The sequence below is a fragment of the Nycticebus coucang genome, chromosome 21 (genome assembly GCF_027406575.1).
Source record: "Nycticebus coucang isolate mNycCou1 chromosome 21, mNycCou1.pri, whole genome shotgun sequence".
NCBI classification, from domain to species: domain Eukaryota; kingdom Metazoa; phylum Chordata; class Mammalia; order Primates; family Lorisidae; genus Nycticebus; species Nycticebus coucang.
The window spans coordinates 35,141,584-35,376,852 of record NC_069800.1 but is presented as its reverse complement, the minus strand read 5'-3'; the positions used below and the strand labels follow the sequence as shown (position 1 = coordinate 35,376,852).

The 235,269-nt window shown below is 44.0% G+C and overlaps 4 protein-coding genes, 1 non-coding gene and 1 pseudogene across 14 annotated transcripts; 2 read left to right on the top strand and 4 right to left on the bottom strand.

Annotated features, from left to right (window-relative positions):
* Positions 1-1,966: 1,966 nt before the first annotated feature.
* SLC4A11 (solute carrier family 4 member 11) lies at positions 1,967-14,725 on the bottom strand. 8 transcript variants are annotated; one of them, XM_053574664.1, is made up of 20 exons: positions 14,606-14,725; positions 12,438-12,482; positions 9,906-10,058; positions 9,731-9,780; positions 9,254-9,479; positions 8,981-9,062; positions 8,621-8,744; positions 5,353-5,568; positions 5,187-5,280; positions 4,955-5,080; positions 4,762-4,875; positions 4,544-4,676; positions 4,214-4,287; positions 3,714-3,981; positions 3,537-3,643; positions 3,288-3,456; positions 3,032-3,205; positions 2,751-2,946; positions 2,498-2,667; positions 1,967-2,307 (listed from the first exon to the last, which is right to left on the bottom strand). In XM_053574664.1, the coding sequence occupies exons 2-20, from the start codon at positions 12,466-12,468 to the stop codon at positions 2,238-2,240; spliced, it is 2,577 nt and encodes an 858-aa protein (XP_053430639.1). In that variant the 5' UTR covers positions 12,469-12,482; positions 14,606-14,725; the 3' UTR covers positions 1,967-2,237. The 8 variants fall into 8 exon arrangements, with proteins under 8 accessions (XP_053430639.1, XP_053430631.1, XP_053430632.1 ...); XM_053574656.1 differs by having other exon boundaries at positions 14,060-14,706; XM_053574657.1 differs by lacking the exon at positions 14,606-14,725 and adding an exon at positions 14,226-14,328.
* A 9,339-nt stretch (positions 14,726-24,064) lies between these two features.
* Positions 24,065-195,773, bottom strand: DNAAF9 (dynein axonemal assembly factor 9). Of its 3 annotated transcripts, none has more exons than XM_053573869.1 (37): positions 195,581-195,773; positions 166,616-166,695; positions 165,387-165,506; positions 160,431-160,555; positions 159,573-159,669; positions 157,601-157,707; positions 149,961-150,038; positions 142,548-142,646; positions 137,137-137,192; positions 133,245-133,380; positions 121,525-121,606; positions 120,119-120,155; positions 105,790-105,877; positions 104,492-104,568; positions 102,331-102,375; positions 101,888-101,933; positions 100,539-100,650; positions 99,448-99,518; positions 97,363-97,413; positions 96,562-96,649; positions 78,881-78,984; positions 68,830-68,976; positions 66,838-66,926; positions 66,318-66,419; positions 65,500-65,617; positions 62,625-62,713; positions 61,167-61,325; positions 53,720-53,845; positions 48,581-48,618; positions 39,270-39,405; positions 37,666-37,752; positions 32,175-32,281; positions 31,726-31,800; positions 29,036-29,241; positions 28,243-28,308; positions 26,804-26,897; positions 24,065-26,290 (listed from the first exon to the last, which is right to left on the bottom strand). In XM_053573869.1, exons 1-37 carry the CDS (start codon positions 195,661-195,663, stop codon positions 26,178-26,180), a joined length of 3,534 nt encoding a protein of 1,177 aa, XP_053429844.1. In that variant the 5' UTR covers positions 195,664-195,773; the 3' UTR covers positions 24,065-26,177. The 3 variants fall into 3 exon arrangements, with proteins under 3 accessions (XP_053429844.1, XP_053429845.1, XP_053429846.1); XM_053573870.1 differs by having other exon boundaries at positions 105,790-105,874; positions 195,581-195,753; XM_053573871.1 differs by lacking the exon at positions 195,581-195,773 and adding an exon at positions 185,791-185,879.
* Positions 85,857-88,745, top strand: LOC128573593 (ATM interactor-like; annotated as a pseudogene).
* LOC128574408 (small nucleolar RNA U13) lies at positions 93,133-93,240 on the top strand. Its single transcript, XR_008376771.1, has one exon. It is a non-coding gene; the product is annotated as a small nucleolar RNA U13 (small nucleolar RNA).
* Positions 190,932-191,589, bottom strand: LOC128573594 (eukaryotic translation initiation factor 1-like). The gene has a single exon (XM_053573872.1). It carries the CDS (start codon positions 191,447-191,449, stop codon positions 191,108-191,110), a length of 342 nt encoding a protein of 113 aa, XP_053429847.1. The 5' UTR covers positions 191,450-191,589; the 3' UTR covers positions 190,932-191,107.
* Positions 195,774-206,669: 10,896 nt separating the features above from the next.
* Positions 206,670-209,061, bottom strand: LOC128573495 (elongation factor 1-alpha 1-like). Its single transcript, XM_053573737.1, has 3 exons — positions 208,553-209,061; positions 207,670-207,904; positions 206,670-207,501 (listed from the first exon to the last, which is right to left on the bottom strand). Exons 1-3 carry the CDS (start codon positions 209,059-209,061, stop codon positions 206,878-206,880), a joined length of 1,368 nt encoding a protein of 455 aa, XP_053429712.1. The 3' UTR covers positions 206,670-206,877.
* Positions 209,062-235,269: the final 26,208 nt, after the last annotated feature.

The following is a 235,269-nucleotide window of genomic DNA, read 5'->3' as shown; positions in this document are numbered from 1 at the left end:
ACATTTTTTTGGCACCTCCTGTATATTTGGTCTTCTTTTTTTTTGAGACAGAGTCTCACTATGTCGCCCTGGGTAGAGTGCTGTGGTGTCACAGCTCACAGCAACCTCAAGCTCTTGGGGTGATTCTCTTGCCTCAGTCTCCCAAGTAGCTGGGACTACAGGTGCCTGCCACAACACCTAGCTATTTTTTTGTTGGAGTTGTCATTGTTGATTGGCCGGCCTGGGCTGATTCGAACCCACCAGCTCCAGTGTATGTGGCTGGCATCCTAGCCGCAGAGCTATAGGTGCTGAGCCTGTATATTTGGTCTTTAACCCATTTCCCCTGGCAGGCAGCTTCTAAAATGCTTACAATCTCCAAAATGATATCTTTTGCATATGCTAATGACTGGCTGATAGCTTTAGGATGGGGGCTGATCACTATAAAGACCTCAGCAGGATTTGACCCAGCCCCAAATTCCAGGGAGGGGAAAGGGGCTGAAGGTCAAGTTGATCCCAATATCCAATCCATCAGGCCTACGTAATGAAGTCTCCATAAAACCCTGAAGACAGGGTTGGAGGAGCTTCTGGATAGCAGAACTCAATTTAAGGAGGCTCCATACCTCTTCCTCATACCTTGCCCTACACATCTCTTCATCTGTATCTTCTATAATATCATTTATAATAAACCAGCAAACATGTTTTCCTTGGTTCTGTGAGCTGCTCTAGCCAGTCAAACCCAAAGGGACAGTTGTAGGAACTTTAAGCTGGCTGATCAGAAGCTCTGGAGACCCAAACTTGCCACTTGTCGGAAGGAGAGGGTGGTCTTGTGGGACTGAGCCCTTAACCTATGGCATCTGAGGCTATCTCCAGGTGGACAGTATCAGAGTTAAATTGGAGAATGTCCAGCTAGTGACTGCAGCAGAATTATTTGCTGGTGGGGAGAGGTCCCCTTGTTTGGCCTCAGAAATACTCTGTTGATTGTTGTGGTTGAGAGCAGAGGGGAAACATGATTCCAGTTGGCTTTTCCGCACAGACAGCAGGATGAACATGCTCAGCCGCCCTTGTCCCTGGCCCCTGCTCCAGGACCATCCAGCCTACCCAGTGTAAGGTAGCATCTCATTGTTGGCTTACATTTCTTACTACCACGGGGTTTGAGCCCTATTTGGGGCTCCCTCTTCCCCTGATCACAGCCTTTACCTCTTTTCTATTGGGCTGCTTTATCTTGCTGGTTTGTAGGGATTCTATGAATATTTTAGATACTAGTCCTTTCTGGCTATAGATGTAGCCAATCTCTTCTTTCGGGCTATGTTAGTCAATGGGGCATTTGTCAAGCCTGAATCCTGGGAAGTTATGTGACAGGATGTCTACCTGCTCCCAGGTATACACAGAACACCCCTCTAAGCCTCAGCTTATTCCCTGTTTCTGGCTGCCATTGTCATGGACCATGACCAACCACCAAATGACCAAGCCAGAAACATGACACCACCTTCCCTCCATCAGACAAACTCCCACATCCTGCCATCTATAGTTCTACTTCCCTCCACCCCATTGGCATACTGTCAAAGCCCTAATGAGGGCGCAGCACCCCCTCCCTGTAAAACCCAGGACCCATATAGCAGATGGTGTAGTTCAGAATAGCCACCATGACACCCTGTGTCAGCTCAGCGTCAGCCCTGCTGGTCCCTCCATTCCACACTGCTCTCTGCCATAGCCGCAGCACCTCCCAGGCCCAGGTCCTCTCCTCTGGGCCTTGTACCTGCTGTTCTCTTTCCCTGCAGTCTCAGGAACATGGCCACACAAGCGCCTCCTGGGTCTTCCACATTTCACTGTTGGGCCAACATCCATTATGCAGGGTTAGAGGAAACAACCCACAGGTGGCATTCAACAAACATCGGTCCCTTTCATCCCATTTCCCCAAGAAGAGTTTCCCCTCCCCAGGGCAGGGCTGGCAAAGTGGTAGTAGGGATGGAGGTGGCATAGAGAGCACAGAAACAGGAGCTTTATTCTCTAATGTGCACACAGTGAGTTCCTTACACAATCAAGGAAATGGTTTCTCTTTCAGGCATTGACTCTTTTATCAAAAGAAAATCAATCTTGCTTAGTTCCACCCTGGGCAGAAGCTACCTTGAGAGCAATAGTCAGCTGTGAGAGAGTATAGCACAGCCACCTCCCAGAGCCCCATGTCCCCATGCAGCCCCAGAGCCAGCCTAGAGCATGGGGGATGGGGGATAGGTGGCAGGGTGTGCCCAGGCCTGCCATCACGGCCTGTGCTCAGCATCCATGATGTCCAAGTATTTGGCTTCAATGATTCGGGGCAGCAAGAGGTAGCTGGGAGAAGAGAGGAGGGAGGGGCAGGAAGATCTCTGAGCACAGGGACAGAGAGAAGGTACTGACTCCTCCCAGCCCACCACAGGGCCTCGCGCCGGGCCTGTCCTGTCGCTGCCTACCCCATCCCTCTCACTCTCCCACCTGAGGCTGGGCACACACCCCTCCCACCCGCTCTCCTACCCGCCTGTACCGGATGGGGATCATGGCAATCATGATGAGGGGGAAGATCATCTTCATGTAGGGCAAGGAGCTCATGCCAAAGGCACAGAGCAGTAGTAGCTGCAGGACCTGCAGGCCTGTGAAGTAGTGGATCTTCCGCTGGGGCACCCTCCGGATGTAGTGTGTAGGGGGATATGCGGTCTGTGGGTGGCAGGGGCCAGGTGTGGGTGGGCAGGGGCTAAAGCCCCACCAACTCCCCCTCCCTCCCAGGGCCAGGTGCTCACCTGCTCCTTGAGCAGCAGGGCCACGCGCTGGAACAGCTGGTTATCATCGAGGGAAGTGAGCGCAATGTAGAGGAAGAGGCCATAGAGCACAGGCTTGGGGATCCACTGCAGCGGAGTGGGCAGAAGCAGCAGGGAAAGGCCCACCAGGATGCTGGCGCCCAGGGAGGTCAGCCGTGTCTCCTTCACATTCACAATCCTGCATTCAGGACCAAGCCTTACCTCTGGAACCTTATACACTGAGCCACATCCCCCCCAGGTCTCAAGGGGTCCCTCATACTCACGTCTCATAAATGTGCCCGTTCTCCACATGCTCCTCCACTAAAGCCAGAGCCCGCACGTGCAGTGGGGAGTGAGGGTAGGCCGCATGGATCCAGGGCAGCCCAAACAGGGACAGCCCCGTGTTGATGATGGCCAGGAGTAGGAGGTCCCAGTGGTAGGCAGTGCCCTTCACCAGCCTGCAGTAGGGCACACAGTGACTGAGTCCCCTCGCTTCTCAGAGGCTCAGGCACCTGCCCTTGTCCCTGCCAGCCCTGGCACCTGTTCTCTGGGGCATTAACCAAGGCAGCCACCAGGTTCTGCTCGATGAAGAAGAGCATGGAAAGCAGGAAGCCAAGGCCCATGGCGCTGCTGATGGCCCTCAGGGACAGCGAGTGGATCTGTGCCATCTCAAACAGGTTCTCACTAGGGTTGTAGCGGAACTTGCTCACTGTGGCAAAGGAGAAGCCCCTATTGCGCCTGCAGCACCCGGGAAGCAACCCCACACCACCCTCCCCAGCCCCAACTCACTCTCAATTTCCCTGAAGCCGTAGGAGCTGATGAGGGAGAAGGCAAGCACCGAGATGGGCAGGGCACAGTCAGACAGGACCTCACGGACATGGGGGTGCAGGTAGGGGCTGCAGACAGGCTGGTGGTCAGCGTGGCCTGTAGGCTATGGGCCCCTCCCCTAACCCCCAGCCTCCTCACCTCTTTTTGAACTGGTAGAGTGTATAACCCAGCCAGAGCGTGCCCAGCATGATAAGGAGGCTGAGCACGGCAGTTGCCCGGCCTGAGTGCACAGCGCCCGGGCTGCCCTCCATGCCCAGCTCTGTTGGACCGGCCAGAAGGCTGGCATTGAGGGCAGTGTGGAGGCTGGTGTTGAGGCTGGTTCCGAGACCCTCCAGTCTTGCTGGGGATAAAGCCCTTTCTGTGTGGTAGTTATCCACGTGATGCCCATAGTAGTACTTCAAGAATACTGTGGATAGGGCCCATAGGCTTCACCCACAAGGGCCCTGGGAGGCCAGAGCCCAGCTCCCTCCTGCAGGCCCGTTACCCTCCAGCAGAGGGGACTGCTGCTCTCAGCCCCAGCTCCCACAGCACCACAACCAAGAGCAGCCTTAGCTTGGGACCTTACTGTAAGGCCTGGCCAGGCTACAGCCCAGAGCCTCCCCTCTCCACCTAGCTCCTTTTGCAGCAAGTACACTCACTTTTAGCCATGCCCTTGACAGCATCTAGCACGAATGTGATGGAAATGAAGAGGGCAATGATCTCCTCCGTCGACCTGCCAGGAAGTGATGAGCCTCATAACAGGGTGTGTGTCAGAGGCTCCCCTGAGCTCTGCACGGCCCTCCATCTCCACTTGCCACTAAGAGGAAGAGGAACCCAGGCCTTGTCCAATGGGCCCACCCCAGCCCCTTGGGCAGAGATATGGTAGGGATATCCCATCAACCCTACGGTTGTAGGGCCTCAGAAAGTGGGCAGAGGCTGACCTAGTCCCCAGCTCAAGCGTCCCAGCAGCTCAGGGAAGGACTAATCACCTCCTGAAGAGACTCATGACCAGGCTGAGGTTGAAAAAGGCATAAAGTGCAAGGAAGAAACTGTTCCACAGACCCGTCCATGCATAGAAGGAGTTGAAGTCCAGGTTGTAGTCATCACAGATGACTCGGATCACTGCAGGCAGAGGCGCAGGGCAGGGTCAGGGCCCAGCCAGAAATGGGGACCTTGGGCACCATCTCCCACCTCAACCCCACTGCACCCTGGATGTAGAGGGCCAGGGGCGCGGTTGTCAGCAGGATCACCAGTGGCTGCCCAGAGAAAAGCGCGTACAGGAGGCCTCCAATGCTCTGCCCGGCTATGGTCTTTTGCACATCTGTGGGGGTGAGCGGGTCAGGCAGGCACCATGGCCCTGGGCCCTCCCAGGCACACCCTGCCCACTGCCAACCCCTCACCAATGGCCCCGTCTGTGTTCTCATCGTTGAGGGACCCAAAAGCAATCGTGGGCAGGAGACAGGCAAAGTAGAGGAACAGGGTGGTGGTGATGTGCTTGCCCACAGCCTTGTTTTTCCCGATGATGCCTAAGAATGGGGTATGAGACACAAGGTTTGTTGGGAACTCAAGACTGGCACACTGTGAGCTCAGGGCCTGACAACCTGAGCTCCACACAGGGTGCAGGGCACCTACCGTCAGTGAAGTCCAGTGGATACAGGGGAAACCTGCGTGCAATGTCCTCCCAGATGCCCTTCCCAAAAGGGACAAAGTCCTTGCATTTTGGGGCCTAGAGGAGAAGACAGAGTGCCTGTAGCACTGGCCCATGTCTCCTCCTGCCCATAACACCTCTACCCTGTACCTGCAGGTGTCTGTGGCCATGGAAAACCACGCTGTGATCTTTCATTCTTGGTGTCACCAGACACTGGCTCGCCATGGTAAGCAGCTGCCTCTGATGCACCAAGGCCTCCTTGAATTCTTCCTCTGTACGGGTCTCCAGAAGCTTCTGGCGGAAAGCAATGTCCGAGAACATGGTGGCGAATGTGCGGGCCACCTCCATTGCAGTCTTGGTGCTTTTCTGGGGGTGAAGATGTCAAGAGTCACATCTACAGCCCCAGAGAGCAGAGGAAGCCCTGCTCTTGGCCAGCACAGTTGTTCCCAGTTCCCATGAACTGGCAGCAGGTTTCTTTCCCCATAGCTCAGGCATCAGTGCACCCACCATAATATCTGACAAGTTTGCACATCACCAGAACCACCATCAATCTATGTATTTCTTATGAACTCATAATTTCTTATAAACTCAGATATTAATCTTGTCCTAAGCAATATAAACGTATATAATCAGGCGGCGCCTGTGGCTCAGTTGGTAAGGTGCCGGCCCCATATAACGAGGGTGGCGGGTTCAAACCCGGCCCCGGCTGAACTGCAACCAAAAAATAGGCGGGCGTTGTGGCGGGCGCCTGTAGTCCCAGCTACTCGGGAGGCTGAGGCAAGAGAATCGCCTAAGCCCAGGAGTTGGAGGTTGCTGTGAGCTGTGTGATGATGCCATGGCACTCTACCGAGGGCCATAAAGTGAGACTCTGTCTCTACAAAAAAAAAACGTGTATAATCATGGACAACAAAATCACAATAGACAAAAGCATTTACCCAGCTATGTTTTACAGTGGTATTTGTAGTGTCTACTGATCTATTTGACATTCAGAGGGGATCCAGGCCCATCAGGCTCTCTCCCTATTGCCTGACCAAGGTCAAGTCTGACCATGAACCAGGAACTCAGTGTTCAGTCCCCAGTATAGCAATTTGTTCGCCTCCCCAGCCTAGGCCCTCTGCTCTTAGCCATGGTCCTAGTGCTTTGTGCGTACCATGCTTCAGAACAGGAGGTGCACAGTGTCAGGGACTGGTTGACCTGCCCCAAGACACCAGCCCAGCAACTCAGCTCTTAGGACACTGCTCCCTCCACTGTTCTGGAACCCTGCTGGGGGTCACTCCCTTCCTGGAACTCCTAGGAGATTCCCGCCCTGTCTCACCAGGATAGGAGCATTTGGGGAGGTTCATGGCATGTCCATAAGATTCCTGGGAGGCACAGTCCCCTCAGCAATGCCTTAGCCCAGAGAAAGCCAGAGTAGGAGGCCTACATTAGAGGCAGGGGCAAAATCATCAAAAAGCTTATGTGAGAGGTGGTGCCTATGGCTCAAGGAGTAGGGTGCCAGTCCCATATGCCGGAGTTGGCGGGTTCAAACCCAGCCCCGGCCAAAAACCACAAAAAAAAAAAAAAAGCTTATGTGAGGTTGGGCACAGTGGCTCACACCTGTAATACTAGCACTCTGGGGAGCCAAGGAAGGTGGATTGCCTGAGCTCACCAGTTGGAGATCAGCCTGAGCAACAGTAAGACCCCATCTCTAAAAATAGCTGGGTGTGGTAGGGCGTTGTAGGTCATGCCTGTAATCCTAGCACTCTGGGAGGCCGAGGTGGGTATATTGCCTGAGCTCACAGGTGTGAGACCAGCCTGAGCCAGAGCAAGACCTATCTCTACAAATAGCCAGGCACTGTGGCAGGTGACTGTAGTCCCAGTTATTTGGGAAACTGACACGAGAATCGCTTGAGCCCAAGGGTTTGAGGTTGGCACTCTACTGAGGGTGACAAATTGAGACTGTTTCAAAAAAAAAAAATAATAATAATAACAATAATAAAATAATCATCATCATTATCATCATCATCATTCTAGCCTTCTGGAAAGCTGAGGCAGGTGGATTGCTTGAGTTCATGAATTCGAGACTAGCCTGAGCAAGAATGAGACCCCTGTCTCTAATAAAAATAGAAAAAATTAGCCAGGTGTTATGATGGGTGCCTATAATTCCACCTATTTAAGAGAAAGAGACAAGAGGATCTCTTGAGCCAAACAGTTTGAGGTTGCTATGAGTTATGATGCCAGGGCACTCTACCCAGGTGACAGAGTGAGACTCTGTCTAGGAAAAAAAAAATTAGCTTAAGTGTTAAGACCCTTTCAAAGTCTTATGAGGGATCCTAGCAATTCTCTATTTGGGATTTAAAAATCCTTTTCCTTAAAAGAAAACTCCCCAGATTGAATCAGCTTTAGTCCCCACAAAAGCAAGTGCCTCTGGCTGAGCGCCTGTAGTCCAGTGGTTATAGTGCCAGCCACATACACCAAGGGTGGCTGGCGGGTTCGAACCCAGCCCGGGCCAGCTAAAAACAACTGCAACAACAACAGCAACAACAAAAATAGCCAGGTGTCATGGTGGGTGCCTGTGGTCCCAACTATTTGGGAGGCTGAGGCAAGAGAATTGCTTAAGCCCAAGAGTTTGAGGTTGCTATGAGCTATGACGCCACAGCACTCTACCAAGGGTGACATAATGACACTCTGCCTCAAAAAAAAAAAAAAAGCAAGTGCCTCTGACCAGGGAGTCAGGGAGTGCATGGTCCAGGATTGAGTAGTGACCCTGGGCCAGCACATCATGAAGTCAGCCAAGTAGAACAAGGGTTAGGGTAGGGCAAGCCATAGAAAGTTCCCTATGTTTGAATAATTACTTAAAAAACACTTCTTTTCAGTCCAGAAGGAAATGTTACTTTTCTGGGCAACCTTGGGAGAGACAGGGACTTGGTGAGAACCTAGCAAAAACAAGCAGAGGGAGGGCGGCACCTGTGGCTCAAGAGTAGGGCACCGGCCCCATATACAGGAAGTGGTGGGTTCAAACCCAGCCCGGGCTAAAAATTGCAAAAGAAAAAAAAAAAAGCAGGGCGGCGCCTGTGGCTCAATCAGTAGGGCGCCGGCCCCACATGCCGAGGGTGGCGGGTTCAAACCCGGCCTCGGCTGAACTGCAACTAAAAAAAATAGCCGGGCGTTGTGGCAGGCGCCTGTAGTCCCAGCTACTCGGGAGGCTGAGGCAAGAGAATCGCTTAAGCCCAGGAGTTGGAGGTTGCTGTGAGCTGTGTGATGCCACGGCACTCTACCGAGGGCCATAAAGTGAGACTCTGTCTCTATAAAAAAAAAAAAAAAAAAAAAAATGTAAAAAAAAAAAAAAGCAGAGAGGAAAGGGAGGCCTCCTCCGACACATGGAAGATAGAGGACCCTGTTCCCCAGAAAGTAGAGCCACCCCAAGACCTCTACTCACCATCTTGGGTGGGGCCAATACCAGGATGACAAACCGAACCTCACAGGAATTTTCCCCCCAGTTCTGCGGGCGAACCAGGCGGCTGATGCACACATGACGCTTCTGTAGGGCCTTCATGGTACAGCTGGTGGTGGGTGGGGGTGGGCACACAGTACACTGTTACCATCTGGAGAACTGGGACTCCCCCCACCCAGCACCCCCAACTTTAACTGTTGTTAGGGCAGAAAAAAGAGACCAAAGTGGATGGAGTCTGACCCTCTCCTCCTGACAGCTGCCAGAGCAATGGTGCTTGTGAGGCACCAGCCCCCACAGGGACATGGTACACCTAGCTCCAATGTGACAAGTAGACTGGCAACTCACATGATGCAGAGCCACGACTGCTGATATCGCACCCCTGTGACTGTGGCAGTGACACCCTGGATGGTATCCGACAGCAGGTGGACTAAGAACAGAGCAGATTCGGGGGAAGGTCAGTTGGCCACTTCCTGGCCTCCCTACTCCTTTGATCCACAGGCACCACCCAAATAAAACCTTTTTTTTTTTTGGCCAGGGCCAGGTTTGAACTCACCACCTCCGATATATGGGACCAGCACCCTACTCCTTTGAGCCACAGGCTCTGCCCTATGGCTGTACCTTTTCCTTGCATTGGAGCGTCGGTAAACAGCATGGCCATGAGCAGGTCCAGGTTGTAGTCAGGTTCCGTGTTGTTGGGGTCCTGAGCAAAGCGGCGCAGCATGGTCCGCAGCACGCTGTCCAGCGAAGTGGCTGTCTCATTCAGGACGATGCTGGCTTGTGCCAGGAAGCCATCAAGGTCCCGGTGTGCACGGATCTCTTCCTTGAAGTTCTTTAGCTTCAAGTACTGAGTGGACCCCAGGCACAGAGGCCCAAGAATGAGACCACTGTCACTGCCAGCACCTCCCATACTGGTCCCTGGCTGCCCCTGCCCACTGGGACAAGCCCCAGCAGCCTCAGCCTCAGGCTAGTTTGAGATCCTTGTTGACGTTCCCCTGGAGGCATAGGGACAGGGTAACAGCTTGAGGAATCTTAGGGAACCAGCCACCTCAACCCAACTAGGGTTCCCAGGACCACCCCGCAGGACAGGCGGCTCACCTTGCGGGAAGTGTGCAGCAGCACGCAGCCACCAGGTGTAGCCTCACTCTCTGCAGGGGAAGGGAGGTGGGCTCAGGCTGCCACCCCAGCTCTTCAGGCCTCTCTTGGCAGAGTGAAGCTGCACTTAGCCAGCCCCCTGCCCTCCCGTGGCCTGTCCCTACTGCAGACCCCATACCAGCCTTGGAGGGCTGCATCTCCAGGTTGACATTGACAAAAAAGCGGATGCTCTCGCCAGACACAATGGAGGAGTTGACTGTGTCGAAGGCATCATCCCCCATGCTCTCCTCACGGGCTTCAAAGGTGTCATCTGTATCACTCTTGCAGTAGCCTAAAGACACAGGGGCCAGGATAGATCCCCAAGAGGGCCTAGCTGTTAGGCTGCACACCAGAAGGGGCCCCAAGCCCAAGGAGCAGGGACCCCTCAGCTGTCCCACTCAGCCTGCTCTTCAGTAAATGATGGGTGAGGCCTCCCGAAGGCCAGACAGATGGAGCATCTAGTCCTACCCCAACCCCATGCAGAGTAGATCTGCCCAATGACTTTCTCTAACATTCTTTGGCTGCAGGAACCAAAACCCTTCAGCTTGAGAAAAATATTTCCCTTCTACAAACTTTGGGCCAAACATGGGGTATAATGATGCAGGTAAGACTGCCCTGCTCCTGCCCTCCCAGGATCCCCAGTTTAGGTGCCTCAAGGGAAGGCAGAGCCCCTGTAGTACCAAGACAGCGTCCCCCACTCCCACCCGCTACCTTGTTGGCACTTTGGAACTCCTCAAAGTCCAGACATCAGACAGGATCCAGGACAGAGGAGAGCCAGAGAAAGAGCCCGAGACAAGGGATAGGATTCTCAAAGAGGCCTCATCCCAGCCCTGCCCCATTGTGTCCTCCACCCTGTGGTGGTGGGGGGTGTCATGGCCCCTCTGGGATGCAGGACCCCAGAGCACCTACTCCCGCTTCCCTTTCTCCTGGTCTGCCCCTCAAGTCCTGCAGCTAACACACAGCACAGCCCCTCCTGCAGGGAGGCTTCCCAGCCACAAGCACATACTCCTCTCTTCCCAAAGCCTGCCAGGTCATAGTCTGGGACCATAGTCTGAGCCAGCCCTGCCACTTCTGTCCTGACTGTTGGCTCCTCAGGCCAATCGGCCAGCACCCTACACATGCCAACTCCTATCCTCCCAGCCAAGGGCTTCCCTCCCCAGAGGGCCTTATTCAAGGCTCTCATGGAACCTTCTCCTCTGGGAAGCCCTTCAAGGGCCTTGTTTCACTCTTGGCCCACATGGCCCCTCTTCCTGACTGTCCTGTGGGTTCCCCATTTGTGGGTACTCTCAGGAAATGGGGCCTTGTAGTCCAGACCCCACCTGATGCCTGATAAACACCTGTGCAGGGACAAAGACAGGTCAGCAGCACGCCTCCACCTGCCAGGCAGTGACTCACCCTGACTCACTTCCACCCCCACCCGCCAATTTCCTTGGCACATCCCAGGCCCTGTTCCCCCAATGGCCTGAGCTTAGCCTGGGGCCCACATCAAAGACACCAGGGACTGGTGACCCTGACCCCCGACCTCCCCACCCCCCGCAGGCCTGCAGGGCATCCAAAGCCCAAGCTTCTTGCTCTTAGGTCAAAAGATGTCTTCACTGCTTTTGTCCTGGAGCTCATGATAGGCTTCTTCGTCCTCATTCCAGGGTTGCCTTTTTTTTAAGACGGTCTCACTATGTTGCCCTTGGTAGAGTGCCATGGCATCACAGCTCACAGCAACCTCAAACTCTTGGGCTTAAGTGATTCTCTTGCCTCAGCCTCCTGAGTAGCTGGGACTACAGGCGCCCGCCACATCACCTGGCTACGTTTCGGTCGCCCGGCTATGTTTTGGTTGTAGTTGTCATTGTTGTTTGGCAGGCCCAGGGTAGGTTTGAACCCGCCAGCTCTGGTGTATGTGGCTTGCGCCCCAGCCACTGAGCTATGGGTGCTGAGCCCAGGGTTGCCTTGTTTAAACTACCTGGTTCCCCCAGCTCCAACCTGCCCCTACCTCCCTTATGTCCCTCATCATCACCCACTATTCCCCAATCCAGAGCTCGGCTTTTCTCAGCCAGATCCCCTAGTTGAGGACCTGCATAGTTGACATTACCAAAGTCAGGTCCCTGGAGGGCTTCTGCAATGTCATGTCTCCACACTCCCATCATATAGCCCAGCTACACACCGAACCTGCCCACCAGCAGCCCAGCACAGAGTCCCCAGGCTGCAAGAGCCCTAGGTAGGAGCACATCACCACTCACTACATCTATCCACTGTCCCACTCAACCATCCTCTGATAGGCCATCTCATGGGGCGGGCACAGGAAAGGGAACATGAAACCCAGAGACATGGGCAAGCAGGGACAATTGAAGCACAGAGGAGTTATATTTCTTAAGGGGACAATGACAATCCCTTCCTCCAGGGCTGGTAAGAACACATACAGCACCTGCTCTGAGGCTAGTCAGAAACAGAGCAGGTGTAAGAGTAAACCAGGGAGAACAGCAGATCTCTCCCAGGACCACTGGACCACCCAGGTCTGCCTCCAAGGCTGCTGTCTCTATTGGACAGCAGGATCCAGCACCAGCAGTGATCACAGACATGTGGCCAATGCCATGGGTACATGGATGGGTGGGCTAGGTACCCTAGAGGCTCCTGACCAACAAGTTTTCTGGTGCACACACTGTCATAGAGAGGTACTCACTTGAATCCTCAAAGTATCCATTCTGTGACATGGTGGAAGTGTTTTCTGCAAGGGAAGCCAAAGAATTGTCACCAGTCCTAGACAGTCTCCAGTGCTCACCTGCACTTCACCTCACACCAACCCTGGCGATTCCTTCTTACCCTTCCCATGGACACCACCATGCCGTCCTGGAGAGAAGGAGGGACAAGGGACACTACTAGGAAGAGGGCCCCATGAGGAGACAGGGGAAGTCAGCCTCAATGTAAGAAATTAAATTCCTTAGCCCATCTGCTAGGGGCAGTCCAGGTGGGCAAGGGGAAAGAAGGGGAGACAAGGGGAGACTTTCTCCCCATGTTTTCCCCACTATGTTAGTTAACAGTATCTTGTTCTTTAATCCGGACTTTGCTGACTAAATCTAGGCCAGAGACCAGAGTGAGGGGGCTGGGGCCAGACCCTTCCTCCAGCTCCTCTGCAGCCAAGCCCAGAACCTGGGTTGGGCCTTCCTCTGTGTGAGCAGGTCTCCCACCCCCACTCCCGCCGCGCGTCCTGGCAGGGGGTCACATGGGGGAGGCAACCCGGCTGCCTGGAGGCACAATTGTTGGTCCAGAAGGGAGAAAAATCAGGCGTAGGGGTGCCTGAGAAGCACACACGGATGAGGGGGAGCTGTGTGCCTTTCCCGGGCAGGGCCCCGGAAGGTCTGAGCTGTTTGTGCCGCACGGTGCAAGGAAGGAAGGGACAGGAGGGGCTGCGGGCAGGAGAGGAAAGCGCCTCCACACTAGGAGACCTTGGGGGTCGGGGGACAGGATGTGGAAGTACGCGGGGTGGGAGCCGGGGCTACATCCAGAAGGCAGGGCGGGGACGGTGAGGCTGGCACCCGAGACCGCAGGATGGACGGCAGACGGGGTAGGGATGGTGTACATCTGCTCACAGCCCGCGCCCCACGTGCGGTAAACGGTCATACAACTTTCGGCTCCTAACTGGGACCTCGGGCTGCCTTTTGGATGTGGTAGCGGGGCAGAGACCGCTGAGGCCGCATAGGGCACGGTCAGAGGCCCGGAGACCCCCAAGAGCGAGCGGTCTCGTCCCCAGCCCCGGGCGGGAAGGTGCCCGGGCAGGAGGACGTAAGATGAGACTTTCTGAGGAGGCAGAGCGTCCGGCTTAGAAGGGAGCCCAGCGCTTGAGGTGCTAGAAACCCCACGGCTCCACCCTGAGCACTCCCGACTATCCCACCCCTCTACCGGCCTGTCATTAGTTCAAATGCTGTTAAGTTCAAGTTGGCGACAGCACAGCGTTAACTAAACCAAGCGCTAACGCCCACAGAGCCATCCCGAGCGTCCCACAACACCCGCCCACCTGCCCGCACCCTCACTTTCTCGCGGCAGAACTCGCACCCGGACCCCTTCCTCCTTCCCGGGAAGCCCCCACAGCCCGCGGCGTCTGCGTTCTCCCCGGGGCCCTGTCCCCACCCAGCATGCCTTGGCCAGAGAAGACCCGGGCAGCCTTCCCGCCGCGCCCTCGCCTTGCCCGCGGGTTCGGGAACCCACCGCACGGCTGAAGATGAACAAGCGTCTGGTGGCCGTGGCCGTGACCCGGGTGATTGGCCGCGGACGGCTCCCACACGCACTCGCACCCTGATTTCTCACCCCGCGTCCCGGACCCCAAACTTGGCGTCTCGGGCGGGCCAGCGGCGGGAGCCGGCGACACACCTCCGCGCCACGACTGGGTCCTAATGCCGCTCAGACGCCCCGCCCCGGCTCGGGAGACAGTGCCGCCGAGGGGGGCTCGCGTCCGCCCGACCGGCGTCCTCACCCACGAGAGGACTGCTCAACCCGGGTCGCGCTGCTCCCCGGCGCCCGCGACTATTTGGTCAGACCCCGTACACCCGGCTCCTTCCGGCCGGTGCACGCCGGAGCCGGCGTCTGGGGACTAAGGGCTGGGCGGGACTGGAAAGTTTCTGGGAAGAGACTCGATAGGCCCACGGAGCTGTGTGACTGCGGCAGGTCCCAGGAGGTCTTCCCCAGCGTCTGCTTTGAGCGCGCGATGGGGCCCCCGCCTCCTCCCTTCTGCCGGGGGCCTAGGCAGGGCCACGCCCGCGGGTTGCCCCGCCTCCTCTTTTATCCCCTAGGCTCGCCGGTAAACCCTCTTCCTCCTGCTCCTCATCCTCCTCGGGGAAGCGCGCCCAGACTAACTAGATGGGCCAGCGCGCGTTCCCTTGGCTACGCCCTGGCCCGGCCGTTCTCCCGCCTCGGCTGCGTCGGGTTTCCTCGCTGCGCGCCTCGAAGCTTCTTTCCTGGCCTCGTCGGGCTCGCAGTCTCTTAAGTCAAGGTCGTGGCTTGAGGCTTCTTTCCTTCCCAAAATGGCCCCGGCTCCCCGGCTCCCTTCCTGAATAGGCGGGAGCCCAGCCTAGGGACGCGCCTTCTCCGGCGCCTCTTGTCCTGCGTGTAGAATATGTGTGCGCGCGCGCACGTGTGCATGTGTGTAGGAAGGCGGTAGTGCCCTGGCAGGCGCGGCTGCAATGGGGTCCAGACCTGGCTCTGTGTGACCTTCCCAGGAAATTACAGCCCTTGAACCTCCAAATGACCCATGAACACACCCCTCCAAAGTGCTAACCTTCCAACCCCCTGCACACTCTGGCTACAAGCTCTTCCACTGTCCCCTGCCCTAGCCATGGAAGAAGGCAGCTGGGCCAGCCAAGGGACTAGCCCACCTCTAGCAAAGGTTGCTGGCGCGTTGGGGAAGCCTTATGCGTAGACTGCGTGAGCGTGAGCGAAGCTGACCCACTCTCCCCGCCCCTCTCCCCCAGCAAGACAAGAACGGATTGGGAGCAAAGCCATGGCATGTCCCTCTCAGGGATGGACAGTCTGAGGTTCTGGCCGGGCCTGAGCGCGCCCCACCGCACTACTCCAGAAGATAGCTGGGGAAGATACCTACTCCACGACCTGCCCGAGTGGGCTCTTTGACAGTTGGGGACTGGGATGAGGAAGCCTCCAGAGGAGAGACACTGGATCGCTGTGCACCCCTTTAGGGTTTGTCTACCAGCGGTTCTCAACCAGTGGGTCACGACCCCTTTGGACCATCGGAAAACACATCCTGCATATCAGATATTTACATTATATTCATAACAGCAGCAAAATTACAGTTATGAAGTAACAACTAAAGTAATTTTATGATCAGGGTCACCACAACATGAGGAACTGTATTAAAGGGTCGTGGCATTAGGAAGGTTGAGAACCACTGGTAGACACCCTCTAGCTAGAGCTCCAGTGGAGGCATAGACTCCCTGTGTTCCAGGGGTGATTTCATGGAAGCTGAGGGGGAGCTAAAGAACAGACAAGTTGACATTGCCCCAGAGCAAGGCTAGTCTCCTGAGAAGCCAACCTGTCCACCCCCAGCCTCTGCTATCTGGAACCGCCTGAGCTCTGCATCTGCCTCCTGCAGCTCCTAAACACCTGGCCCTTCAGCCCACCAGTTCCAGGAAAATACCTGCATTAAAGGGGCTATCACCCCAACCCCTCACTTCAGCTGTGTCTGCCCTCATATGAGGACCTCATCCCTCAGCTCACTGAGGAAAGAGGAGCCACAGCCAAGTCTCCCCCAGTCACCTATGGGCCCCTTCTGTCCCTGGCTGTCTCCTTCCCTTGCTGCCCCTGGACTGACCCAATATCAGAGACTGTTTTCCTCTGGACCTCCTACCTGTGTCCTGTCCCGTAGAGTAGAGATCACAGGCTGAGGGCAAACACAGGTCTACCTGCCTGCACCCCACTGGGTGCTTACACAGCAGGCAGGTTGAGGGACTCAGACATAGGCACATATCCCCCTCTCATTTCCTCCCCTGAGGGCTCAGACTTGATGGGCTATGGACATAGAACCATGACCATTGTGTTCTCCAAGGCAATTGAAGACTTTCTTAAAGCAATTTCTTTTTTTTTTTTCAGCTCACTCTTAAAGCAATTTCAATTCAGTTTCCCCTGATGCCACTTATCTAGCCAGCAGATTTTAGAATCTGGGGTCAGAAGTAACTGTATATCCCAGAAGTAACTGGGATGAGAAAACGAAATACAGGCTGGGCGTGGTGGCTCAAGCCTATATTCCTACCATTTTGGGAGGCAATAGTGGGAGGATCAGTTGAGCTCAAGAGTTCGAGACCAGCCTGAGCAAGAGTAAGACCCCCATCTCTAATAAAAATAGAAAAATTAGCTAGGTATGGTGAGCATCTATAGTCCCAGCTATTTGGGAGGCTGAGGCAGGAGGATCACTTCAGCCCAGAAGTTTGAGGTTGTCTGATGAGGTGGCACTATACCAAGGGTGACAAAGTGAGACTGTCTCAAAAAATAAAAACAAAACAACGTCAGGTATAGTGGCCCATCCATACCTGTGGAGGCTGAGGCAGGAGGATTGCTTAAAGCCAGGAGTTCAAGGCTGTAGTGAGCTATGGTCATGACACCACTCCTCCAGCCTGGGCAACAGAGCAAGACCCTGTCTAAAAAACCCTGCAGACTCCCTCGAGTGTCCTTCCCCTCCAGGTACTGCCCAATTCCTCAACCACACTTTGGCATATGTGTCTCCAGATTTCTCCATGCCCCTCTCCCTCCCTCTCTTCCTCCCACTCATACCTGTCTTTGTGTCCCCACCATTGCACTGAAACAGCTGTCCGGGTCATCCTGCCTCAGCTTTCTGGCCCTCCTGCAGCAGCACCCAGCACCATCAGGGCTGCTTTTCTTTCTCAGTTCCTTCTCTTTCTTTTTTTTTTTTTTGTAGAGACAGAGTCTCACTTTATGGCCCTTGGTAGAGTGCCGTGGCCTCACACAGCTCACAGCAACCTCCAACTCCTGGGCTTAAGCGATTCTCTTGCCTCAGCCTCCTGAGTAGCTGGGACTACAGGTGCCCGCCACAATGTCTGGCTATTTTTTTGGTTGCAGTTTGGCCGGGGCCAGGTTTGAACTCACCACCCTCCGTATATGGGGCCGGCGCCTTACCGAGTGAGCCACAGGCGCCGCCCTCAGTTCCTTCTCTTTCTGCACCTTGCCTCTGACCCAGCGCTGAACGCTGGCCTGCCCAGAACTTTCCTCCTTTGCTCCCTACCAGCCATGGCTGACTGTCACATTTCACATATCCTATCCCTGAGCCCAGTACTTCTATGTGCCACAGCTTCTTTAGGCCTTCTTCCACCCATGGCTAATAGATGAAGTTCAGGAAATAAAGAGCCCCATCACAGGGGCTCCAGATCTGGGAGTCAACCTGACTTGTCCAAATCTGAACCATGAGCAAGTTTGCTGACTTTACCTTCACTATAGAGCTCACATCTGGCCATATTGAACCTCCAGTCTGCTCCATCATCTGGCCTTCCGTCTCCTTCCTTCCCCACCATTGGAGGTGGAGAATGGATTATTGGCTTCCCCCACACTTAAAAAATCTCAACCCCCAGCTCGGTGCCTATAGCACAGTGGTTACAGAGCTGGCCACATGCACTGAGGGTGGCAGGTTCGAACCCGGTCCAGGCCAGCTAAACAACAATGACAACTGCAACAAAAAATAGCCTGGTGTTGTGGCAGGTGCCTGTAGTCCCAGCTACTTGGGAGGCTGAGGCAAGAGAATCGCGTAAGCCTAAGAGTTTGAGGTTGCTGTGAGCTGTGATGCCACAGCACTCACTGAGGACACAAAGTGAGACTATCTTAAAAAAAAAAAAAAAAGATGTAGACAGTGCCATCACCCCCCTGGCAATTCCTCTTCGCCCTTTTTTAGTCTAGCCTTCTGACCCCACCACTGGACTATACCGAGGGTGACATAGTGAGGCTCTGTCTCAAAAAAAAAAGAAAAGAAAAAATTCCAACCCCCCTGTTGTAGCTTGGGGAGGGTGAGGGAGTAGGTTGCATAACCTGCTGCCACTGCCCCCCACTCCCTACTTCTTGTCTCTTTTTATACCTCCTGCTCCCTGGGAATACTGCTGGCCAGCTCTGCAGTCCAGGAAAGCCCTGTGTCCATGTCCCCCACCCCAGCTCTTGTCATGGCTCATTCCATCCTTTAGGTCTCAGAGGCCATCTATGTCACGCCATCTAAAGTAGGTTTCTGCTCTCTTTCTTTCTCCTCCTGGTCCCTAACTCTGTAGCGGAGCCTTTTTCCTCCCTCTTACTGTTCTGTCTGGGTCCTGTCCCTGAGAGTGAACTGTGTGTGTCCTTCACCAGCACCGCACCCAATGTAGTAGGTGCTCAGTAACCCTGTGAAGTGTTGAAGGCAGACCCAGATCTCCATGGATAGCTCCAGACGCATTGCAAGCCAACAGTACCCTTTTCTCTGCCCTCCATCTTCCACTCCCACCCAGGCTTCCAGCCATGTTAAGGGCACCCCAGCAAGATATTCCTAATTCCCTTCTCATATGTCACTGCATCCCTCTGGTCTGCTGCAGCCTAGCTACCCTAGCCTTCCTTGGACCCTGGGCAAGTGCTGCTCCTGCATCTTGCAGTCAGCAGCTTTCCCTCAAGTCACTTGCCTATTATAAGCCTCTTGGGGAGCTTGCCACTCTGACCAGCATTCCCAGCCCCTCCCAACACTTCTCCCAGCCCCTCCCAACACTTCTGCAGCTGTGCTGGGTGGGGAGATACTGTTCCTATGCCCTCCATCTATGAGTGAAGACTTGTCATGTCTGGAATGGTCACTTACTTGTGGAGCTCTGGATCAGCCTCACTGACTGGGTTCAACTACTGAATCAATTCCCTGATACTTCCTGATGTTCTAAGTGGATCCCGAGTCCATACATCCCATGCCTTTTCCTTTCCTTCAGTATTTCCTTTCTATCTGTGGGAGCATAGCATGAGACAGCATACTGGTAATGCTGGGGGTACTGGGGGAGAGGACATAGTCTCCACTTGCCCTTTCTCTCTTGGGGGTATCTCCAGGCCCTACAGGTGAGTGGGAGGATGTCCCTTTGGTATTCAACTAACACAGCATTAAACCTTCTCTCAAATTACAATCTTTTTCTACTGAGGAAAGATCCCGGCTCTTATAAGGGTAGCCAGGAGGACGAGAAGCCTCTGCCCTGCAGAGGACCAACAGGGTCCTACTATGCTCAGGATGGACACCCTGCTTTGCCCTCCCCTCCACTCCATACTATAGTCAGAATCTAGCATTGGGCAGGAGTCTGAGGACTCTTGGCTTGCTGATTCTATTGGACCAGCAGACTCTTGGGCAGGAAGTTTCCTGGGGCTGCCCTCCCGTCAAGCCCTTCTGCCCTCTGACCATGGTTCCAGCTTCTGAGCTGAGAAATCCTTAGTGGACAGACTAAACCACTGACCAAAATGGTCTTAGAATGAATGTAATAGGGCTGGCCCAAAACTTCCCCACCATATCTACCTCCAGGTTCTGCTCCACTGAAATCTCATTACCTGCCACCTGTGGAATTCTGGCTAGTGATGCTAAGGTCTTCCAGGTAGCTTGTCACCTCCTAACTATCACTAGCTGTTCTGTGTCCTCCACAACCTCCCCACCCATGGCTCTCCTTCTTGCAGGTCTCCTGTCCTAATCAGGACCCTCCAGCCTACTATCCTGGGCTGACAAGGCCTGAGGTGCTACTTCAAGCCACCCTTCCCACCAGCTCTAGCTCCACCCAGGAAGGTAGATGCAGTGGGTGCAAGGAGGGAATAGAGAGGCCCAGGACACCACTTTGAGGCAAGACCTCCAGCCTCTTTGGATCTCTGACCATTTTTATCTACAAAACAATGACGTTGGAATGGGGTTTTTGTAGCTAGAAAATTCCATGAATTTTTAGTTTCAAACTGAAATAATCTTCCTGATCAGCCATCTTTTCCTATTGTCCTTATTTCTCTGTTATTTGTACATTCATCCAGGCATGACTTTTCCGAGTGCAAATGTAAGGTTTCTTTAAAATGTGAAACCATGAGAAGGTATAGGAAAAGAAGTAGCAATTGTAGGCTAAAAGAAATATATTCACATTTTATTTGGTGAGTACTTTTCCCCACCAGATTTGTAGCCATTTATTAGTTTGACACACAATTTATTGAATCTGATACAATTATTTTTAAGCTTAATAATTTTAGCTGGTCAATTGAGTAATGCATGGGAAAGACAGTAATAATTTGTGGATAAACAAATTTATTTTTCTTCAAATTTTTAAAGAATGAAAAGTCTTGGAATTGTTTCAAAACATTGAGTTTTTTTCCACTCTGGCTTTTTCCACTTTTACCTCAAGGTCATCCCCTTTGCTTTCGTCTAATTAGTCATTTGTCTTGTCAGTTGTTCCTTCAAAAGGGCTCTCAAGTGGGTCCATTTCTTACCTCTACCCACAGGGAGCAAACAGCAGCCCATCACCCACACTACAATCCACATGGCCTTTCTTTCGTTTAAGAAAAAAAAGATGCTCAAACCAGATCCCAAGGAACACAGGTCTCTGGGTCCTTCCAAGCACTGTGAAATCAAACAATGGCCGGGGGTCTTTTCTCTATCTGCAAGGAGTGGGGCAAGAGGGTTATATTAGTAGTTTTCAATTTAAACTTCTCCTCTCTTGGTTAAAAATCACTACCACCACACTCAGTAACTTAGTGCTTCCAGAAAAGCTCAGAAACTGCAGAGAGGCATGCTGGTCTAGGGAGCAAGCCCTTTTTTGCAGAGTCCACCTCTCAAATGGGCCTGGTGTTGTGGGGGAGCCCGTGGAAGTGCATAGAGACCCTGTGACATGCAGCTGTGACCCAGTCTTGGGGGTGAATCTGGAGATGGAGGGTGAGCCTTGCCTGGGGCCATTGGTGCTGCTGGTGGCGTAGAGGAAGCAAAGTCACTCTCTACTGCCAGGGGACAGTGAGGTCACCAAGGAGGGGAGAGAGTTCTGATGACATCTGAACACCTGAGTGGACCCAAGTGAACTTATAGCTGGACCACTCAGGACTCCTTCTAGGTAAACCAAGCTAATCCCTTTTTGTTCTGAGTGGGATGTGGGTCATTTGGTCTTTTTTTTTTTTTTTTGGCATAACTGTTCCCTAAATTGTATGATTTGAAATTAATATATTGGGTTGAGTGTGGAGGCTCACACCTGTAATCCCAGCACTTTGGGAGGCCAAGGAAGGTGGATCACTTGAGGCCCAGCATTGGGGGTTGCAGTGAGCTAGGATGATACCAGTGCACTTTGGCCCCGGCAATAGAGGGAGACTCTCAGAAAAGTAAAACAAACAACAAACCCAAAAGAAATCAAAAAGAAATTAATACATCAATATTTCTCTGTGCTTCCTCAAAGGGCCCTGTGATTTTCAACAGTTCCACATAGCGATTTCACAGGATCCCCTGATTCTGGGACTCCCCCTCTATCAGGTAGCCCTCAGGCTTCAGTGGGAGATAGGACCCTTTCTCCAGCTCCAGGTTTCCTGGCCTCTAAGTCCCCCTGGCCCTCAAATCTCACCCAGACGTGCAGCCCTTCACCATTTACTGTCTCCTCACTGCCTTGGCAGTTCTTTAGGGATTAATCTTCCTTCTTGGATGTTTCTGGAAATACAAGCACAGGAACTCCTTTAAGGTGCAGGGTGTGGAGGCAGCCTGCTCAGGGAAAGCCTTGTGAGCACAGGGATAGTGCTGCCAACTCCTGCCTAGCTCTCATCTACCAGGCCCTCCTGGTGCAGTCTGCATTTGGTTTGTATGTGACTAATTGATCACACGGAACTTCCAAACCCAAAACCACCATCCCATTCGCCTAAAGCCACTTAGGAGGCTGCACCTACCTCCCCTGGGTCAGCTCTTCCCTTGTCAGATCTGTGAATGCGGCACGTAGCCGGGTCCTTACGGACCCCCCTGTGGGGGGTTGGGGTGGCTCACAGATCCCTCTCCCACCCTTGTCTGGGGAAAGGCTGGGGAAGGCGCGTGGCATGTGAGCCAGCAGGAGCCCGGGGAGCTCCGGGGTGGTCCGCCAGAAAGCCACGCCCACTGCGGCGGGACCTGCTGGGCGAGTTGAAGCCGGACTGCACGGGACAGTTGGTACTTTGTGTTGGTTCGTTACTCTAGAGCCCCGAGATTTCATCAAACCAACCCCCTTACTACTTGCGATTCCAAATTTGAGTGCCCGTGAGAGGTTGTAACGCGGGCAAGGGTAGCGGCTTTACTACCGGCGCCAGTTACTGGACCCTTCTGCGCCTGGTGTGACTCAGGAGTACCTCGTGCAGACTTTACCGCGCGGAAACGAACCGATCAGCCTGTAAAGGCTTGGTTCCTACTGTACCCGGCCTGGCAACCAAGCACTGCGGTCAAAGACAAGGGCGAGGGACAAGGGAACCCCGGGAGACCTCTGTGCTCACGCGGCTCCTCGAGGCCCTCCCCGAGCGCCCAGCCTTCAATCCAACGTGATTTCTTCATAGGAATTTTATTCTCTGTGGGCCACTCTGGGGTCTGGGTCGGGGAGTGTGAGCTCCAAGGACTCCTCCCCCACTAGCTCTGGGAAAGGAGCTACCGGTGTGTGTGTGTAGGGCGCCTTATCAAATCCACTTCAGGGACACCAGGAGACGGTCTACAGGACAGCCAAAGAATGACTGGAGGCCTTGCTTGTTCAGTGATAGTTTATTGGTCCTTAGCATTACATCTCAATTACCAAGGTAAATTCACATACACAACTGTAGGTAAAAACATGTAAAATAATATAAAAATAAATTGAAAGCTACTTTTATATATTTACTGAATTAAGTAGTGTAATAAATACTATAATAAGCAAAAAGCTTCAATCACACAATTCAGTTTCACTGAAGTTACAGTAGTGTTTGTAAATATGAGTTTTAAAATTTAAGTTACAAATATTAAACACTGAAAAACTAGTATAAAAGTGAATTTTGGCACATAAGTGAGCTCTTGTCATTAGTATTTGACACCTTGGGACAAGGAAGAAACCTCTTCTCACCTAGAGGTACAACTACCCAACTAAGTCAGCAACATGGCTGGAACACTTAATAGTTTACAGTCTTTGAGTTTATGTTTCCCTTTTGAGAAGCTCAAAGAGCAACCCAGAGCTTATTACTGTGCAAAAATTCTCCAAAATCCTATTAGAATTTAGGAGGGAACTTTTTCTTGTAATCTGAAGGGCCCAGTGTCTAGGCCTCAGTTCAGAGAGTCCCCCCTTCTCCCCTCCCCACCCCCAGGGTTCAGAGGAGCCAGCTCTCCTTCTTGCCAATGGCTCCTTCCAAGGTTAATCCTGTTTTGCCAATTTCTGCCTCCTTCCAGTCAGGAAAAAAAAAAAAAAAGAGAGAGAGAAAAATTCCATATCAAAGTATAAAATAACCCATAACTTCAGTGACTTCAATATTATCACATACACTCTGGGTGATATAAAACCGAAGCAGCTAACAGGAAGTTGGCAAAAAGCATGTAAGCCCCTGGAGGACTCTGCCTCCCCTAGGAACCCATGCTAGATGCCTTTGCTGGGTCCCTGTACCCATTTCTGCGGTCAACAGCTAAAACACAGTGTCATGGCCTTTCCCCTGCAGACAGCCTAAGACCTGGCTCCCCACCTGAACGCTGTCTGGAGGGAATCAAGTGGATGCTAACCTTCACAGTCAGAACACAGAGAGAGGCCGGGCAGGTTCTGGAAGGAGGCTTCCTCTGGCCATAGTCTTCAAAGAGCTCACGCAGTGCGCTAGTGTGCCTCTTTACCAGGGGCAGAGCAAGTGTGCCCTCCCAGGAATGCCCTTTTGCCAATGTGCCCCTTCGCACTCTGGAATAGGCTGAAGAACATCTATAGAAGTCTCAGCCAGCTTTGCCATTTTGGCTTTAACACTCCTTAATGTTTTAACTTTTTTCAATCACAGTTTCATATTCAAGTTGAGGTAATCACAGTTGTTCCTCCAAGAGGAGAGGAACTCGGACAGTAGGGCGGGTTGGTGAGAAAGCATTTCTATGGAAAATGTTCAGAAACCACAACCATCACTAAGTACAGCCCTGTGTGGTATAAACTCACCCACATGGGCAGGCTCTGACCCCTCTTTAAAAACTCTTCTGTGCAGCAGCCAGACTGCCAGGCCAGGGAAGCCAGGAAATGGTTCAAGCTCCTAGATCCAGAGCTTTCTTTTAAAACATCATAGTAACCCACCTGGAGGATATGGCCTATGGTTATCATCCCCACCCACCCCATCCCTTTTCTAAGGCTGCTCAAGTTTGAGTTTTTAAAAAGAGCTCAGTAGAGCTAAAGGAAGCTACAGTAACTCACTGCTTATTAATCAATTGCACTTAAGATCTATGTTATTGATTCTGAAGCAGAGGCAGCCCCTTCATGGGCCCTGGCCTCTGGCCAGCCAGAGTCAGGGACTCCCAGACTAAGGCTCCACAGTGGGGCCTTTGTCACCAGTGGCTTTGGAGCTGGGACTGGAGCACATGGGACTTTTCAGAAGGCTTTCTTGATGCAAGATTTCTCATTCAATGGTATTTGGAGTTTTGTTCATTTGGCTTCAAATACAATTTTTTTCCTAGTACATTTTATTGACAAGCCCTTGACAACTGCCTTGCTACTTGCATGCTGACCATGTCATGTGCTCCATCCTCTCTCCCCTCTGTGCCAGGGGCCTTTCTCAAAAACTCCTCTACATTACTAGAAACTTTGCTGGTTTCACCTATGTGCTTCTTCTAAGGCATGCAAAAAAAATAAGTAAAATTCAGAAAATACTTAACATCTTACTTAACATCTAGGTGGCCGAGGCACTGAAGTCCTAATAGATATCACCTACATATCAGTGCCTATGACCCTCCCCCAACTCCTCAGATTAATTATGAAGGTCAGCATGAGACACACTTGTATTTCCCCCGTTTTACAATGCCATTGGAAGGAATTCTAACTTGGGTATTGGAATTTTTTCAAATTCCTGGTCCTTGGAAGCCAAATGAGCCCAGGGCTAGCAATAATGCACGAGATTCCTGAAGTTTGTAGCTGAAAACCTGGCCTTCCTGGAAAGGCTGGGTACAGTAGACTAACTACTCACAAGTGATCAAACCGTAGGCCTGACACTTAACAGATGCGGGATGCTCCCCTCCACAGTGAGATGAAGGCTTTCTGGGGGCTTGGTAAGCAGGTTCGTGTTTGAACCTGAATCAGAGAAACTCAAGTGATTCCACAAGAGAGCTCAAGAACCAAGCACAAGGAGTTCAACTCAAGAGCCACATACTTCTGGAAGACATACTTTTCCTTCGGTTTAGTCCATAAGGGGAATTCCTTCATTTCAGAATAAGCTGTTGCCTTCAGCCTAAGCTGTGGGCTCTCTGAGCTGGGCTTATGCTATTCTCCTCATGACTAGGCTGGGGGTTAGTAGCAAGCTCCTCAATGGAAGGGGCCCAAGCAGGGGAGGCAGGCATTCCACTGGAGATGACAGCTCTCTTAGGGGCAGCATCTGAGGCCTGTGGTGGCCTGGCCACAGTTTGGGAAGCCAAGGTTCCTTCTAATTCCCAGCAGCTCCTCTGTGTAATCCAAACACTTCTCCCCACCCCACAAAGTACCTCAAGAGCCCAGAGGAGATACTGTTATCAGAGACCCAGAGCTCCTAGACTGCCAACTGCACACTCAGGGCAGTCTCAGTTTGCTCATCCTTGAGGAAACCCTGCCCCCCAATCAGTGGTACAGGGGATGCTCTTCAGCATTGAAGAGAGAATAAAAATAACATGCATTCAAGCCAGCACACAGAGGCCAAAGACAACAAAGACAGACCCCTCTGGGAGGGGCCTCTAGGAAGGCTCCAGGAGACACCCGTTCGTCCATCTCCAGGGTACACATTCTGTAGGACGTATGGGCTCAGCCTTCCTCTAGGGCTTCTGCTCAAAGAGGTCATGATACTCCTGTTGGTCCAGCTCCTGGTTATACTTCTCAATTTCTCGGTTGGCTTCTTCCAGGTAGTCATTCATGAACTGGTCCATGACTGGCGTCTCATTAAGGAATAGAGCTCTAAGCCTGGAGGACACCAAAGCAGCGCCTGCCTGGCCTGCACAGGGGGTATCTGATGGGCTCTGGGTATATAACTAATAGTATGATAGCTAATTGGCATAAGGCCCTTCCTTAATGACATGTTAGAATTGAACCCTTCAGCTTTCATTAGCACACAGCAGTGCCCCAAGATTCCCATCCTGCCCTTTGCATCTCTGTACAAATTAGCTGAGCCAATCAGGCTGCCCCAACTTGTAAATCATAATCCTGATGATCACAGAATTTAGAATCTCATTACAATTGCATTCAAACTCTACCACAGAGTAGTATCAGCAATCGTTCAAGAACAGAGAAATCTAATTTTAACGACATTAAAAGGGAAAAACGAAAAGTCTGCCCCTGTGATTGCTCCAGCGCTCGGCTGCTGTGGCTCTACAGACAGGCTCACATATACCCCTAGCCTGGCTGCCCCAGATTCCATACAGGGACCAAACTGTTTTAAGGATACGTGGGTGAAAATCAGTCTTGTCACCAAAGTAGTTAACAAATTGGGTGCCATTATAGAAGTAGCCTGCTGGAAGTGGGTCCAAGTGACGTTTCACCTGTGGGAAAAAAGATTCCTGTAAGAATTATTATTATTATTTTTTGAGACAGAGTATCACCTTGGTAGAGTGCCGTGGCAGCACAGCTCACAGCAACCACAAACTCTTGGGCTTAAGTGATTCTCTTGCCTCAGCCTCCCAAGTATGGGACTACAGGTGCCTCCCACAATGCCCGGCTATTTTTTGGTTGCAGTTGTCATTGTTGCTTAGCTGGCCGGGGCTAGGTTCAAACCCGGCAGCCTCAGTGTATATGGCCAGTGCCATAACAACTGTGCTATGGGTGCTGAGCCTCCTGTAAGAATTATTATTTACTACTTTTTTTTTTTTTTTTTGTGATTTTTGGCCGGGGCTGGGTTTGAACCCACCACCTCCGGCATATGGGACCAGCGCCCTACTCCATGAGCCACAGGCGCTGCCCTATTTACTACTTTCTATCACTCACTTACTCATTAAAAACATAAATAAGTCTATTACCTTAGCAAACCAGCCAGGGAATTAACACCCTCCAGTGACCCTTTCAGGCTCACAGTGGGGCTGGTTTGATAACACACGCTTTACTGGCTGTCTCCCCTTCCCTTCCCTTCCCATTTCCCTACTTAGTGTCATCCAGAATCACTTCCCAAATAAGTGATCTGTACTCAAATCCTCATACAAGGTTCCCCAGAACGGGGAACATGCAATTTAGGAGGTGCCTCCATATCCCTGCCAGGAGCACCCAGTGCTATCTAGGCCCATAGGAGCTGGTTAGGAAGGGGTACTCTTTAAGTCCAGTTTAGGGACTCTTGGAGTCCCAGAATACTCTCTTTCCCCACCTGCTCATTAGTAGGATGGTGACACAGCCCTTCTGGGACCTGGACTCTGTGTCCCTTTTAGTCTTTTGTCCCCAGGGCCCTCAGGAAGAGGCCACAGTAGACATGGCAATTAGGGCATAGGCTGGCAGTCAGCCTGGAGGCTGGGGGAACCCATTAAGGGGCCTCTCAACTGGCCTTAGGATTCTACAACCTTCCCATGAGCAGCTTCTAGGTCTAGAATTATTTTCCCTGGGCCCTAGTTGGTTTACCTTAGACAGAGGTCTTCTGCAGTTGCTTCAGCAGGGTTGTTCCTCCCATAGATATTGGCTCTTTTTGATCTCATGCCCAGGTTACACCAAAGGCTACCTCACCCCTGCTCAGTGAGACTGTTAAGGCTAGAATTCTGTACTGAGCTTCCCTCTGTGGCCTGAGAGAAGCAAGATTTATAGCATGTGCTAATAGCTCCCTCACTTGGGAAATCCAAAAGATGGCGCTACATAAGCCTAGGAAGAAAGCCTTGGGTAACAGAGGGAAGCCCAGGGCGAGGCACTCACATGTATGTTCCTGATCTCCTGTTGGGTCAGCATCCCCCTGGTCTTCAGTGCTTTCCTCTGAGGCTTCTGTGTAGAGATGTAGGGTAGGTCAGGTCCCAAAAATGCTGATGGAGCTCATGGGCAGATGAGGGCTTAAGGATCTGGCAGTTGGTGACATGAGTATAATCCCAGTGAGGGGGGATGCATACACACTGCCATGGTCTGGATATAATATCCTGCCTGTCCGCCCCTTGAGAAGACCACTTTCCCACACCAGAGCCTTGTGAGCCAGTGGGAAACAGGCTGCAGAGGATAGCCCAGTGTTTTTTCAAATGGGCATAGTCTTGTCTCTTTGCAGATTCTTGTCCCTAAGCCCCATCAATGACAAACATGCAGATAAAGGGACAGCCCAAGGTCCCACAGTCAAGCACCATTTAGGAGCTTATTAGGTGAGGCAGCCCATGCCTCAGTATAAGGACAGGTCTCACTGAACATTTGCAAAAGACCCAGGCCCCAGCCAACTCTATTCCCAGAGTTCTAGGATGAGCTAAACCTCTAAGGCTGTGTGAAGAGCCTTAGCACCCAAAGCTTGCAGACAGCATGGGCTCAGAGCAGATAACATACTATTTCTGCCTAGTGGTTGCCCTAAGTGACTTTCTCCCACCGCAAAGTGTCCCTGAAAGTGCTGGCTGAGCCTGTGAGAGGCAGGCCATTGGGAAGGCATCAGGGAGGCAGTAGAAGGGCTTCTCAGGGCCAGTAGAGGCTCTGAGATATGCGGGTCACAGCAGTGCCAACTTTGGGCTTCCAAAACCACCTGCTTAGCTGACTGCCGCAGCCAGTCCTTGATGCTGTCCTCCTTTAGAGAGCAGCCAATGAACACGAGGTAGCACTCCTGCTGCCCGCTGCTGTCTTGAGGTGTGCTTCTGGAATCAGGTGGTGGTGTGGGTCCCTCCAAAACCGGCATGATGCTCAGGGAGTTGGCCAGAGTATTGTGGCAGACCTCCATGGTCCTCTCAGAGTCTGCAAAGGGAGCACATGTTAGTCCCTGAGACCCTGCCCCTAAGGGAAAAGGCTACACCAAGACTATAACAATGCGGACAGCTGAGACAGATTCATGAGAAAACACAGGAGGGAGAATGACAAGACTGGTGGCAACTGAGAAAGAATGGAGTAAGAGAGAAAGGAGCAAAAGAAATTTCCAGTTTGGCTGATTTGGGTGATCAGTAGATACTATTAATCTAGAAAGGAACAAAAGATGATGAGGTATGTAGGGGGAGAAGGAGCTTGACTCTGCACCTGTGGCATTTGAAAGACTGTACGACCCTAACTATTCACATGATCACTGGTGGTAGCTAGAGTCACCCCTGTGGAAGATATGGGTGAGGAGAAGCAAAGAAAGCCCCCTTGGTAGAGGTGAGGGGTTCTCAGCAGAGGCCTGAGAGGCCATGGGAGGAGGACATGGCCTATAGCACAACAGAGCTGCAGAAAGGTCCTGTAGATGGGAACAGCAGTGGTGAGTCTAGGCCATATGCTGAGGAGCTGGGGGCCAGGAGTGTCTGGAGACACAAGAAGGGGACAAGAGCCTCCCAAAAGGCAGGATGAAGAAAAGGGTCCAGAACAAAGGTTAACCCTGAATAAGGGGTCAGCAGTAGGTCTAAATGAAGAAAAGGAGGTGATGGGTGAGAGGGAAAGCAAAGACACCAAGACCTCTAAAGCAGGCAGGGGCTGGCTGCTGGAGCCAGAGGGCAGGGAGCTGGGTAAACTTTAGATTTGACAACATAAATTAAACAAAAGTTATGGAGATTCTTTTATGCAGGTTTTGCCATTTAATCCTCCCATCTGAACCATTATGACCTCATACCTAAACCCCAATGGCTCCCCACTGCAGACACTAATGGCTGCCTACCTAACCTCTCCTTCTCCTCTAATACCAAGCCCCACATGGGCGATGGGTCTAGGAAGGCAAGACAACTCAATCCTGGCCAATGAGAGAAGTTGGCTGAAAAAATGGGGCTAGGAGCTCCGGAGAACGGTATCTGCACTGACAAAGACACCCACAGGAAGAGACAGCTTCTCACTGGGGGATGTAGTGTCTGGCCTTGACACCCAGACCTGCAGTACCATCTAGCAACCACGAGGGGCAGGAAATTTGGGACAAGCTAACACACCAAGAATGAAAGGATGAACAAAAAGACTTATCACCTGGGTCTTTGTTGGCCTTCCTTTGCTGCCAACCTCTTCACTTCTTGTCATATAGCTAACACCTGCTAGCTACATTGGGGTTTTCTGTTGTACTAAATAACAATGCCCTAACAAACACAGTCCCTCCCTCCCTACCCTAGGTTCCAGCCACGGTAAACCATTTTTGGCTCCTGAAATGTGCCTTTTTTGCCTCTGGACTATACTAAATGCTGTTTCTTTTCCCTGTAATAGTCTCCCTCACCCTTTCCTGAATGTTGAATTGACCAGTTCCTACTTGTTTTGAGGACTTCCCTGACGCCCAGACCAAGACAGACTATCAGGATGCAAGGGCTCCAGATGAACAGGCCTACTGGACATAAGGGAGAAGGCAAGTTGAAGACTTGGCCTTCTCCCTTTGGTCAGAAATGGATCTGGAGGCTCGGCACTTGTGGCTCAAGCAGCTAAGGCGCCAGCCACATACACCTGAGCCGGCGGGTTTAAATCCAGCCCTGGCCCGTCAAACAATGATGGCTGCAACCAAAAAATAGCCGGGCATTGTGGCAGGCACCTGCAGTCCCAACTACTTGGGAGGCGGAGGCAGGAGAATTGCTTGAGTCCAGGAATTGGAGGTTGCTGTGAGCTGTGATGCCATAGCACTCTACCCAGGGTGACAGCTTGAGGCTCTGTCTCAAAAAAAAAGAAAAAAAAAGGGCGGCGCCAGTGGCTCAGGCCCCATAGGGCGCCGGCCCCATATGCCGAGGGTGGCGGGTTCAAACCCAGCCCCGGCCAAACTGCAACAAAAAAATAGCCGGGCGTTGTGGCAGGTGCCTGTAGTCCCAGCTACTCGGGAAGCTGAGGCAGGAGAATCGCCTAAGCCCAGGAGTTGGAGGTTGCTGTGAGCCGTGTGACGCCACGGCACTCTACCGAGGGTAATAAAGTGAAACTCTGTCTCTACAAAAAAAAAAAAAAAAGAAATGGATCTGGATCTGGAGAGCTCAGCATTGGGACAGATTGTAGAGTGGTGGGGTACAAGTCTTTGAAACAAGGAAGTCAGGGAGCTGTGAGGAGAGGCCCCAGGCTGGTCATCCAGGAGAATAGGGCAGATCCTTCATCATGAAGCAGGAGAACCTGGAGAAAGTGGGTCCTTGGGGGAGAGAGTGAAAGACAAGCCTGATGGTGTAAGGCCCAGAGGGAGGGTTTTTCAGAGAGAGAGTCTGAGAGGCACCAGTGGTCTACAGAGCGCCAGAGCAGAGACTATGAACTCACACTCGAGGATGCAAGCATTTCATGGTGTAGGACCTCCAAATGCAACCTCACACTTACCTGAAAACTTGACTTTGCCCAGGATGTGGTAGATGTTTCCAGAGAAAGGACTTGACTTAATGGAAGATTGAATTGCTGGTGGAGAAAGAGGACAGGGCTGTCACCCATCTGAGGGCAGAAGCCAACTTCACGGTAGCATAGCTGGGACTTTTAGGGATTAGGGAGAGATGCATTTCTAGGGCCCAGGGTTCATAGGTTCCATTCCCCACCCTTTGTTTCTCCATCCCAGGAATGGAAAGACTCTAATGGCATGGAGATCAAATTGTGTACACAGTCATCCATGATCAGAAGTAGGAAACTACTGGTTCCTCAAATCCTCTGCTTGCTTTTGGTCCCACATGGTGAGGAAAAGAGACAGCACATGGAACATTGAAATGGTACCAGGAACCAGGCACAATTCTGGGGCAGTTATTTACTAGCATCTGGGATATGTCCCAACTAAGGCTCACCTTTACACCTGGCCACAAAGCGAGTCTTTTCCAAGGGACGGCCAAACCATACGCAGATCTGAACCATTAGTGGAAAGGCTGATCCAGAATCAAATTTACCTTCATACCTTTAAAAGGTTTAAAAAATTCTAAGTACAGTTAATTTTGGCTTTGAATTTTATTATATACTACTTGGAATGAAATTAATTATCATTTATCCTATAATAATTGAATTCTCCCTTACTTACACGTCATTTTGCATAAAAAACACTTGTGTATACATCTCTTTCATCTTGAGACTGGGAAGCATGACTATTTAATTAGAGCAGGGGCTTTGTGAGGATGGAGGTTTTATCTCCTTAGACTTGCAGTTCCTTGAAGTCAAGGACCATATGTATCTCTGAAGCCTGCTGGTGGCCACCTGAGGTTGGGGCTTCCTCCTGGGACAGTAGGGGCTCTTATTGAGGATCCCCTCCTACTCCCTTATGGCTCCAACTACATCCCATCATCTGGATTGTATATATTCTCAACAGAGGGATTGAAAGGCTGAGGCACTTCTGCCCTATTTTTTCAGTTCAGCAGACATACTGCTGGCCTCAGATTCATTTTTAACAGTTATGTTCTTAACTTTCTTTAAAACTTTCTATTATGGACATTTCTAAACAAACATATGCAAAGGTAGGAGAGTATAATCAATCCCCAAATACTCATCACACAGCTTCCATTGGTACAGAATTGTCATTCTTTCTTTTTCCATTTTTTTTTTTTTTTGAGACAGAGTCTCAATCTTGTCACCCTGGGTAGAGTGCCATGGCATCGTAGCTCAAAGCAATCTCAAACTCTTGGGCTTTTTCAATCCTCTTGCCTTAGCCTTCCTAGTAGCTGCAACTACAGGCACCTGCCACAATGCCTGCCTAGCTTTTTTTTTTTTTTTTTTTTGAGATAGCTGTCATCCCGGGTAGAGTGCCGTGGCATCGCAGCTCACAGCAACCTCCAACTCCTGGGCTCAAGTGATTCTCCTGCCTCCGCCTCCCAAGGAGCTGGGACTATGGGCGGCCACCACAATGCCCGGCCAGTTTTTTTTTTGGTTGCAGCCGTCATTGTTGTTTGGTGGGCCTGGGCTGGATTCAAACCCGCCAGCTCAGGTTTATGTGGCTGGCACCTTAGCCGCTTTGAGCCAAAAGCGCCGAGCCTTTTTTTTTTTTTTTTTTAAAGAGACAGGGTCTCTCTTTTGCTCAGGCTGGTCTCAAACTTCTGAGTTCAAGCGATCCACCAGCCTCAGTCTCCCATAGTGCTAAGATTATAGGTGTGAGCAATCATGCTCAGCCATTTTTTTAAAATTATTTTCTTTTTTTTTTTTTTTTATTTTGGCCGGGGCTAGGTTTGAACCCGCCACCTCCGGCATATGGGACCGGCGCCCTACTCCTTGAGCCACAGGCGCCGCCCTTTAATTATTTTCTTAAGATGAATCCCACGATTGCAGTCACTCTAGGAAAAGGTATAGCCATCTCATAGGTAATAATCTATACCTCTTGCAGCAACAGATGGGTATACCAGTTTCATAATAATTTCCCAGCAATGAATATCATACATATAGAATGTAAAAGCTGTCAATCAAAACAAGGCACCATTTTACTTTTCTATTACTGACATTGAATTGTCCTTTTTTTTTTTTTTTGAGATAAAGTTTTATTTCGTCACCCTCAGTAGAGTGCCATGGTGTCATAGCTCATAGCAACTCTTGGGCTCAAGTGATTCTCTTGCCTCAGGCTCCTTAGTAGCTGGGACTACAGGTGCCCACCGCAGTGCCAGCTATTTGTAGAGACAATCTCTCGCTCTGGCTCAGGCTGGTCTTGAACCTGTGAGCTCAGGCAATCCACCTGCCTTTGGCCTCCCAGAGTGCTAGGATTACAAGTGTTAGCCACCAAGCCCAGCTGAATTGTTTCCATAATTGCTATTTATTCTTGTTCTTTAAAAAAAAAAAAAGAATTATGGCTCGGTGCCTGTGGTTCAAGCAGCTAAGGTGCCAGCCACATATACCTGAGCTGGCGGGTTCGAATCTAGCCTGGGGCCGCCAAACAACAATGACAGGCTGCAACCAAAAATTAGCCGGGTGTTGTAGTGGGTGCCTGTAGTCCCAGCTACTGGGGAGGTGGAGGCAGGAGAATCACTTGAGCCCAGGAGTTGGAGGTTGCTGTGAGTTGTGATGCCACAGCACTCTACCCAGGGTGACAGCTTGAGGCTCCATCTCAAAAAAAAAAAAAAATTATTATTTTGGGCTGGGCACAATGGCTCATGCCTGTAATCCTAGCACTCTGGGAAGCTAAGGTGGATCGACTGCCTGAGTTCACAGGTTTGAGACCAGCCTGAGCAAGAGTAAGACCCCATCTCTATAAATAGCCGGGCATTCAGTGGGTACCTGTAGTCCCAGCTACTCAGGAGGCTGAGGTAAGAGAATCACTTGAGTCCAAGAGTTTGAGGTTGCTGTGAACTATGATGCTATGGCATTCTACCGAGGGCAACAAAGTGAGACTCTGTCTCAAAAAAAGAAAAATTATTATTTAAATTTTTAAAATTATTATTATTTTTAAAAAATTTATAACAGGGTCTAGCTCTATCACTTAGCCTATAGTGTAGTGATAAATCATATTTCACTGCAACCTCAAACTCCTGGGCTCAAGTGATTCTCCCACCTCAGCCTGGCTGAATTTTTTTTTATTTTTTGGATAGTCTGGCTCATTTTTTTTTTTTTTAATTTTTTGGATAAGGTCTTGCTGTTGCTCAGGCTAGCTTTCCTCTTGCCTTGGCCTCCCAGTGCTGAGATTACAGGAGTGACCTCCCACACCTAACCTCTGTGATTTCTTTAAAGTAAGGTGGTGTCACAATATTTTTGCGTATTGACATGTCCTTTGCTACCCAAACAAGTCAGTTGGAGACTGTGAGCTTCTCTGGCTTCTGTGGTGTCTGAATCCTAGGGGAATTTGCAGGGGCCAAGGGAAGAGAGAGAAGTTTTTGCCCAGACTGGAAACAAAAAGGTGGGAAAACAGGGTTGATGGTAACAGAGAAGGCTATGGAAGGGAAATGGCAGAGGAAATGTAAACAGCACAGACCTGAGCACATCCTGTAACTATAGGCCATTCACTCTGAGGTGGGGAACCTGTCCTATACAGGAGGGCAATAACATATAGTATAGGGATAAGTGGGAGACTGATGACTACCATCTTGCTGAAAGGTTAAATTACTAGATTCTTAGAAATGGATTTAGGAGAGAAGGCCTGAAGGATGATTTTGAGGTCCCTCCATCTCTTGACTCTTTATGAGGACTGATCTTTCCTGAAAAGGGAGGAAAAGGTTTCAGACTCTAGATTCACACTCTAATGAGCCTTCATGTCTCACTCTCTCCTGAGTCAGTCTGCCTCCAGATAAGTCTGCACCTTGAGCTAAGTTCTTGTGTACCATGCCCAGCATGAGTCAGTATAGAATAGAGAATGGGGCTGTTCCAGGTGCTGGGGTGACCGTGGGAGCTTCAGGATCAGGCCAAGAGGTTCTGCTGCAGCCACTGAAATTAGGCTCCATTTGTTTCTTTTCAGCTAAAATTACCATGTTCAGGAATAAGGAATGCCCACTTACCTACTGTTTAATTAAGTATAATGTAACTCAAATCAAAGGTTCCTTCTATGAATATACCTGAACACCTTAGATTTTTCATACTGACCTTCTGGGTTTTTTTTGTTTTGTTTTGTTTTTTACAGCATAGTATGATCGATTGGTGATGTATGGGGTAATGTGAGGTGCCTGGGAGACATGAGTAAGGATAACAAAGATAATCCAGATAAACATGAGAGATAAATTCTGGCCAAGCTTTATTTTTATTCTTTTTAAGAGACAGAGTCTCATTTTATCGCCCTCAGTAGAGTGCCATGGCATCACAGCTCATAGCAACCTCCAACTCCTGGGTTTAGGAGATTCTCTTGCCTCAGCCTCCCGAGTAGCTGGGACTACAGGCACCCGCCACCCTCAGTATTTGGGGCCAGCGCCCTACCCACTGAGCCACAGGCGCCACCCCCAAGCTTTATTTTTTTACTTTTTATTTTTCTGAGACAGAGTCTCGCTCTGTTGCTAGGGCTAGAGTGTCATGGCCTCAGCCTAGCTCCCAGCAACCTCAAACTCCTGGGCTCAAGTGATCCTCCTGGCTCAGCCTCCTGACAGTAACTGGGACTACAGGCACCTACCACAATGTCTGGCTAAGTTTTCTATTTTTAGTAGAGACAGGGTCTCATTCTTGCCCAGGCTTGTGCCAATTTATTTATTTATTGAGACAGAGTCTCAAGCTGTCACCCTGGGTAGAGTGCCGTGGCGTGCTAGCTCGCAGCAACGTCCAACTCAGGCTCAAGTAATCCTCTTGCCTCAGTTTCTCTATTTATTTAGTACAGACGGGTTTTCAGTTTTGCTCAGGCTGGTCTTGTGAGCTCAAGCAATCCACCCGCCTCGGCCTCCCAGAGTGCTAGTATTATAGGCCTGAGCCACTGCGCCCAGCCCTTGCCCAAGCTTTAATTTTTGTCTTCTCCAAAACTTTCAACAGAGCAGAAACTAAATGTATATTCTCTGCAGGGATAAGTGCAGCATGGCAGTTCATAGAATAGGCTCTCGAGCCATTTAACCTAGGCTTCAAATCCAGCTCTTTCATTTATTGGCTGCAAACTGGACAAGTCACTAACTCCTTGCTGCCTCTGATATTTTATCTGTAAAATAAGAAAAATAATGGAATCCACTCCATAGACTTGGTGTAATGGATAACACAAGCAAGATTCTAAGAACAGCACTGTCCAACAGAACCTGGGATAACAGAAACATTCTGGAGCTGCACTGTCCAACATGGTAGCTGCTAGCCACAGGTAGCTTATGCAGACTGAATTCTAAATTTTACCTGATTTTTATTAATTTACATTTCATTAAATAGCCACACGTGGCTGGTGGCTACCATGTGGAGAGTGCAGTCTTAGAACAATGCCTAGCACCCACAGTAAAGTGCTCGATTGCATTGGGATTAGTTATGATTATAGTGGACTCTGCAAACTCTCTCCTTCTCTCCCTCCCCTTTGAGAGGTTCGCAGGCTATGTGGCAGCCTACGGAGAACATTCCCTGGGTCTTAACAGCAAGGAAACTACCAACCTCTAGGGAACCCGAGAGGACTGACTGTATTCTCAGGAGTGACTCTCATCTGGGAAGGTTATAATTCCTTGGTTCCCTCAACCTCACTAGGGCTTAAGAAACACAGGATACCATTGTGCTTTGTACCTACTCCCTAAATCTCAACATCTAGGCCAATTTGGAGCACTGGGCTCGTGGCAGGGCCAGCAGCTGTGATATGGCGGGCCATTCCAGCTGCCATGTGTCACCCTTGTAGGGCACATCTGGTATTTCACTTTCCTTTTTTGGTTTCTTTCTATAAATAAATGAATCATTGGGTTTACAAAGAAATCTTAGCTACTTGTCAATGATGATACTTGCCAGCCAGGGTACATTAAATATCGAGATCGCAGCATCTGAGGACTGGAAAAACTATTTTCTGAGAGAATCAGTTCAATGTCTTCATTCCTTTGAAAACACAGAAGAGACTATGGTTAATAAGGTTAGTTAGGACTGTCAATCTTTTTTTTTTGGAGACAGAGTCTATGTTGCTCTCGGTTGAGTGCTGTAGTGTCACAGCTCACAGCAACCTCAAACTCTTGGGCTTAAGTGATTCTCTTGCTTCAGCCTCCCAAGTAACTGGGACTACAGGCACCCACCACAACGCCTGGCTATTTTTTAGTTGGAGTTGTCATTGTTGTTTGGCAGGCCCTGGGCCAGGTTCGAACCCACCAGCCCTGGTGTATGTGGCTGTGCAATAACCATTGTGCTACAGGCGCCAAGCCCCATTTCACATTTCTAACATTCAATCATTGATGCTGTTTGGAACCAGCATTCCAAAAGAGGATTGAAAAGTTATTTGAATTTGTGTGTGTGTGTGAATTTGTTGTTATTTTGATATACAGATTCATTTTTTTGGTTTGTATTTAATTTTTCCTCCTTCATTTAATTTTTGAATACATAAAACATTTGCATGGTTCGAAAGTCTACATAAAACCCTATATAAAAAGTAAACAATCTTGGGCAGCTCCCGTAGCTCAGTGGGTAGGGCGCTGGCCACATACACCCAGGCTGGCGGGTTCGAACCCAGCTTGAGCCAGCTAAACAACAATGAAAACTGCACAAAAAAAATAGCTGGGCGTGTGGCGGGAGCCTCTAATCCCAGCTACTTGGGAGGCTGTGGCAAGAGAATCTCTTAAGACCAAGAATTGAGGTTTCTGTGAGCTGTGATGCCAGGGCACTCTACCGAGGGTGACATAGTGAAACTCCGTCTAAAAGAAAAAAAAAAAAAAAGGAAATAATCTTTTAGTATCTTAATTGAGTAAACAAAATTGCTATACTACCAGGTGCTTTCTCTTTGTCCACATACACACACAAAGTCACTAATTCTTTTTTTTAGTTTGTAGTTTGAAGCGAAGTCCATGAAGTAAAGAAATCCTTTCTCAAGGCTGGGTGCAGTAGCTCACACCTGTGATCCTAACACTGGGAGGCTGAAGCGGGTGGTCGCCTGAGCTCATGAGTTTGAGACCAGCCTGAGCCAGAGCAAGACTATCTCTAAAAATAGCCGGGTGTTGTGGCAGGTATCTGTAGTCCCAGCTACTCAGGAAGCTAAGGCAAGGGGATCACTTTAGCCCAAGATTTTGAGGTTACTGTGGGCTATGATGCCCATGGCATTCTACCAAGGGTGACAAAGTGAGACTCTGTCTCAAAAAAAAAAAAAAAAAAGAAAAAGAAAAAAAGAAATCATTTCTCTATGTTCTCTATTTTAACATAAGGCATGTAAGAGTCTTAATTTCCATCATTCAGTGGATGACAAAGTGAAAGCATAAAAATAAAATACCTCAAAACAGTATGGGAAAAAGCACTTGAAAAACTGACTTCTATAAATGTTCAGGTCTTACATACAGCAGAAAGACCACAAAGGCCGTTGACAGAGTGTTGTATCTGAGAAAGTGGCTGGTCCTGCAGAGTCTGTAGAAGTTTACCTGGTGACAATCCCATTTTCTGCAAGAATGAAGGCTGCGGTAGGATTGGCAGCCCTGATGAGGCTCTGTAGCTGGACAAGGACAGGGTGCCGCTGCTCTGTGGTGTGACTGGTGAATACCACATTGCTCACCAGACCTGGGGAACAAAACCAAGAATAGCTCAGCTTTGAGAGTGCTGGCTGGGGTCGAGCACCCACACCAACATGGGCCCCTCACTCTTGACTCTAAGAAGGGGTGGCCTATGTAAGAGGCTATGGAGTAGCTACGCTCACTCCCAACTTTTTGTGAAAATACAGAAGTAATTCACAGAATTACTTTTAACTTTTTGTGAAAATACAGAAGTAATTCACAGAACTACAGAGAATTTGGAAATCAGGAAAGTTACCACAGCTTACCATTCCAAGATAATTATAATACCTCTCCCATATTTATTCCTCTTTTCACATAGCTATAATCATAGCATATAAACTATTTTTTGCTATAAGACAATGTGCACTCTTGTAAAGCAGTAATTTCTATTTACTTCTTAATACTGTGGAAAATTTCAAACAAATACAAAAAAGAAAAACAGAACAAATTCCCATCATTGGGCTTCAGGAATTACCAACACTCAGCTAAATTTTTTTTTTAATTGTTGGGGAATCACTGAAGGTACAAAGAACCAGGTTACACTGCTTGCATTTATTAGGTAAAGTCCCTCCTTTTTTTTTTTTTTTTTTCCGTAGACACAGAGTCTCACTTTACTGCCCTCGGTAGAGTGCCGTGGCGTCACATGGCTCACAGCAACCTCTAACTCTTGGGCTTATGCAATTCTCTTGCCTCAGCCTCCCGAGCAGCTGGGAGGTAAAGTCCCTCTTATAATTGTGTCCCGCCCCCAAGAGGTGTGCCACACACAGAGACCCCCAATCCTCCTTCCTTCTCTCCCCTTCCCCCACTAAATGTTTTTCATCTGTAAAAACGGCCCTCCCCCCACTCTCACACTGGATGATTTTGAAGCCAAAATCCAATTATTTCATACAAAAATATTTCAGTATGTATTTTTATAAGGACTCTTTAAGAAATTAATGATCAGTAAATAATTCTTTTTTTTTTTGTAGAGACAGAGTCTCACTCTATGGCCCTCGGTAGAGTGCCATGGCCTCACCCAGCTCACAGCAACCTCCAACTCCGGGCTCAAGCGACTCTCCTGCCTCAGCCTCCCGAGCAGCTGGGACCACAGGCGCCCACCACAACGCCGGGCTATTTTTTTTTTTTTGGTTGCAGTTTGGCCGGGGCTGGGCTTGAACCCACCACCCTCGGTATATGGGGCCGGCGCCCCACCGACTGAGCCACAGGCGCCGCCCAAATAATTCTTTAATATACAGAAAATCCAGTTCCGCTGCAAGTGATGGCCTATGCCTATAGTCCCAGCTACTGGGGAGGCTGGGGTAGGAGTATCAATTGAGCCCAGGAGTATGAGGCTGCAGTGAGCTATTGTCATGCTATTGCATTCCAGCCTGGGCAACAGAATGAGATCCTATTTCAAAACAATTTTTCTTGGTTGTTGTTGAGACAGAATCTATGTCGCCCTGGATAGAGTGCTGTAGCATCACAGCTCACAGCAACCTCAAACTCTCGGGCTTAAGTGATTCTCTTGCCTCAGCCTCCCAAGTAGCTGGGACTATAGGCACCTGCCACAACACCCGGCTATTTTTTGGTTGTAGTTATCACTATTGTTTGGCAGGCCTGGTCTGGATTTGAACCTGCCAACACTGGTGTATATGGCTGGCGCCCTACCTGCTGAGCTACAGGCGCTGAGCCAAAATAAATTTTTTTAAAATCCAGCCCATGTTCAAATTTGTCTGTCTTATGTTTTCTTAATTTATTTTGAACCAGGAACCAAAGTCTACGTATCATATGTCATTGATGAATCTCATAATTCTTTTTCACTCTATGATTTCTTATTTCCCGTGTAATTTATTTATTCAAAAACTGTTTCCTGTAGATTTCTCCCACTCTGGATTTTGTTGATCACATACTTATAGCACTAGCATCTAGCTAGATGTGGAGGCTTGATCAGCAAGACTGTTTTAAAGATTCAATCTTTTTATCATTTCCTAATTCTTTTTTTTTTTTTTTATTTTGAGACAGTCTCAACTTTGTTAGCCATGGTAAAGTGCCATGGCATTATAGCTTACAGCAATCTCAAAATCTTGGGCTCAAGAGTTTCTCTTATATTAGCCTCCTGAACAGCTGGAACTATGGGTGCCAGACACAATGCCCATCTATTTTTAGAGACGGGGTCTTGCTTTTGCACAGGCTGGTCTTGAACCGGAGAGCACAGGCAATCCACCCGCCTCAGGCTCCCAGAGTGCTGGGACTACCTGTATGAGCCACTGAGCCCAGCCTTATTTACTAATTCTTAAAATATTCTTATTATTTTCCTAACTTTTCTTTTTTTTTTAACATGCAACAAAACCTTTATTAACATTTTGAACAGGTTTAGCTATTACTGAAACTGGTAATTTCTTTTTTTTTTTTTTATAGAGACAAAGTCTCACTGTACCGCCCTCGGGTAGAGTGCCGTGGCGTCACACGGCTCACAGCAACCTCTAACTCTTGGGCTTACGTGATTCTCTTGCCTCAGCCTCCCAAGCAGCTGGGACTACAGGCGCCCGCCACAATGCCCGGCTATTTTTTTGTTGCAGTTTGGCCGGGGCTGGGTTTGAACCCGCCACCCTCGGCATATGGGGCCGGCGCCCTACTCACTGAGCCACAGGCGCCGCCAGAAACTGGTAATTTCTAAACTTAAATTGGGGCAAATGGCTATAGTGCAGAGTAATGCCATCACTGGGCTATTTTCCTAACTTCTTAATTATTTATTTATTTTGAGATAGAGTCTCACTATGTTGCCCTCAGTAGAGTGCCGTGGCATCAAAGTTCACAGCAACCTCAAACTCTTGGGCTTAAGCCATTCTCTTGTCTCAGCCTCCCAGGTAGCTGGGACTACAGGCACCTACCACAATGCCCGGCTACTTTTTGTTGCAGTTGTCATTGTCATTTAGCTGGCCCAGGCTGGGTTAGAACCTGCCACTGGCTGGCACAGTAACCACTATGCCATGGATGCTGAGCCAATTTATTCAGTACTCTTTATCATCAGAAACTGCCCTTTTAAATTTTCTTTTTGTGACAGTCTTGCTTTGTTGTCCAAGCTAGAGTGCTATGGCATCGGCTTAGCTCACAGCAACCTCAAACTCTTGGGTTCAAGTGATCCTTCTGCCTCAGCCTCCCAAATAGCTGAGACTATAGGCACCCACAACAACATCTGGCTAATTTTTCTATTTTTAGTAGAGATGGGGTCTTGCCTTTGGCTCAGGCCTTGAACTTTGAGCTCAAGCAATCCTCCCACCTCAGCCTCCCAGAGTGCTAGGATTACATGTATGAGCCACCATGCCTGGCCTACTCTATCTTCCTCACATACCCTGTCTGTTCAGAAGCTTTAAGATAGAACTTCTTAGCTAGTGTCAGAAAAATCTCCTAATGAAGGTGACACTGGTGGTACCTGTGACCTCATTACCATTTAGAGAATCTGGAGGCTTCAGAGGAGGCACAAGGCCAGAATGGAGATCTGATGCCAGAACCCCCATGCCTTGGTGCAGCCACAGGAAGTAGGGCCTTTAGAAACTAAGTATGGCAAGTTCAGGAGTGCAGGCCCAAAGTGTGGTACAATGAGGAGGAAGCCTCAGGACATTCTGGAGAGGGCAGACAAGAGGCCTGCAAGATTCCCAAGGATGGAAGACAAGAATGGTTGTGGTAAGCCTTGCAGTGAGGAGCAAGGAAAGGCTGAGAAAAGGCCTGTGAAGGCCCTGGACTTTCTTTGGTATCTTCTTGGGCAAAAGAAATAGTCAGACTAGTGCAAATGTGGCCACCTGAGGAGTGTATACCAGGGACACAGGCTTAACCTGCCTGTGGGAACTGGGTCTCTTGACAAACACACCTTACACAAAGTCCTGCCTGCTGTGCTTGTACCATGTACACAAATCTGGTCCGGAACTGGGCACAGAAAAGGGGCTTTACTTTATAGGGAAATAAGCAAGAGGATTATCCCCAGCATTCCTTAGGCCAGCTATGTAAACCGCCACCTGCCAAGAGGAAATGCCATCTGTGAGGCAGGTACAGCAGTTATCTAGAGTACAGGAGGAACAAAGCACAGTGAGCGGTTTTCATCTTGTTTGGGCCAGCAGCTTCCTTTTGTTCTGTATCAAGCAGTGGACACCCGGATTTGGCCAAGGTCTCACTAGTCTGGGCTGTGAGAGAGCAGGCAGCTTGGCCTGGCCTGTTCTCAAAAGCAGAGAAATAACCTGTGTTCTGTCTGACCATCCTAGTTTAGGCTAAAAGCTTCCTACAGCACAGAAGAAAATGAAGGTCACTTTTTTTTTTTTTTGTGGTTTTTGGCCGGGGCTGGGTTTGAACCTGCCACCTCCGGCATATGGGACCGGCGCCCTACTCCTTGAGCCACAGGCACCGCCACCACTTTTTTTTTTTTTTAAACATTTAAAGGGATGTTGATAGATTAGATGGTTATTCTTTTATCTATAGATACTTTTAAAAGCAGTAAAACAGGGTGGCACCTGTGGCTCAGTGAGTAGGGCGCTGGCCCCATATACTGAGGGTGGCGGGTTTGAACCTGGTCCCAGCCAAACTGTAACAAAAAAATAGCCAAGCATTGTGGTGGGCACCTGTCATTCCAGCTACTTGGTAGGCTGGGAAAAGAGAATCGCCTAAGCCCAAGAACTGGAGGTTGCTGTGAGCTGTTATGCCATAGCACTCTACCAAGGCGACAAAGTGAGACTCCATTTCTTAAAAGGCAGTAAAACATTGCTACTTTGCTATCAAGCCAATATTATGAGCCTTGATTGCTGTTTAAGTACTGAGATTGTTTCCTATTCTTTGGGTTTCTGTAATAATAGTCCTTTTCTCATTTTAAAATAATCCTTTGTTGTTAAAGTCAATGAATCAGGTAGACTGATGAACAGGAGCAAAAAGGGAGGAAATATGCTCCCTCCAGACATGAAGTATTTGTCTACTGGTGGCAGATCCCACCTCCAAGCCAGCTACCAAATCTCTGAGGAGAAAAGAAATACTTGCCTTTAAAAAAAAATTTTTTTTTTCCTTTTAGAGATAGGGTTTCACTTTGTTGCCCAGATTGGAGTACAGTGATATAATCATAGCTCACTATAGCCTTGAACTTCTGGGCTCAAGTGATCTTTCTGCCTCAGCCTCCAGAGTAGCGAGGAATGAACAACCATACCCAGCCAATACTTGTCTTTTATCTCCTGCCTCCTCAGATAGCATTTACCCATGGCCAACCTGGTCAGGCCAGTCCACAGGGTCGCATGGGCCCAGGTACAAAACCACTGTTACTCCAAAAGCCCCATGGAGAGTTCAGAAAACAACGTATGTGACCTCAAGGTCATCTACGTACATCGGATAATACCCTTGCCCATAGACAAGCACAGAATTTGAAACGTTGCCTCTGAACACTGAGTTGAAAGGCAATGTTAATGAAACAAGCCTACCAAGTGCTAGAGAGAATGTGGTCTGTCTTGGCCTCAAAGTATTCAAATGAAAAGGGGCCTTCCTCTCAGGAGACAGGGCCCAAACTTCCCCTGGTTCATGGATTAAAGACAGTACTTCCCCAAGGCTCTCTGCTAGGAAAGCCTGATCATCTGTGTCTGTCCCTCACACGAAAAAAAGTAGAGGGACACTGAGAGTGATGGTGCCAAAGAGCCAGGTGCCTAGCAGTGAGTAAATCATTCTTTTTTTCTTTTCTTTATATATATATATATATATATTTTTTTTTTTTTTGTAGAGACAGAGTCTCACTGTACCGCCCTCGGGTAGAATGCTGTGGCGCCACATGGCTCACAGCAACCTCTAACTCTTGGGCTTACGCGATTCTCTTGCCTCAGCCTCCCCAGCAGGAGTAAATCATTCTTAAAGAACAATTCTTGGGGGCGGTGCCTGTGGCTCAAGGAGTAGGGCGCCGGTCCCATATGCCGGAGGTGGCGGGTTCAAATCCATCCCCAGCCAAAAAAAAAAAAAAAAAAGAACAATTCTTGGCTCAGCACCTGTGGCTCAAGCAGCTAAGGCACCAGCCACATACACCTGAGCTGGGGGGTTCGAATCTAGCCCGGGCCCGTCAAACAACAATGATGGCTGCAACCAAAAATATAGCCGGGCGTTGTGGCAGGCACCTGTAATCCCAGCTACTTGGGAGGTGGAGGCAGGAGAATCACTTGAGCCCAGGAGTTGGAGGTTGCTGTGAGCTGTGATGCCACAGCACTCTACCCAGGGCAACAGCTTGAGGCTGTCTCAAAAAAAAAAAAAAAACCCAAAATAATTCTTGGAAGTATTCCTCTCTAGTGATCACCCTTTTTATAGCCCCAACACCCTAAAATACCATCCACATTTGCGGCCTCTCGTACCTCACTGGGCCATAGGTCCAGTTAGAGTTAGCTCTAGTCCTCACCTCTCCACTTATCCTAATAGAGGTCACCAGTGTCCTTTACAGTTGCACAGCCAATGGGCTTTTCTCTGTCCTTCCCTTGAGGCAATGGTCTTTTTTTTTTTTTTTGTAGAGACAGAGTTTCACTTTATGGCCTTCAGTAGAGTGCCATGGCATCATACAGCTCACAGCAACCGGGCGGCGTCTGTGGCTCAGTGAGTAGGGTGCCGGCCCCATATGCCGAGGGTGGCGGGTTCAAACCCAGCCCCGGCCAAATTTCAACAACAACAACAAAAAAAATAGCCAGGCGTTGTGGCGGGTGCCTGTAGTCCCAGCTGCTTGGGAGGCTGAGGCAAGAGAATCGCGTAAGCCCAAGAGTTAGAGGTTGCTGTGAGCCGTGTGACGCCACGGCACTCTACCTGAGGGCGGTACAGTGACACTCTGTCTCTACAAAAAAAAAAAAAAAAAGATATAGCTCACAGCAACCTCCAACTCCTGGGCTTAAGCTATTCTCTTGCCTCAGCCTCCCAAGTAGCTGGGACTACAGGCGCCCGCCACAACGCCCAGCTATTTTTTGGTTGCAATTCAGCCGGGGCCGGGTTTGAACCCGCCACCCTCGGCACATGGGGCCGGCGCCTTACCGACTGAACCACAGGCGCCGCCCGCAATGGTCTTTTTTGCTTCTCCTTTCACTATCTTGAACTTTTCCCTCTAATCTTTTCAACTCTACATCTGGATACAGGTGACTACAGTCCCTGCCACTAACTTTGACCATGACTTTCAAACACATAGCTTAGGATCAGACAGTCCCCCTTGGTTATCCCTTGGACCTAAGTTTTCTCTTGAGCTTTCTATTTCAAGCACAGGTCTAACAACCTTCCAGTTTCCTAAACTGGCTCAGGTGATCCTCTTGCCTTAGCCTCCTGAGTTGTTGGGACTATAGATATGACCACCATGCTGGATGATTTTTAAATATTCTACAGAGAGGGGGATTTAAGGGGCGGGTCTCACTATCTTGCTTAGGCTGGTCTTGAACTCAGGGCCTTAAGAAATCTTCCTGCCTTGACCTACCCAGTTTAGGAAACTGGAAACAAAGGAGTTATCTTAGATACCTTTTTTTCCAATGGATGCCCCACATCTGATCTGTCACCTCTACAAAATGTCCTTAATCTACCTAGGGTGGAAACTGTGGATAGAACCAGGTGACTTTCATTCCATTCCAAATAACAGGGTCCTCTAAAAGCTGGACCTGAGGCTACCTGGTACCACAGTCCAACTACACATTCCTCCCTCCCAGGATAGGCCTTCTGCCCCAGGAAGCACCCTGCTCAGCTGTTTTCCAAGACAACAGCTCTGGTATGCTCTGTTGTCTCTGCTTCCTGCAGACTGGCAATGAGATCAGCAGAGCAAAACTATGCTGGGGATATGAAGTTGTTTTCTTCCATCTGATTTCTGCTTGCTGGACTGGCTCAGGAAGCCCAGACCCCAGGCATGTCACCTGATAACAATGAGCATTTCATCACCACTGCAGGGAATTTAGAATTTATTCTGGCTCTCCAGGCATCAGATAGTATGATTTGAAAGTGCTTTCAGGGTTGCCAGATTGTAGGACACTGCAAGGTTGAGTGCAACCTGTAGGATGGGTGGATTTTTGCCTCAGTGTTATCAAGGAAGTGTGGAAAATTCCAGTGTGTGAGAAAGACAGGTCCTACTGGGCCAAATTCTGCCTTCCTGGGACAGGAGAAGTGCATTGAGATCTTGCTGATCCAGAGGCTACGAATACCTACTTAGTCCACAGATATTAGCTGGAGGGCTAGGGCAGACTTGACCCCAGCCCAGGAGAGGTGGTGACGTGGCAATTTATTGCCATTAAGAGATAAGCTCTTAGGGCGGCGCCTGTGGCTCAATGAGTAAGGTGCTGGCCCCAAACCCAGCCCCGGCCAAACTGCAACAAAAAAATAGCCGGGCGTTATGGCGGGCGCCTGTAGTCCCAGCTGCTCGGGAGGCTGAGGCAAGAGAATCGCTTAAGCCCAAGAGTTAGAGGTTGCTGTGAGCCGTGTAACGCCACGGCACTCTACCCGAGGGCAGTACAGTGACACTCTGTCTCTACAAAAAAAAAAAAAAAACAAAAGAGACAAGCTCTTAGAAGAAATCTGTGTATCAAACACCATAAAAGCAAAGATGTGGTGGGCGGCGCCTGTGGCTCAGCGAGTAGGGCGCCGGCCCCACATGCCGAGGGTGGCGGGTTCAAACCCAGCCCCGGTCAAACTGCAACAACAAAAAAAAAATAGCCGGGCGTTGTGGCGGGCGCCTGTAGTCCCAGCTACTAGGGAGGCTGAGGCAAGAGAATCGCGGAAGCCCAGGAGTTAGAGGTTGCTGTGAGCCGTGTGACGCCACGGCACTCTACCCGAGGGCGGTACAGTGAGACTCTGTCTCTACAAAAAAAAAAAAAAAAAAGCAAAGATGTGGCTACATATGGTGACTCATGCCTATAATCCCAGTACTTTGGGAGGCTAAAGTGGGAGGACAACCAGAGCTTGTCTAAAAAACAATGTAAAATTAGTGCCTAAGCAGCTAGGAGGCTGAGGCAGGAGGACTGCTTGAGCCCAGGGAGTTGGAGGCTGCAGTTAGCTCTGATAATGAACTCCAGTCTGAGTGACCAAGTAAGACTCTGTCTCTAAAAAAAGTAAAGTAAAATAATAAAGATGCCAAAGTTTTTCCTGGACCAATTTTGCTCTAGATTTCAGAATGGTAAGTAGGAATATGTCTGTTGCAGCATTCTACTGAATTTGAAAAGATATAAGCTGTTCGGCATTTTGCTTACCTTGCGAACACTGGTCAAGACATTTAGGGAAAAGAAATCTAGGAGGAAAAAAAAAGAGAGAAATATTTAAAAATCATTCATCTCAGACCTGTCATTGATTATTTACCATAGAAATGTGAGTATCACTGAAAAGCAAGGTGACTTACTCAAAGAGGCAAGTGGCAGGCAGCATTGAGCATTAAGGACAGCCACAGTTATTCCGTGAGGTTTTACAGCTTGGTGTCAGAGTTCCCCATTCCAGGAGCCCCACAGAAGTGCCTACACGGCCTGTTCTAGGTAGAATGTTGAAAGGTGGACATTGCAGACAGGGCTAGCTCTTTAGAGATGAAGAAAGAGCTGGTCTTTTTTTTTTTTTTTTTTTTTTTTTTGAGACAGAGTCTCATTTTGTCATTCTTGGTAGAGTGCTGTGGTGTCATGTCTCACAGCAACCTCAAACTCCTGGGCTTAAGCGATTCTCTTGCTTCAGCCTCCCAAGTAGTTGGGACTACAGGTGCCCGCCACAACGCCTGGCTATTTTTAGAGACAAGTTCTTACTCTGGCTCAAGCTGGTCTTGAACCTGTAAAGCTTAGGCAATCAAACCACCTTGGCCTCCCAAATGCTGGGATTACAGGTGTGAGCCACCACTCCCAGCTCAAGAGCTGGTCTTTTTTGAGAGATACATTTTTAAGTAAAGTAGATATCTTCTGAGAAAACAAGAAAAATTAAACTCACCTAACTTTACCATGGTGCTGAAGGTCTCTGGCAGAGTTAAGTGAGTTATGATACGTAAATGATATTTCAATAAAGCTGCTACATTTAAAAAAAGCAATACATATATATAGTACAAATAATCAAATGGTCTTCTCGTTATTCAACGTTTGCCTTGAGAGGTAATGGTCATTTCCCAGAATGGATCACTATTAACATTTTGGTATATCCTTCTAGCTATTTCTTTTTTTTTTTTTTTTTTGTAGAGACAGAGTCTCATTGTACCGCCCTCGGGTAGAGTGCCGTGGCGTCACACGGCTCACAGCAACCTCTAACTCTTGGGCTTCCACGATTCTCTTGCCTCAGCCTCCCGAGCAGCTGGGACTACAGGCGCCCGCCACAACACCCGGCTATTTTTTTTTGTTGCAGTTTGGCTGGGGCTGGGTTTGAACCCGCCACCCTCGGCATATGGGGCCGGGGCCCTACTCACTGAGCCACAGGCACCACCCCTAGCTATTTCTTAAATAAATACAAATATTAAAAAAAAAAGTATTGTGGGCGGCGCCTGTGGCTCAGTCGGTAAGGCGCTGGCCCCATATACCGAGGGTGGTGGGTTCAAATCCGGCCCCGGCTGAACTGCAACCAAAACTGCTGGGTGTTGTGGCAGGCGCCTGTAGTCCCACATACTCGGGAGGCTGAGGCAAAAGAATCGCTTAAGCCCAGGAGTTGGAGGTTGCTGTGAGCTGCGTGATGCCATGGCACTCTACCGAGGGCCATAAAGTGAAACTCTGTCTCTACAAAAAAAAAAAAAAAAAAAAAGTATTGTGGCTCGGTGCCTGTAGCTCAGTGGTTAAAGCGCTGACCACATACATGGGGGCTGGCAGGTTCAAATCCAGCTTGGACCTGCTAAACAACAATGACAACTACAAGAACAAAAAAAAGCCGGGTGTTGTGGCAGGCACCTGTAGTCCCAGCTACTTGGGAGGCTAAGGCAAGAGAATCGCTTAAGCACAGAAGTTTGAGGTTGCTATGAGCTCTCATGCCACGGCACTCTATTGAGTACGACACAGTGAGACTCTGTCTCAAAAAAAAAAAAAAAAAAAGTAGGGCGGCGCCTGTGGCTCAGTGGGTAGGGCGCCGGTCCCACATACCAAGTGTGGTGTGTTCAAACCCGTCCTGGCCAAATTGCAACAAAAAAATAGCTGGGTGTTGTGGTGGGCGCTTGTGGTCCCAGCTACTCAGGAGGCTGAGGCAAGAGAGTCACCTAAGCCCAGGAGTTGGAGGTTGCTGTGAGCCATGTGATGCCAAGGTACTCTACCGAGGGAAATAAAGTGAGACTCTGTCTCTACAAAAAAAAAAAAAAAGTATTGTTCTGAAATTTGTTTTTCTGGGTGGCACCTGTGGTTCAGTGGGTAGGGCGCTGGCCCCATATACTGAGGGTGGCAGGTTTGAACCCGGCCCCAGCCAAACTGCAACAAAAAATAGCTGGGCGTTGTGGTGGGCGCCTGTAGTCCCAGCTACTCGAGAAGCTGAGGCAAAAGAATCACCTAAGCCCAAGAAATGGAGGTTGCTGTGAGCTGTGACGACACCGTACTCCACTGAAGGCGACAAGGTGAGACTCTGTCTCCAAAAAAAAAGTGTTTTTCCATTCGCAAAATACTGTGGACATTTTTCTACATTGCTACATTAAAATATATATTTGGATTATTTCTAGTTCTCTGATATATTAATACACAGCATTGTTTGGATGAGAGTATTGCAGAACACATCTGACGTGTTTCAGACTGCCCAGTACCTGCTAAATACCTTTTCAGGCTTGGTTAGGAAGCCTATTTGCGTTTATGCAGGGGAGAAAATTGCTTTTGTAGCCTTCCTTTGTACTATATTTGGTACACACGTGACCTAAGTTTCACCAAGTTTCCTGTGGCAGTATGACAGGTGAATGAGGAACTGTATGGTGAATAGACTCCATTTTCTGGTGAAGGAGGTAGTGGAGATACCCTGTTACCAGGGCAGCACTCTGGGCAGCTTATAAGCTGCCTAGCCAATACAGCCTCTCTGGCCCACTTGAAGGCTTTGAAAGCTGTCTAATATCCTTTAAGAAATTGTTTTCAATTTAAACATACTGGAGTAGGTTTTATGGTTTGAAATTAAGAATTACTCCTGAAGCAAACATAAATATATTTTTGCACATTTGAAAAAATGTAACTGTATGATAAAATTCTAGCAATGGAATGCCCCAAATTTGTCTTCAAAGATGATTACACATCATTTTATTCCTATCAGCAGTGTATGAATGTACTTAGTTTTCCACACTGGTGATGTATAATAAATCACTAGAAAAATGTGGCTTAAAATAATGACAATCTATTATTTCTTATGATTCTTTTTTTTTTTTTTTTTTTTGCAGTTTTTTGGCTGGGTCTGGGTTTGAACTCGCCACCTCTGGTACAGAGGGCCGGCACCTTACTCCTTTGAACCACAGGTGCCACCCTATTTCTTATGATTCCAAGGGCTGGCCAGGCAGTTATTTTGGCCTGGGACAGGTCAGCTGGGGTTAATTGTCTAAGATGGTCTCACTCACAGGCCCAAAGGGGCCTCAGAGGGCAGGAAAAGGACCACTGGGTCTCCTGCATGGTCTCTTCTCCTCCAGCAGACTCATCTGGGTTCATTCAGACAGTGGTCTCAGCTCCCAGAACCAAGAAGGGGCAAGTCTCAAGTGTTTTTTAAGGTTCTGCTTATTTCTTGTAAGGTTACTGTCCCACTGCCCCAAGCAAGCCCATGGCCAATCCTCAATTCAAAGGTAAAAAATAGATTCAACTCTTCAGTTCAATTGAATTGAATTCCACTCCACTCAATTCAAATCCATTCAATTGATGGGAGGAGCTGCTTTCTCTGTGGTTATATTTTTAATACATCAAAATTGGCCTGGTAAGGATTTCTCTGCTTTTTAAAATGCTTAACTCTAGTCACTTAATGCTTTTTAATGGAATGGGTTTATCTTTATTTAATAACTTGCTAGTTCTAATCATAGTTTCTCCATTATTCTCATTTTACTGTATGAGTACCATGGGCTAATCATTAGTTTTAGAAGAAAACATTAGTAAATCACTATAGTAAATTACTTACTAGAAGGAATTCAGAAGTAAATTTGGAAATTCCTCATTAATATCTAAAAAATGATCACTTCAGTAACTTTGATTTATTGACCTAAATAATTTTTATCTCCCAATAGAAAAAAATGAGGAAATTAGCATACTTATGCTTTCTATTACTTATCACTGATTTTGCAACTTACTTTTTTTTTTTTTTTTTTGAGACAGAGTCTTACTTTGTCATCCTCAGTAGAGTGCTATGGAATCATAGCTTACAGAAACCTCAAACTCTTGGGCTCAAGCGATTCTCTTGCCTCAGCCTCCTGAATAGCTGGGACTACAGGTGCCTATCACAATGCACGGCTATTTTTTCTTTTTTTAGAGAGACGAGGTCTTCTCTGGCTCAAATTGATCTCGAACCTGTGAGCTCAGGCAATCTACCCACCTCAGCCTCCCAAGTGCTAGGATTATAGGCATGAGCCACCAAGCCTGGCTTATAACTTACATTTTCAATATTCCACAACCATATTTACCCAATTTTAGCCTTATTTCTATATTTAAATAGATTATATGCTTATCTTCAGTCTTTTCATTATTTATATATATATTTTTTTTTTTTGTAGAGACAGAGTCTCACTTTACCGCCTTCGGTAGAGTGCCATGATGTCACAGGACTCACAGCAACATCTAGCTCTTGGGCTTCCGCAATTCTCCTGCCTCAGCCTCCCGAGCAGCTGGGACTACAGGCACTTGCCACAAACGCCCAGCTATTTTTTGGTTGCAGTTCAGCCGCGGCTGGTTTTGAACCCAGCACCCTTGGTATATAGGGCCGTTGCCCTACTCACTGAGTCACAGGTGCCACCCTTCATTATCTTATTTATTTGAATTATTTTTTCACAACACCTCGTACATACATGCTGGACTACTCATTTATTCAACAGGTATCTCATGAGCACTTACTAAGTATTAAACAGAAATGGTTCCTGCTCTCACAAAAGCAAAGTCTATATTCTGTAGTCTTCAGAGTACCTTGCACTAATCAAAAAATAACTGAACCCTGTCTCTACTAAAAATAGAAAAACCAAGACAAGAAGATTGTTTGAGCCCAAGAATTTAAGGTTGCTGTGAGCTATGACACTGTAGAGTATGACAGCTTGAGACTGTCTTAAAAAAAAAAAAAAAGACAAAAAGAACCCCCCCAAAAAATTGAGCAATTACTATATATAAGATAAGTGATGCATTCCAAAAGACAAACACATATAAAGATGTGTTTCCTTCTAGTAGGTGGACAAAAATTACTTTTGGTATACTTAAATACCCCCATGCTATGGATTAGAGGTGGCCCTAAGTATCTACCTGTGTTCCATGTAGCAGCTCAGGGGATCCACGCATGCTGTGATGGCGCCAAGAATAAAGGATGACTTAACATTTGAGTCTGGGTGGGTCTGCAGGGCCTGGACAACATCAATAATATCTGTGTAGCTGGCAGGGAGAGAAATAGGGAATGATTAGCTTATTGATTGGCACTGCAAAGATGATAATGCTCTGTGTGAGCACAGTGAAAGGAACAACAAAAGGAGGAGGCCGTCATCTGGTTCCTTGGTGTCTCCCCAGTTTGTGATTTAGAGCCCCTGGAATCCACAAAGGGTTTCTGCATTCCTGTGTTCTATTAGTCCTCAACCGTGTGAGAGTAAGTAGAAAAGCAACCCTGCTTTTGAGGGTAAAAGGAAGCCTGTAGGTGTCCCTGGTGCTCTGAGGGTGGGACATGGTATCTTAAGACCTGCTTTTTAATTAAATTAGGAGCTTCTGCCATGACTAAAATTTTTTTTTCTTTTATTTTTTTATTGTTAAATCATAGCTGTGTACATTAGTGCAATCACCTGTATAAAAATTTTTTATATAATTTTTTTAGATATAGGGTTTGCTAAGTTGCCCTGGTTGGAATGCATTGGCTATTCACTGGCATGATCATAGCACGTTGCAGCCTCAAACTCCCAGGCTCAAGTGAATAAATAGCTAGGACTACAGTAGTATGCCTGGCTCTGTCTATTTGCCTTTTTTTTTTTTTTTATAGACAGAGTTTCACTTTGTCACCCTCGGTAGAGTACTGTGGTGTCACAGCTCACAGCAACCTCCAGCTCTTGGGCTTAGGCAATTCTCTTACCTCAGCCTCCAGAGTACCTGGGACTCGGCGTATCTAAAGAGCTTTAATAGCTCTTTCTTCTCCTCCCTACCTCACAGAACATGCAGGCAAGAGAGAAAGGGATCCTCAGGAACTGTACAAGTCAGCAGAAACACGTCAAATATAGCTCACATGCATATCTTCCGCCTGGAGCCCCCTCCAAACTCCTGACTTCCAGAATCAATTTTGTATCTTCCCTTAGAAGCTAGAATGGACATGATCCAATTCCTCTATGCCTGCTCCTTCAACCTAAGGCCCTGTTTTTCTTAGCAGAGGATATGTTACTCTTTCAGAGGCTTCACCCAAAGATTTGTCTGGAGATTTCTTCACTCCATTTTTTCCCCTCAGTCTTCAAAATGTAACTAGAAGAGGTCACTATTCACATCTCCAAGGTCCAAGTGGGTCCAAATTGCTTCCATCTCTCCAACAGCCTTCCCCTGCTTCAGTCCTTGTCTCCCTCCAATCTGTTTTCAACACAGAAGCTGGAGGGATATGCTAAACCCAGAGTCAGGTCATGCCGCTCCTCTGCTAAAAGCCCCTACCCAGTAGCTTCTATCTAGTTCTGCCTAAAAGCCAAAGCCCCTACAATGGCCCAAGCAGTCCTCTATGATCCAACCCCCCACAAAGCAGGGAAGAATTTCATCTCTTACTAGCCCTTCCCTTGTCCTAATCCAGCCACTTTGGCTTCCTGGCTCTTCCTTGAACATGCCAGGCATACTTTTACCTCTGTACTCTCTGTCCCCTCTGCTAGGAATGTTCTTTTGCTCCGATAACTGCATGGCTCATTCCCTCACTTCCTTCCAGGTCTCTGCTGAAGTGACATTTTATGAGAGGCTTTCTGTGACTTTATGCACCCTATGTGATACAGTGACTCTCACTCTTGGCACTCCTATCGTCTTCCCTCCATTTTTTCCCCAAAGCATCTATCAGTAACTACATATCCTATATTTTCTTTTTTTATTTTTATTTTTATTTTATTTTTATATTTTCTTATTTATTTGTTTATTGCCTATCTCCGTAAGAATGTAGGGTGGCTGCTGAATATCTGGTGCAGGGTAGATGAATGAACCAGATCTTCAGCCTGGCTACTCTAAAAGGGAACCTACCATCTTTATCCTGTAAGAGAACTCTCTCCTAAGTGACCCAGCCTGTCACCAAAAGGAAAGGCAAACCTAATGGGCCTAATGGAGGAAAGGCAAACCTAATGGGCCTGGATAATCAGATGGGCTTTGGTGGCTGGGCGTGGTGGCTCACATCTATAATCCTAGCACTCTGGAAGTCCAAGGCAGATGGATTGCTTGAGCTCAGAAGTTTGAGACCACCCCAAGCAAGAGCAAAACCCTGTTTCTACTAAAAATAGAAAAATGAGCCAGGCATCCTGTAGTTCCAGCTACTTGGGAGGCTAAGGGAGAGGATTACTTGAGCCCAAGAATTTGAGGTTGTCATGAGCTATGATGATGCTACAGCACTCCATCCAGGGTGATATAGACAGACTCAGTCTCAAAAACAAAAAAAGTTTTTTGAAACTAGATAGGCCTGGGTCTAGCCTGGGCCCTCAGCAGGTGGTGTGGAAAGCTATAGCCTGTCTGAACCATTCTTGAGTTTCCTATAAATAATGCATCTGTAAAAAGCCGCTTCGCTATATCTCTGACTACAGTATTACCCCTTTACCCTAGGTGTGGCCCTTAGTCTAGACGGGCCACCAATACTCAAAACAGAACAGGCGGACTGCGTTCTAGAGTCCCCTGGGAGGGCCTGGCAGCCAGAGCACTTTCAGAGCAAGCCCTTTGCTCACTGGAACCTCTTCTCCAAGGTGTCCTCCCAAGCCTGGGCATGTGTATGTATGGCCACATGGAATTCCTTCCACTCCAGTACCTGGATGCCAGGAAGAGTCCCACACATGTGCACAGTGCCAGGCCCTTACAGCAGCACACTTGGTGAACAAGTCTGATGCCTGCATGCTGCCCTAAATCTCTCTGTGATCCTGTTAACAGAGTTAACTCTCATAGTTAAGTGTCCCAGCCTTGCTCCTCAGCATTAGCTTTTCCCTCTGTTAAAAATAACTGGAGGTGGGGCAGCGCTTGTGGCTCAGTGAGTAGGGCATGGGCCCCATATACCGAGGTGGCTGGTTTGAACCCACCCCCGGCCAAACAGCAACAAAAAAATAGCCGGGCGTCGTGGCAGGTGCAGTAGTCCCAGCTACTCAGGAGGCTGAGGCAAGAGAATCGCCTAGCCCAAGAGCTGGAGGTTGCTGTGAGCTGTGACACCTCAGCACTCTACCGAGGGCAATAGAGTAAGACTCTTGTCTCAAAAACAAAACAAACAAAAAATAACTGGAGGCTTTTTATTTTCCAAGTTCAGTATAAGCAGTAGGAATGCATTTCTTAGGGTAGAAAAGAATGACTGAAAAAGATTTATAAGGAAATCTTGAGGATTCTAGCCATTTTAGTAGTATTTTTCTTAGAGAAGGTAGCTGGGGAGTTCCCAGGTTTTCAGATCATTCCATTATGGATTTCAAAGAAAAAGGTTATAGTGAAAAACTGGCCCCAGGTTCTTTGGTGAGGTCTATCCTTCTGGGCATCACCCTAAGACAGGAGGCCCTTGCCCATTCACTCTATTTATTCAGGGAATCCCTGCTAGAACCTTCTTCCATCCCCATGCTGTGCCATACAACCATTCTAGGCAGAGCCTGCAGTCAGAAGGCAGCCTCACTGCAGAAGGAAAAACCATGTTCAAGTTGACAGCTTGTACCAGACCACTTTGGCTAAACTAACCCAATTGCATGATGAAGGCAAAAAATTGGCTCTTTGTGTATGCTTGTCAGTATTCTCTTTATTAAAAATAAAAAAACAAACAAAATCCCAGGAGGACCTTAACCTTCTTTCCTCTGAAACAACAGATATCTATTCAGGTTTCCTTTGGGCGCAGTTTTGTTTGCGATTTAAGCCTAGATTTTTTTTTTTTTTTAAGTCTAGAATTTGAGTAGTCTTTTTTTTTTTTTTTTTGAGATAGTCTCACTTTCTTGTCCCCAGTAGAGTGCCATAACATCATAGCTCACAGCAACCTTTAATTCTTGGGCTCAAGCGATCCTCTTGCCTCAGTCTCCCAAGTAGCCAGGACTACAGGTGCCCACCACAACGTCCAGCTACTTTTTAGAGACAGGATCTCACTTTTGTTCCAGTTGGTCTTGAACTTGTGAGCTCAAGTGATCCACCCACCTTGGCCTCCCAGAATGCTGAGATTACAGGTGTACACCAATGCACATGGCCCAGAGAAGTCATGTTTTGTATCAATTCAATTTCTGTTTTAAGAGAGAATTTTGTTTTTAATGTAGATAATTTTAAAGAATGATTTCATTTTATTCTATTTTATTTATTTATTTATGGAGACAAGAGTCTCACTTTGTCACACTTGGTAGAGTGCCCTGGTGTCACAGCTTATAGCAACCTCAAACTGTTAGGCTCAAATGATCCTCTTGCCTCAGCCTTCCAAGTAGCTGGGACTACAGGCACATGCCACAACGCCCAGCTACTACTTTTAGAGACAGGGTCTCACTGTTGCTCAGGCTGGCCTCAAACTCCTGAGCTCAAACAATCCACTCTCCTCAGACTCCTAGAGTGCTAGGATTACAGGCATAAGCCACTGTACCCAGCCTTAAAGAATGATTTTATAACATTCCAGAGTATAAATAAATACAGTGGGGCTGGATGTGGTAGCTCACACCTATAATCCTAGTACTTTGGGAGGTCAAGGAAGGAGGACTACTTGAGGCCAGGAGGCGAAGACCAACATTGGTGGGCAACATAGTGACACCCATCTCTATGAAGAAGTAAGAAAAATTAGGTAGGCATAATGATGTGTACCTGTAGTTCCAGCTACTCATGCTGAGGCATGGCCGGGATAGTGGCTTATGCCTGTGTTGTCAGCACTCTGGGAGGCCAACACTAGAGGACTGCTTGAGCTCAGGAGTTCAAGACCAGCCTGAGCAAGAGCAAGACTCCATTGCTACGAAAAATAGAAAATTTAGCCAGGCACTGTGGCATGTACCTGTAGTCCCAGCTACTTGAGAAACTGAGGCAGGAGGATTGCTTGAACCCAGGAGTGTGAGGTTGCTATGACCTAGGCTAACACCACAGCACTCTAGCCTGGGCAACAAAGTGAGAGTCTGTCTCAAATGTAGATAAATAAATAAATAAAGGGCGGTGCCTGTGGCTCAAAGAAGTAGCCCGCGGGCCCCATATGCCAGAGGTGGTGGGTTCAAACTTGGCCCCGGCCAAAAGCTGCAAAAAATAAATAAATAAGAGGCTGAGGCAGGAAGATCACTTGCGCCTAGGAGTTTGTGGCTGTAGTGAGTTGTGATGATGCCCTTGTAATTCAGCCTGGGTGACAAAACAAGGCCCTATCTCAATAAATTAATCAATCTATCCCCCCAAATTCCTTAAAATTTATTTTTCAAAATTTAGATTCCCTCAGTTTTTCTTATTTATGCATGTGTACGTGTATGTGTGTCTGTGTGTATTAAGTTCTAATTTTTTTTTTTACTTTTGAGAAAAGAGTTTCATACTTTCACCCTGGCTAGAATGCAATGGCATCATCACAGCTCATGGCAACCTCAAACTCCTGGACTCAAACACTGAGTAACATGCACCTATAGTCCCAGTTACACAGTGCCTCAGTCCACTGTGTAGCTGGGACTACAGGTGCATGTCACCAAGCTCGATAATTTTTTCTGTTTTTGTTGGAGACATGGTCTTGCTCTTGCTCAGGCTGGTCTCCTAAACTCAAGAGATCCTACTGCCTGGGCTTCCCACCTAATGTCTAGGCTTCCCAGAATGCTAGGATTATAGGCATAAGCCACAATGCCCAGCGTAAATTCTATAATTTTGTCACTTGGACAAGATCCTCTTTCCACTACTATAGTCAAGACCAACACCACAAAGATACCTTTATTGCCTTTTATAACTACACCCTCCACTTTCTGCCCCTAAGTCCCATCCCTAACCCCTGGAAACCATTAATCTGTTCTCCATTTGTAAAACTTGGTTATTTAAAAATACATAATTCAATTTTTTTCTCAAACAGGGCTGCTGAGAAACATTAATTTTTAAAACATAACTAATAGCTCACTTGACATCAAAGTTCAATACCACTGCCCTGGTATTGTCCTAAACTGAATGGCATCGGGACACTCTAGGGGCTAAAGAAACCTCTGCTTATATCACAGACTTCCCCAAAGAATGCTACATATGAAAATAGCCACACTCGGGGCAGCACCTGTGGCTCAAAGGAGTCAGGCGCTGGCTCCATATGCCAGAGGTGGCGAGTTCAAACCCAGCCCTGGCCAAAAACTGAAAAAAAAAAAAAAAAAGTCAAAAAAAGAAAATAGCCACACTCAAGGAATAAAATTCTCAATTTGAGAAACCTTTCGGATTTCCCTTCACCAACAACCTGCGTAATAGGAGGTAAAGGAACTGAGACAGCTCATCCCTTTGACCAGTAGAAGAGGTGGGAAACCAGAAAAAAAAACAAAACAGGTGCTTCAAGCCCAGACTCTTCCTCAACCTTAGCTCACAAGCAGGATGAAAGAGTTGACAAAAGGGAAGCCGGAAGCAGGATGTAAGAAAAGGTATAGAGGAGAGTAATGGCCTGACAGGATGCACAGTCCCACTCACCTCCTCCCTGAGGACCATTGTCCCAGCTTCTCTCCGATTCCCATCATCACAGCTGGGAGACCAAATAGATCTTTGGATTGGGACCCATTCTCTACTATAAACAGCTAGCCAATTGCAAACATTAACTACCATGAACACAAAAAAATGTAGCATAGCACAAAGCATTTTGTGAGAACTGCCAAAAGCTTATTACCAACCATAATGACACTAGGGAAAAGCGAAGCCTCTGTCTTCCAGATTCAGCATATTTCCCTCTGGCCTGAGGTGGTGATGAGCCTGGTAGGGGAGCTCCTCCCTGGAGGGCCTCAGACTAGGTTAAGGGAAGCTCCTATCAGCAAGGGTCCCTCAGATCAGTAGTAGAACATACCCCGTCAAACCTGCCCTCCCATGTTACACACCTATGATAATCCTGCTTACTTGAGGACTTCATGAGCTGGTCAACCTACTATCCCAGTTCTGCACACAGTCATAAAGGGGGAGCTCCTTACCCAATTCCACTATTCATACTCCTTACTGAGGGTTGCAGGAAACCCTCCTGAACCAGCCATCTGAGGCATGTAGGGCTAGAGACTGCAGAGTGTAGGGGGAGGACTGAAATGTATGAAGCTCCCTTATCTATAACAGCAAAGGAAGAGGCTTAGGGACCACTTTCATTATAATAACTATCAAAAGAACCTTGCTCAGATTCCCTAATTCCCAACCTTTAAGGGATCTTATGATGTTGAAGGCAAACTTATGACTTGTATGCAAGAGATAATAGTTACTCTTGCTATAGCATGGCTATAGCATGGCAACAGGGTTCTTGCTTGGTTAAGGCCTCTCTGCTGTACAGACTCTGCTCATCCATGTATAGAATTGTTCTATGCCCCAGGTTTATTACACATGAGGTGAGAGGAATAACAAGGTCTCCACCCCAAGTCAGCTGTCCCAGAAGACTTTCCACGCTCACCCCTGTAATACCACCAGCAGTCTGGTTTTCTTGCGTATGTAGGCTGACTGGCGGGCGGAACGGTTCTGTTGGGCCTCCAGGGCACTGGAAAGGTATCTCTGGAAGTGGGCAGCATGAAAACATTCGGAGCTGTCCATGATTTGGCGGTACACCATCCACCTGGAAACATCAAACGTAATCTCAGGCTAGGGGCCACCTGATGGCCTGGCCCCATAGCCCATGATTCAAAAGTGATCAGTTCCCCCAGAGACATTCTGCCTAGGGAATTCATGCAGGAGAAAGAAATCCTGGCACCACAGAAGCAGAGGATACTGGCTGGACTGGGCTCAGTATCCTGAAACCATTATCACTGGGTCTTTTAACAGAAAACTCCTTCCCATGGGGAAAATGATTAGGTTAGTATATGACCAAGCCTTTGGAGGTGAGAGGCAGACATTTCTTAGAGAACCATGCAAAAAAATGATTTCAATTTGAGCTCAGTAATATTCTTGCTAAGAGTAAGAAACAGGCAGTGTAAAGAACTTAGAATGTTTATAGAACAAAAGCACTAGACCCGAGAAACTGTTTAACCTTTAGTACTTAATAAACGAGGTCCAATAGTTGCCTAGCATCTCTCTAAAACTTGCCTTCTTACCCCCCACCCTAAACCCTGTGGGCAATTTCAGTCTTCTCAATTCCTTTATGGCCTCCTGCAAGAGGCCCTACTTTGGGGGTAGACGGATTAGATATTAAATACCTGATTCAGTCAGCAGGGTTGTTTAGTAAATCTGACAGCCAAGGGGAAGTGACAAATGAATGATTTCCCCAGTTTCACCTGAGCCAACTAGTCAAAGCTGTACCTGATCTTATGCAGTTTCCTTATGGTCCTGGGAAACCACATGTGGGTAACTATATCCACCAGCTCTCAAATTCTTAAAACCATCATGGCCCTGACTTTCAAGGCTTACCAGGAGCTGCCCAGGCCTTTGCACTTGCTCTTTCTGCTACCACAGTGCTCTTCCCTCAGACGTCCACATGGCTTATTCCCTTATTTTTTTCATGTTTGGCTCAAATGTCACCTTCTCGGTGAGGTCTTCTCTGACCATCCAATTTAAAACTGCAATCCCACTCTCAGCCTTGTACTTCCTGTATCTTTTTCTGCTTTATTTTCTCTATAGCACTTTTCACTAGCTAATAGACTGTTTTCCTTATCTGGTTAATTGCTTGTTTTCCCAAACTAGACTGTAATCTCCTTGAGGGAGATTTTCTTATCTGTTTTGTTCATGGATGTATTCCTTCACGCCTAGAATAGTGCCAGGCATGCTGAAAGGGAGCAATGTGGTATGCTAAAGAGATGAATAACAACCATGCTAACAGCAGTCACACCAAAGGCCAGTACATGTCTAAGGTTACCCAGTGCCCTGGCAGGACCAGGCATAGAATCCCTTTTGCCAAAGCAAAGGCAACAGCCATACTAACCTGCCATATTCTTTATGTAGAGTGACCAGAAAAGCACAGAGTTCACTAGCGTGACAGCCTGGGAGACCAGTTACAATGCTGATAATTACCTACAAGAAAGAAAAGTCACATGGGTTTGCAATTCAATTGTATTGCATTGTGTAAGAAGTTTGGGAGCCAAGCTCTGTGGGTTTGAACTTCAGCACCACTACTCACTAGCTCTGTGACTCAGGCCAATAGGCCTTGTAGGGTGCAGGAAAAGGATTAACTTAACATATCAAAAGTATTCAGAATAGGGGCGGCGCCTGTGGCTCAGTCGGTAAGGCGCCGGCCCCATATACCATGGGTGACGGGTTCAAACCCGGCCCCGGCCAAACTGCAACCAAAAAATAGCCGGGCATTGTGGCAGGTGCCTGTAGTCCCAGCTACTTGGGAGGCTGAGGCAAGAGAATCGCTTAAGCCCAGGAGTTGGAGGTTGCTGTGAGCTGTGTGAGGCCACGGCACTCTACCGAGGGCCATAAAGTGAGACTCTGTCTCTACAAAAAAAAAAAGTATTCAGAATGGTACCAGGTACACAGCAAACACCATAGGAAATGTAGTGTTACTACTGAAATTTCTATACAGCAGGTTGTGAATAGATCAGTTAGAATACAATGCATTGAGATATAATCTAACTCCAGTAAAGTAAGATAAGGCCACATCACAAAATCCCAAAACCAGCGATGTTGGTGTGGATGTGGAGAAAAGGGAACACTTCTACACTGCTGGTAGGAATGCAAACTAATACGTTCCTTTTGGAAAGATGTTTGGAGAACACTTACAGATCTAAAAATAGACCTGCCATTCGATCCTACAATTCCTCTACTAAGTATATATCCAGAAGACCAAAAATCACATTATAACAAAGATATTTGTACCAGAATGTTTATTGCAGCCCAATTCATAATTGCTAAGTCATGGAAAAAGCCCAAGTGCCCATCGATCCATGAATGGATTAATAAATTGTGGTATATGTACACAATGGAGTATTATGCAGCCTTAAAGAAAGATGGAGACTTTACCTCTCTCATGTTTACATGGATGGAGCTGGAACATATTCTTCTTAGCAAAGTATCTCAAGAATGGAAGAAAAAGTATCCAATGTACTCAGCCCTACTATGAAACAAATTTATAGCTTTCATATGAAACCTATAACCCAATTATAGCCCAACAAAAATGGGGAAGGGGAGGGGAGAGGGGAGGAGGGGTAGAGGAAGGATAATCAGTGGGACCATACCTACAGTGCATCTTACAAGGGTACATGTGAAATGTACTAAATGTAGAATATAAATGTCTTAACCCAGTAACTAAGAAAATGCTGTGAAGGCTATGTTAACCAGTTTGATGGAAATATTTCAAATTGTATATAAAATCAGCATATTGTACCCCATGATTGCATTGATGTACACAGCTATGATTTAAGTTAAAAAAATACAATGCATTAAAAGGCCTACCAGAGACCAATGGCTTTGTAAAATAGACATTGGGGATATTTGCGACTTAACAGGAAACACTTCTTAGAAAATACTGGGCAGATAGGAGGTCCAGGAAGAAAATGTCAGGGATGTTTCTGCCTGGCTGCCTGTGCTCTCCAAGCTACACTGCCTGGGCTAAGTCAAAACTCACTGGGCATGGGAAACACTTCTGACTCTTGAGGAGTAGAAGAAAAGCCTGGCCAGACTGTCCTAACCTTATTACATAATAGCACAAAAACAGATCCCTGTTCAGGTAGATACTCCAAAGTAACTTAAAAGATTCACTGAAAAAGGGGTCAGGGTCATGCAGGAAAGGGGAGGAACTACGCAGTCACTAAAGAAGGTCTATGTGAATGGCATACATGGCAAGGGCTGCCATGTGTTTTATTTCACAGTACACAAGATTCACCAAGGCCCAGTTCTGGATAACTTATGTTCAAACTCAGCCTGGAGGCACTCACCACCTGAGCTGACTACATCGGCAGAGAGAAGATGGCTGTGGATTCCTCTTCTTTTGTGGGACGCAGAGGCTCTCCTGATCCCCTCTGACTAGGGCCTCTACTCTGTATCCTCTTCTGCCTCCTTTGTCAGTACTCCACATAATTAATATTTTGTCAATTCCTCCCATCCAGCTCTCCCCATTCAGCTAATTCCTTAGTACCCAGGTCTTAGCCCCTCAAATCACAGCACACCTGCATACAGCCAGACACATTCTTACTTTAAGGCCAGTCACAGAACACCTTTTAAATAAAATATAATAAGCAGGCAGGCATCTTCTGGCTTTTTATACTCTCAACAAAGGGGAAAAAATTATGCTTCTAATTGCTTCCAGCTTTTATTTCCTTTTGCAGCTGAGTTTTAGATTTGTATAGAAATAGACATGGCTCCAAAGAAACGGTGGGAGCAGATCAAGTGGAGGGAAGCCTAAGGCAGGAGTGGATTAAAATCTACTCTGGGGAAGACAATGTTTATAAAGTATCACCTTACCCTGGTGTTTCCAGCAAGGACCTAATAACACGGATGCCCTTCTCCTTATTGAGTGTGCCAACCACTGGCAGGTAAGTCCTTGTTACAACCAGGAAGAGCTGACAGGAAGAAAGCACTGAGCAAGAGTTTAAAAGACCTCAAGAGGCAAGGGAAGGGCAAGGCTGGCTGCCAGGATATTATTGCTGCCATGGGGCATGGCCAGGGTTAATGTAGACACCTGACACAATCACTGCATAGAGAGGGTTATGTGTCACTACATTAGTATTCAAGGAAGCGGAAAGTCTTATAAAAGGGACTCCACCTGAACCCTTTGTTAACTGACACAAAAGATCCAAAGGCAGGCTCACAGGATTATCTTCCCATGGATTCCCAGCACATTTGGTGAGCTCTTGTACCTTATCATTTTCTACTCTGTGAGTAGGGCTGATTTCAGCTGGCTGCAATAGGATAGGAAGATGGGTCCGCATCACAGGATCCCGACTAATGCTGCTGATGGCAAAATGCTGGAGAAACCTAAAAAAAACAAAGACAGTGCTATTATATTACATTACCAACCTTGCCTGAATGTGCCAAATCACACTGAACTCTTAATTGCTGAAAAATACACCTTAGAGATTTTTTCTCTGGAGAATAAAACTGCATACGAATGTCACCACTACCTTTTACAATGATCTCTAAGAACCTATAAAGAAAAAGGGGGCCAGGTCTGGTGTCTCATGCCTGCAACCCTAGCACTCTGAGAGGCCAAGATGGGCAGATCCTTGGAGCTCAGGAGGTCGAGACCAGCCTGAGCAAACACAAGACCCCAACACTAATAAAAATAGAAAAAATAGGTATCGTGACAGGTGCCTGTAATCTCAGCTATTTGGGAGACTGAAAGAAGAGGATCATTTGAGCCTGTAAGTTTGAGGCTGCTGGTGAGCTAGGCTGATACCATGGTACTCTATCCTGGACAACAGAGTTAGACTCTGTCAAAGAAATAAAGAAAGACAGAAAAAGAAAAAATCAAGAAAGAAAAGAAGGAAGGAGGAACTCAGGAAGTATGTCTGAAAAGTCAGAACATTAACAAAAAACCAAGGAGGCTGAGGCAGAAGGATTGCTTGAGCCCAAGAGTTTGAGGTTGTGGTGAGCCACGATGATGCACTCTACCCAGAGCAACAGAGACTCTGCATCCAAAAAAGAAAAAAAGAAAAAGAGAGAAACCAGAGCTCACCAGTCCAGCTCTGGGAGTTTGGCTGAGAGCAGCTTCAGAGAACTCCACTTCTCCCCAGCAGGATGGCTCAGGGCACTGAAGAGCTTCTGTGCACTGGAGTGTCTAAGATATCAAAAGCTTATAGATTAGAATTCCCTCTCCCTGCAGCACACACACTTCACACAACTCATTCTGATGTTTTCAAGGCACAGTCCAGTGACAGAGTCAGCTCTTCTAAGACAAACATCTCTGTGACTTAAAGAAATCATGCATGAATCCATGATGGCTAGTATGCCACACAGGCAGGAGGGCCTAAGACCCCTTGACAAACTATGGATTTTTGATTCTTGGTGGATTTTATCTCTCTTGCTTTTTCTTTCCCCAAGGGCACCAGCTACCTCTAAGTTGGCAGCACTGAAATGACTGTGCCGGCCCTTTCAGAAGCCAGGACCCCTGTGTTACATAACACTAGGCATCCTGCAGAGACAACACACCCACAAGCTTAGGGAAGCAAGCACAAACACTGAAGGCAGCCACTTACAATTTCTTTTGTTCTACAGATAATCCATCTTCCTGGATCACTTTTAAAGAGAGCCCTGAGTTATCCTGCTGTTGCCAGGGGGAGAAGACCTAAACAAAACAGAATTTGAGCAAAGAACACTTTAAACCCAACAACAGGATATGGAACCCACATGGGGATTTGATGGTTGTTGAAAAGTTAAGACTGTCAGTGCAGAGAAAAACCACTATAACAAACAAGTTTGCTTCAAAAATAGAGGCCTGAAGCAATTCTGTTCTGTGTTTTTTAAAATGTCTTTCTGGGTTCCTCTCCTCAGGGGATTCTGACCCTTCAGAGCTCAGGAAGTATGAAGGAAGGTGTCGGGTGACACTGTTCCGGTTCCCTGGTGATGGGGCAGACAGACAGGAGTAGTTCAAATAACTCCTGCCTGGAGACCAGGGGGTGGCTACAGGGAATTCAAAGGGCTGTCTCTATTTTCCAGATCAGAGAGAAAAACACAAGGAGGTAAGAAGGCCTAGGAGGCAGTCCAGGGGAGACACTATGCAGCTACAGTCAGTTTCTTCTCTCTTCCATGTTCTCAGAATCTGTCATAGGGAGGGACAGTGTCACCTCACAAACTGCATCAATCACACCTTTTCAAGAATTCCCACCAGTCCTGAGGCTGGCCCTAAGTTTAACTTGGGCTATCGCTTGGTCTCTAAGTGGGTTTTATAATTAATTCTTGGTAAGCTCCTTCTCTTGTAAACCCGTGCTGAGCATCTATAATGTACAGCTTGCCAGGCACCACCATTCACAAGGACAGGGACTGTGACCCACAGGGACAGAGAAAACAGGTGGGGCAAAGAACTCTACTCCAGTAGGTAGAACCCAACAATTTAATAAAGTAACTAAAGGGGAAATAAAACTAATTAAGATTTAAAAAGAACAAAGCAGATTTTTCTTTTCTTTTTTTTTTTTTTTGTAGAGACAGAGTCTCACTTTATGGCCCTCGGTAGAGTGCCATGGCCTCACACAGCTCACAGCAACCTCCAACTCCTGAGCTTAAGCGATTCTCTTGCCTCAGCCTCCCGAGTAGCTGGGACTACAGGCGCCCGCCACAACGCCCAGCTATTTTTTGGTTGCAGTTCAGCCGGAGCCGGGTTTGAACCTGTCACCCTCGGTATATGGGGCCGGTGCCTTACCAACTGAGCCACAGGCGCCGCCCAAAGCAGATTTTTCTTAAAGGTTAAAAAGCCTTTTGTGGCTTGGCGCCTGTGGCTCACGTGGCTAAGGCACCAGCCACATACACCTGAGCTGGCAGGTTCGAATCCAGCCTGGGCCCGCCAAACAGCAATGATGGCTGCAACCGAAAAATAACGGGGCGTTATGGTTGGGCGCCTGTAGTCCCAGCTACTTGGGAGGTGGAGGCAGGAAAATCGCTTGAGCCCAGGAATTGGAGGTTGCTGTGAGCTGTGATATCACAGCACTCTACCCAGGGTGATAGCTTGAGGCTCTGTCTCAAAAAAGAAAAAAGCCTTTTGTTCAGTTTCTTTTCTTTTTTTTTTTTTTGAGATAGAGTTTCAAGCTGTTGCCCTGGGTAGAGTGCCGTGGCATCACAGCTCACAGCAACCTCCAAATCCTGGGCTCAAGTGATTCTCCCGTCTCCGCCTCCCAAGCAGCTGGGACTACAGGTGCCCGCCACAACACCCGGCTAATTTTTAATTGTAATTGTCATTCTTGTTTGGCAGGCTGGGCTGGATTCAAACCCTCCAGCTCTGGTGCATGTGGCTGGCACCTTAGCTGCTTGAGCTACAGGTGCCGAGCCATTTTGTTCAGTTTCTTTAGGGTTTCACCCCTCACTGCCAAGAGCACCATTCTAGAACCCAAAGGAATTAGAAGCACTCACCCCACCAGCCAACTCTCCCTCTCATCATCTCACTGTTAGCTCTAAGGTACTGCCTTACCATCTAAATTGCTAGAAAGAGGGAAAAAAAAAATGTAGTAGCTGGTTTGTTGAATAATGACTGATGTTACCTCTGAGTAAAATGCTTGGTATATCTTTGATTTGGGGAAAAGGGTAATCATCAGAAAATTGCTTGATCCATGGAAATGAACTGGGAGATGAGGAAGCAAGGAGCTTTTGAAGTCTATGAGAAGGGCAGCAACGATACTGGTGGAATCCTAAAGAGAAAAAGAGGAGGCATCAGTGAGAAGAGCTATTTGTTATGATTCTAGCCCTTTGCAACTACTTGGCAGAACACGTAGGATCAATTTCAGTGCAATTATTTTCACATAGGAGATATAGGAAGTACCAGAATTTTTTTCCCTAAGCTAAAATGTCATCTCAAAATTCCTTGTAGGGTATTAATCCTTTATCAGTTATATCATTTATTACTATTTTCCCCTATGCTGCAGGTTGTCTTTTCACCCACTTGATAGTGTCTTTTGATACACAGAATTTTAAAATTTTGATCAAGTCCAATTTATAGATTTTTCTTTTGTTATCTGTGCTTTTGATTGCCATATCCAAGAAATCATTGCTAAATCTAATGTCACTAAAATTTTTCCTTATGCATTCTTCTAGGAGTTTTATCATTTTAGCTCTGATGTTTAGGTTTTTTGATCCACTTTGAGTTAATTTTCTTACTTTGGAATATTTTATTCATCTTCTTAGACTCACCAAGAAATAAGTTTCTTTGCTTAAAACAAATCAAGTAAACTGGGATAAGTAGATGACTAATTAATTTCATTTATCAAGTAGGAAATCCCATTAAATTATTTTAATGTGCATGATTATGCTACTGAAACCCCTTGGGATAATACAGGAACACAAACATCAATTAATTACCTAATAGCAACCCACAGACCTCTCTCTGCACATGGATAGTCCTATTGTGGCCAGGAAAGCAACCTGTATGCCCAGAACTTGAGACTCCAGATTTAAAACCCTATGGCTAGTCATGATATATTTTTTTTTTTTCTTTAGGGACGATTTCTATTTTACTACCAGACCTGGGTTGGAAACTAAAGACTGCTATTCTTTCTTAGGATCTCTTCCTTAGGTGCACATTAAAAGTATAAGTTGGCTGGGTGTGGTAGCTCAACACCTATAATCCTAGCACTCTGGGAGGCTGATGTGGGTCAATCACTTGTGCTCAGGAGTTCGAGATCAGCCTGAGGAAAAGTAAGATCCCATCTTTACTGAAAGTAGAAAAAATTAGCTGGGCACTGTGATGGGTACCTGTAATCTCAGCTACTTGGGTAGCTGGGGCATGAGGATCACTTGAGTCCAAGAGTTTGAGGATGTTGTAAGCTACGACGCTGGGGCACTCTACCCAGGGTGACAGAGTGAGATTCAGTCTGGTGTCACACAGTGTTGTTGTCAGACATCTGAGGTCCTGATGGAGGCAGGTCTTTCAGGTGAAGTCATCTGAATACTGCAGACTATGTGCCTGCCACTATTTTGAGACAGGTGAAAGATGCCTTACTTTCAAGTCATCCCGCACGTGTTCAGAGCTCTGCAAAGTGCAGCATCCCCATCAGAGGCCGCAGGGGAAAGGGGACAGTTAATTTTTTGCACGTGGCTAGCCAGTTTTCTCAGCACTATATATTACAAAGACTCTTTCAGACATTAGTTTTGGTACTCTCATCAAAAATGATTTGATGCAAGGGTTTATTTCAGCGATTCTATTACAGTGGTCTGTATATCTGACCTTATTCCAGGACCACAATGTAGGTTACTGTAGATTTGTAGTAAGTTTTTTTTTTTTTTTTGGAGACAGAGTCTCACTATGTGGTATCACAGCTCACAGCAACCTCTAACTCTTGGGCTTAAGTGATTCTCTTGCCTCAGCCTCCTGAGTAGCTGGGACTACAGGTGCCCACCACAATGCCTGGCTATTTTTCTTTTGTTGCAGTTGTCATTGTTATTTAGCTGGTCCGGGCTGGGTTCAAACCCAGCAACTTTGGTGTATCTGGCTGGCGGCGTAACCACTGTGCCATGAGTGCCAAGCTGTAGTAAGTTTTTAAATAAGAAAGTGTGAGCCTTCCACCTTTGTTTTATTTTTTCAAGACTGTTTTGACTGAGCCGTGCATGGGTCATACCTATAATCCTAAAACTTTGGGAGGCCAAGGCAGGTGGATTGCTTGAACTCACAAGTTTAAGACCAGCCTGAGCAAGAACAAGACCTCGTCTCTACTAAAATTAAGACTGAGGCAAAAGGATCCCTTGAGCTCAGGAGTTTGAAGTTGCTGTGAGCTATGTCACCATAGCACTCTATTGACTCTTATCTCACTTTGACTAATCAGGGTCACCTGAGATTCCATATGAATTTTAAGATGGGTTTTCTATTTTTACAAAAACTGCCATTTGGATTTTCATAAAGATTGTATTGACTCTATAGATTACATTGGGTAGTATTATTGTCTTAAATGTATTAAGACTTCTGATCCATGAACATGGATATCTTTCCATTCATTTAGGTTACCTTTAATATTTCTTTTTGTGTGTGTGTGTGTGTGTGTGTGTTTTTTGGCCGGGGCTGGGTTTGAACCCGCCACCTCCGGCATATGGGACTGGCACCCTACTCCTTGAGCCATAGGCGCCGCCCTACCTTTAATATTTCAAAAAAGTTTTATAGTTGGTACAGTGTACAAGTCTTTCACATTCTCAGTTAAATTCATACCTTAGTATTTTATTCTTTTTTTTTTTTTGAGACAGAGTCTCACTTTCTTGCCCTCGGTAGAATGCTGTGGCTCATAGCTCACAGCAACCTCAAACTCTTAAGGATCGAGTAATTCTCTTTGCCTCAGCCTCCCAAGTAACTTGAGACTACAGGTGCCCACCGCAATGCCTGGCTATTTTTTTTTTTTTTTGTAGAAACAGAGTCTCACTTTATGGCCCTCGGTAGAGTGCCATGGCATCACACAGCTCACAGCAACCTCCAACTCCTAGGCTCAAGCGACTCTCCTGCCTCAGCCTCCCGAGTAGCTGGGACTACAGGCACCCGCCAAAACGCCCAGCTATTTTTTGGTTGCAGTTCAGCCGGGGCTGGGTTTGAACCTGCCACCCTCAGTATATGGGGCCGGCGCCTTACCGACTGGGCCACAGGTGCCGCCCATGCCTGGCTATTTTTAAAGACAGGGTCTCGCTCTTGTTCAGGCTGGTCTCAAACATCTGAGCTCAAGCAGTGAGCTTTGGCCTCCCAGAGTGCTAGGATTACAGATCTGAGCCACTGCGCCCAGATTTTTTTTTTTTTTTTTTTGAGACAGAGTCTCACTCTGTCACCCTGGCATCAGCTCCAGTAACCTCAAACTCTTGGGCTCAAGAAATCCTCTTGCCGCAGGCTCCCAAGTAGCTGGTACAACAGCCACCCACCATGTTGCATGGGTAGTTTTTCTATTTTTAGTAGAGATGAGGTCTTGCTCTTGCTTAGGCTAGACTTAAACTCCTGAGCTCAAGCAGTCCATCTACCTCAGCCTCCCAGAGTTCTAGGATTACAGATGTCAACCACCTCGCCCAGCCTAGTAATTTATTCTTGACACTACTGTAAACTGAATTGCTTTCTTCTTCTTCTTTTTTTTTTTTACCTTGAGTCAGAGTCTCAAGCTATTGCTCTGGGTCAAGTGCCATGGCGTCATAGCTCATAGTAACCTCCAACTCTTGGGCTCAAGTGATCCTCTTGACTCAGTTTTTCTATTTTTTTAGTAGAGACAGGGTCTTGCTTTTGCTCAGGCTGGTGTCGAACTCCTGAGCTCAAGCAATCCACCCGCCTCAGCCGCCCAGAGTGCTAGGAATACAGGCGTGAGCCACCTTGCCCAGCCTGGAATTGCTTTCTTAATATCATTTTCAGTTTGTTCATTATATAGAAATGTAACAGATTTTTATATGTTGATTTTGTATCCTGCAACTTTGGTGAATTAGTTTAATGGTTTTTCTGGCAGAATTATTATGGTTTTTACATGTAAGAACAAGTCATCTATGAGCAGATACAATTTTATTCTTTGTTTCCAATTTGGATGTTTTTTTGTTTCTCCTTCCTGCCTAACTGCTCTGGCTTGAACTTGCAATACTATGTTGAATAGTAGTGGCAAAAGCTGGCATCCTGGTCTTGCTTCTAATAAGGGGAAAGCATTTGATTTCTTTTCATTGACTTGCCTTTTTTTTTTTTCCTGAAAAGGCTCCAGCAATGAGCATGTACTGCCTTTATTAAGAAACTCTCAACAGCTGAGCCCAGGAGTCTTGCCTCTTTTATATTGTGGAAAGTCATGTTTATTACTGTGGTGCCATATCGTGGTTTGTTTTTTTTTTAAGACAATTTTTTTTTTTTTTTGGTAGAGACAGAGTTTTACTTTATTGCCCTCGGTAGAGTGCCATGGCATCACACAGCTCACAGCAACCTCCAACTCCTGGGCTTAGGCGATTCTCCTGCCTCAGCCTCCTGAGTAGCTGGGACTACAGGCGCCTGCCACAACGCCCGGCTATTTTTTTGTTGCAGTTTGGCCGGGGCTGGGTTTGAACCCGCCACCCTCGGCATATGGGGCCGGCGCCCTGCTCACTGAGCCACAGGCGCCCCCCATATCATGTTTTAAAAACTTAATTTACCTGGCTTGGCGCCCATAGCTCAGTGAGTAGGGCATCAGCCAGATATAAGGAAGCTGGCATGTTCAAGCCCCGCCTGGGCCTGCTAAATAATAATGACAACAACAACAACAACACAAAAGTAGCCAGGCATTGTGGCGGGCGCCTGTAGTCCCAGCTACTCAGGAGGCTGAGGCAAGAGAATACTTCTTAAGCCACTCTTCTGAGGGCGACATAGTGAGCTATTGCCCCCCGCCCACCCCCCAAAATTAATTTACCATTATCATCTGCTATGTTATTACATAATATCTGTAAACATTTCCAGTTACTGCACTCTACCTCCCTCTAAGGCCACACCTATGGCTAGACATTTACATTAGCTATTCTAGTTCTCCTCTGGCAACAGTTCCTTTTGTTTGTTTGCTTTTTGCTTATTTCCTGTTACACGCGGCAGCAAAAGGGTGTTTTATTTTTATTTTTTTTATTTCAAATTAACATAAAGGCATGCAAAGTTTTAGGCTGTATTATTCTCACTTCCAAGGTAAAGTTCAAGTTGTAGAAGAGCTCCTCACCTAGGGGGCGTGCTAAACATCAGAAGAGGCTGTTTTTGATATGCTTCCCTGTATTTGTTAAGTAGCCTCATGTTCTCTGAACACCCTGGACGTAAAACTCCATATGCGCATGTTAAAAAAGATAAAGCTCTTTGTAAAAAAAAGCTCATTTGTTTTAATTAGCACATTTTTTTCCTCAATTTATTTTTTGCCTTTTAATTCTAATTTTGAAATACTTAAAAAAACATGTTTAGCTAAGTGCGGTAGCTTCCAACTGGCCTGTGATCCTAACAGTCTGGGAGGCTGAGGCAGGTGGATTGCTTGAGCTCATAAGTTTGAGACCAGTCTAAGCAAAAGAGACACTCCATGTCTATTAAAAATAGAAAAACTAGGGCAGCGCCTGTGGCTCAGTCGGTAAGGCGCTGGCCCCATATACCAAGGGTGGCGGGTTCAAACCCAGCCCCGGCCAAACTGCAACCAAAAAATAGCCGGGCGTCGTGGCGGGCGCCTGTAGTCCCAGCTGCTCGGGAGACTGAGGCAAGAGAATTGCTTAAGCCCAGGAGTTGGAGGTTGCTGTGAGCTGTGTGAGGCCACAGCACTGTACAGAGGGCCATAAAGTGAGACTCTGTCTCTACAAAAAAAAAAAAAAAAAAAGAGAAACTAGCATGGTGTGTCATTGCAGGTGCCTGTAATTCCAGTTACTTGGGAGGCTAAGGCAAGAGGATCCCTTGAGCCCAAGAGTTTGAAGTTGCTATGAGCTATGATGATGCCATGGCACTCTACCCAGGGCGACAGAGTGAGATTGTCTCAAAAAAAAAAAAAATTGGGGTGGCACCTGTGGCTCAGTGAGTAGGGCGCCAGCCCCATATACCGAGGGTAGAGGGTTCAAACCCGGCCTCGGCCAAAAACCGCAACCAAAAAATAGCCGGGCGTTGTGGCGGGCGCCTGTAGTCCCAGCTGCTCTGGAGGCTGAGGCAGGAGAATCGCTTAAGCCCAAGAGCTGGAGGTTGCTGTGAGCTGTGTGAGGCCACGGCACTCTACCGAGGGCCATAAAGTGAGACTCTGTCTCTACAAAAAAAAAAGTAATAAAAAAAAAAAAAAATTGACACAATTTATAGGGCGCAATGCATTGTTTCAATACATGTGTACATTGAATCAGGATAATTAGTATATCCATCACCTCAAACATTTACCATTTCTTTATGGTGGGAACATTTAAAATCCTCTGTTCTAGCTATTTTGAAATGTACAATAACTTATGGTTGACTAAAGTCACCTTACTGTGCAATAAAATATGATAACTTACTCTTCCTTTCTAACTGTAACTGTACTAACCTCTCCCTATACTCTGAAATACTTCTTAGACTTTTATATTACTGACTAGTCTGATAAATTATACAATCTGTCCAGACAACGTAAGACTACTCAGCAATAAAAAGGAACCAGGAAGGGCTCGGATTACCTGAGGGGAGGCTGATGTGAGTGGATTACCTGAGGGGAGGAGAGAGGAGGGGAGGGGAAGAGAGGGGAGAAGAGAAGAGATACCTTCCCCCTATCTCTACTAAAAAGTAATAAAAAACTAGCCAGGCACTGTGGCAGGCACCTGTAGTCCCACCCTACCTCCAGAGGCTGAGGTAAGTGGATCTTAAGTCCAAGAGTCTGTGATGGCTGTGAGATATGACACCGCAGCAGTCTACCCAGGGGGACAGAGCGAGACTCTGTCTCAAAAAAATAAAATAAATAGGAACCAGGTATTAATGTACAACACAGCATGGATGAATCTAAAAATTATTATGCTGAGTGGAAAATGGCAGACTCAAAGGGTACAGAATGTGTATGATGTTCATTTATATAGCATTTTAGAAAATACAAACTAATAAACAGTGGTAGATGGGGCAGCGCCTGTGGCTCAGTTGGTAAGGCGCCGGCCCCATATACCGAGGGTGGCGGGTTCAAACCCGTCCCCAGCTGAACTGCAACCAAAAAATAGCTGGGTGTTGTGGCAGGTGCCTGTAGTCCCAGCTACTCGGGAGACTGAGGCAAGAGAATCGCTTAAGCCCAGGAGTTGGAGGTTGCTGTGAGCTGTGTGATGCCACGGCACTATACCGAGGGCCATAAAGTGAGTCTCTGTCTCTACAAAAAAAAAAAAAAAAAAAAACAGTGGTAGAAAACTAATCAGCGGTTGTCTGAAGTCAAGGGTAGAGGAAAGGGCAAAAGGGCATGAGGAAACTTTTTGAGGTTATGAAAATCTTTTGTGTTTTGACTGTGACGGTAGTTTTTGTTTGTTTTGAGACAGAATCTCACTCAATAGCCTTGGGATTGAGTGCTGTGGCATTATAGCTCACAGCAACCTCAAACTTTTGGGTTCAAGTGATCCTCTTGACTCAGCCTCCTAAGTAGCTGGGACCACAGGCACCCACCACAACGTCCAGCTAGTTTTCTATTTGTAAAGATGGGGTCTCTCTTTGCTCAGTCTGGTTTCAAACTCCTGAGCTTAGGCAATCCACTGGCCTCAGCCTCCTAGAATGCCAGGATTACAGGTGTGAACCACCATGCCAGCCCTGTAATGGTGGTTTCTTGAGTATATACAGGGTGGACATAAAGTTTGTATGCAAATTTAAAATAGTTTAACATAGTAAATTGCACATGAACTTCATGGACACTCTGTGTGTCTTTATCAAAGCTTCAAATGAACACAGTTAATTGTATTTAAAGTAGATTGCAATAAATTATCAGCAAAAAAATTTAAAAAGTAGTCAAATTTGACTTTTTCTTTACTGTTTCTAAGCTTAGAAAGTCTTCTTGTTCTAGAGAATTCATAAATATTCATTGAGACAGAGTGTTATTATGTCACTCTCGGTAGAGTGCCGTGGCATCATAGCTCATAGCAACCTCAAACTCTTGGGTTTAAGCGATTCTCTTGCCTCAGCCTCCCAAGTAGCTGGGAATACAGGCGCCTGCCACAACACCTGACTATTTTTTGCTGCAGTTGTCATTGTTGTTTAGCAGGCTGAGGCCAGGTTTGAACTTGCCTACCTCGGTATATGTGGCCTATATCCTAACCCCTGAGCTACAGCACCAACCCATAAATATTCATTTATATATTCTCCTTACTACTTCTGAAATTTAAAAATATATTTAATTTTAACATATGACAATTTTATTTTGATTTTTGGTAAGGGTAAGAATCGGGTTTTCCTCCAAATCAGTTAACTTATCCCAGCATGTTTTTTTTTTGTTTTTTGAGACATAATCTTACTATGTCACCCTCAGTGGAGTGTCATGGTGTCACGGCTCACAGCAACCTCAAACTCTTGGGCTTAAGCCTCTCTTGCCGCAGCCTCCTGAGTAGCTGGGACTAGCTGGCGTCTGCCACAACACCAGGCTGTTTTTTTGTTGTAGTTGTCATTGTTGTTTGGCAGGCCTGGGCTGGATTTGAACCTGCACCTGGGTGTCTGTGGCTGGCGCCCTAGCTGCTGAGCTACAGGCGCCGAGCTCCAGCACTGTTTCTTAGATGATTCTCATCTTTTGTTCCTTGATGTTGGAAGACTCTTTAACCTATTATCAAAGCTTTTATCTAATAGGGCCATCTAATCTGTCTAGTTGGTCTGCTTGCTTTTCTGAACAGCCTAATTCAAGGCAACTGGCTCTATGAGGAAGAAATACTTGCTCACAGAATTTGTTTTCTAAGCCACCTGACCAAGTACCTCACCTGGTCTCTGTCCTGGCTCTGAAACAGGCTAGTTTTGAGGCCAAGACCAAGCAGAGTGGAAGACCCTCTGCTCTTGTTTCCCACTAAGAAACAAGTGCCAACCCTGGGTAGGGGCTAGGAAAACTCGGAGGTACCCACTCCCCACAATGGGAAGGGGAAATATGGGTGTGGATGGGCACAATCAGAAGATGGTTGTGGGGGTGGAACTTGCAGAGAGATGGAGGGTTACATCCAAGTGGGGGAGTGGAAGGAGGTAGGGCTAAGCTCTCACAGGGAAAGTTAGCCATTTCTCTCCCTCTTTGGCTCAGCAATGATTCTGCCCCATGCTAATGTGTCACTGAGCCTCATGAAGGCCAGGATGCAGCTACTTTCCAGTTCTTTTTTTTTTTTTGTAGAGACAGAGTCTCACTTTACTGCCCTCGGTAGAGTGCCGTGGTGTCACACGGCTCACAGCAACCTCCAGCTCTTGGGCTTATGTGATTCTCTTGCCTCAGCTTCCCGAGCAGCTGGGACTACAGGCGCCTGCCACAACGCCCGGCTGTTTTTTGGTTGCAGTTTGGCCGGGGCTGGGTTTTAACCCACCACCCTTGGTATATGGGGCCGGCGCCCTACTCACTGAGCCACAGGTGCCGCCCTCCTTACCAGTTCTTAAGCAGCAGAGCCTTTGTAGCCCTAGGCTCGAGGCCATGTGTGAGGGGCCACTGGACACCTTCTTCAGCCTGCTTTCTAGTCCTTTTTGGATGAGGAGACTGAGAATGGAGAGCCACTGGCCCTTCTGGCCAGAAGCCCTTCCTAGCTAAAGCCCTTATAGGACATGAGGCTGATGAGGCCCTGCCTGCCTCAACGGCTGGTCAATTCCTGACCACCTGCCCTGTGGGAGTGGGGGGAGGGGAGGAGACAGGAGTTATTTAAATTTCCCCTCAGAAGTGTGAAAACCTTTCTGACTGGCGGTGCCTGTGCCTCAGTGGGTAGGGTGCTGGCCCCAAATGCCAAAGGTGGCAGGTTCAAACCTGGCCCCAGCCAAACTGCAACAAAAAAATAGCCGGATGTTGTGGTGGGCGCCTGTAGTTCCAGCTACTTGGGAGGCTGAGGCAAGAGGATCACCTAAGCCCAGGAGTTGGAGGTTGCTGTGAGCTATGACACCACAGCACTCTACCAAGGGTGATAACGTGAGACTCTGTCTTAAAAAAAAAACAAAAAACCTTTCTGACCACAAAAGCCACTGACTAGTGAAACACCTACCCCATCATAGAAGGAAATGGAATTTATGTGATCCTTGGAAATGACGATACTTCCATGATGACAGTGAGAAAAGAGAAGGCCACTAGAGAAGAAATTCACATTCCCTGAAAGGAAAAGAGAGCTGGTCAGAACCGGAGAGCTGGATCCTAGGAGCCAGATGCCAGTGTTCCTCTTGAATGCACCAGGATACACCAGAGTGGTAACTGGAGACCAATGTCAGTAACACTTAAGTTACATGATTTGTACACAGGGCCTTAGACACAGTTGTTGCTTAAGAATTAGCAAAATAGGCGGTGCCTGTAGCTCAAGGAGTAGGGCGCTGGCCCCATATACCAGGGGTGGTGGGTTCAAGCAGTCCTGGCCAAAACTGCAGGAAAAAAAAAAAAAAGAAAGAAAAGAAAAGAAATCACTTCCTGGCTCAGCGCCTGTGGCTCAAACAGCTAAGGCGCCAGCCACATACACCTGAGCTGGCGGGTTCGAATCCAGCCCGGACCCACCAAACAACAATGATGGCTGCAACCAAAAAAGATAGCTGGGCGTTTTGGTGGGCGCCTGTAGTCCCAGCTACTTGGGAGGTGGAGGCAGGAGAATTACTTGAGCCCAGGATTTGGGAGGTTGCTGTGAGGTGTGATGCCACGGCACTCTACCCAGGGCGACAGCTTGAGGCTCTGTCTCAAAAAAAAAAAAAAAAAAAAGAATTAGCAAAATATCCTCCAAGTGAATAAACTACTAGCTGCTGGGAGAAGCAAAATTCACCTTCCCTCATGGGTGTCTTCCAAAGACTTGGGTATGTCTGCTTCATTACTGAGTTTATAGATTCTCCTTTCTCCTGCTTTGGCAGATTGTGCCTCAGCTCTGAAGAGACCCCATCTCTTACTTAGGGCCTAAGAAGGAGCAGAGGGTCTTAGCTGATGGACTGGTGAAGGGAGCCTAAGGGTTCCTGTGCCTAGCAAAGGAGTATTTGAGTTAGGGAGTAAGTGGTCTCTAAAAACACTGGAGGCCTGGCCAGGCTCGGTGGCTCACGCCTGTAATCCTAGCACTCTGGGAGGTTGAGGTGAGTGGATTGCCTGAGCTCAGGAGCTTGAAATCAGTTTGAGCAAGAGCAAGACGCTATCTCTAAAAATAGCCAGTTACTGTGGTGGGCGCCTGTAGTCCCAGCTACTCAGGAAGCTGAGGCAAGAGAATTGCTTAAGCCCAGGAGTTTGAGATTGCTGTGAGCTATGACTCCATGACATTCTACCAAGGGTGGAAAAGTAAGACTCTGTCTAAAAAAAAAGAAAGAAAAAAGAAAAAGAAATTCTGAAAAGAAAAGTCAGTGACTGGATGCCTGCTATTCTGTAGTTCACAAAAGCAAGACGGGTGGCAGATGGACACTGGATGTGGGTTCCTCAGGACAAGAATTCAGATTTAAAGAGAGTAGTTGTTTCTTGTATGGCCAAGGTTATACACAGCAGCTGGAATAGGCCCTGGGTGGCAGACAGTAGAAGACATGGACAACTAAGATGACAGATATTAAGGTTGGGCTTGGCTTACTCAAAAGCAGTACTCAGAGTACCGAGAAGACCCCTGGGTGAAGTTGCTCTCAGAAGCTAGTCCAAGCTGGATTCTCTGTTCCTGCAATAGACTTTCATTCCATTTTTTCACATATAGAGAAGAGATAAAGTAGTTCTTGGAGCTCAAGGCCCATGCTTGAATATATTGCCATTAACATCTTATTGCCAAGGTAAAGGATAAGAGACAAAGAAGAAGGATTGGTTGATCGAGTCCTCAAGGTATAGCTCTAGAAAAGCAGCCCCAAAGCGATGTCCAGAAGAGCAAAGACGAGGAGGAGCCTGAGGGCTGTCTGTGCATCTTAGGTGGAGATCTGAAGAATGCAGGTTCAGAAGAATTCCTGGGCAGGTAGGATTTCAGAAGGAAGGGCATGGCCTAGGCAGTGTGTATTAATGGGGGCTGGGAAGATGTGGGGGAGGCAGAGGCAATTTAGGGGCATAAGAAGAAAAATTGGATCCTGCCTCTCAACAGAAGAACTAGATGTTCAGTAAGAGGGACATGTCAACCCTACCATCTGAGGCAGCAGCATACCTGACCAGCCAGCCCTGTTCAAGGCATCCAGATTCAAGCCCTGTAAACCTCCCACCCTTCAACAAGTAGCCTGACTTGCCCTGCACACTGTCTTGCCTGGGGCCCTCTTGAAAAAAGGCTCCTCAGTCCCCAACCACAACCTGCACCAACCCTAAGGTTCCCACTGCAGGTCCCAGGCCTTTTACCTCCATATTGCCATTATATGTTCATTTCTGCAGAGACAAGCCCCCCACCTCCCACCCTCCTTCACTGCTCACATCTACTGTTCTCCAGATCATGCCATATTTCTAACAGCTTCTGGCCACGCTCAAGTCTTTCCTTCCAATAATGACACTTCCATTCTTTGAGAGATGGTGAGTGGGGGTGGGGCTGGGGATGGCCTGGGGTACCCCTCTGGCCTCATCCTCCTCAACACCAGTTCCACAGCAGTAAAGCTGCACTAGAAGCCACAACAATGTTGTGGCTTCTGCAAACTCAAGCCCCAGCAACTGCTCCCTGACTCCAGCACCCTATCACCCTTTCCAGTTGCCTCCCTCCTAATACCCATCCTCTGATGTCACTAAGCCTTCAGAGCCATCAGTCTCCCCCACTTTCCCTTGTTGCTCAGAAATTTGTGACATTCCTTTTATCCACATCAAGGGCAGAGCCTGTAGGACAAGACTTATAGTCTCTGTTTTCCCAGGAAGGGCTGGGAATAGGTGTTACCCAGTAATTACTAAGTACCAAGCATGTCATACACATTATAGTTTTCTACTTTTACAACAATTCTAAGAGGTGGTATTATTCTTCTCATAAGATTGATGTGGGAACTCAAGCTTAGAAAGATTTCCCCAAAAGTCATAGAATTACTCAGTGGTGGAACCAAATATAGAACATAAGTTTGTCTGACGCCAAAGGCCTATACCACACTGGGCTCCTTCAATTCTCCCACTCACTTTTTTCTTCAATTTCCCTCTGCGTAAAACTCAGGTGTGCCAACCTGCTGATGCACCTTCTCTACTTCCTCAGCTTCAATAGGCCACAGTGCTGCCCACCAGCCATCCACTGCTATCTCCCAACTCATTCCACCAGCCCCAGAGCCCATCCAAGACCTTCTGCACCCTCCTAAAACCACAGCCCAACAACCTGCAAAAAAGCAGACTCTGCTTACTATTTCCAGAGACAAGAGGGCCATGAGACAGAAATTGTTCCCCAGACTACTGCTTAGTATTTGCCCTCTTCCCTGTCCTGGGCTCACTTTTCCACCTGGTACCTCCCAAGAGAATCATCTCAGAAACAAATCCAATATCACTCAGGAGCCTCCTAGACAAATGTCAAAATCCTGCCAAAGCTTCCAGAGCACACATGGTAGAAACTGGCATATTCTGCCTACTCACTGGGAAAATGAGAGAGAAGTGGATGAGGAAGATCATCTCCAGCACTTCCTTCCTTCCCGCTTTGAAGTCTCAAAACAAAATGGAAATGAGGGCAACAGACACTCACAGACAATGCTGGAAAAGCACTCATTATGGGACATCGCCCAAAACAAGGTCTCAGTAAACAGGATCTGTCCTGTGATGCAGCACCCCTCAGCCTGGCTCTAGGGGCAGTAACTTTGTCACTATTCTAGAGCACACAAGAGATAAATGAAGTGACTCACAGTGTGGCCGAATACCAGTGCTCTGGTCTTTAAGATCCTAATGCACTTGAAGTTTGAGTCAGGGACTTCTGATATATGCTCTGGGTGCTTGTCTATCAGACGAGAGACTTGCGTTTGCAAGGATTATTCAGGGAATGGGACGATCAACTCCTGAGGCTCTCCCTGGCTCCTTACTTCATCCTTGGTTCCCTCAGGAGATGAGCTCTGCCCTTTTCTATTCTGTCAGTAAAAAACCCAAGACAAGAGGAAGTTTCCCATTTAGGCCCAAAAACCAGTGGGGAGATCAGAGCCAGTTTTGCCTTTGACTGACCCAACATCCCTGAAAGTCCCTCAGGGCAAAACAAGACATCAAGTGTTAAGGAAGAATTTGGCCTTTCTTCTTTTAGACAATTGGCTGTATAAATAAAAATCTTTCAAACTGTCTAGCTGTGTGAAGAGATAACATTTACCACTACTGGGTAAATATTTTGATGCAATGTCTAGATGATTTTCTTTCTGTGTCTACGAGAGTATGTGAAATGTACATACACTGAGTTGAAGAAAAAAAAAAACTAATGCAACAATAGTAAAACCCAGATGCCTATATATTCACCACCTAAGATCCCCTTGGATATCCTTCCTCAATGGCAGCTTTCTCTTTAGCCAAAAGAAACCAATAGCCTGAATTCTGTTAAGTTTTACCATACTTGAACGTGTTGATAAGCTACATAGTCTTGTTCGGTTTTGCTTTTATGTAAATGAAATCCTAATCATGTGTTGTTCTGTACTTGTTTACTTCTCTTGACATTTGGTTCTTGCAAGTTATCCATGCTGTAGGTAATATGCAGCTGTATAATTCATTTATGCTCAGAACTGTAGAGAATATTCATGTGAACACAAGGAAGGGTGCAGAATGAAGGTAGCAGACACCAACCAATCACTGCCTGGGCCCTGATCTTCCCAACACACAGAAGTAAAAGTCAACTTGGTCACCAGGGTTCTCCCAATGTGTCTACTGGGAAATGATGTGTCTCAGGTTTCAATGGAACCAGTATACTGCTCTTCACTGCTAAACAACCTCTGCCCAAAGTAATAAATACTCTGGAATTTGTAAATCACTACAGAGAGAATGAAAGAGCTGCCTAAGTGCCAACCATTCACTGAGGCCTAAGGGAAATAGTAGAACCCAAACATATGGGTTTGGTCAATTGATTTTCAGCAAAGATATAAAGACAATTCAAAGGATGAGAGACTTGTCAACAAATGGTGCTACAAAAACTGGATTTTCTTGTGTAAAACAATGAACATCAAGATATAACTGGCACTGGAAATTCTACCCATTTTCACTGGCCATAGTGGAACACCTCAGACTTAACAGAGACACTGCATAGAGTACTACAAAGGATTCTGCCTCACTAGTTGGGTAGAATTAGCTCTACATTAAATGTTGCTCTGCCACTGGCCTAATAAAGTTTAAAAGCAAGACCTGGATGATAGGAAAAGAAAAAGGATACTAAAACAGTTATAATTGTATTCCATACATTTAAGAAACTGGAGGAAAGACTCAACCATATTAGCTTGAGATAAGAAAGATATAAAAAAAGATATAAATGAACTTCTAGAAATGAAATGTGCAATGTTTGAGAAGAAAATATACTGGATGAGATTAACTGCATTCAACAATGCAGAAGAAATGGTTAGTAAATTAGAATATACAGAAACAGAGGCCGGGCGCAATGACTCACACCTGTAACCCTAGCACTCTGGGAGGCCAAGGCAGGCAGATTGCCTGAGCTCCTAAATTCCAAACCAGCCTGAGCCAGAGCGAGACCTCATCTCTAAAAAATAGATGGGTATTGTGGCTGATGCCTGTAGTCCCAGCTATTCGGGAGGCGGAGGCAAGAGAATTGCTTGAGCCCAAGAGTCTGAGGCTGCTGTGAGCTGTGACACCACGGCATTCCACCAAGGGTAACAAAGTAAGACTTTGTCTCAAAAAAAAAAAAAAAGAATATACAGGAAATATGCAAAATAAAACACAAAGAGAAAAAAGACTGAATACAATTGTACAGAACATTAGAGAGCTGTGGGTCAACTTTAAGTAGCCCAATATATATGTAATTGGAATCCCTGAAGGGGAGAAGAAAAATTATTTAAAGCAATAATGGCAGAAATTTTTCCAAATTTGAGGAAAACCATAAATTCACTAATCCAAGAAGCTAAACAAATTCCAACTACAAACAACATGAAGAAGTTATACCAAAATCAAATTGCTTAAAATCAGTAGTAAAAGGAAAGAAATTCTTTTTTTTTTTTTTCATTCAACTGTGTTTATTTTTGATAGGAAAGAAATTCTTAAAAGCAGCCAGATGGAAGAAAGATACCTTTACAGAAAAGAACAAAGATAAAGATGGCAGTAGACTTCTGTCCAAAAACAATACAAATGAGAAGATGGTGGAGCGGAACATCTTTAAAGTACAGAAATTTGGCCCTACTGCAGATATAAAATAAAGTACAGAAATTTGAAACATTTTTTCTTTCTTTTTTTGAGGGGAGCAGAGTCTCACTTTATTGTCCTTGGTAGAGTGCTGTGACATCACAGCTCACAGCAACCTCCAACTCCTGGACTTAGGGGATTCTCTTGCCTCAGCCTCCCAAGTAGCTGGGACTACAGGCGCCTGCCACAATGCTTGGCTTTTTTTTTTTTTATTGTGGCAGTTTGGCCAGGGCTGGGTTCGAACCCGCCACCCTTGGTATATGGGGCCAGTGCCCTACCCACTGAGCCACAGGCACCTCCCGTAACATTTTTTTTTTTTTTTTTTTTGTAGAGGCAGAGTCTCACTTTACTGCCCTCAGTAGAGTGCCATGAAGTCACGGGACTCACAGCAACCTCCAGCTCTTGGGCTTAAGCGATTCTCTTGCCTCAGCCTCCCGAGCAGCTGGGACTACAGGCGCCCGCCACAAGGCCCGGCTATTTTTTTGTTGCAGTTTGGCTGGGGCTGGGTTTGAACCCGCCACCCTCGGTATATGGGGCCGGCGCCCTACTCACTGAGCCACAGGCGCCGTCCAACATTTTTTCTTTATACCAAAGATTATAAAAACTTAGATGAAATGAAAAAATTCCTAGAAAATTCTAAGTTTCTAAGACTGAGTCAAATAGAAAATGAAAACCTGAATAATCCCACAACCACTAAAGAAATTAAATCGGTAGTTAAAAATCTTCCCTTAAAAAATAAACCACAGGGGCCTGTGAGCGGGAACGGCGGCCGTGCGGGAGCCATGGCGGCCTCGGAGGCGGCGCCCGCGGCTCTGGCGGCGGGTGCTCCGGCCGTTCCGGCAGCCGCGAGGGGAGCCGCCGCCGCCTCGGGCCCGTGGGAGCCCCCAGGACCCCGGCTGAAGGGCAGCCGGTCGCGGCCCGCGGCGACGAAGCAGCAGCCCGCAGCCCCGGTGCCGCCGGCCCTGGAGCTGATCCAGCCGTCGGTGAGCGAGCTGTCCCGGTCCGTGTGGACCAACATCCTGTGCACCGTGCGCGGCTGCGGCAAGATCCTGCCCAACAGCCCGGCGCTCAACATGCACCTGGTCAAGAGCCACCGCCTGCAGGACGGCATAGTAAATCCAACCATAAGAAAAGATTTGAAAACTGTGCCGAAATTCTACTGTTGCCCAATTGAAGGATGCCGCAGAGGCCCTGACAGACCATTTTCTCAATATTCTCTCGTAAAACAGCACTTTATGAAAATGCATGCTGAGAAGAAGCATAAGCGCAGCAACTCATACGGCACCAAGTGGGACTTGAAGAGGCACACTGAGGACTGCGGCAAGAGCTTCCAGTGCGCGTGTGGCTGTCCCTACCCTAGCAGAACTGCACTGCAGTCCCACATCTACCGAACTGGCCATGAGATCCCGGCAGAACACAGGGACCCACCCAGTAAGAAAAGGAAAATGCAAAACTGCCTGCAAAACCAGAAGTTGTCCAGTAAGACCATTGAATCACTGAGCAATGAACCAATCCCTAAACTAGACACCCAAGAACTAGAAGCTTCAGAAACAAAGCTCGTAGCTCCTTTTGAAGATTCTTGTGCCTCAAATGAGAGGAAGCAGACACTTACAGCACCTCCAAGATATCCTCAAAAGTTGCTTTTACCAAAGCCCAAAGTGGCTTTGGTTAAACTACCTGTGATGCAGTTTTCTCCTGTGCCTGTCTTTGTGCCTACAGCTGACTCCTCGGCCCAGCCTGTGGTGTTAGGTGTCGATCAGGGCTCTGTGACAGGGGCTGTGCACTTAGTGCCCTTGTCAGTAGGGACCCTGATCCTCGGCCTAGATTCAGAGGCTTACTCTCTTAAGGAGAGCCTACCTCTTTCCAAAATTGAGCCAGTTAGTACAGGTGTTCAAGTGAACTTGGGTAAAAGTCCATCTAATTTTTTACAAGAATTGGGGAACACATGTCAAAAGAACAGCATTTCTTCAATCAATGTACAGACAGATCTGTCTTATGCCTCACAAAACTTTATACCTTCTACGCAGTGGGCTAGCCCTGATTCCTCTCTGTGTCATCTTGTTCCCAGACTGACTTGTCTTTTGATTCTCAAGTGTCTCTTCCCATTAGTGTTCACACTCAGATATTTTTGCCCAGCTCTAAGGTAACTTCATCCATTGCTGCTCAGACCGATGCATTTATAGACACTTGTTTCCAGCCAGGTGGGGTCTCCAGAGAAACTCAAACTAGTGGGATGCAGAGTCGGGCAGATGACCACATACAAATGGAACAAGCTGCAATGTGCGGAGACATTTTGGAGAGTGTTCATTCATCGTACAGTGTTGCTACAGACAATATCATAAGCAGCACGTCAGCAGAGACTGTAACCCATGGTTTGTTGCCTCAGAATGATCCTAAGACTTTAAATCAAGATGTTGAGAAATCTGCACCAATTATTTTTTTTTTTTTGTAGAGACAGAGTCTCACTTTATGGCCCTCGGTGGAGTGCCGTGGCTTCACACAGCTCACAGCAACCTCCAACTCCTGGGCTCAAGCGATTCTCCTGCCTCAGCCTTCGAGTAGCCAGGACTACAGGAGCCTGCCACAACTCCCGGCTATTGTTTGGTTGCAGTTTGGCTGGGGCCGGGTTTGAACCCGTCACCCTGGGTATATGGGGCCGGCGCCTTACCGACTGAGCCACAGGTGCCGCCCAGAAATCTGCACCAATTATAAACAGAATAGTATGCTTACTTCACAGAATATGACCAATAATCAGACCCAAACCATGGATCTATTAAGTGCTTTAGAAGACATCTTGTCAAGTAATCTGCCTGGTCAGACATTGGATAATCATAGCCTTTTGTCTGACACGAATCCTGGATCTGACACCCAGCTCCCATCTGGCCCAGTTCAGAATCCCGGAATAGATTTTGACATCGAAGAGTTCTTTTCAGCCTCAAATATCCAGACGCAAACTGAAGAGAGTGAACTTAGCACCATAAACACTGAACTAGTCTTGGAATCTCTGGACATAGAGACCCAAACTGACTTCTTACTCGCAGACACCTCTGCTGCGTCCTATGGATGTAGGGGAAATTCCAACTTCTTAGGCCTTGAGATGTTTGACACACACAAACAGACTTAAACTTCTTTTTAGACAGTAGCCCTCATCTGCCTCTGGGAAATATTCTGAAACACTCCAGCTTTTCCATGAGTACTGACTCATCGGACACCGAGACCCAAACCGAAGGAATTTGCACTGCTATAAACATACCCGCTCTGGAAAGTAAGGTTCAGTTGAACAGCACAGAGACACAGACCATGAGTTCTGGTTTTGAAACACTGGGGAGCTTGTTCTTCACCAGCAATGAAACTCAAGACAGCAATGGATGACTTTCTTGTGGCTGATTTGGCCTGGAACACGATGGAATCTCAGTTCAGCTCTGTAGAAACCCAGACCTGTGCCGAACTACACGGAGTCTCCAACTTCTAAAAGTGGAGTCCATGTATGGGGTGGCATTGACCATTTCCTCTGGATTTGGAACACGGGGAATGGGGACAACAGTATTAATATTGTTGAATGTAGTCGAAGATGCCGTTGCTTAGCTTCTTTGCAGTTCTTTGCCTTTTGTACTCGTAAACATGAAATTGGTGTGTAAATGTGAGTGTATTATAAAGTGTAAGATGTTGATCTCAAAAAAAAAAATAAATAAATAAACCACAACGTCTTGAGTGGTTTTTCTTTTTGTTTTTGAGATTTGGTATCACTTTGTTGCCCAGGCTGAAGTGTGGCAACATGATCACAGCTCACAGCAACCTTTAGAATTCCCAGCCTCAAAGCTACCTTCCTGCCTTAGCCTTCCTAATAGCTAGGATTACAGGCACGTGCCACCATAGCTGGCTAATTTTTACATTTTCTTATAGAGACGAGGTCTCACTGTGTTGCCCAGGGTGGTCTCAAACTCCAAGCCTCAAGTGATCCTCCCATCTAGGCCTCCCAAAGTGTTGCGATTCCAGGTGTGAGCCACTGTGCCCAGCCCCCTCAATGTTTTATAAGGAAGTACAACCAAAGAATCAAGGAGTAAATAATTCGAATCTTATAAATAATATTTCAGCCAAGCACAGTGGTTCACATCTGTAATCTTAGCATTCTTGTAGGCTGAGGCAGGAGGATCACTTGAGGGCATGAGTTTGAGACCAGCCTGAGTAAGAGTGAGACCGCCATCTCTACTCAAAATAGAAAAAATTAGCCAGGTATGGTGGCATGCACTTGTTATCCCGGCTATTCAGGAGGCTGAGGCAGGAAGATTGATCCCAGAAGCTGGAGGCTGCAATGAGCTATGATGACTCCACTGTAATCTAGCCTAAGTGACAAAGTGAGACTCTGTCTCAAAAAAATAAAAAATCCATACCAAATTGGTAAAAAAATACTCCTCGGCTCATAATTTGATTGATCCCAAACTGGAAATCACAATGCAAAAAGGGAAATTTAAAGCTAATATCATTTATGATGTAATAATCCTACCCAAATTATTAGCAAATTGAGTCTAGCAGTATATTAAAAAACATAGGATCCAGTTAGTTCTGTCCATGAATACAGAACTGACTTAACACAAAAATCAAGTAATGTGGGCAGCGCCTGTGGCTCAGTCGGTAAGGTGCCGGCCCCATATACCGAGGGTGGCGGGTTCAAACCCAGCCCTGGCCAAACTGCAACCAAAAAACAGCCAGGCATTGTGGCGGGCGCCTGTAGTCCCAGCTACTGGGAGGCTGAGGCAAGAGAATCGCTTAAGCCCAGGAGTTGGAGGTTGCTGTGAGCTGTGTGAGGCCACGGCACTCTACTGAGAGCCATAAAGTGAGACTCTGTCGCTACAAAAAAAAAAAAAAAAAAATCAAGTAACGTAGTTTATTATGTTAACAGGTTAAAAGAACAAGTTTATAAGTGCAGACAAAAAATTTTGATCAAAATCAAGAAAACTGTAGTGATAAAAATGTTTACCAAACTTGGAATGAAAGGGAACTTTTTTACAATGATAAAAGTATCTATAAAAAAAATTCACAACAAATATCAAAATTCAGGAAGCACTAGGAAGCATTCTCTGTTAAGACAGGATTAACAGGTTGCCTGTTACCACTACTTCTATTCTGTGGTGTCCTGGTCATTTGGGCTAATGAAAGCAGGACTTCGGGCGGTGCCTGTGGCTCAGTCGGTAAGGCACCGGCCCCATATACCGAGGGTGGCGGGTTCAAACCTGGCCCCGGCCAAACTGCAACCAAAAAATAGCCGGGCGTTGTGGCGGGCGCCTGTAGTCCCAGCTACTCGGGAGGCTGAGGCAAGGGAATCGCTTGAGCCCAGGAGTTGGAGTTTGCTGTGAGCTGTGTGAGGCCACGACACTCTACCGAGGGCCATAAAGTGAGACTCTGTCTCTACAAAAAAAAAAAAAAAAAAAGAAAGCAGGACTTCTTAGCCTTCAGAATTGTGAGAAATAAATTTATAAATAAATAAATAAATAATTTCAGCCACTGGGTCTATGATACTTTGTTATGGCAGCCCAAGCAGACTAAGATACCATATATAAATATACTATAAAGCTAAAGTAAGATAGTGTGGTATTTTCTTAGGGACAAATTGAATAATGGAGCAGATAGAAAAATAGCTGCACACATAAAGGGACTTAATTCATAACAGAGCTGGAACTGCAGATTAGTGTGAAAATAATAATTTTTTTTTTGAGACAGAGCCTCAAGCTATTGCCCTGGGTAGAGTGCAGTGGCATCACAGCTCATAGCAACCTGCAACTCCAGGGTTCTTGTCTCCACCTCCCAAGTAGCTGTGACTATAGGCGCCTGCCACAACACCCCGCTATTTTTTTTTTTTTTTGGTTGCAGTTTGGCTGAGGCCAGGTTTGAACCCGCTGTCCTCAGTATATGGGGTCGGTGCCCTACTCACTGAGCCACAGGCGCCACCCAACACCCCGCTATTTTTTGGTTACAGCCGTCATTGTTGTTTGGCGGGCCCGGGCTCAATTCAAAACCGCCAGCTCAGGTATATTTGGCTGGCACCTTAGCTGCTTAAGCCACAGGTGCCAAGCCTTATCCACATTTTAAAAAATGAAATGATTGAGCCAGGCACAGTGGTTCACAGCTTTAATCCCAGCACTTGGGAGGCCGAGGTGGGCAGATTGCCTGAGCTCACAGGTATGAGATGAGCCTGAACAAGAGCAAGACCCTGTCTCTAAAAACAGCTAGGCGTTGTGGTGGGCACCTGTAGTCTCAGCTACTCGGGAGGTGAGGCAAGAGAATCTCTTGAGCCCAAGAGTCTGAGGTTGCTGTGAGCGATGACGCCACGCCACTCTACCCAGGGCAACAAAGTAAGACTCTGTCTCAAAAATAAAAACAAACAAACGACAAAAGAAAACCAAAAAGAAATTATTTGGGAGGCCGAGGTGGGAGGACAGCCTGAGACAGCAGTTGGAGTAGAGACCAGCTTTGGCAATATAGTGAGACCCTATCTTTACAAAACGTTAAAAAAAACCCAAAAACCCAGGCATAATGGTGTGCACCTGTAGTCCTATGTAACTCTAAAGGCTGAGCCAGCAGGCTTGCTTGAGCCCAGGAGCTTGAGGTTGCAGTGTTCTAAGATCACACAACTGTACTTCTGCCCAAGTGACAGAGTGAGACTGTTTCTTAAGAAAGAAAGAGAGAAAAAGAGAGAGAGACAGAGAAATGAAATTCCTATCTTATACCATTTTCAAAGATCAATCTAGCTGAATTCTGAGAAAAACGATCATATTTTTAGAAGTCAACATAGGAGATCTCATGATAACATTCCAACCAAGAGACATGCATGAAAATGCTCCTAACAGTACTGTTTTGTAATAACAAAAAATTACCCATGACTCAATTTTCCATCAAGAATCAAAATGATAATCTGGCTGGGCACGGTGGCTCACGCCTATAATCCTAGCACTCTGGGAGGTCGAGGTAAGCAGATTACCTGAGCTCATGAATTTGAGACTTAGTCTGAAATTGAGGGAGAGACCATCTCTAAAAATAGCTGGGCACTGTAGTGGGTGCCTATAGTCCCAACTACTCAGGAGGCTGAGGCAAGAGAATTGCTTGAACCAAGAGTCTGAAGTTGTTGTTTGTTATGATGCCATAGCACTCTACCAGGGGTGACAAAGTGAGATACTGCCTCAAAAAAAAAAAAAAAAGATGAATCAAAATGATAAACAGTGCATTTTCATATAAATACTATAGAGCTATGAAAATGATAACCTGTATAAGCTATACATAACAATCATGATAAATCCTATGAAAATAATATTGAGTAAAAAAAAAGCAAGTCCCAAGGAGAATACACACAGTATGATGCTATTTGTATTAAGTTCAAAACAAGACATTGTTTAGGGATATAGACGTATGCAGTAAAACTCTAAAGCAGGTTACTGAGGATTAGGTACTGGGCAGCCTGCCTGGCCAAGGTCGGCAGGGCAGGAAACAGAAGGGCATATGAAGGACGTGAATGAATACCAAGAAGTCTCATGATAGCAAAAGCCACTAGCTGGGGAAGGGAAAAGGTTCCAGAGCTGGAAACATTTCAAGGTAAAGGAGGTATTATTCTTTTCATCCCTAAGTAATTGACTGGGTGACAATCAGAAGACCTGGTCTACCCTCCAGATGCTGCCCTTAGCCTGCACTACAACCTCAGGCAAGTTTTCATATTCTATAGGCCTCAGGATATAAAGATCAGTGAAAGAATACATGCAGAGAAGTTCAATATAAATACATTTAGGGGATGGGAACAGATACATTTCAAGTACATCACAATCTCAACTGGAGGCAGACCTACCAAGACACTAATGATACTTGAACTTCAGGACCTCTCACTTGTCCAAGCCCTTCACAAGGCCTCTGGAAGAAGCCTAACAATTTTGTATTATTTCCCCTTAAAAGAATCCCCAAGTAGTATAAACTTCGAGCCCCACAAAACCTAAACCAGTCCTTGCCCTGAACTCAAAAGTGGTAAATGCTTATCATACAGCTAGGGGAGATTCCTGTTTAAATTCTCTGCTTCTGATCCTTCTGTATTATAGTTCATAAGCATGGTGATTGGGTATTCATGCTCATATGTGAGATGTGACTCCCTTAAACCTTGTTACTACATTGTGCATTACTTGTCTGATGTGAAAAAAAGTATAATAAAAAATTCTCTGCTTTTATTGAATTTTTCTGCCTCTGAAAACCATCTCCTAATTCAAACTAGATTTCTCTTAGGAACTAAGAAAGTTTGAAATCTAAGTTCTTGAAAGAAAGTGACTAACAAGGTCCCAGAAATCCCTGGCTGTGCCCTTTATTCTTGCACAGAGACCTCAGGATACACTGAATCTTGTTGGATAATTCAATGCAATGCAAGACTATTTTTCTAACAAGGCCCTTTGCTAAGAAGGTGCACTCATTTTGGCAAACATCCTTGCTAAATATTATAATTGGCTCAAGGATGACAGAGCACAAACCACCTCTGTACTATGCCTACAACCTGCTTTCAAAACACTGTCCAATCTTTCTTACTGGTGGCATTGCCACACACTCCATGCCTTCAGCAAACGTTCCTAATTCCTGGGTCTTCTGTATCAGGATCCGGACAGGCAAAAATGCAGGCTGTAGCACAAACATAATAACAAATGCTATCACCACCACATTATGTGGATCAAAAACCAAAACTCCTTGTGCTTTATCTTCTATGTGAATGAAAGCACAGAAGTTGAATCAGTTATCTGAGAACAGGGAGAGGAATTTGCCACCAGATAGAATATTTTCTTTTTCTTTCTTTTTTTTTTTTTTTTGTAGAGACAGAGTCTCACTTTATTGCCCTTGGTGGAGTGCCGTGGCGTCACACGGCTCACAGCAACCTCCAGCTCTTGGGCTTACGTGATTTTCTTGCCTCAGCCTCCCGAGCAGCTGGGACTACAGGCACCCACCACAACGCCCGGCTATTTTAAAAGTTGCAGTTTGGCCGGGGCCGGGTTTGAACCCGCCACCCTCGGTATATGGAGCCGGTGCCCTACTCACTGAGCCACAGGCGCCGCCCAGATAGAATATTTTCAATGAAGAACAAATCATCCAGAAAGGGGATTTGCTTAGTAGAGGTTGAGGAATTTGTTAAGTCAGAACTCCTCCACCACAAATTTTTTGAAGAAGCCAAAAAGGAACATGGGTGAACCCATAAAAATCCATGCAAGATTGAAGAGGTTCTTGATAATTTTATACTGCCAGCTTTCACTGAAAAGGAGAAAGTGTACAAAGTGTAAGGAGAATGCTGCCCCCCCAAAAAAAAAAACACTCTGGCAAGAGGCAGCTGATAAAGCTACTCAGCTACAAATAGGGTGTTATCTTTCACTGAAAAAGGAAGAAGGGCAGAGGTATAGCTACAAGCCCAGAGGGTAGAGCCATGAACCCAAAGCAAATGAAGAGCTCACAGGGTTGAACCAAGAGCCCAGGGGTAGAGCTGAGAGCCAGGAGAATTACTCCCAAGCCTTGAAACCTGGTGAAGGAACTGGAGTTTTCCCAACTGGGTTTCAAAGCTGCTTTGGGCTAGTGACTCCTTTCTACCTTCCTTTTTCCCTTGTATGTTGGGAGGGCTGGGAAGATTACTTGTCTCTTTAGTCTCAGAGGTTTCACAGACACAGAGAGAAACTGTGTTCAGGAGTTGTACTTTCCAGATTATATTCTGAAGCCTCATCTACATGGGATTTAGATGGTCTTGATAATGTGATTTTAGATACTTGAGCTCACAAGATTCAGGGCTTTTGCCACAGGGAATAAGACCCTTGGGAGGGGCATGACCATGAATCAAGAGGGCCAAAGGGCAGACGACTGTGGTAGGCAAAAACTTCAGATGTTGGTAGCAAAGGGGATTTCAGAGAGATTCAAAGCATGAGAAAGATTCACTACAAGAGATGTTCTTTGTAGCTAAGATGGAGGGAATCACAGCAAGGACCTCTGGGGGCAGGAGCTAAGAGTAGTCCCTGGCTGACAGCCAGGAACAAAATGGGGGTCCCATGAGCAAAAGGAACCTGCAGATCAATAACTGGGATAAACTGGGAAAAAATTCTTCCCTAGAGCCTCTAGATAAGAGTGGTTCACGTCTACCTATAATCCTAGCACTTTGGGAGGCTGAGACAGGTGGACTGGTTGAGCTCAGGAGTTCAAGATCAGCAGGAGCAAGAGCAATACCCTGTGTCTACTGAAAATAGAAAACCTCGCTGGGTGTTATCACGGGTGCCTATAGTCCTAGCTACTTGGGAGCCTGAGGCAAGAGGATCACTTGAGCTCAGGACTTTGAAGTTGCTGTGAGCTATGACAACACAGCACTCTACCTTGGGCAATAGAGTGAGACTCTGTCTCAAAAAAAAAAAATGTACACAGCTATGGTTTAATAAAAATAAATAAATATTAAAAAAAAAAAGTCTAGCCTGGCTGATGCCTTGATTCTGTCCTCATTAAGATCTAAATCCAATCAACTCTTCCTGGACTTCTGACCTATAAGTGGGGATTGTGTTAAGCTACTAAATTTGTGGAAATTTGGCTCGGCACCTGTAGCTCACCCGGCTAGGTTGCCAGCCACTTACACTGGAGCTGGCAGGTTGGAATCCAGCTGGGGCCTGCCAAACAACAGTGACAACTACAACCAAAAAATAGCCAGGCGTTGTGGCAGGTGCCTGTAGTCCCAGCTATTTGGGAGGCTGAGGCAAGACAATCACTTAAGCCCAAGAGTTTGAGGTTGCTCTGAGCTGTGATGCCACGGTACTCTACCCAGGGCAATAGCTTGAGACTCTGTCTCAAAAAACAAACAAAAAAAAATATTGTGGAAATTTGTTATGTTGCAAAAGAAAACTAATCCAGATTTTGTTTAGGTCCACAGACTATTTCCAGAGGTGTTGGCTGCTCTAGCCCATTCCCAGAGCTAAGCTCAGGCAGTAACAAAAGGAGTAGACATAGTTCTGGGATCAGCGATTCCTAGCACACATTCTCTCTCTTTTTTTTTTAGTTTTTGGAGACAGAGTCTCACTTTGTTGCCCTTGGTAGAGTACCATGGTGTCATACCTCACAACAACCTCAAACAATTGGGCTCAAGGGATTCTCTTGCCTCAGCCTCCCAAGTAGCTGGGACTATAGGTGCCCACCACATATGCCCAGCTGTTTTTAGAGATGAGGTCCTGTCTGGCTCAGGCTGGTCTAGAACCTGTGAGCTCAGGCAATCCATCTGCCTCCGCCTCCCAAGTGCTAGGATTACAGTCTCAAACCACTGCACCTGGCCCCTACACTTCCTCATATACAAAGTGAGTGGATCTAAGGCGAAATACTGCAAGAAAACACTTACGCTCCAACAAGTCTTTCCAAATATAAGATGTATTATTTATCACAACACCCATGCTACAATAAGGGAACCATCTGCAAATGAGAGATCCAGACACAGTCAAGAACAGAAAAGTCATGGCTCCTCACCTTCCTCAGGCCAGGACTGTGGACTGTTGGAATAAAGATACGCTCCCTCTCCTCCTGTTAGAAAAGTGCCCAGGAAACACTCATCTTCCTTTAAAAACAACCAAAAAGGGGCAAATGATTTATAGCATAAATACTCACAGAATCAAAAATCTTGTATCATTTTGTCTGTCTACAGAAGCTGAGTCAGACTCAGATATGCCTGACTTATTCCATGGCCTTTGGTACTGCCTGGCTCTTTGGCATGTCACTGGCATCCTTGATTTATGCTGAGAAAAAGAATGTTAAGTAAGGTCTTCTCTGAGTCCAGGCACCAAAGCCTGTGACGTCTGTTCATGTTTTTGTGGATTAATATCCTCTGTGAAAACGGAGGCAGCTTCTCCCTGGCCTGAAGCCTTGACTTCTCAGCTCCACATAGATAGACCAATTTGGGATCTGTTTTTAATAGTATGGGGAAATTTATTTCCTTTTTTTTTTTTTTTTTTAGCTTACAAACAACAGAAATTTATTCTTTACAGTTCTGGAAGCTGGGAAGTCCAAGATAGTATGGGGAAATTTAAAAGCAAAAAAACAAACAAAAAAACACCAAAAGGCCTTAATGAGATTCTCTAATTATATTCTCCATAAATGATTATTTCTATTTTTGAAGCTCTGCTGAAAAGAGAAAGAATGCAAACAGGAACTGAAGACAAAGCAGGACAGATTCTTTAGATTAGCAGTAAGATGAACTATAAATTATCTTTATAAATTATTTACATTTTATTTTGATATGATGTTCATACTGAGAATAAAAAGGGTGCTTACCCTCACTGCTTGCTGGGTTTTCTCAGACAATTTTACTTCATTATCTTCTACCTGTGTCCAAAAGGAAGGCAGAGTTTCATTTGACTGCTTTAAGGGTCAATCCTGCTGGGGTCTCACTGCTATGTTCAAATATTTCTAGGAGACTAACTGGGCAGTCCCTCCACCACAGCAGGCCCAAATGCACTCAGGCCCTGACATGGCTGCAAAGTTGGCTGCTGGTGTTTAGGGCTTAGAGCCCAAGGCCATGGCAGGCAGGCTCTCACTGGAACCTGAGGTCCAGTTAATGAGCCTACAACATGTGAAGAGGATGTGTTTTTTTACTTCAGAAAAAAACATTTGTTTTTAGGGATTAAGGAAACGGAACATACTAAAATATTTTCAGAGTGTGCTCTTATTTAAACATGTTCACATTAGAGGATGACTCTTATTCTTTCCTACCCATGTCAGAACTGAAGAGTATAAACATTCTAAAGTAGGTACTTAAACCATTATCAGACTTGCTTCCATCACACTTTCTATGTTATAAGGTACCAGAGTTTCAGACCAAGTCTCACTGAGGAAGATGGGACTTTCTTTTTTCTTTTTTGGAGGCCGAGTCTCACTCTGTTGTCCTGGTTAGAGTGCTATGACCATTTTTTTTAGAGATAGGCTCTTGCTCATACTCAGGCTGATCTCAGACTCCTGAGCTCAGGCAATCCACCTGCCTCAGCCTCTCAGAGTGCTAGGATTATAGGTGTGAACTTCTGCCCTTGCCTGAAGATGGGACTTTCTACATGTTGAGACATGTTGTAAAACTCCATAGCAACCATTCTGGTCAGAGAAGGAACCCATACAATCCACTTCTCACTATATGTGTAAGCTTGTACAGGTTGTTCAACTTCTAAACCTGTCTCCTTAATTATATAATAAGAGTGTTAATTTCTTCCTTTCACAATTTAATAAACCCAGATAACTTAGTTCCTTTCTTTTAAATGTATTCTAAGATAATGAGAGAGTTACAGAAGCTAGATTTGTTTGTATAAAGATAAAGGGCTGAGATAAAAACTTAAATTCCTGGCCAGGTGTGATGGCTCATGCCTATAATTCTAGCACTCTGGGAAGCCAAGGCAGGAGGATTGCTTGAACTCAGGAGTTCAAGACTAGCCTGACCAAGAGTGAGACCCCACCTCTATTAAAAATAGAAAAACTGGGCGGCACCTGTGGCTCAGTGAGTAGGGCACTGGTCCCATATGCCGGAGGTGGCGGGTTCAAACCCAGCCCCGGCCAAAAAACCATAAAAAAAAAAAAAAAAAAAAAAAAAAAATAGAAAAACTATAGCTGGGCGTTGTGGCGGGCGCCTGTAGTCCCAGCTGCTGGGGAGGCTGAGGCAAGAGAATCGCGTAAGCCCAAGAGTTAGAGGTTGCTGTGAGCCGTGTGACGCCACGGCACTCTACCCGAGGACAGTACAGTGAGACTCTGTCTCTACAAAAAACAAACAAACAAACAAACAAATAAATAAATAAATAGAAAAACTAGCCAGGCATGGTGGCAGGAGTCCATATTTTCAGCTACTGTCACGAGATTGAGGCAGTATGATCTCTTAAGCCCAGGAATTTGAGGTGGCTGTGAGCTAGGGATAGAGGCATGCCACTCTATCCCTAGGCAAAAGAGAAAGACTCTGTCTTTAAACACACACACACAAAAAAAACCCCAAACAAACAAAAAAAAGGGCAGCATCTGTGGCTCAGTGAGTAGGGCACCGGCCCCATATACCGAGCCTGGCGGATCAAACTCAACCCCGGCCAAACTGCAACCAAAAATAGCTGGGCGTTGTGGCAGGCGCCTGTAGTCCCAGCTATTCGGGAGGCTGAGGCAAGAGCTAAGTCCAAGAGCTGGAGGTTGCTGTGAGCTGTGACACCACTGCACTCTATCGAGGGCAACAAAGTGAGACTCTGTCTCTAAAAAAAAAAAAACCCTTCAATTCCTGAACAACAGCCAGTTCAGGATCTGACATCCACTAGAGAGCCAATGAAGAAGCTCTTCCTCAAATGTTCTCCCCAATTTCTCCATGTTTAAGTCCACTTCTACTTGATGAATGACACTAACCAGCCAGGAGCAGAATCTGGGCACAGCAGCTGTCAAGACTATGGAGCTGGTTTCTGTGGTGACAGTGCCATCTGTAGGAAGATGAAAGACACATCTGTTACTCCCCATCACCTTAACCTCTCTTGCAGACCCCAGGCAGTCAGTAAACATTCTTTCATTTTCAGGAGCAAGGTCTCTTCCTATCACTATAAAAAGTCTGATATCTGCAGAAAACTAAAACTTCCTCATATCCAGACAGAGAGACCAATGAGGGGATAAAGAAGATTTTCTCCATGTGCTTAATTTTAGCATTTTTTATAATAGAAATATACATTTAAATGAATGTGTCCTGGGAATTACATTTATTATTATTTTTTAAATTTATTTTTATTTTTAATTTCAGTGTGCTTGTTCATTCTTTTTTGTTTGAAGTACTCCTTTTTTGTTGATTTTCTTCTTTCTCCTGCAGTGCTGGCTGTTTTTGATGTTGTTGGTAGAGACGGGGTCTTACTCTGGCTGACTGCTGCTCATATGGGTTTTGAACCTCTGAGCTCAGGCAATCCACCCGCTTCGGCTTCCCACAGCGCTGGGACTACAAGCGTGAGCCACCACGCCTGGCCTATTTATTTATTTATTTATTTATTGCAGTTTTTGGCCGGGGCTGGGTTTGAACCCGCCACTTCCAGCATATGGGGCTGGCGCCCTACTCTGCTGAGTCACAGGCGCCACCCATACATTTAATTTTTATCAAGGAAGTATGGGTACTACAGGTATACATATTAAAAATCTCAATGGAAAAATTAACTCACATATTTTATATCTTTAATATTTTTTATATTTATGTATCAACACATAGAGAAATATTTTGTGAACAATTTTGTAAAATTTTGTAACGAATATTTTGTAAATAAAGATATATTTAGCTACAATTTTCTATTTTCCTTATGCATACAGGTATGGCAACCATTAGGATACCTTTATGTCCTTTGTTTGCCATAAGTGTTCTAATATTTTCACCAGTTTATTGATAGTCTTTTATCTTGGTTTGCAGTTTACTTTGCCAAAAAAGAAAAAGGTTCAAGGTTTTCTTTCCAAAAATCACATTCACTTACCCTTTTCTTTAACTAAGATCTGAGATGTCAAAAATGATTCTGAGAAGACCACAGATCCTAAGCACCCCTTTCCTCCCAGCAAGTCAGGAACGTCATAGACAGTCATACAAGCCTGTATGTATCAAATGAGAAACCAGAGTTAGACCAGTTGTTAGTCCAAAATCTCCAGGGAGATATCCATAAGAAAGAGACCACAAAATACTCCTTTAAGGCACATGGCAAAGAGTACTAGAGTTTCTAAAGAAAACTGGAGTTATCCTAAATACATCTTTGAATTGGGAGATGACTTCAGATTACCCAGGCTCCCTTGCAATTGCTTCTTGGTCAGAGACACATTTGGGCTAGAATAAGATTATCTTTTTTTTTGGCGGGGAGACAGAGTCTCATTATGTCACCTTCAGTAGAGTGCTATGGTGTCACAGCTCCCAGCAACCTCCAACTCTTGGGCTTAAATGATTCTCTTGCCTCAGCCTCCCAAGTAGATGGGACTACAGGTGCCTGCCAAAATACCCAGCTGTTTTGTTGTTGTTGTTGTTGTTGCAGTTGTCATTGTTGTTTAGCAGGCCCAGGCCAGGTTCGAACCCTCCTGCCTTGGTGTATGTGGCTATTGCCCTAACCGCTGAGCTAGGGGTGCCAAGCCAAGAAGAGTGTCTTTATGTTTCTATAAATTTCTACATCTTGCTCTACACCCAGGCTATATGGTATGGCCTATTGTTCCTAGGCTGTAAACCTGCACATCATGTTACTGTACTGAATACTGTAGGCAACCATACCACAACAGTAAGTATTTATGTATCCAAACATATCTAAACATAGAAAAGGTACAGTAAAAATGTGGTATTATAATCACATAGGATCGTCATTGTATACGCAGTCCACAATTGACAGAAAAGTTATGCAGCACAAAGCTGTAATTAATTCTCCTAGGTACCCATTAAGGGCATCAACACAGAGTTTGGAACATAAAGCAGCCACTGAAAACTTGGTGTGCTGTTCAAGGCAGGCTTATCCTCAGCTCACATTTCCACATGTGGTCAGAGCAATCCCAGCTACCTGCAGGAAGGCTTCATAACCTCAGAAAGAGGTCCCTCCTGCCCCTCAGTCAACGTTGGACTGTGGGGAAGTGTAGGCATGGGAGTGTGGATGTGGGTATGCCTGGGACAGCTGCATGGGCACCTTCAGAAAGCACAGGATCAACACTGCTGCAGCTGGGATAGTCCTGAGAACAGAGCAGTTTCTTTAAGTAAGGGGTGGGCTACCCAAGATTCCTACCCACTTCCACCTCACCCCTTGTAGATGTCCCTCCATAGGCCATTCCCAGCCAGATGACCTCTAACAGCTCTGCTTACCGTCTTCACAAAGGATAAGCTATCTTCACTGTCCAGAGGCACAATTCTAGAACAGAAAAGTAATGAGAGAGACATATGCTGAGGAGTTTATAAATGTACTGAAATTTATTGTGTTCTCTTTTTTCAATTTGCCAACAACTCATAGACTCAGATTTCTCTTTGGTATTTTCAATACACTGGCATAATGTATGCAGAATTAGTATGTGGGCCACTAAGGTGAATTATGTCCACCCCTGACCCCTGCTCCTCAGTCTCTCAGAGGGAGGCACTCAGGATACAAGGCTCAGATGAGCACAGCCAGCCCCAAGCCCAGCCCTTGAGCAACGGCACTGCCAGGTGTGGAACTGCCAGAAGACCTCTGTCAGCCACTACAGGGTAGCCTCTCCTCTCTTCATGTTCCTAAAACCTGCCCCATATGAGGATACACCACAGCCACCACTTACCTTCCCTGATTATTCACAGCATGTATATGAAAATCCATCTTGGAGCTGCAGACCAAAATAAAACAAAATAAAAGTCAGTTTGCTATCACTGACTCCTGGGCTGGTAACTTCCCCAGACACTGCTTGTATAGCACACCTGCTCAGGACACTCAAGGCCACTTAGTGTCATCTTGCTTTATGCAGATTTACCTTAGATATTTTATTTTATTTATTTTTTGAGACAGAGTTTCACTATGCTGCCCTTGGTAGAGTGCTGTCACAGCTCACAGCAACCTCAAACTCTTGGGCTTAAGCAATTCTCTTGCCTCAGTCTCCCAAGTAGCTGGGACTACAGGCGGCTGCCACAATGCCCGGCTATTTTTTTGTTGCAGTTGTCATTGTTTAGCAGGCCTGGGCTGGGTTTGAACCCACCAACCTTGGTGTATGTGCCTGGTGCCCTACTCACTGAGCTACAGGCACTGAGCCTACCTTAGATATTTTAGATACCTTTCCCAGGTCCCAAGCTACCAGCAGGAATGGAGCCAATGTCTGACTCCCAATCATGATCCTGCCTCTGTGCCTCAGGAATATCTTGACTCTCGGAGGAGAACAGAAGAGAACGACATGATAGGACTCCTGCCCATTGCAGTCTGGGAGACCCTTCATTCCTGCTTGGAGCCCAAGCAAAGGCCATGTCTTTGTTATTCATAGTTGAATGGCACTGTGGAGCCATGGGCCAGGTCAGGCCTTCTGAGTCAGAAATAATCAGAAAACCTTTTTTGGCTTACTCTAACTTGTGTAAGTTTAATTTCCTGCCTTTACAACTACTAGTTTGTCACATACTATCTTCTCATCTGTATTTATGGCTCTCTCTTCCTTGCCCTCTTGGGAGATCTGCTCATCTGATGTAGTTCAAGGGTCTTCAGTGAAGTGACCTTTGTAGAGGGAATGGGGTAGAATGCTGGGTAGAGGACTGTCCCTGGAAGCCTCTCTTTCTTTGCCTACGGTCTTCTCCTATACCTTCCTCCAGCTAGGGTGGACACTCAGGTCTAGCAGTCCTAGGGACTGAGAGGGGGGTCTGCCCTGGAAGGCCGAGTGGCTTACACAAGGGCCTAAGGATGGGAAGAATGGAATGACTATGTCAGCCATGTTGATGGTCACTGCAACTAACATTTGTATATCCAATCTCTGTACAAGGTGAAAAGCTGAGGAAACAACTGCAGATATCTTGCCCAAGGTAGACAGCTGCCAAACTGAACTTTCTCAAACTCACGCCTACCAGAAAAAGACAACACAGGGCAGCACAAGGCTTTAGGGGGACAGGCTTCCTCCATCTCTTCCCTTTCATAGCCAGAGCAACAAGACTGAGAAGATCTTGGGGGAAGAGAGACCTGAAACAATTCTAAAGCCTTCCACCACAGAGATCTGGCTCTTTCCCCCATACCAGGAGAGGCAGCAACAGAATCCCTCTTATTAGGTCAATTGACTGACTTACCTTTCGAATGTTCCTTCTTACTGCCCAGGGCTATAGGTGTGAAAGTGAGGCACCAAAGAACTCACCTCAGAAGTATTCTTAAATATTGGTGCTTTTTGTATCCTTTGCATAAAAGTGCACAAAATAGTTCTCATGTGGGACAGTGGGTTAACTGGGTAGACTGGATTCATGAAAATTTAGTTATCTAAACCTTTTAACAGTCATGTGTCTGTCTTGATTTAGCAAAGAACACACAAAGATCCACTGTGACATGCTGGGAGATGTGATGGGAACACTGCCAGGAAGCCAGAGTCCCAGACCATCTAGACTCTGGGACATGGCTAGGCCCAGGGTTTCTACCATCTGAAAGACAGATGAAACTATGGTGAGTCTCTTCTAAGCAGTGACTATCTTCCTGTGCCCAAGGCCCCTGCCCTTAGCAAACCTCACCATTCAAGCCCCCAGTTTCAGTGTTTTAACCTTAGACCCCAGACCTATCAGGTCTCCTGTGGTTCTGGTGTTAATCATATAGTTCTTCCATCTGGGGTTCCTTGGATTCTCTAATAAAGTCATCACGATCTTAGATCATGATGACTCTCCTTCATACACCCCATTATTTACTGAAACATTTCTCAAAGGGGAGATGAGATATAATTTACAAGGAACAAAAGAACAAATTCCTTATAAAAAACATCAGCCATTGCTTACCACAGGGCTGCTTTAAACTGAATCAATTCAAAGGAATCTAACCCACATCTCAGGGTCTGTTCTGCTATCTCCTTGGCCTGTAAAATCAAAACAAGACAAAGACAATTAGCTTTCACAGCAGGAAAAAGTACACACCACATCACAGATAGGAAGGGCCTTCCTAACATTTGGCCAAGAGCACACTGTGCCCTTTCCCTCTATGTGACACTTTGTAGACATCGACAGATTAAAGTGAAAGCATCATGTTAAGGGAAACAGGTACATGCTTTCTTCAGGCTGGGTTCTCAGGACAAAACTGCATTTGGGCAGGTAGCACTGGAACTGAATCTGCTAGAAAGGTATGACCAGCTGGGATGACGCCACTGGAATATCGAGATCTTGAAAAGTGCTTTCTCCTCTCCTCTCCCTTGGCTTTGGAGGACAGACTACTACCCTTAAAGAGTTTCGGCCAGATGCTAAGAATATCTAAATAGCTAGAGTTACAAAAGATCACTTTTAAAGTGATGGTGTGAGAACTGATATTGGGTGACATCCCACTGCTTTGTATATGTCTTCCGCCATGTAGCAGCTAAAGGGCTGAGAAACCCCGAAACAGTACTAAGGATACGAGCTCAGTAAGTAGGGCAGAGGGCAAGGAGCTGGTACTACGGCTACAGTCTCTCTGAGATCTACATCATACACAACCTTTCCAATGTCAAATGGCTTCCTTCAGGAAAGGTCCTATTGGCATTGGGAGGCATCAAGCCGACTCTTCTCATCTCCTTACTGGGTCAGATATAGGAATCCAACTCAGCAGGGCAGGTTAACCGCAAAACAGCAAGGAAGATAATGGTCAGAGAATGAGAACACATGTGCTTGTCTAGGAAAGGCAAGTCAGAGTTTCTAATATTTTGCTGTTTTTTTAAACAGTGAATTATGGGAAATCAAACTATATAGCTCAGTACAAACTTACCCAACTTAATTAAAATTCACAGTAGAATAATCTATATTTTTCTTTAACTTTTAAAAGCCTTTTGTTTATTAAGCCATTAAACAAAACAGTGCACTACAGAATGATTTTCTTTAACACAATCAGACATCTACAAAGAAGCACTGATTAGCGATCACTCACAAGACATCAGCAGCATGGTCACAGGCAGCAGCAGCTCAGTGCTCGAAGGGCATCTTTCTCCTGGTGCCAAAGAGGCACAAGCTCACACAAAAGTTAAGTACTCCCAGGTGTTCAAAGAATAAACAAGTGGGTAGGATGTTTTACATTAAAATAACAACTACAGAAAGAGAAACGGTGTTTAAATTACCTTTGTTAGACTGGAAGTTTTAGCATAACATGCAATGCCAGCCAAAACAGCCTCAATAACAGCAGCATATACCTGGGACAAAAGCCTACTTTAAAAACAAAAAATAATGGTTAACACTACAGCATCATATTTCATCAAAAGCTGCATGCACATACATGATAGTCCCTAAGAAGCTGATTTTTAAACAGAATAAGAAGAGCGTAAAAATGGAACTCATTAATTTCTTTTTTTAAATTGAGACAGAGTATTACTTTGTTGCCCTTGGTAGAGTGCCCTGCATCATAGCTCAAAGCAACCTCAAACTCTTGGGCTCAAGCAATTCTCTTGCCTCAGCTTCCCAAGTAGCAGGCCTGAGCTGGGTTCGAACCCACCAGCTCCAGTGCATGTGGCTGGTACCCTAACCACTGAGCTACAGGAGCCCAACTCATTGATTTCTAACACTTTTAAAAGTTATGGGCGGCGCCTGTGGCTCAGTAGGTAAGGCGCCGGCCCCATATACTGAGGATGGTGGGTTCAAACCTGGCCCCGTCTGAACTGCAACCAAAAAATAGCTGGGCGTTGTGGCAGGCGCCTGTAGTCCCAGCTACTTGGGAAGCTGAGGCAAGAGAATCGCTTAAGCCCAGGAGTTGGAGGTTGCTGTGAGCTGTGTGATGCCATGGCACTCTACTGAGGGCCATAAAGTGAGACTCTGTCTCTACAAAAAAAAAAAAGTTATATGCCTGGTTTGATTTATATTTTGCTCTTAAGTCATCTTAAGAAAAGTCAGTTTCTCTGAACTCTACCCCAAGGACCATCCCTCTCTGTTTGTGGGCAAACAGAATAAAACCATATTGCCCCTATATGTGTAGGAACAGAATATACCTATAGACCAGAATTCCTTTGGTGTCACAGTGACAGACTTGCTGCTTTTCCAGGGACCAACTACACTACACCTTCATGTAGTGTCCTCATCAGACCCTGCTGAAAGCTGGCTGTCACAAGAACCTCGGGGTGGGAAACTCAGGGGCAAGAGCGATTACCCCATTCAGGGAAAGGCTGGGTTCCACTTCAAAATTCAAACTAAACAACTGCAGACCACTTTCTGAATAGCTGGCTCAGAATGAAAATGCTTTTGAGGAGTTCCCTCACCTTCCCCCTAAATTTTACTCTTCTCTATCGCTTTACTCCCCAAAGTCATTATAAGGAGATTTTTTTACTTTGCCAGATTGGGTTTGCTATGAAGGACCCATAAAAATCCAAGTCTGATTCCCTTCACGGAGGAAGAGTTTCTCAACTTTCTCAATTGTTGCTGTGTGGTTTGTCTCCAGTGCATTGTAGGATGTAAAACAGGATCTCTGGTTTCCACCCACTAGATGCTGGTAGCATCCCCCAGTTTTGTCTCCAGACCTTGCCAAATGTGCCTGGGAGTGAGTAAAGGTAGAGTCAGAGCAGCAGAATTGTCCTTGGCTAAGAATCACTGCTTTACAAGGAGGTCCAAGCTCTTAGGGCACTTACCAACAGAAGGGGCTTATCTGTGAGGCCCTGAAAGGCAAGGGGAGGTGCCTGGCAAGGAATTAACAAGGACTCACCTAAAGAATGTATCTACTTTTAAGCCTGTGAGACTCTTGTTAGAGGTAAAAGGAGGTGGTAAGAGTTTGAAAACAGGAAGAAACACCCACATGGTCTAATCTACTCCCTCATCTATAGAAGCAGCAAGTAGAGCTTCTGGAAGTGTAATAAACTGTCTCAGGCCACAGAAAATTCATGGCTGACTCAAACTCAGACTTGTTCTCAGCCCGGTGCTTTTCCACGGTGCCATAATATTACCAACTCCTTCAGTTTCGTCCTGCATCACATCTCCACATTGTACATGAGAGGTTTGAGTTGGGTTGAAGGAGAAAAAGGAACAGAAAGACGTCATATAACAAAATGACAGCTCCAAGGACCAAAAGATCCTAAAGACTGCTGGCCAGGCTGGAGCGGAGGGTACACCCTGGTAGGAAGGGGCCCAAGGAGATTATCAGAAAGCTTGGTCACTTCCAAGAAAGACCAGAATTACATATACCATGACACTAAGGATGAAGGTTTTTTTATTTTATTTTTTTTTTTAGACAGAGTCTCATTATATGTCGCCCTCAGTAAAGTGCCATGGTGTCACAGCTCACAGCAACCTCAAACTCTTAGGCTTAAGCGATTCTCTTGTTCTCAGCCTCCCAAGCAGCTGGGACTACAGGCGCCTGTCACACGTCTGGCTATTTTTTTGGTTGTAGTTGTCATTGTTGTTTGGCAGGCCCGGGCTGGATTTGAACCCGCCAGATCCAGTGTATGTAGCTAGCAACCTAGCCACTGAGCTATAGGCTCCGAGCCAAGGATGAAGTTTTATAAAGGCCAACCCAAAAGAGGTTAAGGTATCTCCCTACCGGGCTGGGTGCGGTGGCTTACACCTGTAATCCTAGCACTCTGGGAGATTGAGGCAGGTGGATTGCTTGAGCTCAGGAGTTCAAGATCAACCTGAGCAAGAGTGAGACCCTGTCTCTAAAAATAGTGTGTTGTGGTAGGCACCTATACTCCCAGCTATTTGGGAGGCTGAGGCAAAAGAATCACTTGAGCCTAAGAATTTGAGATTGCTGGGAGCTACGACACCATGACCCTCTACCAAGGGTGACAAAGCAAGGCTCTGTCTCTAAAAAAAAAAAAAAAAGAAAGACATTCCCCCCACTCTCCTGAGCTGATTCAAACATCACTCAGCAGTACCAACACTGGTCAGGCCTCCCCTTTCCTTGGCCTTTTCCTATGCAGATCCTTAGAAAAGAGGTTTAACACACATGGCTACTGAACCATAAAATGACTTGGACAGCACTGCTGCCATTCGTTCTAGGACTCCATAAGAACCTAGTTCAATGTGGGCCCTGCTGCAGGGCACCAATCACAATTCAAGGCAGTGGCTAAGCTCTGCTGGCATGGAAGCAGAAGTAGGCACAAAGCAAGACTACACCCACCAAGGCATGAGAAAATGGCTGACTGAAGTGAAGGAAACTGCAAACAAACTGATTACAGCTACATAAAACCTAAATGAGCCAGGTATAGTGGCTCATGACTGTAATCCTAGCAAGAGGATTGGCAAGAGGATCAATGCAAGAGGATCACTTGAGGCCAGAAGCTCAAGACTAGTTAGGGCAACACAGTGAGACCTCATCTCTAAAAAGAAACAAACAAACAAAAATTAGCCAGCTGTGGGCGGCGCCGGTGGCTCAAGGGGTAGGGTGCCGGTCCCATATGCCGGAGGTGGTGGGTTCAAACCCAGCCCCGGCCAAAAACCAAAAAAAAAAAAAAAAAAAATTAGCCAGCTGTGGTGGCAAGTGCCTGTAGTCCCAGCTACTCAGGAGGATCTCCTGAGCCCAGGAGTTTGAGGATGCAGTAAGTTATGATCATGCTACTGCACTCCTGCCTGGTTAATAGAACAAGATCTTCTCTCCAAAAAAAGAAAAAAATTGGGGTGAGGAGCACGATGGTGGCCGAGTAACAGCTTCCTTGCAACTGGGCAGTGTGAGTCTGGGGTGACAAGACTCTAGGCATCTCTGGCTGGTGGGATCTGCTCATAAACATCCCCTTGAGGATACAGGGAGTCAGCGAGAGACATCTGGACCCCAGGAGGAGGACAAAAGTAGTGGACAACGGGCGGCGCCTGTGACTCAGTTGGTAAGACGCCAGCCGGGTAACCCGGCCCCGGCTTAACTGCAACCAAAAAACAGCTGGGCGTTGTGGCGGGCGCCTGTAGTCCCAGCTACTCAGGAGGCTGCGGCAAGAGAATCGCTTAAGCCCAGGAGTTGGAGGTTGCTGTGAGCCGTGTGATGCCACAGCACTCTACTGAGGGCCAGAAAGTGAGACTCTATCTCTACAAAAAAAAAAAAAAAAGTAGTGGAAAACTAGACTCATCAAAACCCTGGTCCAGAGGCACAGCAACCTAAAGACCAAGAGGAAGTGAAAGGAAAATTAGGGCAAGTAAACAGATAAAAGAAATCACTCATGAGAAAGAATCAGCATAAAAATTCTGGCAACATTAAAAACCAGTCCAGAGCAAGACCCCCAAGGGAATTTAGAATACAGGTGATGAAAACAATCAAGGAAATGATGGAAACAATGACAAAGTGAAAAATAACCAAAAGGAAATCCAAAAACAGAATCTAATCAGAGATGAACAATATGAAGAATATAGAAAGGATATAGCAGAGCTGAAGGAACTGAAGCAGTCAATTAGGGTACTTAAAGATGTAATAGAAAGTATCAACAACAGATCAGACCATGCAGAAGAAAGAATCTCAGAGGTAGAGAACAAAGCTCTTGAGATAGTTAAAGAGGCAGAAAAGAAGAGAGAGAAGGGCGGTGCCTGTGGCTCAAGGAGTAGGGCGCCGGTCCCATATGCCAGAGGTGGCGGGTTCAAACCCAGCCCCGGCCAAAAATCACAAAAAAAAAAAAAAAAAAAAAAGAAGAGAGAGAAAGCAGAACGTTCACTGACAGACTTATGGGACTTAATGAAGCATTCAAACATACAAGTGATAGGTATCCCAGAAGGGCAAGAAGAACGCCCCAGGGGAATGGAAGCCATATTATAAACAAAAATTTCCCAAATATCACCAAAGCCTCTGACACACTCCTTTCAGAGGGATATCGGAACCCAGGTCGCCTCAGCTCTAACCGAGCTTCTCCAAGACACATTGTGATGAACCTGTCCAAAGGCAAGACAAAAGAGAAGATTCTTCAAAAGCTGCCAGGAGTAAGCACCAGTTGACCTACTGGGACAAATCCATCAGGGTGACTGCAGAATTCTCTAATAAACCTTTCAAGCAAGAAGAAAATGGTCATCTACCTTTAATCTACTTAAACAGAACAATTTCCAGCCCAGCATTCTATATCCTGCTAAGCTATGCTTTAAAACTGATGGAAAAAGAAATAACCAAAATTAGAGCAGAATTAAATGAAATTGAAAAGAATTATACAACAGATGAATAAATCAAAAATTGGTTTTTTGAAAAGGTCAATAAAATACATAAACCTTTGGCTAACCTAACCAGAAAAAAAAGAGTAAAATCTCTAATCTCATCAATCAGAAATGACAAAGACGAAATAAAAACAGACTCCTCAGAAACTAAAAAAAATCCTTAATGAATATTACAAGAAACTTTATTCTCAGAAATATGAAAATCTGGAGGAAACTGACCAATACTTGGAAGCACATCACCTTCTAAGACTTGAAATGGTGAACAGGCCCATATCAAGTTCTGAAATAGCATCAATCATACAAAATTTTCCTAAAAAGAAAAGCCTGGGACCAGATGGCTTTACGTCAGAATTCTACCAAACCTTTAAAGAAGAACTAGTACCTATATTACTAAACCTCTTCCAAAATACAGAAAAAGAAGGAAGACTACCCAACACGTTCTATGAGGCAAACATCACCCTGATCCCCAAACCAGGAAAAGACCCAACAAGAAAAGAAAATTATAGACCAATATCACTAATGAGTATAGATGCAAAAATATTCAACAAGATCCCAACAAACAGAATCCAGCAACACATCAAACAAATTATACATCATGACCAAGTCGGTTTTATCCCAGGGTCTCAAGGCTGGTTCAATATACGTAAATCTATAAATGTAATTCAGCACATAAACAAATTAAAAAACAAAGACCATATGATTCTCTCAATTGATGCAGAAAAAGATTTTGACAATATCCAGCATCGCTTCATGATCAGAACACTTAAGAAAATTGGTATAGAAGGCACATTTCTTAAACTGATAGAGGTCATCTACAGCAAACCCACAGCCAATATCGTACTGAATGGAGTTAAATTGAAATCATTTCCATTCAGACCAGGAACCAGACAAGGCTGCCCATTGTCTCCACTGCTCTTTAACCTTGTAAGGGAAGTTTTAGCCACCACAATTAGGGAAGAAAAGGTGATCAAGGGTATCCATATAGGGTCAGAAGAGATCAAACTTTTGTTCTTCGCAGATGATATGATAGTATATCTGGAAAACACCAGGGATTCTACTACAAAACTCTTAGAAGTGATCAAGGACTACAGCAGCATCTCAGGTTACAAAATCAACATTCATAAATCAAAGCCTTTATATATACAAACAATAGTCAAGCTGAAAAAACAGTTAAGGACTCTATTACATTCACAATAGTGCCAAAGAAGATGAAATATTTGGGAGTTTATCTAACAAAGGACATGAAAGATCTCTATAAAGAGAACTATGAAACTCTAAGAAAAGAAATATCCGAAAATGTTAACAAATGGAAAAACATACCATGCTCATGGCTGGGAAGAATCAACATTGTTAAAATGTCCATACTACCCAAAGCAATATACAATTTTAATGCAATCCTATTAAAGCTCCACTGTAATACTTTAAAGATCTTGAAAAAATAATACTTCATTTTATACGGAATCAGAAAAAATCTCGAATAGCCAAGACATTACTCGAAAATAAAAACAAAGCAGGAGGAATCATGCTACGGGACCTAAGACTATACTATAAATCGATAGTGATCAAAACAGCATGATACTGGTACAAAAACAGAGAGGTAGATGTCTGGAACAGAATAGAGAACCAAGAGATGAACCCAGCTACTTACCATTATTTGATCTTTGACAAGCCAATTAAAAACATTCAGTGGGGAAAAGATTCCCTATTTAACAAATGGTGCTGGGTGAACTGGCTGGCAACCTGTGGAAGACTGAAACTGGACCCACACCTTTCACCATTAACTAAGATAGACTCTCACTGGATTAAAGATTTAAACTTAAGACACAAAACTATAAAAATACTAGAAGACAGTGCAGGGAAAACCCTTGAAGAAATTGGTCTGGGCAAGAATTTCATGAGGAGAACCCCCCGGGCAATTGAAGCAGCTTCAAAAATACACTACTGGGACCTGATCAAACTAAAATGCTTCTGCACAGCCAAGAACACAGTAAGTAAAGCAAGCAAACATCCCTCAGAATGGGAGAAGATATTTGCAGGTTATGTCTCTGACAAAGGTTTAATAACCAGAATCCACAGAGAACTCAAACGTATTAGCAAGAAAAGAACAAGTGATCCCATCTCAGGCTGGGCAAGGGACTTCAAGAGAAACTTCTCTGAAGAAGACAGGCACATGGCCTACAGACATATGAAAAAATGCTCATCATCTTTAATCATCAGAGAAATGCAAATCAAAACTACTTTGAGATATCATCTAACTCCAGTAAGATTAGCACATATCACAAAATCCCAAGACCAGAGATGTTGGCGTGGATGTGGAGAAAAGGGGACACTTCTGCACTGCTGGTGGGGATGCAAATTAATACATTCCTTTTGGAAAGATGTTTGGAGAACAATTAGAGATCTAAAAATACATCTGCCATTCAATCCTATAATTCTTCTACTAGGTATATACCCAGAAGACCAAAAATCACATCATAACAAAGATATTTGTACCAGAATGTTTATTGCAGCCCAATTCATAATTGCTAAGTCATGGAAAAAGGCCAAGTGCCCATCGAGCCACGATTGGATTAATAAATTGTGGTATATGTACACCATGGAATATTATGCAGCTTTAAAGAAAGATGGAGACTTTACCTCTTTCATGTTTACATGGATAGAGCTGGAACATATTCATCTTAGTAAAGTATCTCAAGAATGGAAGAAAAAGTATCTAATGTACTGAGCGCTACTATGAAACTAATTTATGGCTTTCATATGAAAGCTATAACCCAATTATAACCTAAGAATAGGGGAAGGGAGAGGGGGGGGAGGATGGGCAGAGGGAGGGTGATTGGTGGGATTACACCTGTGGTGTATCTTACAAGGGAATATGTGAAACTTAGTAAATGTAGAATATAAATGTCTTAACACAATAACTAAGAAAATGCCAGGAAGGCTATGTTAACCAGTGTGATGAAAATGTGTCAAACGGTCTATAAAACCAGTGTATGGTACCCCATGATTGTAATAATGTACACAGCTATGATTTAATAAAAAAAATAAAATTGACGGAGAAATCAAATCATTTACTGATATACAAACATTAAGGAAATTCACCACAAGACCAGCTCTACAGGAAATACTTCAAACTGTTGTACACACTGACCATCACAATGGATCAACAACAAAGTAAGAACTCAGCAATTAAAGAACAGAACCTAGCTTCCACACCGATGCAAAAGATAAAACTAAGCAATGGACTCTCACAAAATAAGAATAATACAACACTGCCATACTCTTTTTTTTTTTAGGACACATTAAAATTTGCTTTAATACTTCTTTGGGGGAAAAAAAATCACACTTGTAGTGAATGAACAAGAAACATTTTTATGCTATTATTTGTATCTACCATGCCATGAATTCATAGGGAAGAGGTTCCAGTAGCTCAGGGAGGCACCTTGCCATCGAATGTGACAAAGTATTGATTGACTTTTGAATTCACGGTAAATAGGTTTCAGCACCTTGTACCACTGTTACATGGGGGTTATTGGTTATCCTGTGTGCTATGCTGTACACCTATTATGCCATGAGCTCATGGGGAATAAATAGGTTCTTGCACCTAAAGTCAAAAAAGACAATGATAGTCACTTTATATTGGTCAAGGGTAAAATACAACAGGAAGACATTTCAATTCTGAATATTTATGCACCCAAGTTAAATGCTCCCAGATTTTTGAAACAGACTTTACTCAGTCTGAGCAATATGATATCGTATAATACCATAATAACAGGGGACTTTAACATTCCTTTTACAGAGCTGGACAGATCCTCTAAACAGAAATTAAACAAAGATATAAGGGACTTAAATGAGACTCTAGAACAACTGTGCTTGACAGATGTGTATAGAACACTCCATCCCAAAGATAAAGAATATACATTCTTGGGCAGCGCCTATGGCTCAACAGAGTGGGGCACCGGAGGTGGTGGGTTCGAACCCAGCCCTGGCCAAAAACTGCAAAAAAAAGATTAAAAAAAAGAATATACATTCTTCTCATAGCCTCATGGAACATTCTCCAAAACTGATCACATCCTAGGACACAAAATAAACCTCAACAGAATCAAAAGAATTCAAATTTTACCTTGTATCTTCTCAGACCACAAGGCACTAAAGGTGGAACTCAACTCCAACAAAAAAAACATTCAACCCCACACAAAGGCATGGAAATTAAACAACCTTCTGTTGAATGACAAATGGGTGCAGGAAGAAATAAAACAGGAAATCATTAACTTCCTTGAGCATAACAACAGTGGCGACACAAGCTACCAAAACCTATGGGATACTGCCAAAGCAGTTTTGAGAGGAAAATTTATCACTTTAGATGCCTACATTTGAAAAACAGAAAGTGAGCACATCAACAAACTCATAAGCCATCTTATGGAATTGGAAAAAGAAGAATAATCTAAGTCTAAACCCAGTAGAAGAAAAGAAATATCCAAAATTAAATCAGAAATCAATGAAATTGAAAACAACAGAATCATTCAGAAAATTAACGAAATGAGTGGTTGGTTTTTTGAAAAAAATAAATAAAATAGATAAATCTTTGGCCAGACTAACTAGAAATATAAAAGTAAAATCTCTACTAACCTCAACCAGAATTGATACAAGGGGAAATAACTGATGCTACAGATATACAAAAGATCATCTCTGAATACTACCAGAAACTCTATGCCCAGAAATTTGACAATGTGAAGGAAATGGATCAATATTTGGAATCACACCCTCTCCCTAGACTTAGCCAGGAAGAAACAGAGCTTCTGAACAGACCAATTTCATGCACTGAGATTAAAGAAACAATAAAAAATCTTCCAACAGGCTCAGCATCTGTTGCTCAAGCGGCTAAGGTGCCAGCCACATACACCTGAGCTGGCGGGTTCAAATTCAGCCTGGGCCCGCCAAACAACAATGATGGCTGCAACCAAAAATTAGCAGGGCATTGTGGTGGGCACATGTGATCCCAGTACTTGGGAGGCGGAGGCAGGAGAATCACTTGAGCCCAGGAATTGGAGGTTGCTGTGAGCTATGATGCCACGGTACTCTACCCAGGGTGACAGCTTGAGGCTCTGTCTCAAAAAACAAAAGCTTCCAACAAAAAAATGCCCTGGTCCAGATGGCTTCACACCAGAATTCTATCAAACCTTCAAGAGCTTATTCCTGTACTGCAGAAATTATTCCAAAAAATTGAGGAGGAAGGAATCTTTCCCAACACGTTCTAGGAAGTAAACATCACTCTGATACCAAAACCAGGAAAAGACCCAACTAAAAAGGAGAATTTCAGACCAATTTCATTAATGAATATATATGCAAAAATTCTCAACAAAATCCTAGCCTTATCATCAAAAAGTCATACATCATGATCAAGTAGGTTTCATCCCAGGGATGCAAGGCTAGTTTAACATATGCAAGTCCATAAAGGTTATCCACCATACAAAGAGAAACAAAAATAAAGACCATATGATCCTCTCAATAGATGCAGAAAAAGCATTCGATAAAATCCAGCATCCTTTTCTAATTAGAACACTGAAGAGTATAGGCATAGTTGGCATATTTCTGAAACTTACTGAAGCTATCTATGACAAATCTACAGCTAATATTTTATTGAATGGAGTAAAACTGAAAGCTTTTCCTCTTAGAACTAGAACCAGACAAGGTTGTCCTCTGTCACCTTTACTATTCAACATAGTGCTGCAAGTTCTAGCCAATACAATTAGGCAAGACAAGGAAACAAACAGAATCCAAATGGGAGCAGAGGAGGTCAAACTCTCCCTCTTTGCTGACGACATGATCTTATACTTAGAGAACCCCAAAGACTCAACCACAAGACTCCTAGAAGTCATCAAAAAATACAGTAACATCTCAGGATATAAAATCAACGTCCACAAATCAGTTGCCTTTGTATATACCAATAATAGTCAAGATGAGAGGCTAAATAAGGACACAACTCCCTTCACCATAGCTTCAATGAAAATGAAATACCTAGGAATATACCTAACAAAAGGAGGTAAAAGACCTCTATAAAGAAAATTATGAAATCCTAAGAAAGGAAATAGCAGAGGATATTAACAAATGGAATAACATACCATGCTCATGGCTGGGAAGAATCAACACTGTTAAAATGTCTATACTTCCCAAAGCAATCTACCTATTCAATGCCATTCCTATTAAAATACCAACATCATACTTTCAAGATTTGGAAAAAATGATTCTGCGTTTTGTATGGAACCAGAAAAAACTCCATATACTCGTATAGCTAAGGCAGTTCTTAGTAATAAAAATAAAGCTGGGGGCATCACCATACCAGATTTTAGGCTGTACTACAAAGCCATAGTGGTCAAGACAGCATGGTATTGGCACAAAAGTAGAGACATAGACATTTGGAATAGAATAGAAAACCAGGAAATGAAACTAATATCTTACAACCACCTAATCTTCAATAAACCTAACAAAATCATACCTTGGGAGAAAGACTCCCTATTTAATAAATGGTGCTGGGAGAACTGGATAGCCACATGTAAAACACTGAAACTGGACCCACACCTTTCTCCACTAGCAAAAATGGATCCAAGATGGATAAAGGACTTAAATTTAAGGCATGAAACAATAAAAATCCTTAAAGAAAGCTTAGGAAAATCACTGGAAGATATTGGCCTGGGGAAAGACTTCATGAAGAAGACTGCCATGGCAACTTGCAACAACAAAAATAAACACATGGGACTTAATTAAACTGAAAAGCTTCTGTACAGCTAAGGAGACAACAACCAAAGCAAATAGACAACCTACACAATGGGAAAGGATATTTGCATATTTTGAATCAGACAAAAGCTTGATAACTAGAATCTACAGAGAACTCAAATTAATCTACATGAAAAAAGGCAACAATCCCATATATCAATGGGCAAGAGACAAGAATAGAACCTTCTCTAAAGAAGACAGATGAATGGCTAACAAACATGAAAAAATGCTCATCATCCTATTTATTAGAGAAATGTAAATCAAAACCACCCTGAGATACCATCTAATCCCAGTGAGAATGGCCCACATCACAAAATCTCAAAACTGCAGATGCTGGCGTGGATGTGGAGAGAAGGGAACACTTTTACACTGCTGGTGAGACTGCAAACTAATACAGCCTTTTTGGAAGGAAGTATGGAGAAACCTCAAAGCACTCAAGCTAGACCTCCCATTTGATCCTGCAATCCCATTACTGGGCATCTATCCAGAAGGAAAAAAATCCTTTTATCATAAGGACACTTGCACTAGACTATTTATTGCAGTTCAATTACAATCGCCAAAATGTGGAAACAGCCTAAAAGCCCACCAACCCAGGAATGGATTAACAAGCTGTGGTATATGTATACCATGGAATACTATTCAGCCATTAAAAAAAAATGGATACTTTATATCCTTTGTATTAACGTGGATGAAAGTGGAACACATTATTCTTAGAAAAGCTTCACAAGAATGGAGAAGCATGAATCCTATGTACTCAATTTTGATATGAGGACAATTAAGGACATGGTGGGGGTAGGGGAAGGGGAGAGCAGAGAGAGAAAGAAGGAGGGAGGGGTGGGGAAAGGAAGAGCAGAGAGAGGGAAGGAGGGAGGGGGGTGGGACCTTGGTGTGTGCTACACCTTTTGGGGGCAAGACACGATTTGTAAGACGGAATTTACCTAACAAATGCAATCAGTGTAACCTGGTTTCTTGTATCCTTAATGAATCCCCAACAATAAAAAAATAAAAATAGGGCAGCGCCTGTGGCTCAAGGAGTAGGGCGCCAGTCCCATATGCCGGAGGTGGCGGGTTCAAACCCAGCCCCAGCCAAAAACCAAAAAAAAAATAAACAAATAGGGGCGGCGCCTGTGGCTCAGTCGGTAAGGCGCCGGCTCCATATGCCGAGGGTGGCAGGTTCAAACCCGGCCCCGGCCAAACTGCAACCAAAAAATGGCCAGGTGTTGTGGCGGGCGCCTGTAGTCCCAGCTGCTCGGGAGGCTGAGGCAAGAGAATCGCTTGAGCCCAGGAGTTGGAGGTTGCTGTGAGCTGTGTGATGCCACGGCACTCTACCGAGGGCCATAATGTGAGACTCTGTCTCTACAAAAAATAAATAAATAATAAATAAATAAATAAAAATAAAAAATAAATAAAAAAAGAAATAAAATCTTAAATTAGTAATTTTTTTCAAGCCCCCCAAAACATATAGTAGTTTTATTGGTAGTACACAGAGAAGGAATTAAAGGCTGATTTTCTGTTTTTTCTCAATTTCCATACTTTCTGTAGTGTGATTACATTATATGTATATATATTTTTCTTAATATAGATTTGTGGGCCCAAGAAATTTTGATTCAGCAATTATAGGATTGAGCCTGGGGAAATCTATATTCTGAAGAGATACTTAGATAATTCTTTGCAGCCCTGGAGGCACTGGTGTAGACCCCACCAAGTTACACGGTGGTATTTAATTAGATAATAATAGGTATCTATTATGTCCATATTTCTGAAGGAGGATGCTTTTTAGAATTTGATTGTTTCAGCATTAATAAGTTTATTTCTTGTCTTTGGTTTCCTGTACATGAAGGAAGAGAAAGGTAAAATCTATTTTTTTTCTTTTAGAGACAGAGTCTCACTTGGTGGCTCTCGGAACAGTGCTAATGCATCACGGCTCACAGCAACCTCCAACTCTTGGGCTTAGCTGATTCTCTTCCCTCAGCCTCCTAAGTAGCTGGGACTACAGGCGCCCCCCACAATGCCCAGCTATTTTTTTGTTGCAGTTTGGCTGGGATCAGGTTTGAACCCGCCACCCTCAATATATGGGGCCAGTGCCCTACTCACTGAGCCACAGGCACCGCCCAAAAGGTAGAATCTTTTAAGTTGTACAGTCAGGGTTCAGATCCTAGCTCTGTTCCATTGACCTGAGTGGTAAATCCAGAGAAAACACTCCTCAGACCAGTTGGGGTTTCACAGAGATTCTTCCAGGGATGTTTTATTCTTAGAAAAGCCCTCAATAAAAAATGAGTTACTAGTAGAAAACATATTTAGAAGAATGTCATAGAAATGCATGCGTGTGCAGGTAGGAAGTCTCTCAGTTCCGGAGACAGGAGCAGATGGCAAAGCTGGCAGGGTCCTCTGTCCTGAATTCCCAAGCTGAGAGACAGGGCATGGAGACCTCCTGGGAAGCTACACAGCAATGTTAATGTTATAAACAGATGTCTTAATCTCTGTTGATCTCAAAAAGGAATAGAGAAAGACTCAGACAAAAACCTTGACTGAGTAATTCAACTTTGGAAAAAGTAAAATAAAATAAATATGAAAACTTACATTTGTTCAGTTTTCTTAGGCAGCTTGCTATCACCACCTGTGAAATAATGTCACATATTAAGACTGTGACAGGAGTACAGGATATGGAAGGACTTCACAAGTAAGTTGGAAATGTTTCAATTACTGCAAAGGTGTGGTCAAGAATTTTTTTGTTTTCTTCTAAGTTAAATATAATACAAGCACCAATAGTGGTGGAGTTCGGCTTCTTTCAGTTCCCCCAGGACCTTCACTGCTGGTATTTCCCACTTTTACAACCACTCAGTACCACTTTTAAACAGCAGAGAAGATGTGCAGGATCTTAGCCTCTCTGGAATGTTTTTGCTTTCATTCTAACTTTTTAAACTTTGAGGTATCAGTAAACAGGTTCAGTTCTATCTCTTAAACTCCTTAATTATCTGACTCAAGTCATGCTTCTTTCCAGCATTTACTAGCTTATTTAACAACACCCACGAAAAAAACATGGCATTTTCTTTATTTTTTTTTTGCAGTTTTTGGCTGGGGCTGGGTTTGAACCCGCCACCTCTGGTATATGGGGCCAGCGCCCTACTCCTTTGAGCCACAGGCACCGCTCTCTTTTTTTTTTTTTTTTTGAGACAGAGTCACACTTTGTCACCCTTATAGAGTGCCACAGCATCATAGCTCACAGCAAGCTTAAACTCTTGGGCTCAAATGATCCTCTTGCCTCAGCCTCCCTGGTAGCTGGTTACAATAGGTGCCTGCCACAATGCCTGACTAGTTTTAGAAACAGGGTCTCACTCTTGCTTGGGCTGGTCTCTAACTCCTGAAATGATCCACCCACCTTAGCCTCTCAGAGTGCTAGGATGACACGTGTGACACGTGAGTGCCTAGCCAAAAAACCTAAGTCCTTTGATGAACTCTCTTTCTTCTGTGCACTCACAATCATTCTATAGGCTCGTCTCCATGTGTCTTTGGATGCCTACAGCTTCTGGTTACCCATAAACAATGAAAACCTAGTCTACCCTGCCTTTCTGGATGGCCTTGCGGCATGTTTCCAGCTCCTGGGTACCCTTCTACCATGGATGGCTTTCACACTTTCCTCATAAGAACAGTCAGTGGATATCTGGCCAAATCATCCAAACTCCCACTGCAGTCCACACCTCCTGCTATTCTTATTCCTCTCTGCCTTCTCTCCGACTCTGAGAACATGGTCTTACACATGGTTAGACTTAATATAGGCTGAACCAACAATTTTTCTAAAATACATTCTGTGAGAAATGTGTTAGACATGTCAACTCTTCAACAGTGATCACAGGATTAGATGAAGGCCCACAAATTGGGTACCAAGAAGCTTATGAGCAAAGTAGTAAATCATGCATTGACTTCTAGTTCCATGGAGAAACCATTCATGAGGTGAGCTGATTAGACAATGACTTGCAGGAACTTACCCAGGTAAGGAATGTGAGCAGCTCCGAAAAAGTATGTCCTTGAACAGGCCAGAGGCCCCTTTGGTGAGACACACTGTGCTACCTGGACATCAGAAAGAATAAAATAAATGAATAGAAACTTAGGCATGTACTTACTACTAAAATAAAAAGTATATAGTTACTAAAAATAAAATTTCTTTTACAAAAATTGATTAATTTTTAAAGACACAAAGGAAATGATCACCTTTAATTAATGTTTTCCAGGCCAGGTGTGGGGCTCACACCTGTAATCCTAGCATTCTAGGAGGCTGAGGTGGGCGGATTGCTGGAGCTCAGGAGTTTGAGACCATTCTGAGCTAGAGTGAGACCCCATCTCTACAACTAGCCGGGTGTTGTGGCAGGTGCCTATAGTCCCAGCTACTTGGGAGGCTGAGGCAAGAGAATCACTTCAGCCTAAAAGTTAGAGGTTGCTGTGAGCTGTGATGCTACAGCACTCTATCCAGGGCACAAAGTGAGACTTTGTCTCAAAACAAACACACAAATTTTCCAAAAATATCTTTCGTGTATGTGTATTTTAAACCTAGGCTGTACTGCAAAGTTGCTGTTGAACACTCAGTCAGCTCAGGATGGTAATGAACTCACACGGAAAAAAGAAGCAGTATGTGTGGGTTTTGACTGCCCTAATATTCAGTCCAAAGCTTTCACAGTGAGGACCTTGGCTGAAATGACAGTCAGGGAAGTATGGGACAAATACAAATTCAGGAAAGGAGGGTGCTACCCAGGTCCCCCCTTCATTTGTATTTCATTTCTGCATGTAACCCTTGCAGAAGAGAATGTAACCTCCTTTAGGTTTTCAAAATTGTTTTCTTCCCTGATAAGTTGTTTGTTTACACAGAGATGAAGTGGATGTCCTTTATTCCTTTGAAAATCCAACACTTATGAGGGCTCCTAAGATAGCAGGTACAAAAGGCAAAAATACTGCCACAAGAAGGAAGAAACAGAAATTAACACGATATAGAAAAAATAGATAAATATGACAGACATACTCATTCCTTCTATTTTACTACATTGTTTAAGGTGGCCACTCTAGAATATATGGCATTTTTTTGTAGTATGTGTATTGTAAATTCAAGTTATAGATCTGAAATGAGAACTTGTTCTGACTAACCTATAATTCACTGCAGTGAATGAACTTAATCAATACTACCAGCTGTAATCAGAGGGGGGAGATGAAGGTCCACAAATTTGGTATCATTTAAACTTATGAGCAAAATAGTAAATCATGTGTTGCCTTCTAGTTCAAGGGAGAAACCATTCATTTTGTGAGTTGAATGAAAACACTGAATGAAAATTCATGAATGTATTTCTGAGTGTTGTAATTCCTCAATTAAAATATGTTCTTTCGATTTCCAGATTTCCCTTACTAAAGGATTGTTTTAAATTGCCAAGAGTTTCAAACCTGCTTCCTTAGATCATGTTGTAAGTTTGGGTAAGTACATATTAGTGTCAAATTTTACTGACAATTATTTAAAAATATACATGAGTACAACAGAATGTACATATATATGTATAATGTAAAAGTGATCAAATTATCTGGGTTTGCATGTTTTATATGATATTTATTAATCTGTAAATTATTCACATTAGCGCAGAAATGGAAAAGGTGAAGATGTTATTTTAGAATAGACTGAAAAGGAAAAGGTCATAATCTAGAGCCCCCCCAAACTCAGGACTAGATCTCAGTCTTAGGGAAGTGCCTTATCTTTGCTGGGTTTCCATGTTTATAAAGATAAGGTGGACAATACTCCTGCAGTTATTATAGAAGTTGTGTAAATAATCTGGCTAATTTATTTTGTCAACAGGCTTTATTATTTTTTTTTTTTTGTAGAGACAGAGTCTCACTGTACCACCCTTGGGTAGAGTCTCACTGTACCACCCTCACAGCAACCTCTACTCTTGGGCTTACACGATTTTCTTGCCTCAGCCTCCCGAGCAGCTGGGACTACAGGCGCCCACCACAACGCCCGGCTATTAGGCTTTATTTTTTTTTAGAGCAGTTTTAGGTTTATAAAAAATTGATCTGAAAGTACATATTCTTTCTCACTCCCTCATTTGTCCATGAGAGAAACACATAATGACATGTGTTCATTGTGACTGTACAGAACAGTTTCATTGTCCTAAAAGTCTCCTGTGCTCTCTCCTCCTTTTCTCTCCGTCTCCAAATCTCTAGCAACTGCTGGTTTTATTTATTTATTATCTATCTATCTATCTATGGAGACAGAGTCTCACTATGTCACCTTGGGTAGAGTGCTGAGGCAAAATACCTCACAGCAACCTCAAACTCTTAGGCTCAAATGATCTTCTTGCCTCAGTCTCCCAAGTAACTGGGACGACAGGTGCCCACCACAATGCCTGACTAGTTTTTTGTTTGTTTGTGTTGTTTTTTTTTTTGGAGTTAAGGTCTTGTCAATTTTTTTTTTTTAATTTGACACAATTTGTTGGGAACAGAAGTGAGCATACGTTGATACATGTACATTTTTTTGACAAAAAGTTTATACCCCCTCTTCACTGCTTTCGTCCTTCTCCTGTGCCCCTGAAGGGATGTTTCTGAGCAAAGCCCATAGGTGAGGTGCCTGGAGTCTTCTCTCCTCTATCTCACCGTGCCCAGTTTCAAAAAAGCTGTTTCTCCTCTGCCATCTTTCTCCACCCCTTCCCTGGCTATTTTTAGGAGAGACCATGTCTCCATCTTGCTCAAGCTGGTCTTGAACTCCTAAGCTCAGGTGATCCACCCGCCTCAGCCTCCCAAAGTATTAGGATTTTAGGCATGAGTCATCGCACCCAGCCTACTGCTAGTCTTTTTTTTTTTTTTTGTAGAGACAGAGTCTCACTGTACAGCCCTCGGGTAGAGTGCCATGGCGTCATACGGCTCACAGCAACCTCCAACACTTGGGCTTACGTGATTCTCTTGCCTCACCCTCCCAAGCAGCTGGGACCACAGGCGCCGGCCACAACGCCTGGCTATTTTTTTGTTGCAGTTTGGCCGGGGCTGGGTTTGAACCCACCATCCTCGGCAAATGGGGCCGGCGCCCTACTCACTGAGCCACAGGCGCCGCCCTACTGCTAGTCTTTTAACTGGCTTCAGTGTTTTGCCTTTTCCAGAATGTCATACAATTAAAATTGAACCGTATGCCAGCCTTTTCAGGTTGGCTTTTTTCACTTAGGAATATGTGTATACATCTAAGATTACTCCATGTCTTCTTATATTTTTTTTGCAGAAATCTGTACTTTAATACTGCATACTTTAAAAATATAAGGAAATGAGCTCCAGTTAGGGCAATACAGCAGAGTAAAACTGCACAAAAACCTTCAATGACAAACTTTTCTCAATACAGTAGTCCCCGAAACTAGTTTCATTTTTCATGGTGTTAGTTACTCATAGTTAACTGTGGTCTGGAAATATATATATATATATTTTTTTTTTTTTTTGTAGAGACAGAGTTTCACTTTATGGCCCTCTGTAGAGTGCCATGGCCTCACACAGCTCACAGCAACCTCCAACTCCTGGGCTCAAGCGATTCTCCTGCCTCAGCCTCCCGAGTAGCTGGGACTACAGGCGCCCGCCACAACGCCCCGCTATTTTTTGGTTGCAGTTTGGCCGGGGCCGGGTTTGAACCCACCACCCTCGGTATATGGGGCCGGCGCCCTACAGACTGAGCCACAGGCGCCGCCCATGTGGTCTGGAAATATTAAATGGAAAATTCCAGAAATGAACAATTTTGTAACTTTTAAATTTCTCATTGTTCTGAGTAGCATGATGAAATTTCTCATCATTCTGCTTCATTGCACCCAAGATATAAATCATCCCTTTTGTTTAGAATATACATACTGTATATATTATTCACCTATAATAATGTGACTTTATAGGAAAAACATATATGTAGGGTTCTGTACTATCTGTGGTTTCAGGCATCCATTGGGGGTCTTGGAACATATCCCCCTTGGGACTACTATATTTAACTTTTATTTATTTAGTTAGTTAGTTATTGTGAGACAAGAGTCTTACTTTGTCACCCTTGGTAAAGGGCTGTTGCGTCATAGCTCATGGCAACCTCAAACTCTTGAGTTCAAGAGATTCTCTTGCCTCAATCTCCTGAGTAGCTATTTTTTGAGATTGGATCTCATTCTTGCTGGTCTCGAGGCTGGTCTCGAACTTGTGAGCTCAGGCAATCAACCTGCCTTGGCCTCCCAGAGTGCTAGGATTATAGGCATGAGCCACCTCATCTGGTTTACTATATTTAACTTAATAGACAACTATATCTTACTTTCTTCCTTCCCCACGAATATTTACCTCAGGCAAAAAATCGAATTCTTTCATCATGATTGGATTTTTCTGGAAAGTAGCTGAACTGTAGCTATTTTGTGTTAAGAACTGAATGACAGCTATATGGTTTATTTTTTATTTTTACTTTTTTTGAGACAGAGTCTCAAGCGTTTGCCCTGGGCAAAGTGCCATGACATCAAAGCTCACAGCAACCTCAAACTCTTGGGCTTAAGCAATTCTCTTGCCTCAGTCTCCCAAGTAACTGGGGGACTACAGGCACCCGGATATGTTTTGGTTGTAGTTGTCATTGTTGTTTGGCAGGCCTGGGCTGGATTCGAACCCGCCAGCTCGGGTATATCTGGCTGGCACCCTGGCTGCTGAGCCACAGGCACTGAGCTGAGAGCTATATGGTTTAAAACCTAGATATGAAAGGGCAAAGTTCTCTTTCAATTGCATACACTTGAGTACATGCATTTGAAGTCTATCTCAGGTAAGGAACACATCAGCACAGGTATTGGACAATATCATGATATTTACACACAGAGTCAAAATTTTTCTTAGAACAGAAGTTTGGCTTTTCGTAAGCAGTTACAATAAGTAATTGGTTAAGAATTTAAACCATTCCTTATAGCATAACTCTTAAAAACATTTAAGGTCAGGGGCCAGGTGCGGTGGCTCACGCCTATAATCCTAGCACTCTGGAAGGCTGAGGTAGGTGGATCACCTGAGCTCAGGAGTCTGAGACCAGCCTGAACAAGAGTGAGACCTCATCTCTAAAAATAACTGAGTGTTGTGGTGGGCACCTGTAGTCTCAGCTACTTGGAAGGCTAATGAGAGAGGATCACTTGAGCCTAAGACTTTGAGGTTGCTGTGAGCCATGACCACACTCTACTCAGTGTGACGAAGTGAGACTGTTTAAAAAAAAAAAATTAAGTCAGATTGAACCAGTTATAAATTTTGTTAGAAGACTACACACACACACACACACACACACACACAAAGAAGAACTACAAGACAGCTCCATTAGTGTGTGATCTAAAAATACATATCCAGATAACCTTATCCACAGCTTTGGTTTTAACTACCCCTTTATACCAAAGGAACTTTCATTTACTTTCAGCCAAGACCAATCCTCTCAGGAGTGTCCAACCTTAGCCCACAGCTCACATGTGGATTATGTGAGGATTTTTTGTGTTTATCTGTGGTATCCAATATCACAAGAATTCTGCACAGACCTTTCTTTGGTTTATCAGCTTTTGTTATGTTTGTGTATTTCACGTGTGGTCCAAGACAACTCTTCTTCTAGTGTGTGGCAGGAAATAAAAAAGGCTGGACATTTCTGTGAGTCTAAACCCTAGACCTATAATATTTAATAACTGACTCCTCGGCTCTACTTGGGTGCCTCACAGTCATTTCAAATTCAGTGTCCAAAGTATACACTTTCAACCTGACTCTCCTTACTGTTCCCCTTCAGAACGGTAAGGTCTCGTTTTGAACAGTCAGGTTTCATAGTTGTTGTTCTGTTTTGTTTGAAACAGGGCGCTGCTCTGTGGCCCAGGCTAGAGTACAGTGACGTAATTATAGCTCACTGCAACCTCAAATTCCTGGGCTCAAGGGATCCTTGTGTCTCAGCCTCCTGAGTAGCTGGATCTACAGGTGCATCTCACCATGCCTGGCTCATTTTTTCATTTTTGGTAGAGACAGATATCTCCCTATGTTGCCCAAGCTGGTGTCAAACTCCTGGCCTCAAATAATCCTCCTGCCTCTGCCTCCCAAAGTGTTGGGATTATAGGCGTGAGCCTTGTGCTCAGACATAAATGGCATCTCTGTCTACTCAGTATAGACATCAGAATCTTAGAGTTCCTCCATGTATTTTTGTAGCTTGGATAGCTCTTTTGTCGTCACTGAATAACGTCCACCCACCTACTGAAGAACACCTTGGTTGCTTTAAGTTTGGGCAACTGTGAATAAAACTGTTATAAGTATCCTTACACAGGTTTTTATGAGTATCCTTACATAGGTTTTTATGTGGACATAAGCTTTTAATTCTTTGGGTAAATACCAAGGGGCATGATTGCTGGATCTTATAGTAAGAGTATGCTTAGTTTTGTAAAAAACTGCCAAACTGGCTCAGTGCCCATAGCTCAGTGAGTAGGGTGCCAGTCACAAACACTGGTGGGTTTGAGCCCTCCTGAGCCTGCTAAACAACAATGACAACTCCAATCAAAAAACAGCCGGGCGTTGTGGCAGGTACCTGCAGTCCCAGCTACTCAGTTGACCTAGGTAAGAGAATCACTTCAGTCCAAGAGTTTGAGGTTTCTGTGAGCTGTGATGCCACGGCACTCTACGGAGGGCAACATAGTGAGACTCTGTCTCAAAAAAAAAAAAAAAAAGAAAGAAACTGCCAAACTGTCTTCCAAGTGGCTGTACCATTTTGTATTCCCATGAACAGAAAATTTGAGTTCCTACATCTCCACATCTTCACCAGCACTGGGTGCTATCTCTTGAATTTTAGCCTTTTTTTTTTTTTTCACTTTTTCGAGAAAGAGTCTCAAGCTGTTGCCCTGGGTAGAGTGCTGTAGCATCACAGCTCACAGCAACCTCAAACTTTTGGGCTTAAGTGATTCTCTTGCCTCAGCCTCCCAAGTAGCTGGGACTACAGGTGCCCATCATAACACCCAGCTAGTTTTTGGTGGTAGTTGTCATTGTTGTTTGGCAGGCCCAGGCTGGGTTTGAACCCACCAGCTCCAGTGTATGTGGCTGGCACCCTAGCTGCTGAGCTACAGGCACCGAGCCTTTTTATTGTTGTTGTTGTTGTTGTCATCATTGTTTAGCAGGCTGGGGCTGGGTTCGAACCCACCAGCCCTGGTGTATGTGGCCAGCTCCCTAACCACTGAGCTACGGGTGCTAAGCAGAACTGTACCCATTTTAATAAGTATATAATGGACAGCTAAATTATTGCTTCAAACATTTCCTAACTGACCTTCTTAGTAGTGTGTGAGATCTTTGAAGGCAAAGATCATGATTATCTATGCAGTAGAGCAGTGACTAGCATGTAGTACACACTTAATAAGGATTACTGAATTAATGAGTGAAGGCCCTTTTGCTATGGAGTTATATAGACCTAAGACCAGAAATTAGTTGGCAAATTTTTGAGATAAAATCCACCATTTTAAAGTATATAATTCAGTAGTGTACTAGTTTTATCATGGTGTTTTCTCTTATCCTTCCTGATGTTCCAAGATTCCTTCTTTTATCATGTCCTCTCTGTTTAGACCAAATTCATCTTAGGGTAGGTCTACTGGTAACACATTCTCTTAGTTTTCTTTCATTTGTGAATGTCTTGATTTCCTCTTAATTCCTAAAGGATATTTTCCCTGGATATAAATCTCTGCTTCTGGAAAGATGGAGCAGGCATACTTTTCCCTACTCCTTACACTAAATATACAACTAAAAACTCTGGACATTATGTATAGAACAAACGTAAGACAACTATGAAAGGTAGAGAGAAAAAGGCAGACTGGCTAAGGACCTAGGGACCAAAGAACAGACAGTGGAGAGTTCTTTGGGCATTGTTTTTGCCTATATATCCCACACTGCCCACTGGAGAAGCTGGATACTTGTAAAGCCTAATAGTCACAAAAAAGCCTCAAGAAAATCCTGTTCTCTTTAGCCAAATGACAAGGAAAGGCACAACCTCACCCGACAGAAAACTTTTTTTTTTTTTTTTACTAGGCCCTGGCTGAGTTTGAACCCACCACCCCCTGTACACAGGGCCAGTGCTCTAACCACTGAGCATGGGCGCCCAGCTAGAAAACGTTTTTTAAGACAGAATCTCAGTCTGTTGCCTAGGCTAGAGTGCTCTGGTGTCATCCTAGCTCGCCTCAAACTAGCCTAGCAACCTCAAACTCCTTGGTTCAAGTAAACCTCCTGCCTCAACCTCCTGAGTAGCTGCAACGATAGCCACCTGCCACAATGCCTGGCTAATTTTTCTATTTTTATTTTTTTAATGATTCTATTTTTAGTAAAGATGGGAATCTTACTCTTCCTCAGGCTTGTCTCAAACTTCGGAGCTTAAGCTATCCTCCTGCTTCAGTCTCCCAGAGTGCTAGGATTACAGGAGTGAGCTGCTGTGCCTGGTCAACAGAAAACTTTTAGATGATAACTGTTCTACTCCAGCAAATACCACAGAAAAACTGCATCTCTGTCCCCACCCCTGCCCACAAAGGCTGAGTGAAGCACCTAACTGTCCTTCCTTGCCACACTGTAATGAGGTAATACCCTTACCCTAACCTCCATCAGGGTAGTGTCAGAGAAGACTGAGTGGGGAGCTGGGACTTTCATCCCCATCTAGCAGTAATGAACCTTCTTCCCCCCCAAGGTATCAGTGGAGATGCTGGGGAGCCCATACCTCTACTCCCACCCACCCATAAGGAGGTGCCTCTCCTTGAGGCCATATCACAGGAGAATCAAGACTTTCACCACTACTTACTAATAAGGAGGGCAGAGATAGAGGCTAAAGACTGAGATTTAATGGTAACATCATAAAATGTTTCCCCTCTCCCATCACTTAGCACTACACCAACAGGTCTGCAACATAATAGGGTTACTGTTCAGGTTACTGCTCAAAGAGCTACAAGGCAAAGACTATGTGGGGAGGAGCTTCCTGGGAACCCAAAGACAACAGGGGAGACAAATAAAAGAACACTAGAGGAATCTGAAGCCCCTGCACCTAACAGCTTTGGAAAACATTTAATAGACTCCAAATCCCAGCCAGATTAACATAAAATCTCACATTCAAGACTTATTTACTTTAGACCATTGTGACATTAAGACCATTCTAAGTCTTAAAGTTACACCACTACTCCAGTGAATTGACTGTGATCAGAAGCCTGAAGAAGAAAAATGCCAACACCACGGCTTGGCACCTGTAGATCAGTGGCTAGGGCATTAGCCACATACACTAGAGCTGGTAGGTTTGAATCCGGCCCAGGCCTGCCAAACAACAGGTGATAACTACAACCAAAGGATAGCTGGGCGTTGTGGAGGATGCCTGCAGTCCCAGCTACTTGGGAGGCTGAGGTAGGAGAATCACTGAAGCCCAAGAGTACGAGGTTGCTGTGAGCTGTGACACCATGGCATTCTACCAAGGGTGACATACTGAGACTCTGTCTCAAAAAAAAGAAAAAGAAAAAAAAAAGGCCAACACCATGGCCTCTAGTCTAATTATTCTCATCCATTTTAATAAATCGGTTTTATAACTACTTTTTTTTTTTTGAGACAGAGTCTATGTTGCCCTCAGTAGAATGCTGTGGCATCACAGCTCACAGAAACCTCAAACTCTTGGGCTCAAGCAATTCTCTTGCCTCAGCCTCCCAAGTAGCTGGGATTACAGGTGTCCATCACAATGCCCAGTTATTTTTTGTTGTTGTTTAGCAGGTCCAGGCTGAATTCAAACCCACCAGCCCCGATGCATGTGGCCAGCACCCTAAACTCTGAGCTACGGGCGCCAAGCCTTATAACCACTTGAAAAAAAAAAAAAAAAAAAGCCCATTTACTTCAGTTCCTATTACCCAATACTTCATTTTTGGCTTTCAACAAAAAATTACAAGGCATGCTAAAAGGCAAGAAAAGAGAAAAACACTGTCTGAAAAGACAATACAAACATCAGAACCAGTCTCCGATATTAACTCTTATTTTGTTATATACAGATAATTTAAAATACTAGCATGTTCAGAGCTGTAATGGAAGAAGTAAGCAACTTGAAAGAATAGATCAATAATACAAGCAGAGAGAGGGAAACTTTAAGATAGAATCAGCTACAGCTCAGCACCTGTAGCTGAAGGGGCTAGGGAGCCAATCACATACACCGGATCTGGCAGGTCTGAATCCAGCCCAGGCCCGCCAAACAACAATGACGGCTGCAACCAAAAAATACCCAGGCGTTATGGCGGGCGCCTGTAGTCCCAGCTACTTGGGAGGCTGAGGCAAGAGACTAGCTTAAGCCCAAGAGTTTGAGGTTGCTGTGAGTTGTGATGCCACGTCACTCTACCCAGGGCAACACTTGAGACTCTGTCTCAAAAAAAAAAAAAAAGGATAGAATCAGAAGGAAATGCTGGAAGCCAAAAGCATTTTAATGAAGAATGCCTTTGACTGGCTTTTCAGTAGACTAAACATATCCAAGGAAAGAATCAACGAGCTTGAAAATAGTTTAATAGAAACTTCCTAAACTGAAATGTATGGAGAAAAAAAATGAGAAAAACAAAGCAAAAACCATAGGAGAATATCCAAGAACTATGTGATAATTTCAAAGGGTATAACATACATTGCCTCTTCTAGTTTTTTTTTTTTTTTTTTTTTCTTTTTTGAGACAGAGTCTCACAACGTTGCCCTTGGTAGAGTGCTATGGCGTCACAGCTCACAGCAACCTCAATCTCCTGGGCTTAAGCGATTCTCTTACCTCAGCCTTCCAAGTAGCTGGGACTACAGGCACCCGCCACAACACCAGGCTAGTCACTTCTAGTTTTGATTTAATACAGGCAGTCTACAAGTTTACACAGAAAAGCCTATGCAACATGGCATTTTCTAAGTATTCTGAGAGTGTGTTCTTGGAGTTAAAATGGGGCCTCATTTGCAAGGCAGCAAGATGCCAATAGCACACCCATCTGGAAGCCCTATATCCTTGGCTGGCTTGCAGGCAGATCTGGGGTCTAGCCCAGACAGACTACATCCTCCTGGGTCTCATGTTGTCCAAATTTAAATGAAAAAATAACAGTAACTACCACCCAAGGTTTCTTGATTTTCAGGGACATTTTGAAAATACTTAAAATTCCACTAAGATAGCATAGATTTTTACAATCATTAGAGTCCATTATTCAAGCTTTTAAAACATGTAGCAGATAATAAGACTATCGAACACAAAAATATTCTCCCTGGCACTGTCAATAATCATCTAGGGTTATGTCCTTTTTTGCAGTTTTGGCTGAGGCTAGGTTTGAACTGGAGTTATGTCCTTAAGTTTGACAGTCAAGACATAATAAACTTGGGCTTGTAATGACTATTTTCTTTCTTTCTTTCTTTCTTTTTTAAAGAGACAGAGTCTCACTTTATCACCCTCAGTAGAGGCTATTTTTTGTTGCAGTTTGGCCAGAGCCAGGTTCAAACTCACCATCCTCAGTATATGGGGCTGGCACCCTACCTACTGAACCACAGGCGCCACCCAGGACTATTTTCAAAATAATTTATATATATAGAATTTTTATATATATATATATATACATATAGTCAGTTTCCAATTGCTTTTCACTCTTCAACTTCAAGGTTAAATCAACACACTAACTGAAAATAGTTCCTTTTGTCTAGCTCTCCTCTCCCACAATTTGATAAAACTAATCAAGCACTAGGCGGTCCAGCCACTTACCATGTGCTTGGCAAAGCTCCCACCAGGACCAGTGCTGCGTACCAAGTGTCCTTCAGAAGGGAAGTTAAAGTTGCCAGCATTCAGGTTTTCTCGTGTGGAGTGATTACCAAAGAGAACAAATGGCTGCCTATTAGGGCTAGAGAAGCAGGTGAAAAACATGTGGTTAGCAAAGAGATTCCTCATCAAGGCAACTTCCCATGACCTTTGAGAGCTTTTCTGAGCAGCGTCCTGCAGTCTAAGCAAAATAGTCAATATAATCTAATGTTTCTGGCTGGTTGAGGAGGGATGCCAGACGTCTCTAACTCTTCCCACTGGCCTATAGGGATCAGTTATTTAGGAACATAACTAAACAAGCTTAAATTTTCAGCTTGTCCCAGTTTTTGAGAAATACATTCCATAAGTTTTGCTGTACGTGGTGCAGTCATGGAACAAACCTCCAGTTTTATGAAATAGCTTTGTGTGTGTGTGTGTGTGTGTGTGTGTGTGTGTGTGTGTGTGTGTGTTTTGGCCGGAGCTGGGTTTGAACCCGCCACCTCCGGCATATGGGACCGGAGCCCTACTCCTTGAGCCACAGGCACCGCCCTATGAAATAGCTTTTTAACAGAAATACAATTTTTAGGGTGGCGCCTGTGGCTCATTGGGCAGGACGCCAGCCCCATATACCGAGGGTGGTGGGTTCAAACCCGGCCCCAGCCAATTGCAACAAAAAAATAGCCAGGCATTGTGGCGGGCACCTGTAGTCCCAGCTACTCGGAAGGCTGAGGCAAGAGAATCATCTATACCCAGGAGTTAGAGGTTGCTGTGAGCTGTGTGATGCCACAGCACTCTACTGTGGGCAATAAAGCAAAACTCTGTCTCTACAAAAAAAAAAAAAAAAAAAAAGAAAGAAAGAAATACAAGTTTTAAAGAATGATAGTAATTGTGGGCGGCGCCTGTGGCTCAAAGGAGTAGGGCACCGGCGCCATATGCCAGAGGTGGCAGGTTCAAACCCAGCCCCGGCCAAAAACTGCAAAAAAAAGAAAAAAAAAAAAAAAAAAAGAATGATAGTAATTGTGATACCCAAGAGTGAACCGTACCAATTCCAGAAACTTTCAGGAGAGGAGGAAAGGAGGGTTGCAGATGTCCTCACTACTATGCCTACTTGTCCCTGTGTCCGTCCCCTTCTTCTCTCCTCTCTTGGCTGACTTTATCCCCTCGCCCATTTTCTTATTATTTTTTTAATTTAAAAATTACCCAGTCTGCGATATTTTATTACAGCAGCAGAAATGGACTGAGACAGGAATACAACACATAAAACTGACAAAGGCAGTGTCTCAAACATCTATTATATGATCAGAAAGGATTAGGGCCCTCCCCCACTTTCTGTCAACTCTAATCAACCCTCTCAGTCATTTCACCCAGAGAGTTCTTGCCAAACTCACCAAGTGACTTTCATGTAGCAGACAACAAATCCAATAGGCAAGTCTTTAGCCTTTCCTTCTTTCCTTCCTTGGTCTCTCAGAAGCACTTAACACCCTCCACTGCAGGAGTTGTTACCTCTCAGTTTCCCCTATGTCTTCTACATGGCCACTGAACAGTCCTAGGAATTTACCTTCAGTTTTCAGCTCTCTGCTTTCTGCTCTCCGCTCTCATGATGTACCCTGCAGTCTGTTCCCAATCTAGTTCTTGCAATAAGTAAATGGCATTGCATCTGTTGCCAGGGACCACGCCAGATTTGAGAACCTCTTTTGACTTCTGCTTCCTCACCCTCTAAATCAAATCAGCCTCCCCCAAATCATTCCTATTTAGCCATTACCTTCTATCCACATGGCCACAATCCTAGCCCATGCTATCATCATTCCTTCACTGGACAGCTGCAACTCTTCCTGTTTCCCTGCTTCCACTCTTGAGCTCCCATAATCCATTCTCTATATTGCAGTAATGATAATCTTTTAAAAGTTCAAAGTATTTGCTGCCTTTATGCTATTTTAAGAAAGGCCAAAAATCTTGTACATGGCTGCCAAGGACATGTATGATCTAGTCAACTTCAGCTCCAGGTAAAGCCACGCTCCCCAATGCCCACACTACAGCCAAGCCCATCTTCTTTTATGGACCTTGTGTCCTTGTCTCAGGGTCTCTGTTCCTCCTTCTCCTTCCAGTTATCTCCACTCATCATTCAGCTCTCCCCAGAGGAGGCCAGGTTCTCCAGAGATGGGCCTCACAGTGCCATGTTCTTTTCCCCTTTGTGGTACGTATTTGCTTTATTTTTATTTTCTTAAGGCAAACATGAAACAAAGTTTATTGAGGAAGAGAAAGCTTTCCAGAGTAAGAAAGCTGTACAAAGCAGGATGCACTAGCTATAAATAGTGAACAGGCCTCCACTGCCAGGGCAAGGAGGCCTGCCTTTTTCTTTTTTTTTTTTTTTGAATCATGTTTCTCTCTTGCTTGGTTTATCATATGCTTTCAGTACAGAGAGTGCCAAAAAAAGTATACACATTTTAGAAAGTAAAAATTGGTATTAAAATTGTAATACTTGAGTCATGTTTGACTTCTGCAATTATAAGAAGTGTTCAAACATGACTTGTATTAATCTTTTGTTATCAGTATATGTTGAGTATTACAATTTTTAACAGTTTTTTTCTTTCTTAAAATGCATATGCATTTTTTCTTGGCACCCCCTGCATGTGATGACATTATCCCCTACCTTTTCCCTAAGTTGCCCTTTGTGTGTGTCATGTGACAAATTCTTCACATTTCTTTTCATCACTCTTAAAATATCACCTAAAGCTACACAAATAGGGGTTCTTAAAAGTACACATGACTGATCTTTTTTTCTGAAGCTAAGTAGTACTCTGAGCAGAAAAAGATGACTCTCAGTATCAGATAGAGAAGTTTTTCTCATTATCAGACTGAATTGGAAATGGGGGGAAGAAAAAAGAGGAAATATCTACTCTCCTCTACCCATTAGAGGAAGTCTCTCCCACCGACCATAACAAGAGAGAGATGGCTGGAAACACTTCAGAACCCTCATTGCTCTACCCTTCTTCATGGGCTAGAACAGGAGTCCTCAAACTTTTTTTTTTTTTTCTTTTTTTTTTTTTTGTGGTTTTTGGCCAGGTCTGGGTTTGAACCCGCCACCTCCAGCATATGGGACCAGCGCCCTACTCCTTGAGCCACAGGCGCCGACCGAGTCCTCAAACTTTTTAAACAGGGGGCCAGTTCACTGTCCCTCAGACCGTTGGAGGGTAAGACTAGTTTAAAACAAACAAAAAAAAACTATGAACAAATTCCTATGCACACTGCACATATCTTATTTTGAAGTAAAAAAACAAAACGGGAACAAATACAATCACACAGCCACATGTGGTCTGTGGGCCGTAGTTTGAAGACCCCTGGGTTAGAACCTTATGCCTGAACTCTTTTACTCCCTGCAAGCCACAGTGGCTACCCTGCCTAGTACTTGGACACTCTGCTTCATCTTATTTTCCTGGGCAAGGAATAAAATTTAAAAATTCCCTTTCTTTAGATTTTAGCAGGATATAGTTTTTATAAAACTATAAAAGATACACTATGTAATTATACTCTATAATTACACATACACTATACAATATACTATATAATTACATATACACTATATGATATACTATATAATTACACATACACTATAAAATTACATGTATATATGTATAAGTATGTGTATATATGTATAAATATGTACAAATTTATATGTATATAAAAGCAATGAAACAGATGAATTTACAGAGTATAAATTTTTTACCTGATTGTGACGAAAGTAAACACATATTTTCCTGATTCTACCTTCTGCACTTGAATGCTCCTCCATATCCAACCCCCTGGTCAATTCCATTTTCTCTATCATCAGTCAACCTTCTTCCCTGAGAAAGAACCTTACCTGTTTTCAGTTACGTGGCTGGAGATCATTCCATGACTGAAGTAACTTCTGAATGGCTAAAAAGAAGCCAACGTTGTATATATGAAGACCATAGTTTTATAAAACGATCACAAAACCCCTTAACTATGTATGTCATACACCCTTCAGGACAGTATATACTGTATGTGTATGGGGGAAGACAGAGAGATGTATATGTCTGTAAATTATTATTATTATTTTTTTTTTTTTTCAGTTTTTGCCCCGGGGCTGGGTTTGAGCCCACCACCTCCAGCATATGGGGCCGGCGCCCTACTCCTTTGAGCCACAGGCGCCACCCAAGTTTGTAAATTATTATATGAACATGGAAAGATGTGTGGTAGACAGACATTTTGGGAACAAGTGGCAAATAAAAAAAAAAAAGCAAAGAAAAAAGACAATAGGCTGCAAACAAAAATGAAAAGTTAGAAAAAAAATTTCTTTTCAAATTTATAAACAGCATACTGTTTATCTACTGAAAGGAAATTGGACTTTAATCTATGGTCTAAGTTACTAACTATGTAGAGATTTTAAAAATTCAAAAATTTTTTCTACATGTCTAATAAACTAATAAATATTAATTCTAATGTACTAATTTTAAATCAGCAATGAGAGGAATCCAGAGAATTTAGAAGTACAATGACAGAAGTTTCTAGAGAAACAAAAAAAGTAATTGTCAGTTTTTGGGTGCATAATATTATAGGCTAAATGCTAATCAAAACTTAACATGCAGGGCCTAGTGCCCATAGGGTTCAAAATTTCTAAATGTAATTTTAATTCCCAGGGTGGGCACAGTGGCTCGCGCCTGTAATCCTAGCACTCTGGGAGGCCGAGGCAGGTAGATTGCCTGAGTTCACAGGTTCGAGACCAACCTAAGCCAGGAGACTCTGTCTAAAAATAGCTGGGCACTATGGCAGGTGCATATAGTCCCAGTTACTTGGGAGGCTGAGGCAAAAGTATTGCTTGAGCCCAAGAGTTTGAGGTTGCTGTGAGCTATGATGTCACAGCACTCTACTGAGGGCGACAAAGTGAGACTCCTGTCTCCAGAAAAAAAAAAGTGATTTTAATTCCCTCCATTTATAGTATCTTTTCTGATTTTAGTAGTAATATTATGTTTAGCAGTAATATATGCTCATTGTAGAACAAATTAAAACCACCTATAAGCTCTAGGAATTGTTAACATTCTGGTATATTTTCTTCAAATCTTTTTTCTATGGTATATACAAAGACTATATATGATTGTACTAAAGCTCATAAAATAGTCCTCTATTGGGAATTTATACTGTTACTAACTCTTCTATACTACATATGAATAATACTATAATGAACAACTTAATAAATTTTATCTACAGCTCTGATTATTTCCTTAAGGCAGATCTGGAAATAAAATCACAAGGTAAAAAGGCAGAACTATGTTGCCAAATTATTTTTCAAGAAGTTCTATCCACATACACTTCCACCTGCAATATATGAGAATGCCTATCTCAGAGTCTCCTCACAAGCGCCACCTATAAGGTAGTTTCAATATATTTGCCAAATTGATAAATGAAAAATGGGTGGGGCTTCACTGTTGTCTTCTTTTACATCCCTTTGCTTTTTAATGAACTAGAATATTTTAGATATGTTCAGTGGCCATTTGGATTTCCCTTTATTGGTTAACCAGTTACATTCTGGGCATATTTATGAGTTGGAGTTTTTGCATTTACCTTACCGATGTACAAAAACTCTTACAGATTAAGATAACAGTTAACAATTATTGAAGGCTTATCATGTGAACTGTGATAAGCACTTAAATGTATCACTCAAGCAAGCCAAATAACCTACCTATGAGGTTCATTCCATCATTATCTCCTCTCTACAGATGAGTTAACTAAGACACAAAAGTTAACTAACCTACCCAGGGTCACAGAGCTAGCAAATTACTGGGATTCTGAGTAATCATTTAGGGAAAAAAAGATCAAATTATATCTAATATCGTATACACGAAAATTCCATAAAGGAACTTTCCATTTAGATTAGATATCTAAATGCAAAAATTTAAACTGTGCAAGTACTAAAAAGATGAATTACTTTTTAACTTACCATTAAAAGGCTTAAAATCCAAAGGCTATAAAAAAGACTGATCTATTTACATAAAAACAAAGGTTTCATGGTTAAAAAAAATCATCACAGGCTAGGTGTTGGCTCACACCTGTAATCCTAGCACTCTAGGAGACCGAAGTGGGTAGACTGCCTGAGCTCACAGGTTGAAGACCAGCCTGAGCAAGAGCGAGACCCTCCTCTAAAAATAGCCGGGTGTTGTGCTAAGTGCCTGTAGTCCCAGCTACTTGGGAGGCTAAGGCAACAGAATTGGTTGTGCCCAAGAGTATGATGTTACTGTGAGCTATGACGCCATAGCACTCTATTGAGGGTGACAAAGTGAAACTCTGTCTACAAAAAAAAAAAATCAGAAACAAAGCAACTGAGAAATATGGGAAAAATATCTGGAGTATATATGCTTGAAAATAAAGGGACAAAACCTCCCAAAACCTGTGCTCTATAGTTCAGTTAATTATATTGTGCCAACACCAGGCACAGTGGCTTACGCCTGTAATCCTAGCACTCTGAGAGGTGGAAGGAGGCAGATTGCCTGAGCCAGGAGTTGAGACCAGCCTGAGCCAGAGCTTAAAAAAAAAAAAAAAAAAAAAAATAGCTGGGCATTGCGGCTGGGGCCTCTAGTCCCAGCTACTCAGGAAGCTGAGGCAAGAGAATTGCTTAAGCCCAAAAGTTTGAGGTTGCTGTGAGCTGTGGTGCCACAGCACTCTACCCAGGGTGACTGAGTGAGATTCTGTCTCAAAAAAAAAAAAAAAAGGAAGAAAAAGTAAGAATAATAATATTGTACCAATATTAAATGAGAAAAAGACATGAAACCAAAATATAAAATGGCCCTCAAACATATGAAAGAAATGTTCAAACTTAATCATAATTAGAGAATGACAAATTAAAAGAATATTGAGATACTATTTGTTATCTATGAGACTAAAAAATTTTTTTACCACACATTGTATTGGTGAAGCTGTGGAGCCACTCTCATATATTGCTGGTAGGAATGCAAACTGGTATAACCTTCCTGAAGGAGAATTTGGCAACGGCTAACAAAACTACAAACACACTTACCTTTTGACCTGGCAATCCCATTACTAGGTATATATCCCTCCAACAATATGAAAATACATAAGCACAGAGTTATTTACTATAGCATTTTTTGCAATGGCAAAATATTGAAAACAAGCTAAATATGCATACTTAAGAGAATGACTAAATAAATTAAGATAAATCCATAAAATGGAATATTGGTGTATTATAACAAAGAATGAAGATCTCAGTGGAGAGAGTTCTTCGAGAGAGAGCCAGGGTATATTAAGCGAAAAAGGGAAAAAAAAATGACTATATGCTACTCTCACTGTAAGAAAGAAGAGAACGTGAGAAAATACGCATCATCTCTGATCATCTGTGCAAATGAAATAGAAAATATAAAGCAGACACTAAAGAGATTTGTTACCTACCATTAATGGGAGTGGACAGAAAGAGGTAGAAAGAAGAGAGGAATAAAAACTGGAAAGTGAGAAATGAGAGTGATTTCTGAGTATACCTTTTTGGAGTATTTTTCACTCTTAGAACCTTAGTAATGAGAAAAGAAAAAAGAATCCAAAAAACTGCAAAGGGTATCAGTGAGATGTGGGACCACTTCAAGTGGCCTAAGGTAGCAATAACTAGAATCCCTGAAGGAAAGGAGAGAGATGGGGAACAGATAAAATAATTAAATAATGGCCCCAAACTTTCCAAACCAATGAAAACTATAAAACCACAGATCTAAGAAACTCAAGAAAACCCAAGCACAAGAAATAGGAAGAAAACTATAAGATGTAACACAATGAAATTACTCAAAATCAGTAATAAAGAGTAAAATGCCAAAAGCTGCCAAAAGGAAAAAAAGACCTGTTATGTGCAGAGATTAGAATAAAAGACTATGCTACATACCAAGACTAGGATGAAAGATTTCTCACCAGAAACAATACAAATGAGAACACAGGTACAGCAGTATCTTTCAAGTACTGAAAGGTAAAAACTGTCAACCTAGAATCTATTTGCGGCAAAGATATCTTTCAAAAAGGAAGCCAAAATAAATAATTTTTTCTGGACATACCAAAGCTTAAATCATTAGAAGATTCATACAACAAAAAATGTTCAAGGGCTCGGCGCCTGTAGCATAGTGCTTATGACGTGAGCCACAAGCATGGAGGCTGGCGGGTTCAAACCCGGCCCAGGCCAGCTAAACAATGACAACTGCAACAAAAAAAATAGAAGGAGTAGGGTGCCGGCCCCATATGGCAGAGGTGGCAGGTTCAAACCCAGCCCCAGCCAAAAACAGCAAAAAAAAAAAAAAAAATAGCCAGACATTGTGGTGGGTTCCTGTAGTCCTAGCTACTTGGGAGGCTGAGGCCCAAGAGAATTGCTTAAGCCCAAGAGTTTGAGGTTGCTGTGAGCTTTGACACCATGGCACTCTACCAAGGGTGCCAAAGTGAGACTGTCTCAAAAAAAAAAAAAAAAAATTGTTCAAGGACATTTTTTAAGGAGGATACCAAATGGAACTCTGAGATTACACAAAAGAATGAAGAGCACCAGAGAAAGATGTAAGATATTTTTCCTTATTTAAATCTTTAAAAAAAGATAAAATTTGTGGTTATACAATACGGAAATAATAGCATTGTACTGTAGCATTTGTAGCTCATTTAAAAATAAAATGCACGATAATAAAGATCAATTCTAGTTCTAAATGATCAGGAGAGGGGCTTGCTCTGGGCCACAGGAAAGCAGAGAACTGGCTGTGCAAGCCCAAGAGAGACTCAAGTGCAAGCTCAAGATGGCTCTTTTTATCCTTCCTCTTGACTAGTTTTCAGGGATTGTCCTACGCCTTGGTTTTCGATCTAAGTACTTCAGTTTACTAATGGTATGGGTCTTAGCCTAACTCTGGTAACTGCTCACTATCACTGTTTGCTTGGAAATATACCTTGACATTACCTGAAGGCTCAACCAACAAAGCTGTGCTATTCACATGTGGAGAATTATTCATAGGCTTATTAACCAGTAACCCATAGAATTCCTGGCACCACCACACTGAAAAGTGAATATCCTTCTCGTAGAGAATCTGGTACAGGAAAAAGACAACTTCTCATACAGGGACTGCCCTGAAGGGAAATTTCTTGATGGCATATGCTTACAGCACAGCTTAAAAAAACGATAAGTGAATTAGGACCGACAGTGTTTATTTTGGAAAAAAGTCATTTTAATAAAAAAATTAAAGAATTAATAAATTTACCACTTTCTTTTTCCTGTTTGACCCTTCCATTACATACCTCACCCGCCTGAGATTCTGAAAGTTCCAGCAGGAAAGGAATTTCTGTGTCAAAATTAGCAAAAAAGCTAGTCCACTGATGTTCAAAAGCCACCAAATCCTAGGAAGAAAATGAAAAAAGAGAACGTGTTTAGTCATATAAAGGAAATACTTTAAACATTGAAAGCCATGAAACTGCAACCAATCTCAAAATACCAGACTGTTTACATATGTCCTTTAAAAGGTAGTAGTAAACTTCTAATATAGGCTATCACATAGATGAATTTCAAAAACATTATGCTTGGAGAAAGAAGCCGGATGTAAAAGACCACATGGTTATGTGGTCAATTTACATGAAATATCCAAAAAAGGCAAATCTATAGAAACAGAAAGTAGATTACTGATTGCCTGGGAATGGGGATAGGACCAGAGATCAGCAAGTGGTCACAAGGAACTTCTAAAATTCTATTGTGGAAATGGTTAACTGGGTAAATTCACTAAAAGTCACTGAATTGTACACTTAAAATGGGCGAATATTATGGTATACAAATTATACTCCAATAAAGTTCTCTGAACTGACTCTGGCAAACCTGATAGAGGGAGGAACTTATTATTAAGTACCTAAAGGATGCTCCCCAAAAATCTCCATGATGGAGGTCAATAGGTCAGTACTAACTATAGAATAAGGTAGAATGAATTATTAAAAACTGCTTTCAGGCCAGATGTGATGGCTCACACCTATAAGCCTAACACTTAGGTGTTAGGCCAAGGTGTTAGGATCACTTGAAGCCAAGAGTCTGAGACCAGCCTGAGCAACTTAGAGAGACCCACATCTCTGCAAAAAATATAAGTCTTAGCTGGTTGCTTGCACCTTTAGATCCAGCTACTTGGGAGGCTGAGGCAGGAGGGCTGTTGGAACCTAGGAGTTTAAGGTTACAGTGAGCTATGACAATGCCACTGTACTCTAGCCCAGGCAACAGGATAAGACCCTGTCACAAAACAAAACAAAATAACTAACCAAAAGTGCTTTCAGCTCTATGCCTATTCCTTTTTTTGAGACAGAGTCTCACTTTGTCACCCCCAGTAGAGTACCATGGAGTCATAGCTCACAGCAACCTCAGACTCTTGGGCTCAAGCGATTCCCTTATCTCAGCCTCCCAAGTAGCTGGGACTACAGGCACCTGCCACAATGCCTGGCTATTTTTTTAGAGACAGGGTCTCACTCTAGCTCAGGCTGGTCTCGAACTCATGAGCTTAGGGGATCTGCCTGCCTCGACTTCCCAGAGTGCTGAGATTACAGGCATGAGTCACCACATCTGGCCTTTCAGCTCTATGCCTATTCCATTTTTAAATGGAAGATACAACGAATTCTCATATGAAAAACAACTAGTATTAAACATGAAATGTTCTTTTATGTATTGCCCTTTTTAATCTTCCTGACATCCTTGTGTACATCTCAAATGAGGAGACTGAGCAGTAAAGTGACTTGCCTAAAGATGCAATATCAATGAGCAGCTAAAGTGAAAACATATCTAGATAAGAGCTACCTAGAGCCTGGGTGCTTTCCACCAGACACACTATTCTCCAACTTTTTCCCAACACAAACTCTGTGTTTGCGGAAATGGATCCTGTATAGGTAGGTGCAACTGCTCAATTGGATGGCAAATCTATCATTCAGACTCTTCAGAGCAAAATCAAGAAGACAGATTCAGGTACCAAGGTGAAATAACCAGCAGAGGTCTGAAAATCCCAAGAACCATGCCAGTGTGCTTTGGCCCTCAGCCAATAAGCAAGGATGCTGAACTCAGACAGAAATCTTGGCCCTAGGCTGGCATCCAGCAGAGGCAGCCATTGGGTTGCCCATGGCACCATCTCCAAGATAAACAAGGGCTAGCTTAAACACTAGGTAAAGGCAAAGCCGCCATGTTTTAGCAGCTTCTCTCAGTGCTCAACAGAGAGGATGGTTCTGGGCTCTATCCTCCTGTACTGAGAAAGCTCATATTTCCTCCTCCTTTTTCCGGAAAATCCCTGATCACCCCATGCCTGTTCTGGAAAACAAACTTGAGCACCCCTAGGAAGTTACTCCCTTATTCTGTATGTGTTTAGTACTGCAGCAGTGGCTTCACTGTGAAGCAGTTCCAAGCACTTCCAGGAAGAGATACCACCAGGTTTAAAGCAGAAGCTACCTGAGACAAGTTCTCCTGGCAGAAGTGTGAGAAAAACAAACTGCACAAGTATACCAAAGACCTCTAGTTAGACATGTCATGTTATACCATTCACAGTCCACAGATCAAGGCCAACATCAGTCTGATAGAAAAGAATACCCCACCCACTGTAGACAACAATAAGGACATGAGAAAAGAAGAAAAATTATGAAAAAATAATATAAACTGGCTGGGTGGAGTGGCTCCCACCTATAATCCCAGCACTCTGGGAGGCCAAGGCGGGTGAATTGCCTGAGCTCACGAGATTCCAGACCAACCTGAGCCAGGTCTAAAAACAGCTGGGCATTGTGGCGAGCGTGATTAGTCCCAGCTACTCAGGAGGCTGAGGCAAGAGAATCTCTTGAGCCAAGAGTTAAACGCTGCTGTGAGCTATGACGCCACAGCATTCTACCAAGGGTGACCAAGTGGGACTCTGTTTCAAAAAAACCAAAAAAAACAAACAAACCATAAACTAACACAATTAAGCTAATGGTTTATTTATTTCATTACTCCCTGTTTTAAAGTACCAGTTCTGGGCTTATTTATGAAATCCACCACTTTCCTGTTTTCTTTGTCATTAAGTTATGCTTTCCTTTTAATGAATTACCTTACTCTTCCTTTCCCATAACTTCTTCACGTGGCTGCTTAATTCATTTTCAATTAAAAATTTCTTCTGGCCACGTGGGGTGGCTCATGCCTTTAATCCTAGCACTCTGGGAGGCAGAGGTGGGTGGATTGCCTAAGCTCAGGAGTTCGAGACCAGCCTGAGCTAAAGCAAGACCTCATCTCTAAAAATAGTCGAGTGTTGTGGCGGGCACCAGTAGCCCCAGCTACTTGGGAGACTGAGGCAAGAGAATCACTTAAGCCTAAAAGCTGTGGAGGTTGGGCGGCGCCTGTGGCTCAAGGAGCAGGGCGCCGGTCCCATATGCCGGAGGTGGTAGGTTCAAACCCAGCCCTGGCCAAAAAAAAAAAAAAAAAAAAAAGCTGTGGAGGTTGTTGTGAGATATGATGCCACAGCACTCTACCAAGGGTGACAAAGAGAGACTCTGTCTCAAAAAAAAAAAAAAAATTTTTTTTTCTTCTAAGCACAGCTTTTAGATGTATTTAAAATATTTTGAGGCTTAATGTTTTCGGAAATTTATGAGTACTGTTCATTGTAAATGTTTATTTTTACTTTACATCAAGATTTAAGAGAAAGTTAAAAATTTTTTTTTTTTTTTTTTGAAACACAGCCTTACTCCATCACCTGGGATAGAATGCCATGGCCTTAAGCTAGCTCACAGCAACCTCAAACTCCTGGGCTCAAGCAATCCTCCTGCTGCAGCCTCCAGAGTAGATGGGACTATAAGTGCACACTAGCACACACCTAGCTAGAGAAAGTTTAAAATTTAACAAGTTGTAGTAGTAGTAGGGTGTGCTGGCCCACACCTACAATCCTAGCACTCTGGGAGGCCAAGGTGGGTGGACTGCTTAAGATCAGGAGTTGGAGACCAGTCTGAGCAAGAGCAAGATCCTGAATCTACTAAAAATAGAAAAATTAGCTGGGCATGGTGGCACATGCTTATAGTCCTAGCTACCTGGGAGGCTGAGGCAAGAGGACTGTTTGAGCCCAGGAGTTTGAGTATACTGTGAGTTATGATGCCATGGCACTCTAGCCTAGGGGCAACAGAATGAGAATCTGGGGTGGCGCCTGTGGCTCAAGGAGTAGGGCACCGGTCCCATATGCCAGAGGTGGCGGGTTCAAACCCAGCCCCGGCCAAAAAAAAAAAAAAAAGAGAATCTGTCTTAAAAAAAAAAAATTCAAAAAAGAAATTGGCCAGGCGTGGTGACTCACGCCTGTAATCTTACCATTCTGGGAGGCCGAAGTAGGGATTGCTTGAGCTCATGAGTTCGAGACCAGCCTGAGCAACAAGCAACCCCCTCCCATCTCTACTAAAAATAGAAAAATTGAGGCAAGAGAATCGCTTGAGCCTCAGTTGGAGGCTGCTGTGAGCTATGACACCATGGCACTCTACCCTGGGTGACAGGTTGAGACTCTGTCTCAAAAAATAAATAAATAAAAATCAATTAAAAAATAAAAAATTAGGCTGGGTGCCTGAAGCTCAGTGGTTAGGGCATCGGTCATATGCTCCGAGGCTGATGGGTTCAAACCTAGCCCAGGCCCGCTAAACAAAAAAATAAATAAATAAATAAATAAAAAATCAATGTTATTTTACGTAAACTATTCTTACTATTCTAGTGCTCACCTTGTAACTAATGTAAAAACCTTAATGGTCAATTTCTTTAGTACCTATGAATTTCTGACCATGTCTGATAATGAAATACGTATATTTCTTTTCCTATCCTCTCCCTCATGTACCCAATTTCATTATCTTTTAGACAATTTCATTATGTTCCTTTTGTATTGTTACCTTTTTTTTTGCAGTTTTTGGCCGGGGCTGGGTTTGAACCTGCCACCCCCGGCATATGGGACCGACACCCTACTCCTTTGAGCCACAGGTGCCACCCTACCTTTTTTTTTTTTTTTTTTGAGACAGAGCCTCAAGCTGTTGCCCTGGGTAGAATGCCACAATATCACAGCTCACAGCAACTTCCAACTCCTGGGCTTAAGCGATTCTCCTGCCTCCGCCTCCCAAGTAGCTGGGACTACAGGCGCCAGTCACAATGCCCAGCTACTTTGTTGTTGTTGCAGCCATTATTGTTTCGCAGGCCCGGGCTGGATTCGAACCCGCCAGCTCAAGTATATGTGGCTGGCACCTTAGCCTCTTGAGCCACAGACACCAAGCCGAGTTACTTATACTTTTTCACTTAAATTTTTAGGTGTTTGTTTTTGTTTTTTTGTAGAGACAGAGTCTTACTTTTTACCCTCAGTAGAGTGCCGTAGTGTCACAGCTCACAGCAACCTCCAGCTCTTGGGCTTAGGCGATTCTCTTGCCTCAGCCTTCCAAGTAGCTGGGACTACAGAGCCCGCCACAACGCCCAGCTATTTTTTGGTTGTAGTTTGGCTGGGGTCAGGTCTGAACCCGCCACCCTCAGTATATGGGTCCAGCACCCTACTCACTGAGCCACAGGTGCTGCCCACTCTCCTACTGACTTTTGTTAGTTAAAATCATTTATACACACATAAACAAACTTAGTAACATTTACATTCTATTGTATCACTGTAAGCCTCTCAAAATGCCTTTGTTTTAATTCTAGAATCAAGAGATCTAAGGCTTACTGCCAGTCCTTTGTTGTAGCTTTCTAGTCATATCTTGGTTGGCTGAAATCTGTTAGGTTTCTTCAGATGAAAACCATACGCCCCAAGACTTACACATTCAACATTTGTTGCCTTTACACTTGGACCACAACATAAAATTTGGTGAGCTTACTTTTTTTTTTTTTGAAACAGTCTCACTATGTCACCCTTGGTAGAGTGCTGTGCATCGCAGCTCACAGCAACTTCTAACTCTTGGGCTTAAGCGATTCTCTTGCCTCAGCCTCCCAAGTAGCTGCCTGTCACATCTCCTGGCTATTTTTTGGTTGCACTTGTCATTGTTGTCTAGCAGGCCCAGCCCAGGCTTAAACCCACCAGCCTTAGTGTATGTGGCTGGCGCCCTACTCACTGAGCTACAGGCACTGAGGCCTTACTTTTTTTTTTTTTTAAAGATTTTGTTATAGGGCAGCGCCTGTGGCTCAAAGTGGTAGGGCGCTGGCCCCATATGCTGGAGGTGGAGGGTTCAAACCCAGCCCCAGCCAAAAACTGCAAAAAAAAGATTTTGTTATAGGTATATTGTTTCACTTTTTTCCTCCTGTTAAGAAATCCAAGGTCATCTTAAATTTTCACTTTTTATCTATAACTGGCTGCCAAAGCATTTTGCTGTTGCCACTGTTTGGGGGGATGGCAGGGGTAGAGGCAGGGGGAAGTCTAATAACCTTACAAGGAGATGTCTCAATGTTGACCATTCTGGGGCAATTTTCTCTGGGACATGGTACGCCCTTTTTAATATGTAGATTCAAATCTTCTATTATTTCATGGAAATCCAATTTTGGAATTATATCGTTTCCTTTCATTATTATCCTTTTATTTTTTTACTATTTCCACTCAAAGAACCTAGAATCAAAATCCCTGCAGAATCAAAGAAACATACCTAGTGCCCAGATCATGGTCTCTAATTACTATTTTGCACTAAAATGTTCAGGAGCTCCTTGGAGAAATGGCTGATTCCCAGTCCATGACCATGCACATCCATCCATGGCTCCTGAGAGACATTACTAAGATGCTTAACCAAAGTACCTATTCCTGTAATTTTATTTATTTATTTACTTACTTTTGAGACAGAATCTCACTCTGTCACCCAGGCTAGAGTGCTGAGATGTCAGCCTACCTCATAGCAACCTCAAACTCCTGGGCTAAAGTGATCCTCTTACCTTAGCCTCCAGAGCAACTAGGACTACTGGTACCCACCACAAAGACTGGCTAGTCTTTCTATTCTAAAAATAGAGCCTTATATATTTTTTCTATTTTTAGAATAGAAAAACTCGCTCTTGCTCAGGCTGGTCTCAAACTCCTAAGCTCAAGCAATCCACCAGCTTCAGCCTCCCAGAGTGCTAGGATTATAGGTATGAGCCATACAGGTATGAGCCATCACACCCAGACTTTTCCTATAACTTTAGTTGTGATTGTTGCTCTTCATTATAAATTGCTTTCCCCACCCTCATGTGGTCAGAAAACACGTCTTTGTAAATAAAGTTTCCTAGGAACACAAACATGCCCATTTTTTAAGCACTGTCAAAGGCTGCTTTTGTACTACCATGGCATTGTTGAGTAGGTGCCACAGATTCCACATAGCACAGAAAAAGTTTGCCACCCCATTGTAATCCTTTATTCCTTTAGGCTATATTCCATCTTTTTACCTTTTCATGCCAGAAAATGAAAGACACCCTTTGCACTGTTTTGCTAAAATCCAACTCATCAGAAAAAAATGTCCTTGGTGAAAATCTAAAACTGGGACAAGGCAGGAGGCCATGGTTTTGCCTGAAGTGAGGTCGTCTTAGAGAGGAAGAGTGAGTATCACTTTTCTAGGCGCCCTACTTCCCATAAGGAGTTAAAGACAACAGTCAAGGAAGAAACTGCTCTATTCTTTGACTAAAGCAAATTAAAATATGTGCATTTCTTCAAACTAAACATCACTAGTGGATAACTAAGCTGGCCATAATAATTATAAATTAAATACTGCTTGGCTGCTTACTTCTGAAAGCAAATTCTCCAGAGACATAGGATCCATCTTGCTGTAGACATTCCATAGATTCAAACTCACATCCTGCAACTGCAACAAAGACAAAATTATTGAAATAATTACGTCAACATTATTAGGACAATCAGAATTTTCTCATGTTTAGAAATGACTATTTTGAACTCAATGTGATTAGAATAATAACTCAAATTTCTGTCAATTATATTAGAACCTATACATATTAATAAATGTTTTCCTATTTAAGGAACCTGTTTTTTCAGAAGCTTTAGTATATGTTTCTTTCTTTCTTTTTTTCTTTTTTTAGATTCTCACGCTATTCCCCAGGCCAGAATGTGGTGGCGTCAGCCTAGCTAACAGCAACCTCAGACTCCTAGGTTCAAGTATCCTTTTGCCTCAGCCTCCTGAGTAGCTGGGAAGCTACAGGTGTCCACTACAATGCCCTGCTAATTTTTCTATTTTTTCTAGTAGAGACCTAGTCTCACTGTTGTTCTGGCTGGTCTCAAACTCCTAAGCCCAACTGATCCTCCCATCTTGGCCTCTGAGAGTGCTAGGATTACAGGGGTGAGTCACCAAGGCCAGCTAGAACTTTTGCTGTATCCTTTATCTTCAATGATGGACATATATTAACTTATATACACATGTACATTGTATGTTTTTTGCCATTGTTTAAAATAAAATTTAAATAAATACATGCCCATGGTTTAAAAACTCAAATGGTACAAAAGGCTTATAAAAAAAAGGGCGCTAGCCACATACATTGGGGCTAGTGGGTTAGAACCTGGCCCAGGCCTGCTAAACAACAATGACAACAAAAAAATAGCTTGGTGTTGTGGCAGGCACCTGTAGTCCCAGCTACTTGGGAGGCTGAGGCAAGAGAATTGCTTAAGCCCAAGAGTTTGAGGTTGCTGTGAGCTGTGATGCCATGGCATTCTACCAAGGGTGACATAGTGAGACTCTGTCTCAAAAAAATTTTTCAATCTCCTACTCCAATTTTATACAAACTGTCATTAGTCTCACCCCTCAGAACCAATCACTTAGAATTCATCTAATATTTTATTTTTGGTACTTAATTGTGTATTTTAATACAATATGCTTCTATCACTATTTCTTGATTTACTGATTAATTAAATACTGACGTAAAATAAAGATGTAGTTCTTCTACACCCATCCCTATCCCCGAACCATTTCTCTACACACACCCCCAACATCATTTAATATAACATGACTTTCTTGTTTACATGAATATTTAGATTAAAACCCTGTAAATATTATTTATTATAGACTAAGTACATACTAAATTCCTATTTGCTTTTTAATTTTTGTTTTTCTTAGAAGTATTAATAGATTCATTTTTTCACTTGCATTGCATAATTTTTTTACAAATCAATTCTAAACTTTTGTATAACTGTCCCTTCCAAGTTACTAGTATGCTTACTTCAGGGTTTCTCAACAGTGACACTGTGTTCATTTGGGGCCTGATATTTCTTTGTGATATGGGTCACCCTGTACATTGTAGGATGCTTTGTAGCACTCTGAGCTCTACCTGTTAGCTGCCTATATCCCCTCCCCTCCCCCTAAATGCAATCTAAAATATTTCTAGACATTGTCAAATATTTAGGGAGGGGAGGGGAAGGTAAAATCATCCCTGATTGAGAACCACTGGCTTAAACATATCAAATAACCTATCAATTCCTTTCATCTTTCAGCTTCATTCTGGTCTGGCTGCTAGGTAAGCGTTGTAGCAGTTACAACTCCCATTTTGAGACTTCTCTTTGCTATCATCCTGGAACTCTCAGGATGGATTTTGTTCCACAGCTTTCTTGTCTCCTCTTTCATAGTTAATGATCTTTTTCGCTGAAACATATATTCCAAGAGCTTTCTAAGAAAGAATTAGAGCTCACAGGTTCCAGACCAGTCTGAGCCAGAACAAGACTCTGTCTTTAAATTAGCCAGGGGTTGTGGCGGGCGCCTGTAGTTCCAGCTACTCAAAAGGCTGAGGCAAGAGAATCACTTGAGTCCAAGAGTTTGGAGTTGCTGTGAGCTATGATGCCAAGGCACTCTCTCTACCAAGAGTGACAAAATGAAACTCTGTCTCCAAAAAAAAAAAAAAGAAAAGAAAAGAACGAAAGAAAAGAATTAAGAATTAACAGGAAGGAAACATTGTTAGTTTTAAAATGACTTTATTTTGTCCTTTTGACTGTAGCATAGTTCAGTGATGCTATAGGTTTGGTTTTTTTATTCTTTCTTTTTTTTTTTTTAAACAAAGTTTATTGAGGAAGGGTAAGTTTGAAGAGCAAGATATGGGTTTACTGAGCAACATACTTTTGCCATAAACAACAAACAGGACCCCTTTAATGCCCTGAAGGAAAAGGCCTACTTTTTTGTTTTTATTAAGACATACTTCTCTGGCTGGAGACTCTCCTTGAGGGACAGTCTCCAGCTAGGAGCTAAAGGACAAGAGAGTCAGCCATCAAGATTATTCCCTTAGGGTGCCCTTCCCTCCCTAAGTGACAATCTCAAATCATGGCTTCATCTTTACTCCCCCATTCAGCCATCAGTTTGTCTATTTTCCAGCCAAGATGAGGCAGCTGTGCTCTCATGGAAGGACCCCTAGATTATGATTAAGAGGATGACAAGAGGCCTGGTGCAGTGGCTCAAGCCTGTAATCCTAGCACTCTGGGAGACCCAAGCATTTGGATTGTTTGAACTCAGGAGTTTGAGACCAGCCTGAGCAAGAGCAAGACTGACTGTGTCTCTAAAAAAAATACCCAGCACTGTGGCAGGCACCTGTAGTCCCAGCTAGTTGGAGGCTGAGGCAGAAGGATCGTTTGAGCCCAAGAGTTTGAGGTTGCTGTGAGCTATGACGCCCTGAGACTCTGTTCCCCTCCCACCCCACCCCCCAAAAAATGACAAGAGTGTAGGCAATGGGGATGTGTTAACTGCAAATCTTAATATTTTGCTCCAGCTACCTGGTCATTTCAAAAAAATAAAAAACTGTGGAAGTTCCGCTCCAAGCCACACAGTAATTCACTGGTCTGTTTTCTTTCTTTCCGAACCCCGAGAGGAAGCAAAAGTACTGGCAGCAATCTCCCCGTGTCAGATCCAGCCTGACCTCCACACCCTCGGCCGTAGTTCCAGTATTTCCTGAGCTCTCTCCCCTGTAGAAATGTAAGTTCTATTCTAGATCATTACAACAAAATAAGTTATACAAATTTTTTTGTTTTCCAGTACATATAAAAGTCATGTTTATACTACAGTATGGTCTATTAAGTGTGCAACAGCAGTATGTCTAAAAAGATATATAACACGCATCTTAATTTAAAAATACTTGTTAAAAAATGTTAATGATCATCTGGATCTTTAATGGAGCGTAGTATTTTTGCTGGTAGAGGGTCTTGCTTCCATGGTGATAGCTGGTGACTGATCAGGGTGGTATTACTGAAGGTTAGGGATGGGCGATGGCAATTCCGTAAAACAAGACAATTATATATCAGTGTATCAACTGATGCTCCCTTTCACAAAAGACTTCTCTGTTGCATGTGATGCTATTTGATAGCATTTTATCCACAGCAGAACTTCTTTCAAAATTGGAGTCAATCCTCTCAAACTCTGCCACTCTGCTTTATCAACTAAGTTTAGGTAACATTCTAAGTTCTTTGTTGTCATGTCAATAATATTTATAGTATCTTCAGCAACAGTAGATTCCATCTCAAGAAACCACTTTGCTCATCTTAAAAAGCAACTCCATCCTAATAGCAGAAACGTGGCCAGGCAGCACATGGATTTTTAACGTTTGTTCATTTCCAGAGCCTATAATAACGCATCTAATCGATGTCAGGAATTTTACAGACTAGAGTCTTTTTGAGTCTCTTGTGTAATGTTTATCTTGTACATATCTCTTCAACTGTGGAGAAGGCATCCAATGACTCATGTAGGAACACAAGTTGAAGGTTGCTCACCTGGACAACATATTCCTGACACGAATGCACTGGTGTAATGTTGGGGGGTTGTCTGGAATGATTCTTATGTTAAAGGAAACCAAGCTTCCAAAGACTGTACTTTATGGACCTCCATAACTGGAAAAGTACATAGAAGCAATCAAAATATTTTCTGGTCCATCGAAAGGAATAGACCTGGCTGTGCGGCCCCACTCTGCACCAGAATACAAAGATGAAACCATAACTGTTTACCAGATTCCCACATATAGTGAGCGGACGTTTGACCAGCACCAGCCATCGCAGAGTCCAGAAAGACCTCTCAGCAGGCTCAGTCCAGATCAGTCTTCAGACACTGGATCAGCTGAAAACAAGCAGCAGCTTCCACTTGGTAAAGGTGTTAGCCAGAAAGGGAATGACAGGAACCCTTCCTTGGTTGTAGCTTTTGTCTGTAAGCTTCACTTAAAGAAAGGAAACTTCTTGGTGCTCGAAGCGAAGGAGCACAGCCTCCCAGTTGGGACAGCTGCCATTGCTCCCATCATTGTTGCCATCAAGGACGGGAAAAGTGTCACGTATAAAGAAGAATGATTTTGCCTGAAGAGCTCTGTACTTCCCCAGATCCTGGTCTTGCTTTTATTGTAGTAGAATGTCCAGATGAACATTCAACTCATTCAACTCATCTGTGAGAATGCCACCTTTAAGAGGTACCAGGGAGAGGCCAATGCCCCCATGGCCTTGGTGGTTCACATGGCCCCAGAATCTGTGCTGATGGATCACAGGTACCAGCAGTGGATGGAGAGGTTTGGGTCTGACACCCAGCACTTGATCCTTAATGAGAACGGTGGCTACGGTCACAACCTCTGCAGCCACAAGATCCAGACGAAGCTTAGCCTCATCCACCCTGGCATCTTCCCCCACTCAACAGTTTCCCCTGAAGAAGGTGCTGCCCTCCATGTGCCCACAGTTCCAGGGTAATGCCTCCTCAAGTACCAGCTCTGGCCCAGGAGGGAGTGGCAGAGGTTAGGGCTGTTCTAACTAGTAGACTCCTCTGGGTCAGGCTTACATCTGGCCACACAGTGGATATTTCAGGGGGCTTCTCAGGCCATGTGTCCTCCAGGCAGCCGCTCACTGCGGCCTCCGTAACACCAAAGAGCTACAGACCATATGTAAACGAGGGGCCTGGCCGTGTGCCCATACATGTCTATTTAGAAAACGGCCTGGCACTGGGCTGGGTCAAGAGGGGAAGACTGGTGCCAGTGCTCATCCTGTTCTAAGACTGTTTTCCTTGGTGGTAAGAATGAGCAGGTTCATTGTTTAACAATATGGAAAGTAGCAGCGGTGATTGTAGCTCAAGCGGCTAAGGTGCCAGCCACATACACCAGAGCTGGCGCGTTCGCACGCAGTCCCGGCCTGGCAAACAACAATAACAACTACAACCAAAAAATAGCCAGGCGTTGTGGCCGGTGCCTGTAGTCTCAGCTACCTGGAAGGCTGAGACAAGAGAATCACTTAAACCCAGGAGTTGGAGGTTGCCGTGAGCTGCGACACCACACCACTCTACCCAGGGCGACAGCTTGAGCTCTGTCTCAAAAAAAAAATAGGGCGTCGCCTGGCTCAAAGGAGTAGGGCACCAGCCCCATATACCAGAGGTGGTGAGTTTAAACACAGCCCTGGAAAAAAAAGGGAAAGTAAGTAACATATGAAGATGAAAAACTCACCCATAATCCTGTCACCCAAAGATAATGATTGCTAACATTATGTTTTTAAAATTTGTGTTATATGGGGATGTAATTTTTTTTTTTTTTTTAAAGTATAAGCTACCATTTATGGCCTGGAAAAAAAAAAGGCAACTCCTCCTCCATTGGGTTTTTATCACGAGATTGCAGCTCTTTAGTCACATCTTCAGGTTCTCCATCTAATTCTAGTTCTCTTGAGGTTTCTACCATATCTGTAGTGCCTTCCTCCACTCGAGTCTTGAACCCCTCAAAAATCATCAATGTGGCTGGAATCAACTTTTTCCTAATTCTTGCTAATGTTGATATTTTGACATCCTCTCATGAATCATAAGTGTGCTTAATAACATCTAAAATAATGAATCCTTTCTAAAAGTTTTCAATTGAATTTGCCCAGATTCATCAGAGGAATCACTATCTATGGCAGCTACAGCCTTATGAAATGTATTTCTTAAACAGTAAGACTTGAAAGACGAAATTATTCCCTAATCCATGGGCTGCAGAATGCACATTATGTGAACAGGTATGAAAGCAACATTCATTTTGTACATCTCCATCAGACCTCTTGGGTATCTAGGTATATTGTCAATTAACAGTAGTATTTTGAAAGGAATCTTTTGTACTAAGCAGTAGTTCCAAGAGCACAGGTTCATAAATCAGACTATGCAGAGTTAGCCCTGCCCCTGCCTCTTACTGGCTCTGTGACTTCGGAAAATTCATTTAATCTCCCTTTAAATAGGGATGTAAAACAGTACCTATCTCAGAGGGTTACTCTAAGAATTAAATCAGTCCATTCACATAAAGTACTTAGGACCATTCCTGGCATACAGCAGGTATAGGTGCCTAGTTCATACAGTTCATTAAAAATAAATATACTATTATTTAAAACAGTGAAGGTTCCTCTTTGCCCTCATTCCTCTAAATTAGACAGTATTACTCCTCAGCAAGAATAGCTCCCCAGCCTTTTTGATGTCCTGCTACTTGTAGTCAATGTGACAATCAATATTGTGGTTTGGGAGCAGGAAAAGTGGAGTTCAGGCAGTATGTTTTCCTTTAGCCCTACAGCTCATGCTGCTCCACAGTGGAGGGATTCATGGTTCTGCCAGCCAAGTTTCAACTCATTTCCTAGGGATGCTGGTGCTTCTCAGAAGGAGGTGGGAGGAATTAGCCCCATGCCTTAATTCTACAGGTCCCATTTACTCTCTCCATTTCTAGCATGACAAAACTACCTCGCCTGGTTTCTTGTATGGGGGGCACTTCATTTCAGTGGGGATCATGGAAGTACATGGATGCCTATGGTTGTGACGCTAACTTACCAGGCCATTCTCCCTTATCTATACTCTGGACGAATGCCTCTCCCAGATTCACTCATTAATTCACTTAACAAATATTTATTAGTTATCTCCTAGATGTCAGAAATACTAAAATAAAAGACACTGTCCTTGCTACAAAAGCTAACTCTTTTATTCCTCTGGTACATTGTATTTCTATAAATTCTATACTGTCCCTTTCACTGATCTTGAATAGTTTTCAAACTATATGAATTTCAGAAGGTACAAACAACAAGGCTCTATTTTGTACTCAAGGAGCTCCCAGTGCAGAGATCAGAAGTGGGTGGGTGAGTGAGGGTATGTGTGACAAATGTGTAATAACAGGGTGATGAAAGCTAGCTATCGGAGTTGATCTAGGGTGCTACAGGAGTAGCCAGGAAGAAAAGTTTACTAAGAATGGGGAAAGGAGAGGAAGGAGGACAGAGAACTCCAAGAAGAAAGGACACGGGCGCTCACATTGGGACTACCTGCAACAGCAACTGTTTTCCATTTTAAGTCTTCTAATTTGCTCCATGCCCTTGGGAGGGAACTGCCAGCTTTTTAGAGTGTTATAATAATGTACAGCCACATGGCAGGCCCTTCAAAAAACAGCCCAGTGGCAGACAAAACCCAGACATACTGCTTTTCATACATACCTCATATTTCATGGTAAAAAATCCATCCCCTCCAATGCCCTCAAGTGCAAAGGCCTGTACAATTGGCCATTTCTCTACCACAAACATATCGAATATCTGCAAGTGACCTAGAGGAATCAAATGAAACAACACATATCAAATACCATCTTGGATATAACAGTCTAAACCTGATCTAATGCGGTTAGAGAGGTACCATTTCTCAGGAGTTCACCAAGGCCTCATCTAGCAAAATAAAATTCAAACAAATAAAATGGTTAGAATATTGAAACTAGAAACATAAAGTGAAAGCCAAGAAATATTCAAGTGATAAGCAAATTATATAAAATCAGATTTCTCTACAACATATTTTTACATTCTGGTTTCCTAAGTAATTAAGTAAAAAATAAATAACTAAATAGTAGTCTATTACATCTGATTTGCATCATTTAGTGGGTATAATTATTAACAGATCCAAACTTGGCTCTTCTCCCTCAAGAAACGTAGTAGTCAATTTCTTCAAGGGAAAACTATCAAATCAAAAATTTTCCTTTCTTTTAACAATATGTCAATGTGCAAGCTTATTTTTGTTGTTGTAATAATATAAGCACTGGCAAACTTAACTGACTTTTTCCCTCTATTTTACGGATCATGTTTAAACCTGTCAGCCTGTTTTTAACAGCTACTCAAATAACTCTTTCTTTCTTTCTTTTTTTTTGAGACAGAGTCTCATTATGTCGCCCTCGATAGAGTGCAGTGGCATCACAGCTCATAGCAACCTCAAACCTCAAACTCTTGGGCTTAAGTGATTTTCTTGCCTCAGCCTCCCAAGTAGAACTATTTCTTTTTTCTTTTTTTTTGTTTTGAGACAGAGCCTCAAGCTGTAGCGCTGGGTACAGTGCCATGGCATCACTGCTCACAGTAACCTCCAACTCCTGGGCTTAAGTGATTCTCTTGCCTCAGCCTCCCAAGTACCTGGGACTACAGGTGCCCGCCACAATGCCCGGCTATTTTTTGGCTGCAGCCATCATTGTTGTTTGGTGGGCCTGGGCTGGATTCGAACCCACCAGCTCAGGTGTATGTGGCTGGCACTTTAGCCATTTGAGCCACAGTCACTGAGCAGAACTATTTCTTTCTTTCTTCTTTTTTTTTTTGTAGAGACAGAGTTTCACTTTATGGCCCTCAGTAGAGTGCCGTGGCCTCACACAGCTCACAGCAACCTCCAACTCCTGGGTCTAAGCGATTCTCTTAGAGTAGCTGGAGTACCTCCCGAGTAGCTGGAACTACAGGCGCCCGCCACAACAACGCCCGGCTATTTTTTGGTTGCAGTTTGGCAGGGGCCGGGTTTGAACCTGCCACCCTCGGTATATGGGGCCAGCGCCTCACCGACTGAGCTACAGGCGCCGCCCAGAACTATTTCTTATTATCAAGAGGCCCCACATCTATACTCTATTTACAGTAAGTGATACAGACTACATGTCATTTGTGCTAAATCCTATATTAGTTCTACATGATTGTAGGCAGCCTCCTGCATCGGTGCAAAAACTTCATAGTTCTGACTATAGGCCTGCATAGAAAAGTCCCCAAATTTCATTCTGTTTGATCCTTTACCTTTAGTGAAAATGGATCAAGGGTTTTCCCAGCTGAATACCTCTAACAAAAGGGGAAGTAGGGACACTGAATTCACACAGTATCCAAGCAAGGTTCTAAAATAGTTTGCTAGGCTGGGCGTGGTGGCTCATGCCTGTTTTCCTAGCACTCTGGGAGGCCTAGGCAGGTGGACTGTTTGAGCTCAGGAGTTTGAGACCAACCTGAGTACAAGTAGGACTCTGTCTTACTAAAAATGAAAAACTGAGGCAAGAGGATCACTTGAGCTCAAGAGGAGGAGGTTGCTGTGAGCTATGATGCCCCAGCACTCTACCCAGGGTGACAGAGTGAGAATCTGTCTCAAAAAATAACAATAATAAAATAAAATGGCTTGCTGTTAGATACTCACCTTGGGCACTGTAAGGAATACCAATTCTACTACAGTCTCGAACCATGTCCACAAAGCTGGTGATTTTAAATTCTTCTGCAGCTTCCTCGTCTTCATACTAAAGAAGGAAATTAAAAGAAAAACACGCTCTGAAGACACATCATGCAAAGTCCCACATTTTTCTCTACATTTTTATCAGTCAGTTGCCCCAAATGACATTTATGGAGGACTGCACTCAAGAGCATGTTTCCAAAGCCAACCTTCTGTTATCTGCTGGTCAGAAGAAACACTTGTCTTTCCTTATCTCACATCATACGTGAAAGTTAAAAAAAAAAAGTATCAGGAGACCTAAATGCAAAACATAAAATTTGCCCTTAAAAATCTCCCAAATACTCACATGGAAAGAAGGGTGCTTGGCCAATATTGGGTCACAACTGCCATAGCATCTTAAATTTCAAATCCTAATTTGATTTCTAGCCAAACCCTTGAAAGGGGCCCAAAAGGAAACGGAAACAGATACCAAAAAATCCAAACATAGGAATGTCATGAAACTTAAAAACTTCTACAGGGACAGTCCCTAGGCACCAGTCTCCTGAGAAAGGGACTCGGCTGGTGATGAAGAAGCAGGGCAGGAAGTAGGTTCACAAGACTACTGCTAGGTCCTAATTTGAACAGTCCCTTTTCATCTTCTCGGGCATGCTATTTTTCTATAAAGTAGGCCTCATAAGGAAATACAAAATTTTCCACTTCAAATAATTTTTTTGTGTAAACACTCTCTGCAATTTGAGTGTTTTAGAGGCCACTTGTTCCAGATCAACACTTTCCTTAAAGAATATTCTTAGAGTATCTCTAAGTGCCTACTCTATCTTTTCTCCTCACCTCATTTTCAGTCATGCAGTGGAAATGCAGATTTCTCCAGTGTGCCACATAGGGTAAGAGATAGCGATAGTTTACAGGATTACAGTATAGATGGACACTATCTGATTTAATCAATATAATTACATCTGTAAGATAAAAATAAAAGCACAAGATTGTCAAAAGCATTCCTTTTAGACATTTTCTGCCCACATCATTACCAGAACCATTAAAACTACTTCAGAGACAATGTAACAAAACTCTAAACTGATAATTATATAATTAGGTAATGTGTTTCAAAGTAATTTTAGAACTTTCAAGCTTACACAGCAAGGATTTCTGAGTCCCCATGCAATGCACCACTGTGGCCCTCTGGATATGGCAATGCAGGCACAGAATAAGTCAGAAGAATAGACTTTATCTCCTGAAGCATGGGTCTTACAAAATTCAACAGTCAAATGTGTAACCAAACACAGCTTGTACCTTCACTGCAGAGGCAAATATCAAATGGAAACCCATAGCCTAAAGCCACTGATGTAGGAAAACAGCATCAAATATGATTAGTGACCAATTCTCCCCCAGACATCAGTGTCTAAAGCTCTTGGCTGTTGGCTCATCTAGCTCAAGGGAATTGTAGGCCCAAGGATGTTGCATGTTGGCTTTGGGAAGAGTTACTGTGTAACACTGGTCAACTCCATAGGCAGGAAAGGCTAGGAGGAAGGAAGTGGTATTAAGTGGAAAGAGCTTCTGTAAATAGGAAGAGCCATCAATGTTGATAAATACAGCAATCCTAAGGGTGCAAATAAACCCAGGTAGAAAGAGGTTCCATGGAATAAGGAAGGACTATTGAAGCAGTTTGAACAGTGAGAATGAAAAGAGTCATACTTCCAAAAGAAAACCATCATTCCTCGGAAACTAGAGCCATCAAGCCTCCTTCTAACACAATGAAACCAGAAGTTGTTGGAGCAGTAGTTGGAGGTGAGAAAGGAGCACCCGTGGGGGCAACAGGTGTAGGGCAATGCCAACATAGTAACAATGTGACAGTCCACACTTCACAAAACATAAAGCCTATAAATACTGACCACACACATGAGAGGCCTACTGAAATAAAGGCCATGATCTGGCCTTTTAAGCCACTCTGAGCTCCATAACTGATCAGGTCCAGCATGTTCTAAGGAACACAGTACATAGCAGCCTCTTTTCTGTTGACTCTATACCATAAGCACTAGAGTCAAAGGGGTAGCAAAGGGCAGGAAAAGGGGCCCCCCCATCTCATCTCTCAGCATACTGTCTTCTCACATACCTCCTCCAAACGGCCCTGTCCTGAATCATTTATAGACCACCTGCTGAGGAGTGTTTCATGTCACCTGAAGAGAATGAGAGCTTCCAGTGTATATTATATGTATAACATACCTCAGAGAAGTAGGATCTAATAAAAGACATAACCCAACAGCTCCTAAAACTAATTAAAGCATTCCCAAAACCTCTTAGAACTCTGACATCACTAAGAACAAAAGATTAACAGAGTATATAGTCAGGTAAAAGAAGAAAGTATATGAGAATAAGATGAATATGTAAACTATTCAAAAGTTTCTTTTAAAAATAAATATCTCATGCTGGCCTTTCTCCCTCTCATATAGAGATCATGTAGAAATCTGATGATCACAGCTATTTCTTTCCTTTTTAAAAATTTTTAAATAGATTTAGGGGGTACAAGTAGAACTCCATTACATATACAGATGTCCATAAAGTTCATGTGCAATTGCATACAACACCCTGTATATTGCATAGTAGTGGAATCTGGGCTTTGGGTATACTCATCACCTGATTAGTGTACACTGTACCCCGTAAGTGTTTTTTCATCCCTCATCCTTTGTTCTTCCCTTTCCCCCACTCATAAGTCTCCAATGGCCATTATACAACTCTGTGTGTCCTTGCGTGGCCCCAGTTTAGCTCCCATTTATAAGTGAGAAAGCAGCATTTATTTTTTTGTTCCTGAGTTACTTCACTTAGGATAATGATCTCCAGTTCCAGCCAAGTTGCTGTAAAAGACATTATTTCATTCTTTCTTTCTTTTTTTTTTTTTTTGTAGAGACAGAGTCTCACTTTATGGCCCTCGGTAGAGTGCCGTGGCATCACACAGCTCACAGCAACCTCCAGCTCCTGGGCTTAAGCGATTCTCTTGCCTCAGCCTCCCGAGTAGCAGGGACTACAGGTGCCTGCCACAGCACCCGGCTATTTTTTTGTTGCAGTTTGGCCAGGGCTGGGTTTGAACCCGCCACCCTCGGCATATGGGGCCGGCGCCCTACTCACTGAGCCACAGGCACTGCCTATTTCATTCTTTCTTCTGAGTAGTATTCCATGGTATATATGTACTACATTTTCTTTATCTAGTCATCAATTCATGGACGCTTAGGCTGATTCCTTATCTTTGCAATTGTGAATTGTGCTGCAATAAACATACAAATGAAGGCATCTCCTTGATAAAATCTTTTTTTTGTTTTGTTTTGTTTTTGTTTTTGAGATGGAGTCTCACTATGTCACTCTTGGTAGAGTGCCGTGGCATCACAGTTCACCGCAAACCTCAAACTCTTGGGCTCAAGTGATTCTCTTGCCTCAGCTTCCCAAGTAGCTGGGACTACAGAAACTCACCACAGCGCCAGCTATTTTTTTGTTGCAGTTGTCATTGCTGTTTAGCAGGCCTGGGCTGGGTTCGAACCCACCTCCCTAGTGTATGTGGCTGGCACCCTACCCAGTGAGCTATAGGAACTGAGACAAATCATTTATTTTTGTTTGGATAGATACCCAATAGTGGGTTTGTAGGATCAAATGGTTAGATACTTTTAATTATTTGAGAAATCTCCACACTGATCTCTATAGAGGTTCCATTAATTTACACTCCCCACCAACAATGTCTATGTTCCCTTTTCACTGCATCAGCTGCCAACATTGTTTTTTGACTTTTTAATAATGACCATTCTAATTGGAATAAGATGGTATTTCTTTTTGTTGTTGTTGTTCCAGTTTGGCCAGGGCAGGGTTTGAACCTGCCACCTTTGGTATATGGGGCCAGCGCCCTACTCACTGAGCCACAGGCACTGCCCAAGATGGCATTTATTGTGGTTTTAATTTGCATTTGGCTGATGATTAGTGATATTGACCATTTTTTATGTTTTTTGGCCATTTTATAACTTCTTTTTAAAAATGCCTGTTGGGGGTGGCGCTTGTGGCTCAGTGAGTAGGGCGCCGGCCCCATATGCCGAGGGTGGCGGGTTCAAACCCAGCCCCGGCCAAACTGCAACAAAAAAATAGCCAGGCGTTGTGGCGGGTGCCTGTAGTCCCAGCTGCTCGGGAGGCTGAGGCAAGAGAATCGCTGAAGCCCAAGAGCTAGAGGTTGCTGTGAGCCATGTGACACCACGGCACTCTACCCGAGGGCGGTACAGTGAGACTCTGTCTCTACAAAAAAAAAAAAAATGCCTGTTGGATCTCAGCTTTCTAACTACTTGGATTTAAAAATGAATTTCCTAAGCACCCATTATACCAGAAGAAAAGATAAAAAACAAACAAGCAAAAAAAAAAAGCATACTTTTGAGGATTTTAACTATTTCCTAAATTTCAGTACTATAATGTCCTTAGCAACTTCAACTGCAGTGAAATGTGTGGCTGGTACAAGATGCCAAGATTAATTCTTTCCAAACCAGCAGAACAGATACTATACAGTACAAGGAAAAAAATTTTAATAAAAATCTGAAACCAAATTTGAATTATAAAGAATTTAACAGAAGTAATTTCAGTCTACTTTCTGTACTTTCTAATAAAATGGAAAGCTTTAATCAATCTGTAAGTATAAACACTATTAAGGACTTTATCAGAGAAGAATTTTCACATAAACTAGATCAGGTTTCTCAACCTCGGCATTTTTGACAGTTTAGATGGGCTAATTCTTTGTTGTAGGTGACTGAATTATCAATATTTAACAGTATCCCTGGCCTCTACCCCCTAGATGATTGTCTGACAATTAAAAATGTCTTCATACATTGTCAAGTATCCCATAGGAAACTAAAGTGTCCCCAGCTGAGAAACACTCCACAAGACCCACAGCTATATTATTTCACATCAGATGTCTGTGTTCACGCCCTCCCCCAGCTACCTCACAAGAGCTGTCTGTCTCTTGTCCAGTTTTATTTGCCTATTCCTATGTCTCCTGACCCATCTGGTAGACGAGTCAGATGCTAAGTATGTGATATCAGAGATAGCTCCCGGGCAACAGCCCACAACAGCATCAACACAGGCAGAGTGCCTCACATCTGAGGAAAGGGGAATCTAAACAGAGAGCCTGCACTGTAGTCATGGACATCGTCATGAATTAAAGTCACATAGAAAACAACTCCCAAAGATAGCAAGACAAGGCGCCTTTGTTCCTCAACTGACATCCTTGTGAAGTCTTTCTTGTAGTAGCAGCTTGTAGGCCCATCCTTACCTCACAACTAAAAGTGCTTTTACAGAGTAACAGCCCCTAATCTGAGTATTCAGCAAATAGAGGCAGTAAGCAATTAACAGGAAAAATAGTACCATGCCCACAAGAGATAAAGCCAAACCCTGATGTTTACTTCTTTCCCTAAAACTAAATTATCCAGTAAACATATTCTGAAAACTACTTCTTGCTAGGTGACCAATAGGAGCATATTATTTAATATATTAGCAAAGAAGAAATGCTATTTTTCATTATTAAAAAGGCAAACATTTACTGGAGCTTTGGACTATTTTAAATTTGACCATATTTTTCCATAAAAGACCATGAAATAGGGCAGTGCCTGTGGCTCAAAGGAGTAGAGCGCCGGCCCTATATGCCAGAGGTGGCAGGTTCAAACCCAGCCCCAGCCAAAAACTGCAAAAAAAGAAAAAAGACCATGAAATAAGGATCCAAAGAAATAAACCACCCACTCTTCTTTCGCACAGAGTTTACCAATATACACTTACCATCTAGAACTTCTTCCGAAAATCCTGTTTTCTCAAAATCACTGGTGTTCTGATTGTACAAACCAAATAGAAGATAATTTGCCAGCTCTCTACAGCCTTCATTGTATCTGCTATCGATTCCTGAAAGGCAAAGAAGACTCTAATCAGCTGTACTGTGTACTATGGGGAACAAAGGAGCCCTAATAATTTGACCCTGCTCAGTAAAACCCTGATGGTCAAATTAAAGGCAGCAGCTCAGACCAATTTTGTGCCAGAACCAAGCTAAGCAACTCTCCAAGAAAAAAACACACTTCCGAACATCCGTACTTGGATTTCAAGATTTATATAGTTGAGACATCAAATAGCACAGATTATTGAGGCTGCTAACTTCTGAAAAGCAATTCCTGAGGACAGAAGTAACCAGAGAAATATAGTCCAAGTCCTTCCACAGCTTGCTAAAGCTCTTGGAATACTTTCATTTGGCCTAAGAATAGGGGATAGAAAAATATTTACTTCTCAAAGAGAGCTTTACCAAAACTGGTGAATCAAATTAAGATAGAGGAAAGTGGTTTGAAAAGAACCAAAGGATGTGAAGATGACAAGTGAATGGAATCATGCTCATCATTTCACAAACAGGCTCAAGACCTAGCACTGTGCCAGATGCCAGGTGCAGTGGATAGCATGCCTGCAAGTAGCACTCATGAAGTTTACAGTCTAGTGGGCCAAGACAGAGAAAATGAAAAGGAAATTAAATGGGACTATCTTCACTACTGCCTCTCAGTGCCTCAAATATATATGTCATACACACTTCAGGTATATATATCCTGGGTGTCTGTGAAGTCTCAGAACTATGGCTCTGGGCAAGAGGAAGTGTCAATTGCAGGAGATGGCTATCTATGTAAGGCTAAGAGGAAGTGGTTGGGGCAGAAGCTGGGAGCTTCCAAAATGGCAAGGGCTCCCTATCTTCCTGATAAGTGTACCACACCCAACCTCACTAAAACAGCAATACATCTCAGGGGAACAAGAACTGTAAGGACACTAACTCAGTTTATCTCACAATGATACTACTATTAATCTTGCTGTGAACAAAAAGCCAAGTTTTCCCAGACCTGAATCCCACCTTGTTAAAAGCACTGACCTAGGGGGTGGCGCCTGTGGCTCAAAGGAATAGGACGCTGGCCCCATATGCCAGAGGTGGCGGGTTCAAACCCAGCCCTGGCCAAAAACTTCAAAAAAAAAAAAGAACTAACCTAGGATGCAGAGGATCCCATCAGGCCGAGACTTGCTGCTCTGGGTCAGGATGCTCTGAACATGCCGGAGTCGGCTGCAGCTGCAACAAGAACAGAAAATAATTCCCTGGGTGTCAGCACAGCCCCATAAGAAGAGAGAGTCCCACAATGGAGGTATGAGGAAGAGAAATGATGTGCAAGGGACAGAAACTGATCCTTGTCTGCTTCTGGTATCAGTACCGTAAACTGAATTGAGAAGGGTTCACTCCTCTTCTACTTTGTGGAAGAGACTAAAACAGAATTGGCCTGAAGGCCAAGTCTGAACTGCTAATTACAAATGGAATGGTCAAAAGCTCTCTGGCTTAACAAAGGATGGAGCCAAAGGCCCTCTCATAGTCAATGCTGGACAGGACTGAGACTCAGCAGCTGATGCCCAGAACTACCCCAGTGGCTCATCACTTTTGAAGATTTTCAAAGAAGAATTCCCACACTGATTTCCCTTTCATCATTAGTGAAAGAGAGGGGAGAGCGGGGAGGTGAGGGGAGAGGGGGGAGGGGAGCGGAGAGGAAGAAAGGGAAAGGAAAGAAAGGGAAAGGGAAGAAAGACAAAAGATAAAAACACCAAAATTGGTCTAATGTCCTAAACAAAGCTCTAATTCATCCTCATGGCTATCCATGTCTCTGTAGGGACAGAAAGTGACTTGCTCCCCTTTCTGTGCAGATCTATTGCTCTTTCAGTCCTAGGGATATCCCCTTGCTCCCAAGCAAAGGGAGGAGAGGACATTAGTATTATTTCTCAGGACCCTATTCTCTCCATACCTACTTCTCCTTCCCAGCAGAGAGAGGCACCCAATTTCTTGCTCAAGACTGATCCTTCCACCAGGTCTCCCCACCAGCTTCAGCTCCAGGATCTGCTCCTACTATTCATTCCTTAACACTACTATCAATATAGTTCCAGCCTACCACATCATTATTCAGATCCTCCACAAACCAACTACACTAACTGTTTCATCCTGACAACATACTTCATCCCCACCCCTTAATGAATCTGCTCTAATACACTGCCCTACACTCACCGGAAAAATAGCCTTTCATAATTCCCTGAATTCCTTTCCCCCACTGGATTCTTTCTTGATGTTCTGAAAAAGTTAGGAGAATGAGTTAGTTCCCCTAACTTTTGCTCCCTGACTTAGTGATAATTATCATTGTCTTCCATGAAGACTTTCACAATCTTCCACAATCTTCCATGTGAAAACTAGACAAATGCAATACCAGAGACACAGAGAGAGCATGCATGATCTATAAACCAATGTCCATCATGATGACAAATGTAAATACCCTTAATAAAATATTAGCAAATAAAATTCAGCAACATATAAAAAGAATTATACACCATGACCAAGTACGGTTTATCCTAGGAACACCCAAGGCTGGTTCATCCCACTAAAAACATTCAACCGATGGATGTCCCAATTACACTGATTTGATCTTTACATATTATGTGTATATGAAAGTATTAAATTATCATATGTTCCTGAAAAATATGTATATCTATTATATATCAATTTTAAAAATGAAAAAAAAAAAACTTAGAAAACTGGGTTTCTTCAATTTGATAAAGAACACCTATAAAAAAAAACCTACCAAGCAAAGTTTAGAATTATACTTAATAGTGAAAGACAGTATTTTTTCTCTAAGATCAGTAATTTAACATACTACTGAAAGTTCTAGAATAAAGCAAGAAAAGGAAATAAAAGGCATATAGATTGAAAAAGAAATAAAAATTTGTAGATATGACCTGTTTGTAGGTGATAAAATGGTTTTTATAAGGAATCTCAAGGAATCTACAAAAAAGCCTCTAACTAGTAAGTGATTTCAACAAGGCCTCAAGATACAAGAGCAATACACAAAAGTCAACTATAATTCTATATAAGAGCAATGAATACATGGAAACCAAAATTAAAAGAATAATACCATTTGTAATCTCTCAAAAATGAAATACCTATAAACCAAATAAAACATGTATAGGACTTAACATGTTAAAAACTATAAAACACTGATGAAAGAAATTTAAGCAGATCTAAATAAATGGAAAGATACAGAGTATATTTGAGGATTGGGAGACTCAACATAGTACAGGTATCAATTCTCCCCAAATTGATATGTAGGTTTAACACAATTTCTATAAAAATCCCAGTGAATCCAAGGAATCACTCTACCCAGTGTCAAGACTTATTCCATAGCTAAGGTCATCGAGAATGAGTGGTACTGGTTGAAGGACAGCACCTATAAACACAACAAAACACAACAGCCAGAAACAGATCAATAAATGTACAGCTAATTTTTAACATAGGTGCAAAAAAAGCAATTTGATAGAGGAAAGATAATCTTTTTCTTTTTCTTTTTTTTTTTTTTTTGAGACAGAGTCTTACTTCATAGCCCTCTGTAGAATGCCATGGCGTCATAGCTCACAGCAATCTCAAACTCTTGGATTCAATTGGGTTCAATTGATCCTCTTGTCTCAGCCTCTCAAGTACCTGGGAGGCTACTCGTGTATGACAGGTACCCACCATAATGCTCAGCTATTTTTTAGAGATGCTCAGCAGAAGGATAGTCTTTTCAAAAACAGGTACTAGAGCAACTGTATATCTATAGACAAAAACATGAACCTCAACCTTATACAAAACAGAAGATAGACTTAAATGTATAAAATCCATCCTAAAATTCATATGAAGGCTCAAAGGAATCCAAATAAATTAAACAGTCTTTTAAAAAAGGGCAAAGTTGGCCAGGTGTGGTGGCTCATGCCTATAATCCTAGCACTCTGGGAGACCGAGGTAGAAGGATCACTTAAGCTCAGAAGTTTGAGTCCAGCTTGAGTAAGAGTGAGACCCTGTCTCTACAAAAAAATGAAAAAATAAGCCAGGCATCATTGTGGTAGGGACACTGTCCCAGCTACTAGAGAGGCTAAGTCAGGAGGATCACTTGAGCCTAGGAGTATGAAGTTGTTGTGAGCCAGGCAGAGGCCACAGCACTGTAGTCTGGCCAACAGAGTAAGATTTTGTCTCAAAAAATAATAATAAAATAAATAAAAACAAAAACAAGTGACATTGGCACGGCACCTATAGCTCAGTGGCTAGGGCGCCAGCCATATACACCAGAGCTGGTAGGTTCAAAGCCAGCCCAAGCCAACTACAACCAAAAAATAGCCGGGAGCTGTGGTGGGCGCCTATAGTCCCAGCTACTTGGGAAGCTGAGGTAAGATTGGGCTTAATTGATTCTCTTGCCTCAGCCTCCCAAGTAGTTGGGACTACAGGCACCCACCTTTGCTGTGAGTTGTGACCCCACGGCACTCTACCAAGGGTGACATAGTGAGACTCTTTGTCTCAAAAAAAAGAAAGAAAGAAAGAAAAAGAAGGGGCGGCGCCTATGGCTCAGTAGGTAGGGTGCCAACCCCATATACCGAGGGTGGCAGGTTCAGGCCTGGCCTCCACCAAACTGCAACAACAATAACAAAAAAAATAGCCGGGCGTTGTGGCGGGCGCCTGTAGTCCTAGCTACTTGGGAGGCTGAGGCAAGAGAATCGCCTAAGCCCAGGAGTTGGAGGTTGCTGTGAGGGCGATAAAGTGAGACTCTGTCTCTACAAAAAAAAAAAGGGGGGGGCTCGGCGCCTGTGGCTCAAGAGGCTAAGGCGCCACCCACATACACCTGAGCTGGTGGGTTCGAATCCAGCCCAGGCCCGCCAAACAACAATGATGGCTGCAACCAAAAAAAAAAAAAAAAAAAGGAAAAAGAAAACAAGTGATAGCAAGGATATGTGGAAATTGTAACATCCTTGTATGCTGCTGGTAGGAATGTGCAGCTATTATGAAAAACAATATGGGCAGTTCTTCAAAAAATAAAAACAGAATTACCAAATGATCCAACAATTCCAATTTGGGTATAAATCCAAAAGAACTCAGAGCAGAGACTCAAAGAAATGTCTGTATACCCATGTTCGTAGCAGCACTATATGCAACAGCCAAAAGGTGAAAGAAAGCAAGAGTACAGATAAAGAAAATGGGGTATATACATACAATGGAATATTATTCAGACTTAAAAAGGAAAAAAATTTCTTGTAGCATTAACACATGCTACAACATGTATTAATCTTGAGAAAATTATACTAAGAGAAATAAACCAGAAATAAAAGTACAATTACTTTTTCAAGCATCTTGACAACTTTTTGCAGAGAAAACCCTTCCACAACCAGCAGGATACAAACAATGCTTTCCAACAATTCTTCAAATCCTGAAGCATAGATTTTTACACCACAAGAAGAAATAAATTTATCTATTGTTGGCAACACATATTGATTGTAATAATTCCATTTTGATTAATAAAGACTTGTTTGAGCTAATTATAATGATTAAAAATTCATGATCCAAAACCTGCTACTTTTGTACCAACCTAATATGTTTACAAGGTACCTAGAATAGTCAACTTCATAGAGACAGAAAGTAGAATGGTGGTTGCCAGGGGCTGGGGAAAAGGAGTGAGGAGTTATTGTTTAATGGTCACAGAGTTTCAGTTTTACAACATGAGTAGAGTCATGTGGAATTTTAACATAGCAACGTAAATGAACTTAATGCCACTAAACCGTACGATTAAAAATGGTTAACATGGTAAATTTTATGGTATGTTATTTTAACACAATATTTTTTAAAAATTTAGAAAAAAAAAGCCAATGTAATGTAAAATGAAAACGACAGTGACAACTCTTGTGGTATAAAAGACAGTAAAGAATAACAACAAAATGTAATATATGACCCTTAACTTGATTTAAAAAACAAATGAAAAATAGGGAAACATCTTTGAGACATCTGAGAAATTTAATGGACTGAGTATTTGATGCTACTGTTTTTATTTTGTTTTTTTTGTGTGTGTGTGTGTTTTCTTTGAGACAGAGTCTCACTGTGTCGCCCTTGGTAGAGTGCTGTGGTGTCACAGCTCACAGCAACCTCCAACTCTTGGGCTTAAGTGATTCTCCCACCTCAGCCTCCGAAGTAGCTAGGACGACAGGTGTCCGCCACAATGCCCAGCAATTTTTTTGTTGCAGTTGTCATTGCTGTTTAGCTGGTCCGGGCAGGGTTCGAACCCACCAGCCTGGATGTATGTGGCCAGTTCCCTACTCACTGAGCTAGGGGCACCGCCTGTTTTGTTTTGATTTGTTTTTGAGACAGAGTCTCACTCTGTTGCACAGGCTAGAGTGCCATAGTGTCAGGCTAACTCATAGTAACCTCTAATTTCTGGTTTTCTCTTGCCTCATCCTCCCGAGTAGCTGGGACTAGGGATGCCTGCCACAATGCTTAGCTAATTTTTTCTATCTTTAGTAGAGATGTGGATCTTGCTCTTTCTTGCTCAGGCTGGTCTGGAACTCCTCAGTTCAAGAGATCCTCCCACCTTGGCCTCCCAGAATGCTAGGATTACAGGCATGAATCACAGTGCCCAGGTGGGACAGCCAGGCATTGTGGCAGGCACCAGTAGTCCCAGCTACTCAGAAGGCTGAGGCATCTCCTGAGTTTGAGGTTGCTGTGAGCTATGATGCCACAATACTCCAACCAGGGTGACAGAGTGAGGCTCTATCTCAAAAAATATTTTTTTTTGCCTTAGATAAGATAATGTTATGGTGCTATATAATAGAATGTCCTTTATCTTAGCAGATGCATGAGGAACATAGTGTCATTTAACATAAAAAAGGAAAGATCTGAGGAAAAGAAAAAATATTCCTTGATGAGGCAAGTAAAAAAAAAAAAAAAGAAAGAAAAAAGCACACAGCAAAATGTTAAAAAGTTGTTGAACCTATGTGGCGGTATAATGAGTACTCACTGTACTATTCTTTTACCTTTTCTGTATGGTTTGGACATTTTCATAATAAAAATTTGTGTTTGGGGCGGCGCCTGTGGCTCAGTCGGTAGGGCGCCGGCCCCATATACCGAGGGTGGCGGGTTCAAACCCGGCCCCGGCTGAACTGCAACCAAAAAATAGCCGGGCATTGTGGTGTGCGCCTGTAGTCCCAGCTGCTTGGGAGGCTGAGGCAAGAGAATCGCTGAAGCCCAGGAGTTGGAGGTTGCTGTGAGCTGTGTGACGCCATGGCACTCCACCAAGGGCCATAAAGTGAAACTCTGTCTCTACAAAAAAATAAAAAATAAAAAAATTTGTGTTTGGCAGGAAAAGGGTCATGTGAAGAAACCTAGGATTTTAGAAACAGCAGGGCAGAAACAGCAAGACAATCAAGATTAAAGAAAACTGTTCCCTGGGAAATGCGGATTGTCTGCCACTCCTCAGTTTTTCATTTTTAATAGAAGATTGAACTTGCAATCATTCTCTGCACTAGAAGTATTTCATTGAGTTGGTCCATTGGCCCACTTCCCCTGCTTAAGCAGACAGTAGACTGACTGACTGCCAAGGTTACCAAGAACTCTTTGGTTTTCAAATTTAAAACCTTCCAGAGACAAAAGCATGAGTAGGTCATGTGACCAAGAAACAAACAGCTTCCTAACTACTGCTACAGAAGCTGAGATAGTACTGAAAAGTTTTTTCAAAGTAACTCGGCCAAATAAAGTGAAAGCACATAACATATAGAAAGACCTTCCTCTTCCCAGAGTAAAACATTATCCAAATTTATTTTATTTTCTTGGCAAATGAAAGACTAAACTCAGTCTTTTTTCCTTTGTACATTTTCTTGCTTCCCAAATTTAATTTTTAACCAGAACATAGCCTGTTATTCATCACTGAATTATGGTACATATTACTTAATGACTTACCTTTTAATTAAAAAAAATCTTATAAAAATAAGGAAAAACCCAACCATCTTTACTCACAGCACTCAGAATAAACCACTGTTAACATTTTGGTACATGTGCTTTTATCTATGTTAGTGCAAATTATGTATGTAAAGTAGTTATTACATACTGTCCTTTTTGGAGCAGAAAAAAGGGCTATTACATATAAAGCTAAAGTACTTGTTGATCCTGACTCACAAACATCACCACTATGAGTTTACTGTGTCTCCAGTTTTTTGTTTTTTCTTTAGTAATACACTTAAGCATACACCAAACCCAGCAATAACACTGCCCTCTGGCCTCCAGATCTAGTGCATGACTGGCACACCAGGGGTAGATGGCCTGTGGTCACCGTGACTTTACAAAGTATAGCTCTTAGAAGACACACAGACTCAGCACACCCAATAGTGCAGCTTACATCAAATATGCTTCTTTCACACTATAATTTATTTCTGATTTTCTTTGAATCAGGCTCAGAATTGCGATATAATAGACGACAAGATGAAGAAACCAGGACCTAAACAGATGCAACTTGCCCAAGATCATGAGGCTGAGTAAACAATAACAGGGTCAGCACCTGGACAACCAGCTGTTCTAACTCTGAGCTTTCTCCTTCAGCTACACCTCACTGTTTTCCAGACAAGTCAGCCACAGCTACATTTCTGAACTCATAACAATCAGCCAGGTGTGGTGGCTCATGCCTGTAATCCTAGCACTTTGGGAGGCTGAGGCGGGTAGATCGCTTGAGGTCAGGCTGTCTCTACCAAACAGCAACAGCAAGACTCCTTCTCTACTAAAAATAGAAAAACTAACCAGGTGTCCTGGCAGGTGCCTATAGTCCTAGCTACTCCAGAGGCTGAAGCAAGAGGACTACTCAAGCCCCAAAGTTTGAGATTGATGTGAACTATGATGCCAGGGCACTCTACCCAGGGTGACAGAATGAAACTCTGCCTCAAAAAAAAAAAAGAAAAAATGTAGAAAAACTAGCCAGGTGTTGGTTATGGTGGGCACCCATAAGTCACAGCTACTTGGGAGACTGAGAAGATCACTTGAGCCCAGGAGTTTGAGGTTGCTATGAACTACGATGACATGGCACTCTATCCAGGGCAACAGAGTGAGACTCTGTCTCCAAAAAACCCCAATTATCTCTGTTCCTCCCCTCTTCTATCTTACTATATCCAATAGTTAACACACTGTCATTGCTTTTATAACAATTTCTGCGTAAACAGCCAGGTATGTTTTCTTGTTAGTATGTATTCCATTATCCTGGTTCCCCAGAAATGATGAAAAAAATGAACAGATTTTTACCTGTTTTTCCTCCATGATTTACATTAACATTTTTATCTTAAAAATTAAACAATTAGGCTCAGCACCTATAGCACAGTGGTTAAGGCGCCAGCCACATACACCGAGGGTGGCGGGTTCGAACCCAGCCCAGGCCAGCTAAACAGCAATGACAACCGCAACAAAAAATAGCGGGGCATTGTGGTGGGTGTCTGTAGTCTCAGCTACTTGGGAGGCTGAGGCAAGAATCGCTTGAGCCCAAGAGTTTGAGGTTGCTGTGAGCTGTGACGCTATGGCACTCTACCATGGGCAACACAGTGAGACACTGTCTCAACAAAAAAAGAAAGACAGACAATTAAACCATTAAAACACTAATGTATTATCCTTAAAATACCGTATGCTTTGTTTTGAATGTTTTATAAAGTAAAACCTCATACCAATCTGATTCATCTCATTACATAAAACTGATGTGAACAATTTGGTATGGCTCTCTCAGTAACATACAGTTTGAGTGGTTTTTGCAGGGGGAGATTTATTTTTTACATCAGTCATAAAGCTGCTCTGTAAAATGTTTTTTTCATTTAACACTATAACATGGAGATCTTTCCAACTTAGCACAGAGAACTGAACTTCATTTTTAAAACTAGTGTACTGTATTCGTTTGTTTTTATTTAACTGGCCACTGTGATTGAACATTCAGGATTTTTATTTGCTGTTGCAAATAATGCTTTAGTGAGCAACCTTATTTATCCATCCTTGCCACAAGTACAAAAGTTTCTCCAAGGTAGAGAGACCAGGTTAATAGGTATCTATATTTTAAATTTTAAAAGATTTTGCCAAACTGTTCTCTTAAACTATTCACCTACAATATGCCAGCATTATGTTTTTCCCAACTTTCTAAAGCATGTGTTATCATTCTTCAACTAATGCTAAATTAATGGTTAGAATTCTCAGCTATAAACTCATATTTTCCCTAATCATTAGGGAAATTGTCAAATGTTTCTTGATCACCTATATTTTTCTTTTTCTTTCTTTCTTTTTTTTTTTTTTAGAGACAGAGTTTTGTTCAGTTGCCCAGGCTGGATTTATAGTGGTATGTTCATATCTCACTATAACCTTGAACTCCTAGGCTCAAGCAATCCTCCCACCTCAGCCACCCAAGTAGTTAAGACTACAGGCATACACCACCACACCTAGCTAATTTTAATTTTCTGTAGAGACAGGGTTTCACCCTGTTGCCCAGGCTAGTCTTGAACTCCTGGCCTCAAGTAATTCTCTCACCTCCACCTCCCAAAGTGTTGGAATTATGGGTGTGAGCCACCGTACCTGGCCTATAGTTCTTTTTCTATGAATGCATGTTCATATTCTTTGACCATTTTCTATCCCATCATGTGGATTTTTTTCCCTGGAATAACTTATTTTACCATGTTAAAACATTGCATTTTAGCCGTAGTTGCAAATATTTTCTCCAATCTTTATACTTTGTTTACAGTGTCTTTTTTCATGCATAAGTTTTAAAAATTTATAGGATTAAATCTACCTTTAAGCCTAAGGGTTTTATGTCCTCTTCTACCTTCCTCACCTAGTATCATAAAATAATAACAATTTTATTTTAGGCTCGGCGCCTGTGGCTCAAGTGGCTAAGGCGCCAGCCACATACACCTGAGCTGGCGGGTTCGAATCCAGCCCGGGCCTGCTAAAACAACAATGAGGGCTGCAACCAAAAAATAGCTGAGCATTGTGGCAGACGCCTGTAGTCCCAGCTATTTGGGAGGCGGAGGCAGGAGAATCGCTTGAGCCCAGGAGTTAGACGTTGCTGTAAGCTGATGCCACGGCACTCTACTCCGGGTGACAGCTTAAGGCTCTGTCTCAAAAACAAACAAACGACAGGGGAGAGGAAGGGAAACCCATGGTCAGCAGCACGTTGGATGAGCCTATTAAAAAAAAAAAAATGGAGGAGACAAGATGGCTGACTAAAGCCAACTTTCCACAGAGGCTCCCATCCAGTAGGAGAGTTAAAGGACAAAAATTCAGCAAGTAACCTGGTGGATTTGAGCTGCACTAAGAGAGAAGGTTGAAGAACACACGTCAACCTGGCTGAGGCAAGCTGCGACCACAAGGATACAAACAAAAGGTACAAAATCCATCACCAAGTGGACGGGAGTCCCCTCCCCCATGAAACGGCTCAGAGTGCCCCACAAACAACCGGGCAGAGTTCAAAGGTCCTCCCACTACACTCCACGGGAGAGACCCTCTAAAAACTGGACCTACCTCCCCTACTAGGGTGCCATGGCATCCTCTTGCCAGGCATAAAACTGTATAAACTGTATATAGTCTCTACCTGGAATTCTGAGCTCCCAGCGCTCCCTTTCACTCACACTGAGGTCTGGAGGCCAGTCCAGGTCTGCGGAGAGGGGACCGCACCGGAGTGGCAGTTCCCTGAGGCACAGTGCGACAGCCGTCTTTTGGTGACAGTACGGCCAGGCATAAGACTGTGTAAAGCTGTGTGTGTTCTCTGCCCGCAACCCCAGGCTCCCAGTGCTCCCCTCTGCTCTCGCTCCAAAGTCTGGAGGCCTGTCCCCCAGGGGTCCAGACTCTTGGGCAATTGCTCGAGGGGTGTATACAGTGCTGGGCTGCAGCCGGTCAGTGCAGACTCTGGGGTGCGGCAGCGGAGAGAGGACGGTTGGCCGGAAGGGAGCTACACCGGAGCAGCGGTTGCCTGAGCCATAAAACAGCAGCCCTCTTTTGCTAGCAATGCGGCTCACTACCGAATATTCTGAAGCGACACCCCCTGTCTCCCTAGGCAACCAGAGACTCTGAGTATAGGATTTGCCTGAGGCAACTCCAACTTGCAAACTGGGGAAACTCCCAGGGCGGGGCTGACCCAGAGGTACGCTTTACTAAACCCAAGACGCACCTGGCCCTCATGGGATCGTCAGCCTATAGACAATACAAAAGCAAAGACAAGCTGATTTGGAACTCAATTCAGCTTCTCTTCTGCAGGGGAACCGCAGAGTTGTTCTGTTCTGTTCTGTTCTGTCAGTAACATTAATCAGGGGCGAGACTGGATCTGAGTGAAAACCCCCCAACCATCATCAAGCGCCTAAGGTTGTCAGGCCTCACCTCCTCCTGCTAGAGAGAGGCAGAGCACAGTGGCCTGGTAGACTTCCTTGTGATTCAGGCAGGTGCAAACTCCTGGAGTACAGATTCACTACAGGCAACAGGGTCAGCCAACTGCAGGGCTATCAGAGAATGGGTGTGACAGTGGTGCAAGGTGGGGAAGGAGGCAGCAACCTTCCCAGACTGATCTATTGGCTAGGTGGCTACTCCTGACTCCACGCAGCACTGGAGCAAGCCACACCAGAGTAGTCACCAGACCCCTGTAATCCAGTTCCCAGAGACCTCTTAAACTCTCTCACCCGAGACAGGTGCAGACTGAGACAACTGATTTGGACTTTTTGAACTGAACCAATCGCCTGAGGACAAATCAGGTGGTGCCCTGTGTGCACAGTGGTAGGAAGGTTTGATTTTTGATTTTTCTTTTCCAATTGTTTGCCGGGGTGGGTGTGGGTGTGGGGGGGGTGACTTAATTGCTGATATTTCTCCACAGCTGAGACTTCAATCCAGAGTATCTGTTTCACTAGGGTGGAACAAAAACCAGCTGAAAACAAGACAGAACCACTTAGCCCCACCACACCAGACAGGGCCCCAGTTTCTCAGGCCACAACACTGTACAGGCCCTCAACAAAGCCCCAGGGGAAAAAAATCAAAGGGAGTAAAACAACCATGGGGTGCAATCAGCAGAAAACTCTGGTAACATGAATAACCAGAATAGATCAACCCCCCCAAGGAAAGATAAAGCAGATGTAATTGAAGATCCTATTCATAAACAACTGGCTGAGATGTCAGAAATCGAATTCAGAATTTGGATTGCAGACAAGATTAACAAAGTGGAATTAGGAATCGGAGGAGAAATTCAAAAGTTGTCTCAAGAATTTAACGAATTTAAAGACAAAACCACCAAAGACTTAGACACACTGAAGCAAGAATTTGCAGCCCTCAAAAATATGATTTCTGACATTGAAGATAAAGCCTTTGAACGCTCCCAAACTCTCATAGAGGAAGAGAAATGGAGAGCAAAAACAGATCATTCTCTCACAGAGCTCTGGGATAATTCGAAGGCGGCGAATATCCAAATCATTGGAGTTCCAGAAACAGATGAAGTGGCCTCGCTGGGCACTGAGGCACTTCTGCATGAAATTATGAAAGAGAATTTTCCAGACATGCCTAGAGATTCTGAAATTCAGATAGCGGACAGCTTCAGAACCCCAGCACGACTCAACCCCAATAAGACATCCCCCAGGCATATCATCATTAACTTCACTAAAGTTAATATGAAGGAGAAAATCCTCAAAGCTGCCAGGAGAAAGAAAACCATTACCTTCAAAGGGAAGAATAACAGAATGATTGCAGATCTCTCTGCTAAAACTTTTCAAGCCAGAAGAGGGTGGTCACCGACTTTTAATCTCCTAAAGCAAAATAACTTTCAACCCCAGATCTTGTATCCAGCTAAACTGAGTTTCATTTATGATGGAGAAATTAAATACTTTAATGACATTCATATGTTGAAGAAATTTGCCATAACCAAACCAGCTCTTCAGGATATTCTCAGACCTATCCTCCATAATGACCAACCCAATCCTATACCACAAAAGTAACCTCACTCAGAAACTTCGGATCAAACTCCAATTTACACACTAGCAAAAGGATTAAAAATGCCCACTGGACTTTTGAAAAACTCGATACCCAAAACTTCACCAGACTTATCAATATTCCCCATTAATGTGAACGGCTTAAACTGTCCTCTAAAGAGGCATAGGTTAGCTGACTGGATACAAAAACTCAAGCCAGATATTTGTTGCATACAAGAGTCACATCTTAACTTAAAAGACAAATACAGACTCGGGGTGAAAGGATGGTCATCCATATTTCAGGCAAATGGTAATCAGAAAAAAGCAGGTGTTGCAATTTTATTTGCAGATACAATAGGCTTTGAACCAACAAAAGTAAGGAAGGACAAGAATGGTCATTTCATATTTGTTAAAGGTAATACTCAATATGATGAGATCTCAATTATTAATATCTATGCACCCAATCAGAATGCACCTCAATTTATAAGAGAAACTCTAACAGACATGAGCAACTTGATTTCCTCCAGCTCCATAATTGTCGGAGACTTCAACACTCCTTTGGCAGTGTTGGATCGATCCTCCAACAAGAAGCTGAGCAAAGAAATCTTAGATTTAAACCTAACCATCCAACTTTTGGATTTAGCAGACATCTACAGAACATTTCATCCTAACAAAACTGAATACGCATACTTCTCATCAGCCCATGGAACTTACTCCAAAATCGATCACATCTTAGGTCACAAGTCTAACCTCAGTAAATTTAAAGGAATAGAAATTATTCCATGTATCTTCTCGGACCACCATGAAATAAAACTTGAGCTGAGTAACAACAGGAATCTGCATACTCATACAAAAACACGGAAGTTAAATAACCTTATGCTGAATGATAGCTGGGTCAGAGATGAGATTAAGAAAGAAATCGCCAGGCGGTGCCTGTGGCTCAGTGAATAGGGTGCCGGCCCCATATGCCGAGGGTGGCGGGTTCAGACCCAGCCCCGGCCAAACTGCAACAAAAAAATAGCCGGGCGTTGTGGCAGGCGCCTGTATTCCCAGCTGCTTGGGAGGCTGAGGCAAGAGAATCACATAAGCCCAAGAGCTAGAGGTTGCTGTGAGCCGTGTTACGCCACGGCACTCTACCTGAGAGGGGTACAGTGAGACTCTGTCTCTACAAAAAAAAAAAAAAAAAAGAAAGAAATCGCCAATTTTTTGGAACAAAACAACAAGGAAGACACAAACTATCAGAACCTCTGGGACACCGCAAAGGCAGTACTAAGAGGGAAATTTATAGCACTGCAAGCCTTCCACAAGAGAACAGAAAGAGAGGAAGTTAACAACTTAATGGGACATCTCAAGCAACTAGAAAAGGAAGAACATTCCAACCCCAAACCCAGTAGAAGAAAAGAAATAACCAAAATTAGAGCAGAATTAAATAAAATTGAAAACAAAAGAATAATACAACAGATCAATAAATCAAAAAGCTGGTTTTTCGAAAAGGTCAATAAAATAGATAAACCTTTGGCCAACCTAATCAGGAAAAAAAGAGTAAAATCTCTAATCTCATCAATCAGAAACACCAAAGACGAAATAACAACAGACTCCTCAGAAATCAAAAAAATCCTTAATGAATAAGAAACTGTATTCTCAGAAATATGAAAATCTAAAGGAAATTGACAGATACTTGGAAGCACATCACCTTCCAAGACTTAGCCAGAATCAAGTGGAAATGGTGAACATGCCCATATCAAGTTCGGAAATAGCATCAACCATACAAAACCTCCCTAAAAAGAAAAGCCCGGGACCAGATGGTTTCATGTCAGAATTCTACCAAACTTTTAAAGAGGAATTAGTACCTATATTACTCAACCTGTTCCAAAAGATAGAAGAAGAAGGAAGACTACCTAACACGTTCTATGAAGCAAACATCACCCTGATCCCCAAACCAGGAAAAGACCCAACAAGAAAAGAAAATTATAGACCAATATCACTAATGAATATAGATGCAAAAATATTCAACAAGATACTAACAAACAGAATCCAGCAAAACATCAAACAAATTATACATCATGACCAAGTCGGTTTTATCCCAGGGTCTCAAGGCTGGTTCAATATACGTAAATCTATAAATGTAATTCAGCACATAAACAAATTAAAAAACAAAGACCATATGATTCTCTCAATCGATGCAGAAAAAGCTTTTGATAATATCCAGCATCCCTTCATGATCAGAACACTTAAGAAAATCGGTATAGAAGGGACATTTCTTAAACTGATAGAGACCATCTACAGCAAACCCACAGCCAATATCATATTGAATGGAGTTAAATTGGAATCATTTCCACTCAGATCAGGAACCAGACAAGGCTGCCCATAGTCTCCATTGCTTTTTAACATTGTAATGGAAGTTTTAGCCACCGCAATTAGGGAAGAAAAGGCGATCAAGGGTATCCATATAGGGTCAGAAGAGATCAAACTTTCGCTCTTCGCAGATGATATGATAGTATATCTGGAAAACACTAGGGACTCTACTACAAAACTCTTAGACGTGATCAAGGAATACAACAGCGTCTCAGGTTACAAAATCAACATTCATAAGTCAGTAGCCTTTATATATACCAACAACAGTCAAGTTGAAATAACAGTTAAGGATTCTATCCTATTCACAGTAGTGCCAAAGAAGATGAAATATTTGGGAATTTATCTAACAAAGGACATGAAAGATCTCTATAAAGAGAACTATGAAACTCTAAGAAAAGAAATAGCTGAAAATATTAACAAATAGAAAAACATACCATGCTCATGGCTGGGAAGAATCAACATTGTTAAAATGTCCATACTACCCAAAGCAATATACAATTTCAATGCAATCCCTATTAAAGCTCCACTGTCCTACTTTAAAGATCTTGAAAAAACAATACTTCGTTTTATATGGAATCAGAAAAAACCTCGAATAGCCAAGACATTACTCAGAAATAAAAACAAAGCAGGAGGAATTACGCTACCAGACCTGAGACTATACTACAAATCGATAGCGATCAAAACAGCATGGTATTGGTACAAAAACAGAGAAGTAGATGTCTGTAACAGAATAAAGAACCAAGAGATGAATCCAGCTACTTACCGTTATTTAATGTTTGACAAGCCAATTAAAAACATTCACTGGGGAAAAGATTCCCTATTTAACAAATGGTGTTGGGTGAACTGGCTGGCAACCTGAAACTGGACCCACACCTTTCACCATTAACTAAGATAGACTCTCACTGGATAAAAGATTTAAACTTAAGACATGAAACTATAAAAATACTAGAGGAGGGCGGCGCCTGTGGCTCAATGAGTAGGGCGCCGGCCCCATATGCCAAGGGTGGCGGGTTCAAACCCAGCCCCGGCCAAACTGCAACCAAAAAATAGCCGGGCGTTGTGGCGGGCGCCTGTAATCCCAGCTACTCGGGAGGCTGAGGCAAGAGAATGGCTTAAGCCCAGGAGTTGGAGGTTGCTGTGAGCCGTGTGACGCCACGGCACTCTACCCGAGGGCGGTACAGTCAGACTCTGTCTCTACAAAAAAAAAAAAAAAAAAAAATACTAGAGGAGAGTGCAAGGAAAACCCTTGAAGAAATGGGTCTGGGCGAGTATTTTATGAGGAGGACCCCCCGGGCAATTGAAGCAGCTTCAAAAATACACTACTGGACTTGATCAAACTAAAAAGCTTCTGCACAGCCAAGAACACAGTAAGTAAAACAAGCAAACAGCCCTCAGAATGGGAGAAGAGATTTGCAGGTTATGCCTCCGACAAAGGTTTAATAACCAGAATCCACAGAGAACTCAAACGCATTAGCAAGAATAGAACAAGGGATCCCATCACAGGCTGGGCAAGGGATTTCAAGAGAAACTTTTCTGAAGAAGACAGGCACACGGCCTTTAGACATATGAAAAAATGCTCATCATCTTTAATCATCAGAGAAATGCAAATCAAAACTACTTTGAGATACCATCTAACTCCAGTGAGACTAGCCTATATCACAAAATCCCAAGACCAGAGATGTTGGCGTGGATGTGGAGAAAAGGGAACACTTTTGCACTGCTGGTGGGAATGCAAATTAATACATTCCTTTTGGAAAGAGATATGGAGAACACTTAGAGATCTAAAAATAGATCTGCCATTCAATCCTGTAATCCCTCTACTGGGCATATACCCAGAAGACCAAAAAGCACATCATAACAAAGATATTTGTACCAGAATGTTTACTGCAGCCCAATTCATAATTGCTAAGTCATGGAAGAAGCCCAAGTGCCCATCGATCCACGAATGGATTAATAAACTGTGGTATATGTACACCATGGAATATTATGCAGCCTTAAAGAAAGATGGTGACTTTACCTCTTTCATGTTTACATGGATGGAGCTGGAACATATTCTTCTTAGTAAAGTATCTCAAGAATGGAAGAAAAAGTATCCAATGTACTCAGCCCTACTATGAAACTAATTTAGGGTTTTCACATGAAAGCTATAACCCAGTTACAACCTAAGAATAGGGGGAAGGGGGAAAGGGAGGGGAGGGAGGTGGGAGGTGGGTAGAGGCAAAGGGATTGGTGGAATTACACCAGCGGTGCATCTTACAAGGGTATATGTGAATCTTGGTAAACAGTCTGTGAAGCTAGTAAATGATGTCCCATGATTATATCAATGTACACAGCTATGATTTAATAAAAAAAAAACATGAAACAAATAAAAGTGATAAAAAAAGAAAAACAAACAAAAAAACAATTTTATTTTAATTATATGTATGGATTATTTAAAATAAAATTTAGCTCTTAATTCCTCTGGAATTTTTTACTTTTATGAAGTAGGAAGCTAACTGCATTTTGTTTCCAAAAATATAAATGATTGTTCCATATATTGATCAAGACCATATGTTGATTCTCTTAATCCACTGAAGTGAAATGCCACTTACAGCAATTCTATTATAATAAATTGCCATATATACTTGGACCTATTGTTTGTATCTCTATTTTATCTATTCTCACAGAAAAAGTACACTAAAAAAATCAGAGCTTTAGTTTAAGATATGCTAGCTAGCACTTGAACTTTCTATTATATAGATAAATTTTATAGCTGAAAAGCAAGTCATTGTTTCAAAGATTCCATGGCTTTTACTAAACATTTTCTCTTTAAGATGAAGTGTAACATCAGCTGTCAAGTTCCGTAACACTTTCTGTTGAGAATTTATATTTGAATCATGTTGAATCTGGACAGCTGCCCACTCGGGAACATGATGTCTCTCTCCTTGCCTTCATCTTTTGTTTTAAAGCTCCATGTCACGTTTAGATTTTTATTTATAAAGTAAGTCTTACACACTATTATTAGGTTGATTTCTAGGTATTTTATAGTTTTTGTCTTTTCTTTTTTCTTCTTCTTTTCTTTCTCTCTCTCTCTCTTTTTATTTTTTCTTTTTTTGAGACAGGGTCTCACTTCGTTGCCTAGGCTACAATGCAGTTGGTGTCATCACAGCTCACAGCAACCTCAAACTCCTGGGCTCAAGCGATTCTCCTGCCTCAACCTCCCAAGTAGCTGGGACTACAGGCACCCGCCACAATGCCCAGCTATTTTTTGGTTGCAGTCATCGTTGTTTGGCGGGCCCAGGCTGGATTCGAACCCGCCAGCTCAGGTGTATGTGGCTGCTGCCTTAGCTGCTTGAGCCACAGGCGCCAAGCCTGGTCTCAAACTTTTGAGCTAAAGGGCGGCGCCTGTGGCTCAGTGGGTAGGGCGCCGGCCCCGTATACCGAGGGTGGCGGGTTCAAACCCGGCCCCGGCCAAACTGCAACCAAAAAATAGCCAGGCGTTGTGGCGGGCGCCTGTAGTCCCAGCTACTCAGGAGGCTGAGGCAAGAGAATCACTTAAGCCCAGGAGTTGGAGGTTGCTGTGAGCTGGGTGAGGCTACGGCACTCTACGGAGGGCCATAAAGTGAGACTCTGTCTCTACAAAAAAAAAAACAAAAAACTTTTGAGCTAAAATAATCCTCCTGCCTCAACTTCCCAAAGTGCTGGGATTACAGGAATGAGTCATATTAAATTTTAAGCAGAGATTCTACTAGCTTGTTAATTTCATTAATAGATTTCCTAATAATGAACAAATCTTGCATTTCTGGGACAAACTACTTATGAGTGAAGTAGTGTTGTAATTTTACCACACTTCTAAATTCAACATAGTATTGTCTTATTTAGGTTTTTTGCACTTGTAGTTCTCCTTTGTGTTTTCCTAATCAAGTACCAGGACTACACTGGCCTTGAAGATTAAATGGGAAAGCTTTCTAAGGTACGCACTCCACTCAGCATGCTTTCCATCTCTACCTGCCCTGGAAACATACGCTATGCTCCTTCCCAGCAGTGTCCCCCTGTGATTTACCCAAGTGGAAGCCAGGTCATTTGGAGTCCTTTTCAGGGTTATCTCACTTTAGGAGTAGAAGACAGGCCAGGCACAGTGGCCCACACCTGTAGATGGCTCCGAGCTCACAGGTTCAAAACCAGCCTAAGCCAGAGCGAGACTCCATCTGTAAAAAAAAATAGCTGGTATTGTGGCGGGCACCGGTAGTCCCAGCTACTTGGGAGACTGAGGCAAGAAAATCACTTGTGCCCAAGAGTTTAAGGTTGCTGTAAGCTATGATGCTACAGCACTCTACCAAGGGTGACAACGTGAGACTGTCTCAAAAAAAAAAAAAAAAAAAAAAAAAAAAAGAACTAGAAGACAAATGGCCTTCAGGGGCACAGTGCAAGAAGAATGCTGGTTTAGGTCTGCAATAACCATCTTCCTTGCCTTGGGAAAGGTGCATTCATAGAAGAAAGCCAGATAGTAGTGGTGGTGCCTGTGGCTCAGTGAGTAGGGCGCCAGCCCCATATATCGAGGGTGGCGGGTTCAAACCCAGCCCCGGCTGAACTGCAACCAAAAAATAGCCAGGCGTTGTGGCAGGCGCCTGTAGTCCCAGCTGCTTGGGAGGCTGAGGCAGGAGAATCGTGGAAGCCCAAGAGCTAGAGGTTGCTGTGAGTCCTGTGTACATCATGGCACTCTCCTGAGGGCGGTAAGGTGAGACTCTGTCTCTACAAAAAAAAAAAAAAAAAAGAAAGCCAGATGGTGAGACGCTGAAATGAGACATCACAGACAGTCTACTATTCTGACAGCAGAGTCTCAGTTCCATATATATCTCTCCACTATCCTTTCTAGCCGAGTAAACCAATACATTCCTTCCTTTTTTTTTGAGACAGAGTCTTAAACTGTCACCCAGTATGGAGTACCATGGCATCACAGCTCACAGCAACCTCCAACTCTGGGGCTTAAGTGATTCTCTTGCCTCAGCCTCCCAAGTAGCTGCGACTACAGGCACCCACCACAACACCTGGCTATTTTTCTTTTTGTTGTTGTTGCAGTTGTCATTGTTGTTTTAGTTGGCCTGGGCAGGGTTTGAACCTGCCAGCCTCAGTGTATATGGCTGACGCCCTATCCACTGAGCTGCAGGTGCTGCCAAAAGCATTCTTCTTAATACAAATCAATCCTAGGAAGTGTTTAGGGTTGAAGCACACTGCTGTTTACAACTTCTTTTCTTTTTTTTTTTTAGACAAAGAGTCAAATCTTGTCACCCTTGGTAGAGTGCCATAGCGTCATAGCTCAAAGTAACCTCAAACTCTTGGGCTCAAGCGATCCTCTTGCCTCAGTCTCCTAAGTAGCTGGGGCTACAGGTTCCTGCCACCCAGCTATTTTTTAGAGACAGGGTCTCACTCTTGCTTAGGCTGGTCTCAAACGCATGAGCTCAAGTGATCCACCTACCGTGGCCTCCCAGAGTGCTGGGATTACAGGCATGAGCCACCACGCCTGTTCCTCATTGAATAATTCTTTCAAATTTTCTGTATTTTTGAAAATTTTCATTATATAACAATGAATAATCAATAGCAGGAGTAATAAAAGCCCTATCAGCATTAATCTGGATTTTGGGTACTGATTAAAAGGAGCTCATTGTAGGACTACTACAGGTTTAAGAAACCTGGCTTTGCATTAAAGCAGCAATTCTTTACTTTCTTTGTGAAACTAGAAACTTGGAGGAAAAGCAAAAAGAGCAATTAGTAACCCTAAGTAATATAACTTTCACTCCACACAGCTCCCTCCCTATAGAAATGGTTGCCAATCCATATCCTGCTCCCCTTCTTCTTACTAGGTAGTAGGGAATTTAGGGAGGGAGAAAACAGGTCCAGGTCCTTTGCTTCTAGTGCCAACCAACAAGACATACACAAGTCATCAGATGCTTTTGTGGAGGTTCTTTGAAGGAAACTAGCTCAACCAGGAGGGAAATTTTTGCTTCCTTTTCCTTCTGCCTAACAGACATGATGGCTGGAGTTCCTGCAGCTATTTTGTGGCCATGGAGCTGTGATGAAGGTAGAAACCACTTGCTAAAGATAGCAAACACAAACACAGAACAGGCCTGGTCCCCTGATGACTTTATACCAGGAATAGTCTGGCTACTTGTCTAGAGAGACATTTTTACAGGAGAAGATAATGTTTATTCAAGGCCACAAACTGCCCACCCCTGGAATAAACCCTAAAGTTAGTTACATCATTATTATCAAGTGTCATTTATCAGCTGCCAAATGTAGTTGCTAATAGGCTGCCTTAAGTAAGTGTTTAAAACTCGTGTCCAATTGCAATTCAAGTATACACATACTTCAAGAATTGATATACAAAAGATACTCTACAAATTGAAGTCAAAAGTTTTGGAAATGCCATCCAACACAAATGGAAATGTTTTCTGGAAGTTTTTTCACTATATTCCAGTGTAACTAACACCTTATTTCCTATTTTCCTCCTTTTCTGCGGCTTTCTCTAAAGATTTCCCCATCAGAGTTTGCTCTTTGCAAAGTGAGTTTCACAAGTCTTTGTTCAGAAAAGCATCCACAATTACTCTCCCTTACTTCTTTGACTAGTAAAAGCATGCCAAATCTAAATGTAATGTGTAATTCAGGATTGGTTCCTGGAATAGAAAAAGGACATGCAGAAAAACTGAGAAAAGTCAAATAAAGCCTAGAATACTAAACTCTAGGTAAACAAAAGCATACTAAGTAAACTGAAGTATTATACCAATATTAACTTCTTAGTTTTGATAAATGTACCATGGATATATCAGATGTTAACTTCAGAGGAAGCTGGGTAAAGAACACTGTACCATATTTGCAACTCATCTATAAATCTAAAATTATTTCAAAATTGAGAGTTAAAAACAAAAAGCATACCAAATGAGCTGCTTTTTCTTCAAACTAGGACTCAAAATCCATAGACCCAAGTTGCAAACCCTGATTTTTCTTTTCTTTCTTTTTTTAAATTTGAAGGCAAAAATAACAATTTAAACTGTGTGACTTAAAGGGCATCTATATCTCATTACTGCCCCTCTCCAAAGGTTAGAACATCAGAGAAGAGCCCAGAGCTAGGTTACACTGTCAAGATATTATGCACTATTAGTGTCACAATATTCACTAGGAGTGAGGTTTTTTTTTTTTTTTTTTTTTGTAGAGACAGAGTCTCACCTTACCGACTTCAGTAGAGTGCCATGATGTACACAGGACTCACAGCAACCTCTAGCTCTTGGGCTTCCGCGATTCTCCTGCCTCAGCCTCCCAAGCAGCTGGGATTACAGGCGCCCGCCACAACGCCTGGCTATTTTTTGGTTGCAGTTCAGCTGGGGCTGGGTTTGAACCCTCCACCCTCGGTATATGGGGCCGGTGCCTTACTCACTGAGCCACAGGCACCACCCAGGAGTGAGGTTTTAATTAAAGTGCTCTCTGTAAGTCACTATCAAGAACCACTTTCTCACCACCTAGCTCAAAACTATGACTCTTAATTCTCTGAACACTTATGAAATTTAACATAGCCCATAGCTGCACTTGTAATTACTCTCTATTAATTCAATAAATAGTGCAAGCAGTATTTCATAATAGGTAACCTTAGCAGTTCCTATTTCGTGAATACTGACTACACGCCAGACACTGATCTAAGCACTAAGGGAAGCAATGTGGGAAAAGACAATAAAAATGGTTTCAGCCCTTTGAAAAATTTCTAGGGGTGGCTCATACCTGTAATCCTAGCACTCTGGGAGTCCAAGGTGGTTGGATTGCCTGAGCTCACAAGTTTGAGGCCAGATTGGCCAGAGCAAGACCTCGTCTCTAAAAATAGCCAGGAATTGTGGCAGGCACCTATAGTCCCAGCTACACGGGAGACTGAGGCAAGAGAATCACTTGAGCGTAAGAGTTGGAGGTTGCTATGAGCTATGACAACCATGGCACTCTACCAAGGGTGACAAAGTAAGACACACACACACAAATTTAAAATAAAAAAGAAAATACAGAAATCCCACCTGTACATGACACAGAGGGGTCCCAGCACAGGAACCCCTTACTCAGATTATTTTGTAGAGAACATCCTCCAGTAGCTTCCTCATAAAATGTACGTGGGAAGTCAAATTTTGAGACCTTGCATGTGTGAAATGTCTTTATCTTCTTCTCATACCTGCCTGAGAATTTGGCTAGATACAGAATTCTATTTTCTTTGAAAAGGCACTGTTTGCTGTTATGTTTTATCTTTCAACGCTGCTAGAATCCTATTATTTCTGACCCTATCCATTTGGTGGTTACGCACGTGTCATCCCAGATACTTGGGAGGTTGGAAGATCTTTGTAATGCCACAAAATTTCATGATGCTATGCCTTGACATGGGTATTTTTATTTTAAATTGACAGATAAAACTGTAACTATTTATTGTATACAACATAATGTTTTCAAGTATATATATATATATATATATATATATATATACACAGTGGAATATTTAAATCTAGCTAATTAAAAAATGTATTACCTCACATAGTTATTTTTTTTTTTTTGTTTCTGAAAACAAGTTTTATTTAAATAAGGGTTTAAATACATTACATATAACATTAAAATTGAAGGGAAAAAAATCAAAAACCAGTCTTGTTACTTCACATGGCATTGGGCAGCTGTTGCTACTAAGTTGCAAGCTCTACAGCTAGCTACATAGCTGATACATCAGTTTTGAGATTTGTTCCCTTGTCAAAAGTTTAACTGATAGAAGGTTGGGCTCACATTCTGATGTTGGACATCCCTTAGCTAAGATATGTCTGGTCAAAAAGACCTTGGTGGAAAGCCAGATGTCCTATCACCCGATTGGAGGGAAGGTGGCCTAAGTTCTGCCCACCTGGAGACACCAGGGCATCTTTCCTTTACTACCAAAGACTCCCTCTAGAGGTATAGCTGCATTGCTGCCTTACCCCATCCTCTCAGATTCACGGAGGGTTGTCCAGGTGGTGACATTCTCTTAGGGCTGGAAACTCTGCAGAGGGAGAGGCGAGGAGCTTCTGGCCAGGTATAGCCGTCTGTGATCTTAGGGCTCTGGGCTTGGCTGAAACACCATGTTATTGCTTTGTTTCAGGCTTGACACTGCCAGGTGCCTCCTGCTTGACCTCTGTTTAAATGAGGGACTTCAAGACTAGACAGCATGGCTCTTTTCAGTTTATTGCATGAAGGAGTTACACTAGTCCCAAGTTAAAAGCAGACCCCAAATGGTTACATTATACAAGCTGTGAGGTTTTTAAACTTGTGACAAGGGACAGAGGGGAAATTCTACTCATTGCAAGGAAATCCTCACTTAAGCTTCAGTGAGCCACAAGCACTTAAAACCCATGAACCTTCAGCTGATCGTCCTTAGCCAGTCCAATCTCTACAAGGAACTGGCATATGTTCTTGCGCTGGTCACCCTGTAGCTGAATTACTTCTCCATATTCTGGATGCTCAATTACAGTACCATTGCAGGCAAATTTCTTCTTAAACGCCTTCACTAATTTCTTTTTATCGTAATCATCAGCGAGCCCTTGAACAGTAGTAAGGGTCTTCCTGCCGTTTCTCTGTTGAATTCTTATATGGATATAATCCTCAGTGCCAGCAGGAAGCAGGTCATCACCCTTACTTGCATCAGCAAAGGGGTCGAAAGAGTGGAGGTTCTGGATAGCGGACATACGATACGATTCCTTTTCCTCGGTGGAAACGGCCTGCGGAAGGCGGCGGCGGGAGAAGGCGGGCGCGGGGGAACGGAGCGTCGGGAAGCGAGGGGGCTCAAGGGGGAGGCTGCTGAGTCCTCGGCGGCGGCTCAGTGACTGGGGCCACATAGTTATTTTTAAAAACATATAATATACACTCTCTTTTTTCAAGAATACAGCACATCATCACTAATTACAGTTACCATACTATATAACACATCTTGAATTCATTCCTCCTATCTAAATGTAATTATATATTCTTTGATCAACATCTCCCCATTCCCTACTTCCTTGCAACACCAGCCTCTGGTAACCAGAATTCTATTCTGTATTTCTACAAGATCAACTTTTTTTTTTTTTTTTTTTGAGACAGTCTCAAGCTATCACCCTAGGTAGAGTGCCATGGCATCACAGCTCACAGCAACCTCCAACTCCTGGGCTCAAGCGATTCTCCTGCCTCCTCCCAAGTAGCTGGGACTACAGGTGCCCACCACAACACTCAGCTATTTTTTGTTTGCAGCCGTCAATTGTCATTTGGTGGGCCTGGGCCTGGAACCAGCCAACTCAGGTGTATGTGTCTGGCACCTTAGAGGCTTGAGCCACAGGCGCTGAGCCAACTTTTTTTTTTTTTTTTAAGACAGAGTTCTGCTCTGTCTCCTGGGCTAGAGTGCATGGCATCATCATAGTTCACTGCAACCTCAAAGTCCTGGTCTCCAGCAATCCTCCTGCCTCAGCCTCTCAAGCTTGTTCTGGGTCCCAGACTGATGGCATGGCCACCATTTAGAGCATCAACAGCCATCATTACAGAAGTAAAAAACAGCAAATTACATAGGAGAAGCTTTTACCCTGAAAGGCTACACCTTATTACTAAGCACATTTCACTGAAGAAAAGCAACTCATAAGACCATACCCAACTTCAAAGGGCAAACAAGTACAATTCTATTACATGCTTATGAGACAGAAAACAAAAATATTTGCTAGACAGCACTGATGACTATCGTATCCTTAAAAAGAAGCCTCTAATTCTGAACAACAATATTTAACTCCTGATCTCCATTATCCATCTCTGAAAATTAACTCCCTCACTAGAAAAAAAAAAGTATACACTTGCAAAATACTATCTGCGTGTGGTAGGAATGTAACTTCACCAGTCAGGCCTGCCTCTTTCCTCATTCAGGAGTCAGGGAGCAGCAGAGAAGCCATATATGGGTAACAGGAATGTACTGAAGTCAAACTGGCTAGAAACGTTCAATGTCAAAAGTGAGGGAAAGGCTAGAACAGGCAAGAAAAGCATGTTCAATTATCTACAGAGGTGGAGAAAAAAGAGAACCCTCTGTAAATTTGTTCACCAAAGGTATGGAACAGCCAGGCTTTGGAGTCTTTTGCACTACCCCTTGTCTGAAATGTTAACAAGTTTCATTCAAACCACTGGACGGAAGAATTGGAGTTTGGGTATGATTAGTAAAGTTAGACAGCATACTTTTTTTTTTTTGAGACAGAGTCTCAAGCTGTCACTCTGGGTAGAGTGCAATGCCATCACAGCTCACAGCAACCTCCAACTCTTGGGCTTAAGTGACTCTCTTGCCTCAGCCCCCTGAGTAGCTGGCATTACCGGCACCAACCACAACACCTGGCTATTTTGTTATTGTTGTTGTTGTAGTTGTCCTTATTGTTTAGCTGGCCCAGGCTGGGTTTGAACCACCAGCTTCGGTGCATGTGGCCAGCGCCATAATCACTGTGCTATAGGCACCAAGCCCAGCATACTTGTTTTTAACATAAAAACACTAGCTTTTAAATGCATTAATAGCATACCATCATGGTACTAGAAATAAAAAAAAAACAGCAGTTAAGAGATGGATTTTATGGTAAAGATAATTTTTTTATAAATCTCAAAAGACAAATAAAGATTCCTAAACTCAAGATGAACTGGGATAAACCCAAGTCTATATAGAGCCTAAATTTAACGGATGGCTGCTCCAAGTTCTAAAGTATCCTGTGCAATTTCTATACAAATTCATATATTTTTTGTTCCAGACAGTGAGACTCACAAAATCACTGGGAATGACTGGAGATGGATACCATAAGCCGTTAAACACTTGAGACTGTAAAGCCCATAAGGAATTAATTGCAGGGCAGAGCAGGAGTTCAAATAATGTCACCTGCCAAATTTCATTGGTATCTTAGCCCCACTTTCCTTATCCCATAATTTTTGGTAGCTAGGGTGTGGGAAGTAAAAGTGAAGTAAGGTTCTAAGAATTCTTCGTTGGCCTCCATAAGAATTCTTCATTGGCCTCCATGAATTTGATCTAGTTAAACAAACAAATAACCCTCCAAAACAGATTGGCAAGCAAAAAGTTAACACATAATGCCTTGAAAAATGTTTGGAGAACACTTAGAGATCAAAAATAGACCTGCCATTCAATCCTACAATTCCTCTTCTAGGTAAATATCCAGAAGACCAAAAATCACATTATAACAAAGATATATGTACCAGAATGTTTACCGCAGCCCAATTCTTAATTGCTAAGTCATGGAAGAAGCCTAAGTGCCCATCGGCCCATGAATGGATCAATAAACTGTGGTATATGTACACTATGGAATATTATGCAGCCTTAAAGAAAGATGAGACTTTACCTCTTACATGTTTACATGGATGGAGCTGGAACATATTCTTCTTAGTAAAGTATCTCAAGAACGGAAGAAAAAGTATCCAATGTACTCAGTCTTACTATGAAACCAATTTATAGCTTTTTTATGAAAGCTATAACCCAAGAAGGGGAAAGGAAAGAGGGAGGGGACTGGAGGAGAGGGAGGAAGATGGGTGGACGGAGGGTAATTGGTGGGACCACACCTACAGTGCATCTTACAAGGGTACATGTGAAATTTACTAAATGTAGAATATAAATGTCTTAACACAATTTAAAAAATGCTAAAAAAAGAAAATCCACAATGCCTTAAGTACCATAACAAGAATATAAGAAAAGCCATGCTAAAGTGTAAGTTGACGACCCTCTTTCAAGGGAACAATACCATATTTGCCACTTAGCTAGAAAAAAGGAAAAGCAAACAAAAAACAAAATCTCCCCTCTGGTTTAATGACAGTTCAGTATCAAAGCCCCTCGCTCTCCCTCCCTTCCAAAGGTTTCCGTTGCAACCCTTGTGTAATTCCAATCTCCACACTCCGCTGGCAGCCCTATACAAGCTCCATTACAAACAATGCCCAGACTACAAGGTCAGCACCAAAGGCACAGAAAGCAGAAATCGGAAACGTATCTTCCTAAACCAAAATGGGGTGGAGGAACCTTCCCTCTCAATCACTGCCCTACCCCCTAAAACAACAGGCACTGGGGGGACTCTTTCCCTAGGCTTAGGGGGCTGGCGTCTGCCGCCTTTGGGGCTTCTAAACCTCTTTCCTCTATTCAACCAGTTAGTCTTCCCTCCTGCACCCACAATGACTCTGCCTTCCCTCAACCTGAACTCACCGCTGTGGAGCGAGGGAACATCACGATGCAGGCTGGGACATGGGAAGGTGGGGAAATGCGCAATAGGGGAGATGCTGTCAGTGTTTGTGTGTGTGTGGAGGCAGCAGGGGGGTGCTCTTTAGGGAAGTCGCTGCCAAGGGCAAAGGCTCTACAGACCTGCAGTGGGGAGCTTTATAGGTAAGGTGTGGCTGAGGAAAACCCATTTTGCGGTTCTAACATAAGCGAACTATTGTGTGTGTGTGTGTGTGTGTGTGTGGTGGGGGGGGTCTAGAGTAGCCATTTCTGGGGGAAACATTCCATGGGGAAGGTAAATGAGTTATTCATAAGGAAGTCACCTGGGATTCTGGACAGGGGAATCTTTCCTTAAGGAGACATTCTGTGGGGGTGGGAATGTCATAATAGGAAGTCTTCACAAGAAACCGTTGTGGTGTTGTCCATAGAGGAGCCATTGTGGGGCCTCTACAGAGGGCGCCGTTCCTGGGAAAACGTTCCTCCAGGAGCCGTTTAGAAAAGAACTGTCCGCTAGGAAGCCATGTCGGGCCACGCCCTGCGGCGGGAGGCGTCGCCAGACCCCCACAACCCGCAGCCCCCGCCTGGCCGCCCCCTCTGCGGCCTCGGCCCCGCGTACCTGACGGAGGGGTATCCGCTTCTGGAGCCTCCGGGGGAGCGCGCGCGGGCCAGCCCCAGCCGGCGCGGGGGGTACACGTCCATGGAGGCGGGCGGCGGGCGGCGGAGGAGGACCGTGCCGCTGCGAGGGTAGCTCTGGATCGCCGGGTAGCTCTAGGACCGCTGCAGCCGGGCGGGGCGGCTGGGTGTGCCGGTGGGAGGGGGCGCGGCACGCGGGGGCACGTCGGCGCCGGGGGCGGGGCCGGACGCGCGCAGAGTGCGGAGGGGGCGTCAGGGCCCGAGAGGAGTGAGGGCTGCCCCCCGGTTGCAGGGCTGCGCCCTCCTTAGGCTGTAAGGCGGCCGAGTTGGGTGTCGGGACCGCGGATCTGAGGGTTACCACGGCGCCACTCAGCCCTCTCCTCAGGGGCCGCTTCACGCAGTGGGACTCCGCGTGGCGCCCCCCAGCTAAGCGCGCGGACGCTCTCGGAGGCGGAGCCTGGCTCCAGCCCTGCCCCGCCCCGCCGGCTCTGGCCTCCTGCGAAGCCTCCAGCTGCTGCTGCCGGATCCCTGGCGCTTCCCGGGTGCCGACTGCCTTTCCCCGGACTCCCGGGCGAGTTCCTCGTTGCTGTCTCCTCACCTCCTGCTCCTCTGTCGCGGACTCACTGTTCAAACATCCAGCGGATTCCTAGCAGGCCTCCAGTTAGCAGTGCGCGCCCAGCCCTGCAGAGGGCATGGGCGTTAGTGGTGACAGTATCCCACAGGACCCTGCGGCGTTACCGTTCAGATCCTGGCTAGACCCGTTTCCGAGTGGGGCCACGGACCAGAAACGTAATCGCGCTAAGCCTCCGTCTTTTCATGTGTAAAATAGGGAAATACTTCACTGTATATACACAGCACGTATTTAATCACTTAATCCTTCATACTGTATTGACTTTGTCAAGATGCCTTAAATGTCCTGTATTTTTTTTTTTTTCCAGAGACAGTCTCACTTTGTCGCCCTCGGTAGAGTGCCATGGTGTCACACAGCTCACAGCAACCTCCAACTCCTGGGCTTAGGCGATTCTCTTGCCTCAGCCTCCCGAGTAGCTGGGACCACAGGCGCCCGCCACATCGCCCAGCTATTTTTTTGTTGTTGCAGTTTAGCCGGGACCGGGTTCGAACCCGCCACTCTCAGTATATGGGGCCGGCGCCCTACCCATTGAGCCACAAGCACCGCCCCCTCCCCCTTTTTTAAAATTCAATTACTTGGTTGGGCGGCGCCTGTGGCTCAGCGAGTAGGGCGCTGGCCCCACATGCCGAGGGTGGCGGGTTCAAACCCAGCCCCGGTCAAACTGCAACAACAACAAAAAAAAAAAAAAAAAAAAAATTCAATTACTTGGGAGGGCAATAAAGTGAGACTCTGTATCTACAAAAAAAAAAAGATTCAATGACTCTCTCTTGAAAAGATTCAGTGCCCAAGCTGGAGTGCAGTGGCGCTATATAAGCTCACTGCAGCCTCGAACTCCTAGGATCAAGCGATCCTCCTGCCCCAGCCTCCTGAGTAGCTGCAGGCATGTGCCACTATGCCTAGCTAATTTTTCTTATTTTTTGTTGTTTATTTTGGGACAGAGTCTCATTCTGTAGCCCACGGTAGAGTGCGGTGACATCATAGCTTACAGCAACCTCAAACCTGGGCTCAAGTGATCCTCTTGCCTAAGCCTGAGTAGCTGGGACTATAGGCGCCAATCATAAGGCCTGGCTAGTTTTAGAGAGGAGACTCTTGATCAAGCTGATCTCCAACTCCTGAGCTCAAGCAATCCACCTGCCTCAGCCTCCCAAAGTGCTAGGATTACAGGCATGAACCACCACTCCTAGCCTTAATTTTTTTTTTTTTTTGGTTTTTGGCCGGGGCCGGGTTTGAACCCGCCACCTCCGGCATATGGGACCGGCGCCCTACTCCTTTAGCCACAGGCGCCGCCCCTAGCCTTAATTTTTTATATAGACAGGGTTTGACTGTGTTGCCCAGGCTGGTTTAGAACTCCTGGCTTAGCCACTCCTCTTGTGTAGGCTTCCCAACTTGCTGAGATTACAAGTATGAGCCATCGTGCTGGCTCCTTTATTCATCTTTTTACAATAAATTACAATAATTAGAACTATTTTCTTGCCATAGGCATTGGTGCTTAAATCACTTAAATGACATCACTAGCTGAAAAATCCTACCTCCACGAATAAAGATCTTGGTAATCCCTATTGTGTTTCATGCAGGTTTAGCTGAGGAAAGACCAGAAGAAGGAGTAGGAATTTAAGTATTGTTTTTCATATTCAAGGAAAAAAAAAAAAAAAGACTGTTTTGGCTCAAGTCCCAAGTCTTGAACAAGTAACTGCCATTATTTAGAGATAATTTCTTTTTCTTTCTTTCTTCCTTTTTTTTTTTGTAGAGACACAGTTTCATTTTATTGCCCATGGTAGAGTGCAGTGGCATCACACAGCTCACAGCTACCTCCAATCCCTGGGCTTAGGCAATTCTCTTGACTCAGCCTCCTGAGTAGCTGGGACTACAGGCACCTGCCAACTGCCCAGCTATTTTTTTGTTGCAGTTTGGCCAGGGCTAGATTTGAACCTGCCACCCTCGGTATATGGGGCCGGTGCCCTGCCCACTGAGCCACAGGTGCTGCCCTAGAGATAATTTCTTATCAATATTCATGCGTTGAAAATCAGGCAACCAGGGCGGCGCCTGTGGCTCAGTCGGTAAGGCGCCGGCCCCATATACCGAGGGTGGCGGGTTCAAACCCGGCCCCAGCCAAACTGCAACCAAACAATAGCCGGGAGTTGTGGCAGGCTCCTGTAGTCCTGGCTACTCGAAGGCTGAGGCAGGAGAATCGCTTGAGCCCAGGAGTTGGAGGTTGCTGTGAGCTGTGTGATGCCACAGCACTCTACTGAGGGCTATAAAGTGAGACTCTGTCTCTACAAAAAAAAAAAGAAAAGAAAATCAGGCAACCAGTGATAACCCTCATTCCCAGAGGCTTGTGCTTCTGAAAAATCAACTAGTCAAAGAAAATGCCATGAAGGCTATGTTGAACAGTTTGATGAGAATATTTCAGATTGTATATGAAACCCGCACATTGTACCCCTTGATTGCACTAATGCACACAACTATGATTTAACAATAAAAAAATTAATAAAAAAAATCAGCTAGTCAATAACAGTTTCACTCTGGTAAACTCTACTTCTGAAAGTTAGTAAATCAATGACAGCCAAACATTGGCAGCTCTATGCTTCTAGACAATAGCCAGTCAACCAATGACCAGGGTTCTGAAAGCCAGTCCTGAGCTGCTGTGCCATGCTAACACAAGTCAGAGTATGTTAATTGCTAAATACTCTTCTGTCTGAAAGATCACCAGTCCTTAAAGGCTAGGCTTTCCAAAACCTTATATAAGACCAACTCTGGCTTTGTTCTTGGAGACTAACCCTTACAAGTACAGCTCTTCCCTTGCAAGCAGATAAGAAATTCACCTATTTTTTTTTCTTTTACATCAGACCTTGGGTTCAATTTATTAGTTTTCACAAGTTTAAAGTTCACAACACTTTTTTTTTTTTTTTTTTTTTTTTTTTATTGTTGGGGATTCATTGAAAGTTCACAACACTTTTAAGATTCAACTCCCATTTACTGTTAGGTATGAATTTGGAGTTGTGACAGATATAGTGACACAGCCATGAGATTTATCAAATATAGCTTTTTCAATTTTATGCCATAGTTGTTTTCAATTTTACCCCAAAGTTGCCATTAATTATTTAAAACAACTCAATAGTTATATGCACAAAGTTGTTCAACCATCACCACAATCAATTTTTTGTTTTTTGAGACAGAGTCTCACTTCGTCACCCTCAATAGAGTGCGGGGGTCACAGCTCACCGCAACCTCAAACTCTTGGGCTTAAGCGATTCTCTTGCCTCAGCCTCCCAAGAAGGTGGGACTATAGGCAACCACCACAATACCCTGCTACTTTTAGAGACAAGATCTGGCTCTGGCTCAGGCAATCCACCCACCTCAGCTTCCCAGAGTGCTAGGATTACAGGCGTGAGCCACCATGCTGGCCACCACAGTCAATTTTAGAACATTTTTTTAATCACTCCAGTAAGAAACCGTTTGTCTATGAGCAATCATTCCCTATTTCTCCCCAACCACCCCAGTCTTAAACAACTACTAATCTTTCTCTCTATAAATTTACCTATTCTGAACATTTCATATGATTTGGAATCATATGTGATCTTTTGTGACTGGTTTCTTCCACTTAGCATAACGTTTATAAGGTTTATACATGTATCAGAATTTTGGTCCTGTTCATGATTGAATAATATTCCATTGTATGGATACACCATTCTTGGTCACCCATTTATCAGTTGATCAATATTCGGGTTGTTTTTACCCTTTTTGCTATGTGTTTTAGCTAAGGCTGTTATGAATGTGTAGAAGTTGCTGTGTGGACATGTTTTCACTTCTCATAGATATGCTTCTCATGTATCTAGGAATGGAATGCTAGATCCTATGGCAACTCTATGCTTAAACTTTTGGGGAACTGCTCAGCTGTTTTCCAAATCAACTGCACCATTTAAATTCTCACTGGAAACTACAGTGGTTCCAAATTTTCCACATCCTCCCCCAAATTTATTGTATTTTTTAATTTTTTTTTTCACCATACACTGGTTTTATATACCATTTGACAAATTTTCATCACACTGGTTAACATAGCCTTCCTGGCATTTTCTTAGTTAGAGTGTTCAGACATTTATATTCTACATTTAGTAAGTTTCACATGTACCCTTGTAAGTTTTACATGTACCCTTGTAAGATGCACCCTAGGTGTGGTCCCACCAATTACCCTTCCTCCACCTATCCTCCCCCCTCCCTTTCCCCTTTCCCCATATTCTTAGGTTATAATTGGGTTATAGCTTCATTTATTGTATTTTTTATTTTAGCCATCCTAGTGAGTATAAAGTGGACTTTCATTGTGGTTTTGGTTTGCATTTTTCTGTTAACTAATGATGTACAGCATCATTTCATGTGCTTATCAGCCATTTGTATATCATCTTTGGAGAAACATCTGTTCAGATTCTTTGCCCATTTTATTTATTTATTTATTTAGAGACAGAGTTTCACTTTGTCACCCTTGGTAGAGTGCCCTGGAATCATAGCTCACAGCAACCTCACACTGTTGCCTCAGCCTCCCAAGTAGCTGGAACTACAGGCACCCGCCACAACAGCCAGCTAATTTTAGAAACAGAGCTCACGGGCGGCGCCTGTGGCTCAGTCGGTAAGGCGCCGGCCCCATATACCGAGGGTGGTGGGTTCAAACCCGGCCCCGGCCAAACTGCAACCAAAAAATAGCCGGGCGTTGTGGCGAGCGTCTGTAGTCCCAGCTACTCAGGAGGCTGAGGCAAGAGAATCGCTTAAGCCCAAGAGTTGGAGGTTGCTGTGAGCTGTGTGAGGCCACGGCACTCTACCGAGGGTGGTACAGTGAGACTCTGTCTCCACAAAAAAAAAAGAAACAGAGCTCACTCTTGCTCACGTTGGTCTCCAACCATGCGCTCAGGTAATCCAACCACTTCAGTCTCCCAGAGTGCTAGGATTACAGGCATAAACCACTATGCCCTCCCTCTCTTTTTATATTCTTTATGGGGTCTTTTGAAGCACAAAACTTTAAAATTTTGATAATAGCCAATTTATTTTTTCTTTTGTTGTTTGTGCTTTGGGTGTCATAACTAAGAAAGCATCAACTAATCTAAGATTGTGAGGAGTTATTCCTGTTTTCTTCAAAGAGTTTAATAATTTGAGCTCTTTTTTATTTTTATTTATTATTTTTTCTATTTTGTAGAAAAAGAAATAATGACAAGAGACAGAGTCTCACTTTATTGCCCTTGGTAGAGTGCCATGGCGTCACACAGCTCACAGCAACTCCAACTCCTTAGCTTAGGCGATTTTCTTTCCTCAACCTCCCAAGTAGCTGGGACTACAGGCACCCACCACAATGCCCAGCTATTTTTTTGTTGCAGTTTGGCCAGGGCCGGGTTTGAACCCGCCACTTTCAGTATATGGGGCCAGTGCCCTACCCACTGAGCCACAGGCACCGCCCTGGGCTCTCTCATTTTAAATCTTTGATGCATTTTGAGTTAATTTTTGTATATGGTGTGAGGTGGGTATTCTATTTCATTATTTTTTCATGTGACCGTCCACTTGTATCAGCATCATTTGTTGAGCAAATGGTTTTTTCCCAATTGAATTGTCTTGATACTCTCATTGAAAATCAATTTTTTTATTTGTGTATATTTGAACCCTCAGATGCCACAATGCAAGAGTGAATTTCATGATGAATTTTATGAACCATGCATAGTTCTTTTATTTATTTATTCTTTTTTTTTTTTTTTGAGGCAGAGACTCAAGCTGTCACGCTGGATAGAGTGCTATGGCATCATAGCTCACAGCAACCTCTAGCTCAGACTCAAGCGATCCACTTGCCTCAGTTTTTCTATTTTAAGTAGAGACGAGGTCTCGATTTTTGCTCAGGCTGGTCCCAAACTCGTGAGCTCAAGCCATCCACCCACCACGGCCTCCCAGAGTGCTAGGATTAAAGGCATGAGCCACCATGCCTGGCTGAAAGACAGTGCACAGTTACTGAATGAGGGAAAAGTTCATTTGCAGGGCAGTGCCTGTGGCTCAGTCGGTAAGGCACCGGCCCCATATACCGAGGGTGGCGGGTTCAAACCCGGCCCCAGCTGAACTGCAACCGAAAAATAGCTGGGCGTTGTGGCGGGCGCCTGTAGTCCCAGCTACTCGGGAGGCTGAGGCAAGAGAATCACTTAAGCTCAGGAGTTGGAGGTTGCTGTGAGCTGTGTGATGCCATGGCACTCTACCGAGGGCCATAAAGTGAGACTCTGTCTCTAAGAAAAAAAAAAAAAAAGTTCATTTGCAGTTCTTTGTGTGCAAGTGTTCTTTCAATATTGAAAATGGTGGAAAGTTAGATATAAATCAGTGTATACTAACAGCTAAGCATAAAAGATGTGTAATTTCCTCAACTTTTACTAGAGGAAGTGCTAACAAATTTTTAGCGAACCATAGTAGCTCATGCCTCTAATACCAGCACTTTGGGAAGCCATGGAGGGAGGATTCTTTAAGGCAGGAGTTTGAGACCAGCCTGGGCAACATAGTAAGACTCTATTTCTTTTTCTTTTCTTTCTTTCTTTTTTTTTTTGTAGAGACAGAGTCTTAACTTTATCACCCTCGGTAGAGTGCCATGGTGTCACACAGCTCACAGCAACCTACAACTAATTCCTGGGCTTAGGCGATTCTCTTGCCTCAGCCTCCCGAGTAACTGGGACTACAGGCACCAGCCACGATGCCTGGCTATTTTTTTTGTTGCAGTTTGGCCAGGTCCAGCTTTGAACCCACCACCCTCGGATATGGGGCTGGCACCTTACCCACTGAACCACGGGCATCACCCAAGACCCTATTTCTAAAAAAAAAAAAAATGCTTTTAATTAGCCAGCCTTGTTGGTGTGTTCCTGTAGACCCAGCTAGTTGGGAGGCTGAAGGCTACAGCGAGCTATGATCATGCCCTTGTACCCCAGCCTAAGTGACAGATTGAGACTCTGCCTTTAAAAAAAAAAGAAAGGAAGTGATACAATAGCAAAATTTTGACTGAGAGATTCAAATGAAGAAGATAAAATAATCATACCAGATGTTGTAATGCCCTCCCACACTATGTGTTGTCATTAGTCTTTAAGCATAACATACTGCTACCGAAGTTTTTTCTAATTCCAAAATTGAAAGGAAATTTTTATTTTTTAATTTATTTAATTTTATTTTTTTTGTAGAGACAGAGTTTCACTTTATTGCCCTCGGTAGAGTGCCATGGCCTCACACAGCTCACAGCAACCTCCAACTCCTGGGCTTAGGCGATTATCCTGCCTCAGCCTCCCTAGTAGCTGGGATTACAGGCACCCGCCACAACGCCTGGCTATTTTTTTGTTGCAGTTTGGCCGGGGCTGGGTTTGAACCCGCCACCCTCGGTATATGGGGCCGGCGCCCTGCTCACTGAGCCACAGGCGCCGCCCTGAAAGGAAATTTTTAAATGCTAGGACAAACACTAACTGCAATAATTTAAAATGTGATAACTTCATTAACTACTGTTGCAATGACTGTCAAAGTTCAAAATGCCTCAGCCTTGTATAGGATTGTCATGGATGCAAATAATCACAATGGAGAAAAATTTTCCTTTTTCTTGTGCAATGATTTCCTGGTGATAAAGGCTTGCGTGTAAGACTATTTTGTGTAGAAAATAGCCATATTTCACAAACAAAAGCAAATTTTTGCAGAGACTCTCCTATTGAGTTAATAGGAAAAAAATCTTTTTTTTTTTAGAGACAGTCTAACTTTGTCACGCTTGGTAGAGTGCTGTGGCATCACAGCTCACAGCAACCTCCAGCTTGTAGGCTTAGGTGATTCTCCTGCCTCAGCCTCCCGAGTAGATGGGACTACAGGCGCCCGCTACAATGCCTGGCTATTTTTTTGTTGCAGTTTGGCCCGAGCTGGGTTTGAACCAGCCACCTTCAGTATATGGGGCCGGCGCCCTACTCACTGAGCCACAGGCACTGCCCAAGAAAAAATAATCTTATTGTTTTTGGTGGAGATAAGACAAAATTTTTATAGATGTTTGCGCAATGTTTATTCAAAGTTAAAGTAAAGCTTGGATGTTTCTATTGAAGCTGTTGACTGTCCTCATATTCTGCTGCTGCTCAAACAGCAAATGGGCTGCTGCATCTGTGAGGAAAAGGGGTTCCACATGTAGTTTCTGCTCTCACTGTGGCAAATCCCTCCTAACCACCATCAGGAAAGTAAAAGGAAGCCCGCGTTTCAGGCTGGAAGAGACACGACAGACAGTTTACTTGTGCACATCCGAGAGCAGGACTCTGGTGGAGAGTGAGGCTGCGCCCTACCCTCGCAAGGGCTCTGCATACCTGGCGCTCACCACACATCTTCAGGGCTTTCTGCCAGGCACTCAGCAAGGTGGACATCTATGTCCAGCTGGGTCAGCTCCGGAGCGAATACCTTCTGGCACTTCGGGCAGCTCTGCAGGGCCAGGGCACCCTCCACCCCCCTCCCTGGAGGTGGGGCGTCCCCCTGGGTTCAGGCGCAGGGTGTACTTGAGGGGATCTGGTGGGGGACTCCGGGTGTCCTCCTGCCCGGCAAAGAGGCCCATGGGAGTGGCCTGGGACCGCCGGGGCGGGTGGAAAGGGCGTCCAGGAAAAGATGTTGGGTCCGATCGTGAAGACCGCGGGGGGCGCAGGGCGCTCTGGGCTGCCCCTGGACTCCTGGCCGGGGAAGGCAGGCAGCGGTGGCGGCTGGCCATCCAGGGTCAGATCCGGGCTCACAGTGCGCAGCAGCTCCATCCAGAGTCGCTCGCTCTCGCTGTTGCCCTCCTGGAGAAACCAGGGGCGGCCGCTCTGGAGCCAGTCCCCTGAAGGAGGCCCCGGCGTCTCAGCCTCAGGCGCTGCCTCCCAGCCTCCTCCATCAACCCCGTGAGCGCCTGAACGAAAAATTTTATAAGGTCTCAGAATTCTTATTGACTTTTAATATAATCCATTGAAGGAAATCTTTCTGGCAATAAGGTTATGCAAACTGGAAAAGAGCAGTTTATTGAAGTACTCCATTGCTTAAGGAAGTACTCAATGCATTAAAAGTAATTAATGAAGAAAAATTTATCCATTTAAGTGTTAAGCCTGTTCTTAAAAGAGACATTACTTATGAACAAGAAAAGAAATTCTGATTGAAGGGCGGCGCCTGTGGCTCAGTCGGTAGGGCGCTGGTCCCATATACCTGAGGGTGGTGGGTTCAAACCTGGCCCGTCCAAACTGCAACCAAAAAATAGCCGGGCGCTGTGGCGGGCGCCTGTAGTCCCAGCTACTTGGGAGGCTGAGGCAAGAGAGTCGCTTAAGCCAAGGAGTTGGAGGTTACTGTGAGCTGTGTGAGGCCACGGCACCCTACCGAGGGCCATAAAGTGAGACTCTGTCTCTACTAAAAAAAAAAAAAAGAAATTCTGATTGAAGTGAATAATTTTTATAGCATTTGTCATGCTACCTTTTGAAATGGATTTCCTCCCATGAAGAATTTTATTATTTTACATTGATATTACTAAATACTCTCTAGCATGTGAACATGTGGAATCATGTTTAGTGTTGAAGAAGAAAGGAATAAAAATTGATGATGATGCTCTTTTCTATCAAAGAATGGCATTTTTAAAAGTTACTGAGAGAGACAACACAATCCCGAATAATGGAAAAGCAAGTCATGCCATAAAAACATGGTATTTGCTTCAACAAACCAAATTTAAAAAGCAGTTCTCACAGTTGTTAACTTTATCCTAAAAGATGTTCAGTATATGGCTCATAATGTTAATGTTGAACATGATTTCTAATCAATGAATATTTAGTGGACAAAAGAATAACATAAGTTAGATGCGAAGGGAAGCTATGTTGCAACAACAATGATTATAGATTGTATCTGCAAGGAATTTTATAAGCAAATCCCCTAAACAAGAAACTGTTAACTAAAATGGTCAAAAAATATAATTAAAGGGCAGTGCCTGTGGCTCAAGGAGTAGGGTGCTGGCCACATATACCGGAGATGGTGGGTTCAAAACCAGCTCTGGCCAAAAACTGCCCCTCCCCCCCAATATATATATAATTAAAGAAATAAATAATTCAGATAATGTACTTATAATTTATTTTCTTTTTTTCTCATTAAACTTTGTTTTAATGGGTCTCAAAATTCTGTGACAGATTTTTGGTCATTATTTCCATTAAAAAGTACTGATTTTAGGGCGGCGCCTGTGGCTCAGTGAGTGGGGCGCCGGCCCCATATGCCGAGGGTGGTGGGTTCAAACCCAGCCCCGGCCAAACTGCAACAAAAAAATAGCCGGGCGTTGTGGCAGGCGCCTGTAGTCCCAGCTGCTCGGGAGGCTGAGGCAAGAGAATCGCGTAAGCCCAAGAGTTAGAGGTTGCTGTGAGCCGTGTGACGCCACGGCACTCTACCCGAGGGCAGTACAGTGAGACTCTGTCTCTACAAAAAAAAAAAAAAAAAAAAAGTACTGATTTTAAAAACTGCCACACAAAAAGAAAGAAATGGTCCACAAAACATTTTCCTTTCCTTCTGAAGTTTTTACGATGCATTGTTATCATTAACCAGTCTTTTACTATTAAACTTAAATGGCCAATTGAAACAAACAGTTCTGAGACCGTTCTTCCACCACTGATTAAGACTGGGGTGGCAGGTATTAGAGATAATATTCATTTAGCCTTCTGAGCTTTCTGGGCAGACTTGGTGACCTTGCCAGCTCCAGCAGCCTTCTTGTCCACTGCTTTGATGACACCAACAGCAACTGTCTGTCTCATGTCACGAACAGCAAAACGACCCAGAGGAGGATTATCTGAGAAGCTCTCAACACACATGGGTTTGCCAGGAACCATATTGACGATGGCGGCGTCACCGGATTTCAGGAATTTAGGGCCATCTTCCAGCTTTTTACCAGAGCGGCAGTCAATCTTTTCCTTCAGCTCAGCAAACTTGCAGGCAATGTGAGCTGTGTGACAATCCAGTACAGGAGCGTAGCCAGCACTAATTTGGCCTGGATGGTTCAGGATAATCACCTGAGCAGTGAAGCCAGCTGCTTCCATCGGTGGGTCATTTTTGCTATCACCAGCAACATTGCCACAACGAACATCTTTGACAGACACATTCTTGACATTGAAGCCCACGTTGTCTCCTGGAAGAGCTTCACTCAAAGCTTCATGGTGCATTTCAACAGACTTTACTTCAGTTGTAACATTAACTGGAGTAAAGGTGACCACCATGCCAGGTTTGAGAACACCAGTCTCCACTCGGCCCACAGGGATGGTACCAATACCACCAATATTTTTTTTTTTTTTAAACATTGGGGGAGGGAACCTTATTTTATTTTATTTATTTATTTATTTTTTGTGTGGTTTTTGGCCAAGGCTGGGTTTGAACCCACCACCTCCAGCATATGGGACTGGTGCCCTATCCCTTTGAGCCACAGGCACTGCCCCAATACCACCAATTTTGTAGACATCCTGCAGAGGCAGACGCAAGGGCTTGTCAGTTGGATGAGTTGGTGGCAGAATGTAATCCAGAGCTTCAAGCAGCGTGGTTCCACTGGCATTGCCATCCTTCCGGGTGACTTGCCATCCCTTGAACCAAGGCATGTTTGCACTTGGCTCCAACATGTCATCATTCCAACCAGAAATTGGCACAAATGCTACTGTGTCAGGGTTGTAGCCAATTTTCTTTTCTTTTCTTTTTTTTTTTTTGTAGAGACAGAGTCTCACTTTATGGCCCTCGGTAGAGTGCCGTGGCCTCACACAGCTCACAGCAACCTCCAACTCCTGGGCTTAAGTGATTCTCTTTTTTTTTTTTTTTTTTTTTTGGCTGGGGCTGGGTTTGAACCCACCACCTCCGGCATATGGGACTGGCGCCCTACTCCTTGAGCCACCCGCTTAAGTGATTCTCTCCCCCACAGGCGCCACCCGCTTAAGTGATTCTCTTGCCTCAGCCTCCCGAGTAGCTGGGACTACAGACGCCCACCACAACGCCCAGCTATTTTTGGTTGCAGTTTGGCCGGGGCCGGGTTTGAACCCGTCACCCTCGGTATATGGGGCCGGCGCCTTACCGACTGAGCCACAGGTGCCGCCCTGTAGCCAATTTTCTTTTTTTTTTTTTGTAGAGACAGAGTCTTACTTTATTGCCCTCGGTAGAGTGCTGTGGCATCAGACAGCTCACAGCAACCTCCAACTCCTGGGCTTAAGTGATTCTCTTGCCTCAGCCTCCCGAGTAGCTGGGACTACAGGCGCCCGCCACGACGCCCAGCTATTTTTTGGTTGCAGTTCAGCCGGGGCCGGGTTTGAACCCGCCACCCTCGGTATATGGGGCTGGCGCCCTACCAACTGAGCCACAGGCGCCGCCCAAGTGCTGACTTCTTTAACGATTTCCTCGTATCTCTTTTGGCTGTAGGGCGGCTCAGTGGAATCCATCTTGTTAATGCCAACAATTAGTTGTTTCACACCTAGTGTGTAAGCCAGAAGGGCATGCGCACGGGTCTGCCCATTCTTTGAGATACCAGCTTCAAATTCACCAACACCAGCAGCAACTATCAGGACAGCACAGTCAGCCTGAGATGTGCCTGTAATCATGTTTTTGATAAAGTCTCTGTGTCCTGGGGCATCAATGATAGTCACATAGTATTTGCTGGTCTCAAATTTCCACAGGGAGATATCAAGGGTGATACCACGCTCACATTCAGCCTTCAGTTTATCCAAGACCCACGTGTACTTGAAGGAGCCCTTTCCCATCTCAGCAGCCTCTTTCTCAAAGTTTTCAATGGTTCTCTTGTCACTGCCACCACATTTGTAGATCAGATGGACAACGATGTTGATATGAGTCTTTTTCTTCCCCATTTTGGATCGAATGGGCAGTTTTCACAACACCTGTGTTCTGGCGGCAAACCCGTTGCGAAAAACAATTTATTTTCTATAAATACAAAATTTTAGTATATATCCTAGGTATTTTTTTTTACCAATATGCCTGTGAATAGGCAATTAGCTATAATTCAAATTCAACTGGACTCCTGTATTTGCTAAATTGGCAACCCTACTTGTGGATGATCTGACCTACTACATGTAATCCATTTAACAAGGATCTTTAAAAATAATCTGAACTGGGCGGCGCCTGTGGCTCAGTGAGTAGGGCGCCGGCCCCATATACCGAGGGTGGTGGGTTCAAACCCGGCCCCGGCCAAACTGCAACCAAAAAAATAGCCGGGCGTTGTGGCGGGCGCCTGTAGTCCCAGCTACTTGGGAGGCTGAGGCAAGAGAATCGCTTAAGCCCAGGAGTTGGAGGTTGCTGTGAGCTGTGTGACGCCACGGCACTCTACCGAGGGCCATAAAGTGAGACTCTGTCTCTACAAAAAAAAAAATAATAATAATAATCTGAACTGGGCGGCGCCTGTGGCTCAAGGAGTAGGGCACCGGTCCCATATGCCAGGCGGGTTCAAACTGAGCCCTGGCCAAAAAAAAAATAAAAATAAAAATAATCTGAACTGTGAGTGGTGGCTTATGCCTGTAGTCCCAGCTAATTGGAAAGCTGAAGTAGGAGGATGCCTTGAGGCTAGGAGTTTGAGACCAGACGGGGCAACACAGCCAAACCCATCTCTACAAATAATAGTAATAATCTATCATAATCTTTTTAATGCAGGCATAATTTCCTTATAAGAATAGGAAAAATAAAATGTATATTTCATTTTACTTGACAAAAATTTTTTTTGACAAACACATACAGTTGTAAAATTCTTGCCCCAGTAATTAGGACCATTTCCATGATCATAGAAAGTTCTCTGAAACCTTTAATTTAAAATAATAATAATAAAATAATAACACACACACAAGAAAGTTCTCTGACACTCTTTTGCAGTCAAATCCCCCACCTCTGCCCTAAGCAACCACTGATTTGATTTTAATGTCCATAGATTAGTTCTATCTACTGTTGATTTTTATATAAATATAATCAAATGTAATGATTTTGAGATTCATTCATTTTTGTTATATGTATCAGTACTTTGCTTATTTTTATTGATGAGTCGTTTGGACATAATATAATTTGTTTATCTATTTACTAATTGGTAGACATTTGAGATGTTTCCAGTTTGAAGCTATTATGTATAAACTGTTGAAAACATTCATGTATAAGTCTTTGTGCAGCCATATGTTCTCATTTGTCTTGTGTAAATACTTAAGAGTAGAACTGCTATGTTATATGGTACATGTATGTTTGTCTTTATAAGAAACAGTCAAACAGTTTTTCAAAGTGGTTGTACCCCATTTTACACTTAGTCATGTATGAGAATTCCAGTTGCTCCACATCCCTGGCAACACATGGTAGTGTCAGTCTACTACAGTGGTCAGTTCTCAACCTGTGGGTCGTGACCCACAGGAACTGTATTAAAGGGTCGCAACCTTAGGAAGGTTGAGAACCACTGGTCTACTATGTCTGTTTTCATTTATTTAAGAAAGGATTAAGAGGGGATTGAGGGCGGCGCCTGTGGCTCAAGGAGTAGGGCGCTGGTCCCATATGCCGGAGGTGGCAGGTTCAAACCTAGCCCCGGCCAAAAACCAAAAAAAAAAAAAAAGGGGGATTGAGCCTGCTATGATGCTCAGGATAATGATTCCTCTCTATTCAATGTCTCAAATCAGGGTCTTAAATAAAAGCTTGAACTGATTCAACTTTGATTTTTTTTTCAACTTTGATAATTTTGCCACAGCTACTTATTAACTGCCTGTGTTGGTCTAAAAGAAGTGGTGTTTATGCAGGGATTCCCAAAGATAAGTGATAATAAAAGCTATAGTTTAAAAATATACTGTGTTCTAAGCACCTATCATATATACTTTATGGTAGTAGCCTCCAAGATGGCCCTGAGTAATCCTAACTCCTGTGTTTGTGCTTTTGTTTTTGTTTTTTGTTTTTTTTTTTTTGAGACAGAGTCTCAGTTGCCCTGGGGTTGAGTGCCATGGTGTCATAGTACACAGCAACCACAAACTCTTGGGCTGAAGCAATCCTCTTGGCTCAGCTTCCTGAGTATGAGCAGCTGGAACTACAGGAGCCCACCAGAATGCCCAGATCATTTTTATATATTTTTAGTAGAGACAGGGTCTCCTTTGCTTAGGCTGGTCTCAAACTCCTGAGCTCAGGCAATCTACCCACCTCAGCCTCCCAAGAGTGCTAGGGTTACAGGAGTGAGCCACTGTGCCAGCCTATGTTCATGCCTTTGTATAGGCTCCTTCCACACTGAATCATGTCCGGCCTGTGACCAATACAGTAAGGGAGAAGTCACAATGTGTGACTTGGTCATAAAAGACACATGCAGGTTCCATTTGTCCTCCCTTGGATCATCCATCTGTTCTGGACAAAGGCAGCTGCCATTTTATGAGGATACTCAAGCAGCTGTATTGAGAGGCCCACATAACAAGAAACTGAGGCCTCTTGCCAAAACCAGCACCAACTTGTCAGTTGAGTGACTGAGCCACCCTGGAAGCCAATCTTCCTTCCAGCTCTGGTCCCACCTGCAATGATCACAGCCTCAGCTGACACTTGGCTGCAGTGCTGAGAGACCCTGAGCTAGTGCTGATTGGCTAAGCTACTCCTGCATTCCTGACCTTCAGAAACTGGTTAAGATGATAAATGTGTTATGTCATTACAAGTCACTAAGTTTGAGGGTGATTTGTTACACAGCAATAGTTGATTAATACATCCTCACAGCAGGTCTGTAAAGTAAGGATTAGCTATGTCTCCCTGACACAAATAAGGAAATTGAGCCTCTCAGAAAGGTTAAGTGACTTGCCCAAGTAAATGTCAGAGCAGATCTTTTTTTCCTTGACAAATAATTTAGATTTTAAGGCAGTTTTCACAGACAAACCATAAAGAGAAACATCAGGTTCGGTGCCTGTAGCACAGTGGTTACAGTGCCAGCCACAAACGTGGAGGCTGGAGGGTTTGAATCTGGCCTGGGCCAGCTAAACAACAAAGACAACTGTAACAAAAAATAGCTGGGCATTGTGGCAGGTGCCTGTAGTCCCACTTACTTGGGAGGCTGAGGCAAGAGAATCACTTAAGCCCAGGAGTTTGAGGTTGCTGTGAGCCATGATGCCATATCACTCTACTGAGGGCGACATAGTGAGACTCTGTCTCAAATAAATAAATAAATATATATATATAAATAAATGGAAACATCACACCTCAAAAAGCAAATATTAGCTTCCCCTAACCTCATTTTCCTCCCCAACATTCCAACATCTTCTCTCAAAATTTCTCAAACCTACTCAACTTTATGCTCCCCACCCCCCATCCTGTCCCCTGCATTTCCCACTCAGCAAATTAAAAACTGGCTACCTTGGAATTGAGTTTTGATTTTAGCTCTGTCTTTCTCCAGTGTCCATGTTCCTAACCACTCCCTTTCTAGAGGGGATTTCCTAGGAAGAGCATTAAATTCAAAGACAGTAACAGATGCAAATAAGGGAGGATTTGATAGATTCTGGCTGCTTCTGGGGGAACAGAAGGAGAGCAGCTGAGCATGGCTGGAGCAAACTTCCTGAGAAAGGAGGTGGCAGGGTAAGGCAGGAAAAGGAGTTTATACCAAATTTGAAGAAAGCTGTAGGTTATGCCGACAATTTCATATTTCTATGTAACAAAGAACTTTAGGCCCAGGAGAACGGTCTTATTTCTGAGTTTTACAGATACTTTGGTGGCTTCACTTGAATTATGCCTGTAATCCTAGCACTCTGGGAGGCTGAGGGAAGTGAAATGCTTGAGCTCAGAAGTTTGAGACCAGCCTGAGCAAGAGTGAGACCCCCATCTCTAAAAATAGCTCAGCATTGGGGAGGGCACCTCTTGTCCCAGATACCCAGCACTCTGGGAGGCTGAGGCAAGAGGATTACTTGAGCCTAAGAGTTTGAGGCTGCTATGGGCTATGACGCCACAGCACTCTACCAAAGGTGACAGAGTGAGACTCTCTCTCAGAGAAAAAAAAAAATAGAGTAAGACCCTGTCTCTACTAAAAATAGAAAAACTTAGTAGGCATCATGGAAGGTGCCTATAGTCCCAGCCACTTGGGAGACAGAGGCAAGAGGATCTCTTGAGCCCAAGAGACTAAATAAGGTTGTTGTGAAGTTTGATGACCCACAGAACCCTACCCAAGGCAACAGAGTGAGACTCTGTCTTAAGGAAAAAAAAAAGCTACTAGTAATTAAGATTTACTATGAAGCTATCATAATGGCACAGGGAGATATCATAATGGCCCAGGGAGAGGTAAACAGACCCAAACATCATGGGACCTTGTTGTATAATAAATGAGGCAAATTAATAAGGGAATTGGTGGACTATTCAAGATGTGGTGCTGAATAATTCACTATACATGTAAAAAAATATATTTAAGTCCCCGTGTGACCTTATATACAAAATAAACTGTAGGTGATTTAAATATGAAAAACAAACACTTGAAAATGATTTCAAGTGTTTTCAAGGGAGGCTCAAGTGAGTGGATCACTTGAGCTAAGGAGATCAAATAGGGAATAACTTTATGTCTTAGGAAAACGGGTGGATTTCTTAAATAAGAAAGAAAAATCAAGGTCAGGTGTGATACTTTGTGCCTATAATCTCAGCTGCTCAAGAGGCTGAGGCAAGAGGATCATTGAAGCCAAGGAGTTCAAAGCTATATTTGAGCCACGAACATGCCAATGTACTAGAGCGTGGGTAACAGAGCAAGGCTTTGTCTCAAATAAATAAATAAATAAAAAATAAGAACTCTAAAGAAAAGCCTGATATTTATGACCACATCAAAATTCAAAGAATAACCAAATTGACCATCCCTGTTATAACATGGATAATACTTGAAAACATTTTGCTAAGTGAAAGAAACCAGTTGAAAGCTGGGCATGTTGGCTAGCAACTGTAATCCCAGCACTCTCAGTGGCCAAGGTGGGTGGATTGCTTGAGCTCAGGAGTTCAAGACCAGAGAAAGATCCAGATCCTGTCTCTAAAAAAACTAGTGGGGCGTGTGTTGGGAGCCTATAGTCCCAGCTACTCAGAAGGCTGAGGCAAAAGAATCCCTTGAGCCCCAGAGTTTGAAGTTGCTGTGAGCTGTGAAGCCACAGACTTCTACCAAGAGCGCCAAAGTGAGACTATGTCAAGAAAGAAAGAAAGAAAGAATGAATCAGTTGAAAAGACTACATACTGTATAACTACATTTAAATGAAAGTCCAGGCCAGGTGCAGTGGCTCACTTCTGTAATCCTAGCACTCTAGCATGCTAAGGCGGGTAGATTTCTTGAGCTTGGGAGTTCAAAATCAGCCTTAGCAAGAGTGAGATGCCTTCTCTACTAAAAATAGAAAAAACTGAGGCAAACGATCACTTGAACCATGGAGCTTGAAGTTGCTGTGAGCTATGTCTCCATGGCACTCTACTCAGGGTGCCAGAGTGAGACTCTATCTCAAATAAATAAATAAATAAATGTCCAAAATAAGCAAATCTATAGACAGAAAGTAGATTAGCAGTTGCTGGGGGCTTGGGACAGAGGGGAAATGGGGAATGACTGCAGATAAATATGAGGTTTCTTTTTTTTTCTTAGAGTCTTACTTTATCACCCTCAGTAGAGTGCTGCCATAGTGTCATAGGTCACAGCAACCTTGAACTCTTGGGCTTAAGCAATCCTCTTGCCTCAGCCTCCCAAGTAGCTGGGACTACAGGCTCCTGCCACAACTTCCAGCTATTTTTTTTAGAGACTGTGTCTCACTTTAACTTAGACTGTTCTTGAACTCCTGAGCTCAAACAATCCATCTGTCTTGGCCTCCCAGAGTGCTAGTACTATGAAATGAGCCACCATGTCCAGCCTTATGGAGTTTCTGTTGAGGATGATGGTCATGCTCTAAAATTAGATTGTAGGGCAAGGCACAGTGGCTCACATCTCTAATCCCAGCACTCTGGGAGGCCGAGGTGAGTGGATTGCTTGAGCTCAGGAGACTGAGACCAGCCTCAGCAAGAGTGAAACCCTATCTCTAAAAAGTAACTGGGTATCGTTCTGGGGAGTGCCTGTAGTCACAGCTACTTGGAAGGCTGAGGCAATAGAATCGCTTGAGCCTAAGAGTCTGAGGTTGCTGTGAGCTACGATGCTGCAGTACTCTACTGGGGGCAAGAAAGTAAGACTCTGTCTCAAAAAAATAAAAAATAAATAAAACAAAATTAGATTGTAGTGATGCTTGCACAACTCTGTGATTATATCTAAAAGCCACTAAATTTTACCCTTTAAATGAGTGAATTTTATAGTATGTGACTATCTTAAAACTTTTCTTGTAAAGGGCAAACCATACACTGGAAGAAGATATTTGCAATGGATATTACCAACAGAATATGTTAAAGAACTACTATAAAACAATAAAAATGACAAATCTCCCAATACCAAAATGCACAAAGAATTAAAATTGATCACTTCACGAAGATATTTGCACCCCCATGTTCATGGCAGTATTACTCCATCACACTGGCTATGTTTTTTTGGTTATAGTTGTCATTGTTGTTTAGCAGGCCCAGACAGGACTTGAACCCACACCTTCGGTGTATGTGGCTGGTGCCCTACTCACTGAGCTACGGACACTGAGCCCCAGTTGAATTTTATTTTTTTTATTTTTTATTTTTATTTTTTTGTAGAGACAGAGTCTCACTTTACCGCCCTCGGTAGAGTGCTATGATGTCACAGCACTTACAGCAACCTCCAGCTCTTGGGCTTCCGCGATTCTCCTGCCTCAGCCTCCCAAGCAGCTGGGACTACAGGCGCCTGCCACAACGCCCGGCTATTTTTTGGTTGCAGTTCAGCCTGAGCTGGGTTTGAACCCGCCACCCTCAGTATATGGGGCCGGCGCCCTACTCACTGAGCCACATGCTCCACCCCCAAATTGAATTTTCAAACTGCCTTTCTCCAGGATTCAGTCCAGAACAGTGACTAGGGCCCATGTATTTCATATTCTTTCTCTGCTACCTTTCCCTCCTTTTCTTTTTTTCTTTTTCTTTTTGTTTTATTTTAGAACATTAGGGGGTACAGATATTTTGTTTATATACTTTGTTGTACATATTGAATCTAAGTTATACACATAAGCCTTCCCCCATTTTCTTTTCTGTTAATAGCCTCAGATCAAGGTCTAGGTTTTAAAAGCACACTATGGAAAAAATGCTCTAATCTTAGAGTTCTTCATATGTCAAGTAAGAAGTAAAGAAATTAAAAAAAAAAAGAAATTTTAAAAATTATTTTCCTCCTGACAATGTATTGCTTTGGAGACTACCAATTTGCAGTAAAAATCTACGTTGAATGTCCAGAAACATTAGGAGCACAAAAGTTGCATAGAAACATAGTGCTGAGTGAAAAGAATGAGATCTGGCCAGATGCGGTGTCTCACGCTTATAATCCTAGCACTTTGGGAGGCTGAAGCATTAGGATCGTTTAAGCCCAGAAGTCTGGGCTGCAGTGAGCCATGATGATGCCACTGCACTTTAGCCTGAGCAACAAGCAGTACCCTATCTCAAAAAAAGAAAGTGGCTCAGTGAGTGGGGCGCCAGCCCCATATACCGGAGGTGATGGGTTCAAACCTGGCCCTGGCCAAAAACTGCAAAAAAAAAAAAAAAAAAAGTGGAGTAAAATCTAGATGTAAATCAAAGCGTTACACACACTCGGGCCAAGTTTATAAAATGTAAGAATGATTAAGTATTAGGAAATTTATTAATATCACCATGCTAATAATACAAAGATGAAAATACATCTGCTCCTGTCCATAGATATTGAAAAGGCATTTCATAAATTTTTTTTTTTCTGAGACTGAATCTCACTTTGTCACCCTGGGTAGAGTGCCTTGACATCACAGCTAACAGCAACCTCAAGCTCTTGGGCTCAAGTGATCCTCTTGCCTCAGCCTCCCAAGTAGCTGAGATCCCAGGTTCCCCCCCACACACACACAATACTAAGGTATTTTTATTTATTTATTATTAAATCATAGCTGTGTACATTAGTGAAATAATGGGGCGCCATACACTGGTTTTATATACCATTTGACATATTTTTATCATACTGGTTAACATAGCCTTCCTGGCATTTTCTTAGTTATTGTGTTGAGACATTTGCACTCTACATCCAGTAAGTTTCACATATACCTTTGTAAGATGCACCGCAGGTATAATCCCACCAATCATTGTCCCTCCGCCCATCCTTCCCTCTCTCCTCCCCTCCATCTGCCCCCTTCCCCATATTCTTAGGTTATGATTGGGTTATAGCTTTCATATGAAGGCCATAAATTAGTTTCATAGTAGGGCTGAGTACATTGGATACTTTTTCTTCCATTCTTGAGATACTTTACTAAGAAGAATATGTTCCAGCTCCATCCATGTAAACATGAAAGAAGTAAAGTCTCCATCTCTCTTTAAGGCTGCACAATATTCCATGGTACATATACCACAATTTATTAATTCATTCGTGGATCGATGAGCACTTGGACTTTTTCCATGACTTAGCAATTATGAATTGGGCTGCAATAAACATTCTGGTACAAATATCTTTGTTATAATGTGATTTTTGGTCTTCTGGATATATACCTAGTAAAGGAATTATAGGATTGAATGGCAGATATATTTTTAGATCTCTAAGTGTTCTCCAAATATCTTTCCAAAAGGAACGTATTAGTTTGCATTCCCACCAGCAGTGTAGAAGTGTGCCCTTTTCTCCACATCCACGCCAACATCTCTGGTCTTGGAATTTTGTGATATGTGCTAATCTTACTGGAGTTAGATGATATCTCAAAGTAGTTTTGATTTGCATTTCTCTGATGATTAAGGATGATGAGCATTTTTTCATATGTCTGTAGGCCGTGCCATGTCTTCTTCAGAGAAGTTTCTCTTCAAGTCCCTTGCCCAGCCTGTGATGGGATCACTTGTTCTTTTCTTGCTAATACATTTGAGTTCTCTGTGGCTTCTGGTTATTAAACCTTTGTCGGAGGCATAATCTCCAAATATCTTCTCCCATTCTGAGGGCTGTCTACTTGCTTTACTTACTGTGTTCCTGGCTGTTCAGAAGCTTTTTAGTTTGATCAGGTCCCAGTAGTGTATTTTTGAAGCTGCTTCAATTGCCCGGGGGTCCTCCTCATAAAATATTCGCCCAGGCTGATTTCTTCAAGAGTTTTCCCTGCACTTTCTTCTAGTATTTTTATAGTTTCAGGTCTTAAGTTTAAATCTTTGATCCAGTGAGAGTCTAACTTAGTTAATGGTGAAAGGTGTGGGTCCAGTTTCAGTCTTCTACAGGTTGCCAGCCAGTTCACCCAGCACCATTTGTTAAATAGGGAATCTTTTCCCCACTGAATGTTTTTAATTGGCTTGTCAAAGATCAAATAACGGTAAGTAGCTGGGTTCATCTCTTGGTTCTCTGTTCTGTTCCATACATCTACCTCTCTGTTTTGGAGCCAGTACCATGCTGTTTTGATCACTATCGATTTATAGTATAGTCTGCGGTCTGGTAGCATGATTCCTCCTGTTTTGTTTTTATTTCTGAATAATGTCTTGGCTATTCAAGGTTTTTTCTGATTCCGTATAAAATGAAGTATTATTTTTTCGAGATCTTTAAAGTATTACAGTGGAGCTTTAGTAGGGATTGCATTAAAATTGTGTATTGCTTTGGGTAATATGGACATTTTAACAATGTTGATTCTTCCCAACCGTGAGCATGGTATCTTTTTCCATTTGTTAACATTTCAGCTATTTCTTTTCTTAGAGTTTCATAGTTCTCTTTATAGAGATCTTTCACATCCTTTGTTAGATACAAACTCCCAAATATTTCATCTTTTTTGGCACTACTGTGAACGGAATAGAGTCCTTAACTGTTTTTTCAGCTTGATTATTGTTAACACTAGGGTATTTTTTTTAGTGACAGAGTCTTGCTCTTGCTCAGGCTGGTCTCAAACTCCTAAGCTAAGCAATCCACTTGCCTCAGCCTCCCAGAGTGCTAGGATCACAGGCCTGAGCCACTAAGCTCAGCAAGCAATTCATAAAATTTAACATAAATTCCTAATAAAATTCTTTTTTTTTTTTTTTTGAGACAGAGCCTCAGGCTGTCGCCTGGGTAGTGTGCCATGGCTTCACAGCTCACAGCAACCTCCAACTCTTGGGCTCAAGCGATTCTCCTGCCTCCGCCTCCCAAGTAGCTGTAGCTGGGACTACAGGCGCCTGCCACAACACCCGGCTATTTTTTGGTTGCAGCCATCATTGTTGTTTGGCGGGTCTGGGCTGGATTCGAACCCGCCAGCTCAGGTGTATGTGGCTGGTGCTTTAGCCACTTCAGCCACAGGCACTGAGCCGCCTAATAAAATTCTTTTTTTTTTGGCCAGGGCTGGGTTTGAACCCGCCACCTCCGGCATATGGGACCAGCGCCCTGCTCCTTGAGCCACAGGCGCCGCCCTAAAATTCTTAATAAAACATATATAAATTGATTCATCTTTCTTTCTTTCTTTTTTTTTTTTTTGAGACTGAGTCTCACTTTATTGCCCTGGGCAGAGTGACGTAGTGTCAGAGCTCACAGCAACCTCAGACTCTTTGGCTCACGCAATCCTCTTGCTTCAGCCTCCCGAGTAGCTGGGACTACAGGCACCTGCCACAATGCCTAGCTATTTTTATTTTATTTTATTATTTTTTTGTTGCAGTTTTTTTCTGACGAGGGCCGGGTTTGAACCTGCCACCTCCAGTATATGGGGCCAGCACCCTACTCCTTGAGTCACAGGCGCCACCCATTCCTGGCTATTTTCAGAGATAGTCTGGCTCTTCCTCAGGAATTCCTGAGTTCAAGTGATCCACCAGTCTCGGTCTCCCAGAGTGCTAGGATTACAGGCATGAGCCACCAGCTCAGCCATAAATTGATTCATCTTTTTTTTTCTTTTCTTTTTTTTTGAGACAGAGTCTCATTTTGTTGCCCCTGGTAGATTGCTGTGGCATCACAGCTCACAACAACCTCAAACTGTTGGGCTTAAGTGATTCTCTTGCCTCAGCCTCCCAAGTAGCTGGGATTATAGGTCCCACACGCCCGACTATTTTTAGAGATGAGGTCTTACTCTGGCTCAGGCTGGTCTCAAACTCATGAGCTTAGGCAATCCACCCGCCTCCCAGAGTACTAGGATTACAGGTGTGAGCCACTGCACCCCCGCCAATTAATTCATCTTGATGTGATTGATAATCTTTCTCTAAAATCAAGGCCAGGCGTGGTGGCTCACACCTATAATCTAGCACTCTGGGAGGCTGAGGCAGGTGGATTGCTTGAGCCCAGGAGTTCAAGACCAGCCTGAGCCAGAGCGAGACCTGGTCTCTAAAAATAGCTGGGCATTGTGGCAGGTGCCCGTATTCCTAGCTACTGGGGGGCTGAGGCAAGAGAATTGCTTGAGTCCAAGAGTTTGAGGTTGCTGTGAGCTATAATGCCACAGCACTCTACGGAGAGTGATAAAGAAAGACTGTCTCAAAAAAAAAATAGCTATAGGCATAATATGCAATAAACTTCAAAATACATTATTAAATGAAAAAACCAAGATGGCAAACCATGCACCTAGCATGCTACGATTAGTATAAACAAAAAGGAAAGAGATACAATTAGGATAACTGAGGGAAGCAGGAGGTCACTGGCCTCTTTCCTAAGACCTCCAGGAAAGAGTGGAGGCTCCAGCTGGAGGAACAAAGAGGAGAGTGAGGGCGAGGGAAGCTGTTGTCCCCTAAATCCATCACCTCCCACTTTTCTGCTTTGTCAGCCATTATGTCCACAGGCCTCCGGCTTGGCTTGTGGAACACTTTCTTGTGCTATAAAACTCCAAGGTGTCAAATGGGCAAGTGAGAGAGATTCAGAGTGAGATGGATGACTAGATGGGTGTTGGAATAAGAATCTCATGTTCCAGAGGGCAAGTCCGTCAAGACAATCCTGGCTAAGCTACTTTCCTCTGGTAAATGACTCTGCACCCTCTTCTCAGTCCTAGGGAGAGAGGGGCTAATAATGGGAACTGGGCAGTTATCACATAAAATCTTGGTAAGATGCTGGCAGTCTAAAGTGGTCCCTTGGTAACTACAATATAAGAAAGTGGGCTCATCCCAGCTACTCGGGAGGCTGAGGCAGGAGAATCGCCTAAGCCCAGGAGTTGGAGGTTGCTGTGAGCCATGTGATGCCATGGCACTCTACTGTGGGCAATAAAGTGAAACTCTGTCTCTGCAAAAAAAAAAAAAAAAAGAAAGTGGGCTCAAAGTATATTTCAGCAGCTACAGAATAGAGTGTCATTGGCATCAGACACATTTCACAAAAATATAAGAAATTGAAACCACCCTTACAAACTGATGAAAGGGTGCAAGGTGAGAACTAGAGTAAGAGCCCCAACACTCTGTGAAGGAGCAGGCTTAGCAAAAAATAATGATAATCATCAGCCACTGTCCCCTGTTTGCCTGGTAATAGTTAGTCACTGTCCCCTATTTACTTCCAACTGGTAGTTATAAAGATTCTTAACTTTTCTCCATAGATAACATCACCTTTTGAAACCTAAAATGTAGTTTCTAAGATTATCTCCTAAGTCCTACATTCCAGTGGATTGGCTAACCTGCCCTGGCCAGCAACCCACACCAAGAAACCATCTCAAATGGAATCATGACCCCAGGAGCTGAAGCAAACAGGAAGATTTTAAGACCCCTATAATTGGGCAGCGCCTATGGTTCGGTGGGTAGGGCGCCAGCCCCATATACTGAAGGTGGTGGATTTGAACCCAGCCCTGGCCAAACTGCAACCAAAAAATAGCTAAGCATTGTGGCGGGCGCCTGTAGTCCCAGCTACTCGGGAGGCTGAGGCAAGAGAATCACCTAAGCCCAAAAGCTGGAGGTTGCTGTGAGCTGTGATGCCATGGCACTCTACCGAGGGTGACAAAGTGAGGCTCTGTCTCTTAAAAAAAAAAAAAAAAAAAAGAACTTCCCCCTCACTACCACCATTCTACCCTCTACACACACAATTTTGGTGCCTGTGGCTCAAGGAGTAGGGGGTTGGTCCCATATACTGGAGGTGGCAGGTTCAAACCCAGCCCCAGCCAAAAACTACAAAAAAACCCCAAACCCTAATTATTATTTTTTATTTTTTTGCAGTTTTTGGCCAGGGCTGGGTTTGAACACGCCACCTTCGGTATACCCAAAACCCTAATTATTTAATCCCCTGCCTTTCAAACTATCTTTAAAAGCCCTATCTCCCCTATTCTCGAGGAGATGGATTTGGGAAATTCCTCCCATCTCCCTGATTAGCACTATGTGGAAAAAACTCGTTCTGTGCTATAAACTCTGGGTATTGATTCCCTCTTGGGCAGAGGGCAGATGAACTTGGTTGGGTGGCAACAAAATGAGGCAGAGACCATGTTCTCTCTTTTCATGCCACAGAGGCCTGGCAGGTGACATTTCCTAAGGGAGGATGGAGAATTCTGAGATTATACAAGAGTCTTCCTCGGTTACTTTTGGAACATATGGGAACCATGGTAGAAGGGAACTGAAAGTTTCAAAGTGTTGATCATGTCTGTTGGATAAGTCATTGAGTTGAAAGTCACAGTGGCATCATAAATACATGGCTCTGATTTTACCTGATTTTCTTTTTCTTTTTTTTTTTTTTTAGACAAAGTCTCAGTATGTCACCCTCAGTAGAGTGCTGTAGTGTCACAGCTCACAGCAACCTCAAACTCTTGGGCCTAAGCAATTCTCCTGCCTCAGCCTCCCAAGTAGCTGGAACTACAGGTGCCCGCCACACCTGGCTATTTTTTTGTTGTAGTTGTTGTTGGTTAACTGTCCAGGCTGGGTTCAAACACTCCAGCCAGGGTGTATGTGGCCGGCACCCTACCCACTGAGCTATGGGCGCCACCTTATCTGATTTTCTTAAAAATAAATCTGGATTCAGATTTTTTGGTATAAATATGTGATGCTGTGTCCTTCTCAGTGCATTACCCCGGTCACTTTGTCATGTTGAGGTGATGCTAAGTACAATGGCTTGATCAAGGTGGTAACCACCAAATATCTCCATGGTAGAGATACCTTTTTCCCTTTGCAATTCCAGAATAGTCTGTAGGATGATACTCAGATCTTTTTTTTTTTTTTGAACATATCATTATAACTCTATTTAATTTTAATAAATCACAAAGTCTTACCAAGTAAATAAAGAACAGAAAATACATATGTGGAGATTAGAGAACGAGCTTCCTAGGAACCTTTCAGAAGACAGTACAGCATTTTAGACAGAGATAATTTTTCAAAAATAAAATAATAAACAATTTGTTACATGATGAAGAAAACTTTCTTTGCTTCTTAGGCGACACTTCAGGCATCAGTCAACTTTGTAAGATGAGCAACATCTGAGTGGAATGGTATGAATAGAATCAGAATATTTAGAGCTAAAAGAGTCTTAAAGATGTATTGTCCTCAGAGATTTGTTCTGTTTCTCATTCTACCAATGAGTAAATGGAAGTCCAGGGATATTATAATGATATTTTGGTTATTACATAGATTGTTATGTTTAGATTCTTTATCAAAATGTACTTAATTAATGAATCAGTAACATTTATTTTTCTTTTTTTTTTTTTTCTTTATTGTTGGAGATTCATTGAGGGTACAATAAGCCAGGTTACACTGATTGCAATTGTTAGGTAAAGTCCCTCTTGCAATCATATCTTGCCCCCATAAAGTGTGACACACACCAAGGCCCCACCCCCCTCCCTCCGTCCCTCTTTCTGTTTCCCCCCATAACCATAATTGTCATTAATTGTCCTCATATCAAAATTGAGTACATAGGATTCATGCTTCTCCATTCTTGTGATGCTTTACTAAGAATAATGTCTTCCACGTCCATCCAGGTTAATACGAAGGATGTAAAGTCTCCATTTTTTTTAATGGCTGAATAGTATTCCATGGTATACATATACCACAGCTTGTTAATCCATTCCTGGGTTGGTGGGCATTTAGGCTGTTTCCACATTTTGGCGATTGTAAATTGAGCTGCAATAAACAGTCTAGTACAAGTGTCCTTATGATAAAAGGATTTTTTTCCTTCTGGGTAGATGCCCAGTAATGGGATTGCAGGATCAAGTGGGAGGTCTAGCTTGAGTGCTTTGAGGTTTCTCCATACTTCCTTCCAGAAAGGTTGTAGTAGTTTGCAGTCCCACCAGCAGTGTAAAAGTGTTCCCTTCTCCCCACATCCACTCCAGCATCTGCAGTTTTGAGATTTTGTGATGTGGGCCATTCTCACTGGGGTTAGATGATATCTCAGGGTTGTTTTGATTTGCATTTCTCTAATATATAGAGATGATGAACATTTTTTCATGTGTTTGTTAGCCATTCGTCTGTCGTCTTTAGAGAAAGTTCTATTCATGTCTCTTGCCCATTGATATAAGGGATTGTTGGCTTTTTTCATGTGGATTAATTTGAGTTCTCTATAGATCCTAGTTATCAAGCTTTTGTCTGATTGAAAATATGCAAATATCCTTTCCCATTGTGTAGGTTGTCTCTTTGCTTTGGTTATTGTCTCCTTAGCTGTACAGAAGCTTTTCAGTTTAATGAAGTCCCATTTGTTTATTTTTGTTGTTGTTGCAATTGCCATGGCAGTCTTCTTCATGAAGTCTTTCCCCAGGCCAATATCTACCAGTGTTTTTCCTATGCTTTCTTGGAGGATTTTTATTGTTTCATGCCTTAAGTTTAAGTCCTTTATCCATCTTGAATCAATTTTTGTGAGTGGAGAAAGGTGTGGGTCCGGTTTCAGTCTTTTACATGTAGACATCCAGTTCTCCCAACACCATTTATTGAACAGGGAGTCTTTCCCCCAAGGTATGTTCTTGTTTGGTTTATCAAAGATTAGGTGGTTGTAAAATGTTAGTTTCATTTCTTGGTTTTCAATTCGATTCCAAGTGTCTATGTCTCTGTTTTTGTGCCAGTACCATGCTGTCTTGAGCACTATGGCTTTGTAGTACAGACTAAAATCTGGTATGCTGATGCCCCTAGCTTTATTTTTGTTACAGAGAACTGCCTTAGCTATACGGGTCTTTTTCCGGTTCCATACAAAACGCAGAATCATTTTTTCCAAATCTTGAAAGTACGATGTTGGTATTTTGATAGGAATGGCATTGAATAGGTAGATTGCTTTGGGAAGTATAGACATTTTAACAATGTTGATTCTTCCCATCCATGAGCATGGTATGTTCTTCCATTTGTTAATATCCTCTGCTGTTTCCTTTCTGAGGATTTCATAGTTTTCTTTATAGAGGTCCTTCACCTCCTTCGTTAGGTATATTCCTAGGTATTTCATTTTCTTTGAGACTATGGTGAAGGGAGTTGTGTCCTTAATTAGCTTCTCATCTTGACTGTTATTGGTGTACACAAAGGCTACTGACTTGTGGACATTGATTTTATATCCTGAAACATTACTGTATTTTTTGATGACTTCTAGGAGTCTTGTGGTTGAGTCTTTGGGGTTCTCTATGTATAAGATCATGTCGTCAGCAAAGAGGGAGAGTTTGACCTCCTCTGCTCCCGTTTGGATTCCCTTTATTTCCTTGTCTTGCCTAATTGTATTGGCTAGAACTTCCAGCACTATGTTGAATAGTAAAGGTGACAGAGGACAACCTTGTCTGGTTCCAGTTCTAAGAGGAAAAGCTTTGAGTTTTACTCCATTCAGTAAAATTTTGGCTGCGGGTTTGTCATAGATAGCTTCAATCAGTTTTAGAAATGTGCCACCTATGCCTATACTCTTCAGTGTTCTAATTAGAAAAGGATGCTGGATTTTATCAAATGCTTTTTCTGCATCTATTGAGAGGATCATGTGATCTTTATTTTTGCCTCTGTTAATATGGTGGATAACGTTTATAGACTTGCGTATGTTAAACCAGCCTTGCATCCCTGGGATGAAGCCTACTTGATCATGATGAATGACTTTTTTGATGATAAGCTGTAATCTATTGGCTAGGATTTTGTTGAGAATTTTTACGTCTATGTTCATGAGTGAGATTGGTCTGAAATTCTCCTTTTTGGTTGGGTCTTTTCCTGGTTTTGGTATCAGGGTGATGTTTGCTTCATAGAATGTGTTGGGGAAGATTCCTTCTTCCTCAATTTTTTGGAATAATTTCTGCAGTACAGGAATAAGCTCTTCCTTGAAGGTTTGATAGAATTCTGGTGTGAAGCCATCTGGACCAGGGCATTTTTTGTTGGAAGCTTTTTTATTGTTTCTTTGATCTCAGTGCTTGAAATTGGTCTGTTCAGGAGCTCTATTTCTTCCTGGCTAAGTCTAGGGAGAGGGTGTGATTCCAAATATTGATCCATTTCCTTCACATTGTCAAATTTCTGGGCATAGAGTTTCTGTTAGTATTCAGAGATGATCTCTTGTATCTCTTTGGGATCAGTTGTTATTTCCCCTTTATCATTTCTGATTGAGGTTACTAGAGATTTTACTTTTCCATTTCTAGTTAGTCTGGCCAATGGTTTATCTATTTTATTTATTTTTTCAAAAAACCAACTCCTTGTTTCATTAATTTTCTGAATGATTCTTTTGTTTTCAATTTCTTTGATCTCTGATTTGATTTTGGATATTTCTTTTCTTCTACTGAGTTTAGGCTTAGATTGTTCTTCTTTTTCCAATTCCATAAGATCTCTTGTGAGATTGTTGATGTGCTCTCTTTCTGTTTTTCAAATGTAGGCATCTAAAGCGATGAATTTTCCTCTCAAAACTGCTTTTGCAGTATCCCACAGGTTTTGGCAGCTTGTGTCTTCATTGTTGTTATGCTCAAGAAAGTTAATGATTTCCTGTTTTATTCCTTCCTTCACCCATCTGTTATTCAACAGAAGATTGTTTAGTTTCCATGCCTTTGGGTGGGGTCGAGCATTTTTGTGAGAGTTGAGTTCCACCTTTAGTGCCTTATGGTCTGAGAAGATACAAGGTAAAATTTCAATTCTTTTGATTCTGTTGATATTTGTTTTGTGTCCCAGGATATGATCAATTTTGGAGAATGTTCCATGGGGTGATGAGAAGAATGTATATTCTTTATCTTTGGGATGGAGTGTTCTTTTTTTTTTTTTTTTGTAGAGACAGAGTCTCACTTTATGGCCCTCAGTAGAGTGCCGTGGCCTCACACAGCTCACAGCAACCTCCAACTCCTGGGCTTAGGCGATTCTCCTGCCTCAGCCTCCCGAGTAGCTGGGACTACAGGTGCCCGCCACAACGCCCGGCTATTGGATGGAGTGTTCTATATGCGTCTATCAAGCACAGTTGTTCTAGGGTCTCATTTAAGTCTCTTATATCCTTGTTTAATTTCTGTTTAGAGGATCTGTCCAGCTCTATAAGAGGAGTGTTAAGGTCTCCTGTTATTATGGTATTATCAGATATCATATTGCTCAGACTGAGTAAGGTCTGTTTCAAGAATCTGGGAGCATTTAAATTGGGTGCATAGATATTTAGAATTGAAATGTCTTCTTGTTGTATTTTTCCCTTGACCAATATAAAGTGACCATCTTGGTCTTTTTTATCTTTAGTTGCTTTAAATCCACATGTATCTGAAAATAAGATTACAACTCCTCTTTTCTTCTGAATGCCATTTGCCTGAAAAATTGTCTTCCAATCCTTGACTCGGAGCTTTAATTTGTCTTTTGAAGCCAGGTGTGTTTCTTGCAGACAGCAAATGGATGGCTTGTGTTTTTTAATCCAGTCAACCAATCTATGTCTCTTCAGTGGGGAATTCAAGCCATTAACATTTATTGAGATAATTGATAAGTGTGGTAGTATTCTATTCATCTTATTTTGTGAGAGTCCATTGCTTAGTTTTATCTTTTGCATCAGTGTGGAGGTTTGGTTCTGTCCTTTAATTTCTGAGTTCTTACTTTGCTGCTGATCCATTGTGGTGGTCAGTGTGCAGAACAGGTTGCAGTATTTCCTGTAGAGCTGATCTTGTTGTGGCGAATTTCCTCAATGTTTGTATATCCATAAATGATTTGATTTCTCCATCAATTTTGAAGCTTAGCTTAGCAGGGTACAGAATTCTGGGCTGGAGATTGTTCTGTTTAAGTAGATTAAAGGTAGATGACCATTGTCTTCTTGCTTGGAAAGTTTCATTAGAGAAGTCTGCGGTCACTCTGATGGATTTGCCCCTGTAGGTCAACTGGCGCTTACTCCTGGCAGCTTGCAGAATCTTTTCTTTTGTCTTGACTTTGGACAGGTTCATCACAATGTGTCTTGGAGAAGCTCGGTTAGAGTTGAGGCGACCTGGGGTCCGATATCCCTCTGAAAGCAGTGTGTCAGAATCTTTGGTGATATTTGGGAAATTTTCTTTTATAATATTCTCTAGTATGGCTTCCATTCCTCTGGGGCATTCTTCTTCCCCTTCTGGAATTCCTATAACTCGTATGGTGGAACGCTTCATAAAGTCCCATAATTCTGACAGTGAACGTTCTGCTTTCTCTCTCTTCTTTCTGCCTCTTTTACTATCTGAGTTATCTCAAAAACTTTGTCTTCTACCTCTGAAATTCTTTCTTCTGCATGGTCTAACCTGTTGCTGATACTTTCCATTGCATCTTTAAGTTCCCTGATTGACTGTTTCATTTCCTTCAGCTCTGCTATATCCTTTTTATATTCTTCATATCGTTCATCTCTGATTTGATTCTGTTTTTGGATTTCCTTTTGGTTATTTTCCACTTTATTAGCAGTTTCCTTCATTGTTTCCATCATTTCTTTCATTGTTTTCAACATGTGTATTCTAAATTCCCTTTCTGTCATTCCTAACATTTCTGTATAGGTGGAATCCTCTGCAGTAGCTACCTCATGGTCCCTTGGCAGGGTTGTTCTGGACTGGTTCTTCATGTTGCCTGAAGTTTTCTGCTGATTCTTCCTCATGGGTGATTTCTTTTTTTTTTTTTTTTTTTTTTGTAGAGACAGAGTCTCACTTTATGGCCCTCGGGTAGAGTGCCGTGGCCTCACACAGCTCACAGCAACCTCCAACTCCTGGGCTTAAGCGATTCTCTTGCCTCAGCCTCCCGTGTAGCTGGGACTACAGGCGCCCGCCACAACGCCCGGCTATTTTTTGGTTGCAGTTCAGCCGGGGCCAGGTTTGAACCCACCACCCTCGGTATATGGGGCCGGCGCCTTACCGACTGAGCCACAGGTGCCGCCCTGGGTGATTTCTTTTATCTGTTTCCTTGCCCTAATTTTCCTTTCACTTCCTCTTGCTCTTTAAGTTCTCGTGCCTGTGGACTAAGGGTTACTGGATCAGAAGGGTGAGAAGGTTTAAGAGCAAAAAAGGGATGAAAGAAAGGAGGACCGAGTGATAAGGAAAAAAAAAGAAAAATAGAGAAAGGAGAGGGGGTGGGTAAAAGGAATATTCACAAAAAGAAGAGAGGCACAGAAAGAGGGAGACAGAGCAATATAGGTGTACAGTAGGGTACTTTGATACAACCTTAAAAAAAAACCACCTTCTGGGGGTGCCCAGTTGGGTGGTTCCCTTGAGGTCAGCAGCTCTTTGCTAACCTGATTAGACACAGTACCCCACCTCCACCAAGTAGAGAGGAAAGACAAAAATGCTATAAATCAAACCAAAACAAGCAAACAGAAAACTTTACGGGATAAAATTGGCTGGAAAAACCAAATAATAGTGGTAGAAACACTAACAACAATGAAGTTCTAATTATTGAAATTGGCAGTAATGGGAAATTATAATTAAACTAGAAAAATTGAGAAACAAAAAGGATCTGTATGGAAAAGTTTGAACTTAAAAAACAAAACAACAATCCACAACATCAAAATAAACAAAAAAAAAACAACCAAACCCCCCCCCCCCAAAAAAAAACCACAACCAAAAACAAAGCAGTGTGTATATGTTATTGAATATTGTCTGGGCAACACGTGGTCTTCTGGGGTATGAGATGTTAATCACAGTTCTGATACGACTGGAGGCTGCTAGTTTCTCAAACCCCAGCAGGTAGACACCCTAAATCTCTCTTCAGCCCCCTTAAAAGGCACTTTGAACTTGTTCACTTACTGAGCAGAAGCTTTCTCAGGGAAGTGCTTGTCGCTGGAATCACTGCTGAAGTGGCTATCCACTTACCCTGTGTGTCAAAACTAATACTCAGATCTTATAATACCCTTTTCCCCATCACAATGGTTTTACCTTCCATTGATGATTCCTGCCTGAATCAATTATACTAGGCTGGTCCTAAAATGATGATTTTTCTATTCCTTTGACATTGAAAACTTGGTATTCTTTTATGAAGAAGAGGTTCCCATTTTACCCCTGCCCTCTTTAAATTTTGGGGGGGTTAATATCAGTATAAACACATGGATTCCTTTTTATTCAAAATTTTTTAATCCATCCCTGCATTATTCACTTGAAAGTGACATGGGGCCCTCTATAAATATAGATTCAGAGGCATTTTCCCTCTCTTCTGGGAGTGGAGTCAGGGTTCCGCACATATAACTGGCTCCTCCTCCAGAGCCACTGATGCCTATTAAAATCTGAAAAGCTGCAGCAAAGGGGTTTATGTTAAAAGTGGTCCTACTCTCGGACAGCTTATAACTTGAAAAGACTCCTCCTCTTTGGAAAGCCAGAATATCAGCAAACGACAGTGAGTCTTTTGGAGGTAGACAGGGTAAGGAAGAAGTAAAGAGATTGGGACTGGAAACAAGATGTTTAATTTTTTTCCCTGGGGAAGACCATGGCAGAAAAATACCTACTAATTTTTGTGTTGTTACAGCAAAAATGTTTTGCTTCTGGAGGCTCTTTTTTTTTTTAGAGACAGAGTCTCACTCTGAAGCTCAGTGCAGTAGTATCATCATAGCTCAAAGCACCTCAAACTCTTGGGCTCAAGCAATCCTTTTGCCTCAGCCTCTTGAGTAGCTACTGCCTGCCATGACACTCAGCTAGGTTTTTCTGTTTTTAGCAGAATAGGGTCTTGCTCTTGCTCAGGCTGGTCTCAAACTCCTGAGTTCAAGCAGTCCACCCTCCTCTGCCTCCCAAAGTGCTAGGATTACAAATGTGAGCCACCATGCCCAGCTCCAGAGGCTCTTCGATATTTGGAAGCAAGCATTGATATGTTTAGGAAAAAGCCTAGATTAAGATGGCAAATAGTAATTCCAGCACTTGGGAGGCCGAGGCAGATGGATTGCCTAAGCTCATGAGTTTGAGATCAGCCTGAGCAAGAGAGAGATCCTGTTTCTAAAACAGCCAGGCATTGTGGTGGGCACCTACAGTCCCAAATTCTCAGGAGGCTGAGGCAAGAGGTACACGTAAGCCCAAGCATTTGAGGTTGCTGTGACTTATGACACCACGGCACTCTAGCAAGGGTGCCAAAGTGAGACTTTATCTCTTTTTTTTTTTTTTTTTTTGAGACAGAGCCTCAAGCTATCGCCTTGAGTGCTATGGCATCACAGCTCACAGCAACCTCCAACTCCTGGGCTGAAGTGATTCTCTTGCCTCAGAAGCTCCCAAGTTCCCAAGTATCTGGGATTACAGGCACCTGCCACAATGCCTGGCTATTTTTTGGTTACAGTTGTCCTTGTTGTTTGGCAGGCCCGGCTGGATTCAAACCCGACAACTCTGGTGTATGTGGTTGGAGCCTTAGCTGCTTAAGCTACAGGTACTGAGCCATGAGACTCTATCTCAAAAAAAAAACAAAAAACTATGTCTGATTCCTGACATCATGAAGGATAACTTTCTCAGACCCAGTATGAATAAAGTAGAACCTTACATCCTGGAAATTTACCCCCATCTGACATTCCAGAGGAATGAAATTCCATTGCACAATGTATCTAATTAATCCACAGTGACTGAAGGAGCAGACAGTTTTACAGTTCTGTAAAGTTACAGTTTAACTTTAGAAACTAATAGTTTCTATGTTTTTACAGTCCGGTTATATAGCTAAAAGCAGGATTTTATTGCCCTGTAGAAGGTTAACCAGTCTTAAATTTTACCAAGAATTGTCCTTGGAATTCTTTTCATTGGCTCTGACTCTGTTGGTTTGTACACACACACACACATATACAATTTTTCAAGCTGGGACAAATCTGCTTCTTTTCTTTTTGGGGGGGGTGTAGAGTGCTGTTGTATCAGAGCTCACAGCAACCTCATACTCTTGCGCTCAAGCGATCCTCTTGTCTCAGCCTCCCAAGTAGCTGGGACTACAGATGCCTGCCATGAATGACACCCAGCTATGTTTTAGAGACAGAGTCTTGCTCTGGTTCAGGTAGGTTTCCAACTGGTGAGCCTAAGTAATACACCTGCCTTGGCATACCAGAGTGCTAGGATTACAGGCGTGAGTCACCACAGCTGGTCTGAGAATCATTTTCAATGTTATTGTCCAGCTCTTTTATCTTTGAGAAGTTTTCTGCTGTTAATATATTAATTGCTAAAAATCTCTTCCCATGTTATTTGAATGTTCGTTTATGTATTGTCCTGAACTGCTCAAAAAAAAAAAAAAAAGAAGAAAGAAAGAAAATATTTGCCAGACTAAGAAATCAGAAAGCTCTGGCTTAATCAGATATACTCAGAGATTTCACCAGAAATACAGTTTTCCTGGGGAACTAACGCTAGTGAAAAGAGAGGTTAATTATGTTTGATTTCCTCAAAGCCTACTGCCTAATTTCATGTGAGTGGTCTGATTTATTTTAGATCTTACACACATCACTCAGTGACACTGCACTGCTCAGAGAGGACAGAGGAGGAATTCTGTAATCCTAGCTACTGGGCAGGCTCAGGCAAGAGAATTGCTTGAGTGCAAGAGTCTGAGGTTGCTGTGAGTTATGACATCATTGCACTCTACTGGGGGCCACAAAATGAGACTCTGTCTCAAAAAAAAAAAAGAAAGAAAAAGAAAAAAGAAATAGTACGATAATCAGAAGAACAGTCTAGGAGGTATAATTCTCTTCTTCCCTTTGTATCAATATCCAGCCAGACAGGAAAACAGATTCCAGGTAATAGAGTTCTCAATAGAAGAAAATGGATTCAGATAATTAAACACAGCAGTGGCAGAAAGACCTGCAAGAGCCAAGCTGAAACACCCAGAGGTTATTTGTGGCAAGAAGCTGCTACCAGCCCTAGGCCTAGAAGAGAAAGGTATGAGGTGATGTTACAGGAGCCCAGGAACTCCTAGAGTCCTCAGGCAAAAACTGAAATCATGGGTGGGGGCGACCCAGCAGGAGACCCAGCCTCTGCCATAGACACCACTCTTCCTACATCTGGTCTCCTGTCAGTGTCTCCCAGAGGCCTTGGGAACCTGAGAAGTTAGATTTGGATCCATGTGAACATAAGAGAAGCAGGCAGAATGGGTGTGTGAGCCAGTTCCCACTTGACCTACTAGTGAAGTTGGGATGGGGGAGAGAGGAAGAGAAATAATGGAGGGAGGAAATCTTCTGTGAGATAATACAGTTTCCTAGAATCCAAGGTCACAATTTTCAAGATGGAAAGGTCTTACCAGGAACCCAGCACAATGGCTACATTTAAAAATATTCATACAGACATTAATATGAACTCATGTTTGTATGTACATATCTATGTATACACATATGTACAGATGGGTAGATACACAAATAACTCTGGAAATAAATATGTGTCTGCATGGGTTAGTATATATACATATACATATTTTCTTTTTTTTTAATTATTGCTGAGTTGCTTTTTTTTTTTTTTTTGTAGAGACAGAGTCTCACTTTACTGCCCTCGGTAGAGTGCCATGACGTCACAGGACTCACAGCAACCTCCAGCTCTTGGGCTTACGCGATTCTCCTGCCTCAGCCTCCTGAGCAGCTGGGACTACAGGCGCCCGCCACAACGCCCGGCTTATTTTTTTGTTGCAGTTTGTCTGGGGCCGGGTTTGAACCCGCCACCCTCGGCATATGGGGCCGGCGCCCTACTCACTGAGCCACAGGCGCCGCCCACATATACATATTTTCTAACTCTGCTAAGAGATCATGAGAGCAGTGACACTCAATAGAAATGAGCACACCCAGTGTCCAGATCTTGGTTTCTAAATACCATTCTCTGGCTTGACACCTGTAGCTCAGCAGCTAGGGTGCCAGCCACATACACCTGAGCTGGCAGGTTTGAATCCAGCCTGGACCTACCAAACAATGATGGCTACAATCAAAAAATAGCCAGGCATTGTAGCGGGTACCTGTAGTCCCAGCTACTTGGGAGGCAGAGGCAAGCGAATTGCTTGAGCCCAGGAGTTAGAGGTTGCTGTGAGCTGTGATGTCACAGCATTCTACCCAGGGCGACAGCTTGAGGCTCTGTCTCAAAATAATAATAATGATAATAGTAAATAAAAAATACCATACTCCAATAAAAATAACTAAAGCTTCCTGGAGAAATAGCTGAAGTTAGGTATGGGGCAAATGAAATACAAGATGAGCCCAAAGCATCTTATAGTGCCAAAAAGCAAGAAAATACTCAAGGAAAAAAAAAGGATGGGTCATGTCACAGGGACACCAGAGCCAAGTTGGAGGAGTTCCCAATGGTTAAAGCTGGAACACTTCGGAAAACAAAATAAATAATATGGTATTGGAGTAAAGCCCACAGTGTAAAATAAATATACATGAGTCCATACTTACATAAATAAAATGATCCAATACATAACAGAGAAGGGACAAATCTTCCTTACAGAAAGAAGAATTCCAAATAAAATGAGTAGTTATGCTCTCCCCCTTGCAGAAGGTCGAGTTTTATTCCTTTCCCTACTCGCCTTTGAATGACTCACTTCCAAATAATGGAATAAGGAAACAGGAAAAATAGTAGCTTTACAATGGAAAAACGTGGCAAATACAACTGTAACCAAGTGATGGAAATTAATATCAGTAATGAGTAAATCACTCATGCTATTCTTCTGTAAATCCTATAACCCCAGTCTAATCATGAGGAAAACGTCATACAAACCCCAATTGAGGGATATTCTACAAAATGCTTAATAATACTTCTCAAACTGTCAGGGTTATAAAAACAAAAAAAGACTGAGAAACTATCACAGACTAGAGGAGACAAAAGAAACTTGATGGATAAAGGCAATGTGGTATCCTGGATTGGATCTTGGAACAA

What these genes read in the sequence shown, in the direction of transcription:
- SLC4A11 (XM_053574664.1), bottom strand. Translation starts at nt 12,468, where the DNA reads ATGTCACAGAATGGATACTTTGAGGATTCAA. An exon ending in TGCTGCACACTTCCCGCAAG is followed by an intron (nt 9,480 to 9,730) that starts GTGAGCCGCCTG and finishes GGGTCCACTCAG; the next exon opens with TACTTGAAGCTAAAGAACTT. An exon ending in AACGGGCACATTTATGAGAC is followed by an intron (nt 2,947 to 3,031) that starts GTGAGTATGAGG and finishes TCCTGAATGCAG; the next exon opens with GATTGTGAATGTGAAGGAGA.
- LOC128573594 (XM_053573872.1), bottom strand. Translation starts at nt 191,449, where the DNA reads ATGTCCGCTATCCAGAACCTCCACTCTTTCGACCCCTTTGCTGATGCA.
- DNAAF9 (XM_053573869.1), bottom strand. Translation starts at nt 195,663, where the DNA reads ATGGACGTGTACCCCCCGCGCCGGCTGGGGCTGGCCCGCGCGCGCTCC. An exon ending in AGCCACGTAACTGAAAACAG is followed by an intron (nt 133,381 to 137,136) that starts GTAAGGTTCTTT and finishes CTGCTTCTCTAG; the next exon opens with CCCTAATAGGCAGCCATTTG. An exon ending in GGAGCTTTGCCAAGCACATG is followed by an intron (nt 121,607 to 133,244) that starts GTAAGTGGCTGG and finishes TCTGATGTCCAG; the next exon opens with GTAGCACAGTGTGTCTCACC.
- LOC128573495 (XM_053573737.1), bottom strand. Translation starts at nt 209,061, where the DNA reads ATGGGGAAGAAAAAGACTCATATCAACATCGTTGTCCATCTGATCTAC. An exon ending in TGGGCGGCGCCTGTGGCTCA is followed by an intron (nt 207,905 to 208,552) that starts GTTGGTAGGGCG and finishes AAAAAAAAAAAG; the next exon opens with AAAAGAAAAGAAAATTGGCT. An exon ending in CTCTGCAGGATGTCTACAAA is followed by an intron (nt 207,502 to 207,669) that starts ATTGGTGGTATT and finishes AAAAAAAAAAAT; the next exon opens with ATTGGTGGTATTGGTACCAT.